This window comes from Boleophthalmus pectinirostris, unplaced genomic scaffold (assembly GCF_026225935.1).
Source record: "Boleophthalmus pectinirostris isolate CB_2022bp ecotype Guang Dong unplaced genomic scaffold, ASM2622593v1 HiC_scaffold_13, whole genome shotgun sequence".
Taxonomy (NCBI): Eukaryota; Metazoa; Chordata; class Actinopteri; order Gobiiformes; family Gobiidae; genus Boleophthalmus; species Boleophthalmus pectinirostris.
Window position 1 is genome coordinate 34,939,624 of NW_026571036.1, and position 288,358 is coordinate 35,227,981.

The 288,358-nt window shown below is 38.5% G+C and overlaps 1 protein-coding gene across 6 annotated transcripts; it reads right to left on the reverse strand.

The window, feature by feature from the left end:
* Positions 1-103,456: 103,456 nt before the first annotated feature.
* On the reverse strand, positions 103,457-229,677 carry flrt2 (fibronectin leucine rich transmembrane protein 2). 6 transcript variants are annotated; one of them, XM_055149480.1, is made up of 4 exons: positions 229,492-229,677; positions 165,620-165,680; positions 163,817-163,840; positions 103,457-112,239 (listed from the first exon to the last, which is right to left on the reverse strand). In XM_055149480.1, the coding sequence occupies exon 4, from the start codon at positions 111,819-111,821 to the stop codon at positions 109,842-109,844; it is 1,980 nt and encodes a 659-aa protein (XP_055005455.1). In that variant the 5' UTR covers positions 111,822-112,239; positions 163,817-163,840; positions 165,620-165,680; positions 229,492-229,677; the 3' UTR covers positions 103,457-109,841. The 6 variants fall into 6 exon arrangements, with proteins under 6 accessions (XP_055005455.1, XP_055005456.1, XP_055005454.1 ...); XM_055149481.1 differs by lacking the exon at positions 163,817-163,840 and having other exon boundaries at positions 165,642-165,680; XM_055149479.1 differs by lacking the exon at positions 163,817-163,840.
* Positions 229,678-288,358: the final 58,681 nt, after the last annotated feature.

Here is a 288,358-nt window from a genome sequence, read left to right on the forward strand (position 1 = left end):
AAAAACCTCCCATCTGGGTCTTTGTGGCTGCCTCGAATGTGAAAAGGAGCCAAAGATAACACAGGTAGAGACTGCTGCTTTAACCCATCAAAGCCCACCTACTCCTCACAGCTGAAATCCCAGTGTAGCAGCTCTGGGCAAGAGGAGTGCTTCAACTGACCAGTGTCTGTTCTTTGGAGATTGTGTCTTTGGAGAGAGGTATGTGTGAGGGTGGGGATTCATCATACTGTGAGGACTGAAATCTGAACAAAATAACTTTATTGAGTACTTGTCTCTTTATGGAAACAAAAATCGGGGAAATCCTTCAATATCAGATGAGTATAAATACTTTCCCTACATTAAGTTAAAAGAAAAAAAATAGTTATTGTAAAAGTATGTGGAATAATTAGACATCTGCATGTTTTCTTATTGTAAAAAAATTTATTGATCACAAATGTGTAAGAAAGAACTGTACACTTTGCTATATGGCTCTTTAGGATAAGAACAGGTTTCGGGTATAAATGAAGTAGTTTCTAAGTCTGAATCATTCTTTAAAATGCAGTATGTAACTTTCTATAGGTGGCACCAGTGTGTTTCCTTCAGGATAGAAAGTTAAAACTATACTTCCGAACTCCTTGGAGATAAATGGAGTTCAGAAGTAGAGATCCATACTGTGGAATAGGGATGTGCAAAAATATCAAAACATAGATATATATCATATCGATGTTTTGATGTGCTGATAATATATCGATATCATGGGCTGCTGTATCAACATATATATATTTTACAAAATTATTTTCTTGCAGTGCTTCAGGCACATTTGACATTTTCACTGCCATGATTTAGTATGGACTGTATTGAGATGATGAGTGTTGTATCGTGGCCCAAGTATCAAGGTATGCATCATATTAATGATATCCAGCCCTACTGTGGAAGATTACTGCAAAGGAACAAAATGGAAACAAGGAGAAGAGATCCTGTCAGGTTTGTGGAGAAGCAAGCTTGCTGAAAAAGGACACAGTGAAATAAAGTGAAAAAACGTGCTTTAATTTTAGTTTAGTGTGGCAAGACCGGCTTTGAGGGTCTAGGCTGCGGGTGCTCTTACCTGGCGTTCCGTGGCGCTGCGCTGGTGGACTATTTAAGCGCTCCCTTCTCAGTCGTTCCCCCTTTTGGCTCACACGCTCTTCCGGGCCTCTCCTTGTGGCCACTCTGTCCTCCAGCTCAGGTAACGTTCACTTTGTAAATTCCATGCCCGTTACATCAAATTTCCTATCACGTTTCCTTTTAGTGTCGCTGCTTGGCCGCTGCTTGGCCGGTGCTCTCACCACATCAGTCCCTCGCTCCTCCGAGTCACGGAGCACCTAGGGCGCGCTTTCGTCTCCCCTGATAAGGTAATGCACGCCCGATACTCCTCCACTCATTCATCCGTGCCCATACTTTTACCGGTGTCTCTCTGTAGCTCTACGGGTGAGCCGAGCGAGTCCCTCCGCCGCCGTGTCTCTTAAACCGCGGCGGCAGGTAACCAAAACCCTATCATCACGTGCTACCTGTGCCAAACCCCTCTAAATTGTATGTTTGTAGCGTGTGCCGGTCCACGTTGTTTGGACCACGTCTGGACGGTGTTATTCTGTGTAGTCGCCTTCGATTCAGCCTGGGGATTACGCACTGTCACCTTCAACCACGGTATGTTTAGCCCAGATCCTTGCACTGCAGGCTCCGATTTTAATTCCAAAATTTAATTTCCTAGGTGTCAGCGGGGGCCTGCAGCGGCGTGAGGACACCACCTCTGCTGTTTTGTTTGCTGTGTTTTGTTTGTTGTGTTCTGTTTTGCTGTGTTCTGTTTTGTTGTACCTCTGCTTCACATTTGCTTTTAGTTTTACATCCGCTTCACATTTGCTTTGTTTTGTTTTATCTTTGTTTTACGTCTGTTTTGCTGTTTTGTTTTGCTTCAGTTTTGCTTTGGGTTTTGGGGTTTCGTTTTGCATTTTCAATATTGTGTACTCGTTCTCCCACGGTAGTGTTTTACTGTTTGCTGATTTTTATGGACGTAGCTACTTTTAAACCACTTAAATCTGTCTTTTAAAATAGAAAGGAATAAAGATTTGTGTAAATGATGGAACCTGGCTCTCTCTCCCTTAATGATATGCTTACCTGTGTGTCTTACGTTTAGATTTCATTTCCCCAAACTAGATTTGGGGTGGCGTTGTTGCAGCAACTCATCATAAAACTTAACATTTCCCAGAGTGTTGAACCCCTTGGTTGCCACATTAGTTTTTGGATGAAAGTTACATACTTATATACATGGTACTAGGCTTGAAAAAGGTGGCTTGCCCTCTCTGAGTGGGTGGAGAGTTCCTGCCTCAAGTGGAGGAGTTCAAGTATCTCGGGGTCTTGTTCACAAGAGAGAGGAGGATGGAGCGTGAGACTGACAGGCAGATCAGTGCAGCGTCTGCAGTGATGCGGTCGCTGTATTGAGGGAGGGAGCTGAGCCAAAAGGAAAAGCTCTCGATTTACCGATCAATCTACGTTCCTTCCCTCACCTATGGTCATGAGCTTTGGGTAATGACCGAAAGGACAGGATCACGGATACAAGCGGCTGCAATGAGTTTCCTTCGCAGGGCGGCATTCCCTTAGAGATAAGGTGAGGAGCTTAGTCACATGGGAGGAGCTCAGAGTAGAGCCGCTGCTCTTCCACGTCGAGAGGAGTCAAGCTGAGGTTGCTCAGGCATCTGTTCCGGATGCCTCCTGGACACCTTCTGCATAGGTGTTCCGGGCACGTCCCACCAGGAGGAGGCCCCGAGGAAGACCCAGAAAGCGCTGACGGGACTATGTCTCTCAGTATGGGAATGCCTCAGAATCTCCTCCTCCTGAAAGAGGAAGTGTGTGTGGAGAGGGAAGTCTGGGCCTCCGTATTAGACTGCTGCCCCCGCGACCCGGCCCCTGATAAGTGGAAGAAAATGGATAGATGAATGGAAGTTACATACTGTGGCTTTAAGAAAGTGAAGTAAGCCTTTTGTCATGTTTTATTAAGGATAATTAAGGCATAGTTATTATATTGTTATCATTACATCTTGCATAACCTTACTGTAACTTTGGTTTAATGATCAATCAGTGTAACGTCCCCAAAAAGCATGAAAACCTAACTTGTGTTTGGGCTGTAGGGGTCTGGCACTCTCTGTCCTGCAGGAGCCCCAGCCCGGCCAAACTTCCTGTGCCTTCTGCCAGCACATTTCATCCTATTGTCTCTGCTTTGTCCCCTGTTGATGATCTCGCCTGCCAGTCCTTGCCCTGTACCAGATGAAGCTTTGGGCCACTCGTTTGGAGAAGATCGAAGACCACAGCTCATGTCCTCCTGCCAAGTCAGTCAGCGCACCGTTAGCCAAAGTTGCCACTGTGTTGTTTTGCTTCTTTTTGTTCGAGTAAAGGAAGAGCTCTGCCTCTTTGGAATAAATGCTTTAGTGCTTTAATAATGCAGCTTTGATGCTACAGTGAGCAATCTGAGAGGTGCTGTAAACTTTATGGAGCTGTAAACTGGGGAAAATTTAGATCCCATGATACAGTGCAATAGAAATGCTTTATAGATAATGATTGTAAATACTCAGGGTGAACATGGAATACAGAAGCAGTACATTTATTGTTGTTTTTTTTTTTGTTTGTTTGTTTTTTGCTTACCCATTCCTATAGTTGTTTTAAATGACTGCAGCATTGTGGCTTAGTAGGTACTTCGATTAGCAAGTCTTCAGTTTCTACAGATCTAACTTGTAATTTGGCCTTATTGTGTCCATGGAGATAGTGTGGTTTTATTTCAGATATTGATATCCAGGTTTTAGCTCCTCCATCAGAAAAGTTATAGTGTGGCTTTAAAAACTACAAGATGATAAATTAGGTATATCAATAGAAATAAATTTTAAAGGTTTTATATTATGCAAAATTGACTCTTGTGAACTTTAAGCCATGTTAGAATGTTGTTACCTCCTTAAAAACATACACTGAGTTGTGTTTTGATTCATTCACACATGTTTAAGTAATCCTTTATAGTCCTATATCCTATCCTGTATAGTACTACTGTATATAGTCTACAACAGTGTTTCCCAAACTCTTTTTCTGGGGAGCCATATTTTAAAAGTCACAAATCTTTGTGACCCAAGTCAATAGACATTATTTGTAAATCACAAAATGAAGATGGATGTGACCATTATTGAACATTAATGAGGATGTTTTATTGTTGTCTGAGTGATCGTGTCTCTGAACAATTAGTATTACTCAAGTTTTAAACAATAAAAAACAGAAATTGAACCAGCAATAAAAGGATCCATAAGTCACCTATTTGGACATTAAATGTACCACATTTCTTTTCAGCATTCAATTGAACCAGCAACACTGGAAGAAAATAGTCAATAAAATAATGACAAAAAGATTAGAACTGATACAAAACATGTCTTAACATTTCAACATTTCTAATGAGGGTCCAGGCTGCAGGAGGAGAGCGCAACACACACCTCAGCTGCAGAATTCGGTCTGTTTCTGTACTTCATTTTTGTGAACCCAGAAAATTTTATGTGTCAGAACTGTATATTGCAGACCTACATCCAGATTGTGACAAGGCGACCCAAAAAAACTAAAAAAAAATCGCTTGTGACCAACATTAAAGTAGTGACCCAGTTTTGGGGAAACAATGGTCTACAAAGCTCAAAATGCTCTGTTTCACCTTATGATTTCATGAGGTGGTAGTTTTAAAGTTAACAGCTACATGTACCTTCTGTTCAGTAGAAACTGGCTACTGCAGTGCTGAAATAATCCAAGTGATGGTGTATGGAGTTTAAAAACACAGTGGTACGGTGTTACTGTATTACCAGAGGTACCAGAGAACTGAAAATGGAATGGGGATAAAGGGTATGTTTGTGATGAGGAAACAACATTATAGATCATAAAATAGTGTAATATGAGCCCTTTAAAGTCATGAATGGTCACCTGTTCCTCCATTCGCTTTCAATTTGTGTGGAAATGCCAGTGTGTAGAGTGCACCAGAGCTGTCATCTCCACAGGCTTATGAGAATAAAGCTGAGAATACAATTAGTTTCACATCACTAACGCATAAATAATGAGTCCCTTCAGGGTAACGTGCTGTCATAGGAACCCACTCATTCAGTCCTATTGAGCCCCTATTGGCTGATCGCCGCTCTGAGCTACACCTTCAGTCGTGTTATTGGGAGTACTATGACATGCCCCAGGTATTAACTTCAATCCTGACTTATCTATTCTGGTCATGTGGGTCTTGAGCTGTGAAGAAACCTTGCCAACACTTCAGATATTGTTCATGTGAGTGGCATGTAGAAGAGCCTTGCAAACATGTAGTACGTCAACATGGGGATTAAAGGTGCACTGTGTAACTTTCTTAATGGACTCCTTGTACATCTTAGTGCTTTAGAATGTTCAACAGTATAACAATAAATGTATCTATGTTGTATTTATATATGTGTTTTTATTGCTCACAGATGGCTTTAAAAACATGCATTCTTACTGTGAGCGGGGTCGCCTCTCCGCAGATTGAACATGTAACTTGCAGATTCCACCAGAAAAGTTACACAGTGCCTCTTTAAGCAAACATCCAGTTATCTGTGTATTTAGAACAGAACATTTTTACTATTTCTTCCACTGATTTTCTACTCTGGAGCTAATACAGTTGACTGTTTCATGACCCCTTTTAGGTTTATTTTTGTTTTTCCAAATGTGTATATCCATTCAAATTGTTCTCTGCCCTGACTCCGTAAACATCTTTTTGTTTTGCTTATACCACTTTACTGAAAGACATGAGACTTGGTTGGGCTGTTAAAAGCTCATAACGGACTCATTATGGTCCATTATTGAAAATATATGAACAATTTTAAACGTCACCAAAATGGTTTTCAAATGAGGGAGAGTCGCTAAAGGCATTTGATTATTCCATACACTGCATAAGTTGTGATCAATAAAACAAGGATAAAAGGTGCACTATGTAACTTTTCGGTTGGAGGGTGACATTAAACTAAGGCTACATTCAGACTGCAGCCTGAAGTGACCCAAATCCGATTTTATCGTCCCTATGCAGCCTGTATCTAATCTTTTAATGACAGTCTGAACAACACAGATCTGATTTTTTTTTTTTTTTTTAAGGCGACCCAGGCCACTTGGATATGTGATCCTAAAACCGATACATATCCAATCTTTTGACATGCGACTTCAGTCTGAGCGGCCAGGTCGCATTCATCCGACCTACATGTCAGTCCCGGAGTTTGGTCAATGGAGGGAAATCAAGGTTACCGAGTTTATTTTTTGGGAGGATTGCTGTATTCAGGCCAGATTGGAAGGGTCTTATCAGAACTGAGCAGTTTTTGAAATGATTGCCAAAGAAATGACTCAAAGAAATGAAGCAGCCGTGGACGTGTATCCTGTCCATTTTATGAAGAACTGGATCATATTTTGGGAAACAGGCTCAGAGTTTAGGCTACTTCTGTAAACACTGAGCACACTCATTGCGTGTGAACTCGTCGTGTCCTCCAGTACGCATGCGGGACACTTTTGGGGAGTTTAAAGTTCACACTGGAAATCACATACAAGTAGCATTTAATTGGAAATGTGAACAACCTCACAAAAAAGTTGGATTTCACAAAAAATCTGAATTGAGCATTAAGCCCTGCAGTCTGAACATAGCCTAAGGTCTGCATAGAGACAAGAAGGTGAAACCAACAGAGCAAATTACAAGACAGATCTGTGACAATGAGACCAACCTCAAAATCACAATACATGTTTTTTTTTACAAGGCTATTAAAACATCTAATATCAAATTGACGAATAATGACATCATCATCTCCATGGAGACGAGCATGACGTACCCTCCTCCAGCAAAGTTACATCGTTTCCCAAACTTTTTCCGCATCCTCTCCCCTCTTCACAGAATCTGTTTTGAGTAGGAAAAGGCTCAAAATGTTGTGTTGGACTTTGTTGTTGTGAGAATCCTGTGAATAATAATAAGATGGTTTAATCAGAGCAGTGCTGCCGGAGCCTCGTGTGAGAGACAGCTCACGCACAGACACTGGTCGTCTCAAATACCTTCATCAGCTTGACACTCTTCATTATCTTTACTGTTTCCTAGCAACAGCCTAAAGGTACTCAGCCATTTTGCACAACAATTGCATGGTAAATATTTGATACCAATTCATTATAATGATATTCAGGTGGGTGCACAGCAGGTTTGGAGCTAGAAATATATTGGTATGTTACAGAAATTGTATGTATGTCTCTTTTGTTTTTCTTCTTTAGACGAGCAAAAATGGATATAAATGTATACTTATTTGTTCAAGTTATTCGATCTTAATTTTCAATATGTTCTTGTATTTGCCTTGTCAGATTAATCACACACATACTTGCATACAGGCCCCATCAATCACTGACACTAAACTAGAACTGAACCTGGAATTATACGTGGACTATACTAGAACCAAATCAAGTCTACTTAAAGGTACACTGTGTCACTTTTCAGATGGAGGGTCCACCACCTGCTTGTCTCCATGGAGGTATTACTCTTTTTGTCTGTTTTGCCAGTTTCACTAAATGGAAACTGACCTTGCAGCATTAGGAATTATTTGCTTGACGGTAGGCGAGTACTTTTTTTATTTAACCAATTGCTGCTATTTGGTCGTGACGTATGTAATGCGCCGATAACAGGGCTAACTAGTATATTAAGCTTTTCCCAACTCCCGTACGAAGAAGGGCAATAACGTCTTTCTCCTTGATAAAATTCACCAAACATTCTCTTTGTTCCAACTTTAAATCCTTGATCTTGGGAATCATTGCCAACACAGAATGTATGGGTTCGTCTACATCCATCTCAACTGCTTTGTTTACTGTTGTGCCGCAGAAAGGGACCCAGACAGGCGCTTGACTTTGATGTCATGGCTTCACAGCTCTTCGCCGACTGGCCGGTGCGCAGTCTACAACTTCCAGGTTCTTGCAAACCGTCTAGTGTATTCTGATTCCGGACCTAGCCGCTGGAGAGAAATTAAATTGAAATAAATTGAAATAAACTTTAAAAATACAATGGAGATGGGTTAATGGTTATGGAGAAGCAAGCCTGCGTATCGTAAGAATTCATGCTTTTTAAGGTATTTTTGAACTTATAAAATTTGAATTGAATTTATAAAACACATGCAATTGAACAAATGCATGGGAGATACTGTATTTTAATGGTCTGCTGTGGAAAAATCCAAGCAAAAAATCAATAACATCTCCATGGAGACAAGTAAGTAGCGCACCATACACCTTAGAAGTTACACAGTGCACCTTGTAGATATAACGTGTGCCCAAACCAGGAAACTGGAAAGACTAAAAGAAAGACTAAAGAAAATATGGAGAGAGTATGCACTTGGATGAGGTTTAAACTTGAAACCAGCTACCCTTCAGTAAGTGGGCGAAAACTGTGCCACTATTACCGCTAGTCCAGCATCAGTGAATGGTGGGCTGCGGTCTTGCCCTTTACCTGACTCTGTGCGGTTAGATGGGCAGAAAGCAGAAAACTCACTGATATGACTTTTCTTTCTTTGAGGATTAGAGCCATGAGCAGCGGAGTAAATTGCCGGCCCCATGTTCCACTGCATGTGTCACTGACCCCAGTCACAAATGTTGGGCTGTCTGGAGAAAAGAGCACAGAACTTCACAAATAGAACAGTCAAAAGCTGCAGTGACCTATAGTGCACATTTCACAAATACTTATTTTTGTGTCTCAGATCCTCTGCTTCTCCAAAATATCTTATATAAAGACACAACAAGTCAGAAAGGTATGTGGGAATTCAGAAATGAAACTATTTTACAGCAGTTGAATCAGGAAAATTAGGCTTGATTAGTCTAACAAGTTTCTCATGGAAATTAACTAATCAAATGCAAATTATGTTTATAGATTGATAGTTAATAGCAGAAATAATATGTTTGTAGTGGCGCACTCCACTCTCAAGCTGGTGGAACTGCATGGGCATTAAAGGTACAGTATGTAACTTTATGGGCGTGGCTCATCTCATGCATATTTCCATGGAAGTAGAAAGTTAAAACCATACTTTTGTAACATTCTCCATGGAGACAGATACATTTTATGCCATATTGTGGAATATTATTAACCAGGCTGGCCCCACCTAGTGTCTCCGCTCAATTTCATTTCTCTCCAGCAACTAGGTCAGGAATTGGAATACACTAGACAGTTCGCAAAAACCCCAGAAGTGCGAGTTCGGGCACCAGCCAATCAGCGCAGAGCCATACATTTTGTGTTGGCAACGATTCCCGAGATCGAGGATTTAAAGCCGGAACAAAGAGAATGTTTGGTGAATTTAATCAAGGGGAAAGACGTTATTGCCCTTCTTCCTACGGGATTTGGGAAAAGCTTAATATACCAGTTAGCCCCGTAAGCGGTGCATTACATACATCATGAACAATTGGTTAAATAACAAAAAGTACCCGCCTACCATCAAGTAAACAAATTCCAACGCTGCGAGGTCAGATGGTTTCCATGAAGTGAAACCGACTGATGAATCAGGCTAAAATATTATAGTCAAAGACAGCATCTCCATGGAAACTAGCAGGAAGAGGCTTTTCTTCAGGCTAATACTGGTACTGCAATAAAAATGACTGATTAATGATTTTATTTTAGTCTATATTTTGGCTACTACGTTACACACTGTCTTTTCAAGAAAACTTTGCAAGTGTGTCAACTAATTAAAACAGCTCGAAGTAAAAAAGAAAGTACAAATGAGAAACTAACATGTTTCTTAATTATGTTTTAAAGTGTAGAAATGTTCTGTGATGACCACTCAATGACCTGATTAAAAATAACACCACCCCGGACAAACAAACAAACAAACTTCATTATCACTGTGTTCTTTTACATCGCACCAACTTTAGAGACTCACATGTTCTGTTCATGCTGGTATTTGCTCACTATTGAAGGATGCCAGAGCAACACAGTCAGTGTTATTCACTTCACCTGTCAGGGGCCAGAGCACAGAGCCCTGAAGGCACACATTAGAACTGCACTGGTGAATATAGACACGCACAATAGAAAGAACAAATGACACACTGTTTTTGTTCCAAGCACATACACGCCTGGCTTTGATTTGAGCTTTTTATTTTTTTATTTTTTGTACAAGAAACTCCACTTCTTTCACTTATTTTCCAGTACTTATACTTACACTTGAATAAATAGAGATAATAATATATACTTATACTTATTTCCCCTAAGAACACATCACAGCAATACATAAAGTGCTTATGTATACTTTGTTATGCATACTGATTGCTTTTAAATACATTCTCATCAGATAGATTCTTGTTTACTTCATAAAATGTAATTATGTGAAACTACATTAGACAGGAGTGTTACAAAGACAAGGAGGTCTCTCATGGTAAGTATGAATATTCAGAGTAAGTGGTGAAATGAATGAGCAACAACCAGCAACATTTGAAAAGCTAAGAAGAAAAACTGATTTTTATAAAAGATTTTGTATGAGCTACATAAACTAACAATTACAAATAACATACAATTTAAATAAATAAATAAATAAATAACCTTTTCTTTTGGTTTTCCATCACACATCACAATATATTATAATAACAAAGATCAAAAATATAAACAGTAATAATACATTCAAAATAAGCAGCAAAGTAAGTAGTACAATTGTACACAGTCGTCCCTCACTATAACACGGTTCACCTTTCGCAGCCTCACTGTTTTACCGATTTAAAAAAAAACATTTTTTTAGTGACCTTCTGCATGCTTATGCTCACTGTGTTCCTCCCCCTGCGTCTTGATTGGCTAAGGGACTGTAGATCATTGTCAATCAACCTCCTCTGTGCCATGTCTCCTGTACAGTACAGAAAGCTCCTGTGGTCACACCGACCATAAAACAGAGGAAGATGTAACCATCACACAAAAAGTTGGACTTCTGCACATGCTGAAGAAAGAAGTCACACTGCTGTAGGACGATATTACGGAATAAACTAATCTTTGGTTTATTACATAAAGGAGGAAAATAACATAAAGACGACAGCAGCAATACGTTTTAAGAAGGATGCAAAAAGGGTTGTAACTGTCCTGTCTGAGAAAAGTGTATAAAGTGTGTGGTGAGGGGTTTTACAGCCTTAAAACAGATATAATAATTGTAAAAAATAAAGAAGACTCCTTCGCTTATTTCACCTTTTGCGGGTTATTTTTAGATCGTAACCCCCACGATAAATGAGGGACCACTGCAGGTACAAGTAAAATAAAATATAGAAATATAGTAATATAGCTTCAGCTATATACAAAAGGTGGATAAAGAGAAACAGTGCAGAGATGTCTTGTTTTACTTTTTATCCTTGTATATTTTTGTTTCAATAAGATTGTAATGGACCTTTTTTTATTTTCAGTTTTTGTTTATAGAAATTATAGCCAGTCATAACACACTCTGATTTATTTTAGTCCTTGTTGTCTCAAAAATGTCAAAAGATGTAACATTTTGGCCCCATCCACATTAGTACGTTGCTGTTTTCGTTGCAGATGCAGTGTTCGTCCACACTAATCCGATGGAAAAGGCTCCAGAGATGGAATGATCTGGTGCCGCCAGCTCCCATGAATTCATCTGAGTACGGATCTGCTCCAGTTCTGTATGGTGTTTGAAAACATAGATACACTGACGTAGGAGCTCTAGATGCCGTCCCTATTGGACCACATCACTGTGACTTGAGACTTGTGACCTGATTCGCTGGGTTCATGACATGGGTCATGTGACGTTATTGTGGAAACCAGCATAACTAGAACTACTTTACTACTTTCACACTTGCCATCTTCCTCGGCTCAAATTTGGCTGCTGCAACTTCAGACACGGTGCTCCCCTTCCTTCTTTTTACCACCCATGTGACGTTGTGATGTTGTGACGACGTGACGTCGGCCTAGTCATGTGACTAGCGTTTCAGGCAGTTTTGCGTTACTGTGTGGAGGGAATGGTTTGATTGCAGACACAGAAACAACATGTCTGGATTCAAAATTCCGATACGGTGATACAGTGATTTGTTTCAGTCTAAATGTAACCTTTGTTTTGAATTCATAATCACTATGACAACTGTACAAACTGGACCCATGGATAGCCCTTCACGTAGCATTAGTGAATAGCCAACATAGAACTTACTAGTATAATAATTCAAGCTACAGATCATGTGAAGACTGCTGTGAGACGCATTTCATTTTTCTAATACATTCCATCCAATTCTAACATTATTACTATAGGCCTATATATAGAATACATAGGCTGCATTGGAGCCTTCATTTGACACGGGTGTTCATAAATGTCACCCTCTTTCATCTGTAGCCCACATCTCTTGACGTTCTTTTCCACTTTGTGCCCTCTGTGCGGCTCTGATCTAATTATCTCCTCTTTAGAAGCGCACATGCCTGGACCCTGCCTCCCAGCCCCATCACTGCTCCCATTTACTCATGATAAATGTCCCCGATCTACCGTCTGACACTATGATTAATGAGAACGTGAATATGAGTATGCTTTATGCACGGATGCTTTTAGGACTAGTGTTATTTTTTTCATTCTTTCATAAGATTAAGTGACAAATTCCCTTCATGTCATCAGGCTGTTAACAACTCAGAAGACGTCAAGTTCAAGTGCAGTTTCTTTATTGGGAGTTCGGGCTAAGATCCTTGTTCGTTAAGATATTTGCTATTCTTAGAAAAGTGGCTTAGATATAAATAAAAATCCTGTGCTTTATACCAACCAGGCTTAGTTACTACTTAATTAACACTCCAAACTTAACTCCAAGCCCTAAACTCTTAATTAAAGGTCCTATATTACTCAAAACTGACTCTTGTGAGCTGTTACCCATGTTAGAAAGGCATCCCCAGAGTTGTGTTTTGTTACATTCACACATGTTTGAGTAATCTTCCGTTATTAGTCTGTCTTCATCTCCAAAACTCAAAATGCTCTGTTCCACCTTGTGATGTCATGAAGAGGTAGTTTTCAAGTTAACAGCTACCTTTTACCTTTAATTCAGTAGAGACTGGCAACTCCAGGGCTGAAATTATCCTTATGATTCTAGTGAAGGTGTATGGAGTCTAAAAACACGATGGAACACTTATTGTATTGCCAAATAACATCACTAGATGGATTGTTTTCAGTTTGAGAGAAGAACTCTGCCTAAATATGTAGGGTTTGTGTGTTAAACATGTATGTGTGTGATGAGGAAACAGTATAACATAAATCAAAAATAGTGTAATATGGGCCCTTTAAATAGTCACTAAGGCTACGTTCAGACTGCAGGGCTTAATGCTCAATTCTGATTCTTTTGTGAAATCTGATTTTTTGCAAGGTTGTTCACATTTCCAATTAAATGCAACTCTCCAGTGTGAACTTTAAATGCTCCAAAGGTGTCCCGCCTGCACATTGGAGGACATGACGACGTCACACTCAGCGAGCGTGCTCATGGTTTCCAGAAGTCGACTAAACATGGACGTGAACATTGAGCACCTGACCATTTTAAAGTTGCTGTCGTACTGGAGCCCGAACATGTACAGCTTATTTGTTTTAAGGAGGAGACTGAGAAGGAAAAGGACAACATTTTTGGCCATGGATTTTTGTGGGGCAGTGACAGCAACGTCCGTGGAAAGGAACGTTTGGATGCGGACTTGCATCCGAGAGTGGTGGGATAGTTATGTGCTTCTCTGCTTCACTGACATGGATTTCAGACACAATTTTCATATGACGAGAAGAACGATTGTGTACATTTGTGAGAGTGTAGGTGGGATGAATGTGACCTGGCCGTTCAGACTGAAGTCGCATGTCAGAAGATCAGCTATCTATCAGTTTTAGAAGTACATATCCAAGTGGCCTGGGTCACATTTGAAAAAAAACAAATCTGTGTCTTTCAGACTGTCATTAAAAGATCAGATACAGGTCGCAAAGGGGCAAAAAAATTGGATTTGGGTCACTTCAGGTTGCAGTCTGAACGTAGCCTGAGTCACCCACAGTGTTCTGCTCCAGTCAAATGAAGCTCACAGAGGGTTGCAGTTATAGGTGTAAATTTGAAGCCAAGTTCCTTATTAGAAATAGGGAAAAAAAAAAAAAAAAAAGCGAAATAAAAACACCTTGATCATGTAGAGCGGGTTAATATGAAAATTTTAAGACCAAAATGACAAGACTGTTGCAGCTGTTACAGATCGAGGGGTGACAAGTCGATGGAGCCGGAAGTGTCCACATGATCACTTTCTATTTGGAACACTAGCAGGTTAGTTGTGTCCATTTATATTTAGGTTTTAGATTGATTCTGGTTTCCTCATTGTAGACATCTATTTGGTCCTGATCTAGCCCTGGTTTAGAACAGTGTGCCTCATTTATTGGATGAAAATGCTTTATTCGAATGATTTCTCAGCCAAGGCCACACATAATGCAAATGATTAGAGTTGGTACTTGATAAACTGGCAATGTGCTTTACCTGAGGGGGAGGGGGCAATCCAATCTGAAATGAAAAGGTGCAGTCCAATGAATAAATAAACAAAAGAAGTCCAATGTATTACAATATACAATACAACTTCCTGAGACGTGTTTATATTACAGCATGAATAATTCTAAGTGGTGAGGACATCTTTCCATCGTAGGATTCTTGTTACCTGCATTGTGTATTGTCATAATTTGCAAGAAACAAGCAATAAAGTTTAGTGTGGTAAAAATCTACTGAAGGCTACGTACAGAACTGCAGCCTGAAGTGACCCAAATCCGATTTTTTTTCACGACCAAGTCACATTCCCCCTACACGTCAGGCTGTTTTCCCGTTTGTCTATGGTTTGTTTAAACTGTTTTCCGCAATAGTGTCACATGCCCAATGTCACGAACAAAGCGAATCAGGAAGACGCAAGCCACAGTGACATGGTCCAGTAAGGACGGCAACTAGAGCTCCTACGTCAGTGTATCAATGTTTTCAGGTGTCCACACAGTACTGGATCAGAGTCTCTTCATTGGAGGGAAAACGAGATTAGCAAGTTTATTAATATTTGTGGGGATCACTGTATCCAGGTTCTTACCAGAACTGGGCAGTTTTTGAAATGATTGCCAAAGAAATGGCCAAGCGCAGCTACAAGCACTCCTGGCTGCAGCATCTTCAAAAAATAAAGAGTGAGCCAAATATAAGGAGGCTAAAGAGTCAAACATACAAAGCGGCTGTGGGCATGTAACCTGTCCATTTTACAAAGAACTGGACCGTATTTTGGGAGACAAGCTCAGCATTTAGGCGACTTCCGTGAACACTGAGCACGCTCACTGCGTGTAACGTCATTGTGTCCTCCAATGCACATGTGGGAAACTTTTGGGATATTTAAAGTTCACACTGAAGATCACATACAAGTCGCATTGAATTGGAAATATGAATGACCTCGGATTTCACAAAAAAATCTGAACTGAGCATTAAACCCTGCAGTTTGATCTTAACCTTTTGAGCATTAGAGATGTACACAGACTAATAAACCAGGATTACTCAGACGTGTGAATGAAGCAAAACAAAACTCCAGGTATGTTTTTGAGGAGGTAGCATTAAAGCACGACTTAAAGCTCACAAGAGTCACATTTGCGTAATATTATGATTTCTTATTCTGCTGTTGTGATGCGTTAACCAATCAGTATGAAAAATTCATTGGGATGTTTGGTATTTTAAACAGCCTCTTTCATCTAGAGCCATTCAAGACTGATGTGTAGAACTCAACTCAACAGTGCTACATGTGAATCTTACTTAACAGGTTATTTAACAGTTTCATTTCTTTCAAAGCTTTAGAGTTGACCTCACAAAGTAAAGTAAGTGTCTTCCATCGCTGTCTGCTCACCTTCAGTCTGTCAGTCTGACCTTCTACACTGTTATTCTTCACTTGAGGCCTGTAGAGGGCGGGAGAGGGCCCTGAGTGTTCAGCCTTGAGTGCGACACTGTTTCTATTTCACATTTTCTCATGCACACAGACTTATCACACCTTCACTTTATATTCTGCCCCACTCCGAAAATCCCACCAAGGACACTGTGTTGTTTGCAATACAACAATCACTCAGCCAGACAATGAAATTACATGTACTGGATGCTTCACTGTTCAGAACAATTATTCATAGTGATAGTAACCAGACATGATGAAGTCCAGACATGATGAAGTTCAGCAGTGCAGACTTTGAAATGTTTTTTTTTTTTTTTTTTTTTTTTTTTTATGTAATATTCAATTTCCAAGGCTTTTTAATATATTTCATTAAAAAGTTCTCATCAACAGTCAGTGCAAGCCAAATGTGAAAAGTAACAAAAGGTCTAATGAAAGTGCACAAAAACGAAATAAAATACAGTGCTAACCTCAAGTCTCATAGGACCTTGGCTCGCTCTTTTCACTCCTTGGTAAGAACAAAAGTGGAAACTGAAGTCAGGAAGTCTCTCATGGGATTGAATTGTTACTGATTTTTTTATAATTTAATAGTTTTTTAGTTAGTTTTTATTTTCTCTACTTTCACATTTTTCTTTAATATGTAAATGAGTGACTTGGTATAGTAAATGCACGCAGATCGAGGCTGCACTGAGATGTGAAGTGGTCACATTCAGGCCCTTTGACAGAAATGTGGGTGTCTGGGGCAAGAAGCCTCAAATGGGCCCCCCTCTAATATAAATGAGTAAGAAGAGGGTTTAATTCTTGCCCCTAAAACCATGGGGCCTGCGACAACAGACCCCTTTGACCCCCCTGCCCTGGATGCACTTTATAATAACTGCAATTTAAAGAATTTAATTCATGAACCAACTAACATTTGTAAGTTTGTACAGTTTGTTCAGTCTCACCTGTGCTCTCTGGTCTTCTTCTGTAAGACCAAACCTGGCACAGTATCAGACTGCATTAACGGAGATAGCCTCTAGTGGTAATATATGAGAATACAACAGGGCTGGGTCAGCAAATTAACTTTAAATAGTAGCTTCAATGGTTTATTAAGACTGATTCAGACTGACACACTGCAGAAACTAAAATCTAGCCACTTGGGTTCTTTTTAAAGACAATACAGTAAAGTGTATTTACCTTGACATGTTCAGAACTATTACCGGTGTTGGTGGTGACGTGTCGTATATCAGCTGTTGTTACTTCCTGTAGGCGTGGTTGACCTGATGGACCTGGCAGGTTGCTCAGACTGACTATTCCTCCTGTTACCCAGTGTTCTCTGGAGGAGGGTGTCCCAGGTGTGTGAAAGGAGGAACGCTCCGTCATCATGGTTAATGCTGTCCATGCCTCATTTCCTGATTTCAATGGCCTTCCTGATCCAGCGTTTGAACTTGTTGTTTTCCGATCCGACCCGTGCCCCGTCCTAATCTAGTTGCAGGTAGCAGCCGAAACATGTCAACAAGGTAAATACATTTTACTATATTGTCTTTAAAAAGAACCCAAGAAGTTAAAGTACATAAAAAGACAAAATGAACATCTTTGGCTTAAAATCTAGCCTAGTTACAATCACTTGAATTAAGAAAATTTCATCATGATTTAATACATTTCACTTGACAATAAAATTATCTAAAATGGAATATGCTTTTGTACTTAAAATATGATCTATGCACCTTGTAACACTTAAAATAAAAAAAATAAAAAATTTCACACTTACAATAAAATAAAAATGATTGTTGCTCAAATGAAGAAAAACACACATATTCCATTGGTAGATTTTACTTGTCAACCTGAATCTAGTCAAATAAAGTAAAATGTATTTAATGTAATTAATTTTAACTTACCTAGATATCGCTTTTTGCAGTGCACTATTAGCCTGAATCAACTTTTTGTCTTTCTTCATGCTTTATTATGGTTAATTTAGGTGTAATTGAATTAGTATAAACATGCTACTTTCTCAACTTCTGATACAGTTCACATTTCCATATTTACCCATTCACAAACACCGCTTAGACAACGTAAACAGCCTAAACCACATCCCATTATCTCCCAGACAGACAGTGCATCTCTTTTCACACCACGGAGACGCTGGACACGGACTTAAATGGAATCTCAAATGTGCTGAGAGGGTCATCCGTGTCTGGCTGGCCGCGATAACATCAGAGCCTCCGCCATGATACCAGCGTTGGCGAGGAGGGGGGGCCCGCGCAGACTGGAGTAATCTGCCCACGGGACGGACACTATCGGGACACTCATCGGCAACGAGAATGAGATCCCACCAATGACCTTCAGCAGATCTGTATCACCGTGGACACACAGCGATGAGAGTGTGAGGTGTGGAGAAGAGTGTGTGGGTGTGTGTATGGGTGTGGGTGTATGTGTGTGCATGTGTGTAGGTGGGTGCTAATATCCAACAGGGGGTAGTTAGGACAGGTTGGTGAATGATTACGATAATTATAAGGCTTAGCGCTTTTCTAGTCGCTCAAAATCGCCTCAGAGTTCTATGCATTATTCATTCACTTCACATATCCAGAGGTGATTAGATAATTAGACAAAAAGACATGCACTTTTTTACCTTGACAGGCGAGTGATGCCTTCATGACAAGCTCGGTTGCCAATCTGTCCCAAAAGCCTACGTCAATCATTCACTCTCACGTCATATTAATTCATCAGGCAAGGTGGGTGAAGTGTCTTGCCCAAGGACACAATGACAAAACACAGTGTTCAGAACTGGAATCAAATTGCTTTCAGATATGTTAGTGATCAGACTTCCAATGAGACCACACAAAAATAAATATATAGTGCACTTCAACTACATGAGTAAAATAAGTATAATTTATCCATCGCTATTAAAGAGACAGTCCGGAATTTTGAACAGAAGACCTCATTCCCTAGTGAGCCAGAGTGTTGGAGATGTGTGGAGACACTTTTTAAATATTAGATCCAGTCCTTGTATTTGCAGAGGTTGCTGGGGCTAGGCTAGTGCATGTCAATGGCCATAGTTAGCCTGCCACTAAAAATCACCTGAAGCAAATCTGTTATTATGCCAGACTGTCGATGTAAATGTCTGTGTCAATAGAATAATTTTAGAAATTAAACCAACCTTGCATTTAAAGGATTTATGTCTGAGCAGCAGTTGTACTTCCTCATAGAAAGCTTGGCAGCGGCGGACTGATATCACCTAGCACCTATCTTCCCGCCAAAGTAAATTTCTGTTGCTGCTGAAAAAATAGTCCCTCATCATGCGACGATTCATGCAATGCAAGGTTAGTTTTATTTCAAACATTATTCTATCAACACAGACATTCATATTGATAGTCTGGTGTAATAATAGATTTGCTTCAGGTGTTTTGTGGATTGGGTAAGACTGTTTTCAGTGGCAGGCTAACTATGGCCATTGACATGCACTACCTGAGCACCACCGACCTTTGCAAATACAAGGACTGAATGGAATATTTAATAAAGTGTCTCCACACGTCTCCAGCACTCTGGCTAACTAGGAAATGAGATTCTATATCCAAAATTTCAGACTGTCCCTTAAAATAAATTGTAGTTTTCACAGACTTATGTTATTTCAGTGTAAAAATTGCCACAGTTGATTTAATATATTTTACTACCCCCAGATTATATTTTTTTTTTCAGTGTGGTTTAAAGGTGGGCTATGATTATATCTTGTGTATGGTTTTACACATGCTTGTCTCCATGGTGATGTTATTGCTTTTTACCAGGACATTACACAGACAATGAAGGTCATCACACAGGCATTGAACCTATCCATCTCCATGGTTACAAGCACGAGACACCACCTGGCGAATCTGTGGCGAGACAGCCCTGACTCACAGGAAGAGTAAGGTTTTTCAAGTTTTTTGGTAATAAAACAGTATTTCATTACCATTCAATTGTCATTCCAAAACAGAAACATATAATCACTGTCCTGCTGCTTTATTTTGGTAAGTAATATTTCACTTCAAATAGAAATGTTTTACAGCTAAAAAATACAGTCAAAACATGCATTCTTGCAGTGAGCTTCTGTGTAAATAAATAAATAGTAAATAAATAATGATTCTGTAGTCTAATAATTATATTGCTTCTACTTCAGTAAGTTATCATTTCATAAAAAATAACAGCATCTGCAAAAGACAAGTACCCAGAATGCCATACTACCCCCTTTAAAAAGTTAAGTCTTTGTCTATTTGGTATGTAACAGAAAGTCTGATTATCACTTTATTGAACATGTCACAAATCTTTAGAACTTTCTCATAGGTAACCAATAGGGCTGAATGATTTTAAGAAAATTTTGAATTACAATTTTTCTGGCAGATATTGTGATTTTGATTTTATCTACGATTTTTTTCAAATCAACTTTCAGTGCACATAAACATTTGCAAATATCACAGAAACTTACATCATACCAGAGTCCTGCACCGGGTTGGGTACCTGCAGGTGCCCGGCGTGACTACAGTCAAAAATCCGTCATCACTTCACAGGCATTATTTATGGAAGACTGAACCAGGACTAAACCAGGACTACACCAGGACTACACCAGCTCTAAACCAGGACACTCCCAAAATCATGTTATCTGAGGTCGCAACTTTCAGTCCAAAACAACAGATCGTTCCAGCCAGGTTGGCATCACCTAGTGCCTCCACTCAATTTAATTTCTCTCCAGCAACTAGGTCAGGAATCGAAATACACTAGACGGTTCACAAAAAACCCCGGAACTGCGAGTTTGGGCACCAGCCAATCAGTGAAGAGCCATGCATTCTGTGTTGGCAATGATTTCTGAGATCACGGATTTAAAGTTGGAACAAAGAGAATGTTTGGTGAATTTTATGAAGAGGATAAACATTATTGCTCTTCCTATGGGATTTGGGAAAAGCTTAATATACCAGTTAGCCCCATTAGCGGCACATTACAGACCATCGAGCGAATGAATTCTAATGCTGCGAGGTCAGATGGCTTCTACGAAGTGAAACAGGCTGAAGAATCAGGCTAAGATCGTTCAGTACTAGTAACCAACATTTATTTATTCTTTCAAGTCAGTTTCGGAGATTTTTTTTCATAAAGAAGCAAAGGAGGTGACTACCACTGCACGCCTAGTTACTACATCCAATAGCTCCAAGTCTTTAGTTTAATTTACTGTAAACACTGGAGGAGTTAGCCTGGCTCAGAGCAAAAGGTAAAACAGCACGTCGAAAAGGGCACGAGGACCAGGACTATAATCTCTTCCTCTGCCCTTTCTAAGTTAAGCAAAACCGAACAGCCTCTGGCTCTCTCTTTGAATGTGCTCGAAATGTCACTGTGTTTTCTATAGTTTGAGCTCAAGCAACCGCTGGGATACACTCAAAAGTTCAACCATATCCTGCTTAATAGGATTCATCATTTGGTTGCTAATGCTGAGATTAAATACATCAAGAACAGGGTATAGAAATGTTAAAGGTATATGTAAACAGCCCATTTCAAGTTTGCTTACTAGAAAATGGGTCATCTCTCCACAGATCTGACCTGTAACTTGACTTGGCGGTATTCCAGTGCTCTAGAATAACTTATTATAACTTATAACTTACCTTTTAAATCTTACTGTAAAATTGCACATTGCGAAATCTATTTTACATTTATTACAAAACACAGTACTTGTTAAATTAATTCTGTTTATCAAATCATAATACAATTTCCTGGATAGAGATTCAGCACAGTATGACAACAGTTATCACAAAACACTTTTTAATTACATTTTCAGCAAACAGTATTAATCACTTATGAATTATTGCCTTTCCATTATCATGATTTCATCTCCTACATTTCTCCGCATGCCTGCAAAAACAAACTGGATTTTTGTTTCTTGCATTAATCACAGCCCACAGTTCTAAACAGTGGAGAGTGTTGGAGCCAGTGGTGCTGGAGTAATGAATGGATTTAGCAGCGAGAGGCCAGGGGGATGCTGCAATATATGTGCAAAGATTTTTTAATATCAAATAAATATAAAAATATGAATACATGAAAAAAATACTAATGATAATACTTACAATAAGATTAATATTCAAAAATAAAATATAATAAACAATATAAACCAACACTTAAAAAATAAATTAATTAATGAATTAAAAAAATAAATAAATGTAACCCCTTTTATTACTCTGTCTACATCAGGGGTCTCCAGTCTTTTTCCTCTGGGGAGCTACCTTCATAAAACAAAAATGCCAGAGAGCTACTCATTTTAACAGCCGCAAAAAATATTTGCTGATTGTAAGAAAGAGGTTAAGCCTTTGGGTACAGTTAGATGCCAATAAAACAAAAAACATGGTCCATATATTAGTGTACAAAGTTGGGCTTCAAAATGATACATTTACAATAGCAATAAGCATGTAATTAACCAGAATTTTGCTATTCAAATAAATAGATAAAGTATTTCCCTCTTTTCCTTGTGTTTATTTATTTATTTAATTTACTTATTACTTTATTTTTATAAATTTATATGTTTTTCCCCCCTCTGGAGACAGTGGGAGAGGGTAATGGGAGGGAGGTTTGGGGGAATATAAAATGATCGCATTATATTACCTCTAATAATTGTTTTTCCAAAATCCCTTGGCGAGCTACTTGGAAGGGGGTGGAGAGCCACTGGTAACACCCTCATCTGCATCTTCAAAGCTCAAAATGCTCTGTTCCACCTTGTGATGTCATGAAAATAGTCCAGATTGGCAATTCTTCCTCTGAAATGATCCAAATGATTCTCATGAAAGCATATGGAGTTTAAAAATACAGTGGAGCACTTCTTGTATTACCACATGACATCACAAGGTGGAACAGCGTTTTCTGTTTGAGAACAGAATTCAGCCTAAATATGCAGGGTTTTTATTTTAAACATGTGTGAATGAAGCAAAACACAACTCAGGGTATGTTTGTGATGAGGAAACAACACTTTAACATAAATCAAAAAATAGTGTAATATGGGCCCTTTAAAAATAACATCATCTACAAAGAAAAGTCATTACTGTGAAACTGATTTGTTTTTGGCAGTCTTTTTAACCTTGGTCAGGACTCGAAAGTACCTAGCTGGAGAATTAGCTTTTTGTGCCTGTTTTGAGGTGATGATCCCAGATTGTAGACAGAAATTCATAGCATTACTGAAGATTAATGTTGTAGAAGTTTTCAGCTTGGTGAGACTTAATTTACTTAAACTCGTTTACAATTAGCATAAAAATATTCATTCTATGCTATAGGAGCAAATATAAACTTAAAGACGCTGTGTAACGTTTTGGTTCAGGGTTTGTCAAATGCTTTTATCCATCCATATTGCTTTGTCTGGAATGTTTCACAGTATGGCTTTAAACCTTTCTATCTTCATGGAGACCAAACCAGACCAAGTTACAGGTCAGATCTAAGGAGAGGCGACCCCGCTCATAGTCAGAATTCCTGTTTTCCTATAGGTATTTTTGAGTTATAAAACCACCTATAATTGAATAAATGTAAGGTAGAGCTCTTTAATGTCATACTGTGGAACATTCCAAACAAAGCAATAAGATCTCCATGGAGAAAAACATTTGATGGACACCAAAACAAAAAGTTCCACAGTGCACCTTTAAACAATCTCACAGTCCGGGCACATCATCATAAACTCCGCAGCTTTGTTTGAGGACACAATGAAAAATCCAATTTGTGGTTTCACTATTGTCTCCCAAACCACAGCCCTCTCATTTCTATGCACCTGCAGCGTCTGATTAAACTCCAGAAAACAAGCGGAGCAAACCCCCCAAAACAGCTCTATTTACAGCTCTGACACAAAATTTAATAAGAATTTGTTTACGGTTACAATATAATTTCACAAAGTGTTTTCCTTAAAGGCACTGTAGCTCAGTTTTATTGCCTTGAAAACGTGGACAACATAACTAGCATTTTAAACAGTAAAAGTTATGCATAGTGTAACTTTTTGCCACAGAGATGTTATTGCTTTGTCTGGAATGTTTCACCACGTGGTATTAAATGTTTTTATCTTCATGGAGACCAAACCAGACCGAGTTACAGGTCAGATCTCTGGAGAGGCAACCCCGCTCACAGTCAGAATACCTGCCTTTTTTGTATTTTTGAACTATAAAACCACATGTAATTGAATACATGTAAGGTAGAGCTGTTTAATGCCATACTGTGGAACATTCTAGGCAGATCAGTGGCATCTCCATAGAAATAAGCAGGTGAAGGACCCTCCACCAGAAAAGTTACACAATGCACCTTTAAACATTCCGAGCATCCTAATTATTCACTGTGTTAACAGCTTTTCACAAATTTTAGAGATCAATGCGGGGTTTTGTCATCAAGTAAAGTTAGTAACTAGCATGCTAACACACACTTCCTGATTACCATACAATAAAATGCTTTCTCATTAGATGCAGACAGTGCACAAAAGACTTATTTTGACGACAAGAGCTGCTCATACAATATATCTATACTGGGGCAATGCAGATTTTGCTCAAATACACGGGAATAAATTGTGTGCAGACCCTTTAATACCTGTTTAGCATAAAATTGTTTGGTTGTTGATGTGTACATTTGTAAGATTAACTGTTCTTTTGTTTTCTCACCAAAAAGACAACGTTAGCATTTCTGGGGTTGGATTTGAGCGAAAGAATCAGATCTTGTTGGTGAGGAATGGGGGATCAGAATTCATTTTGAGAAAGCGACAATGAGCTGTTCTGTTGGCGTGCGGATTAAAGGCGCTGTATCCGATCAGAGGAGTGAGTGAGTCATCCATGTTGTAGAGGGCTGTAGTGTGGAGTACATGACACATCCATGACGAGATCGAAACAAACAAGTATGAGCTGCTTAGTATGGGCGTCTGGATAATGGGTGAGGTCACTGTAGGTTTACTGTAGGATTTATTGTACACCGTAGTTGAGAATGGAGATGTTGTGGAACAAATGAAAATCTGCATTCTTACTGTGAATGGTGTTGCCTCTCCACAGATCGGGGTCTCTTACTCAAACTGTTCAAAAGAAGAAAAAAACAAAACACACATTTCCACAGACTTGCTCACTTCTGGTCTCTCAGCACAGATCTGTCCAAACGCCTCAGAGTTTTAGGACTGTAATTAGTTTTTTTTATAACTCTGTAACTTGGCCTGGTGGTGTCAGCTGCTTTATGCCATTTTATAATATATTATTGTTTGTCTTGAATATTCTGCAGTACGTTATAAAACATACTGTCTATAAACCAGGTTTAAAATAACTGAGGTCAATATTACAAATTCCAATCATTATGTGTCCGTGGATGCACAACTCGCTTGCGCAGACCTCGCGAGATCGAGTCAGCCAATCGCGTGCCCGCGTACAATCACCTGTGCCCTGTGATGTTCACGGGGCTGAGGCGGGACGGCAGCACAGGTAACATGTCCACTATTGCTTATTTTGCGCTGTACATAATGTCATCTATGTTCTAAAACTTAGCTGCATGATTTAACTTCTTAGGTTCTTTTTAAAGACAATGCAGTAAAGTGTGTTTACCTTGTTGACATGTTTCGGCTGCTAGCTGCAAGTCATCTTCATAACTGTCACCGGTGTTGGTGGTGACGTGTCGTATATCAGCTGTTGTTACTTCCTGTAGGTGTGGTCAGCCTGATTGGCAGGTCTCTCAGACTGACCACGCCTCCCGAGGCAACGAGGCACGGACAGCAGTGATGATGGCGCGTTCCTCCTTTCACACACCTGGGACACCCTCCTCCAGAGAACACCGGTGACAGTTCTGAAGATGACTTGCAGCTAGCAGCCGAAACATGTCAACAAGGTAAATACACTTTACTGCATTGTCTTTAAAAAGAACCTAAGAAGTTAAAGTATATAAGATGACAAAATGAACATCTTTGGCTTAGCTGCATGATGTTGACAATAGGAGCTTTTACCGCTACCTCCGGCCATGAGTAGACCGTGCGCTCGGATCACTCATGGGAGTAGAGTTTTTGTTGTTGTGTACATTAGCATATCAATGCGCTGTTGCACCGTTACCTGTCTATACATCGCGGTGCATTGTTATGCTAATGTGGCGATTTATTTCATTATTACTGGCCATAATAACTCCAGTCTTTTGCTTGGCTAAAGCCACTAAAGCCATTAGCTACTGACTACTGCACACTGGAACTTTCCAGTGGTCTCTATACTGTGTTTATGTAATGCACTTTAAAGCAAAAGCATATTGAGCCATTTAAACCAGTTATTTATGGCTGTATTTTATATAACTCGTTGATACTTGATGTGTACACTGCTAAAAACAGAATCATGCTAGCTAGCTACCTGCCCAATAGCTAAATGGCCTAAAAGCCACTACAACTATTTGTGTTGTTTGATTTATGCTAAAGTTGGTTCTGTCTTTCCAATACAAGCTAGGTGTGCCCAGTTACAACCATACCTGATGGTTTCAATCCTGCGCTCGACATAAACAGAACTGGTTGCGCGGTCAGACCCACAGGTTGGAGGTGTAATTCCAGTTTACACAGATGAATATGGTCATTGTGTCCTTGAGTTCCGTGAGTCGGTGAAGACTGGTGTATGCCTTGATGCAAAGCACTTTTGAGCTGCTCTACTGTGCATGTCTCCTGCAGAAAGAGACACCGTCATATCTTGTACTACGTCACGTGTTTTGTAAGATTTCAGGCTCTCCTGGGGGGGCGGGGCTAGGTGTATCCATCAGGTATGAATGGATGCCCAACCACTGAAGTTTGAGCAATTTCTTCTCGTCATTTACCCTCACCTGCGTTTAACGTGTACGAGTCATTTAAGATGTGTCCCATTCACTAATGTTCAGTTGGCAACATAACTTCTTTTATCCCACAGAGATAAACTGTTGTAGTCTGCTGACAACCTCAATAGCTAGTGTTGTAAATTCGAGATTACGGTGTAGATAGCGGCACTTTCTGTACTCAGGTTGCGTGCCCATCTGCTATTTACCTACTTCCATGGAGACAAGTACCAAGTTACAGCAGATCTGTGTGTATGGATTTATTTCAGTATTAACACCAGTAATTGAATTAACAAATCACATGCATATAATATACTGTGAAGCAAAGATGAAACAATACTTCTCTGAAATAATACAGTGCACCACCATCTTTTAATATACAGCTCAAACACTGACAAGTATTCTATCTCCTCCAGCATCAACTTTGACACACCCGCTTTTTTCTATTAAGTGTGAGGCGTGAAGGAAACTTGGCTCGACTTGATAAAGTATAAAAAATAGTTTGGTAGATCAAATTCAAAGTGCTGGAATCTGGAGCAGCCTCTTTGCTATCTGTGAAAATCTTCTGCAGCAGATAAAGGCTTAGGCTGTTAGTCACGCCAACTGGTCTCCAACTGTACATCGGCGAGAAGCAACCAGACGACGCCAGGATCCCGGATCAGAATACACTGCGCCTTTTGTGTACTTTCAGCTCCATGCAATTCTTCTCAACATTTGTGCTTATTGGTATTTATTTTCTGGCTTTAACCCTGATGGTGCTTTATTTGGTTATATAACATGTAACAATACAGTGGTTGTGAAAGTTTCAAGTGAATTTTCTTGGGGAAAGTAAAACAGTTGTTAACTTGGCTGAGTGTGTATTGTTCAGTAGATATAAATATTTGTCAGTTTTATGCTTCAGTGTGGCAAAGCTAATTGTTCTGAATGGATCGAACACTTTATCAAGGCTAAAAGTCAAATAGCGGCACAACTAAATAATGAAAGTGTGTGGATGTTTGTTTGGCAATTAAACCAGTGCGTTAAGCTTGAATAAAATATTCTGTTTCACTCTGCTATAGTGTTACAAAAATAAATATGAAAGTAAATTTCTTTACTAATAAAAAGCCTTGACTATTTCAATACCAGAAAAACTCAATATATTAAAAACAAACAAACGGTAATATATTGTAATTTTCAACATGAATTAGCTAAAACTATTTATAAAAGTTTCTTACATTTTGTCATATAGTTATTGTGTGTAAGAAAAAACATGATTTCTACCATCATTCTCAATCATAGGTTTTTTTTTTTTTTTCCAATCTGATCATCACAGCACCCATGTCTTGGGTGGTAGATTGGCGGTTTAACACCCAGTACCCAGCAGTGCATTCCTTTTTTTTGACTTGGGCAGGGAGCTTTTCTCGCCTTTTGAATGTGGCTAATGACGCAGATACAGTAGTAGCACATTGGTATATACCGTAAAAGGTGGAACAGTATTTACATTTTATATAGGATCTATAGTTATTCTCAGGATATACCGTATTTTCTACACCATAGGGTGTGCTCATAAGCCTCCAACTTCATCAAAAAACGACTGCGTGCCCCGCAATTCAGAGCGCCTTATACACGAATCCCCTTGGGTGTCCCAGCACGACTTCAGTAAACTACAAAGCTGCACCACCCGCAGCGCACACAAACATGCATGGAGCAGACAGCAACCACGCAGCGAAAAACACCCACAGACACACTCATCACTCCACATGGATGAGGAACGGAACGGAGAAATGAACCGAAAAAGCTAGTGCAATATGCCACTTCTAGCCACAACTGAACACTGAGTCACTGCGAACACGCTGACAATCCAGTGGTCCCAGACATCACCCTCCCTACACACCACAACTGAACAAAGCCCAAAGTCACCGTGAATGTGCCAAACAAAGTCTGACTGACCCATCTAACTGTTGTGATTCTTTTAATGTGCCTTAATAGTCCGGTGCAGTTTATATGTGAAAAACGTTTGAAAATAGACCATTCAAGTGCAGAAAATACGGTACTTACTTTTTGGGATTATTTAATATGAATCTATGGCATATGTAGATCATTATTATTCTGTTTGTTGTAAATATTGATTTAAAATGACATGAAAGAAACAGGTCCATTGACTTGTTGTTTTTTGTATTCAATTATTATTATTTTTTAAATGAAAAATATACTTTTAATCCTATACATATGACCCAGAGTCTGAAAATAATAATTGTAAGTAAGTAAATACAGTACAAAGCAGCTGGTGGTATTCAGGGTTACGTCACAAATCAGGAAGATGTTTGGAAACATGTGATAACAACTTGCGGCGTAGTTACCGACACTGGTCTCGCCTATCGACTGTGATAAAACCCACTGAAATATATGTGGTCAGCGGTAAAATGAAGACTGTATACGTACAGTATGTGCTGTTTGGAATCATCTTGAATTTGGCGCCCTCATCTTTTCTAATCACAGTGAGCTCGGAGTTGTGTGTCAGTGCGGAAATGATAAAAACTGAGGTATGGTTGTAATTGTCGATTTGCCGAACATAACTGAACACCACAATGACATGATGATGAAGAAAACTGGGGCTTTTTCAAAAAGTTCCTACATTTTTATCAGACTTACTACCGCGAACAGAGCCTGCCGGAAGTTGTCATCGCATGTTTCCAAACGTCTTCCAGGTTTGTATCGTAAGTGTGAATAGAGCCTATACAGTATTACTCAGAGATACATGAATCGAAATACTACTTTGATTAGGATAATGGTGAGAACAATGTTAAAAATGAACTATGTAACTTCTAAGGTGGAGGGTCCGCTACTTGTTTACTCAGAATGCTCCACAGTAGGGCATTAAACATATCTTCCTTGTATTTGTTCAATTACTTGTGTTTTATAGCTCAAAAATACATTTATAAAACATAAAATTCTGACCATGTGCAGGTTCGCTTCTCCATAGATCTAACCTGTCTCCATTGTAATTACCAAGTTTACCATTCTGTGGGATAATCGAGGCAAACCGTAATATTTCCATGGGGACATGCAGGTAGCGGACCCTCCACCATAAAAGTTACCCAGTGCACCTTTTAATACTGGTTTAAAAAGCTCATCGAAGTCAAATTTACACAATACATCCCCTTTAACTGCATAGCCACCCTCACCCTGTTTTAGTTTCACATGTCGGCATTTTTATAAGGAGATACATGTGTAATACCATTCTCCCTTTACAAAAACAGCACATTTAGACACATACACAAGGCTTCATTTAAACCGCACACACTCCTATCTGCCCTGGAGCGAGTGGCGAGTGCGGTTATCGCATTCACGAGGAAAAACAATGAGACAGCACAGACTAATCTTAAAGTGGGGCTCACGGCGTCTCCTCCAAAGCACAAGGGTAAACAGCGTAATTAGCCACGCAACCTAACACAAATGTCACTTATCTCACTAAACATAGTTCGGCCTGTCGAAAACCTCACGCACATGTATTCTGCTATTCATTTGATGTGTCTAGATCTATAAAATGGGAGGTTACCACGGACAGAAAAGGCTACGTAAATAATAAGTTTCTTCCCGAAGGACTGGATATTGTTCTTGTGTCCTTGAGCATGGCACTTCACGCCTCTCACCCGTATGCGGTCGAAGATATTGGAGATAAGCAGCCACCTTTCCGTCAGTCTGCCTCAGGGCCACCTCAGGCCTGCATAAGGATAACCGAGATAATGTTCCACAGTGTTGCAACAAGGAGGTGCCATCACTCGACCAAGATCTATAGAGATAATGCCCTGATCACTGAAAGAATGCATGTGTTTTTGAGCAATAAAAATACCTTTTGGAATATGGAATAAATGCAAGATAGATGGAGCACTGTGGAAATAACATCTCCATGGAGGAAAACACAAAAACTGCAATTTTAAGTCATGTTTCTGGCAAGTCATTTTCTTCTAACACAATCCGTATTTTATGCAAGCTCATATTTTTACCCATTAATCATTGTATTGTAATATTTATGTTTTGCGATTTGGGTAGAGGAAATATGTTTTGGACATATTGAGTCAGGTTGTTACTAAATTGCAGAAGTACCAGTGCGCTATTGAAAGTCCACACACATGCTTCCTCAGAGGTCATGGTGCCAGATGTGATCCAGTGAAGCAGAGAGGAGAAAGAGGGGGAGAGGGGAGAGAGGGGGCAGAGAGAGGCAGAGAGCAGAAAGAGGAGAGAGAAGGAAGAGAGGTGGGAGGTAGGAGAGAGCGGGAGAGGGGGACATGGTGCAGCCGGTCAGAAAGACTAAGCCTGCGGGCACACATGGGTCTGGCATTTGGCTCACAAGGAGAAATGGAGACTGGAGTAAGATGTTATATTTGACAGTAGTAACCTCTCTGTGTGATGGGCTCATGTATCGAAAAGAAATGGAAGAACACAATGGAAGCAATGGCACACTCAAACTGTCTTAAGCATTTTGGATTGATAGTTTGAAGCTTGTCGGGTGACATTGCCCACTTGTGCAATACAACTATAAAGTCCAGTCAGAGTTACATTACTGTAATAAGGGCATCTAACGGCAAAATCTGCCAAATCATACTTTGCTGTTGTGAATATAAAAAAAGAAAAAAAAGAACAGCCGGAGCAGGCTGTGCACTCTGAGAGAGGGGCAGAGAGAGCAACCTCTGTGCTCTGCCAAAATCTTGTGTAACATATAGTTATGTAGTTTTAAGATATACATTTTTATTACCGTATTTTTCAGACTTTAAGTTGCACTGGACTATAAATCACACTTTTTGGGGGAAATTTATTTTACAAAATCAGAGACCAGGAACTGACATTTCATCTTGAAAGGCAAGCTACAGTAATAACAATACAATAGAGGCTGAATAGGCGTCTAGTATGTTAATGTAACATGAACAGTTATGCAGATAACTAGAGCATAAACAACATAACAGAACAAGTTTACCAAACTCTCCATCTCACTCCAAATCACTAAATCAATTGAATTCTTCATCCTCTGTGTCACTTTTGAGCAACTCCGTGACCTCCAGAGGTAAACCATAGATCCATGAAGTAAAGGGAGCCCCGCTTCCTCTTCTTGGTAGCTGTCGTCAGACTCAGCATCAATTCTAGTTAGAATAATTCTGACCTTTCTGACAGGCTTTCTGTTGTCACTGAAGTCCAGGCTTTGTTGATCCATCCAATGACTTCCAAGACGGTTGTACAGTGCACCCGCCTGGTTGCTGTGAAGCTGTGTTCTCCATCCCTGCTTTCCGCCAGTCCCATCACAAGTTTCTTGCTCACTTCAAACATTTTTTCTGCTGCTACATTACTGTTTTCAGCTGATTATATCACTGCTTGCGGCAGGACAGTGGCTTTTTCTGCAGAAGACATGTGCAGTAAGCCTAGAGCGCCTTCTCGCAGCTGTCAGTGTGAAAATTTTAATATGTAAGTTGCACCAGAGTTTAAGTTGCAGGACCACCCAAACCATGAAAAAAGTGCAACTTATAGTCCGAAAAATATGGTATATGCTTTTGTAAATAAACTTGGCGTATTCTAAAATGTTGGTATCTGCTCTATAAAGACAATTTGATTTACATGAATAATTCATTACATCACCTTTTTACCTCTACATCTCTGCTGTTAAATGAACATTCATATTAAATGCATCAGTGGTTTGAAACAATTGTAGTGTTCAGAATCACAGACCCACAGGTTGTCGGTACAATTCCAATTCCTACAGCTGAATACTGCTGTGTCCTTGGGCAAGACCTTAGCCTCCCTTGCCGCCAGTGTCTGTGTACACTGAATATGTGTGTGAATAGGTGGGTGCTGCTTTATGCACTTGGGTGCCCTGAAGGTACAAAATGCTATATAAATTTGACCATTTGCCATTCAATTTTTTTATCAATATTAAAAAGTGTAATAATATTATTAAACAGATTGAGCATTTGCATGGTTGTACTGGTAACAGTGTAACCCTTCCTACAATAAAATAAGTGACTTTGAGCATCTGGAAGAGCCCTAAGAGCCCACCACTGCAGAATACATGAGGGTGTTTTTGGCTTGCGGCTTTATTTCATTATTACAGCCCAAGCAGCTTTTGCACCTGCCCTCCTCTGCTCCCTGCATCACTAAACTGCTGTGACCTTCTTGCAAACTTTAAAAGCTATACTTTTCAGCTGTCGCAAAACTTTGGGGCTGATAAAAGTGAGTTGTGGAAAGGGAATAAATAAACAATATCCGAGCCTTTGGGATGCTGCAGGGGGAATAGGTGAATTTTCTATTGAATATTGCTACTGACAAATATTTGAATTGCAAATAAAAAATCAACAAAGATGGGTGGTTTTAAATAAGAAGCTGTGCAATTCGGATTATGTGTTTTTTTGGGGTTTTTTTTGTTAAATTGCTTTTCTATTGGTGCATAATAAGAAGTTTGTGCTTTCTCTTTTAGCCTTTATGTTCTCAAGATTTTGTAGTTTAGTTTTATTTAATACAGATTCTAGCAAATGAATATTGTTAAAATACAGATTGCTAATATACCAAGTTTATTCATTTACTCTCATCTTACCTCTCAGATGCTACAGACGTTTACATCAAATGTGCCCGCAAATTTGACTGAAGACCTTCCAGAAGAAACAGCAGCTAACACAAACTAGCTGAAACTATTTCAGCGGCCTCTTTTTTTCGCCATGTCCATGACCAAAGTCGGTCTATGGAACTACTTGTGCTAATGCTCAACAGCTTCCTGCCAACAACAGTTAGGCTGGAAAATCAGAGACTCATTATCTCTATACTACTGTTGCACTGAACTGAGTGTTTGACACAGTTTCAGTCTGAGAGCATGATGTCATTACATTTTAGAATTGGAAAACCATCAATAGATATAATGTTTTGTTTTTAAACATTTTATTTCTGTGGAAATAGTGCTAATTCATCACTCTATAGCTCAATCTGAAACATCGTAGTTTAGTCGTTCGGCTTCATTCAGTTCCTGATTGGGCTAGTTCTGATGTGGCGTAAGTGAAGTGTGAGTTTAGTGAACTTATAACTTATTACTGTCAATTTTTTTATTTGATTCATTTATGATAATACAGTCTATGCATTAGCCTATAGTTTTCAGTTAATTTCCCAACCCTGAACTTACATCTACTGAACAATCATGATACTTTATGCAGTTTAAATACACACATAATTATGAATGTCTAAAAAAATGCTGTAATCTTTTGGCCCCAATTCAAAAAGTTATGAATGAGGATAATGAAAGTCTTAAAAGCTTCTAATTAGCTTCAATACAACTTTAAGAGCAACATGTTCCAAGTTTTGTGACCTCTTTGACGACGTAATAGACCACTTTGCCTTTATAATGAAACCTCACAATCATGAATCTTACTGCATTACGTAATGACTCCAGAGTGGGTGAAAATGAGCACCGTAGCCTCCAAAACTGAGCACATTTTCAAATTGGTGAGAGCAGAACATGGCGTAACAGCGAAATTCTCAGGTTAATATTGCAGTTTTGGTGTGGGTGACATTTTCTCTCTTTGTCACCTTGTTGCAAAACTCTCTGGCTGGCTCCAAAACTGCTGGCTTCATCTACAGGAGCAGTCTGTACCAAAAACAACTGTTGCAATTCAGACAGGTGGGGAATGTTGGTTACTTATGAATGAAGAATTGGCTGGTATTATAATGATTTATACACCGGATTTATCTTTGGCAGACAGCACTGTGTTGCAATCATGCCTTATTTAATTTTATTAGGGCACTATACAATTGTCAGTTGTGTTTGTTTAGTACTGCATGATGAGATAAAGATGCATTTCCCTACAGACTATACATTTTATGATTGACTGATTTTGAGTTTTTTTCTTGAGTTTTTGAAAAATTTAAATACTTTTTTTGACAGTGTTTGCTTATGTGTGCAATGTGTCACCATGGTAACTCCTACACAATCCACCATTAGAGATACGCGACGAACACCTCCAGCATGATGTAACTGAAGAGTATCACTACTTGTCTACTCTTGCCTTCACAATTCAAAGTCAATTCTAGAGTATAATCTCAAACTAATAAAGTGTAAACTGACTTTTGGAAAATAACAAATTGTACCTAAAAATACAGTTTCACAGTAAGTGGCCTCAAAACAAAAAAAGCAAAGTCAATCTTTGCAAAAGTAAATGTATTTAGTGCAATATTCTTCAGATAAAAAGTGGTTTCAAAATAATGACTGAAATGAAAGCTATGATATTTTTCTAACACTGGATGCGAGAAGATTTTGAAAAGATCTAAATCAGTGCTTGCAAACAGTTGAAGGAGATACACATATGTTGTTTTTGCTAAATGTCTCTACACATTCTCTCCTCATCTCAAGCATGCATATATTAAAACATATAGAATACTCATATAAAAGCTGCAATGCTATTTCCTGATCTGTTATAATGTTGTTTCCTCATCAAACATTCCTGGCGTTACTGTTTCATTCACATGTTTAACGCACAAACCCTGCATATTTCCTGTCCAAATAGACCAGAAAAGGACCTGAAAAATCTCGTAAAATGTAATTAAATCGTATCAAGTGAAGAAGCAAAACAAAACTGCATTTCTTCATCTCTTTAACTAAGGTAAAAAAGTGACACTCGTTGTGGATCTAGGCAAAGCTGTCACTGGTGTTTGATGGTCTCTCCACAGCCTTCCTCAGTAGAATGTGAATCACTCTCACATAATCAAAAGCCCCGTGTGCCAAAGTGAGTTTTGTTCTTACTATAACTGTTGGAGCCTAACCGTGCCCCACCAGAGACTGCATGGGCGCTTTCATTTAAAGTTCATTTCTATTGTTGAAGCATATGATAAGAGTGGAGTGGATGTTTTGGTGCAGATGAAAAGACTTAATATAAAAGGATGTTACGTAATGGGTTCGGTGTAATCAAAATTGCGGGTAACTTTTTGTATCTAAAACTTTCACGAAACTTCAGGAGAAAAATAAGTAAGGAAAAAATGAAATAATGGGATGCAAAAGACAAAAAATCCTTGTGTGCCAATTTCAAAATATCTATAGAGCATTTTCGTCTACATGACAGGAGCATTTTTGAGAATTCAGTAATTGGTAATTGATATTTTGGTTCATAAAATGTTGAAGTCAGGCCTTGATAGTTTGTATCCACACATATTTTGGGAAAATGATGTTTGCTTTAAAAATATAATAAAATAATAAATATTATATCATATGTTGATAATGTTTCCTAATCACAAACATACTTGGCCTTTACAAAACTTTAGGGGGCAGAAGTGTGTAGAGATTGTGCAAAATTGTCCTATTGGTGCTCTTCAGTGTAGGAACCAGCAGGGATGAAACAATAACCAAAAATCGTGATATCGTATCGTCAAAAGTTTCAATATAGTATCGCGGACTGTCACAATATATCGAATCACAAGTTCCTTTGATTAAATGCATGGTTTTATAATAGCAGCAGCTTATAAACATAGAGAACTACATATCCCATGATTCATTTCAGTGCAGACAACGTAAAGAAATGTTTTTTACTTTCTTTCTTGGGATTATGACAGTAATAATTCACACCAAAATCTTGTCAAGGTATATTAAAAGCAAATGAGCATCCTATCTACAATACAAAAAAAATAAAAAATGTTTGAAATATCACAATAAATATAATACCGTGAGATGCATATTGTGATAATATCATACTGAAAAGTGTGGATATCGTTACATCCTTTGGGACCAGTCTTAAATACAAAGTTGAAAAAGCCAAGGCTCTCAAAAAGTACAAAATAATGAAAAGCCTTTAATACCACATGGCAGATAAAGTTAAAATCACGCCAACGTTTCAACCAAAGGACTGGACTTTTGATGATTTTATACTTTTTGAACGCCTCAGCTTTTTCAACTTTATACTTGGAATTTATTTTGTTTCATTCACACATGTTAAACACACAAATCTTGCATATTTAGCCAGTGGCCTTCACTCTAATGATTTGGATAATTTTTTACTTAAAAACTACCACTTCATTATGTCACAAAAGCGAGCATTTAGATCTTTGGAGATGTAGACGTTCTAATAATCCAGGATTACTCAATCATCATGTATGACTGAACAAAACACAACTCCAGGCATGTTTTTAAAGACATAACAGCATTATTATTTATTTTTATTTGTGCATTGTCTCTTGCTATTTGCTACGCATTTAGATTTTATTATTACCATTTACATTTTTTATAATATAATGTGATGTGTGAGCTACTGTGCCAAATAATTTCCCTTGTGGATCAATAAAGTTGGTCTAAGTCTATAACATGTCTTAACGCTTGTAAAAATCAATTTTATATTATATAGGACCTTTAAATTATATTATCCATATTATAATAAACCAATGTGCATCACTTATCTGAAATCCCTTAGTTTTTTGGCTTTGTGTCTTCGTACTTCGTGAACCACTTTGTAACAGTTCAGAGAAGTGCTTTGTTGTTACAGTTTTTGATAAATCACATTATTAATTTACTCCCACTTATTTTCTGTCTGCATTCTTAACCAAACGGGGGCTTTGCGATGTCCCTTTTGGTCTCCTCACAGCTTACACAGCATTGACAGCGATGACACAACTAATATGTGTGACAGTGTCTGGGGGCCCGCTGCTTCTCTGTTGTCCTTCACGGGGACTGATCCATATTTCATTTCCTGCAGGCTGATAGGAAGCATCTCCCTGGAGGTTTCCACTTGTCAAACTGTCACATCTCTCCAGACGCGCCACTACAATGAATTTGTTGATGTTTGCCAAAAAAGCCTCACATCCTCCTCCTCGTCTTCTCCGGTTCCCATTTCGATAAGTTGAGTTCACGGGATATCACAAAAGGTTAGGCTCTCTAATATTGAGGTGGAGGGCAGGTCAGAATTCTATGGTCCTATATTATGCAAAATTGACTCTTGTGAGTTTTAGGCCATGCTGTAATGTTGTGTCCTCAAAAACATACCTGGAGTTGTGCTACCTTTTGCCTTTTGTTCAGATATTTGCAATTCCAGGGCTGAAACGATCCACTTCTTTTATTACCACATGACATCATAAGGTGGGACAGAATGTTTTGTGTTTGAGAGAAGAACCTAAATATAGAAGGTTTGTGTATTAAACATGTTTGAATTAAACAAAATACTGCTCCAGGTAAGGCTGTGCGATTAATCGAATTTTGATTGCAATTTAAATTTATGTGTCAAATGATCTCCAAACTCATATAATTGAGTTGAAATATTGAAAAGTTTATTTTGGGATATTTTTATATGAATAAGTATATATAATATATATATATATATATTTTTTTTTTAAAATATCGAGATTGTAGAACAGCTGGATATATAGTTTATTTTAGATACATTTATGTTTTTCTATGCCTTATTTCATGTTCAAAGTATATTTTATTCATTTTGTTTTATACATCGTGAAACTCCTCTAAGGTTCATATTTGTAGCCTATATTTTCAATTTGAAAGTTTTGCATAAATTATCCATAAAAAGTGTTGTTGTTGTTTTGTTGTTGGTTTTTTGAGAGAGAGAAACGCTGAATAAATGCATTGTGCATCTAAAAAATAATCATTTCAATAATCATGATTTCAATATTGACCAAAATTATTGTGATAATATGGGCCCTTTAACTGTCAAATTGCAAATTTGTTGATTTTTATTTTATTTTTTTTTAAAAATATCTCTGTAATTACTGCATGAGTCAATCTGCATGAAACAAAGGCACTAAGATCAAATTCTTTTTCACATTTGCCTCAGAAAGTGGTGTCATTATTCAATTGCTATCAGTTAAAGATTTGTACTACATTTTTTCCCATGTATCTGAGAAAAACTTGACAGATATTTAGCAAAACTGCTCTTGAGATCAAAATATGCCTGCCTCTAAATTATGAAGTGTTTTATTGTTTGATGATCAGGAAGTACACATTAGGATGGTAGTTGTTAGTTTTATCATTACAAAACGCTCTGGTCTCTGAGAGTTGTGAAAAGCACTTTAATACTCATTGCGATGAATAATACTCTGAATCCATAAGGAATAACTATGGACCATTGCAAGCAGTTTAAAGTGAACAAGTTTTTTTTTTTTTTTCACGTTTTTCAAACTGTAAAAATCAGGTACATCAGCCATAAGATTTATATGGCAAGTTTGTGAATCCCTAAGAAATAACGATAAGGTTCACAAAGTGTGAATATCTATTTTGAACATTTCTTTCCCATAGTGTTATATAGGCCCTTGCACGTCATCTGAGATTATGACATCATCAAATCAAGAACGTGATCGTAACCTATTCCCTTTCTCCTCCTTTTGTGCGTCCTCTGTGTGGAGGCTGAAGCCGCAGCAGCTGTGAAAAACAAAAGGAGAATAAGGCGGGCCTGCATCTGACACTCTGCGACAAATTTGCATCATCCAAGTTTCTTTTATGTCCTTTTATGTGAGCTGCTTGAGTCGAGTTTGGAAAAGCATCAAAAACACTGAGATTTGCAAGTCATTTTGTCATGTGTCTTACTTACGTCAATAACGGTTTTCATCATCATTATGTCATCTTAATTTTTTATAAAGCTCTTTGGTTAATGTATTCCGCAATTAATGATTTCAAAACCATAATTAATCTGCCCAATGAACTCAAAATGTACTTTATATTTATAGATAGATTACAACCTGTCTATAAATATATCTAATTCTGATTACACAGTTTAGCACCATGAGTGAAAAATACAGTTACAGGAGCACTGCGGAACATTTCTAGTAGAGGGTTTGCCACCTGATATCTCTATGGAAACATGATTGCTTTGTCTAGAATGTTCCACAGTGTAGATCAAACCTGTCTTTCACCAGGGAGGCAAGCAGGTTACAGCACTACTCTACATTACATTTCAGATCTGTGGAGAGTCTGCCCTATTCACAGCAGGAATTATTGTATTTTTGAGCAATAGAAACATCTGAAATGAATAAATGCTGGTGGATATGTTTAATTTCATACCATGGAACATTCCAGCAAAAGCAGTAACATCTTCATGGAGATGAGCAGGTAGCAGACAATCCACCAGAAAAGTTACACATTGCACTTTTTTTAAGTTTGAACTGTTAGCTTTGCCAGTTTACTTCCTGCACTCATTATAATTCTGCACCTTGACAGAGAACAGTTCACCCAGTTGCTTCCACATGGTTCTCATCCAACACTATAATTGGACCAAACAGGTGCCACATCAGGTGGTTACTCTATGGTTCTCATCCATTATAATGCACAGGGACTTTCATAATGTCACTTTTTTATTACTGGCTGCTTTACATTATATTGCATGGGGCAAAGAGTGTTTTCCTGAAATAGAAAGTTGTTTTTAAAGGTGCACTGTGTAACTTGTCTGCTTGAGGGTCCATAGAATATTCCACAATGTGGCCATAAACCAGGCTGGCGCCACCTAATGCCTCCTCTCAATTACATTTTTCTCCAGCGACTAGGTCAGGAATCGGAATACACTAGACGATTTGCAAGAACACCGTAAGTTGTAGACTGAGCACCGGCCAATCAGCAAAGAGCTCTGAAGCAATGATGTCAAATTCAAGCACCTCTCTGGGTCCCTTTTGTGGTGCAGCACAACAGTAAACAAAGATGGATGTAGATGAAATCAGACATTCTGTGTTGGCAACGATTCCCGAGACTGAGGATTTAAAGCCGGAACAAAGAAAATGTTTGGTGAATTTTATCAAGGGGAAAGATGTTATTGCCCTTCTTCCTATGGGATTTTGCGCATTACATACATAATGACCAAATGAGTGATTGGTTAAATAAAAAAAAATAAATTGTCCATTGTCGAGCGAATGAATCCTAATGCTGCAAGGTCAGACAATTTCCACAAAGTGAAACTGGCTAATAAACTTGAGACTTGCAAGCCAAATTACAGGTTAGATTTGTGGAGAGGCGACCGCCACCCACTTAGAATAAGAATGGATGTTTTTTTAAAGATATTTTTGAGCAATTAATAATACGTGTAGTTGAATAAAATAAATGCCAGCCATGTTAGTTTAATGATACTGTAGACAATTTAAACCAGTGCACTGACATCTCCATGGAGCCAAATAGGTTGTGGGGCCTCCTCCAGTGAAGTTAACCTTTAAACTGTTCAAATTCAAAATATTATAAGTTTGCACGATTTAAATGATTTATATAAACTTTTACACTATTATGTATAAATAGATTCCATGTGTTTATTTTTTTTTATTACATTAACTGCTGAGATTCTCGAGTTCACCCTACTTTGAACTATTCTGGTAGCTCATCTTCTTCTTTAAACGGAAACCATTTTGGAGTCATTATTGAACTGGCTTCTGTACCACCTCCGGATATCACCACTAAATGACCTGTTAATAGAAAGACCATATCCAAACCTCTGAAGATGAAACTAAGACAAGCCTTAAGGAGACATGGAAAAAGGGCATAACAAACCAACTTGCCTGGAACATTTCCCTGTATAGATATTTTAACGACTCAGAGCACTAAGCTTATCCCCGGGTTGTCATTTCTCAGAATATGTAAATTACTGAGAATTATTCATGTGGCTAAGATTACACCATTTCTGTCCATTGAATATTCAAATGTGTCAAGTGCATATGATAGAGCGCAGACAACATGCTACAGTATGGAACATTTTAGATTAGACCAACTCTAGTGCTGCAAGTCTGAAACTGCATTTTCTATCGGACATATTTAGAAACTGTCTTTATGTCCTGTATTGAATTTGCATGCTTTAATAGACTGGACGTTACGGTGAGATACAGAGGAGGAATTGTGGAAAGAGCTACGTTAAAGCTGCACTGTGTAACTTTGTCTTCATGGAGATGTTATGTGCCACAGTATGGTATTAAACTTGCCTATTTCCATAAAAGTAAGAATGGAATGAATGCAAGAATGATATGTTTAATGCCGTACTGTGGGATATTCCAGAAAAAGCAATAACGTCATCACAGAGAAAAGCAGGTGGCAGACCCTCCCTATGAAAGTGTACCTTTTTAAATAATTGGTCTGCATGAATTTGGCAAGTATTCAATCTTTACTATAAAATGTTATATTCATTATTAACCTTGTACTTTCCATTAAGACCCCAAGGAAGGATTGAAATATTTATCAGAACAACAAAGGCCTAAATGTATCACCAGTGAATATAAAATCAGTTAAATCAATTAACTGGTTTGTTTGTTTCATTGTACTGCAAAATGGAGTGTACTACTGACCCACACTGTATTTAAAAGTGCACTGTGTAACTTTTCTGATGAAGGGTCCACCACCTGTTTGTGTTCATGGAGATTCAATAGTATTGCCTGGAATGTTAAACCGTATGGTATCTTCATAGATGCAAACAAATGATACAGGCAGCTCACATTACAGGTCAGATCTGTGGAGAGGAGGAAATAATGTTTTTCAAGATATTTTTGAGCTATGTAAATGGTTACAATTAGAGCCTGACCGATATATCGGCTGGCCGATATTATCGATATTATTGCCAATATGGGCAACTGGAGACATATCGGCTATCGGCCGATATGCTTGCTGATAGGGGCCGATATTTCACGTGGGCATGTTATACCTCGTTATAAAGCTTAGACTCTCATTTAATCCAATTTACAGACAGATAAATGTCCTAATATGTGGCTCCACATCAGTATTTATCTGCGGAGTCATTTGTCTGTGTCCGTACTGTCCCTGAACACACCACCTGAGTGACGTCACTTCACTCACGTGTGTTTGTTTACACCCGCAGCGGTGCGCAACACTGAGATTATTTTCTTTTTCGGACAATCGGTTTGAGTCTGGATTAAAGGACATTTATTAGTGCAGACTTGTGATGTGGGAGGAGCCTGTGTGAGCGGTGAGTGTTGGAAATACATCGACTTTGAAGCTAGTTTAGGTTTTGTTAGCTGTTAGCTGCTGTAGCTCCCGCACATAAACAGGCTGTTTTCTATTGGTCTATTGTAAAGTGACTACATTGGCCGTATATTTGTTACTGGACCAGTATTGATATGTAAATGAGCTGTGAATAGACGTGTGAATGATCCACATTTATGCATATAATTAACTACCGCGGTGCGCAGCATTTACGGCTAAAGGCTAATAGCGATAGTTTACTAGCTAGGAGTTATGGGTCGGTCGCGATCGAAGCGGCTCTTAGATCCGGCTCTTTGAAGCGAAGAACGGGAGCCTGCTTCTTATTGGGAGCCGTGTTTTCTCTTTTTCTCACTTTTTCTCTTCATGCCGCATGTAGACCCGTAGTTTGACAGCAGCAGCGGCTGAAAACGAAACTTTCAGAAATCTGCGTGTGCATAGGATAAAAAAAAGTGCATATTTGGCTGCAGTTCAGCATAAAATGAATAAACCAGGACTAATCTTGGGCTCGAGTGCAGGAGAGAGATAGAAACCGAGTTCCGACACTCAGTCCTGGTTCAGTTTTGGTTTAGTCCTGGTTGCAACAAAACAATCTCAAGAGTCGCTTGGGAGCCGAAAGAGCCAGCTGCTTTAGTGAGCCGAGCCAAAAGAGCCGGTTCTCCAAAAAAAAAAAAAAAAACTGGAATACCCATCACTAGCAGCTAGAATGTGATGCAAAAATGCCATTAGGCCAATCTACTGTATGTAAATATGATGTAAAGAGTCAAAATAACAATAAATGTTGCCTAAATAAATTTTGAATCCACTAGAGCCAAACCTAAGTGTTTTAATCAATTCAAGATTTACAGTGAATTTTTACATCACTAAATATATCGGTGATTATATCGGCTATCGGCAGCTCCAACCCCCCTCCCCACCAGAAAAAGTTACATAGTGAATAGCGATGTAACAATAACCAAAATATTGTGATATCGTATCGTCAAAAGTATCACAGTAATATCGTGGGGCTGTCACTATATATTGAATCACAAGTTCCTTTGCTTAAATGCATGGTTTTATAGTAGCAACAGCTTACAAACATAGGCAACTACATATCCCATGATTAATTTCAGTGCAAACAACATAAAAAAATGTTTTTTACTACAATTCTTGGAATTATGACAGAAATAATTCACACCAAAATCTTGTCATGGTATTTTAAAAGCAAAAAAAGTGTCATATCTACAATTATATTAGCCTCTTCAAAATATCGCTATAAATATCGTACCTTGAGATGCATATCGTGATAATATCATACCGAGAGATTTAGATATTGTTACATCCCTGAGAGTGCACTTTTAGTAACCTATGTTCATATATGACACAAACATTAGGTCAAATTGACTTGCTAAAATAATGATATAGATGAATAATCTAAAGTTTAAAGGTGCACTATGTAACTTTCTGGTTGGGGGTCTATCGTTTCCATGGAAATGTCATGTTTCTTCATGGAGATGTTATTGCTTTGCCTGGAATGTTCTACAGTATGATATTAAACAGCTCTACCTTACATTTATTCAATTACAGGTGGTTTTATAGCTTAAACAGGGGTTGCCTCTCCACAGATCTGACCTATAACTTGGTCTAATTTGGTCTCCATGAATATAGAAAGGTTTAACTGTGAAACATTGCAGACAAAGCAATAACATCTCCATGAAGAAACACATTTGAAGGACCCTCCACCAGAAAAGTTCGACAATGCACTTTTAATTTCCCGCATATGAATTAGAATGGTAATTTCTAGAAACTTTGCATCGCCAAGTATCACCAACCACGAAGCTGCCTATTGCTAACAAGGCCTATCTATTTCCTGTCAATACACTAACTTATCTTCAGAGGAAATTGCAGATATCAGCTTATGGTAAACACATCTAGTCTATAACTGTGATTAATTGTTAGCGACCTATCACCTCAACCCCCGCATACTCAGCAGTGTGTGTCCGTGCATACCTCCTCATATGACTCCACCCTGCTTACATATACATCACCATGGCAACCGGAGAGCCATAGGGAACACAGTAATTATGATGTACCATGAAGCTGTCTTTAGACTCAACCCTCTGGCCTTCACACGCTTACACTGAATCGCATAGCCAATTACGCCACGTGACAGTGAGTGATTTATTACACCAAAGCGGCTTCTACTCTGGTCAAATGGGTGGAAGATGGGGCAGCGTGTAATATATGTTGTGAGGTTATACGCGCTTGACTCAGATGATGTTTGTAATTGTGTTTCTCAGCGGCTAACAGTGTGTATCTGGTTGAATAACACATGCAAAAACGTGACAAAGAACAAGCAGCTATGAGATTGTTTACTAGCTCCGTCTTGAACCCCTGCTCCCTCAATGCGCTGCTAAAATTGACTTGACCCTCCAGCTCACCCACTGTGAGAAATTATGTACCGGCTCAGCAAGTATCCGGTAATAGGAGCCCTCTCAGAAAGTAATTACTAGTATAATTTACCTCATGTAAAATGGAGTAAATAGTTTCTCCTCGGTTATCATCAGATCGATAACATTATTTTGCTGTACTTTCAAAATCTTAATCCTAAGCAATTCTTTGATCATTTTATGTTCATACACCTTGTAGTCTTTGTTTTCCATTACATCTGATGTCCAATCCAGAAGGGCTAAGGTACTGGAAGTAAAAAAAAAATAAAGTTTAAAGATGCATTATATAACTTTTTTTTCTGGTAGAGGGGCAATGTTCTAAAGTATGAATTAAACTTATCAAGCCCCATAAAGACCATAGAGATCTGTGAAGATGTGACCCCACTCACAGTAAGAATGCAACTTTTAAAAGCATTTTGAGCAATAAAAACACCCATAATTGATCAATGAGATTTATTTGGTCTTCCGATAACTTGTTATTAGGTTCTTTTTTCAGACCCAGAGTTTGTTTTCATACCTGACACTTTGGACTGCTCACTCTCAAACATCTGGGATACTGTCCTGAGGAAGTCAGACTGCAAATGGCGCTGTCATCCTGACTCCACTGGTAGGAAGACAGCCCCAAAACCTCAGCTGACCGACACGTCACAGCAACATTGCATGACCACTCTAAGACCACTAGTGAGCAGACCTCTCTATAATTGAATAAATGCATTTTATATAAATTTAATACCAGAACTGGACCCGTAACCGGAAAAGATGTGCAGTGTAATTAAACTGGACTCGTAATATTGCACCACATTATGATAAAAAAGAGAAAATAGACATAAATACTTGGGTGTGCGTAATTATGTGTGGAAATTAGGAATGTTGCTCTAACCTAGCATAAATATGTAACCTCTTTTGCGTAGGTCAGTGGTCAATGCACTGTCCCAGCCAATTTGTATTATTTAATATTATGTATTGAAGACTAGCCTTGATGCGACCCTTTTCACATCCCAATGAAAAAGGTCTGGACCTGTCTCATTTAGTTTGGATTGTTCCACAGTATGGCATTAACAACTTTTCCAGACTGTTTTTAAGGAACACCTTAAGATTTATTCACCATTGAAACCTCCGGTGAATGCTCCAAACATATAAAACTTTACAGGAATCAGTTCATTTACACTTTGGACCTTAAGAAATTGCTTCAGTAAAACTTGCCCCAAACGGCTCTCTCTTGAACAATTCAGCAGAGTCTTTATAAAGGACTCCTTTTTAATTGCACCGTATTACTCTCAAGTATTCTCCTCACTTTACGGGCCATATGTGCCCAAACGGTCACACCATATGGTAATGGAAAGTGCAACGCTAGTGCTGAAAGCTGATTAAAACAAGATGCAAACCAACTGATGTATGGAGTAATCTCTGACACTGCAGTCATGGTAAAAATGCAACCACTGAACTTTTCTCAGCTGCAGAATTAAGAGAATATATATGGGGGTTTGGTGCCACGCTGAAATGAATGGGAGGTGAGTTCAAAGTATTTACAGTCTATTTAAAAATGCTGGTCTTTCACTACGTAGTGTAGGAAAACATGGGAAGGGTTTAAAGCAGAGACTTGACCCATTCACATGCAGGTAAATAACCAGTGTTGGAAAGAATACTGACAATTTGTACGTTTGTGTTTAGCTTCATTCACACATGTTTAACACATAAACCTGCATATTTACGAGTTCTTCTCTCAAACAGAAAACACTTTTTTCTACTTTGAGATATCATGTAGTAATACAGTGCTACACTGTGTTTTTAAACTAAACACACCTTCAGAAAAGTCATTTGGATGATTCCAGTCCTGGAATTGCCAGTCTCTACTGAACTAAAGATAAAAGGTACTTTAGCTGTTAACTTAAACTACCCATTACATGACATCACAAGGTGGTGCATTTTGAACTTTGGAGATGTAGACAGACTAATAATAAAGAGTTACTCAAACATGTGAAGGAAATAAAACAACTCCAGGTATGTTTTTGATGAGATGGCATTATAACACAGCTTATAGCTCAAATTTACATTATGTAAGTCCTTTAAATAAAAGTATGCATGAACAACGCTACTCAAACTAGTAGGTACTATAGTTACTAACATTTTAGATTAACTTTGTTTATAGAACTTTATTAACCCTTGTATTGTGTTAGAAAGCTACACGCGTCTTTAGTGTTACCGGGTCAAATTTGACCCGTGATTTAACTCAGCCTGAAAATACTTAAAAACACTAGATATCATCCAATATTGTTTTTCCCCTCATAACTAACTTAGTATGTGTTCATGTCCATGGAAACATTTTTATTTATTTTTATTTTTTTTTGGCTGCACAGACCTTTTATCTTAAAATATACCACTCGTTTTTGATTACAAAAACTGCTTAAATTCACTAATTATATTTCCTATAGTGATAAAATTTGTAATTATATTATATAATTATACTATAATCATAATAATTTTATATATAATACATATAATATAAATCTAATTTATATAAGTATAATTATATTGGGTGTCAAGAGGCTTGGTGACCATGAACTGTCACTTTTTCTTGACTTGAAGACGTCTCTTTCAGTCTTTGTGACATCTGGGTTCTCCTCACCACATGTGTGCTCTTGTTCAGGGTCATACTAAACCTCATCCTCATCCACAGACGTATATATGAATGGACATAACTAACGCTGTAGCCACCGCGTTCCAGATAGAAAGTTCTCCAGGAGGCTCTTCCGGCTCCTTCTGACTCTGGCTCCAATTGACTTATGTTAGGATCTTGTCGTCCTTCTCTCTGTACCTGCTGCTGTGAACCTCGTCATTTTGGTCTTAAAATATACGTATTAACCTGCGACACATGATCCTGATTTTTTATTATTTTTTTGGCTGTTTTGTCCATCCAAAAAATCCTATTCATAACATATAACCTGGCTCTAGATTCGCTCCTGTAACCGTGAGCTTCATTTGAGCGGCGCCAAACGCTGTGGGTGACGTCACACTCACTTAGTCCACTTCTTTTATTCAGTATATGTCCTCATCCTCAGACACTTTCCTCTCTGTGTTCAGAATCACTGTCATGACCAAAGATCTGATCCAGCGCCTCATAAACAGTGAACCTGCTCATGTTGACTGATGCTGCAACAGAATACAGCTGATAATATCTCACTAAAACCCTGTTTATATATGACAATGTTTATTTTAGATTCAAAATGTGTCAATGTGCTGCAAGAAAGAGAAGAGTTCACGTGGGTGAAGACGACCATTTTGTGTGTGTGTGTGTGTGTGTGCGTGTGTGTGTGTGTGTGCGTGTGTGTGCGTGTGCGTGTGCGTGTGTGTGTGTGTGTGTGCGTGTGCGTGCGTGTGTGTGTTGTGGGACACACTGAGCCATATTTGATCCACAGAGCAGCCTACAGCTTGTAAGTGATGCATAAAACAGCCACTATTCTCTGCCGGGTCATTTTTGACCCGTAACACCACAGATGTCACTTTTTTTTTTTTTCAGACCTTTACAATTTACTAAAATGGTGAAAATTGATTTTGTTGCGTTAAAATAGTTGTGTCTGAGGATTAGATGAAGCCTCATTCCGGTACAAAAAAGCAAATGGCAGTTTTTACATACCTAAACTTGAAAACGGGTCAATTTTGACCCTAACACAATATAAGGGTTAACGTGCTTCTTCAATTGGCAGTGTTTTTGTAGGTATAGAAAGGACCAGTTGTGAGACAGCTGTGGGTTGGGATCCTTGGAACTTGTGCTGTAGACAGTAACTAATATGAATATCATGCTAGAATTCTATCCAATTATATATTCAGGTTTACAGTAACGTGAGTATTTAATTAGTTCCTCTCCAAACCTCCATCCCCATCTCTGGGCCTCTGCTAGTAGAGATGTCCTTAACAGTGTTGTCATTAATGTAAATTGTCAGGTCTTTTACACTCATGTGCCAAGATGAGAAAGAATATATATAGTTTTTATGACCGTGTGTGACTCAGAGTGCTGACTGTGCAGATCAAAGCTGCCCGGCTGGAACTGGGCTGTCCATGACTTCAGAAGAAATTGGGACTGTACCCAATTTTGTTCATGCAACTAATGTGTCTTTCCTTTTTATATATATGCAGTAAAAGTATTTCCTTAGGTTGAAATGATACTGCTGCATGCTGTCTGCAACATTAAGCTTTTTTTTTTTTTTTTTATTGTCCGCACACCAGGAAGTAAGATGATGCACTGTTGGCAGGATAGTTGTAGGTAGTATTACTGTGATGGCAAAACTTTGCTCTCGCCTCTGAATGTTGGAAAAACCCACACCCGTTATGAACAGTTGTTAAAAAAATAAAAATAAAAATCAGATGCACCTTTTGCTCTTGGTATCTTTTTGGTTAGAGATCCATCACCTGCTTGTTTCTAGGGCTATGCCATTGCTCTGCCTGGAATGTTCCACATGGCATTAAACAGCTTTACCTTACATTTATTAAATCACAACTGGTTTTACAGCTCAAAAATACCTAGAAAACCTCTCCACAGATCTGACCTATAACTTGGTCCTGTTGTTGTTGGTCTCCATGAAGATAGAAAGGTTTAATATAAGCACACTGTAAAACATTCCAGACAAAGCAATAAAATCTTTACGGAAAAAAAAGCATTTGATGGAACCTCCACCAGAAAAGTTTCATAATGCACCTTTTAAACCAACTTTTGTCAGTCTAATTGTACAAACCCACTAGTTTGTTGTGACAGTTATAATTAGATGTAATAATTATTCAAAAGACAAAATAAACATCCACTACTTCAGCCTCCCATTACAGGCTATAAGGGTCTATCTAAAACATCTAAACCATAACATTTTCTAAACATAATTTCCCATCAATCATTGCTACAGACATGGCAAGTCTCCCACCTGCTGCTGCCACATCCTTCATGCCATATTACAGATATATTACAGACATATTACAGACTGGAGCTGCTGTCTTCTGTTTGATTTGTGCCTGTCCGTCCCCTGACACAATAAGCTTTAAGGCACAGCTGAGCTTAACATCAATGGATCAAAAACGCTCCACAAAAATCAAGATGACATTTTTTTTCTTTAACGTCATGACAACCATCCTTAGCCCTGAGCCCACAACACACAATCCCACCTTCCCATTACCGTGACAGAGGTGAAACGAAATCTGATTGGACGGATTACACTAAACATATTTAATCCTCAATCTCTTGTAGGAATATACGGCATTGAGGCATTTCATGTGATTGGCCATTGTCATTCCCAGGCATTCCCAAAGGATTCTCATGTTTTTTTTTCCTTCTTGGTGCCCTCCTTATTGAAGCCAGGCGATGAGGTCAACTCTGGAGAGAGGTATGTGGCGTATTTAAGCTCTAAGTGAGTCTCTCCCTTCAGGGTTACAAGATATACTCAAGACATAAAGGGGTCCCAGGGCTGTCAAAACTGCAGCTTTAAACCAAAATGAGAAAATCCTGTCACTGAAGACTCTGTGACCTACACCTTCTGGCTAGTATCTATATTTCTTTTCTGACAACACTGTGAGAAGAAATATAGACACTAGTGAAAGAAAATGGATGTGGAAAAATATGGTGAGTACATTGTCTAACAGTACTTAACTGTATGGGAAAAGTTACAGTGTTTTCATAAGATGTCGTAACAACAATAAATTTGATATATTTTAAAACTGAGATGCAGAGAAGGTATGAATTATATTGTAGTATTTGCTGTTTCTTGACTACCAGCTCTTTAGTTACTGGACCAATCCACTGGTCTGATTTTACATACAGTTAATTCTTGTGAACTATAAATCGTGTTGTTGTCTCCTCAAAATCATACCTGGAGTTGTTTTGTTTCATTCAGGGCCTGTTTACATGAGAACGCTTGTGGATAAAAATATTTTATTGGAAGGGCCGATAAGGGCCGTTTAGATGGTGTTTTACAAAAATCTGAAACCACCCTCCAGAGTGGAAAAGTAAGCCCGCAGACTTCCTCCCGAAAACGCTCATCTAAACGCAGAATAAAAAGCAAAGACGCGACACCACCTTTGCGGCTTCTGTTCATCATATAAACGCAGCCTCACACATGTTTGAGTAATCCTGGTCCACATCTCCAAAGCTTGTGATGTCATGAAGCTGTAGTTTCTTTATATTAACTGCTACCTTTTACCGTTCAGTAGAGATGGGAAAGTTCATGGGTAAAATCATACAAATGATTCTATTGAAAGGAGTATGGGGTTTAAAATCACAATGAAACATTTCCTGTATTAACACATGACATCACAAGGTGGAACAGTGTTTTTTGTTTGAGAGAAGAACTCAGCCTAAATATGCAGGGTTTGTGTGATAAACATGTGTGAATGAAACAAACCACAACTCCAGGTATGTTTGTAATGAGGAAACACCATTATAAACAGATCAGATAACAATGTAATAATTAGGGGTGTGCAAAAATATAAAAAAAATCTATATATTGTATAATTTAATGTGATCATACAGTATTGATATCGGGGACTGCTGGATCGATATATATCACCAAGAGTATTTTTTGGTATATTTTACTAAATAGTTTTTGTTACAGTGCTACAACTTTGTTGCTTGTTTAGAGGAAGAAACTTTGTTTATGCAACACATTTGACATTTTCAATGTTTTGAGAATTTAATAATTCATTTTTTTATTGAACAGTATCGAATTGATTTGACATATATTGTATCGAACCGAAAGTGCATTGTATCGTATCGTGGCCTATGTATCGAGGTATGTATCGTATCTGCAACTTCTTAATGATAACCAGCCCTAATAATAATATAGGCTTTTTAATGTGGAATATGTTTTCGCATATAAGAGTAAACAGTAGGGGTGTGCAAAAATATCAAAATATCGATATATCGTATTGTTTAATGTGCTGATACGATATCGATATCATCATGGGCTGCTGAATCGATTTTATTTGAATTGAATATTTTTCTGAAATTAATTTGTGTAAGACCTGCAGTTGTGTTGATTTTTGCACTTTGAGTAAAATGGATGTTTTTTTACATTCACTTTTCACAAACTTAGTGGACTCAGTGGAACTTCTAGTATAAGAGCCATCATTTAGGCTTTTTTACACTGAACCGTATTGAATCAGTGTAAAATATATTGTATCAAATCATATCGAATCAAAAGTTTGGTGAAAAGTATATCGTATCATGGCCTGTGTATCATATCGACAACTTCTTAATGATAACCAGCCCTAGTAAACAGTGGTGGCAATATTTGAACGCAGAGGCGAGATTGTTGTTCTGAAACCACTTAAAGCAACAATAATATGGACAATTTGTGGTTGTACCTAATCCTGGCAAAAAACTACTAGAGCTCTATATAGATTTTCAGTTTAGTTATTTCTTTCAAAAACAGTAAATGGAGCAAGGAGTTATACTGGCCCCTGCCCTCCATGTGAAATGATGCCATCAAACTCTAAAATGTGGTAAGCCTATTGCATTTGCTTGTTTATTCAGTATGTAACTCAAGTCTCTCTTCACTGGTTTAAAACACATTCATGAAGAATAAGGTGCTGAACTAACTAGGGCCCATATTGTACAGTTTTCTGATCTACGTTATAATGTTTCCTCATCAAAAACATAACCCGAGTTGCGTTTCGTTTCATTCACACATGTTGAACACACAAATCCTGCATATTTATGTGTTAGGAGTTCTTGTCTCAGACAGAAAACACTCCATTCCACCTTGTGATGTCATGTGGTAATACAGGAAGTGCTCCACATTGTTTGTGAACTCAGTATACCTTCACAAGAATAATTTGGATGATTTCAGCCCTGGGATTTCTGATCTTTACAAAACAGAAAGTAAAAGGTACATGTTAACTTGAAAACTGCTGCTTTTTTTTTTTTTTTTTGGAGTCATGTTTGAGTAATCCTTTATTAGTCTGTCTATGTGTGAATGAAACAAAACACAGCTTTAGGTATGTTTTTAAGAGGTAACACAGTCGTAACATGGCTTAAATCTCACAAAAAGTAACATTTGCATAATATAGGACCCTTTTAAATAATTTTCCTTGTATACATTTTTATTTGTGCTGGAAGATTTACTGCAGCTTGAATACCCGCAGTAACCCAGTCAAAAAGGCTCTTATAATTAGGTAATATACTGCATATGCCAACAAGAATTACAAGAAAATATCCAGTCTCTACGGGCATATTATAAAACCTGCCAACCTTGTAGTCTAGACCACTACACACATCTTATGAAGTGATGTTGATTTCATTTTAGTGTTTTTTCCTCCAGGCCATTCTCAAATGTTAATGCTCATGAACATGCACTCACACACTCACAATCTTGGTTCTATAATTTTCCAAAATTGTTCAGCCCATTGACTATACAATTGCTATCATGTAATAGTAATAGCACCAATTCGGATAAAGAGCTTTCAAATTGCTTTCTCCTTCATATGATCCCAAATATAAATATCAAAACCATTTGGCAAGGCAGGTTTATTTGAAGAGGACTATTTGTACACAGAGTAATTCAAAGGGCTTTACAGAATAAGAAAGACATTACAATCACAATACAGACAAATACAAACATAAATAAAACAGTTTTGAGCCTGGATTTGAGCACTGTCTGACTTTTCTCAGCCAGAAAACACCACCTTATACAGAGATCTACTTTAAATTGACTCTTTTCAGCTTTAATACATATTTTAATGGTGTTACCTCATCAAACACATACCTGGAGTTGTCTTTCATTTCATTCACACATTTGAGAAACCCTCCTTTATTATAAATCTGTCTGCTTCTCCACACTCAAAACGCTCTGTTCCACCTTGTGATGTCATGTAATAGTAGTTTTCAAGTTTAAAGCTGCTGTTTACTTTTAGTTCAGTGGAGATTGGTAATTCCAGGTTTCAAATCGTCCAACTGATTCTGGTGAAGGTGTATCCTGATTCATCAGCCGGTTTTACTTCGTTTCACTTCTGACCTCGCAGCCACAGATTTTGTTCACTCGATGGCAGGTATTTTTTAACATTTAACCAATCGCTGCTATTTGGTTGTGACATATGTAATGCGCCGCTAACAGAGCTAACTGTTATATTAAGCTTTTGCCAAATCCCGTAGGAGGAAGGGCAATAATGTCTTTCCCCTTGATGAAATTCACCAAACATTCTCTTTATTTCGGCTTTAAATCCTCAATCTCGGGAATTGCTGACAACACTGAGTATATCACTCTTCGCTGATTGGCTGGTGCCCGAACTGGCACTTCTGGGGTTTTTGTTAACCATTCTATTGTATTCTGATTCCTGACCTAGTTGCTGGAGAGAAATGAAATTGAGCAGAGGCACTAGGTGGCACCAGCCTGGCTAGGTGAAGGTGCATGGAATTTAAAAACACAGTGGAGCACTTCCTGTATTACTACATGACATCAAAAGGTAGAATAGTTTCCCATTGACAGCAGAACTCAGCTGCAGGGTTGTGTGAATGAAACTAAACAAAGCTCCAGGTCTGTTTTTGAAGAGTAAACAACATTATAACATAGCTTTAAAAATAGCATACTGTAGTATAGTCCATTTAAACAGCCTGAAGGGAAATATTCACAGGTCTCGCCTTGGTCCAGTTTATATGTTCCTCTGATTGTTGAAGCAGCCTGACCTCTGCAGCCGTATAATTATTTCTGCATGTAAATGTCAAGGGCACCCACATGCCTCTGGAGTCCACTCTGCACTAAACTCAGACAGACAAGAGCTCTTCACCCAAGGATTTGTTGATGTTTACACCATATCTTTGAAAATATAAAATCCACCTTCCACCTCATTTCGACTCGGTGTGCATTGTGGTGTTGTTGTTTAATCCTAAAGGATAAGGTTAGTTTATACCACTTTTTTTTTAGTCATAATGGGTGAATAGTCAGATCCACTTACCCACAAGTTAGCAGTTTGCTCCCAGCTGTCATAGATGAATGCTGTTGTGTCCTTGGTAAGACACTTAACCCACCTCGCTCTCGGAGTGTGAATATGTGAGTAGTTGCTAGACGTAAATGCTCACAATTTTATATAGAGCTTTTCCACTTTCAAGACAATCAAAGCGCTTTACATCAAGGGACCACTCGCCCACGCCAATTTAACCACCGGGAGCAAGGTGCGTTAAGTTTCTCTCGCAAGGACACTTCGACGGCATTCATATGTCGTAGCTGGAATTGTACCCGTAACCTGTGTGTAAGTGGATCTGACAACTCTACCGATAATGTTTTGTGTCAAGAGTAAGTTTCCAACCGCCAACCTTCGAAACAGTGGACAAACGCTTTAACAACTGAGCTACTATCACCTAAAGTGCTTTGAGCTACTTGAAAGTACTATTTAAATGTGACAATTTACCATTTATTGTTACTTTTTCAGTATTTACTTTTGATACCAGATTGAGTTCACAAGCAAATAGTGATTGCAACATCTTCTGTCTGATACAGCTTTGACTGCACCATGTGAATCTAATTGCAGACTAAATGCAAAAGTGCCCTAAAAGCATATGGCTCTTACACATCATGGCATCAGATCCTTTGGCGTGACGGAAACCTCCTGATGAGCTTCTTATGGATTGAAGCGTGGCCATCGCTTACTCCGGGTCTCATCTCCGAGTGGAACTGCCTGGATTTATGTGTCTTTCTCCCAGGTTTATCTTTGCCTTAATGCCTCTTTGTTCAGAGCTGTATTGGTGTTTCTGTCACGTTGTAAAATCTATGGTGCAATATCACTTGCTTGGAATGGGCTCATCCGAACGTCAGCTCCGATAGATCTATAGGCCAATACCACATCGAGTGAAAAAAGAGAGACAGAGGTGAAGTCATGCATACCTGTTAAGTGCACTATGGCTGGATGGCTGGATGTTTGTATGGGTAAACAATGGGAAATACGTCAACAAAATATTTACTAAACTAACAAATAAATATGAATATAATTTTTAAGAGGCTTTTAGTCAGTAGAAACATTGTTTTTACATGGTGACATAGTCTTAAAGCAGCAGAAATCTTAACTCGGAACTTGACAAATTGTGGCTTCTAAATGTTCAAATAAGTATATGATAAAGTAGAAGTAAATCAGGTCTAAATTTGGACACAAAACCAACGCAAACTCCACATCCGCGACCTTGCTGTGAGGCTGCTGTAACACTGAACCATGTAGATTACAAAACAAGTGTATAAAAAATGGATTGCGAATGAAATAAGGCTACTTTGTTGTTTTTATTGGTATCATATTATTAGTACCATTTATACTGTTCAGGTTTTAATGGTCACAAAGAAACCTGAAGGTAGTCCTCTGTGTGAAGTGTTTATTTTATTTGAACACAATCTGAATTTAAAGTGGAAACTGGAAGAAGTGAGTTGTGAGCTGTTAAACAAGTCCCTTTCAAATGACACTAAAGTCACATTTTTCAATTACATTTGTCAGACTAAACACCTACACAGAAAAACAGAAAAGATTTTTGTAGATTATAAAATCGTTTTCTTGACTTTGCAGGCCATCTATAAAACTGGCTATGTTTTATGTAATATGTTTGTAATGTATCACCATGGTAACTGACTACTAGTGCAAAACTCTCAGAGAAATATTAGCCAAAATGATCTTAAAAAGTAAACAATAGGGCGGTGGAACAACTCAATAAACTGCTGGGTGTCTGCTGGAAAATACATGTTTCACTCTATAGTATCAGAAAACATTTGAATGAACACTAACTTTAGTATTTATTAGGCCTGTAACGATTTTAACAGTTTTTACTGGATGATTAATTGACCAAGAAATTATTGCGATAAACGATAATATTGACATTTTGAGACCATTTTCATCTAATATAATGACAATGGAATAAAAATGCAAATACACCCTTTCAGAAATCGATAACCCTTACATTTTTAAGAACATTTAACACAGGAACTGCAAGACGATAAAAAAAACAGGTCTAAATAAAACAGACTTGTTAACATAATAAAAGCTTAATGTAGTCTGGCTTACAGCAAGGACTTGTTAAAAAAATGCACTTGAATAACCACTGTTGAACCAAACACAACCAAAACAATAAATAAAATGGATTATTAAGTCTCTGTAACAAAGTTGCCCTTAAAAGTGATTTTAATCATTGACTTGCATTAGAATATTGTATCTCCTCTCTCTGTGGCTTCTGCTGTGAGCCTCGGCATTTTGGTCTTGAAGTGTTCGTATTAACCTGCGACACAGGATTCTGTTTGGCTATGAGGGAGCTGCTGTCCTGTTAGTATCGTGTCGGTGTCTTTCAGCAGATTTCGGGCTCTCCGTTTGCTAGGCTAGTTGTTTCAGTCAGGTATGGGTGTATGAGCTGTTTCTTCTCATCGTTTGCGCGCTCGCTGCATTTGGCACATGAGACCGTTGAGACGTATCCCGCTCACTAGTGCTGATTTGGCAAAGTGACTTGTTTTGTCACATGGCGATGAACTGTTTTGGTTCTGACAGTGGCGCCAGCTTGTGTTGTGGCTTCATGTTACCGCACAGACAGCGGCGCTTTCTGCACTCAGGCTGCGCACGCATCCGCTGTGTCGATAAACAAATAGTCCGTCTATAGTTTACGCTGACACGTTCCTTCACATGTCATTATGTTTGACACCTTTTTGACATTCAGTCTCTTTCTTAGAGAGCGAGAGAGACAAGGAAAACAAACAAGCATGCAAATATAAATTACCACAACCAGAAAAGTTATCAGGCTTGTTAAAAGTTACTGTACGATTAATTGAATTAGTGATTATTGTTACAGTCCTAGTATTTAGCTACTTAAAATTGGTTTAACATTAGGCTCACTGAAAATTCTCTGAGGTCTGACATCCCAATCCTGACTTCTATCACATTTCTCTGTTTGAACATGTCAAAACCTCTCATCTTGCCTGACTCATTTTGCCCAGCTAATACAGTCTCTGAAAATGACGAGCAGATGTGAGTGATAGATGCGTGGATAGCTTATATAGTTTAGTCCGGCATCTTATTAGACGTACATCCCTCTCTGCTTTTGCATTCATAGAAATAGCGTTTGACCTGTTGAGCATTTCGGTCAAACTCACAAGCCAGCTCCTCTTTCTGATTGAAAAGCGTTCTCTGTGATTACAGCAATCATGAAGCCACTCTTACGCTGCTACGCGCTTCTACTTCCTCCAGCTGGCCTGTTTGGTCACCATCCATGCCGCAGTGGAATTTTAATGAGAGTTTGAGTAGACTTTGCCATCGTAACGCCAGTTGGAGTTAGTAAATGTCGTGATAATGCCGTACAACTACAAGGAGCCAGTGTGGTTGAGGTTGGATTTGGTGTCTGAAAGGTGCTATATTACACAGAATTGTTGTGAGCTTTAAACCATTTTATAATGTTGTTACCTCCTCATTCACACCCTTTATTATTAGTCTGTTTACATCTCCAAAGCTCCAAATGCTTTGCTTTCCACCTTGTGATGTCATGTAGTGGTAGCTTTCAAGTTAATAGCTACCTTTTAGTTCAGTAGAGATTGACAGTTCCACCACTAAGATCATCCAAATGATTCTAGAGTAGGTGATGGCATTTAAAAACACAAGATGGAACAGGGTCTTTTCATTTTGCATACATACATGGAGTTGTGTTTTGAGTAAATATGGAGGATATGTGTGTTAAACGTGTGAATAAAACAAAATACAACTCCAAGTATGTTTGTGATGAGGAAACATAACATAGATCAGAAAATAGTGTAATATGGACTCTTTAAAGATGCATTATGTAACTTTACTGGTGGATGGTCTGCTGTCTGCTTGTCTCTATGGAGATGTTATTGCTTTGCCAATAATGTTCCACTGCATTTGTACTGCTCAAAAGTACCTTGAAGAACATTTGCCTCTCCACAGTCCTGACTTGTAACTTGGTCTGTGGTGTTACAGCTTTGTCTCCTTGGAATGATACATTTCTAGACTTTAGTAACATAATGCAACGGTTGAAACCTAATTTTTTTCAAAGAATCAAAACTTTTTCTTTAATTTGTATGCGTTTTTACACTGATTAACACTGAAACAACACAATAATCAGCGCAGAAGCAGAGGAGGCAAGACGAGTGAGCGCTTTGTGCACAAAAAATAATAAAAACAGTTAGTCTTTTTAAATTATTATTATTGTAGTGCAACATTTTATTTAGACTATGCATCATTCCAAAGGGTAAACACACACCCACTCTCAGTTTGAATAATTTCCGAGCTTTGTTCAGTTCTCTCTATGTGATTAGTTTAGATAAAATAAACCAATAAAATAAGATCAAATTAGTTCTCACATTGGCTTATGTCATATAAATAAACAGTAAAAGAGCCAGTCTTTTGAACAGCTCTTTGAAATGAACACATCCAAATGATTTGGATGCAATGAAAGTGCCGAAAGTCCCATCACCTAAGACAATGGCTGAGATATGGCTAGCTCTAAAGGTCGTTTTTCATCAAGCAGTCTGAGCGTTAGTTGAACTCGTGGAAGAACTACTTAAATGAAATCACATTGTCTAACTTAAAGCAAAAGTAACATCAAAACTTTGTTCATAACAGTACAGGGTTAAATATAATTCAAACTGATATAGCTGCAGTACACTGAACACAACAAATCACCATATTATTGTCGTATTATTACTTTTACTCCTTGGTGTAAGCACAGAGATTTCCCCAGGGTCTGTTTATTTTCAGTCTGGAGAGCGCACAGGGCCAGACAATGGGTTCGCTTTGGAAAGGCTATCGGGCACTTGCAGGACGTGCTTTGTGTCTCTGTGGAGGAGCAGAGGGCAAGGGCAAGTCCCAGCACTACTCCACTCTTTCAGCCAATCAGGACGCGTCAAATCCTCCCTCACAACATCCTGATTTCTATTATATGTGGAGATTTGTAATTATAACTTGGACTCATTCACACTGTTATCTCATTTGTTCTGGTTTGGTCCTGATTACTTTTTCTTTCTTTTTTCAATGTTTAGTTTATTTTCACATCTGATTATTTCGACTGATCACTTGCGGTCTTCTTCGGAGTGGTCATGTGATGTTGCTGTGGTATGTCTGGTCAGTGGATTTAAAGTGTGTATGACAGATTTTTATTATTTTAATTCGGTGGGATATATATATATATATATATAATCAATTTGTGAAGAAACGTTGAAAAATATCTTGAAAATAGAGAGTTCAAATATAATGGACATCCCAATTCAGTCCAAAAGTTCAGCAAAAGTTATGTAAAATCTAAGTAAAAATGCATTTTCTGATACTTTAAGCATGATTTCTACAAAATATATATTTTTTCTAATTTATTTTTGTCAGATAATAATTTCTTTGTTAGGTAACAGTTATGGAACACAATGGAATTGAATACAATTAGTATAACTCAAGTTTTAAACATTGAAAAAGTAATGGATGCCTTTTATTATTGTTTCAGTAAGTCGCCTATTTGGACATTAAATGTAGCCCATTTCTTTTTCTTTTCAACATTCATTTAAACCAGAAATATTGGAACAAAATAATAACAGCAATAAAATAATTACAAAAAATTGGAAATTATACAAAACATGTCTTAACATTTCAACCTACATGCAGATCAGGACAAGGCGATCCAAAAAAAACCTATTGCACCCGACCTGAGGGTCGTGACCCTGTCTTTGGGAAACAGTGCCCTAGAACATAAAAGTCAAGCTGCAGATGGCGCTGTTGTGCTGCCCTCACTGATAGAAAGATTGACTGCTTAAACCAGCTGACTGGACACGTCACAGTGACATCGCATGACCTCTCTGAGAAAGACCGCCAGTGCCCACTCGAAACTGTCAGGTGTGAAAACCAACTAAACCTTGGACTGAAAAAATCTATAAATGGTTTGGTTCAGTTAAAGGTGCACTGTCACTTTTTGGTTGGAGGTCTGTCACCATGCTTGTTTCTATGGATGACATTCTATCTGGAAAGTCCCACAGTCTGACATTAAACAGCTCAGACATTAAACGCCTTACATTTATTCAATTACAGGTGGTTTTATAGCTCAGAGACATTTCTGGCCTGGTTTGGTCTTCATGAAAATAGAAAGGTTTAATGCCATACTGTGAAACATTCCAGACAAAGCAGTAACATCTCCATGAAGAAAAGCATTTGACTACACCAGAAGAGTTACACAATGCTCCTTTCAAGTCTTGGTTTAGTGATGGTACACTCCACGTTCAATTTAACAATAAGAAACACCTCAAAACATGCAAAATAGGCAAAATCCTTCAGCCAAGCTCAAGATCTGGAGATGGTTCCCCAAACACCACTGCTCCTTACAAGTTGCCACAGCGACATTGAAGGATGGGCCAAATACAGAGGGCAAATTTCCCTACGGGGACAATAAAGTGGACTTTAAAATTCATGGTGATTTATTGTCAAGATCCTATATTATCCTCAATTGACCATTAATCCTTAAGAAGTCTATTGTTTGGTGCAGCTTGGGGCCAAAATGGATGTGTGAAAGGTGCCAACGTTTATACTAGAAAATTCTTTTGATGAGCGGCTCGACATTCACAGTTAATCCAAAGCGACAGGACCGAGACAGCTTTGTAAAGAAACTGACACGTGTTTAGATTTGAGTGTCACAAGTCTTTCTCTACTGAACTTTCCTTTGAACTGGAAAATTGTCAAAGAGTTAAAGGACAAGAGTTACAGGTCAAAATGTATAGAAAGGCAAACCTGCTCAAGAAGTATTTTTAAGAAATACAAAAAAAACCCAAACTAATATTTGCAAGAAAGATTAGTTTAATGCTATACTGTGGATCATGGAGACAAGCAGGTGGTGGACCCTACTATCCATGAGTTTTGGAACAATACAAAAAAGCTATAGTGATTATCAGTTTATACATACATCACTTGCTTGTTACTATGGATAAGTCATTGCTCTGCCTGGAATGTTCCACTGTACGACATTAAACAGCTCTACCTTATATTTATTCCATTACAGGTTTTATAGCTTAAAAATACTTAGAAAAACAGATATGCTGATTGTGAGTGGGGTTGCCTCTCCACACATTTGACCTATAAATTGGTCTGGCTAGGTCTCCGTGATGATAGAAACCGTGAAACATTCTAGACAAACCTTTGTGGAGATAAGTATTTGAAAGACCTTCCACCAGAAAAGTTACACAAAGCACCTTACACCTACCTAATAAAAAATTGTATATAGAATATCTTTTGAATGTGAAAACTAAAATGTAAATAAATGGCACTACTCAGGGTCCTAACTGTTTGAAGATCCTGTATTATGCAAACTTGACTCTTCTGAACTTTAAGCCATGTTATAATGCTTGTTACCTCCTCCTCCTTAAAAACAAAAAAAAACTGGAGTTGTGTTTTATTCCATTCACACTTCCTTTATTATTTGTCTAGATCTCCAAAGCTCAAAATGGTCTGTTCCACCTTGTGATGTTGCCTTTAATTCAGTAGCGATAGGCAATTCCAGAGCTGATTTAATCCAAATGATTCTAGTGAAGGTGTATGGAGTTTAAAACACAGTGGAGCACGCATTGTATTACCACATTACATCACAAGATCGAACAGAGTGTTTTCAGAGAAGAACTCAGCCTAAATATGCAGGATTTATGTGTTAAACAAAACACATACAGTATGTTTGTGGCGATGAAACAGTGTTATCACATAGATCAAGAAAAAGCGTAATCTGGGCCCTTTAAAGCTACAGCCACTGTATCAGAAAGAGCAGTCCTTCATGTAACCAAATGAGCAGCACCTTTAACCTGGGCCTGCCTCACCTCTGACGGCTGTAATCAGGGACTCAAATGGAGCGAAACGGTCTGTACGACACAGCGTCTGAAGTGGTCGCCGTGGTCACTGTATCGGCCCCTCGTGGATCAATCCCACTCAATGTGATCCATCAGCCTGTGCACATTCAGCAGGGAGCAGGTTATCAGTCACACTTTCACACGCGACCTCTGACCCCCGGAGCTCAGGAAGTAGAGCTGACCACAGGGTTATGTAGTCTGTATATAGTCTGTGTGCTGCTTGAAAATATGTGTTCATGCTCAAAACACAGTGTACAGCAGAGCCTTTACACTTTTTTTTTTTTTTTTCATGTTTTTATTGTATGTGACATTATGATATTGGGTGAAATTGGATGGGTTAGTGGCTTGAGAAGCTTAATTTCATTGTTTTCTGAGACATATGTTGCTTTGACAGGACCTTGTATTTGATTTGTTGTGCGTGTTTCTTACACATTTTTATTTTAATAACTCAAATTTAATTCTGGAATAGAAAATTGTGCATGTTGAAAAATACACGCAAATAAATATGTATTATTCATTTATAATAATGATAATGTTAATGATAATGATAATGATAATGATAATGATGACAATGATAATAATGATAATAATGATGATAATAGACCTTTTTCTAAACATCCGGAAGTGCTGTGATGTAGGGTAAATGTCACTTACATTAATGCTTTTCTATGGCAAAATATCTGTGGAAATGTCTCATGTATTTTCCACCAGTTTTATAAATCTGACCCATCACCAAATCTTCATCCAACAAGGTCGACAAAGGACATATTCTGTCCATGAAGAATTTATCCACAACTATCAAGGTAAGAAAGATGAAAACATAAAGGCTAACAATGACAACGCATTAATGAACTACTCCTGAGCGAAACAACGCCTTGACTACATCCCTTCATACCCTCCTGCTCCTCACTGTTTGGGCAGCACCGCCTGCCCTAACCAGTTTTCTGTGGGAAACACTGTAATGATAATCATAATGATGATAATGATAATACTTCTATTATAAGGCATATATTAGGCATTCCCTGTAGGTGTGAACTCAAAACAGTGCTCTGTCTGAAGCTGTTACTCAAATTAGTCTTTAATCTGAGATTTATTTTAACACAATCTGACCAGAAAGAGCTGATTTGGTTGGAACTACAACAGGCGAGATCATCTGCGCGCTTAAACTTAAAAGATTCTTACCCATAAAATTATTCATAAGCACCTAAATACCTAAACAGTACCATGAAGGGTTGTATTGATCACAAGCCCCTGGAGATGTGTTGTGTATTTTGTTTTTGATATTTAGTGTTTTTTTTGTTTGTTTGTTTGTTTGTTTGTTTGTTTTTTCTTGAGTTTTCACCTTAAAACTGTTTTTTTTTTCCTATCAGTGTTATATGTCTGTCATCATGAAAACTGCTACATGTATCTTTGGTGGACAATGTTATAAGTGTAAAGATAAATAAAGAGATGGTGATGAAAGTATTAAAGTATTATGGTGAGCAGAGATTCATATACAGCTCACCTATAGGGACTAGCTCACACCTCCACAGTACTGTGTCCAAAAAAACCTAACCTAACAATTTTGTAAAAAGTACAAAAATCCACCCAGTTTGTTCTGATGGCATACATATAAGCACTTTATTCAGCACTGCAAATTGAGTTATTTCACTTTGTCTTTTATAATGCTACATACACTATAAGGCTCCCCGACCCTCTTGTTTGACTCTTCAGACTGAAGTGTGTCTATTATGTTATGATGGGATTTGAATGGAGCGCAGATAAAAGCCTTTTAGTCCTTTGCACAAACAATGGTATTCTGTTGCGTTCTCTTTGTGTGGCTGCTTTTAGTACTTCAGCTGCAGTGGCCTTTCACAGCTCCTCACATCTGAATCATAGCAATCACTCAATCACACGCTTGTTCTTTTGACAGATTTCAGCCTACTGACTTCAAGTGGCAGAGTTACCATAAAATGTTTAAATCTGTCTATTTGTTCTTTTTCTTAATGAGTTATGTAACTTCTCTGATGGAGGGTCTGCCACCAGATCCGTGGAGATGTTATTGCTTTGCTCAGAATGTTCCGCAGTATTGTAAATGAGTCCATTTCCCGTAGCGATATTGTAACAGCAGCACTTTATCACAAAATCGAAAATGTAAGTCTGCATCTAATATTAAAGTACTAAATCGATTGTGATCCCAGAAGAAAGAGCTGTGAGCAGTGCCGGGACTGACTGAGGTCCCCCCAGTTTCACTTAACGTTCTGAAAAAAGCTCTGAAAATACAGTCATACAATTTGATGTGGTGATGTGCTCAAGGGTTTGTGTGAGCTATAGGAAGTCGCTAGATGGATTTCAATACTTCCTCCTTTTGTAGTCTGATAATTGGTTAATGCAACTTTAATTAACTTATCTCCATGGAGACAAGCAGGTGGCGGACACTCCACTAAAAAGTCACACAGTGCCTCTTTTACTAATTTATTAATAACCCAGTGTTTTGAGGGACATATTATGTCCTTAAGTTTGTTTGTTCTTGTGCCAAATGTATAAATACAAAGAGAAATCACAGGACAGGACTTCCTAAATGTCCATGAGTGTTTTTATTTTCATAGTTTCTATTTATCATGATACAAATGATAGAAAAAGTTTTACTTTTACCTTGTTTTATTTTTTAATTTTGCTGTCATTAACCATCCTTCACAGCTCATTGGTCACAGGACCATGTCTGGACTATTGGCTTCATACTGCACAAATGACCTGGGGCCGAGAACATTTTTGACATTACACACAATGGTGCGTGAATGAGAGTTTATTTAAGGATCTGCTGCAATGAACCAATTTCAGGGTTTGCACAGATTTGCTTCAAAATTCATACAATGTCTTTTGACAAATTTTTTGTCAACTAAAACACACACCATAACAGTTCTCTATTTATTAGGATTGTTATGGTACATGTATTCATACCGAACCATTTTGATACGGAAGGTTCAATTTAGTGCAGGGCTGTGCACGAGTGAGTTCTCCTCAGTTTGTGTGTGTTTACATTTGGCCACTACATGTGCAGCTACACGGACGAGTCAGCTCTTTAATATTCACGAAAGATCTCGTCCTTGATTGGGAAGGCAGTGATTAGGTCAGCCGCCTTGACTATGTCCCTCTGAACCACATGAAGCCTCGCAAAACTATGGCCATTGCACCCCGGTCCTCACTTTCGCCTTTCGCCGCCACAGAATCTCCGCTACCTCCCCATCGTCGCCGTGACCTCTGTCCCTAGTGAAAGGGTATTTTCCACCACCGGGGACATTGTAACTGCAGCGGATCTGCACTTACTCCAGACAATGTAGACAAGTTGTTTTATCTGGCTAAAAATATGAATATTGAGTCAAACTTTATTTTTTGAGTTTTTCTTCAGTTTTGTTTACTGTTCACAAGGAATTTATTTGTTATAATATTTCAAGCATTTGTTGCTTATTTGAGAATATTTTTATTTAACTTATTCGTATTACCAAGCAGCACTTTGCATTTATTTTATTTTCCTGTTTGTGTAATGTTAAAACAAATTATTGGTTTAATAAAAACACAAATGGTTTTGCATTTTGTTCCTATACTGTACCAAAAAGGATTTTTGTGTACCATTACACCCCTACTATTTATATTCTATATCTCTATTTCTACTGATACTTTCATTTACATGTAAAACTACCCAAAGCTGCAGTTCAAAGTGAGCACGGATGTCTCTCTATTGCAGAAAACTATTGATCCATTTGGTTTAAAGAAGCTGCTGGAGCTATCAGACTCACCTTAATTCACTTGCAGAGGAGCTATTTTCATGGCTTTGACTGAACGATCACTTGTCAGCCCACACTCAACTGGAGCGCTGTGGCCGTCACACTATGTCCATTTCCACTGAAGGAGAAAAATACATTCAATACTAATCAAATGAATCCGTTAAAGTGCGTTTGTGGCCTCGTATTTATCACGCGGCGGTGTCTAAGCTCGTGCTGATAATGCGAGGAGGTCGAGGCTAGCATCGACTCACCGTGGCAACCATTTCACGCCTGCTCGCCTCACAAGGCCTAATGAGCACAGTTAGCGTCACACAAGTGGGCTAGCGTGCTAATCGAACATCATTAATTCATTTTGTAACCAAATCAGTGATCAAAGTCTGTTGGAGATGCCCAGTAATGGCTCTGATGGAAGGAATGGACGCGTCAATGCTCAGATGCTAAAGCTGCATAAACACATTAGGTGAATTCCATGTGTCTCATCCTGATTAAATTGGATGATTACACGGAAGACTCAATATTATCTCCTCTGTGGATGGAGCAATTATCTATTTTATATTGGTTACAGTCACTGCATTGGTGATGAGTCGTATAAATACTGTTATGTGTACACAGCACCTGGCTTGTTTCTTTTTTTTTTTCCTTTTACCTTTTTATTAGAAAAGGTTTGCAGCATTACAATCGGTGACATAGCATACAAATTTTAGTCCTTTTCATGTCTCTAACAAAAAATGAATAAAGCAAGCTGGCTTAAAGGGCCCATATTGTGCTATTTTCTGATCTGTGTTCTATTATTTCCTCATCACAGACATACTTGGATTTGTGTTTTGTTTCATTCACAAATATTTAAAACACAAACCCTGCAGATTTAGGCTGAGTTCTTTTCTCAAACAGAAAACACTCTGTTCCACCTTGTGATGTCATTTACTAATACAAGAAAAGCTTTGTGTTTTTAATCCTTCCAGACCTAAGGGCAATTTTAGTACATTTGTCTTCGCCTGGATTTTTTTCTTAATTTTGCTATTAAAACTCTCCTTTTTACCCCCTAATGAAGTGTTACTGAAGTGTTCTACATCCTTTTTTCAGTACAACTTGTTATTTCACAATCTGCATGCTGTGGTTGTGACATATAAAGTAATTAATGTGTAATTAAAGCTACAGGACCAGAAATACAAATAGGGAAAAAAAACTTTTTGGACATAAAAAATGCTTAATTTAGGGTCTTAGCTACAAAAGTGCAAAATATCAAGTGTAAGTAAACTAAACTAAAGCCACATCACTTCCTGCATTTCCATGGTGTTTATTACAATTGGATTTGTACATTTTGACTGAAATAAAGTTTTCAAATAAAAATAGCAAGAGGTGCACAATTAGACTGACCAACATGCATAATTTCCCATTTATCTGAGAAATAACTGCACTTAGAGCGGCTTTTTCAATTGTTACGAACATACACCGTCAAAGGAGTTGACCATTTTGAGTCACTACACTCTTTGGCAAAGTTTGGGCCAATCAAAATGGATGGAGCACATGCATTTGCAGGAAAACAGAGTTCATAGTGGACACTTGTTTTCCGGTATAAATATACTTGGAAAGCCTCAACTCTCAGCTTTTCTAGGAAAAACAAACAAACAAACAATAGAATAGAATGTATGGTTATATAAAACATAGGGTTAACCTCCACACACCTTCACTAGAATCATTTCGACCATTGCAGTCCTGGAATTGCCAATCTCTACTAAACTAAAGGTAAAAAGTAGTTGTTAACTTGAAAACTATCGCTTCATGACATCACAAGGTGGAAGAGATGCAGACAGATTGATAAAAAAGGGTTACTCAAACATGTGTGAATGAAACAAAACATAACTCCAGGTATATTATTGAGGAAGTAACAATATTATAACATAACTTAAAGCTCACAATAGTAATTTCTGCATTATATAGGACCTTGAAGCACAAACACCAACATTTCACCCAGTCGAATAAATAAATACAGCAAAGTTAGTGGAACCATACAATGTTACTCCATACATTTTCATGAGTCAAACAAAATCGGCACAAAAAGGGAATACAAACTGTATCAATTTATCCCAAATCTTGTAGAATTTTCCCCTGTGAGTTTTAGAATATATGCAATTTTTCCCAAATTATACTGAACTAGTCCTCAAGTGTTGGAGGGGCCATAGCACCTGGCTTTTTTCATGCCAGTTTGTGTTGCAAAATGTCCATGACTCTTTTAGTGTGATTAGATTAGATAAGATACACTTCATTAATCCTTTGCAGGAAATTATTCTGTTGCAGTAGCCCATTTACAATAATAGCAAAAACAACATTCATTCACACATATTAAAAGTCCAAAGGAAAAAAAAAAAAAAAAAACATTAACTCTGGGCATTAAAGAGTCTTATCACGGTAGGATCTAATGTCCTGATATGTTTTCATTTCATGTGAAAAACAAAACAAAAAAACACATCCTGATTAAACTTGATATTATATAGAGTCATTAACTGTTTTCTGTGAATCTTGCTTGGTAGCCTGGAGGAAATGATTAAACTAAAGGAACTCAGTGCTAGCCAGGCCAAGGTCAAGAGCTACTATTAACAATGATCATGGCACCAAAGTTTCCTTCCCCTAACCTCAGATATATGTGCTTATTTGCCTGGTAAGTACAGAATGAGGTCTCTCTGTATTTTCTGTACACAAGTCTGGTCACCCTTCGCTTCATGACGCCTGCAGACCAAACACAGCTGCGCATATTTTTTGTTGGTGGTTTTGTTTGTGAAATTTGTGAAATGAAGGAGTTTAGTGCTCAGTGTTTGTCTTCTGATGCAAAGGTTGGCTATTCGAATCCCTCTGTCAACGTAAACATCATTGGTTGAGCGGTCGGAACCACTGATCCACAGTTTGGTGGTGCAGTTGCAGATCCCACACATGAATGCTGTCATTGTGTCCTTGGGTAAGACACTTAACCCACCTCACCCTGAAGGTCTGTGTACACTTGTGTATGAATGAGAATGTGAATGAGGGAGTGGTTCCTTGACGTAAAGCGCTTGAAGGTGGAAAAGCAGCAAATAAAAATGTGACAATTTACCATTTACTATGTCTCTGATTGGCTAATCCAGCTGCCAATCAAGCCCCTCTGAACTCGGGAAGATTAAATGGTGACAAAATTCACATCTGTAAGCTACTAGAGAAGTATATTCAGGATCCCAGGACAGTGGCTGAGATTTGGTGAGTGACTGAGTACGCACCAGTGAAAATTGAATTGTCAATATGAATTTGTCTCCCTGCATATCAGTTTGAAAATAAACTTTGAGCAGTGACACTGTACAAGGCCTCCAGTAGTTACTGAGAGTAGCATCAACTGGTGTTTTTGACTACAAATTAAAAAACTCTTGATTACTATTTGAGCTCTTTAAAGGTCATGGTATTCTGACTGAGCATGGGAACGCTGGTGGCAAAGTGTTACCTGGGATCCAGAATACACACTTCTTCAATACATTATGAAGATGTGAGTCTGGTCACTGGTGAATCTTCCCTTTTCCAAATAGATATCTAACTAAACTCTTAATCTGATGTGATAGAAATTCAATTTTGTTCGTAAATGATACAGAAAAAAATAACGATTTCACGATTATGTTTGGTCAGTGTAGAGGTGCGGCGAAGGGGCTGAGGACCAGACTGAACTCCATCTGTATAAAAATAGAGATATCATTCTGGATTTGTCAGTCAAGCAAAATGCACCTTTCTTTGATATTGAGTTTTCTTTCAAACTTGATTATGCGCTTGTTTCCAAGGACAGAATGTTTTTACATGTTTTGCAAAACTCATATCAAATTCCTCTTTTTGTGTAGACTCATTACCTAAAGAACATTACTTATAGCTAAAAAACTAATTCCAGTAATTTTACATTTGTTTGAAAATCCAGGTAAAGTATTAGAAGCCAGAATAGCTTTTGTTGAGGCTGACAGCAGTGACATGCCACAGTCCTGTAATTCAATCAAAGTGTCCATCTCACAAGGTTAGAAGAAAATACCAGCTCCACCTTTTATGGATCTGCTCCAAACTTTAATGGAATCGTCCTTGGTCTGTCTCTAAAGTTTTCAAATCATTATATCTTTCTTCAGCATGGACAGCATTGCATTCAAAAACTATGATACAGTCCAATAATAAATCAACATTACAACAACTGTAACTGATGAAATTATGAGAATTCAGCCTATTAGCCTTGTTTCCATTTAAATAACTAAGTATGCGCAGTCTTTCAACCAAGCTAATTTTCAAACGCTCAACATGAAAGAAGATTCGGCAAAAATCCATAAAAGCATTTCTGGGAAAGGTCAGTGATAAATAGCGGCACGAAAAAGCGCGGCGTTGTAAAGATGTCAGGAGAAGGCCATCCCCATCAACTAAATTGAGCCATAGTGACGAAGGCTAAGCTCCGTCTGCAGCCTCGCTCTCTGTGCTGAGCTAAGAGCAGCTGTGCAGGTGCCTCATCAGCGCTATAGCAACGCACGACTAACACACTGCGAACATGGGCCACAATGAAGAAGGTTATATTGTTTTAGCTAGTGCTGGTTTGGAGTGAAATGAAAATATTGATATTTTCCAACATGTATTCCAACGTTCTGCTACGTGTTTATGACAGCACAACATTCTGCATCTATATTTATTTTTTTATTTATGGATCTAGTGTAAATTCAGCTTGGAAGACCTAACTTCACTGTCGTCTACCTCACCACCTCTCCAGAGTTTACCTGCTCCTCAGTCTTCATCATCTCACACCCATTACTCCTCTTGTCCCTCACACTCCCCTCATCCTCTCATCATCCCTCATTGTCCCCTTCTCTCTTCTCATCCTCTCATTGTCCCCTTCACTTTCCTTATCATATCAGTCTTTTTCACTCTCCTCGTCCTCTCACCGTCACCTTCTCTCTCCTCATCCTCTCATTGTTCTCCACACTCTCCTCATCCTCTCATCATCCTCGTCACTTTTCTTATCATATCATCATCCCTTTTACTCTTCTCATCCTCTCATCGTCCCCTTCGGTCTCCTTATCTTCTCATCTTCTCTTTCACTCTGATCCTCTCATCGTCCCTTTGACTCTCCTCCTCCTCTCATTGTCCCCTTCTCTCTCCTCATCCTCTCATGGTCCCCTTCTCTCTCCTCTTCCTCTCATGGTCCCCTTCTGTCTTCTCATCCTTTCATCGTCCCCTTCTGTCTTCTCATCCTCTCATTGTCCCTTTCACTTTTCTCATCATATCGTCCTTTTCACTGTCCTTATCCTTTCATCATCCCCTTCACTCTCTACAGCCTCACCTCTACCACCTCCAGTGTCCAAGCCCCGAGAGAAGAAATCTCCTAAAATCGGCCACGTCCTTCATCGCAATGTCTTCTGCAGAGGTCTGAGCTCCAAAGATAAGTCCTTCAATAAAACTACAAATACTTTCTCTGCGTTTGAGTCTCTCCAGGTGGAAATACATTTGTATATTTATGCCTTATCTGACACCAGTCTCTTGCTATTTTTGCTACTTGAATTAATTATTACCTTTTAAGTTGTTGTACTTTGTTATTATATTGTGATGAGTGAGCTGCTGTGAAGTGAAGTTTGTTGTATGGGAAATTTGTTCTGTCGGTTGTAAATAAACAGAAGAGCTATGGAACTACCCTAACTACTAAACATCACAACATATTTTTTGTTTTGTAGCACAGTAGAAAAGGTTTCAGAGGTAGTCATTTGGACACCGTTTTTGACAAGACTCCCATCTAGAAGCCACTTTCAATTCGATTTGGTTCTGTTTTTTTTTTTTTTTAATGAAGCAAGACAGAGGACACCAAAGATTAACTTTCCTATCACAACTTGGACTGGACTGGGTGACATTCAGCTGTTGAGACCAAGAAGAGAGACAATTGGCATTCTATGGTGGCCTACCTCACTTGAGATGGAATTGGAAGAGAGAGGAACCTTGGACCACCCCTGAAAAATGATGGATTACACAGTCTCGTATTGATAGTGTATTCAAAATGTCTTTGGTTTATACAAAGTTGATTTTTTTGGGTTTGATCACACAACGGTTTACAATGTTTAGATGGGAGCAGAACATATCAACTTTGTTATTGTGTGATATAATGAGATCACGGAGCAGATCTAATGTAAATGATCTGTTTCATAAGTTCTGAATTTCCCTTTTTGATATGAAAATACAGCAATGAAAACATGTCTCCTTCTCCCCATTAACACAGTTTAGAATTTGAAAACAGCCAATTCAAATTGTATGCACATAGATTACTATCAGACACATATGGACCTCAGGGGGTTGCTTAAAAACAGACAGAACCAAGGATATGAAATATTCAACACTGAGAATTCATCCAACACATTTATATTTCATCAGCTGAAGTGCAGATGGAGTAGGGGCAACAATTACAAATAATCACCCCAAAATTACAGACTTCATGGAGGTAGAACCACTGCCTCTAATCATATGATCTGTCTAAATACATTCCTACCATGTTTAAATCCTCCCAACCCAATCCACATTTCATTTTATAGGATTGCATTCCGATTGGCTGGAAGAGTTTCAAACTGCGTCTCACCAGACCAAAACTCAGCCAAACAATGTACTAAAAAAACACACTTTGAAAGCCAATACTTTGTCTCTGCTGTGTCTTCTAATACCCCAACTGTTGTCAAGCTATAAATACTTTTGCATATAATCTCTTATGCATTTTGTTCAATGGAATTAGACTGTAGTTTCTATCACTATCTAACTGTATCTCTATGCATTGAAATTATCTGAATACTTAGAAAAAAGCATGTGCTACCACTCTGCCAAGTTACAGATCAGATCTGTGGAGAAGTCGCCCCAGTCACAGAAGAATTGATTAATGCAGGATATATCAATTTAAAATATTACACTATTTTCTGATTTATTTTATAATGTTTCCTCATCACAAACATCTGGAGTTGTGTTTTGTTTCATTCATACATTATAACACCACAAACCCTGCATATTTAGGCTGAGTTTAGGCTGGAAAACACACTGTTCCACTTTGTGATGTCATGTTGTAATACAGGGAGTGTGTTTTTAAACTATGCATCTTCACTAAAATCATTTGGATTATTTCAGACCTGGAATCACCAGTCTCCCGAACTAAAGTTAAAAGGAGCTGTTAACTTGAAAACTACTGCTTCATGACATCACAAGGTGGAACAGAGCATTTTGAGCTTTGGACAAGTAGACAAACTAATAATAAAGGATTACTGAAACATGTGTGAATGAAACAAAACACAACTCTGGGTGTGTTTTTGAGGAGGTAACAATTAGGGATGGGCATGATTAGTTGTCTAATTCATAATTGATCATTAAGAATTTCATCAATCACGTTCATTTTTAATCGACAAACCGAATGTAGGTTGCTGTGCGTAGCATAAGGAGACGAGGCTGTGGCTGACAGCACAAACACTGGAGTTGTGGCCTCACGGTCCCACGTTTTGGCTCTGGCACCTCATTGGAGATCACTGTACCACTCAGTGAGTGTGTTTACATGCACGTCAGTGTTCCAGGTATGATCGGGTTTTTTGAGTGTCCTGATTTCGTCATGGTGCATGTATACACCGTACCCCAGCATAAAGTTGAGTGCGCATGTGTTCAAAAGACAAACAAGTCTTTTTATCACAACAGTAGCCAAAATAAATAAGCTCACCAACATAAATAAAGTGAGTGAAATGACAGTTAACTAAAGGGCTGCGCTAAACCTGCACACACCTGATCTCTGAAAACATGAACCATCACCAATGTCACATATGCACAGAACAGACTCACCATCGGCATCATCAACACCCCTCTGTCACATGAAGAATACACATATTCCACTGAGTCATGTCCTTTATTCCAAGTTAGCCGCATCAGGGCACAAGGAAAGACCTGTTTTTTTCAGCGTTTTTAGTTTATGCAAATGAGCCATGTGGTTTTAAGTTTTGATTTGAAAGTAAACAAATGTTGCAAAGCTGCATTAAACACATTATAATCTCAAACGGGCTGATGTGGCTCTAGAGTGGTTATGGTTTTTATATTGTAAAGTTGAGTTTATTTATGCACATTAGTAATGTAATAATAATGATGATAATGTTAATATAAAAAAACATTACTGATTAATCAAAAAGCGATTGTTAATTCTCCCATCAATCAATTAAGAAAATTGTATCAAATGCCCATCCCTAGTGACAACGTTATATTGTAACATGGCTTAAAGCTCACAAGAATACATTTTGTGTAACATAGCACTTTTAATGCCATATCCTTTAACATTTGAGTCAAAGCAATAAGATCTCCATGGAGATGGATTACATTGACTTTTTCTGTGTGTATGTTCTCCAATGAATACACAATTCTCCACAGAACAGGGTTATAGAGTAGACGATAAGCTGAACATCTGCATTCATATGGACTGAATACCATTAAGACAAAGCAAAGCATATATACATATCCTTTTTTGACCCTTTACTTGTGATGATTTCTAGCACAGTCCATGTAAATTCTAAGGCCAAAACTATTGTATCTGTATAATATAAAAATAATGACTTTGCCTGGCCAGTCCATCTCCATTGGTCATGCTTTTGATTTGATTTTGCATCAAACTGTCAGACTGTTACACTTGGTCCCTGCCATGACTTCATTTATGCATAGAAATAGCCAAAATATTCCATGACAAAATCCTTAGAGAAACAACTTAAGCTTCAGCAAGTGTCCAAGAGCAGCCAATCGAACACTTTATGGCAAAACATGAAAGAGTAAAGAAATGTCCGGGCACGCTTGGTCCAGACAGTAACTCCACTATGCTAATCCTGGCTACACTAAATATTGACTTTCTCTGCTGATTTATTCCATCAATTGTGTTTTGTTTTATCCTTGGTCTTAATTTAAATTGATCGAGATTTTGTTTCGTCAGTTGCCAGAGAGGGTTTAATTAAAATCCACCGTCAATGCCATAAAATCCGAGATGGTGAACACAGGCTATAAAAAGAAAGGCATTTTTATATTACTTGAATTCTTTCCACGTCAGTAAAAACAGGCATAATATGATTTTAATGAGTCATTCCTCAGCTGTGCGTTATTCTCGTAAAGTCGGCGAAGAGCAGAGAAAAGTTTATTTGTGCAATGATAAACAATGCAATCAGTAAAGAGACTAAACAGTGAAACGGTGGTAATGTGAAAATAAGCAGAAGAAGACGCGCGTTTAAATGGACATAAATATCTTGGCTTGGAACAGTTTTATGATTCTGAACCTGAAAGCTCGAATACATAGATTATACACTACGGAAACGTCTGAAGATCATTTGCTTTGTTTTCTTTAGTCCTCCTATGTCCTATTGAATTACTTGAAGAGGTAACTTTTCTGGGATCACCATCTGCCTCCATGGTGATGTTAACATTATAGCATTAATGCACCAGGCAAAATTACAGGTCTGTTGTGAGGCGAGTCTGCTCACAGTAAGGTTGCAAGGTTTTGAAGTTATGAAACAAATAAATGCAAGATATATTTAAGTTTATTATCACACTGGAACATTGTAGCTTAGTGGTGCCCAGTACATCTATCGCGATCTACCAGTCGATCGCCAAGGTAGTTTGGGTAGATTGGGTAGAGCAGTGCTGTAGAACTTGTCTCAAACTCCAGGTCTGACACTCGACAAGTGCGATCATATTTCATTACGGCTACTGCTGTCGGCAATAAACTTGCCTGTGCGTTCATTTGGAACCCGCGGATACTGTGCAGCACATCGCGCACACCCTCCCAGCGTGCACCTTCATGTGTCCTCATGACCAACGTGTATCACAGTGCAGGTTAAACTTTTTAAAACATCCTACCTGTTCATCTGCTTCACATCAGTGCACTGCTTCTTGCTTTTTCGCACTCTCACTCCTCCCCGTGTCCAGAGACAACAGGCTCCCTCCTAAATGCACTGATTAGAAAAGCAAGACAAAACGCCAAGCACAAACTAATCTAAATTTATGTTACAGTGCTGACACAGAGGGTGCCTACAACACAGAGCAGGCCTACCACAACATGTGGTTGAAGTTTGCCTAATAAAAGTGCACAAATGCATCTCTGTTTGTTACGATGTGCTTGGTTTGGCAGATGTGCAGAGGCTGGCAAATAGGCTACCACTGTAAAACCAGTAAGAGACTGTAACTCCAGTTAGGAACCTGAAAAAAAAACTGGTTTAAAAATCCTTCCCACTTTCTTCACTTTTTTCACAGTTTTCTTTAAAGTGGAAGTGGGATTAAAGAAGGGATTCTCAAACTGTGGGTGAGGGTCCTAAAAAGAGGAACAGTGTTTAAGTGCAGCGCAGTTTGCTTGGCTTTGTAGTAGGTAGATCATTTTGACTCAGCTCACATGCTGTAAAAGTGTGGGCTCCCTTGTTCTAGGTAAAAATAAATAAATAAATAATAATAATAATAATAATAATAATAATAATCTGGAGACACCAAGAAAGTTGTGCATCTTACAAAATGAATTTGAATATGGATCTATGAAAAATGAATCTTTTGCATAACAATGCCACCTCCTGAAACACTGAGCGAAGGAGTAATAAGACTGAAAACATAGATAATTTGACAATGTCTTTCAAAACATCGAGGAGCACTTCTTTTACCAGTACAAGACTTTGCTACTCAGCTTTTAATGAAGGTGCGACATTATAAAACACCACTTTTGAATTACGTGACCTACAAAAATGCATTACTGATTTTATTGTGCGATCGGTCTAGTTTGTAGCCTCTTAGACTGTTGTAGTAGCTGCAAAGCAAAGCCATCTCCCTGTAAATGGATCCACATGAGTCCGGACATGGCCCCAGTTCATGAGTGATAGCCAATCACAGCTGCCTCTGTGACTCAGGATGTCAGTTATAATACCTCACATTACAGCGTCTGACCGTCCCACAGAGACGCTCACATCCACGGGCCAAACCTGTGCTCTATCAGATGCCCCGTCTGAACAGCAGTGGCGTCTGCAGCATATGCTTAATGGGCAGTTTGGGCCAATGCTCTGCTATCAGCATTCCAAGTCATTAACATCTAACATGCACTATGGACCAGCTCTGCATAAGAAGCCCTCCTATTGGCCATAACGTTTAAAGCTCTGTGTTGCAGCTGTGGGACCGGGGCCTTCTGCTCACTGTCTATGGGAGCACTTCCACTCAGATCACGCTGTGTGAACTGTCACCGCAGCGACGCCATCTTTGACACTCCTCTCTCTCTGGGGATCTGACTCCATTTTAGGCTGTGACTGTGTTGTGTCTGTGTGTAACTATGAAATGGACAATGAAGGAATGTTAACAGCTTTTGAAATGCATCTGCTTAATTTAACAACATAACTTCACCCTTATTTTTTAAGTTTGTCCCTCACACACAAATTGTGGAAGCCAAGTTGTAAAAGCAGCTCAAAATGAAATGTCTGTGTGCTGTCTGCATCTGATCATAAAGCATTTGTGTTGGTGTTAGCAGGCTAATTATTCCAAGTATTTCTGTGAAGGCAGAACTCCACTCCGGCCTCTAAAAGTTGTTATAGCTTCTGGTCTCTAAAAGCTATAAACTCATCACTGTGAATGATAAGGATGCTAAGAATGCATCAATGAGGTGATAAATCTGGACCATTGCAAACAGTTAAAGAACTAGTTTGGAGATTTTTAACACTCTGCAAATTTAAGACCATAGGGTTGAGCTCCTGAACGGTTCTACATTACAAAAAACTGACTCATGAGCTTTTGGCCATGTATTATTCTGTTACCGCCTCAAAAAGATACTCATGTTTGACTCATCTCATCAACATACTCTGCTCCACCTTGTGATGTCATGAGCTGGTAGTTTAATTGTACCTTTTGTTCAATAGAGCTTGAGAATTTCAGCACAGAAATTATCCAGACGATTCTAGTGCAGTTGTATGAAGTTTAAAAACACAGTGGAGCACTTCCTATATTACCACATTACATCACAAGGTGGAACAGAGTGCTTCCATTTGAGAGAAGAACACAGCCTAAATATCATGTTTGTTTTATTTATTTTACTTATTTACTACATTTTATGATTTTTGTGGTTTTGCTTTTATTTGCTTTTACTGGTTTTATTGTTTTAGGACTGGCAAATTTTAGCAATTTACCTTTTAGTTGTCTTTATTTTATGATCTCTGTGCAGCACTTTAAAAACTACTTTGTTTGTGAAATGCACTATATAAATAAATTTGGATTTGGAAATGGGTGTGAATGAAACGAAACACAACTCCAGGTATGTTTTCGAAACAACATTATGAGCCAGGCTGGTGCTATCTAGTGCCTCTGCTCAATTTTATTTCTCTCCAATGTCTAGGTCAAGAACTGGACAGTTTGTAAGAACCTCAGAAGTTCTAGACCACGCACCGACCACTTAGCGAAGGGCTGTGAAGCCATGACGTCAAAATCAAGCACCTGTCTGGGTCTCTTTTGTGGTACAGCACAACAGTAAACAAAGCGGTCGAGATAGAAGTAGCTGAAGCCATACATTCTGTGTTGGAAACGATTCTTGAGATCGAGGATTGGATTTAAAGCAAACAACAAAGCGAACAGCGAACAAAGACAATGTTTGGTGAATTTTTACCAAGAGGAAAGACATTATTGCGGGATATGGCGCATTACATAGGTCACAACCAAATAGTGATTGGTTAAATAAAAAAAGTACCCGCTTACTGTCGAGCGAACAAATCCTAATGCTGTGAGGTCAGAGGGTTTCCACAAAGTGAAACCAGCTGATGAATCAGGCCACAACATTAAAGCACAGATCAGAAAACAGTCGAATTCGGGCCCTTTAGCGAAGTGAGTATTGCATGGCTAGTGTGTCAACATTAGAGGTTATATAGACAAACAGTACTGATCCACAAGGGAAATTACTTGAACACAGCAGCTCACACATTATAATATATTATAATAACAAAGACAAAAAATATAAATGGCAAGAGACTGGTGTCAAATAAGGCACAATTATATTAAATGTACTGTGGTGGGGTTCTTCCAAAAAAAACTCAGGCTTAGGCAGGAAATGCTTTTCGGTGATTTATTGTGCTCTCCAACAGTGCAAAAGGTGCCAAACGTGTCTCTTCTCGGGCCCACTCACATTTGGACGGGTTCAGAGTTAGTCCAGCTTGCGCAATCTTCCCCAGGACCAAGGACAGGTGTTGCAGATGCTCCTCCCACGTGGAACTGAACACCACGACATCATCCAGGTAAGCTGCACTGCACTCTTCACAGCCGACTAGGACCTTGTCCATCAAACGCTGGAATGTTGCCGGAGCCCCATGCAGCCCAAATGGCATGACAGTGAACTGGAAAAGTCCTGCTGGGGTCCGGAAGGCGGTGTAGGGACGGGATGCCTCCTGCAGCGGGACCTGCCAGTATCCCTTGCAGAGATCCAGCGTGGTGATGTACCGTGCTGCTCCAATTCGTTCCAGTAGCTCATCAATTCTGGGCATTGGATATGCATCAAATTCAGAGACACGATACCTTGGGTACCAGATGGGACGGGGAGAAGTTCGACCCCAGGTGGACAAAGTGGAGGCCATCATGAACTGCCCACGTCCTCGCACAAAAAAAGAAGTCCGCTCATTCCTTGGCCTCACTGGGTGGTATCGGCGGTTTGTGCCCCAGTACGCCACAATTGCGGCTCCTCTCACAGCCCTTACCATGAAGAACCAGCGGAACCCTGTGAACTGGACAGAGGAATGTGAGCAGGCCTTCAGCACCCTTAAGACCATCCTGTGTTCTTCCCCAGTCTTGAAGAGCCCAGATTTCGATGAAAGGTTCCGGGTGCAAGTGGATGCGTCCGCAGTTGGCCTGGGAGCAGTGCTGGTCCAAGGAGAACCCGGAGAGGAGCGCCCTATTCTGTATCTCAGCCGGAAACTGCAGCCAAGGGAGACCAGATATTCAGCCATTGAGAAGGAAGGGCTTGCCATCAGATGGGCACTGGATCACCTTCGCTACTATCTCCTTGGCCGAGAGTTTGACTTGGAGACTGACCACAGGGCTCTCACTTGGATCGAGTCCATGAAGGACCATAACAGCCGACTTACCCGGTGGTACCTAGCACTCCAACCGTTCAAGTTTGTCATCCGGCACAGGGCAGGAAAGGCAAATATTGTTGCGGACTACCTTTCAAGGTTGCCCCACAGTGCCAACCTTCCAGAGGGGAGGGATGATGTGACGGAGCAGGCTCGTCCCTAAGAACGCCGTCCTGGGGGAGAGCACGTGAAGATGCGCGCACCCGTTTCCGTAGTTATTGCGCACCGCTCGCCGTACCAGTTCCTACCAAAATCACTGTTTTACAATAAAATTCTCCCAACATCTCCTGCGTGTCTTTCCGCGACTAAGGGTGCACACTTGGAAGCGCTTATTCAATTAATCTAAAGCACGCCAATCCAGACATTCACTTACCCTCGCGCCGCCGCCTTCGCCCTCCTTCCGTGGTGTGTTCTGGCAAACCCGGACACATCCGCGCTGGGAGTTTAAATCCGGTCGTTGCGTGGGTTCCGGGAATCAGGTGTGCAACAACTAATTTGCATGGGCAATTAAATGTATTGTCTGTCTCTCAGACGTTGTATTTAAGACCTGTTCATTCTGGGCGCAAGCTATTACGGGTATATAACCATCGTGCTATAAAACATAGGCCGTTTGATGGTAGAAACGGCGAAATCATGATTATTGGGGGGAATTATGCAATGTGGGAGGGGCAAACCGGGGATATAAAGGTGCGCTCTCCAGCTCTGTGGGGAGTTGCGACCAGGTTGCAGTGGAGGTAACTTGTGTGGAGTGAGCCAGAGCGAACGAGCGACCGAGAGCATGAGTGAGAGAGCGAGAGAGAAACTTTGCCGGACTTAAAGGGGAAGTCCACCAAAAAACTTTTGTCATTTTTGTTTTTCACACCACCACTGTAAATATTTATCCACTCACGTTTGGCACCTTTTGCACTGTTGGAGAGCACAATAAATCACCGAAAAGCATTTCCTGCCTAAGCCTGAGTTTTTTTTTGGAAGAACCCCACCACATGTACATACAAAGTTAAAATAAAATAAAATGTAATAAGGAAAACAAAGATAATATGATGATTGACAGGACATAGGGTTATCTGTTACATAATGGTGAGTTGTTGTACAGTTGTATGGAGTATGGAGAATGTCATCCTGTATCTCTCACTGAATTCTATAAACCATCTATTGCACTTCATTCATGTGTGTATCCTGGTTCATATATTCTCAATGGGCAGACATCTAAAGTGAGTACAACAGTTGTTCAGTGTCCTGTTGCCAGCATGCAATCTGTCACCACCTCTTCGCCATTTTTGTCACTTTTTTCTCCCGGGATCTGGCTTCCATTTTGAGAACGCTGCTGCTGCTGCCCGGTGTCTGGGCTGCTGAGAAGAGGTGGACTGTGTGGATTGTTAACAGCTTGTTAAACATGGCTGCTTAATTCAACACCGAGCACGCCTTCTCCACTCTGCCCGTCTCCAATGCAGCTCTCATCTGCTCCATTGCTAATGCAGTCCACCGCTCTGCTCCAGATGCACACAAATCAATTCATAATGTCTCACTGTTCGCTCGAGCACCACCAGCCACCAATTTGGAGTGTGATGTCCGTTTGAATTAGTCTACATTTCTATATATTATTTTATTTTTATTTTTCCTGCTAATTAGACTTAGACAAGCTTTATTGATCCACAAGGGAAATTACTTGGAAGCAGTAGCTCACACATCACAATATATTAATAAGAGAAAACATATAAATGGTAACAATGAATTTTAAATAAGCCACAAACATAAGGCATAGTACAGTATAAATGCATATAGAAATAAATAATAAACTATCTCAGCATTGTGTAGTAAGTCACATTTTTGCTACTTAGTTAGAATTTATATAACAAATTGTTACAAAAATATTATATATATATATATATATATATATATATATATATATATATATATATATATATATATATATATATATATATATATATATATATATATATACATTTTAAAAAATCACGAGGACACAGTTTTTGATTTGTTGCTTGCCTCAGATAACACACAAGTGCATACTCTTTCTTGTTTTGGTTTTGCTAAAATAATCACATTTCCTCATTAAAACTGAAATTAAAAATGTTTTGCAACAAACTTTAAAGGACACATATTATACTAAATTCTTTTGAGCTTTTAAGCAGGTTATGTGGTTGTCCTTTCATCAAGAACATTATCTGGGGCTGTATTTTACTTCATTCACACTTGTTTCAATTTATTAAAGTGCGAATGACAGATTTTTATAATTCTCAATTTTTACCTTTTAATTAAATAAATTTAATTCTAGCTACAGTAAATATAAATTAGTTTTACACCAATCAAGAAGCAATTTGTTGGAAAAGTTGAAAAAAAAAGTTGAAAATATGTTACAGGAAGGAAAGAGTTTAAAAAAATAATGACATCACACTAGGGACTTTTTTTTTCCATTTACACTTTTTTTCCATTTTTTTTTTTCTCAAATGTTAAACATGCTTTTAACAAAATAAAGATGTTTTCTTATATTTGTATTTGTCAGAGAATAATTTCTGTGTACATTAGTGAAGTTGTGGCCCAGTGTACTATATGGTTGCTAGGTAACAGATCCCTAGTGTCACGATTTCTGACCAAGAAGCAAAAATTTTAAACCTAAAACTGGCCAAATTTGGAAAATTAGTGTGAATGTTTTTTGCAAAAATCTTAAATATAATGATCTTAACTGTAGTTTAGTTGAGTAGTCTAACCTATCATATGCACTTTAATTAAACATCGTCTTCTCTGAGAACTCAAACATGTTCTGTTTTGTATTTTGCCTGGATTGTTGCGTCACAGGTAAACAGTTGTTTAACCATCACTAAGCTCGCTCTGTTGACAAATCATGTTTATTATGAATGCATGGCTTTATTAGCATGTATGTTTTTAAGGAATTTCACTTGTTTTCTTATTGTTTATTCCCGTTGCCAACAGCAGAGGGAGCTACAATACCTAAATACCTTATTGCAAACCTTGGATATAGTTTATGAACTATGTTTTCCAAATGTAGATATTATTTTAACTTGGACACTTTGAAAAATGAATCCCAAGGTGACCAAAAGCATGTGTTAAAGTGCATTAAAGTCAGAAGTGTGTATAATATGTGTTCTTCGATTACTTGCATGGACGTTAATAGATAAATATATTCTTGCTGCGTTGCCAAAGCTAATAAGTTCTTTCTAATACAAAACATGGCACATGACAAGACCAGAGCTGGATCCAGTTGGACGTGATAAAAATGAGTTTGATTTGGCTCAGAGACTTTGAATTGTTTTGTGCAAGGATATCCCACATAATCTTCATTAAGTCTGACATTTATTGGAGCTTAATACAATTTCTCAAGGCCTAACGAATTCCAAAACTATCACAGCCAATGAGTTGTACAACTTTGCAGGTTAAAACCTTCCATGGAAAATGGGAAAAAGCAAGACAACTGGCTAAGAATATAATACGAAAAGCTTGCAAGACTTACTAATGTTTTTTCTTTAACAAAAAATAAATAAAAAATACAAACCAAAACAGATGGCTCACTATGGCATTCAGTGAGGCTTTGTAAATATTATTGAAGGACAATACTGAGAAGACCAATGGGAAAAAAAAAAAATTATATCTTAAAGGTGAACTGTGTCGCTCGACAGTAGGCTGGTACTTTTTAACCATTCCCTGCTATTTGGTGGTGACGTATGTAATGCGCCAAATCCCTTAGGAAGAAGGGCAATAACGTCTTTCCCCTTGATAAAATTCACCAAACATTTTCTTTGTTCTGGCTTTAAATCCTCGATCTCGGGAACCGTTGCCAACACGGAATGTTTGGCTTCGTCTAAATCCATCTCGATCGCTTTGTTTACTGTTGTGCTGTGTCACAAAAAGGGACCAGTCATGGCTTCACAGCTCTTTGCTGATTGGATGGTGTGCGGTCTATAACTTCAGGGGTTTTTGCAAACTGTTTGGTGTATTCCAATTCCTGACCTAGTCGCTGGACAGAAAGTCATGCTTTGCCTGGAATGTTCCACAGCATTCTCCTTGGGGACCAGCAGAATACGTGACAGGTCAGATCTCTGGAGAGGCGATCGTACTCACAGCGAGAAAACAGGTGTTCAAGATATTTCCCAGCTATAAAAACACCTGATAAATGCAAGATATATATGAGTTTAATACTACACTAGGGAACTTAAAGTAATTACATCTCCATGGAGACGAACACAAAGCTGAAAATACTTATAGTGCACTGGTAGTAGATGAAGTATCTGATGTATGATTTACTTCAGATCTGACTGTATTTTTACTAACATGTGGTCAATGAAGTGAAGAACTGACTTTAAAATTTTGATGGATACAACTGGCCAACTATTACCTAAACTCTAATGATTTTTTGCAAAAGGATCAGTGGTGTAAATGGGCCAATTCTTTCAATATGTGGCATTGAACAGAGCTTAAGAGATGGTTTTAATATTGTGCAGGGATAATATATAGGCCAGCCCTTTTAAACTTGGGTGCAATGTACAGAATACCCATCACAGAACTGTCATTTGGCCAAATAAGGCATGCATTAAATATGTGAGGCAGAGAAAACCTTCAATCATGCATATCATATTTATTTTTCTTCTTGAACGGGACCTTGTGACGTACAGCTCAAAGAATGCAGAGTTGGCTGTATGTTTGAAGGAGACTTGATGACTCAGGGCATACTTCTCTTTGTTCTTGGGTTTCACCGAGGAGCACAGTCATATCATTACAAACTCACTGTAAAAGATAGCATCGTAAAAAGAATAGTGCAATGTTAAATCCAGAGCCAAACGCATACCCAAACCTGTCTGTCATTGAGTGAGGATATTGTGTCCCCTGTCAAGGCCTCTCGTCAGTCATGTGAGAGCACCTGTCTGACAGAACCAGTCCCTGTCGCTCCCTGTCGTAAATCCAGGTGCAGGCAGGTCACCGGATGGGAGCGTTTCACCTTACCACAAAAAATGCACTCGAGATGATTCGGATTTCAATGACATTCTCGGATGTGTGACAACAACTCCTTCAGTGTCTTGAGAGTGTTAGTGCAGCTTTAACACATGCACTTTTCTTATCAAAGGTGCATCACCAGTTTGTTTCCATGGAGATGCATTAAGTAGATCATCAGGCCAAGTTAGAGGTCGGATCAGTGGAGAGGCAAGCCCTGTCTTGCTAGGAATGCATGTTTTCAAGGTATTTTTGGGCAATAAACACACTTGCAATGACATGAACAAGAGATAATTATGCCATATTGTGGGGCATTCCAAGCTAAGTAATAACATCTCCATGGAGACAAAGTAGCCCCTTTCCCAAAAAAATATGTAGTACATGTTTAAATTATGACTTACATTGATTGATTGTTTACATTGATAACAGAATGATAGGAGAGATATTATCCATCCATCCATTTTCTTTCGCTTCACTGGGGCCTGGTCCTGGGGGCAGCAGTCTAAGCAGGGACTCTGTGACTTGATTCAACCTAGACACTTGATTCAACCTGGACACCATCAGCTCTAACGTGGGGACTCCAAGGCATTCCCAGGCCAGCCCAGAGACATAGCCCCTCCATCCCCCAGTGTGTCCTGGGTCTTCCCCGGGGGCCTCCTTCCGGTGGGACATACCTGGAACACCTCCCCAGGGAGGCGTCCAGGAGACATCCGAAACAGATGCTGGAGCCACCTCAACTGGCTCCTCTCGACGCGCAGGAGCAGCGGCTCTTCTCCGAGCTCCTCCCATGTGACCGAGCTCCTCACCCTATCTCTAAGGGAGCACCCAGCCACCCTGCAGAGGAAACTCATTTTGGCCGCTTGTATTTGCGATCTCGTCCTTTTGGTCATTGCTCAAAGCTTATGACCATAGGTGAGGGTAGGAACAAAGATTGGTAGACTGAGAAATCAAGAGCTTTGCCTTTTGACTCATCTGAGATATTATGATTTATAAAACTGATGGGACTAAGATTACCCCACAGTGTAATAAAACACTATTTTCTTCACAAACTGTAGACATGTGTGGAGATGTGGGCGTAGGGCTTCCTGTAAGAAGAAAATATTTGGTGTGGTAACTATCTAAGTTTCAACCTTGTTTTCACAGTGGATTTCAGCCCACATGTCCAGCTGTCACCTTTTTTCTGAATTTTTTAACAAGTGATTTCACTGAAACATCCCAGAGATAAAAAAAATAAAAAATAAATAACCAACACACTTAGCTTAGACCTTATTTCTCCTCCCAGCCGAGCGGAGAAGCCATTTTGAATCTCCTTGTGGTCACCTCCAGAAGCTGCAGGTCCTTCGCCTTCACTTTTCATCAGACTCTGCATCCATTACTGGCCGTAACGCTGGCGGAGCTCTGCTGAAGGTCACAGCTGCTGGGTCCCACCTGGCGCCTGCTCCTCTGACCTGAGGCTGCACATATGGAGCTGCAGATACTCTCCATGCGGTCCAGGAAAAAAAAACATGTTCACAAAGCTACCGGGGAATTACTTCACTTTCCTGACAGGTGGCCATTTAATTATTCAAAGTACACAGTTCAGCCATAGTTTAGCCATGAATTACTTATTCATTTCAGTAGCATCTTTGTGTAAGTGAACTGATGACATAAGTTAACACTAGTTTAGATAATAAAGATACAATGACCTGATATCAACAGAACAAAAACTTGGCATTGAACAGTTACAAAGAGGAGAGCCATGCATAAATTATAGTCAATCTGAAGATACCGGACTGAGGAAATGAAAATGTATACTACACTGTACTACGTACTACACACATTACAACAACCTAATTCTGATTGTTAATGTCTTTGTCATTTCTGCGTCTCACATTTGCTGTTTTAATTTCCTATATTATGCAAAGATTGACTCCTAGTAGGTTTTAGCCAGGTTGTAATCTAATGTTCCCTCATCAGAAACATACCTGACATTATGTTTTGTTTCATTCACAGGTTTCTCTGTCACAGCTCTGCCTTTTGTTTACATGTTTTCACCAGTCCAGCTCCATTTCCCAGTCTGTTCCGGTCCTCCTTTAGCTGCCGTCCTCCTTTTCCTAAAGCTGCCTCTCAGTCCCTCATCATCCCAGGGTCGTCTATATATACTCCTCTTGTTCATTCAGTCTTTGCTAGATTATTGACCTGTAAAGACAGACACTCGAGCTCCATATCTGAAAACTCTATATATGAAACCTTGAATATGATCTCTGTTGTTTGTAACTTCTGCAATTCTGTATTTTTTCCCAGTTTGTTGTACCTGTTCCTGAGTTTATTCCCAACCTATTTTCTACTAGAGTATTTCCCAGTTTTGGAAGATATTTTTGTCCACATTTGATAATCATATATTCCTCAGTTGTATTTCCAGTCTGATTTGCCATATTAAACATTACCTGTTATAGGACACTTTCTGTTATTGAGCTAAGACTTTGTTTGCTTGTATACTTGTGTTGCATTTGAGTCCAGTTTTGGATGCTTTTTTCCACGTTGTGATGTCATGAAGTTGTAATTCTCAAGTTAACAGCTACTTTAATCTTTTGTGTACTTGAGAAGGGCAATTCCAGGGCTGAAATTATCCAAATGATTCTAGTGAAAGTGTATGGAGCTTAAAAATACTGCAGAGCACTTCCTGTATTACCACAACGTCAGGACTGATGTTTGTGTGTTTTTTTCTGTTTGAGAGAAGAACTGCTGTGATGATGAAACATTATAAAATAGATCAAAAAATATATGGGGCCTTTAAGTGGACTAAAAAAAAAAGTTGACTATTTCACCTTTTCCCATGATATCTAGTTTTAAATTAGTATTTCAATCTTGAAATCAAAATTATTTATCATCAACAGTTTTAACTACTCAAACTTTATCTAAACAAGAGAAAGGTCAGGCATTCAAAGTAAATCCACATTCTCTTCTTTTTTAAAAATGTATTTAAAATATGTAAAAACAAGTCTATGAGGAACGTTTCACCCCCAGCCCATTGAACCACGTTGAATGTATAAACACTTGTATTACAGAATCTAGTCTCTGCGTTCCAGTACCATTAATATTTCATATCCACAGTATTTTCAAGCCCGCTCTGGTCAAAATTCAGCTTCTTTTAATCACGCTACGCCGACAAGGAATATGTGTTGTTTAGATCTGTACCAATTATTTTCTATAGTGTTTGAAGAAGGCATCCCGTGATACAGGATCCTCTAAGGCGGTATACTACAATGTGTTTGAGAGAAAACAGCAATTAGCATACAAATGTACACTGCTCCCCATATAGAACATCTATTGAGGATTCATGCCCTGACAGTGTACAAGCCAAGCATACACACTGTTTGAATTGTATAGAAAGGTTTTTTTAGTTTATGCAAAAGACTCCGATAGTACGGATTTGCATAACGAGGGAATTACGTTACAATTTAAAGACACTGACGGTTTGTAATTTGATTATTCTTGCAGATCTCCTGTGCTAGATATAATAAGAACAAAATATGAAAATTGTAACTGAACCTGGAATTATATCTATACTCAGTGATAGGAAGAATAATTTGAAAATGTGTTTCGTTACAGAATACTGAATACCTGCAATAAAATGTATTTTGTAACATATTCCGATATACTGTATGGTCTAAACACAGTACAGTATCCTGAATACTCAGAATACTTTTACATCAAGTTGCATTTAAATTATAGTGTAAACACGCAACACAAGATTAAAAACAGCTTTGTATTTGTTTGTTTTTTTCTTTTTTTTTAAAAATACATTTCCTAACTGGAGAAATCATAGACGCTCTCACCACAACAAAGGTGTGTCAGATTTTTCTCATTAGTTTTGTTTCATTTCAAGCCTGATTTATGAGATCAAGTACGAGCATGTTTTTCTTAATTTTAGAATAATAACTGTACTGTAAAATCCGGACAATTGAGCGCACCTGAATATAAGCTGCATCAACTATCAATTTTACACAATTTTTAAATTGTACAAATATAGGCCGCACCTGAAGATAAGCACAGGTGTCCATGTCTTCAAGAACGTTATTAAGTTTGGGCCGTCTCTGAAAGCTTTTGCCGTCTTTTTGCACTGAGTCAGTTCGTTTCACTGCCTTCGCCAAAATCTCACCATTGACTCATTGATGCCGAGCTCACGTGCAGCAGCTCTGTTTCCTTCTTCCACAGCCACTTCAATCACTATTAACTCAAAAGCTGCATCATCTGCATTTCTTCGTGTGTTTTCCATGAGGAGGGTGTGTGTATGAAGTGCAAAATAACTGTTCAAAACACAATCAAACAAGCATCTTCCTCGGTGCATCACCCCCGTCTCTCCCTGCGCTCTACTGCACATGTCTCCTGCAGAAAGAGCCTCTGTCCTGTCTGTATCATGTCAGTGTCTTGGAGGATTTCAGCAGATTTCAGTCTCTCTCGGGAGCGGGACTAGTTCTATCAATCAGGTATGAGTGGATGTCCGGCTACTGAAGTTTGAGACGTTTCTTCTTGTCATTTATGCATACGGTAAGACGTACCCCCTCACTAATGTTCATTTAGCACCATAACTTATTTTATCACACTGCGATAAACTATTTGATTGTGCTGACAAGTGTATCAATGTCATGTTAACCCTAGATCCATGTGTTACCCGCACAGACAGCGGTGTTTTCTGCACTCAGGCTACACGTATCCACTGTGTTGCCAAACCATAGACCATAAATATGAATGGACAATGTGCCAAACAAAGAATCTGTCCATATATTAACCGCATCGTTTTAATAGCCGCAGGGTTCAAAGTGTGAGAAAAAGTAGCGGCTTATAGTCCAAAATTGATGGTAACTTCCAGAATACAGGTTCTCAAAATGAGTATTATGAATACATATTCTCAGTACATGTTTTCACTTACTTCAGCACTATCTGCACTAGTCTCATTTAGAAAATTCTTATGGAATGTGCAACACAAATTTCCACAAACTTTGTCAAACTATCTCATTTCCCATCTCTCTGAGCTCAGATTGCCTTCTGCTTCAGCTCTTAAAGCCAAAAGTTTTTGGACCTAACCATTCATTTGTATGTAAAGTTTTATGATTTCACACAAAATCACAAACTGAATGTGGAAAGTTGATATAATACAGAAAACAGATGGCGCTACTAAGTCACATCTGCGGGGAGGCAACTATACATGCTTTTCAAAGTATTTTTGAGCAATAAATACATGTCTAATTAAAATGTAATGCCATACTGTGGAACATTTCAAGCAAAGCAGTACATCTACATGGAGAAGAGTAGGTGTCAAGCACTTTATCAGAAAGCTACACAGTGCACCTTTAACCTTTAACTATTTTATATTTTTTAGGACTCGTGCCTGTAATATCAGCCTTTATTTTGGGACTGCAGTTTAGACGATGTATAAAGATATAAAAATGCTTTATAATGTTCCCAAGTCAAAGTTTAGTGACACGAGTAGATTCTTTTCTTGGTGAAGCGGTTGTAGAATATAGAGCTGTGTGGATTTAAGGTTCACAGCGTGCTCCGGAGCCCAGTGCACAGACAGTCTCAGCACGACACTTTCCCTCATGTATTAGAGGCCTGCTTCTTCTGTCTGATGCTTCTTACTGTAATACTACAACTACTACGATCTTTTGAAGCATACAAGTTCTTCAGTTCAAGTTGTTTGTCAGCAATTTTTATATAAACTATGCTACATGAATACAGAATAGCATCTACCAGCAAAGTTCTATTGATACTTTGACATCACATTGGGGGTGCGCTACATGTATCTTTATGGCGATGTTCAGCAGTTACCATGGTGACACACTGCAAACACTGTCAAAAAACTTTTAAGACTGTCTGAAAACTCAAGAAGAAACATTTAAATAAGTAATTCCCAGGAGCCTGTGAGGGGTTCATGGTCCCGTTTGGGTGTTTGATTTTCAACAAAAAGCTGAGAGCGACCAAATGAAAAACTGCTGGGTAATAAGAGCTGGCTTGTGGCAGAAATTTTACGTGTGACAGACTTGTTAAAATGCACAAATCAGCTCTTTCTGGATTGTGTTAAAATAAAGCTCAGATTAAAGTCTTACAGTCACACCCCCATGTGTTGATGACATCAGCTGCAAAGTATCAATAGCCTTTCAAGTAGGCGTGCAAGTAAGTGTTTAGAATAGTTTGGAATCATTACCGTAAAGTTGAATTGTAATCAGTAATGGAAAATCTCACCAGAAAATGACGTGGCAAGATATGTTTACAAAAATACAGTCAAACAGAGACATTGCGTGCGTTACTTTTGACTACTGGGTTACAGGATCCCTCTTAAAATCAATGTGTTTTTAAATTCCTGGTTTGTTAGGGCTTGTATGAAGGTATTTTCTGACAGAGGTGGGACCAAGTCGTCATTTTGCAAGTCTCAAGTCTCAAGTCGAGTCACGAGTCACTGGCCCATAAGTCCAAGTCAAGTCCAAGTCGTCTGCTTTGAGCTTCAAGTCATTTCAAGTCTTTAAACTAGAGTACCAAATATAGCTTAGATTTTTGCAATTTATGACTTTTAGGATAAATTGTACTTATAAAGTCATGAGTATGTATAGAGTATATAAGAGTAGTAGAAAAGCTAACTTTTTCTTTTTAAATGTCTTGACAAGATCTTAGAGTGAATCATTATAGTCAGAATAGAAAGAATTCAGATTTGAAAGTATTTTGTAAGTCTTCTCAAGTCACAGGCCTCAAGTCTGAGTCAAGTCCCAAGTCAAAGACAGGAAAGTCCAAGTTGAGTCCCAAGTCGCTGGCCCATAAGTCCAAATCAAGTCCAAGTTGTCTGCTTTGAGCTTCAAGTCATAGATTTTCGCAATTTATATGACTTTTAAGATAAACTGTACTTATAAAGTCATAGTATATTTATGTATGGGTATTTGTAGAGTATATGCATTGTAGAAATGCAACCTTTTTCTTTTTAAATGTCATGACAAGACATTAGATTGAATCATTAGACACAGAATAGAAAGAATTCAGATTTAAAAATGTTTTTCAAGGCCTCAAGTCTGAGTCAAATCCCAAGTCACTGACCTTCAAGTCCAAGTCGTGTCTCAAATCTAAGTTAAGTCTCAAGTCCTTAAAATAGTGACTCAAGTCTGACTCAAGCCAAAGTCACGACTTGCAAGTCCCCACCTCTGTTTCCTGATCTACGTTATAATGCTGTTTCCTCATCAAAAACATTCCTGGAGTTTTGTTTGTGTACATTTGTGTTTTAAAATGTGTAAATCAAACTAATAATCAATAGTTACTTAAACATGTGTCAGTGAAACAAAACACAACAAAAACAACATTCTAACAGGTCTTAAAGCTCAATTTTAAAGAGTCAGTTTTGTGTAATATGGGACCTTTTGAATTTATAATTCAACACAAAAGGGCATTTACTGTAATAAACAAATAAAAAAAGCTTAAAAAAGCAACTAGCCAATGCTCAGTGAATACATTTGTTCTGACCTTTGTTTGGTCTCCCTGGAGTCATAGAGCAAATCATGGGCTTATTTGCAGTGCACTTATTGCCAACTCCTACCATTGTGCTAAAGGCTATAAAATAAAGTCTACAACTCTGTTTCGTACGTTCAGTGTATGCATTGAAATGAATACATCTCTGAGACGTCTTAACTAGGGCTGGGTGTCATTAAGAAGTTGTCGATTCGATACGGTTCAATAAAAAATAATGGCTAAATGATGGCTGTGATACTAAAAGTATTTGTTAAACCACTTCTTGTGCAAAGTTCATATGAAACAAACATTTTAATCCTCAAAATAGTGAAAATGTCAAATGTGTTGCATAAACAAGTTTCCTTTCTCTAAACAGGCAACAAAACTGTAGTGCTGTAACCAAATAATTCAGTAACATTTTATAAAACATACCAAAAAATACTCTTGGCAATATATTGATACAGCAGCCCACAATATCGATACTGTATCATCACATTAAAAGATACGATATATGAATATTTTAATAATTTTGGACACCCCTAGTCTTAACACATTTCTCAGTTATACAACTTAATAAACAAAAGGAGCACCAGAACCTGAATAATAAATTGTAGAGGTCCTTATGCTTCATAGTAAACTAACTAACTAACAAACAAACATAGATCAATATTTTACCCCACCGTGATCATAAATCTTTGAACTCTTTAAGTATGAAACATTTGGATAATTTCAGCCCTGGAATTGACCATGTCTATTGAACTGAAAACCACTACATGACATCACAAGGTGGAGCACAGCATTTTGAGCTTTGTAAATACAAACAGACTAATAATGCAGGATTACTCAAATGTGTGAATGAAGCAAAACACAACTCTAGGTATGTTTTTGAGGCGGTAACAACATAGCATGGCCTAAAGCTCATAATAATGCATAATCTAGTACCTTTAAAAGAATCACGAGAAAGGGGTAGGGATAAGGGGAAGGTGGACATTGGAATTTTCTGAGCTCTAAAGCCTTGAATCCAGATTTACTCAAACATACTGCACATTAATCAGTTTAAATACAACTTTGAGTAAATTAATTATATGGGGAAACTATAAAAACAGGGTAAAAAGTTCATAAAAGTTGATTTGGAGTAATAAAACAAATGTTGACCGAAGTTTTAAGCAGGGCAGTTTTCGCCTCGTTGACATAGCTTTTGCCGGTGGTTGCCGTGGTTGCAGGTCTCTGGGAGTGCATTGCATCACTCTGTTTACAGCGGGACATGGGTTTATTGTGTTGACACCTGTAAATGGCTTCTAGCCCGAGGAGGACAAGAGCCTGGCACAGAGCACTTTTACAGGGAAGACTCATTTTGTCAGCAATTAGGCCCATACAGCCCGGAGAGTCTTTATGAACGCAGTAAACAGGACTCAGCAAGAACTATGTGGGCGCTGTGGAGGGAAGTACTGAGGTGTTCTGAAGTACACAAGTGTCAGAAGGGGTTTTTACTGCAGGAATATTTGGTCCATAGTAAAATTTGGAATACAAAGGCTGACATCAATGCGTCAATTTAGTAATGCGTCATTTTGAAGTATGTAAGGTGCAGGTTGCTTGAGGGTCTTGTTTGTGAGTTCTTATTATGTGGAAAACTGACTCTTGTGAGCTTTTAACCATATTACAATGTTCTCCAGTCTGATATGTATGTAATAATTAAGCACCAGTATTGCCAGTCTTTCTCAAATTTTATTGTTAAACTGTTTCCATGATTGATAGGAAGAGTATCGCCTAGGGGTGGGTGATATTTTTTAAACACGAAATGGCTTCTGACATATCATATTTATCGATATAATGCTTGTATAAGTGCTCGCTGGTCCCCGCACACCCCCACCTCTTTGATTTTGTTTCATTCACTATTCACTATTGCCGTGAATGCCCAAAGTTGGTGCCAACCAAATCTTCTAGCCATGTGAACCTTTTCCATCATTTACAAACTCAGCAACAGCAGCACTTCACTCTGTCACAGAGAGAACACACATATTCCACTGAATCGTGTCCTTTAGTCCAACAGAACTGGACCAAATCAGTGCACAAGGAGAGAGCTGTTTTTTTCTGCACTTATTGTTTATGCAAATAAGTCATGTTTTTTTTAAGCCTGCTGTGGCTCTACAGTGGTTATGGTTTATATGTTGTAAAGTTTAGAAAGTTTATTTATGCAGAAGATTTGAATAATCTGCTGCAGCGTAGAACATATACAATAGTGTTTGGAAACGGTCGGTTTTATCTGTGCAGTGACTTGTGGGATACCTCATAGCTCCTTACCGCTGGTGAGGAACATAGATCTGTTAAAATAAGGAACCTCCCGAGCTTCCTACTCATGGTTAGGGTTATCATTTGGTTAACAGAGTTAATGCAATTATGAGCTTGAGTTGATTTATTTCTGAATGAAAAGAAGGTCATATGTATTATTTCTTCCTTTATTTTACAGTTAAATTATTACTTTTGTATTTTTTAATGTCGCAGAAGTACTTTGCTCCTACATGAACTGCCTACCTCTTTGCACTACAATAAAACAAGACCTTGTGGAATTTGGCATATTTGTTTTTTGCAGTAGTTTTTGGGGGATTATTTTTCCTGTACAGATATCAAAATATATATTGTATATCGAGATATAGCAAAATACATCAAGATATTTTTTTCTCCATATCGCCCAGCCCTAGTATCGCCCCACCACCCATTATGGACCAGCTGTATCTGCCAGGCAAAATGTTAAAATGAACTGTACCTTTTACTGAACAAAAATCTGAAGGTGATTTATTCTTACTTACAAACAACACTGGACATGGTCAAGTTGTTGATGCTGCCATTTGGTGTTTTGGTTCTCATATTGTCTAAACAGAAATCAGAATGAACCTTATATGGGTTCACCTGTACTGTATCATTCATCAATCCTAGTGCAGCCTCCACCGTTAGTGAGTGAATTCTAGAGTTATTTATTATTCTTTCACAGGAGACATAACCTGTCCATGCAGTGTTATTTGTTTCTATGCAGTCTAGTAACCCACATGTGTGTAAGATTCACTCTGTCTTTTTATCATTTATTGAATTTTAGACTGACCCTTAGTTGGGTACAATTCAGTTTTAGTAAGACACCAACTAATACTGGGCTGTTCCATTTTGCAATTTCAAATTTCTGGTCCTTCAATTGCTGTGACAAATTCCTGTGTTGAATGATAAAATTGTAGCTCTTTTTTTCTTCTGTAAATGCTTTCAAATATCTGTTTCATGAAATTTTTCATTTTAGTTGTAATATAATTTCATAACAGACAGGGTGACCCCAAATCACTTGAGCTGGTCCTGACATAATGTTCCGTGTTAGTGGGAATGGGCAGAATCCACTGACCCGTTGTGACTCGCATTATCCCAGTGCACTGTGGACCTGTGCCGTTAGTGAGTGTTAATTAAAGGTTTCAAGGACCAATTTAATATGTGAATAACACGATTAAAATGGAAAGTATTGTCTGGTATTATTTTGTGGTTTTTGGAATTTGAATTTGAATCTCCCTCTAAAAACAAACAAAAACCAAAGTGTAATCTAATACAGGCTGATATAAAAAGTTAGCCCCGATTCATCAGCAAGTTTCACTTCGTGGAAACCTTTGACCTAGCAGCATTAGGATTTATTCACTCAACGGTAGGCAGGTACTTTTTTTTATTTAACCATTCGCTGCTATTTGGTCATGACATATGTAATGCGCCAAATCCTGTAGAAGAAGGGCAATAATATCTTTCCTCTTAATAAAATTCACCAAACATTTTCTTTGTTCCGACTTTAAATTCTCGATCTCGGGAATCACTGCCAACACAAAATGTATGTCTTCGTCTACATCCATCTCGTCTGCTTTGTTTACTGTTGTGCTGTACCACAACAAGGACCTAGACAGACATTTGAGTTTGACGTCATGGCTTCACAGCTCTTCACTGATTGGCCGGTGTGTGGTCTACAACTTCCAGGGTTCTTGCAAACTGTCTAGTGTATTCAGATTCCTGACCTAGTTGCTGGAGAGAAATGAAATTGAGCGGAGGCACTCGGAGGTGCCAGTCTGGCTTGTAAAAGATAAGATACACTGTAAATTTTCACTTTTCAGTATCTTTTCAACTTTCCACCACCTGCTTGCTTCAATGCATGTTATTATTTTGCGTGAAATGTTCCACAGCTTGGCATTAAGCATGCTCAGAAAAGCATAAATTCGTACTTTTTGAGCCGGGTCGTCTCTCCACAGATCTGACCTTTGCTTGTCGTGACCTGCTTGTCAGGTATTGATATTTTGCAGTGACATCATGCTGAGGATGTTCTACATGTATCTCTATTGGCAGAAATTTCAACAGTTACCATGGTGACACAATGCATACATTAGCAATAACTGCAAAGGTGTTTTAAGATAGTCTGAAAACTCAAGAAAAAGTTCTAAATGGATTTAAACAACAGCTTTTCAGCAGCCTGTGATCAATAAAAGTAATTTTGACAAGTAATTTTATATTGTTTTTTAGAGACTTCTTTAAGAGCACAAATCATCTAACTTGTTGTTCCAACCAAGTCGGCTCTTTCTGGTCAGATTGTGTTAAAATAAAACTCAGATTAAAGTCTAACTTGAGTAACAGAGATTCTAACAGAGTAGTGCTTTCAGTTAGCTTCACACCCCCGGGGAATATTGATATTATTATCTGAGAATTATCAATACAACATACCATACTGTGAAACATCTCTATGGAGACAAACAGATCATGGAAGTCATGGTCATCCACCAGAAAAGTAACAGTGCAGCTTTAATGCTTAGATAAATCCAATGAGCAGCTTGTCAGATTTTTTCATTTATATTTTTTGTTTGTCGGAATGAAAGGAGCAAACCAAGGACGAGGAAGTATGATGAGAGTGGTCTTTGTCATCATCACCAGGCTTTGTATTTCACATACAGGATCTGCACTTCTTTGTGTGGTGAGTAGATTAATAATGATGATCACAAGCTGCTCACAAACTACCACAGTGTGACCCAGTTTACAGTTTAGAAATACAAACATGAAAGATAATATGTTCTCCAATCTGATTATTTTTTAATGTTAAAAAAGAATCCCCAGTGCTGCTCATTGTTCTGGTTTAAAGGTCCTTTTAATGAGTTTCCTTCCTCAAAAACAGACCCAGAGTTGTGTTTTTTCACTCACACATGTTTGAGTAACTCTTTATTATTATTCTGTCTACATCTCCAAAGCTCAAAACACTGTATTCCACCTTGTGATGTCATGAAGATATACTGTAGCTTTCAAGTTAACAAAATTTTTTTTAACCTTTTGATCACTAGAGATTTGCAATTCCAGGGCTGAAATCATCCAAATGATTCTCTTGAAGGTGTATGGAGTTTAAAACACAGTGTAGCACTTTCTGTATTACCACATGACATCACAAGGTGGAACAGAGTGTTTTGTGTTTGAGAGGAGAACTCATCCTAACTATGTAGGATTTGTATGTTAAACATGAGTAAGTATGTTTTTGATGAGTAAACATTATAACATAGATCAGAAAAATAAATAAATAAATGTAATATGGGACCTTTAATCTGAAGAGCTGGGTATAAACTTGCCTTTTCTTTCCTTTAACATCAGATAGTTTGTAATAGTTTTCTTAATGAATTCTCCTACACACAGCAGCTGATGAGACGACATTAAACACTGATCACGAAGTATAGCTGTTGAGGCTGGTGTACTGAGCCTAAAACTCAATGTTCTCTTGGCAGTGTGAGATTAGAACAGGGCTGCTCAGAGCCAACACCTGCTGTAGAACAATTCAAAGACAGAATCCACACATTTCATCAGTGAGGAGGCCATATGGGCTCCTGAACGCAGCCTGTTTCAGACTGAATGACTTCACCAAATGCTCCAACAGACACTTGCCAGAAAACACTGATACTGTAAAAGAGTTTATAATGAAATACTGTAAAAACTGTTGTGTTACTACTTTCAAGACGAGTCTGTAATATATTTCCTGTGCATATAATGTCAGAATTGCTCAAACATGCCAAAGCCAAAAAGTATGTTCTTTTCAACGGTTCTATATTACACAAAATTTTCTCTGGAGTGCTTAAAGCCATGTTAAAATGTTGTTAGCTCCTCAAAAACATACCTGGAGTTGTGTTATGTTTCATTCATACATTTTAGTGATCCATTATTATGAATCTGTCTATATATCCAAAGCTCATGTCATGTTTTTTTTTTTTAATTAACAGATTTTTTTAGCTTTAGTTCAGTAAAGCTTGGCAATTCTAAGGCTGACATGATGCAAACCATTCTAGTGAAGGTGTATAGAGTTTAAAAAACGCTGTGAAGCACTTTCTGTATTGTCGCATTGCAACTGACACCACAACCAGTGTTTTCAGTTTGTTTTGTTTTTTTCCAGAGAGAAGAACTCAGTCTAAATATTCAGGTTTTTGTGTTAAACATTTGTGAATGAGACAAAACAGAACTCCAGCTATGTTTCTGACAAGGGAACATTATAGTATAGATCAGAAAATAGCGTAACATGGAAGTTTTAAAGCTACCATGAGTAATTAGAGAGGCTGACCCGCCCCTGTTTTATTCTCACACTTGACCACTAGATGCTATCTACATTACTGCAGTCTGATAATGTGCCAGCTTTGGCCTGACAGAAGAAGACCAGAGAACATCTACTGGACTCGACATTAACGGTTGTCTGCTGGCCCCGGGCAACTAGTTTTGTCCGGGCAAGTCTTCTCGTCTGCCTATTTGCCCGAGCGGGCAAGTGAAAATAAAGCGCCACAAATCTAGTCCCCCAATAATAATAACTATTAATTTGGTTGAAAAACGAAGCGACGGGTTGTCTGCTCATAACACGCTTTTTTTTTTTTTTTGTGTGAACGGAACAGAAAAGTCCAAAATTGTTGACTGCCGCGAAAAACTGCCGCGATGCTCACTTCATGCGCTCTGCTGTGTGCATCACCATGTTTTGTCTTTCCCATTGACTGTAAGGCAACCTAAATAAAACAGATGTAGTATTACTCTGCCTCCTGCTCCGCAATCTTTGCCCAGTCAATCAAAAATGTCCCATAGTGCGGACCACGCCACTCCACCCCTTTTTTCTGTCTGTCACTCTACCATCACAGCTCCAGGAAGCTTCATTACACATCGGAACAAAGAGCGAACTCAGGGCTAAACCCAACTCCAAAACTTGGCGATATATTTATTAGGCCTACTCAGTAATCTCAGTATCTAGTTAAAAATACATAGGTTATTATTATAGCCCGCGCTTTAGAGAATAACATTCACTCGGGCGGTACCGAGACGTCTCCAAGCATCCGTGCGCTCTGAACCAGAACACCGCGCGGCTCCACATTAAACCCGCCTCTCTACTCCGGTCCTCATGAAGCCCTGTACGTGCGCACTCCCTCTGCCACCTCGTACTGAGATCCATTCATACAGAACAGTCCTACCTGTGCACCTCACAGCTCTGCGTCACTCCGTGCCTTTCCCCTCTCTCCAGTGTCTCGCGCGTTAATCCCATGTTTTCTTAACGCATTACGCATCCAAACTAACTTCACTGTAGCCTGCAGAGGACAGAGATATGTAGTAGTTTTCTTCATAAGTGCGCAAAGTGTACAGTTACAGTTTACATTTTTATACCTCAGGTTGCCCTGGGTCTGACAACCTGAGGCACGTTGTGTTTCAACTCTTAGATTTCTGAATAGATACAAGAGAAAACAATTTAATGAGAAGACCAACGATAGTCGTTTTCATCTCGTATACATACAAATTTGGACACACTTTTTCATTTATGCTTCTTTTTTTCCTCCATATTTACACTGTGGAGTGTTGTATGAAATGATTTAAACTTGTTTTATATATTTGAGATTCTGCCCTGCCCTCTGAATCCATTTAGTCATTGTGGTCATGTTGTGTTGGTATTCATATAAAAAAAAAAAAAAAAGTTTTTATAGACCCGTGCTAGTGTTCTAGTCAAGACCGCATTAATCGAGGCCAAAATCTGTCCGAGACCTCAGAGTCCCGAGATCAGGACTAGACCAAAACCTCTGAGGGTCAAGACAGAGACAAGACTGAGACCATGGCCCATCAAGACCAAATCAAGACCATCTTTGTAATTTTTGACATTTATTTGCATTTTACAGTTATTTTAGCACATATATATATCAATATTTTTTTGAAATCCATCTTTTTTTTATCTGGTAAATGTGTATTTAAGCTTAAATTAATCCAAGCAAACTGTACTGTACTGAACACTGCCTTTTTTTGGGCTCTCATCCACAGTTTGAGAACGCGTTCTTTAAGAGAACTTCCACTGGTATTTTACACAAAACTGCTTCCAAGTGAATAAAGCTAGTAGGACTTTTAAACCTGTTTTGTCAAGTTTCTAACTGGAGTTACATTCTCTTACTGGTTTTGCAGTGGGATTTAAGCCTCTGCACATTAATCAAACGCACATCATTACAAATACAGATGCATTTTGAGCACTTTTATTAGGCAAACTTCAACCACATGTAGCAGAAGTCCTGCTTTGTGCCAACAATTTAATATAAATTTGGATTAGTTTTTGCTTCACATTTTGTATTACTCTTCTAATATGTGGGCATTGAGGAGGAAGCCCGTTTGCATTATATGCAGGGAGGAGCGAGAGTGAAAAGGTAAGGAGCAGTGCGCTGACATGAGGCAGCTGGACAGGTAGGATGTTTTAAAAAGAGACGAGACCAAGACCTTAAAAAATGGTCTAGAGTACTACGACACTAGCCTGTGCATATATTTAAAAATATATAATAAACTGAGCACTGTTTTGTTTTTCCGGGCAAGTAGATCTGGGTGTCGGGCAAGTAAAAAATTATAGCCAGTTGCCCAGGCAAGTACTTGTAAATGCTTAATTTCAAGCCCTAATCTACTAGTAAAAATATCCATTCAACTTACAATTGGTAGTATTAAAGCTGTGTGATATTGACTATAAAGAATATCTCAATATTTTTTGCATGGCCCCAATGGCAGTATTTTGATATTATAATATTATGGAAATCCATCATTATGAGCCTCAAGCATCACATGAAATACAAATGGTCTGTCAAGTCAAATCCAGGAGTGTCACAACTTTTTTTTTCGATTAAAGGCCACATGTTGAAGCACAGACAAAGCGTAGGACTGATCGATGGCCATAGACTGGTCATAAATACAGTGAATAATTCAAGTGGGTGTGTTTAGCAGAGATTAGATTAAGCCCCAAGACCTTCATTTAGGCTTGAAACTCAATAGTACACATTAAAAAGCTTGCTAATATTGTTTTTATAAGAGGTAGATTCTTAAACTTACTATAAAATGTGCTCTTGAGGCCAGTTCTTCAGGAATAAGGACGGTTAAGAAAAAAAATTGGTCTGAGGGACTTGGTCTGAAGGGAAGCATAGTTTGGAGTTTTCTGCCTTAAACCATTATTTGGTAGAATACATTGCAAGCTTCTCTTTGTTTTACTGTTAATCATCTCTTTTATAGTCTTTTAAAACATTTTATAGATATAGTCAGTATTCAAACTTTGTACATCTGTTGAAATATGACTGTTTTTCTGATATGTCAACTACCTAATTCAGTATATGAAATAAATATACACCATACTGCAAATACAGTCAGTGTACTATCCTATCTGCTGTTTACTCTGCTATTAAACAGTGATTGTACATGCTTAAGTACGACTCATAAAAGTTAAGTGGTGGAAAATTGTCAACAGTAAAATCAAACATGGACAGAGCCACAGCACTGTTCACATTTTAAACTGGGATTCAGGAATGTTTTGATGATTTATATTTCGGTAAAAAGTACCTCAATCTAATTTGCTGACCACTGCTGCAATTCTTTCATAACCGACGATAATTGTGCGAAAACAAAATAGTCTTCTATGGCAAAACAGGCGCCCATTCCTGTGATGCATTTGTGGCTTTTGTTGATTTTAATTACATTAGTCAATTTAGCTTAGGTTTCACTGAATGTTTTTAAGCAGCTCTGGGATGTGGTCAGTGGAAGGAGAGAGTTGGACTTATTACAATACAAGAATTTGCGAAAATAACTCAATTTTGTTTTCGTTTGCCAAAAAAGTAGAAAGAGTTCAGTACCTTGGATTTTCTCCTAACTCTTCACTAAGCTGTGGTGGCTACACTAAGATGTTTCAAGCATCCTGCCTCAAAATAAGAGGATAGCTTAACTTGGTGTGGTATAGCAAAAATCTGTGACCCAGAATTACCAGCGTCTGACCCAAAATAGCTTTAGCAAGGCCCATATCCGTACACACTCCCCCCTTAGACATGAGAAAGGCTTAGGCTAGCACTTACACAGAGATTTCTTGCAAATAAAAAGGTGATCGCTTAAATCCAATGGCTCTTTTATTGTCAAAAAGCTTCACTTAAGTATTTACAGTTTGTGCAAAAACATTTAAAGGTTTCAAGGACTTTACATTGTAAGTTCAACCTCAAGGCACATACATGGAACAACATCAACAAAGTTCGTCATGAGAACAGAAATTTAACTTTGGTTCCTAGGACAGGTCTTGCTTGTGGATGGCTAACACTGCGACGATGAACACTCGCCGATTTTACATGCGCCGTAAATTGCCATCTTAAATCTGTAAATCATGAATTTGACAAAGAATAATGACTCTACAAACAAAAACATGAAAACCCAGAAGCGATGAAAGACTATGAATCTATTACAGTACATAGAAACGAAATTCCTGTCTATTTGCAGTGCAGGATTTGCCTTGTAGGAAGAAATGCACGGTGTCCAAAGGCATTACGATGACACAAACTCATTTAAAACAACTTTTGTTTTGTCTGAAATGACCTTTCAGTGATTAAACATAATATTGGATTCAATGAGCTTAGCTGGAAATTTTCATCTCGACACCCTGAAACAGTAATCAACGGTTTGTGAGCAGTGCCTCTGTAAAATCGAATGCATTGGTTACAGCTTCACGGCCATATTCTCACATCAAGCAAAATGAAAAAATAATGCACGCTGCAAAACATCCCTAGCTCCCCTCTGCTGCTTGATTCATTATCTATGTGCCGCTAAAGGTTCTGACACTACGGATGAACAGACTTGTTAGCTACTGCGCGTCGCGTTTGTGTTGTCATTTCTTGCTAATACTGCTGTCGTAGAAACGTGCTTCCTGTCATTGCTTCAGCCTGGGATGTTCCACAGTATGGCATTAAACAGATATAGCTTGTATTTGTTCATTTAAGTGTGTTTTTATCTCTCAAAGCAACTGAAAGACACATTTTTACTGCGAACGGACCAACTTCTCCACAGATCTAATGATGTGTCTCCATGGAGATAGTTAAAACAATGCCATACTGTAAAACATTCCATGAAAAAACAATAACGTACATGGAGTCAAGCAGGTGGCGGACACTCTACCTGAAAAGTTACACAGTGCACCTTTAAGCTTTGTCTAGTGTGCTCCTCAAATAGCCCCAGTTGTCAGTTGTCAATCTTTTAAGATGATTCACCGTATTCCCTCGAGCCACATTGAAATCTGTCACTTTTACATTTGCTTTTTGAAGGGGAAAAATATTCCATTTAGTTTGTTGAACTTAAAACCGCCGCAAGGTGCAATTTTGAAAACGTCAAAAATGTACCTGCTCAACTTTATCAACGTGACGAAAGCTTTCGAGATTACATAAGCGCAGCGTTTGTCGTAGCGCTCGATTTGTTTTTAATGCTACGCCGCTCTCTGATCATCCTCCTACATAAAAGGTAAGGCAAGTCTTGAGTACACATTCACAGACAGGGGGCGATGTTGGGCGTGGCGATCACAGCGATTTGATTTCTTCGAACTGGGATGAAACGAAATCCAAAAATCCACACAAAAGCCTGCTAAAATGTTCAAGTGTTTTCTGATATAACATAGGTCAGCTGGTGCACTATAAAATTATGGATAGAACCCCCCCTTGGTGAACTGCTAGATGTGGGCAAAGCTTTATGATTGCCAACGGCGTGATCAAAGAGCTGGCCGATCAAACCCACCGTGTCTCCGTGGACAGTGCATGCGTAAGGTAAGCTGATATGTGGATATTAGTAGAAAAGGTCAAATGAAAAATGGAGATGCTTTGATAACCACAGAAGATTTAAATAAGCCTGAGCCAAAAATGGTAAAAGCAAAAACAACATCTAAAGATTCAGGGAAAGCTTAAAATAGGAAACTAATTATGCGTTGGATTGTTGACGTTAACAGTCGTTTTAGTGGGCTCTCTTTCGAATAAGAATGTATGTAAGATTCATGGAAGTGCAGCTTTTTACTCTTGAAAGTGGCTGGATCCTAAACAAAAAATTACGAGGGAAGGATTGACTTAAATTTAGAAAAAAATGGCCATCTCATTTTCTCATTCTAACCCTGAAAACAACACAGCAGCTTATTTTTTTTTCACTTTCCAGTCGTCAGTGTCAACCAAAAAACATGGATGGTTCTTTACGGTGCACGGAAGAGCTTTTCTGGTGGAGGGTCTGTCACCTAAACCTAACATTTATTCATTATAGGTGTTTTTACAGCTCAAAAATACAATGATCTGATCTGATCTGCAATATAGCCTAGTCGTCTCCATTGAGCTAGATTTAATCTTTACCGTGGAACATTCTAGACAATAGCAGGAATAGTAAGCAAAAGCATCTCTGTGAAGACAAGCAAGTCATGGACCCTTCACTAGAAAAGTTACACAGTGCACTTTTAGGTAGGGTTTTCAAAAAATCGTTATGTGATATACCAAAAATGAAAAACCCATAAAGAGAAGCAAATTGGGCCTTTTTTGAATAGTTACAAATGAGCTGAAAATTACATTCTATTCTCTAAAAAATATGCTGCTTTTTATTATCTTCAGGCTACTGAAATATATGTTACGCATTGATAGAATCAAGTTTTACATTTTTGTTTCATGATTGCACTGTTCTGCTTGCTTGTCTCCATGGAGATTATATTGCTCTGGTTTAGCATTTACTCAATAACATGAGTTTTATTTGACCTAAAAGCTTAGATTTTTACTGTGAGTGGGCTCGCCTCTCCACCGATCTGACATGTAACTTCGCCCTGTGGTGTCACCTGCTATAAATAAGATCAATTCCACACAATATCTCCTTGAAAAGAAGCAGGTGATGCACCCTCCACCAAAAAACGTTACACATTGCACCTTTAAGCTTGCGTAGCGTGCTCCTCAAATAGCACTACTTGTCACTTGTCAATCTTTTTATACGCTTCACTGTTTTCCCCCCAGCTACGATGGGATCTGCCACTTTTACATTTGCTTTTTGAAGGGAAAAATATTCCATTTAGTTTGTAGAAGTTAAAACCGCTACAAGGTGCTTCATGCAATTTTGAAAATGTCAAAAATGTACCTGCTCAACTTTATCAATGTTACAAAAGCTTTCAAGATTACACAAGACTGAGCGAGAGTGAGAAAAAGTCTGGCAGCTAAAAAAGCCCCAAAAAACACTAATGGATGTGAAAGCTTCTCTTCAAGGCTGGGGTTGCAACTGTGGAGGCGTGGACTTCGTTAAAATTTGAACTAGCCCGCCGCGTGATTTTGATCTAATGCAACACTAGAATTACAGTGCTGCTACTTCAGATACTACTACTGGAAAACCTCAAATTCTTCTTTCACACGTTTTTTGCAGTTTTTTGCCCTAGTTCCAAGCTGATAAGGTGTACTCCACAGTGCTAGCAGCTGACTCTCGAAATAGTTAACGCAATTCCTCTCCAACTGTGAGTTTCTTGCAGGCGGGAGAAAATCAGGTCTGCGTATTTCCTGCCTTTTTGGGTTGAGGATTATCAGAGGGGAGGCAGTGTTAGCGGTGGGGAATCTTTTACGCTAGGCCCCTCGATGTAAAATCTTGTCAAATCGAATAAAGTCGTCTTAAGAAGTGCAAAATGAAGAGCTCAAGAGTGCAACCTCACACGCAGAAACCACCATCAGACAAGGAGGAACAGAAAGGCTTAAATAGAGGCCAGGAAGAGTTCAGAGACAGGGATAGGTAGCAAATGAGGCATGAAAAAACTTGGTACGCAGTTAATTATCAATAATTAAAGGTGCACTGTGTCACTTTTCTGGTAGAGGACCCGCCAGTTACATGGAGAGATTATAGCTTTACCTCAGTAATTCCAAAGTATGGCATTAAACTTCTCAATCTTTTCAACTTTTCAAACTTTTCAAACAAGAAAATGACACCAGGCCAATTTATAGGTAAGATCTGTGCAGAGGGGACCCCACTCATTGTAAGAATGCATGTTTTTAAAGGTATTTTTGAGCAATACAAACACCAAAAATTGAATAAATCCTTTTTATATACATTTAATATCATATTGTGGAACTTTACAGGTGAAGCAATGGCATCTCCATGGTGAAAAGTTACACAATGCACCTTTAAACTAGGACTGACATTAGAATTTAATTCAAAAGTATCAATACTGGAGAAAAACCAACAACACCAAATTAGATCTGTAGTGAATAGTTTTAGAATTTTAGAATCATTTTAGACAAACTTTCTCTATGTTTGTAATAGTGTATTTTTATCATAATGTCCGTATTATAATTGGTATAAAGCCTTCCTCAAAATGACGTATTTTTTCTTCAAATTAGATACCGTTTCGGGCTGAATGCGCAAGGGCATGTTTATCAAATGTATAAAAATGCTAATGTTGTTGATATGTTATAAGCAAATGCGTCTCTTTTAGTAAATATCTAAATGTTGTTTCAGTTTCAATGCCGTACTGATTTGAAAGCAAAAGCAAGATAAAAACTGCATTTTAATCATAATTTTTGCCATTGTCGCATCTTTTCATTGCTTTGGTCATACAAAACTGGCCCGATAAGCAGCCTTTATATGTATCTTACTTCAGCCGTGAAAGAATTTTGCAAGAACCATGCAGATACTTGGGCCGACAATTTGGGAGAGGGACATGAGCTGGTTCACTATACAGACAAAAGTAGGCTGAAAGGACGTGGCAGTTTTATAAATGGAGACAAAAGGATAAATGATGAGACATTAGATGAGCTGCTCAGTCAAGATTACGTTCTGTGCTTTGTAAGGACCAGGGGCGGGGTGTAATCTCTTTGTTGTAATTTGCTAATTTATCAAAAAGTCTAATGAACGCTGGGACAAGGTTGAAATAAGTGGGTGTATAATTAGCGGTTAGTGTGAGCCATCAGAAAATGAATCACATTACTTCCTGCCTTCACACAAGCCACTCTCATAATAGTCGGGGAAAATCGATATTATTTGACTGCCATACAGGAAACTCTGGTTAGCTTCAGATTGTTTCTCATCATTAAGGAGAGACACTGCAGGTGAAGAGGAAATAAGCCTTAAATTTAAAGGTATACATTACAGATTTCTACTGTAGTTTTTGATCATGCAGTGTTTTCATACATAAATAAGGCCTTTTATGTGTACAAATTGACTAAATGAAAGATACATATATGTCTGTCTAGATATATATTTAGGCATATAACTCTGAAAAAAATGATAGAGCCTTGCTGAATATTGTTATTTATATCTTTGTAATCCTCATCCATTGTGTATATTCAGATGTTTAGTATTTCAGTTAGCTAGATATGATTGAAAATTGTCATTAAAATTGCCATTTAAATCTATTAATGCATGAGACTAAAACTATTTTTATTTCTAGATGCAAGCTGTTTTTCATATGAAAGCTTATATGAGCACCAAAAAGCAAAAAAGCAAAAAAAAAAAAAAAAAGCAGAAAAGGAAAGTTGTGCCTGTAGTGTCTCTCGCCTTAAAAATGATCTATGAGCCTTTCTTCTCTCTCAGAAAAACTGAGGGAAGCTGCCCCCTTGTGGCCCCACTCGTCATAACAGGGGGGTACGGCAGAAGGAAGCAGAACAAATTAGGGAATTTCTTCAAAAGGATTTGCGAGGCTCAGCACATTCACACAGCTCATTACAGACAAAAAGCCTTTGTTGCTTTTTAGACTCGTGTTAATAACTGAACCTGGTCGTGTTACTGCTCATTAGACAAAAAGGAATGTGCAGAAGCTGACACTCCATAGACTAGCTCATGCCTCGGTCTGAGCCCACCTTTAGCTGTGAATCTGTGTGACAAAGATGCTTTTACTGTTAAAGCACTTCTGGGAAATCTCATCCAGGGTTTTTCACCAGCGCTGATGACACAACCTCCCACATGTGAGTACTACCACTGCCGTTCATTTCCTGCACGGCTTCCATTAATAAGAAAGTGCACTTCAACTCTGCTTTTACAACTTACCACCAACAAAACCAGTGCTATATTTCCACAGTGCTCTAATCAGCCATGTTTTGATTTGCCCTGTGCTGTGTTACTACTGTGGGGCTGTATCTCAGAGCGATTGCAGTTTCTAAAAACACAAATAGGCCATATTTTTGCTTCTGTGGTTAGCAAAGAATCCCAGCCCTCTGCATCCAGCTCTACAACTGTAACAGCATTTGTAAGAAGCTACACCCAGGGTGCCATGATTGTACAAATTCATGTTCATGTACAGTACTGACCATTAAAACAACTCTCAAAACTCTGCTGGTTATAAAAAAAGCAAACACTTTCTCTAGGAATAAAAAAGATAGCAGAGAATCCCACATTTTTATCCACAGTATAAATTACATTGTAGACAGAACTTGGAAATATATATAGTACAGTTTAATTTGACTAAATTTTATGCTTGTAGTCTACACAAATAGTGTGCATGTGTAATTATGCAAGTGTTCCTTATACTGTACTATTCGCAGCATCACGTGTGGCAGAACTCTGTACTGGGCACATTGCTGCTTTTGCAGTAGGCTATGCTGTTGTTACTCAAGTGACAGTCTCTAAATCCAATGCCACCATTGGGAGTATAGATGGGCTGGATTCGGAAATCGCCCTTCAACAGCTGTTCATTGTTCAGTGCCACTATCTGGAAACTGGTCTCAGTCATCTCCAAAATGGAGTTATCCTTCTTGGTCCCAGCCTCGCAGTAGTCATCTTTTCTCCGGCCTCGGTTGTATTTCCATTTGGTGGAAGATGACCGGCTCTTCCTGTGCATGTGCCAGCAGAACAAGCTGAGCAGTGTGATGAGAACGATGAGCACCGCCCCTCCAATGATCCCTGCCAAAAGCAGCGTGGAGTTGAGGCTGTCCTGAGAGGACTGGTCTGAGCCAGTCGGCTTAGGAGAGGTGGACTTAGTCCTGGCCTCAGAGCAGATAGTGTCCTCTCCGGGCCGATAGGAGTTTAGTGAGTCCAGAACATGCACACAGATCCGGTAGACAGAGCGGGGCTCCAGGTTAGAAAGGCTAATGTGCCTCCGGTCGCCGCTAACTGTCCGCTCCTGCATTCCTTCACTCATTTGGGTTTGGCCCCTTTTGACCCATGTGACCTTGTAAGCTGTGACTGTGAAGTAGGAAGCCCAGCTCACCTCGATGTTAGTGGAGTTCACCACATGGAAGGAGATCTGAAGGGGGTCCTCATAGGGGGGCAGGGGCCCAGAGGGGTTGTGATAGATGGGTGGGAGGGGGGGTGACGGGGAGTCAAAGTAGTATGGCAGAGAGGTGGTGATGAGGGTGGAGATCATGGTGGTGACAGGGGCAGTGGTGGGGGGAGGAGGGGGTGTGGAGCGCAGAGTGGGCCAGGCGGGCTGCTCTTTATCAATGGGACACTCAATAATCTCCAGAGTGAGCTCTCTGATGGCCATGCCTCGCACTTTGTCAGGGCTTTGGCAGGTGAAGCCTCGGGCATTGACGTAGGGGGGCAGGGACTTGAGCCACACCACCACCCACTTGACCGAGCAGTCACAGCGCCAGGGGTTGTTTCGCACCATGAGCTGGCGGAGGCGGGACAGACCGTCGAACACGCCCTGCGTCAGAGTCTGCAGCTGGTTACTGGAGATGTCCAGTTTTTCCAGCTGGCTGAGGTCGGCGAAGGCAGCCACAGGGATCTGGTTTATCTGGTTCTCCTGCAAGCTGAGTTTGACCAGTGCCTGGGAGGGGAGGAGGGGAGGGGGGAATGTGAGGGAGTTACGGGCTAGGGCCAGTTCACGGAGGTTGGTCAGCTCATGAAAGGTGCCTGGTGCGATGCCCTCATCTGTCAGCAGGTTCCCATCCAGCAGGAGGCGATGTAACCGTGTCACATTCTGAAAGGCCTCCTCTGCAATGACAGCGATTCGGTTCTCATCCAAGCGCAGTTCCTGTAAGTCCTCTGGAAGGCCAATGGGAACGCTGCTTAAGTGGTTCTTTGTGAGGAAGAGTAGTTTTAAACTAACTGCCTCCCTGAAGGCGCCCTCCTCCACCCCCACAGTGGAGATGGAATTATCGTCTAGATGCAACTCCTCCAACCGAGTGAGCTGGGCCAGGGCTGCTCTGGAGATAGTCTGGATATTGTTCTCCTGAAGGTGCAGTATTTTAGTGTTTTTGGGTAGGTTCACAGGAAACTCATCCAGCTGGTTGCCGTACAAATAAACAGTTTCTACTGAGGCCAGATTGTGAAGCTCCACAGGAAAGCCAGCATTGTTGATCTGGTTGTTGTGAAGGAAGAGGATCTTGTAGCCCTCCTCGATCCCCAGAGGCACTGAGGTCAGGCTGCGATCATTGCAGTACACAAACTGTTTGTCACAGCGGCACTCCACTGGGCACGAGGTACTGGGACCAAACTGCATTTGGAGGCTTATAATAACAGTCAACCAAAAATGCAAGAATGAAGCCCAACCTTTATTCCACGATCCAGCCAGAAACTCCATAGTGGAAAAACACAACAGCAGAAGTAGAACCAATAAAAAATAACTTGGATGGATTCAAACAAATAAACTTCAAAAAGGAAATGGTGTATATATCCACAAAAAATAGAGCCAAAATGTCCAAGAATTTGGTAATGACACCGTTAGCTGGGAAAAGAGCAGGAAACAGTGGGAGTAATCCTGTAAAAGCTAGTCCTCAGCTGAAGAGGGACGCGCTCATTAGTGGTGGCCAGTCTGTGGACTGACTCCATCCATGCTGAGACATCAGACCATAGCAGGACCGTTCACGGCTGCACCACGCAGAGCTCAGTCAGGGCCAATTTGGAGGCTGGCTGTAGAGAGGCGCTCCAGGCTCCTGTCACACACGGCTGGGCCCTGACCAGCCCACGGTCCGAGGGGGGTGACATTTGGGTCCCGAGTCCTGTGGGAAAATAACACAAGAGATTAGGACTCCCAGAGGTGGCATGTTTCTCAGCAGAAAGAGGCCCCTCTTTCTTCTGGGGCTTGTTATTCACATACAAACATCCACACTGTTTTCTTTGCTTCACTTTTCATCTTTGTTTCTAAACCAGGCAGGATGTCACAAAGCCTGGCGTTCAGAGCTGAGCTCAAATCATTCAGTGGTTATTAAAAAATAGAGTCAAAACTGATAAATATTCAGAACCGCTCTGGCACATCCGGTTTCACAGACATAAAGAAGCCTTTTATCCCTTTCGCTCGGCCAGGGGAATAGAGAACTGCAAGGGCACACACATGGATTCAGTAACACCAATGTCAGCCACACTGAATATATTATAAAATGTACCCGGGATTTTATATCATTTTGAAGGAGTTAAGACTAGGATTAACTATATTATTAAACATCTTTTAAATCATATATGTTTTATATTCTTTTTTTCATGTTTGAAAGTGAGTGATTATCAATAAATTCTGACAAAGTACTGATGCCTGGTTAAGAGCAATAATGTCTGAGATCTGGCCTGAGGGTCCAAAGCCTCACACCTCTCTGTTTACCATACTTAAGTACTACCTATAGATGTGAGCAGTGTACAGATGAAAACACCGGGCTGCTGTCCGCTGCAGTGAAGGTTGTGCGCTGAGCTGCACTGTAAACACCCTCGTGCTTACACTAAACACAGGTTATGTTTTTACTGGTGGCCCATGGAGAAGTTACTTATTATACAGAGCCACCCACCATCACAACTGTGAAGTTTTATCGCCGCAAGGGTTGAACAAATGTATAATTGTGATTATAAGGCAATTACTCTGATTAGATTAGCGATTTATGGTTTAAAAGCAAGATTCTATTCAAAGTACACATTTTACAGCCTACATATCCTGGAGCATTAAAGGTGCACTGTGTAACTGTGTAACTTGCTGTAGGGTCCGTCACCTGCTTGTCTCCATGGAGATGCGCCTAGAATGTTTCACAGTATGGCCATAGATTTACCAGATTACAGGTTGGATTTGTTGAGAAATGACCCCACTCACAGTAAGAATGGATAGCTTTTAAGATATTTTTGAGCAATAACTAACACGTGTAGTAAATAAATGCAAGACAGATTAGTTTAGTTTAATACTATACAGTGGACAATTGAAAAGTTACACAGTGCACCTTTAATATATAAAGAGAAGTGCTAGTACAAGAAGAACACGAATTTCTAAACATGTTTGTACAAGTATCTATAGATACTATATATAGGGTTAGAAAATAGGCCTGCCACAATAATTACTGCGTCGAGTTCAATACGTAATGATGGAACTATATTTTTTGTAGGTCGATATTTATGTGTGTACTTTTACTTTACTCTACTGGGGGGAAAAAATGTTATTTTTAGGCCATATGATAAGATTTAAGCCATAAAATGTAAACTCAATAACTTCTATGCCGGCCTATTATCAAGTTTTACACATAATGAGATCTGATCGACACTGGAAATGTTTGCAGAAAACACTGTATAATAAAACGTCAGCAGCCTTTGCATTCTAATTATGGTTGATTTGAATGTTAATTATAGATCAGCTTTATAGTTGGTATTACAGGTAGAAAGTAAACAAGGAAGACAAACTGGGCAGATATGGAGGCAGCTGGAATAAGCAGCTCCTCCTGTCCGTGGAGTGACATATACAAGCTGTCAAATGAAATTGGATTGAAAAATAATTTAGCCCCTTCACCTACCGTAAATGATCGATACAAGCTATTTTTCAGCACGGTGAGCTTCTAACCAAAGCACAAGGCCAAAGGATTAAAGCAGACCTATACTAGAGATCCATTATTTCAAGTTTTATGACCCCTCACGTTTTTTTCTCCCCGCATATGATTGAAAGATACTCCTTGTCATCTGTGCTTTCAACCTAACTCAAACTCCGCCCTGAGTCAATGTTGGATGAGACACATTACTGAGAAGCACTGTGGGTTGAATGTTAAGCGCAGTAACAGCCGTGAGTGGTGTCCTGGTGGATTTGTCAAGACAAGACTTCATAAAATAGAAATTCTGATGCTGTGCCTAATTTCCAGTGCGTTTCTAAACACGGGTGCTAAATATTACATGGCTGAGAGCAAGCAAACTCAAGCAAAAGCATGTATTTGCCTTTAGAGTCCTTCTTAAAATTCCCTGTGTTGTTTGTTGACAAGATGGTGCCTGCACATGAGCTCTTTATAGCAGTGATGGGGAAACAATCCTTTGACACACATCCGCGATCTACTTTGTAAATTGAAAGGGCTAAATTTAATCAAATATGCTCCGGGCGGAATGAGCAGCGCGCTTGATGCGATGAAATCTCCAGCCATGGCAGGGGGACCGACTGTGAAAGCAGGAGCAGGAGCAGCATCAAGACTATTACACCCTATGTAAATAAACGCCACTACGCAAGATGCAAATTCTATAAGAAAATGGCATTCTATGAAGTTGCCAGTCGTTTCAAACCAAGGGAGACGAACAAATGAACACAGACACATCAAACACACTTTTTTTCCCCTTTTTCTTTTCTTTAGATTTCCAGTTGAGGGAGCACAGTTCCTTGGCGAGGAGATGAACGCTGTGATATGTGGCCAGGACAATCGGATTAGAAGTGGATTTAGAGGCAGAAAACGCAATTAAAAGTTTCAAATGGTCGTGGTATTTAAGGGGCAATGAGAGGCGGATCAGGTACGGGCTTCAAAGGCTACCCAGAGTGTTGTGTTCGTGTGAATGCGTTATTTCAAAGACGGGTTGAAAACCGTGCAGTGTTCGAAACGTACGCGCAGAGGTCCGCGTCGCACTGAGTTATTTTTACCAAAGAAAAACCTGTGCGTTTGTTTGTCCATCTTATCCAATTTCTAACCGTTAAAGCACAAGATTTTTTACATAATTATAATAAAATTTATGTTTTTTCTACAAATAGCAAACTTTCTACAACATTTTCCTCAAATTTGGACGCTAAAATTGTTGCATTTACCTTGAGCGAGCCTTTATCCATCCCAAACCCCGCTACCGTTCAACTTTTCTCTCCGCGTCTGTGTCCTTCATGCGGTCTCACTGCGTGAAACAACGTAAAGGTCCGCACGGTAATGCCGCTGCTTCGAGTCGAAAAGAAGCAAAACCCCGGCGAGTCCACAGAAAGGCATTATTCCACAGTTAAATCCGCGCGCTGTGCCATATTACGCACTGGAGTGTCTGTTCTTTTGAGTTGTTTTGTAGCTCCGTAGACGTGTTCCTCCGCTTGAACTTTACTCAAGCTTGTCCGCAGTGGGCGAAGAGCGGCAGCTGGTGGATCAAAGAGCCCGCTTTTCGGCTCCTCTGCCCGGACACGGCGCCAGCAGCAGCAGCGGCAGCAGCAGCGGCGGCCGGGAAAGTGGAACCCGTCGCCCGGTCCATACTAACTGCCGTGCAACGCGGAGGTCAAAACTTGTCTTTGGATTCTTGCGTTACGCTGCGCAGTTGTTTTCTCAGATGAGTCCAGTTGATAGTGCGACGTGTGTGCGCTGCTCACCTCTTCCCTCTTCTCTCTCTCTGCCTCTCTCTCTCTCTCTCTCTCTCTCTCTCTCTCTCACTCCTGCCCCCGTCCCATCTGCCCTCCCTCCTCGCAGTAACTCCCTCGCTTTCCTCCAGCAGTGTGCTCGCTGACGGCTTAAGCCACACATCCTCAGTCCGCACTAAATAGTTCGTCTCTCACAAACACTTTATCCCCGCGTACCATTTGCCTGCCCCTATACTTAATCTGCGTCGCCTCTGTCACCATTTGCATTTTGATCACAAAAATCCAACGATTGGGTTTGAAGTCACATTCTTCAATGAATATCACGACAGGAATTCCTTTTTTTTTATTATGCCACAAGCCGTCCTTCGGTATGTCATTACAGTAACCCACATACTAAGGGAGTGGAGCCTCATTTCTCATTTAACATTGCGTTAATTACAGCGGGATAATTGGAGCCACTCTCCTTCACTCCCCTACTTTCTCCCGGTGTGGTGAAGCGTTCAGACGCACGCTGACAGCCCGACGTCACTTCATCTGGCTCCACACAGCCGCATGCTCCTGATTCAGCAGACGCACGCACGCACGCGCACAGCCTCGCGCACTCTCACTCCTTTGATTGCGCTCACTCTTTGCTGCCTTTACGCATGCGTAAAACTGGAGAATTTATAATGACTTGGTGCTCTGAATAAAGTTCTCGAATTGTTTTAATATTCCAGTCTACACATAAATAGCCCATAGAGTCTGATTATGGGGAGAATTTTCTAAACTCTTTAGTGCATATTTTAATGATCCTTTCACTCAGTTTGATAGAGCGTGTAACGTTTCTTTCTTCACAAATTTAGGCCATTAAAAACTATAAGGTAGGAGGTATATGCTTAAGAAGAAAAAAAAAACTCTTTGGATATAAAAAGAAGACAAATTGAACGTTTTTGGATTTGTTTTCTGTAGTCTTGATTGCATAAATACCTAATACATTTTCTACTATTTCATTTGTGCATTGTGTCATTTTGTAAAATGTTTTTAAAAAAAATGTAATGCCTTAAACAACCAAGACTTTCCCTGGACATATTGATAACACAAATATAGGCCTAATGTGTTTTATTTTAGGCTAAACCTTGTTCTTGTTCCATTATGGTTTTGGGGTAGCACCATCCGGTATTCTTGAAAAAATAAAACAAACAAAACAAACAATGTGCCACACCACACTGATCAATACAAAAGCTTCACAGAAATCGTATGGACTGCTAATGATGTTTATGGCTATATATATCTTAGCTTTTCCTTTGAACAGTTCACTTGAGCCAGACTTTGATGAGCTGGATTTCTGGTGCGTTTACATTCAGAGTGGCCCAGACATTAGTCACGAGATTGTACGGGTCAGCAGGTGCACTCGCAGCTTTGATCTTTGCTTTCCGTTTGCCAAATAGTATTACCGCCGCTCCCTGACACCTGGCGACCCCCATCAACGTCGGCTAAGTCTGCGCCATCCGGTATTTGAGTCGTAAAACATTCTGTTAAAGGTCCTATATTACACAAAACTGACACTTTAAGGTTTGAGCTATGTTATGACATTATTACCTCCTCGAAAACACCTGGGGTTGTGTTTTGTTTCACTTACACATGTTTGAGTAAACTTTTAGTATTAGTCTGTCTAAGTCTCCAAAGCTCAATCTGCTCTGTTCCACATCGTGATGTCATGAAGTGGTAGTTTTCAAGTAAACCGCTATATACCTTTAGCCAGGCTGGGCCACCTAGTGCCTCTGCTCAATTTCATTTCTCTCCAGCGACTAGGTCAGGAATCGGAATACACTAGACGGTTTGCAAGAACCCCGGAAGTTGTAGACTGCACACCGGCCAATCAGTGAAAAGCGAAACCAGCCCAAGCTGCGATAGTGGACTGCATACGCTGTCCTCCTTTGGGCTTCCTTTGTGTAATACAAACTTTGCATTTTTTATTGCACTTTTAATTAAGTTAATCTTCATGAAACGACAATTATCTCATGACAAACACGTTCACTCTCTGCTTTGTTTGCTGTTGTACCGGCAATTATTTGGACACCACTGAGCGTTCCGGGTGCATTACATACATCACGACCAAATAGCAGCGATTGGTTAAATAAAAAAAAATAGCTGCCTACCGTTGAGTGAATGAATCCTAATGCTGCAAGGCCAGATGGTTTCCACAAAGTGAAACCAGCTGATGAATCAGCTTAATATACCTTTTCTTCAGATTGACAATTGTAGGGCTGAAATCATCCAAATGACTCAAGAGAAGCAATGAAACAAAACAACTCCAGGTATGTTTGCAACGAGGAACCACTATAACATACTGTAGATCAGAAAAAAAGTGTAATATGGGCCCCTTTGTTTGCTTTTCAGGTTTAATTTCCAGGTTTGGAGATGGACACAGATCCAAGGAGCGGCTCATATGCAGTAATCGCTTCATATATCAAAAATCTGTACCCGTCATGAATTACTGATTGAGAGAATTTAGCAGGAAACAGTCTTTTTTATTTGCTCCTTGACAGACATGTTTTGGCGCAGCTCTGTTCCTAGCTGTTACTGCTTGGTGGGTTGTCTGACATGCAAATGGAAGTACAGTGACAGATATTTAAATGGGGCTTACCAACGAAAATACCTAAGCCGTCGTGCGGCAGGTTTATTTGGTTTGGATCGATGTTGTCATGTCAAATAACACTGTAAGAAATGTAGTTTACACCACAAAGTTTAGCGATTGCATTGGAGCGTAAATCAGCTGTTCTGAAGGAAACTCAGAAATTACTTAGTGTTTCCAAGCTTTGCCTATAGTCCTATATCCAGTTGTTATATTTGTTGAGATGAAAACTGAAGAACTAGAAAGGGTTTTGATATAAAGGTGTTGAGTGCATTCATCAGATAATCTTTTTGTTTGGTTACTGGTGGAATCTATGCCCAAAATTGTAGTCTTTTGGTGGGCTTTCCTGGACAATGGACAATAGTCACTCATTCTAAACTGTAATTTTCTTTGGACAAAAGGAGGACCACCTAAGACAGCAAAGGCAGAAAGACGTTCCCAGGACCAATTCAATGTGTGGAAATCAGGAAGAATTGAGCCCACAACCTCCTTGCACAACCTTATGTCATTCTGTGCTTTCTTTAAGGGTGCCACTGTGTGATTCTTGTCCCAGCAGCATGGGGCCTCAGGCAGGTCACACCCCCCACAATCACCAGATAATGGCGTTAATTACAGGTGAAGACTCACAGTACGACGAATCATTCACTCGCATGTTTCTAAGCATTTTAAAATCAGCTTTCCAAATAGTTTCCCTTGTGGATCAAAAGTTTGTCTAACTCTAAACATATGGTCGCAAAAAGCACAGCAAAAAATTGTAATAAGTATGCTAATTTACTGCTGTCATAGGCAACAAGAATGACACTTATTGCTTCTAATCAGAACCAGATTTTTTTTAATTGCCGTTGTAAGTGAACAATTCCCAAAGTAGGAATTTGCGTCGCTGCATAAAACAGCCAAATAAAACTACGTCCAAATAAAGCCATGCAAACAATAAGGTCTTAAATTAAAGGGAGAGTCTGGAATTTTGGACATAGGGCTTCATTTCTTAGTTAGCCAGAGTGTTGGAGACGTGTGGAGACAGTTTTTTAAATATTCCAACCAGTCCTTGTATTTGCAGAGGTCACTAGCGCATGTCAGTAGCCATAGTTATGCCACTAAAAACAGTCTTACCCACTCCACAAAGCACAAAACACCCGAAACAAATCTATTATTACGCCAGACTGTCAATGTAAATGTCTGTGTTGATAGTTTTATTTTGAACATTATTCTAACCTTGCATCACATGAATCGTCGCATGTTGAGGGACTATTTTCTCAGTAGCAGTGAAATGTTACTTTGCCAGTAACGTAGGTGCTAGGTAATATCAGTGCCAAGCTTTCTATCAGGAAGTACAACTCGCTGCTGCTGCTCAGACATAAATCCTTCAAATGCAAGGTTGGTTTTACTTCTAAAATTATTCTATCAACACAGACATTTACACCAACAGTCTGGCGTAATAATTGTTTTCCTTCGGGTGTTTTGTGGAATGGATAAGACTGTTTTTAGTGGCAGGCTAACTATGGCCATTGACATGCACTAGCCTAGCACCAGTGACCTTTGCAAATACAAGAACTGGATGGAATATTTTAAAAAGTGTCTCCACACATCTCCAACACTCTGGCTCACTAGGAAATGAGGCCCTATGTCCAAAAAATTGGAGTGTGCCTTAAAATCAGAGTGTGCCTTAAAAAATAAATAAATAAATGAGTAAATTGCATGCACTGACATTTTAGAACCATTCACTCTCATATTTTCACCTTTTGATTTTGCAAATATGTAACAACATTGTGAACATGTTTTTGTTTATATTAAAAAGTGACATGGGATTCATTTTAATATTTGGCTTTTGGACTCTAAATTGCAGCAGACATTCACGCCCCCCCTCCACCTCTCCCACGGTCCATCCACACGGTCCTCACGTCCCATTACCTCCTCATTCATCTTCCTAAACACTGAGCCATTAGTGGACAGAGGACTCGGTCTGAGCCTGAGGGCAGGTCACACCCTGAACAATAGGCTGAGAACTGCAGGGTTAACTGTTAGATACCTGCAATTACTGACCTCTATTTATTTACATTGTTTCACTGAGGCCATTTTGTTTCTACCGTGCATTATTATTAGTTATAATTATTCATTTACGGTTATTCTGCTCATATTGTTTTAGTTCACTTAGTACATGTATTTTTAGTACATGTATCTTTCTAATTACTTTAATCAGACTGCAGTTCTTTCCAATACATAATTACAAACACAGCAAATTACATAATTAAAACATAGAAAATGAAAACTTGACATGATTGACACAATTATTATTACATTTTAATATGTCATTTCATTTTATTTTCATTAATTAATTAGTTTATTTTCTTTTTATGTTACTACAATGGTCTTTTTAGTTCAGGAACATCAAAACATTCTTGTATTAATTACTCAAATCCTTATTAATATGTAGTCAGCCATTTTATCTCTACCATGCATTATTATTTACAGTTATTCACTTATTATGTACAACTAAATAATTGCACATCATAATAATGCATGGTATAAAATCACCATAGTGAAACAATGTAATTTTTGTTTTGCTCAGGGACATCATAAAATATTGTATTAATCACTCAAACCCTTATGTAAAGTATACTCTATTTGAATTGTAAACAACACAGCCAGGAAAAAGCTACATGCTGGTCAGTATAGTTTATTGCTATATACATTGCAGTGCAGGGAGTGCAATTAGCCTGCTGGAATCCCCGTCCTGTAACTGCGAGACCTTCCCACATTTTTGGTGTGGCGTATTTACTTTTGCTCGCTTCTGAATCTTGATAAGACGCTAAAATACACATGACCCCTCACGCTTCAAAGTCTATTGCATCCACCGGCTATTTCTGAAAAACGACTTTAACTGTTGGCTCCTAAAGGGAAGTAGAAAAAAGGTAAAGCATCCGCTACAGATTATGCAGATATACAAGTCTCTTGGTGATACTTTCTCTTATCCGTGGAGACATCATTAGCTTATCTGATTGTTTTATTTCTTCAAAGATGGCTGTAAACTTCCCACACATACTGGACACATACTGGCTGCATCCATCAAGGACTGTGATGTAAAGATGTGTTTTGTAGTCTGCTGTCAGCATATTTGGAAGGATTAGTCTGTATTTATATTACGGAGGTTTAATTATGTTTACAGCTTTATCAGTAATATTTTGTAATAGAGCGTTATATTGACTGTACAGAAGTTTAAAAAATGTATTATCAAAAAAAATTAAAAAAAATAATTCATTATCAACTGTGTAATTTTCCTTTTTTAATATTTTGAAGGAGCATCTATTTGTTAGCCAGACTGGCACCACCTAGTGTCTCTGCTCAGTTTCATTTCTCGCAAGCGACTAGGTCAGAAATCGGAATACACTAGACGGTTTGCAAGAACCCCGGAAGCTGTAGACTGTGCACTGGCCAATCAGCGAAGAGCTGTGAAGCCATGACGTCGATTTCATTCTGTGTTGGCAACAATTCCCGAGATTGAGGATTTAAAGCCGGAACAAAAAGAATGTTTGGTGAATTTTATCAAGGGGAAAGATGTTATTGCCCTTCTTCCTACGGGATTTGGTGCATTACATACATCGCGACGAAATAGCTGCGATTTTTTGCGATGTTGAGCGAACAAATCCTAATGCTGCAAGGTCAGATGGTTTCCACAAAGTGAAACCGGCTGATGAATCAGGCTATGTATTGGTAGGATTAGTAATTAAAACTCCATAAGTGATCTTATGTCATGCATACAGTACAATTGATAGCAATGACCTCACACAGGGTGTGTTCTGCTTGTATCTCTATGGTAGAATGTTCATCCATTACCATGGTGACACAATGTTCACATTATTAACACAACCAAAAATGTTCTAAGATGGTCTGAAAAGTCATGACAAAATATAAAATGAATTTGTGGAACACATTTTCAGGAGCCTGAGACCAACACGAGAGTTCATGGTCCCATTTAGGTGTTTCATTTTCAACAAAAAAGATGAAAGTGACTAAATGAAAAACTGCCGGCTAATCCTAGCTCATCTCACCTATTTTCATTCCAGCCAAACCAGCTCTTTCCGGTCAGACTGTGTTAAAATAAAGATCAGATTAAAGTCCAACAAGCCTCAGATAGAGCAGTGCCTCAGTTAGCATCACAACCCCAGAGAAAGTTGATGATATCAGCCGCAAAGTTTCTATTGCGATACGACTTCTGGCCGTTACTGATATACATGTGTCTATCTACTGCTACTACTTGCACTACTGCTACACCTATTTCATTTCATTGCATTTCAAACTAGGGATGTAACAATATCCAAATCTCTCGGTACAATGTTATCACGATATGCATCTCACGGTACGATATTTATTACGCTATTTTGGAGAGGCTGATATAATTGTAGATAGGACATGTTTTTGCCAAGATTTTGGTGTGAAATGTTTCTGTCATAATCCCAAGAGTAAGAAGTAAAAAACATGTTTCTTCATGTTGTCTGCACTGAAATGAATCATGGGATATGTAGTTCCCGATGTTTACAAGTTGTTACTATTATAAAACCATGCATTTACGCAAAGGAACTGGTAATTCGATATATTGTGACAGCCCACGATATTATTGTGAGGCTATTGACAATACGATATCCCTCATATCAACTACTTGTACTGACTAATACATTTTGAATAATTTGACTACTTGTAACTTGTAAAAGCCATTTTGTAATTTAAGTGCTATCTCTTTTGAGCTCGGGATCAAATGTTCAGAGTGATCGTTATTGACAAAAATCCATGATTAAAAGTGCCATACATCCCTAGAAAAGCATTAGCAAAAACAATCTTAAAATAAAAAAGTAAATCACCATTGGTTTAACATTAGGCAAACTAAAAATTTTATGATGCACGAACACAATTCCGAACTCTATATTATTCATTCATTCTTCAGCACGCTCTGCCAACCCTCTTCAAATACTTTCTCCCATTAGCTATGTATATTTTATAAGTGTACTTGTCTAACCTTAAATGTGTACTGAGCTGAGTAAATTTACTTTATGCAATTGAAAAAACCCACAATTATAGAACCTAAAATTACAGTTTAGATTCCTGCTTGGTTTACACTAGTTTTCCTTTCCAGTGGACCTAACGCTGTACGTTTTACAGGGTAGGCCGAGAGGGAGGGAGCCGTGGGAGCGGGATTGTACCAGCCCTTGAAACTCTCTACTTCGCTTCATTACTTCCTGTGCTACTGTATTTGCTTGGTAAAATATAGCGCAAACATATCATTCTTGACAGACTCTGAAAATACAATGTGTACAGTGGTTCGTATGGATACACAGAGGAGTGGGATTGTAGAAAGTATTTGAGAAAACATGTTTGAGTAGAATTTGAATGAAAGAGGCGACCGCGTGGATTCTGCCCTCTAATTAGATGGTGTACAGTTCAGTCCGCCCCTCCCCCTTCCCCTCCCAGCTTTGAGAATTCACTAAAAATGTTTCTTCAACACCGGCAACACAGAATCTACAGTAATCCGTTCAAAACTCATCTTTACAGCACCAGCTTTTGCTCATATATGCTCTAATATAAACCAAGTACTCGGCTCATAAAATGCTGGACTATTAGTGGTTTCTGAATTCTCTAAAAGCACAGTAGGAGGTAGTGTTCCAAGCTCCTCTGTTTTACTCTGATATCTTAAGGCCAGCCGGTTAGGAGCAGAGGTAAAGCCCACAGTTTTACTTAAACTGCCTGAGGAGCAATGCTTATACTGGGAGAAGTAAACGTCAGCACTTCTACATTACTACATCACTATTAACAAGATTCAATATAAAGTTCATGCATATGGATATGAATTCTTTGAGATGTCTTGTCAGAAAAATGTGGCACAATGTGGTGAGATCATGAATCTATCAGCAAAAACATAATTATGATTTTCCGTTTTGTCCTGTTAAATATCTTATTAAAGGGACAGTACGGAATTTTGGACATAGGACCTCATTTCCTAGAGAGCCAGAGTGTTGGAGACGTGTGAAGACACTTTTTAAAATATTCCATCCAGTCCTTGTATTTGCAGAGGTCGCTGGTGCTAGGCTAGTGCATGTCAAAGGCCATAGTTTAAACAGTCTTACCCACTTACACCCGAAGCAAATCTATTATAATGTCAGACTGTCAATGTAAATGTCTGCGTTGATAGAATAATGTTTGAAATAAAAGTAACCTTGGATTGCATGAATCATCGCATCTTGAGGGACTATTTTCTCAAAAGCATTTTACTTTGCTATAAGATAGGTGCTAGGTGATATCAGTCCGCTGTTGCCAAGTTTTCTATCAGGAAGTACAACTCGCAGCTGCTGCTCACACATAAATCCTTCAAATGCAAGGTTTGTTTTGCTTCTAAATGTATTCTTTTGACACAGACATTCACATCGACAGTCTGGCGTAATAATAGATTTGCTTCAGGTGTTTTGTGGGTAAGACTGTTTTTAGTGGCAGGCTAACTATGGCCATTGACATGCACTAGACTAGCACCAGTGACCTAAGTAGGCGAATTAGGAAATGAGGTCCTATGTCCAAAATTCCAGACAGTCCCTTTAAAGCAGACCTGTTATGTGTTGTGCTAAATTCGCTTTTAACCATATTATAATTTTTTCCCCTCACCATTAGTCACCCAAAGTTGTATCGAGTGATTTGTGGATGTTTGAGCAATCTGATTGCTTATTTTCAAGACGCTATTTTGTCAATCAACTCCTGTTTTCACTGTCATTGATACATGCTCACTAAGGCTGGGTATCATTAAGAAGTTGTCGATATGGTAAACTGTATTGTATAAACTGTAGTGCTATAACAAAATAATGTACTAAAATATACTAAAAAATATTCTTGGCAATATATCAATAGTGCAGCCCACGACATCGATACTGTATCAGCACATTAAATATACGATATATTGATATTTTTGCACACCCCCAATGCCCACTGCTCTGTACTAACTTGGTTCTTCCATTTTATTTTATTTATTTGTGATGCGCATATTCTGCAGCGTTGTCTAGTCATTTTGGCACAAATGAAACTAGAGCTATTCATAGGAGGGGCTGATATTACCATGAAGTATGCAAAGACATTATCTCCACTGGACATTGCAGTTTTTAAACACAAAATTACTCATCTTTTTTCTTTTATTAAGTCGTTTAGATTTAGATATTGTTATTTAAATGTCCAAGTTATTACATAATGATCCACTGGAGTCATAGATTATAATTATATATCAGACACAGTATGTCTTCTTGAAATACATAGTAAGCAGAACAGTGTCTTGCGTCCATATTTACTGTAGTTTGATTTGTTTAAGTTTATATTGTTTAACCTTTAGAGTCAGATAAAACCCTCTTTACTTAGCCAGCCTTAAAAAACTATGTAAAAGCAGCACTCAGGTTCGAAATGCAACGTCACTCTATTTACAGTCAAAGTAATACAACCATTACCACGCTCAAAGTGAATATCTGCACCTCTGCCTTATAACCCACAGTTATATGTGTACCGTCTAAATGTATAAATACACTTTATGTGATTAGTCGTCTTTTATAGGGAAAGTAAAACGCCTTGTCAAAGCTTCAGGATGTCAGCCAGGGCTCCATCAGGGCGGTTTCATCAGTGCCTGTGGAGCATGTGAATTATAGGGCTGCAGAAGTGAATGCTGCCCTGTGCTAATGCCAGCCTGTAAAAACACTGAGTTGACAACAAGAGAGCCCCTGTAGTTCTGCGGAGGGATGGGCTACAAAACCAGAGGGAGGGGCCAGAGAGCCAGACAGGATTATCCAGTGTGCCAGTGTGGTCTTAAACTTTAAAGGTTCACTGCGCAACTTTTCTACCTACTTGTCTCCATGGAGATGCTGTTGCTTTGCCTGGAGTGTTCCTTGGTATGACATTAAACATTTCCATATAACATTTATTCATTATAGGTGTTTCTATTGCTAAAAAATACAATCATTCCTTCTGTGAATAGGTGCAACTCTCCTTCGATTTGAACTGAAATATAATATTGTCTGCCTTGTGATATAGATCGGTTTAATCTATACTATGGAACATTCTAGACAAAGCAATAACATTGCCATGGAGATGAGCAGGTGATGGACCATCCACTAGAAATGTTACGCACAGTAACAATATAAAATCTATATTATTCATTTTGGATCTACATTAAATATTGACTTATAAATAGGTGGCACGATATATTGAAATAGGGTAAATATTTCATATATAATTTCTCATGCACAAAAAAGTCCCTTAGTAAAAGAGTAATTTTAAAGGTCATAACTATCAGTCAGGCTGGCACCACCTTGCTCAATTTCATTTCTCTCCAGTGACTAGGTCAGGAATTGGAATACACTAGATGATTTGCAAGAACCCTGGAAGTGCGAGTTCGGACACCAGCCAATCAGTGAAGAGCCATATATTTTGTATTGTCAACGATTCCCGAGATCGAGGATTTAAAGCTGGAACAAAGAGAATGTTTGGTGAATTTTATCAAGGGGAAAGACGTTATTGCCCTTCTTCCTACGGGATTTGGGAAAAGCTTAATATACCAGTTTGCCCCGTGAGCGACACATTAAATACATCACAACCAAATAGCAGCAATTGGTTAAATAAAAAAAGTACCTGCCTACTGTCAAGCGAATGAATTCTAATGCTGCGAGGTCAGACGGTTTCCACAAAGTGACACCGGCTCATGAATCAGGTTAATGAACTATATTAGAGTTCCAATATTACAGAAAATTGACTCTTGTGCAATACAAAAAACTAAATCTAAGTTAAGATGACTTGAATTAAGAAAGTTTTATCATGATTGGAGTAAATTTCACTTGACAAGTAAAATGATCTGCCAGTGGAACAAGACTTTTTGTACTTGAAATATGAAAATACATCTTGCTACACTTAAGAAAAACAACAAATTTTGCACTTAGATTAGGAAAGACACTATTCCATTGGTAGATCATTTTACTTGTCAAGTTTAAGCTATTCAAGTAAAGTCAAATGTTTTTAATTTAAGTCATTACTTTTTTTTTTCCAGTGTGAGCTTTAAGACATGTTGTTACGCCATCAAAAACATACTGCTATTGTGTTTTTCTGTCTTCTGCAATATTAGTCTGTCTACATCTCCAAAGCTCAAAATGCTCAGTTCCACCTTGTGATGTCACGAAGCAGCTTCCTTTTACCTTTTGTTCAGGAGAGATGGGAGTTTCCCAGGCTGTGTTTTCTGTTCAACAATCTGCAATACATTTTGAAACCGTGGACATTTTTGTGATCTTCTAGACTTTTTTTCTTACAATAGGTCTCCATACGTTGTAGTGTGTGGGTGGGAGGAGCGGGGATGGTAGATTTGTGCTTGCTCTGGACTTGTGGCGGCCATGTCACCCTGTCATCCCAGTCTATAATGCCTCAGCTCACCAACGTGTAATTGTGGAGATATGAAGCAGTGACTTTGTGCTGACGTGCTTGACTCTTAGCGTACAACTAGAATTAACTGTATTACCACAAGAGTATTTTTAATTGAATGTCTTTGAATCAAACTGTGAAAAAAAAAAGGATCATGTCTGTAGCATTATTATTAGAAGAATGTTATGTCAGAAATAGCTGTAACCTTGTATTTTGGCTCTACATGCACAGCACATCAAGTTTTTTCTTCCTACTAATAGTTATTTATTTTAATGTTTCTATTCCATATATATTGTGGGACAAATGAAGGTTCTGTCTTATCTTATCTCAAAGGATCACTGATAGGACCTTTTAAAGTTTATCTTCACACAAGGGGAAATACTTTTCAAACATGACCCATTTCCCAACAGTCAGAAGACACAGTGGGATTTTAAATAAACACAATATAGCCCTGCTTTTAACCAGAAATCTCCCCTTTATCCCCAAATGCTTTTCTTTATGGAGATGTCATTGCTTTGTCTGGAATGTTTCGCAGTATGGTGTTAAACCTTTCTATCTTCATAGAGACCAAACCAGAGGAAGTTACAGGTCTGATCTTAGAATGCAGTCAGAATGCCTGTTTTTCTAAGTATTTTTGAGCTATAAATCTACCTGCAATTTATACATGTAAGCTAGAGCTGTTTAGGCCCAGTTTGCCCATACATGGGTGTTTTTATTTCCCTTCTTTGGACCCATCTTTTATACGCAAATGGCGAATTTGTCTCTGAAAAAGAAATCCTTCTAAAAATTAGAGTGGAGAGTCAAAGAGTAAAACTACACCTTAACGTTTGTGTATAAAGTGAGATAAACAGAGTTTTAGGAGCTGACACACCAAAAGTGCGGCCAACGTTTACAATCATGGAGCATTCAGAGCAGCAGTCTCATTTCTTCTGGTGCAAACACTTTTCATGTGTTTGCATTTGCACACACAGCTGATGTTTCATATCCATGACCAGAGAAGAATGAGGGCTTGGAGGTCAGCAATTTTGCCACTTCTTTAACATATCCGTATAGAGGAGAGTCCGCTCAGTAATGCATGTTTTTTTGAGCAATACTTACAACTGTAATGAAATAAATGCTACAGGTTTGAATCTAATCCAGGTGCCGAACATAGGCTTGGTGTAGTTATGACTGTGTATTTATGCGGGCTGATGTAAATGAAAACTTTTTTGAAAATGATGTTGTGTGCACAATGTTATTTTGGAAAACATACCCGATTATGTGTAAACGTAGCCTTAATGCCATACTGTAGAACATTCCAGACAGAGCGGTGTCATATCCATAGAAACAAGCAAGTGACAGACCCCTAACCAAAAAGTTACATAGTGCACCTTTGAGGCAATTTATACAAAGTAAATAAATAAAACAGCATTAATAATACATACATGTAAAATGATAAGATTATAAGTGATCATTCATCCTGATATCCCTGTATAAGCACACATTAATGTAAAGCAAATGTGCCAAGCATAATACGTGCTTTTTACTCATTTTGCTCAATTCCATGAATGTGAAGGACGTGACCCGAGCACGGGAGCCGGAGATCTCATAGCTCAACGCATTCATGAAAACACAAATACTGACGAAAATAAGCTGAATAAATAAAATAAAAATGTCAGTGTTGTGTGTGTGCTCGGCCCTCTGTCGTGCAGCCCTAGACTCCAATAAGTGTGTGTCATCATATTGTCTCCTCGTGCTCACTCATCCATTACAATTGCATTTGTTCATTACGAGGCAGAAATAAAGTAAGCTCTCCATCTGTGGCGTAAGGCGCTTTTAATTAAAATGTTAGGGCCTTTGCACTTGAAATACGAGATTGTGGCTTGGAGGGAGAGAAGGGAATTTATTTGAATACAATTGTTGAGAAACCAAATAAAGAACTGCTTTTTGCATTCTGCTTATTGTATAAAAAGATAAGAAAAAAAATACCATTGTCTAATCACAATACAATAATTATGTGACATTATGTGCACATTTGTGCTTAATGCTGTTAAAGTGCAATGAGTCACTTTGCTGGTGGAGGATCTGTGAATTCTTTTCTCTATGGAGATGTTATTGCTCTGCCTGGAATGTTTCACAGTATTGCATTAAACCATTCTATCTTCATGGAGACCAAACCAGACTGAGTTACAGGTCAGATCTGTGGAGAGGCGACCCCGCTCACAGTCAGAATGTTTGTTTTTCTAGGTATTTTTAGGTTGAATATTGAGACTACCACTACTACTACTACTACTACTACTACTACTACTACTACTACTATTACTACTACCACTACAGCACGGGTTGAATATTGAGACTACTACTACTACTACGACGACTACTACTACAGCACAGGTTGAATATTGAGACTACTACTGTGACTATAACTACAACTACTATGACTACTACTATGACTACTACTACAGCATGGGTTGAATATTGAGACTACTACTACTGCGACTACAACTATGACTACTACGACTTTTACGACTACTATGACTACTACTACTACTGCTACTACAGCATGGGTTGAATATTGAGTCAAATGTTTCAAAATATACTTCCCAAATGCTGCAAAATATAATATCTGTTCAGATGACAACAGAAGCAGGTGAAACAGCTCACTAATATGAACTCTGACAAATGAAATTACACTGTTTGTAGTTCTAATCCATCATTATTGTGACTTCGACTACAATTATGATTACTACTACTACTACAGCACCAAGTTACACATCAGATCTGGGGAGAGGCTGCACCGCTCACAGTCACAGTTTTTTAGGTCTTTTTAATCTGTAGATTCACATGTAACTGAATAAATGCAAGGTAAAGCTGCCTGTTTAATGCCATACTGTGGAACATTCAACACATCCATTGAAACAAGCAGAAGATGGATCCCCAAACAAAAAGTTACATCTTTAAAGTGCAATGTAAATGTTATAAAAGGGAATTAAAGTGCTTGAAGGAGGGCATCTGGTGTAATCTCTTTGCATTAATGCATTTTCTGTTGAATTTGTTTTACGTGGTTTTCATAAACTTACATTTAACTGGTCCAAGGTCCATTACAAAGGCCAAAATTAAGATTTGTTTCACTCAAGCAATCATAAACTAACCAAAAATGATTTCAAACTACCGGTACCTTTTTCTGTAATGGTCTTAAATGAGAAAAAGCACTTTAACTTGAACGTAATAAATCTGTCAGTATCAAACAAGACTGAGTAGACATTTTACGCAAATCATCTAGAGTTACACTACAGTTAACTGACTCCAGAGAAAGGTGCTGGAGAAGAAAACTACCCACGAGGGACCTTTAAGAGCTGCTCAGACCGAAGAGAGGGCATCAGGGGACTTATAGGCACCTGTCAGGAAACCACAGGTCCCAGGGTCATTCCCAAAAATGATCCGGCTCAATCCTACGGCTCTTCTGCCTGTTTGAAGTCACATCTGGAACTGGTTTCTCCCACTGACTCCTGCACAGAGGAAGTCCAGTGTGCCAGAGCTGCTCCTGCCTCCTGGGTCTGACTGTACCGAAAGAGATCCGCAACTGAGCTCAAGTAAAGAGCACAAGTCAGGAGAGGGCTCTTATCAAGGATTCACCATGACGAAGCACGCACCCACGCACACACAAACACACTATCAGGATAATCAGTGGTTTGGTAACATTTAACAGGCTTTGTGAAAATATAGACCAATTGAAAATGGAATAAAACAACAATTAAAATGAACTTATTAGCCCATATATTTCATAATTGTAATGCACTAGTCTTGGTAAGTCGCTTTACAATTTTACACATTTATGTTCTTAATAATACAGCTTTTACCGGCTCCACAAAGCCTCACAAAGAGGTGCACTGTAGTCAGTATTCATTCACTCATTCACTCCACATTCAGAGGAGGTGAGCGTCTATTGTAGTCACAGCTGGCCTGGGGCACACGGATGAAGTGAGGCTGCCACTCTGCACTTCGACCACTATCACTTAAGCACACACCACTTTACTTTGAATTATTTGTACTATGGAAAAATATGGATTTCTGGAATAATTCTGGAAAATTGTCATGCCATACCATAAATAAATAAACAACAACAACAACAACCCACAATGTCAACCAACAACAACCAACCAACAACATCAATAATAGAAATAATAACAACAACGACAACCAACGACAGCAAACAACAACAAACGACAACAACCAATTACCAGCGACAATCAACAACAACAGTAATGGCAATAAAAACAACAACAACAATAATAATAACAACAACAACAACAACAATAATAACAACAATAACTCAGCCTTTTTCAATTTCAGATTACTTAAAAATCAGATCATGAAATGTAGGGAAAATGTAGCTCACTTTTTACTTAATGAATTAAGTATTGTTAATATTAAAAATATAGATATACAGTATATTATAAACCTAAAATGAGGTACAAAGTTGTTGTTTTTTGTGTTTTTTTTTGTAAACCTACTGATGCATTTTTTTTGTTTTTAAGTTGATATCGTTTTGTAACATGTGCAATATATGTAACAATATGAACCATCACTAGTTGGCTTTAGAGCTAGACACAATGTAAAATCCATAAGGTAGTGGAACACCGTGTCCAGTAGCTCTCGTGGTCATAAAAATGTCATTAAAATCCAATGGAGCGGTCCAGCGTAAGCCTAGTGTGCTGCACGCACAGTAAATAAAGCTGCAGCCAGCGCTCAGCCCTCTTCTCATGTGCCGATGTTCTCGCCGTGACCTCCACCTGGTTCTGATCACGTTTGTGCAGTTGCCGACAGCTGTTAAAATGACGATCTGTGTTTATCTTCAGCTTTCTCCTCGCACTAATGAACTAACCCCCCAAACTCCATTGGCCCCGTTCCGTGATCCTGGGGCCTCTCAACAGCTTCTGCCTTCAGCCCATCCATTATAAAGGATTTGAAATGAGTCCAGTTCAACGCGGATCAAGACCATTTACACTTACATGACCAAAGGAACGTTTAATCAGGATATTTTAATTGGAGAAAATTACAATACGAAAACTCTTGCGTCATTTTAATTGTATCCATACAATCTTGTATTAATCTGATGACCACTTGGGTTGCTTGAATCATGTGATCTCATTGTTCCTGATCCTAGAATTTGGAATTATCTTAACTTTTACAAATGTGCATGGACGCATCTGTAAAACCAGACAATAAATAAATACAGACAAAATTAGCTTAACTTTCCAAAGCTATAACATCTCCATGGAGACAAGTCATTACGTTTTAGTTTAAGCATTAAGATGATCTCAAACCAATGTTATGATCTGATAGTAGTCAGTTTTAGCTTCTGTTGTGTTTCTACACTAGCACATTGAAAAAGCATGTCGATTCCTGATGGTAATTTTGCACAGCTTTGAGTTGTTGGAAAAGCGCAGCCTGAACAGCCAGGCCCATATACACTGTTGCTGTCATGTACTGTTATATAATGTGTCTACTTGTACAACGGTGGAAAGAAATAAAACATACACAAAGCATGAATTGTTAAATTGAGAACGAGCTTCGCTGGCTCTGAACGACTTGGGAGTGTTGCTATGAAAACAAAAACAGTTTATTTACAGTGAAAATATATGTTTGTGACCCTGTGTTTTGGCAGGAATAATAAAGTTTACAGCAACTTTTTAAAGGGCTCATATTACGCTATTTTCTGATCTGTTATATTGTCTCATCACAAACATACTTGGAGTTTTGTTTTGTCTCAATCGCACATGTTTAACACACAACTTTCGTATTTGAATATGAATCTATCTTCTTATCGCTATGAAAGTCTGTGTTTATCTTTTAATAGATATCAGCTTTTAGGAAACCTAGTAACCATTTTAATCAGCTCCACAAGCAACATAGCAACAACAATATGCATAGATCATGTATTTTATGTTGCCATGTTTCCAGGACTATTTTACCTTCAAGACAATAAAGATTCTGCCATACATAGATCTAGTGCTTGGCAACCTTCTTCATAATGCACCCAGGTCCCCCAGCGAACAACGCGCTACTCAGTATGCATAGAATAGGCCAGTGCTGGATGAAGTAGTAAATTTTGTTACTTAAGTACAAATAGCAGAGCAAAAAATACTAAGTAAAGAAAAGTATCACATGAAAAAATCTACTTAGGTAAAAGTATTAAAGTACCTGTTTCAAAATGTACTTAAAGAGTAAAAAGTAAAAGTATTTTGCACAGATTTTGAGATCTAATTAAACTTCAAAAGTAGGCCTAGTAGAAACATTTCAGTCGGTTATGTTTTTTTCTAAGTGAGCTGTTTATATTTGTGTATTTTTAGTTTGCTCAAACTATGAACTAACTACTCATTTTCAGCAGGTCTCAAACTGAAAAATATTTTCAGTTTTGTTCAAAAATGTAGTGGACTATTACTACTGCAACTACTACAACTATTACTACCACTACAAATACCACTAATACCACTACTACTACCACTACTACTTGTACTGCTACCACTACTAGTACAACTATCACTACTGCTACTACAACGATGGATGATGACTACGACTACGACTACGACAGCATGGGTTGAATATTGAGACTACTACTACTACTACTATGACTACTACTACTACTACTACAGCATGGGTTCAATATTGAGACTACTGCGACTTCGACTATAACTACGGGTACTACTGCAACTACTACTACTAATACCACTACTGCTACAGGGCGGGTTGAATATTGAGACTCCTACTGCTACTACTACTACTACTGTAACTACTACTCCTACTACTACAACTACTAATACTACTACTACAGGGCGGGTTGAATATTGAGACTATTTCTTCTACTACTACTACTATTACTACTACTATTGCTGCTACTATTACTACTACTTCTACTACTACTACTACTATTACTACTACTACTACTACTACAAATACTATTACTACTACTACCGCTACTATTACTACTACTACTATAACTACTACTACTACTATTACTACTACTACTATAACTACTACTACTACTATTACTACTACTATTATTACTACTACTATTACTACTACTACTTCTACTACTACTACAGCACGAGTTGAATGTTGTCAAATTTTTCAAAATATACTTCTCAAATGCTACAAAATACAACATCTCTGCAGATGACAACAGAAGCAGGTGATACAGCTCGCTAAAATGAGCGCTGACAAATGAAATTACACTGTTTGTAGTTCTAATCCGTCATTATTGTGATGTTATAACCTGTCTTGTCCTATGAGTGCTACAGCATGATTTTCTTGCCTCTAGCTTCAATTTGTATTTGTTTTCCCCCGTTCCGTTTATCATCATCAGCGTGTTTGTCTTATTTATTCTTATAACAATCAGCAGTGAGGAGGTATTAGCCTTGGCGAGCGCAGAGGTAACCTGATGCTTTCTGGTATTAAGAATCGGCTTGTGTGGGAGCGTGCTAATTTTGGAATATTGCTCATAACTTAAAATTAAAGTCATTGAAATTCCCTTTGTTTTCTATCTTTTCTTGTTCTTTTTATTTAACGTAACCCAAACATATCAATTAATGTTGGGGGTAGATCAAAATGTAAAATAAAAGTTTTAAAATCATGTTTAAAGGTCCTATATTACACAAAATGGATTCTTGTGAGCTTTAAGCCATGTTATAATGTTAATGTTAATGCCCTGTTCCACCTTGTGATGTCATGTAGTGGTAGTTTTCAATTTAACAGCTGCTTTTTACATTTTTTTTTTTCAATAGAGATTGACAGTTCCAGGGCTGAAATGATCCAGTTGATTCGGTGCAGCTTCGGTAGTGATGCGGTCGCTGTATCGGACCGTTGTGGTGAAGAGGGAGCTGAGCTGAAAGGCGAAGCTCTCGATTTACCGGTCAGTCTTCGTTCCTACTCTCACCTATGGTCATGAGCTCTGGGTAGTGACCGAAAGGACGAGATCGCGGATACAAGCGCTCGAAATGAGTTTCCTCCGTAGGGTGGCTGGGCGCTCCCTTAGAGATAGGGTGAGGAGCTCAGTCACACGGGAGGAGCTCGGAGTAGAGCCGCTGCTCCTGCACATCGAGAGGAGCCAGTTGAGGTGGCTCGGGCATCTGTTTCGGATGCCTCCTGGGCGTCTCCCTCGGGAGGTGTTCCGGGCATGTCCCACCGGGAGGAGGCCACGGGGAAGACCCAGAACACGCTGGAGGGACTATGTCTCTCGGCTGGCCTGGGAACGCCTCGGGGTCCCCCCGGAGGAGCTGGAGGACGTGTCTGGGGTGAAGGAAGTCTGGGAGTCCCTGCTTAGGCTGCTGCCCCCGCGACCCGGCCCCGGATAAGCGGACGAAAATGGATGGATGGATGGATGATTCTAGTGAAGGTGTGTGGAGTTTAAAAACACAACGAAGCACTTCCTGTATCACCACATGACATCACAGTGTGGACCAGAGTGTTTTCAGTTTGAGGTAGGAAGTCAAGGAACAGAGTTAAAGATGTGTGAATGAAACAAAACACAATTCCAAGTATATTTTGATGAGAAAACATTAGAACATAAATCAGAAAATAGAGTAATGTAGGCCCTTTAATGCTTGACAGGGTGGGTGAAGTGTTTTGCCTAAAGACACAATGACAAAATCAATCTTTTGACCTTCGCGTTGAGGGACCACCGCTCCAACCACTGAACCACTGTCGCCCATTAACCCAGCAGCAAAGAAAACATGTATATGTACTTGCCCTTTAAGTGACAAATTAAAAAATTAAAATCCCATCATGTACGGTGCTATTTTTAACCACGTATGTCCTTATAAGATATACAGTGAAAAGTACGTATGAATAATGTATGGCTCTGTGGAATGACATGTGCCAAATGGTTCACCCGAGCAGCAGAACCGGAGACTCTGCGCTGTGGTATGTCCTGTGTGGAATGAGCACTATTCACCGTGGGCCACCCTCAGTATGTCCACTTCAATAAAACACCACAACACATCAATGCATAATGCCGTCAAGGACAGGCCCTATACCACCACAGGCTATGTTTAGGATACTACTTCTAAAACCACTAGTGCAAGTACTTCTACTACTACACTACAGGCCACCCTCACCATGTCCACTTTAATAAAACACCGCAACTCATCAATGCATAATGCTGTGTGCTGCCAGAGGATGTCATACTACTACTACTACTACTACTACCAGAGGTGGGATCAAGTCATTGTTTTGCGAGTCTCAAGTCTTTGACCTCAAGTCCAAGTCAAGTCCCAATTCCAAGTCGAGTCTCAAATCATCTGCTTTGAGCTTCAAGTCATTTCAAGTCTTTAAACCAAAGTACCAAATATAGCTTAGATTTGATCAATTTATGTGAATTTCTTAGTGTGAATCATTATGGTCAGAATAGAATGAATTAACATTAAAAGTGCTATTTTGTTATTTTTGTCATGAAGGATCATGTTCTTTGTAGTTCCCTCTGTTTTACTGTAGTGTTCTGTGTATTACTGTAATAGTTTTGAGGATATCACAGTACTTCAATTACAACTAAAGTACCAAACAGAAGTAGAAGGAGCATGTTCCAGTTTGTTCCTGTAAAATTCAGCTCCACATTTATCAACTGAAAAGTATTTTCTAAAAACTTTTTTTTTTTTTTGAAGCATCAAGTCTTCTCAAGTCACAGGCCTCAAGTCTGAGTCAGGTCCCAAGTCATTGACCTTCGAGTCCCAAGTCTTAGTCCATTTGATCAAGTCAAGTCTCAAGTCCTAAAAATAGTGACTCAAGTCTGACTCGAGTCCAAGTCACAACCTGCAAGTCCCCACCTCTGACTACTACTCCTACTCCTACCTTGACTAAATGTAGATGTGGTTTGTGTGTGGGTAATTGGTCAGAGGGGGTGTCTTGCCCAATGACAAAACAACAGTCTGCAGTCCAATTAAGTTCATTTGGTCTTCCGATAATTTAAGTAATTAGGTTGTTTTTTCAGACCAAGAGTTTATTTTTATACCTGACAGTTTCGACTGCTCACTAGTGTTCACGTGATGTTGTTGTAACGTGTCCGGTCAGCTGATTTATACAGGTTTTGCAGCTGTCTTCCTACCATTGCAGGCAGGATGACAGCGCCATCTGCAGTCCGACTTCCTCAGGACAGTAATACTGGTGTGTGAGAGTAAAAAAGCCCCCTCATGCCTCTTTAATCCAGTGAAGATGTTTCTTTTCCTCTGTCCCAATGATGTTTGCTCCGTCCCAGTCCATAATGTGGTTCTCTCTGTTACAGTTATCAGAAATGGTTGATTTGAGTTATTCCTGTTTTGCTTTGTGTTTCGTTGCTCGTGTGCACGCCTTCGCTATTTCCTTTTCTCATTCTGACCTACAGTATGTTCCTTTTTTCATGTGCGGAACGCCCTCCCTGTTTCCCAGATGTGTGTTTTATTTCAGGACATGCCGAGTATTTTGTATATGACATTGCATTTAAATAAACAGTCTGCAATGTTTACGCCCCTCATCTTCTAATACTCTTATGCTACTGATGTCTGAAATACTAAAAATCTCAAAAAGTACTTCCCTTAAGAACATTAGATATCAGCTTTTTAGGAAACCAGTTGTATCTCCTTTGTTGAAAACATATGTTGTCATGTATCTATTTTCTACTAAACTGGATTTGAAATGTGTTGATGACCTGGTTAATGAGCTTTTCAATCTGGCATTATTTGTACACTCAATTTGCCTGAGTCAGTGAAAAATTTGTTGATTTTTATGGTTGGGTAAAGACTTTAAAGGTGTGTTGTGTAACTTTCCTGGAAGGAGTCTGCAACCTGTTTGTCTCCAAGGCTTTAGTTAGTGCTGTCCACAGTATGGTGTTGCATCTATTCAACTACAGGTGTTATTTATTGCTCAGAAATATCTTAAAAGATCTGTAGAACATTCTTGGCACATCTGAGACAAGCAAGTGATGGAACCTCCTCGCAACACACGCTTCGAACGAGTGTTAAGAGTGCACGCTCTGATTCACCATCATACACTTAGTCCCAAACACAGGATATTTTGTGGAAACCTAAGAAACTGCTTGTCAAGACTTCGAACATGCTTCTCCAGGCAGACGGGCTTGAGCTCCCCACATGTCTTTGATACAAGCGTATAGTGTCACCGCCGAAGTATGTTTCCCATTACAGTGATTGTTTAAAAGCGGCACCCTTTAACGCAAACGAAAAGTGACAAATCCAAGAGGGTCTGAGCAAAAAAAGAGCTAAGCCAGACAGATTCGATTGTCCCCTAGGGCCCACCACATAATAATCATATCAAACTTGAGACATCTACCACTTGAATTTCTTAACCATGCAATCAGAGGTGCTGCCAAGAGGGGGGATATGTTGCGATCGTCTGAAGATAAGGTGGTACCATTGATTCGAAGAGGTATTGCGATCTTGTCAGTGATCAGATATCCCAAGTCTGGTCCGAGTATTTGCCCCGAGCCAATAAACGCGTCCTGTGTTTCAAAGGTCTAAAATCTCATTTGACTGAAATTGAATATCTTTGGGATGACGTCTGCTCTACCCCGGAGCTGAGGTGGGTAGAACTAAAGAGGTTGTGTTACATTTATTTAAACGGACTGAAAAAACTGTTCACGTATGAGGTGATTCCTCTGTGTTTATTTATAGTGCCTTATTAAATGATCAGAAAGCATAAAGCGGAAAATCAATCAGATATCAATATTGATACTAAAAAGGCCAATGCCTCAAGATATGAAAAAGTACTTCAATAGTAAAGGTCCAAAATCCGTGTATCATTTGCTCATTCATTTTTCAATATAAAATCAAAAATAAGAAAACTGGAAAGCCGGAACCAGGACTCAACCAGGTCTGGGACCAGACCGGAACCAGACTGGGACTGAGAACAGGATTTAGACCAGGACCAGACCGAGACTGAGACTGGGACCAGATCAGGACTGAGACTGGGACCAGACTAGGACTGAGACCGGGACCAGACTAGGACTGAGACCGGGACCAGACCAGGACTGAGACCAGGACCAGACCGGGACCAGACCCGACCCTGGTCTTTCCTGATGATGGTGCACTTATTTGTTTTTTTATTTGTTTTTTTTTTGCATCTAATTATAAAGCGTTTTCTTATCTGATCATCAGGAAGTGCGTGTTAACATTCTTAGTATTGTTAGCGTTATAATCATGGCAAAACTTCCCACTGGGCTCCAAGAGTTGTGAAAAACGCTTGTAAACTCATAACTATGAATACTTACAATGTTCAGAATGCAGTAGGTAATTCTGGACCACTGCAAACTGTTTTCACTTTTTAAGACAGTAAAAATCAAATCAAATCTGTAATAGTTTTTTTTTTTTTTTTTTTTCTTTTTCCTTCAGCTTGTTGTTGTTGGTACCATTTTCAGGACTTTTGACCATTCAAGTGACATTTTCTTTGGAATTGCTGATTTCTGTGGTGACAGTCCCAATGTATTTGCATAACCAGCAAATCCTTCAACATGTTGTCTGAATCCAGAAGAGTCTGGAACCGGACAATAGAGCAGGGAAAATCCTTTGAGATGATCCAGCCACGGCCGCTAATTTGTATCACTCAAATGTGGAAGACATCTCCTCTCCAAAATGATTGCATCATTCAGAGCAAAGTATATAACTTCTTTTACCTGAGATAAATAACTCTAATTCTGCAAAAATCTGGACTGTTCCCTTGTTTGTTTTTGACACTAACATCATGCTTCTTTTTGATTGGTTAATCCACCTGTCAATCACACCCTCTGAAATTGGGGACGCAGGATCCAGCTCCAGATAGATTCATTTTTGTCAAAGCAAGTTTTGTAAAAGCATGTGGTTCTGGCTGGTCAGGTAACCACTTCTCTTTCTAAAACCCATATATCCTTCAACAGTTAAATATAGGTCTCTCAAACACCTTTTTCAACATTATGGTTAACATTACTCAGGCCATCTGCAGTCTCAGGAAACATATTTAAAACCGTTGTGCTCCTTCACTGCTGTTATTCTGGGCTGGACTCTTATAAATAACTGATAAAGACCAAAGCTATGACAAATTCGTCTTAATGCGCAGTGGCATAGGGGACAGGTGCTGGCTCTGGCCCTACCTTTGCTAAGACAGTGTAATTAATCTGCTGGGTTAAGAGTAAAGAGTGGACCGAGCTCGTACAAGACAAATGGAAAACCAAAGAGGAAAGTCATGAATTTTACAGTGAACTTACACCTCACACCTCAGGACCTTGGGTACTTTTCTCTCAGCGCCTAAGATCATAAATTAAACCAAAAATGTGTTAAGATTAAAAAGAATGAAACACCAGGTTAAAAATGTCCAGGAATTTAAGCTACCCTAATGATTCAGATTGTACCAATTTAGGTAGAAGATTAAAATTTAAATGCCCAAGGTTCAGTACCTGATTCAACTGGGTATTACTAATAGAAATATCACAAAAATATAATACATAGACGCATTTAATTTGTAAATGACAATTCTTTGCATTTTTCATCTTTTCATTTAGTTCCTGTTTTGTAGAACTTTTTTAAAAATTATTTATTTATCTTTTTTTTTTTTTTTTTTTTACTGCACAATTCAAATAACATTTTGAAAATGAATAAAAAATGGTTTTGAAAAATAAAAAAGTAAAATAAAAGCCAGATTTTGGCTGTAATTTGCATCTCCCCAAGTTCAAGGAGGCGTGACCTGACTTTATATTTTCGTACACGATTATGAAGCCACTGCACTCCATATGTGTGGAGTCAGTGTGATTCCAATCTGCTCTTTCATATTTTGTTTACAGTAAAAAACAATAAAACAGAGCGTTTAGGGGAAAAGGAGATATGGACACAAGACGGGCACAAGATACAAACTCAGTATAGCGGAAATAACTATTACTCACCTCTTGTAAAGTTGTAAGTTAAACTGCAATATCTTCATTTATATTGTTCATAGAATGTGTCCTCTGCAAGTAATGACACCCAGTTCACAAAACAACGCTTTTAATCCAGTTTGATGTGGTCTTTAAAGAGTAGTTCCTCACGTGTGTCTTTCTTCATCCACGCAGTGTACAGAGCGGTGTGAAGCTGCAGATTAGCGATTAGTGATTCTACTTCCTTTATCGTCAACCTTCTGTGCATTAAAAATCATGTATCTGAAGTACATGCCCGAAACACCTCTCGGGGAAGACCCAGGACACTCTGGAGGGACTATGTCTCACGGCTGGCCTGGGAACGCCTCGGGGTCCCCCTGAAGGAGCTGGAGGACATGTTTGGGGTGAAAGAAGTCTGGGAGTCCCTGCTTAGACTGCTGCCCCCGCAACCCGGCCCCGGATAAGCAGAAGAAAATGGATGGATGGTATCTGAAGTATTGCCCCACATTTCATAAATAATAATAACAGTTTGGACATCTTAACTAGAAGTGCAGTACTCTGATCTTTTGAACACTTAAGAGTCTCAGAGCGAGTCATTTTACTGTAGACAGGAAACAACTTTACAGCCTGTAGTCTTTGTCATCGGAGATTTAAAATCTCATAAGATTCTCCTCATATCTGTGGTGTGCGGTTTTTGTTGCACATTTAAAAATTGCTGAAGATGAAAAAAATCCAGTAGTGTATGGCGGCCTTAACGTGTATTATTCTTTTTTTCTCGATATGCATTCTTAATGCATTACAAATGTAAAAGCTACAAATATAATTCAATGAATATTTTTTGTTGGATTCAAAAACAAAGTTCAAAACATTTTAGTGTGAACATACAGTATACTCAGACTGACACATGTGAGTACTAAGTTAATCCTCAGGTTCTCAAATTCAACTACGCAATAAAACGCTCTGTGTAAACTGGCAAAGGTAGTGCAAAGCTGATCTGTATTGCCGGTTCTGATTAGCCAACGGGGATACAGATATTCTAGTGTGTATTTTATTTGGAAGGGTCAACGAAATAACAGCGACCTTATGGTAACAGCTGGAAAAATACCTTCAGTTATTATATTTAAGCACTACTATCATTTCCATGCCGAGTAAAGGGTGAATTTCCCTCAAATCAGAAAGTGCTTTGCTTTGCGTGCTTTGTGGAGGAAAAAGGGTTGAGTATTAAGCATATGTTGTTCATTTCGTAGCAGCGTGCCATAGTTAATGTGAGGAGGGTGGCAGTAGCAGGTTGGGCCCATTGCCACCAGAGTGACAGAAGGCTCAGCTGCTGTGAAGGACAAGATGAGAAGAGCACATTATTCACTATGCTTACATGCACACACAACCGCATTGAAAATCATCTTTCAGACCAATCGCGTCCTCGGTCTGCGCCAGTTAAAGGCTGTAGTCCGATTTATGTTATAATATTGTTTCCTCATCAAAAACATACCTGAAGTTGTGTTTCGTTTCATTTAACACACAAACCTGCATACTTAGGCATACTTACACCCTCACAAGAATTATTTGGATGATTTGAGCTCTGAAACTGCCGATCTCCACTAAAGATAAAGGGTAGCTGTTAACTTGGAAAGTGCATGACATCACAAGGTGGAACAGAGCATTTTGAGCTTTGGAGATGTAGACAGACTAATAATGCAGGATTATTCAGACATGTGTCAATGAAACAAAGCTCAACTCCAGGTATGTTTTTGAGGTAACAACAAGAGTCAGTTTTGTATAATATAGGACCTTAAAAGAACCAAATAGGTGTGTTTGGGGGTCTAAAATATTTTCTGTTGTGTCTAGTTGAGCATTAGCACTTAGCAGCTATAATTGCTAATAAAAACTACTGTTACATATATAACCGCACTTTTGGCAGAAACCGCTTCAAGCAATGTCTCATTTACATTGAGGATTTGACATGCTAAGAACTGCATTATAGGTTTTTTGTACCCTTCAACATAAATGAACACAGTGAAGCTCTGTTACTTTTTACTTTCACTTTCACAATAAAACGATGATGGTGGAGGGCCCGTTTTTTCTTATTTATTTATTTGTAAAGGGATAGCACATATTAATGAATGTTTAAAATGTAAATATGTAAAGATTATAGCCAGCGTGGCTAATTTCCATTTACAGTCCCTCGGCAGGTTGATGTGAAATCATCTACAGAACAGAAAAAAATTGAGCAACAATCACACAAAAGTCCAGAACACCAGCACGCTCACTATACATACAACACTCACTGTACTCTCACTATACGTACAATTCATTTCAAACAGTTCATTTGAAGTTCGAAGTCGAGAGTTAGAGTTAAACCAACAACCCCTCAATATAATAAAAATGTTATTTTGTTAAACATGGTGACATATTTGGCCACTGAACAACCATTGTTTTAAAGTTTTAGAAAATTCTGCCAATGTTGAAAGTTCTCGTATCTGAGCTGCACTGTATTTCATGTTTGACCTGCTTGATAAGAAAAAGAGTCTGTCCAAAAGCACTTTTCCTAAACGGCACAGAGCAGTCACCTCTAGAGCTGCTCTTGTTGTGCGATTTGAATTTCTTTTCACAATCTCCTTTCGGGAAGGTGGAGCATGATTATTAAAAACTTTGTATACCAAAATTAAATCTGCATATTTGATTGTGTTGTCCCAGTTAATAAGTTTGTACTTGTCAAGTCTTCTGCAATAGTGATAATTAGTGGGCTTTTGGTCTGATACCTTAAGTGCTTTTTTATAGATAGTTTCAGCTAATTTAAAAGTAGTAGTCCAACTAGTAATGCAATAATTTAGGTGCAGCAAAATCACTGAATTTAAATACATAATTGCCAAGTTTGTTGTTAAATTATTTCTTATATCTTGAAAGTTTCATTAATTGTATTCGATTTTATTCGCTGTTCTTTTGACATGTTGTGTTGAACGATAGTTTTGGGTCCAGTGTAACTCCTGAATACTTCACTTCATGGACCAGTTTCAGTTTTGTTCCAAGTGCGCATGAAGTTTTTCATTGTCGATCTAAAATGAATGAGTCCAAACACGTCAAATATTTTCCTGGAGGTTTCGTACCTCGCGTAGTTGAATACCTCTCCTAGCCTGAACCTACAATGATGGGACTGCGCTGTTACTCGTATAAAAAGGCAACACTGGTAATTGAATTTGTGTGAGTATGTGCAATTCTGTTGGATATGTAAAGTATTTTCTACGCCAAGATAACTATTTTGCTCTTGTACATAAACCGTTGTCATGGATTCTGATGGACAGAATTAACTGGCAGGTAAATAAATCAGATAAACGTATTAACAAACACGACGGCTCACGCATGTATGGAAATGGTGTAATCGCTCATTCATTCAGCAGCGGTCTGTGGAATTAAATGCTTCAAATGAATCCCAGGACAATATTCATTTCTATAGTTTCTCGGTCCAGAAAGTTCAGATTGAAAATGACTTCTGGATGGCAGTCAAAGCATCTCGATTTCAAAAACATTCCCCAGGTGATTAACTCTGAAACTTTTTATACCATGAATAAACTTTTCGGAATTACACAAGATTCAAGATGAACTTTATTGTCCCACTAGTGAGAAATTTGTTTTGAGCCACATCCACCACTCACGCTGACACCAACACAGTGTGCAATATAAAAATGTAGCACGAAGAAAACAACTCACTCTGCCAAATCAACAGATCACTCAATACTGTGAAGCAGAGAATAGAATTATCATGTTTGCCAGAAAGTATGATTGAGAACTGAATGAATAATGCACCAATTTCTAAAACTATACTTTCAAGAGACATAATAGACAAACGCTTATTTAAACAATGTCATTATAGAAGACCACTGTGCTTGTGTCTGCTATAATCTGTCACATCCGAGGATTATTATGTGTTATAATTTGCATATTTTAAATCACAATATTCATCTAAAACAACTCCATAAAAGAAATAAATCCAGTTTACAAAGCAGTGGGTGGAGGTAATGAAAATGGAGGTTGCTCTGCAAAATGGCGTCTTGATGCATGACTACGTTCCTACCAAACTCCATAGAACTGTACAACAACTCACCATTATGTAACAGATAATACTCCCTACAACTGTACAACAACTCATCCTTATGTGACAGATAATACTCCCTACAACTGTACAACAACTCATCCTTATGTGACAGATAATACTCCCTACAACTGTACAACAACTCATCCTTATGTGACAGATAATACTCCCTACAACTGTACAACAACTCATCCTTATGTAACAGATAATACTCCCTACAACTGTACAACAACTCACCCCTATGTAAAAAATAATAATCCCTACAACTGTACAATAATTCACCCTTATGTAACACATAATACTCCTTACAACTGTATAACAACTCAGCCTTATGTAACAGATAATACTCCCTACAACTGTACAACAACTCACCATTATGTAAAAAATAATCCCTACAACTATACAACTCAGCCTTATGTAACAGATAATACTCCCTACAACTGTGCAACAACTGAGCCTTATGTAACTGATAATACTCCCTACAACTATACAACAACTCAGCCTTATGTAACTGATAATACTCCCTACCACTGTGCAACAACTCACCCTAATATAACAAATAATACTGTAGTCCTTACAACTGTACAAGAACTCAGCCGTGTGGCAAAAGAGAAATTCGTTTGTGAACTGGACAAAGTTATTTTTGGTTGAATACGTTTCGCAGCCCATCCAAGCTGCTTTTTCAGTTCTGGGAAGAAATGTTGTCCAATCGACAAATTGAATTTCTCTTTTGCTGTGGATTGTACCTGGACGACTGAGTGATTTTACACAATTCACCCTTATGTAACGGATAATACTCCCTACTCCTGTCCTGTTTTTCCTTACTTCTTGTATGTCTGAGATATATTTTTGTTACTTTACCTCTATATTTTATTTTATTTTATTTTATTTTGACTTATACATATACATTTATATAAGTATCTCTTATTTGATACAAATCACTGCAAATAGTACTTCGGGTGAATAAATGGTGAGTGGAAACAATAAAAAGATCTGAATTTAGCATAATTCAGCTTTAAGCGCATGGGTACAAACACTGTAACATTGATATTCTTCTCGTCATATATTAGGAATGTAACAATATCCAAAACTCTTGATATGATATTTTCATGATAACCATCTCATGGTATGATATTGATTGTGATATTTTTTGAAGGCTATTAATTTTGTGAATATGCTGCTTTTTTACTTTTAAAATGCTTTAACAAGCCTTTGGTTCTGTCATAATTCAAAGATTTAAAAACAGTTATTTCTTCATGTAGTTTACACTGAAACAGCAAAGGGCCATTTTCTATGTAGTTCCTGATGGTTTTTAGCTATTGCTGCAGCATAACAACACATTTAAGTGAAGACACTTATAATCTGATACATTTTGATGGCCCAGTATCTTATCGCGAGACTTTTGATGACATGATAACATGATATTTCAGTTATTTTTTGTCCTTAGTCATCTAAAACAACTCGATAAAATAAACAAGTCCAGTGTACAATTATACCATCACCAGTTCTCTCAGTTTTAGCATCACCCTCACCCTCAAAGCAGAATGGACTTTTTCGTCTTAACTTTACACTATAAAAACTTTAAAATTTATCTCCCGGTGCGCCCTTGTCTCCTTCATGGGGCGTAAACACTGGTCTGGTTTAAGCTCAGGCACAGACCGCTCTGATTGTCCCGACTGTGGGGGCCGTAATTCACACACGGGGGTCCACCTCGGGACACCCTCGGGACGCTGGGAGCCCGCTGTGGAAGTAAGTGAAGAGGGAGCGGGCCGGCACAGGGGCCAGATGGGACTGCAGATTGTTCTATGGAGGGTCTACTGTCTCAGCAAAACCACACAGAGCCCGAATGCTGTTTAGCAGAATTTCATTAGCGTTCTCCCTGACAGGGCAAGCAGCGCCACAGGGTCCACTCAACGTATGATGAATGTTGTTGGAGGTGAGGTTGCGCATATTCTCTCATGTTTGAATAACCCTTTGTTTTTAGTCCGTCTATATCTGAAAGCTCAAAATGCTCTGTTCTGTCATGAAGTGGCTGTTTTCATGTTAATATGAAATAATCCAAATGACTCTAGCGCAGGTGTATGGATTTTAAAAACACAGTGGAGCACTTCCTGTATCCATGACATCACAAGGTGGAACGAAGAGTGTTTTTCATTTGAGAGAAGAACTCTGCCTAAATATGCAGGGTTTGTGTGTTAAACATGTGTGAATGAAACAAAACACAAATACAGGTATGTTTGTGATGAGGAAATGACATCATTACAGATCAGAACATTTGTGCAGTATGGGGACCTTTAATTATTTTTTTGAATTGTGTAACTTGGGGTATGTTCAGACTGCAGCCTGAAGTGACCCAAATCCAATTTTTTCGCCCCTATGCAACCTGTATCAGATCTTTTAAAGACAGTCTGAATGACACAGATCCAGTTTTTCAAATGAGACCCAGGCCACTTGGATATGTGTTCCTAAAACTGATCTTTAGACATGCAACTTCAGTCTGAATGGCCAGGCCACATTCATCACACCTACACGTCAGGTGCGGAGTCTAGTCAATGGAGGGAAAGCGAGATTAGCGAGTTTATTCATATTTGGGGCGATCGCTGTATTCAGGCCAAATTGTTTTTTGAAACGACTGCCAAAGAAATGGTTGAGCGCGGCGACAGGTGGTCCTGGCTCCAATGTCAACAAAAAATAAAGACCCTGCAAGCCAAATACAAGGAGGCTTTAATCTCAAACAAACAAAGCTGGATGTGTAATCTGTCCATTTTATGAAGAACTGGACAGTATTTTGGGAGACAAGCCCAGCGTTTAGGCTACTTCCATAAACACTGAGCATGCTCGCTGCATGTGACGTCGTTGTGTCCTTCAATGCGCAATCAGGACACTTTTGGGGCATTTAAGGTTCACACTGGAGATCACACACAAGTCGCATTTAATTGGAAATGTGAACGACCTTGCAAAAAAAAACAAAAAACAGATTTCACAAAACAATCTGAATTGAGCATCAAGCGCTGCAGTCTGAACGTAGCCTTATTTGCTGAATGGTCTGTCACCTGCTTGTCTCCGTGGAGTGTTCTATATGGAATGTATGGGCATATCACTTGCATTTATTGAAATACATCTTTGTAAGTTTGCCTATTGACTTAGAGACATTTAAAGCCATATTGAGGAACATTCCAGCCAATCACTTCGGATGACCTCCTCCAGAAATGTTACATAGTTTTTACCATGTATTTAAGCAACATTTGTCTTGTCCTCAGTGGCGGAGTTAACTATTTAGGGGTGAACTTGAGTTTGAAGCCCTCACTATAATACACTTTTATTTATTCATTTATTTTTTTTTAATATTTGTTGTCTGTTTTTCCCCATTGTTCTTGAAACGTGCACATCTCTATTTATTTGAATTATGGTGGACTGGAAACTTGTCTCATTAGTTAGATAGCCTACCAGACAACCAGAGAAGAAAGTAGTTTTATTTTTTGTTAATAAAATTACATTTTTGTTTACATCCTTTATATATGATTATGCTATAATTATGTTCAAAACAGGGTCATTCTGACTAGTCCATTCTAATGTGAAAGGAGGAATGCATTGACAGTCAAAATAGATTTGACAGTCAGATACTATTTTGATGGTGTTTTTGTTTTGTTTTTTGTTTAAAAGTCAACTACTCTCATTTAATGTCATATTTAGAGAAAATCTAATTGCTCTGAGGCCTTGACCATTAGTGGTAATGGCAAGGGCAATTGTTTGGGGGCCACTCCAGGTTTGGGCCTGAGGCGGCCGCCTACTTTTGCCCAATGGTGGCGCTGCTTGTCCTAGTACAGATATATGCTATAATCAGCTCTTGAGATCAGAATAAGTCTGCTGTGTACTATATGCATCTTGCAGCATTTACCGCTCTGGCCTCTAAAAAGTTGTGAAAATCGCCTAGACTGTGTTTTCAGTTCGTTTTCCATTTTTCAACAAAAGCTTTAAGGACACACACACAGGACCACAGTGCCAGGATTCTACTTGAACTTGGAAGAATAATGCGCAAGTTTAGATTAGAAAACAGAATAGAAGGACAAACAAACACAGGAATAACATGCAAACTTCACAAAACCCAGCTCATCAAAGCTAACCACAATGCCACAGTGTTGTATTTTCATTTTGTTGTAGTCCCATTGTCCAGCGTCATTTTGAGAAATCCCAAGCCCAAGACTAAATATGATAGAAAAGAAATGTAATGTATTCTTGGACTTTTTGTCGGCAGTTATGGATAGAAAGACAAAGTACAAAACGAAACATAAATAAACAATAATTAGCTCAACTGGTCTGGTGTCTGGCAGGAACTGTTGTGGGTGGCAAGCGTCTGATTAAAGCCCCAATCCATTCGCATTAGCATACTTCAGTTATACTTCTAACAACAATGTAATCCTTTATACATGATTCTTATAAATGCCTCTTCACTATATTTATGTATTCAGCCACAGTTGAGTAATATTGTTTAGCTTAACGCCTGAAAACCTATTTGAATTTGTCTCTAAAACCAGTCTGGTGGCCTGTAATTCCTGAATGTTTAGCTTGCCGTACGCTTTGCCCACATACATTCGTCATGAGGGCCACTTGTTGGAACAGGAACCTGGTATAAATCATACGGCCTTACGCAGATTTACAGTGATGGGTACGGCTGTCGTGGAATACAGGGGCTGGTCGCGGGGGCCAGCGGCGGGTTGGGGCGGGGGTGGGCTTTGCTCTTCACACCTAAACTGCTCCGTCCCTGGCTCTGATTAAACAAACAGAGCGTGTACTTTGGGCCAGTATTAACCTGCCCCGACCAACCGCCCCCATCGCGTACACTGCACCTCTTTGTTCTCACGGCGACCTTCAAATGGAGACTTTTATTTGACATGGAGGTGTGCCCCAAAGCAGAACATTGGAGCTGATGTTGTTTTATTATGAGCCTCGTAAAGCTGTCGTGGTTAGTCCCCCCGCTGCTGTGGATGGGCAAAGAATATCATTTGACAAGTCCAAATAAATAAGAGGTATTAGGATGCGGGAGACAAATTGTGTTGATTTTAAATATTTCAAACTTTTCTATTGGTGGTCTCTAAGAATACACGCTTAATTTGTTGAACTATGTGAAGCATTTTTGGGCATCAAAAAGTGCAATACAAGTGTTATGTATTATTATTATTCAGAGGTGGGGACTTGGACTCGAGTCAGACTTGAGTCACTATTTTTAGAACTTGAGACTTGACTTGATAAAATGGATTTAGACTTGGGACTTGACTTGGACTTGAAGGTCAGTGACTCGGGACTTGACTCAGACTTGAGGCCTGTGACTTAACGAGATTTGATGGTTCTCCTAAAAAATATATATGTTTTATAAAATACTTTTCTCTTTACAGTTGATAAATGCGGAGCTCAATTTTAAAGGAATATACTGGAACATGTCTCTCCCACTTCTGTTTGGTACTTTAGATGTAACTGAACTACTGTGATACTCAATTGTACTACAATATACAGTACAACACAATAAAGCATTTTAGCAAGTTTTGAAATCAGATTTTTTTCTATCCTGATCCGCAATGATTCACACTAAAAATGTAAAAGGGAAAAAATAACATTTCTACAACTAAATACCCATATATAAATATATCATGATTTTTTAAGTACAATTTAGTTTAAAATTCATATAAATTGCAAAAATTAAACCTGTATTCGGTACTTTGGGTTAAAGACTTGAAATGACCTGAAGCTCAAAGCAGATGACTTGGACTTGACTTGGACTTATGGGCCAGAGACTCAAGACTCGACTTGGGACTTGACTCGGACTTGAGGTCAAAGACTTGACTTGCAAAACAACGACTTGGTCCCACCTCTGTTATTATTTTAAAAAATATATAAATATAAATATAAATATATATAAATAAATAAATAAATAAGTCCAATTAACTAACAAAATTATTTTCTAACATTTATCCAGCTTGAGGTCCCGTAAAATTTATTTGAAGAATTTCCACTAGAAAAGTTAGTGCACCTTAAAGTGTGTCAGTATGTTTTTGTTTTTTTTTTATTATTATTTATTTATTTATTTTTTTTTTCCTTTTTGAATTATTCCGTTCCAGTTATTCATTTATTTTACATTTAGATTCATTTCAACCTAAAAGTGCATTGTGTAACTTTTCTGATTCTTGGTCTGTCAAATGCTTTTCTCCATGAAGATGTTATTGCTTTTTCTGGAATGTTTTCTATCATTTCCCTCATCATGGAGACCAAGCCAGAACAAGTTACAGGTCAGATCTGTGGAGAGGCAACCCCGCTCACAGTCAGAATGCCTGTTGGTATTTCTGAGCTATAAAACCACCTGCAATTGAATACATGTAAGGTAGAGTGTCATACTGTGAAACATTCCAGAGCAATGACATATCCGTAGAAACATGCAGGTGACGGGCTCCTAACCAGAATGTTACACAATGCACCTTTAAAATTTGTCATCATGTTTCTGTAAAAATTCTCAAAGCTAAAATTTTGAATTGAACTCTGCTGAATTTCTACATTTATTTTTCACTTTTGAATTATTCCGTTCGAGTTATTCATTTTTTCTGAGATTAATTTTTTAGATTTTGATTAGGATTCATTTGGATTTTTGTTGTGGTTAAGAAAAAACATGAGATAGACAGTTGCACAGCCTCGTCTCCCTCTGTCTTGTGTAAAAACTGAACCAAACAATAGTTGGCACACGTGTAAAAGAACTGCCCAGACAACCAGGGAATGGCAAAAATTCCCCGTCCTGTTATTCAAAACTGTTATGGCAACTCAGAGCTAGCAGGTATTTCTCATGACTATCTGCTTTCCCTGGGTATCGGGTGTCTTTGGGGAGAGTCTTGAAATGCCTCCAAAAGGTACGAGGAATGTTCACAGGCTGCACATGGAAGAATTTTAGCCCCAGCAAAAAAGACGACAAGAGCTGGAGAAGTGAAACCAGCTACGGCTCAGAGTCTTAGGCCTTGAATGGGTGTAGAGAAAGAGAGATAGAGAGCATGGAGAGGTGGGTAGAGTATACGCAAAATAGTACTCAAGAAAGAGTAGCGTTACTTCAGAATAATATTACTTAAAGGTATGAAGTTGTAGTCCAAGTAAGAGAAAGTAAAACCGGATTGGGAAAACTGCTTAAGTAAGAATAACTGCAAAAGTAACAGTCTGAATTCATATCAGATTTGTAATTTGAGGCTGTTTCTTAGGGCAAAATATTAAATAATGCTCCAAATCTGATATTTTCAAAGAACAGATCAAAAAAGTATACAATATATCTATATAAATATCTAAATCTAGTAATAGTAGTAGTAGTTGTAGTCGTAGTAGTAGTAGTTGTACTAGTAGTAGTAGTAGTACTTGTAGTCATAGTAGTAGTTGTACTAGTAGTAGTAGTAGTACTTGTAGTCATAGTAGTAGTTGTAGCAGTAGTTATAATTGTAGTAGTTGTAGTTGTAGTAGTAGTAATTGTAGCCATAGTAGTAGTAGTTGTAGTCGTAGTAGTAGTAGTACTTGTAGTCGTAGTAGTAGTAGTTGTACTAGTAGTAGTTGTAGTCGTAGTAGTAGTAGTTGTACTAGTAGTAGTAGTAGTACTTGTAGTCATAGTAGTAGTTGTAGTAGTAGTTATAGTCGTAGTAGTTGTAGTCATAGTAGTAGTTGTAGTAGTAGTTATAGTCGTAGTAGTTGTAGTCATAGTAGTAGTTGTAGTAGTAGTTATAGTCGTAGTAGTTGTAATCGTAGTAGTAGTAATTGTAGTCATAGTAGTACTAGTTGTAGTCGTAGTAGTAGTAGTACTTGTAGTCGTAGTAGTTGTACTAGTAGTAGTTATAGTCGTAGTAGTTGTAGTCATAGTAGTAGTAGTTGTACTAGTAGTAGTTATAGTCGTAGTAGTTGTAGTCATAGTAGTAGTAGTTGTAGTAGTAGTAGTTATAGTCGTAGTAGTTTTAGTCGTAGTAGTAGTAATTGTAGTCATAGTAGTAGTAGTTGTAGTCGTAGTAGTTATAGTAGTAGTAGTTATAGTTGTAACAAACATTATAACATAGATCAGAAAATAGTCCATTAAAAAGTTACTCAAGTAAATGTAAAATCCCAACCGAGTATCCACCTCTGCTAACACGTGTGGAGCCCTGTGGCTGCCCGGCGCTGGAGTGTGTGTTTGGGGTAACAATAGTCGGAGAGCGGGAGTCGGAGGGGGGAGGAGGGGGTGTACAAAGACGCCCTCGGGACCACACCACTGCTGGCCGTGGTCCAAGTGCGCTGATAGGCCAACAGGAAGAACTTGTTCAGATCAATGGGCTGCTTTATTCTGGCTAATACAGTGGTCCTGAAGGGGCAGTCACAACAGCGAGGCAGAGGAGGCAACAGGAAGTGAGGAGGAGGAGGAGGACATGTGTTTGCATTTGGACTAAATTGTTCAATTATCTTTAAATCATATTTAACAGATGTATCCCTGAGTCAAAGTATTTCTTAATTTATCTTTAACGTTTAGACATTATGAAAGATGAAAAGGACATTAGGGTTCTCTTTATTTATTTATTTATTTACTTATTTATTTATTTTGTTGTTGTTGTTTGTCGCTTGTTGCTAAAATAAATTGTACATTGTTGAATATAATTGATGTAGTAGTAGTACTTGTAGTAGTTGTAACAGTTTTAGTAGTTGTAGTAGTAGTTGTAGTAGTATTAGTAGTAGTTGCTGCAGTAGTAGTTGTAGTTATAGTTGCTTTAGTAGTTGTAGTAGTTGTAGTATTAGTAGTAGCAGTAGTAGTAGTTGTAGTAGTAGCTGTAGTCAAAGTTGTAGCCATAGTTGTTGTTGTAGTAGTAGTTGTAGTAGTTGTAAGTATAGCCATAGTAGTTGTAGTAGTTGTAGTCATAGTAGTAGTAGTTGTAATCGTAATAGTAGTACTTGTAGTCGTAGTAGTCAAAGTAGTTGTAGTCATAGTAGTAGTAGTTGTTGTTGTAGTTGTAATCGTAGTTGTAGTAGTTGTTGTTGTTGTTGTAGTAGTAGTTGTAATCATAGTTGTTGTCGTAGTAGTAGTAGTAGTTGCAGTAGTAGTTGTAGCTGTAGTAGTTGTAGTTGTAGTAGTTGTAGTAGTCATAGTAGTAGTAGTTGTTGTTGTAATCATAGTTCTTGTAGTAGTTGTAATCATAGTTGTTGTAGTAGTAGTAGTAGTTGTAGTAGTAGTCGTAGCTGTAGTAGTTGTAGTTGTAGTAGTTGTTGTAGTAGTACTAGTAGTAGTTGTTGTTGTAATCGTAGTTCTTGTAGTAGTTGTAATCATAGTTGTTGTAGTAGTTGTTGTAGTAGTAGTAATTGTTGTTGTTGTAGTTGTAATAGTAGTAGTTGTTGTAATTGTAGTAGTCAAGATAAAGCTGATCTGATCCCCCACAGATCAAATCCTTCCCAATTAAAGTACTACTAACAACCTGTAATACTGCGTACCCCAAACTCTGGTCCAGTGTAGTAACTAAAAATACTTCCAATACACCTCCATGCAAATAAACACATATTCACCAACACACACTAGGAGAAAGTCATTGGCAAATCTTCTTCCTGACAAAGTGACACTCAATCCAATAACACACACACACACACACACACACACACACTCTGCCGCCGCTGGCCACAAAAGCTCTGCTGACATCAGGAATGTCCCAGCGCTCCCTCGCTCACTGGACTCTGCTGCTCTTATTATTCCTGAGAAGAGGAAACCCAACCAGACGAACTGTGCGGGAAAGTGAAAAGACGGAGCTCGGAGGGACGGAAGAGGAGATGCCGGGGAGTTTTTGTTTGTGCTTTCTTCCAGTGTGAGACTATATGGGAATAATAAGAGCCCTAACATCTCCGAGTCTTTACCCTGAGCAGTTTTAGCGCCAGAACAAAAGGGGAAGTGTTTCTGAAAACTCCAGAAGTAGTTGCGAATGCTTTGGGAATTATATCTGAAAATGTTTTGAAATGTTTGTAAGAGAAAAGTACTTAAAGGTAGGTGTAGGATAATAAACTTGGGGGAAACTTGGGCAAAGTTACAATTTTAGAAGTGTACCGTAAATAATATTCTGGTGAGGAGTCCCTTGCCTGGTTGCCGGATTTTGCTTTACCTGGAATGTTCCACAGTGCAGTATTGAAGGTCCTGTATTACTGAAAATTGACCTGTGAGCTTTAAGCCATGTGAGAATGTTGTTACCTCATTAAAAACATGTTTCATTCACACATGTTCGAGTAATCTTGAATAATTAGTCTATATCTCTAAAGCTGAAAATGCTCTGTTCCACCTTGTGATGTCACTAAGTGGTAGTTTTCAAGCTACCTTTTACCTTTTTTTCAGGAGATATTATCAATTCTAGGGCTGAATTCATCCAAATGATTCTGTATCACCACATGACATCACAAGGTAGGGCTGCTCGATTATGGAAAAAATCATTATCATAATTATTTTAGTCCAGGGGTGTCAAACTCAAATTCACACAGGGCCAAAATTAAAAACTGGGACTAAGTCGTGGACCAGACTGAATGTATTGTATATTGAAAAATGTCAGCATCTGCATGTTTCCTCTTCTTTCGAAATATGTAATGTTAAACCTTTTCTTAATTAATTTAAATGTTTAATTATAGTTTTGCTTAAACATTGAATCCAGAACAAGCAGAATATAAAATAATAACACAATTTTAAATAAATAGTGTCTCTATAGTCTATCTGTAGCCGGAGGGCCAGCTCTAATGCATATTAGATATGATTAGAGCCCGACCCATATATCGGCTGGCCAATATTATTGGCCGATATGGGCACCTGGAGTCATATCGGCTATCGGCTGATATGCTTGCTGATATGGGCCGATATTTCACGTGGGCATGTAATACGTCGTTATAAAGCTTAGACTCTCTACAGACAGATAAAAGTCCTAATATGTGGCTCCACATCAGTATTTATCTATGCAATCGGTTTGAGTCTGGATTAAAAGGACATTTATTAGTGCAGACTTGTGATGTGAGGAGGAGCCTGTGTGAGCGCTGAGTGTTGGAAATATGTTAACTTTGAAGCTAGTTTTGGCTATTTGTGATTAGCTGTTAGCTGCTGTAGCTCCCACACATAAACAGGCTGTTTTCTATTGGTCTATTGTAAAGTGACTATATTGGCCGTATATTTGTTACTGGACCAACATTGATATGTAAATGAGCTGTGAATAGACGTGTGAATGATCCACGTTTATGCATATAATTAATTACCGCGGTGTACACGTTTTTACGGCTAAAGGCTAATACCGGTAGTTTCTTTACTATTTAGGAGTTATGGGTCGGTCGCGATCGAAGCGGCTCTTAGAGCCGGCTCTTTGAAGTGAACAACGGGAGCCTGCTTCTTATTGGGAGCCGTGTTTTCTCTTTTTCTCACTTTTTCTCTTCAAGCCGCATGTAGACCCGTAGTTTGACAGCAGCAGCGGCTGAAAACGAAACTTTCAGAAATATGCGTGTGCATAGGATTTAAAAAAAAGGAACGCGCCGTCATCACGGTTAATGCTGTCTGTGCCTCGTTTCCTGATTTCAATGACCTCCTTGAAAACGCTGGGTCTCCTCCAGAGAACACCGGGCGACTGGAGGCGTGGTCAGTCTGAGCGACCTGCCAGGTCCATCAGGCTGACCACGCCTACAGGAAGTAACAACAGCTGACATACGACACGTCACCACCAACACCGGTGACAGTTCTGAAGATGACTTGCAGCTAGCAGCCGAAACATGTCAACAAGGTAAACACACTTTACTGCATTGTCTTTAAAAAGAACCTAAGAAGTTAAAGATATATTTTTTAGTTGCACAATAAATTTAATCAGCATTGCTCTCTCTAAAAAAAGAGAGTTTATTCTATAATTTATATAAAACTTTCAATTGAAAATAAATACAGACTCCAAATATGTACCTTAGAGCAGTTTTGCAAAGTATAAACATAAAATGAATAAAATATACTTTGAACATGAAATAAGGCATAGAAAAACATAAATGTATCCAAAATAAATTATATATCCAGCTATTCTACAATCTCTATATTAAAAAAAATCAAATAAATATACTTATTTATATTAAAAATGTGCTTAATTGCACAGCCTTATCACAAGGTAGAACAGAGTGTTTCCTGTTTGAGAGACGCCTAAATATGCACAATTTGTTTGTTAAATGTGTGAGAATGAAACAAAACACAACTCCAGGTCTGTTGGCGATTAGGAAACAACTTTAAATCAAAGATCAGAAAATGGAGTAGTATTGGCCCTTTAAACTGATCTGTCTTGCATTTATTCATTTACATGTGTTTTTCTCCCTAAAAAAAAGAAAACCTTGAGTACATTATTTTTTGATGTGGGTTTACCTCAGCAAAAATCTTATCTTCAACTTGGCTGAATGCCACAATATGGAACCTTCCAGTGCCTGCATGGTAATATCTCCATGGAAACAGGCAGGCGACAAACCGTCCATCAGAAAAATCAGCGCCTGTTAAAGTCTGTCATTCATTTTTTGTCAAATTCCCCTAAAAGAGCTAAAATATTGAATTCCTGTGCTGACTGTGCTTGAAAATACAGTATGTTTGCCACAATATTTATTCTATTCTAGTTTTGATTTTGCGATCTGCCAGCTGGATCGTGGTGCTCAGTTCTGGTTGATTTTAGACTTCAAAAAAGCGTTAAGTGGGAAGTGTCGCTGTAGTCAGAAACAGAGCAGAGACTTGGCAGAAACCTTATTGATATTTTCTGTGAGTGACATTGTAACCATATTTCTTTATAATCTATACTTAGCCACATATGCAGCGCAGATTCAAGATGAAAGCGATTCAGGGGTTCTTAGTGTCAGGACATACCATAGACTGTATATACATATGTGGACATAGTTAGCCTCTACGTTCCAAATAGGAAGTGAGCATGGGTGCACTTCCGGCTCCATCAACTCTGGTTCCAATTCGCCCTCTACTGAAAAACTTTCACTCGTCTCTCTGTAACTGCTGCAGTCAGGCTCTTCACTTTGTCATAAAATGTTCGTATTAAAACTTTCTACATGCTCCCATTGTTTTTATTTCGCTATTTTGTACATAAATCAAGCTTTGAACATTAATAACAGACCTTTTTTCCCAACTAGCCTTAGCAACAGTTTGATCCACTTGCTGCTAAACCAGTGCTGTGGACGGGAAGAAGGGTTGCCAACTCCCTGAAAAATAAGTAAGGGGGACTTCATTGGCAGGGCTGATGTGCTTTCGATTTGAGCTACCTGTCAATATGAGCTACGCAGTGCTACTGTGCATGCGCACATCCCCCAAGCACTGTTCCAGTTTAAATGCCGTCAGTCTGAGCTCCCAAGGCAGAAATGGTAGCCAGGATGGTGCCACCAAGTGCCTCCGCTCAATTTCAATTCTCTCCAGCAACTAGGTCAGAAATCAAAATTAGTGTGTTTTGATGGTTCGCAAAAACCCCAGAAGTCCAAGTTCGGGCACCAGCCAATCAGTGAACAACCATACATTCAGTGTTGACAACGATTCCCAAGATCGAGGATTTAAAGCCGGAACAAAGAGAATGTTTGGTGAATTTCCTCAAGGGGAAAGACGTTATTGCCCTTCTTCTTACGGGATTTGGGAAAAGCTTAATACACCAGTTAGCCCCGTTAGCAGCGCATTACATATGTGACTACCAAATAGCAGCGATTGGTTAAATGAAAAAGTACCCGCCTAAGGAAATTCTAACACTACGAGGTCAGACGGTTTCTATGAAGTGAAACCGGCTGATGGATCAGGCTACAGAAATGGAGTACAAGTCGCATTTTAAAAGTGTATTGGTTTTATTATATGTTTTGACCGGTTAAGCACGTAAGCATGGACATTAGTGTTATAACTTTTTTACAGCCTCTATACCCTGTATCATATTTTGATGAACTTCTGCTATGAAAGGAACTAACCTTCAGTTGGTCATATTTTTGAAAAAAGTCCCCCCGGACTCAAAATTAAGTTTTCGTAAAGTCTACCAACAACCAGACTAATACCGTTAGAAGGTTACTATCTGTACAATCATAAAATAACCAAAGGCAATTGTCTCTTTAATAACACGGGAACAAAACACATAATCAGGGTAAAGATAATATAAAATAGGCCACTAAAAATAAATGATGATTGTCAGTGTTGGTTAGCAACGATGAATTGAATGGCTTATAAAGTGAAAACAAGAATAGAAACTGAAACTCCAGTATATTATGATGGCAGTACAACTTATTATTGATCCATTTTCAGTCAAATTGACTTGTAATGGCCCTTGTGATAACTTAGCACGGTTTTGCATTTCATATCATTGGCTGTAATGTGTATTTAATTTGTTTGTTTTTTTCAGGGGGACTTTTTTAAAAGAGTGTTGAAAATGGAGTTTGGTTTCAATTATACCAAAAAGTTCATCCAATCATGATGCAGGACTTTGATTTTGGAAAAAAAAGTTCAAAAAGTTATAACCCTAATGGGCATGTTAGATTTGCGGCATTTGCGTACGTTCATTTCGATGGGACAACCCAATTTTGAACGCCGTAAAGCACTGTCTGGAGAGGCTGAGAATACATTTACTGTAAATTTTCTTCTAAAGCACTGACTGCTCACTATTTTTGAGTCTCACAGTAATATGGGGCAAAGTACGTCCCTTTTCAGCTTAATACAGGACACGTACTTTTGTTTCTGAATACGGGACGAATAAATTTTTCAAGGGACGGTTGGCAACCCTAACAGGAAGGGATATTAACTTCTACAGTCTTGCTTCGGATTGGTTCTTTAGTTGCCGTGATCCTCAAAGAATCGGAATTCCAAATATGGACCTCAGCTCCAAATTCGCCCACAGTTTCATTTGACTGGAGAGGATCGCTATGGGAAATAACCTCACTCCCTCTTAGTCCACTTCTATATATAGTCGATGTGACACAAAACAGGTTCCTGGTCAGTGCAGCTGTCAATCATGTGTTTGCACAATCTGTAAAACTTTCCTGTGAAAAGGCCAGATTTTCAGGTTGAGATTCATTATTTCTTTGACACTTGACCTGAAAAAGCTCAAAGAAAGTCTCATTGCACAACAAGGTCAGTGCAGGTTTGGGGCCAGGGTGTTTGTCCTGACCCTGCAGTGAGTCAGCAGATCCAGTATCAAACGCTTGTACTATAAAGACGTTTAAAGAGCACATGACATATAAAAAGGCTATTATCTTTGTGATTCTCATACAGGTACTCACTGCTTTTTAGATCTTTTTCCAGTTTGAGATCATATAAATGACGCTGTTCTATCGACAACTGCGAGTGTCACATTTGATTTGAATAGTTCTTGATTTGAAATATATGCATATATTCTTTTCAGCGTCATGGGAATCCACTAAACAAATCAAAGGGGTTGATTGCTTATGATGAGGAGAAGTGAATAATGTAAAATGTAGGATCTCATTTGAGTTCAAGTCAAGAACGGGTTGGCGGAAGTGGGTATGGGGTGGGGTCTGGAGTGATGATTGACAGCCAACCGACATTCACAACAATCCAACATGACATTGACCAGTGAGCTCCAGACTTTGAAACAGAGCGGACATTTGTGCTTGGATCACGCCGTTTTCCTTTTCTCCAGAAATGGAAAATTCAAATGTCCTGGCCGTAGTTGATTCTAAAGAGGCCCTTACAGACATGGCTTTAACCCAAAACTCAGATTTTTAACAAAAATGCAGTAAAATGCCAAAATAAGGTCAGGGATTGGTATACATTTCTATTTTAGACACATCTACACAACTAATCAGAAGAGAAAAAAAGTGATTTTGGTGTTTAGTGGCTCTTTAAAGGTGGATTGTATAACTTGTCTAGTTTGGGGTCTATCACGTATTTTTCTCCGTGGAGATGTTATTGCTCTGCCTGAAATGTTTCACAGTATAGTCTTAAACCAAACCAAACCAGATCAAGTTACAGGTCAGATCTGTGGAGAGAGGCAATTGTTTTCCTATCTATGAGCAATAAAACCATCTGTAATTTAATAAATGTAAGGAAGATATGTTTAATGCCATACTGTGAAACATTCCAGACAAAGCAATAACATCTCCATGGATAAAAGCATTTGACGGATCCTCTAGAAAATTACACAATGCACTTGTTTTCTGTAGACCAGTATTTGACTCATTCATTAAAAGTAGTAGTCAGATAGTTTGTCCACGTTCCCAAAGACTAAGGAGACAAGATGTACCTATTTACCCAGAACAGTCCCTATTTTTGAGCCATTTGATACCTGCTGACAGTAAAGAGAGGCATATATTGACATTTGTTGAGGAAATATAGAAAAGCTGCTTAAAAACGACCAAAACGCAAAGAAAATGTGACTATACTGACTCATGTTTGTCGAGAATGGGCCGAGCGCATAACAGTTCTTCTTAATTACGCATTCATTTCGCAATTTTATTATTACCAACTACCCCAAACCAAGAGAGTCACAGTTTTTTATTCTGAAATTTTGGTCAAACTACCAAAGACTACACTTGGTAATAAAGTCCCATCTACAGTAAAAGCATGTGTTTGCCACAGCCAGGAGGCAGAGCTGTCCATTCCTTTGGTCTATCATCCGTAAAATCACAAGATGTTATTCTCAAAGTACCTTTAAAAACAGCTCACGGGAGGAGAAGACACATCAGCACAAAACATAGCACTGTCCATCGCTACCAGCTTATCTCTGCTTATTTATAGAGCAGAGAGAGAGACCTTTCATTTCAGCAAGTGACAATCTATGTAGGCCACTGTAGTTGTGAACAAGAGATGAATTAGATTTTCAACAGGCCTATTTCAGCTTTCATTATGGTGGTGCTGGAGTGGGTGTGATGTGTCTCAAAGCACTATAATTGTAATTCGGTAAAGTCAGAAGATTGACAACATGTGGTGCAGTGAATGGTAGCGACGTGTGAAAAAGCTTTCCAGTATATATTTTTAGTTTAATTGAAGGTGCATTGTGTACTGGGGTGTAACAATATCCAAGTCTCATGATACGATATTTATTGTGATATCGTGGGGAGGCTCATTTATTTATTTATTTTATTTATTTATTTTGGTCACAGGTATATTTTGACATTGATTCATAAACAGACATATTTAACATACACAGACCGAAAAGGTGCAGGCTGAAGCTTAAGCTTATTATGCCTACCCTTTATTCCTTTGTCAGAGCTTCATCTTGACATCAGTTCATCTTCATAAATACAGCAAGAGGAAACAAACTAATCAGTAACAGAACAACAAAGTACTACAGCACAAACTAAGTCTCATATTTCATGTATCTGTCCAGAGTTAAACATTTAAACTTCTTTATGAAGTGAAAGAAAGTGGTGCACAATTTTAGATTTTCTGTACAGTTGTTCCAGAGCTCCAGCCCATTAACAGATATACAAAATTTCATAATGTTTGTTCTGATTTTCTTTTTAATAAACATGGTCATGCCTCTGAGCTCATATCGGCTCTTTCAGATTTTGAACATGTTCTGTAACGATTATGACAGGAGATTGTTGTTTACTTTGAACATGATTTTCAGAGTATAAAGGTCGACTAAATCATAAAATTTCAGCGTTTGAAGGTTTATAAATAATGCATTGGTTGGTTTGTTATAAGTTGATAATGTGATGCTCTTATTGCCTTATTTTGCAGGGTAGAGACTGGCTTTGTAATAGTCTTATATGTATTGCCCCAAATCTCTATACCGTAGGTTATGTAGGGCATTACCAGCGAGTTATATTAATAAAAAGACTGTTTTTATCTAGGGTATATCTATATTTATATATAATTGCGATCACTTTGGATAATTTGTTTCTAATTGTATTTATGTGTGATTTCCAGTTTAAATTATGATCTATGGTTATTCCTAAAAATTTATTTTGAAAGACTCTTTCTAGTGGTGTATTATTGAGCATAATTTGTACATGATTTTGTACTTTTCGCTTTGCAAATATCATAAATTTAGTTTTTTCTATGTTTATCGATAATTTATTAATATCAAACCAGACTTTAATTTTCTGCAGCTCCCTCTCCACCATTTGAAAAAGCTGCCTTTGGTCTTCACCTGAGCAGTAGAGGCTGGTATCATCTGCGAAGAGCACATAATTGAACATTTTTGATGCCGAACATAAATCATTTATATAAATAATAAACAGTTTTGGTCCAAGCGTTGAGCCCTGTGAAATTCCACAATTTACTTTCAACAATACAGATTTTTTATTATTTATTTCAACATACTGGTATTGGTTTTGTAGATAGCTTTGTAACCAGGCATGCACAGGTCCTCGCAGTCCATATCTTTCTAATTTTTGCAATAATATATTATGATCGAGGGTATCAAAAGCCTTCTTAAGGTCAATAAAGATACCCACACTGTATTTCTTTGAATCAATTGCTGTAGATACATTTTCTACCAATTCCATAACAGCCATTGAGGTGGAACGATTTTTCCTGAATCCATTCAATTGATGGTCACTTAAGAGCTCATATTTTTCTATGAATTTATCTAATCGATGAACAAATATTTTCTATTATTTTTGAGAATTGAGCGAGTATTGAAATTGGTCTATAGTTTGAAAATACATTTTTTCCCCCATTTTTGTATACTGGAAACACTCTTGCTATTTTCATTTTATCTGGAAATTTGCCCATTTTAAATGACTGATTACATATATGTGTCAGTGGATCTGCTATGAGCTCTAGGTTCATGTCTAGGCCAGCTGCATCTTTGGATGTTTTTAGTTTGAATTGTTTTACTATTTTAACTATCTCATTTTCATTTGTATGATTCATATAGAAGGAGTTTGGGTTTCTACAGACTGTGTTACATGGAAGAGAGTTCCTGTGCATTTCTATAGATTTTGCCAAGTTATTGCCCACATTAACAAAATAGTGATTGAACCCATCTACAATCTCTTTTATAGTTTCGAGTCTGATATTATTATGTGTAAAGTGGTTTGGGATATCATGTTTTTTGTCTCTTATTTCCATAATACTGTTTATCACTTTCCATGTTCCTTTTATATTTTCCCTTTGCTCTTGAAGTAATTTGTGAAAGTAGTTCTTTTTACAACTTCTCAGGATGCTTATCAATTTATTTTTATACTTTTTGTATTTAATTTCAGATCATGATTAGAGATGTAACAATATCCAAATCTCTGGGTACGATATTTTCTTAATATACATCTCACGGTACAATATTTATTGCGATATTTTGTGGAGGCTAACTAAACTGTGAATATGCAACTTTTTCCTCTTAAAATGCCTTGACAAGACTTAATCCAAAGAACTAAGACTTATAAGTGCTTAGAATTGTTATTTCTTCTTGTAGTCTACACTGAAATGGAGCAAAGGATCATGGGCTATGTAGTTCCCTCTGTCTTTGTTTTAGCTATTGCTGCACCATAACTCTTCATTTAAGCAAAGAGACTTGTAATTCGATATATTGTGATGGTCCACGATATTATTGTGAGAACTTTGACAATACGATATCATGATATTTTGGTTATTGTTACATTCCTAGTGTGAACCTTTTCTAGCAGAGGCTCAGTCAAATGCTTTTCTCCATGGAGATGTTATCACTTTGTCTGGAATGTTTCACAGTATGGCATTAAAACTTTCTATCTCCATAGAGATCAAACCAGACCAAATTACAGGTCAGGTATTTTTGAGCTACAAAACCACCTGTAATTTAGTAAATGTAATGTAGGTAGTCAACGTTAATGTCATACTGTGGAACATTCCAGCCAGAGCAATGACACGTCCAAAGAAACAAGCAGGTGTCGGAGCCCCACCCAAAAAGTTACACAGTGCACCTATAATGTTATTTGTTAGATGTCAGGTTTTGTGCCTTTAAAGATAGATATACCTTTACTGATGGTGTCACTCACAGCAGCTTGTTCCCCAGTTGTTTCCAGGTTGTATTATTCCTACAAGAAGCAAAAAAGATTTCTGTTAGTGTAACATAATGATAATTCATTCCATTGTGCAAAATATGACCTAAGTGTCTTGCCCAAACGAAACAAAAACAGTATGGACACTGCAAAAAAGCTTGGCCAATATTTAAGACAGTTAATTCGATTAGAAAATGACTTAAAAGTACTGAAATTATCTGTCCATGGAACAAGATCATTTTACTTGACAAGTTATCTTAAAATAAACTACCTCTAGACTAGAATTAAAGTGACATTTAAAGGGAATTTTGGACATAAGACCTCATTTCCTAGTGAGCCAGAGTGTTGGAGACGTGTGGAGACACTTTTTAAAATATTCCATCCAATCCTTGTATTTGCAGAGGTCACTGGTGCTAGGCTAGTGCATGTCAATGGTCATAGTTAGACTGCCTCTAAAAACAGTCTAGAAGCAAATCTATTATTACACCAGACTGTTGATGTAAATGTCTGTGTCAAAAGAATAATTTTAGTAGTAAAACCAACCTTGCATTTGAAAGATTTATGTCTAAGCAGCAGCAGTGAGTTGTACTTCCTGATAGAAAGCTTGGCAGTGGTGGACTGATATGTCCAAGCACCTATCTTATCGACAAAGTAAAATTCCGCTGCTGCTGAGAAAATAGTCCCTCAACATGCGACGATTCATGCGATGCAAGGTTCATTTTATTTCAAACATTATTCTATCAACACAAACATTTACATCAACAGTGTTCTCTTTGAGATAAGAAGTCAGATTACATAGTGTGTTAAACATGTGCAAACCGAAATATACCAAAATATCGTGATATCGTATCGTCAAAAGTCTCATAATAATATCGTGGGCTGTCACAATATATCGAATTACAAGTTCCTTTGCTTAAATGCATGCTTTTATAGTAGCAACAGCTTATAAACATCGGAAACTACATATCCCATGATTCATTTCAGTGCAAACAACGTGAAGAGATATGTTTTTTACTTGAATTCTTGGGATTATGATAGAAATAATTCACACCAAAAGCAGAAATGTGTCCTATCTATAATTATATTAGCCTCTCCAAAATATCGCAATAAATATCGTACCATGAGATGTTTATCGTGATTATATGGTACCAAGGGATTTGGATATCGTTACATCCCTATATAACATAGATCAGAAAATAGTGTAATATGGAGCCTTTAACCATGGTAATACATTCTAATCTATTATCAACGTACAAAACTGTAATAAATTCAGACGTTTACATGTGTTATTATAATTAGCATCAAACCGCAACACGGCGCTACCTGAAGCTGTTCAGTTACTTATTTCCACTGCGTAAGATGTACGACGCTGAGAATGCATGCTAACTCAATCATCAACAATCAAGAGAATCAAATGAGAATGGAAAGGCTGTTACCATGGCTCAAAGGGAGCTTTTATTGGCAATGTTCGGCAGTGTATGCGTCCAGCCCGGTCTCATCTGTGCTCCCCACACAGCACATTGTACTTGAAAATAGACTGCGGCGTGCTTCAATTCAACCATAACGTTACAAGAGGACCTATATTCTCTTTTGTTTTTTTGTTTGTTGTCGTGAGCTGCACATTTATTCGACTGGAGAGTCTATAGGAGTACGTCCGGCAATGTTAAAAATAAGAGTAGTCATGCAAATAAAGTCAAAATTGTGTATACACGTGCACGCTGGAGGCTGTATTTCATTACGTTATATATATTTTTTGTTATTGTCTGAGGACCACCGCGGCCATGGCTGTGACTGTGCCCCCCGGCCCTGTGTGACAGCTCTGCTAATGAGTATAAATAACGGTGTTGATGTAGTAATAATTGGTTGTTTATGATTTAATTACATGTCAGAGATGATATGAGTGTAATATGTCACGGGTTCACAGTGCATGCTATGTTTGTACATTATTAAATATACATAATTTATATGGTAACTAAGCATAAAGCCCAAACATCGGATTTTTGTTTTGTTTTTGTAGAATCTGAGAGAGTGTGGAGATAACAGGCGCACTAAAACATCAAGGTAAGGTCTGATAAGTTGCAGTGCAGAAATATAGTTAGGGCTTATATAAAGGTAAAAATGATGTCCGCCCCACAGTCACCAACCTTTGCATCACCTTAGATAGTGATTTTAAATTTGACAAGCAGATCAGTGGTGTTTTGAAATCAAGTTTTTATCATTTGCGGTTTTTATCCAAAGTCAAACCTTTTTTTATCTTTTAAATGTTTTGAACAAGTCGTGCACGCTTCTATTTCATCATGCCTCAACTACTGTAACACATTTTATTCCAGCATCTCACAAAACGCACTTTGCCGACTACAGTGAGTCCAAAACTCTGCAGCGCGACATTTAACAGGAACCAAAAGAAGAGCGCACATAACCCCAATCCTTGCGTCTTTGCACTGGCTTCCTGTTAATTTTAGAGTTGATTTTAAGATTTTATTGTTTGTTTTCCAAGCTTTGAATGGACTGGCCCCACAGTACGTCTCGGACCTCATCCAAATTTACAACGCGGCGTGCTTTTTGAGGTCCGAGGGCCAGCTCCAGCTCGTGTTGCCTAAGACGAGAGTTAAAACCAGGAGGGACAGAGCCTTCTCTGTGGTCCACCCTAAGCTCTGGAACACTCTGCTTCTCCACGTCCAAACAGCCCTCACAGTGGAGTGTTTTAAATCTCGTCTTAACTCGTCTCACTTTTATTCTCTGGCTTTTAACACCGCGTGAGTTGCGTGGTCCTCTGTGTCTTTTATTTATTCTATTTATTTTTAATGTATTTTATTGGTTTTATTTATTTGTTGCTATTCTGTGGCTTATTTTATTTGACTGTTTTTATTAATTTAAGACTAGTATGATTAAATTTGAGTGCTTATTATGCAGCACTTTGGAAACACTTTGAAAAAAGAAACTAATTGGATTGAAAGGTGCACTATGTAACTTTTCTACTTGTCTTTATCTGTTATGTTATGTGATGCCTGGAATGTTCCAGGTATGGTATCAAATGTATTCATCTTACACTGACCTGAATGCCTGTTTACCTTCATTGAGATACAGTGGATATGTTTTATTTATTGTCATACTGTGAGAAGTTCCAGGTAAAGTAATAACATATCCATGGAGAGAGTTGAAGCAACAACTTTTTCAGCCATTTTATTAAGAAAACTTTTCAGAAATATTTATGCACTTAGGATAGAAATCTGTGCATATTTGGCCGTAATTTAGCATAAAATACATATTTGTAAACTCTCGAATGAGTCCAATCGTACATAAAATGTATTGTGTGTATTTTATCCATCTGAATATGAATTGAAACGTTACGACATCAAGAATTACAATCACGTAATGAAAATTTACGATTACACTTTCTTCAGTACAAATATGAACTCACAATATGTCAAAATACGTCATCACTTCACAGGCATTATTTACTGAGCAGAAGAAACATCGATCAAGATGCCAGACTTTCGCGCCACATACGGACTGAACTAGGACTGAACCACCAGTGATCCCAGGACTGAACCAGGGTGCACCTCTTATGCTCAGCTACAACCAGATATGCATGGATTTCACAAATATGCACTGATTTCTATCCTATGCACACAAATATTTCTGAAACCTTTCTTACTCCATAGTTTTTACAGTTCTGATTGTCACAGACGCACAGGAGTGTAGTGGGCGTGGTACGCTGGGATATGCCGTCCACCCACTTCTCTCGATGTGAGATATAAAAAAAATAACAAATATAAAATAGCTACAACTTAAATGTCAAACTTGAGCTTTTGGCAATGGTGAAAACAACCTGAATAGGCTCATGATATCTGCACTACTGTCCTATAGTGACCTGAGACCAGGACTGAACTAGGACTAAACCAGGACTAAACCAGGACTGAACCAGGACTGATCCAGGACTAACCCAGGACTAAACCAGGAATGAGTGTCAGGACTGAGTGTCAGGACTGGCTGGGAGGTGCACCTGCGTAGACCGTCGGGTGACCGCAGGCAAAAGAACCCAATTCAGTGCTAGTTTAGCTCCAGTTTAGTCCTGGTCCAGTTCTGGTGTAGTCCTGGTTTAGTCTTCATTTAGTCCTGGTTCAGTCCTGGTTTAGTCCTGATTTAGTCCTGGTTCAATCCTGGTTCAGTCCTGGTTCAGTCCTGATTTAGTCCTGGTTTAGTCCTGGTTCAGTCCTGGTTCAGTCCTGATTTAGTCCTGGTTAGCCCTGGTTCAGCCCTGGTTCAGTCCTGATTTAGTCCTGGTTTAGTCCTGGTTCAGCCCTGGTTCAGTCCTGGTTCAGTCCTGATTTAGTCCTGGTTTAGTCCTGGTTCAGCCATGGTTCAGACCTGATTTAGTCCTGGTTCAATCCTGGTTCAGCCATGGTTCAGACCTGATTTAGTCCTGGTTCAATCCTGGTTCAGTCCTGGTTCAGTCCTGATTTAGTACTGGTTTAGTCCTGGTTCAGCCCTGGTTCAGTCCTGGTTCAGTCCTGATTTAGTACTGGTTTAGTCCTGGTTCAGCCCTGGTTCAGACCTGATTTAGTCCTGGTTCAGTCCTGGTTCAGCCCTGGTTCAGACCTGATTTAATCCTGGTTCAGTCCTGGTTTACTCCTGATTTAGTCCTGGTTTAGTCCTGGTTTAGCCCTGGTTCAGCCCTGGTTCAGTCCTGGTTCAGTCCTGATTTAGTCCTGGTTCAGTCCTGGTTCAGTCCTGGTTCAGTCCTGGTTTAGTCCTGGTTCAGTCCCGGTTTAGTCCTTCTGGTTCAGTCACAAATCACGTACCTCCACTTAAAAAAATCTCCTCTACACCACTGCAGGCGCACAGTTAACAAACAACATTTACAAAACATTTGACTTTCCAAACTAGACAATATTTAGAATTTGAGCAACTTTTTCAACCATTTTTACAGTTCTGATTGTAAGTGAAACATTTCCTCTGAGCCACTGTTGCCATGACTATGATTAGTGATGTTCTTTTATTATCTTTTTAGTATTATTTGTTAACAGCTATTAACGTATTACACATTTTATTTTTTTTAAAGTTCTGATTGGCACGGACGCACAGTTAAAAAGTCCTTTCCGTCACGTTGTCCATCACACTTAGCTCACCTCGCAGCTCCGGTGTGTGGAGCTTTGGGGAGCACTTCTCTCAGATTGTGGCCTGCTTCAGAACACTTTAACACAGCTTCATTCTGCCACACTCACACTAAAGAGGAACACACAAGTTTCTTTCCTCTCCGCTCCCATGAAAGCCCGGGCACCGCGATCCAATTTCACCCCAGCGGAGGTGATCCTTCCTCGGGCTGCCCGGGGATGAAGGCCACCCGGGTCATTTAGACACAGAGGTGGAGAGAGAGAGGGAAAGAGGGAGAGTGAGGGAGAGAAAAAGAAGAGAGAGAGGAGAGGGAAATAGGGAAAGAGAGAGTGTTAGTGACTGGGGAAGAGAGAAGGAGACAGAGAAAGAGAGAGGGAGAGAAAGTAAGGGAAAGAAGGAGAGTGAGAGAGAGAGAAGGAAAGAGGGAGGGAGGGTGAGAGACAGAGAAGAGAGAGAGGAGAGGGAAATGGGAGTGAGAGCAAGAGTGGGGAACAGAGGAGATAGAGAAAGAGAGAGGGAAAGAAAGAGAGTGAGAGAAGAGAGATGGCGGTTAGAAGAGAAAGAGAGGGAAAGAAGGAGAGAGAGTGAGAGAAAGAGAATAGAGAGAGGAGAGGGAAATAGGGAGCGAGAGTGAGTGGTGAAGAGAGAGAGATGAGAGAGGGAGGGAAAGTGACAGAAAGTGGAGAGGGAAATGTGGAACGACAGTGAATGAGTGTGGAAGAGAGATGGAGATAGAGAAAGAGAGAGGGAAAGAGGGACAGTGAGAGAGAGAGGAGGGAGGGAGGAAGAAAAGAAAGAAAGTGAGAGAAAGAGGAGAGAGAGATGGAAATAGAAAGAGAGAGAGTTAGTGAGTGGGGAAGAGAGAAGGAGATAGACAGAGAGAGAGGGAGAGAGAGTAAGGGAAAGAGGGAGAGTGAAAGAAAGAGAAAAGAGAGGGAGGGAGAAGAGAAAGAGAAGGAAAGAGAGGGAGGGTGACAGTGAGAGACAGAAGAGAAAGAGGAGAGGGAAATAGGGAGTGAGAGTTAATGAGTGGGGAAGAGAGGAGGAGATAGAGAAAGAAAGAGGGAGAGAGGGAAAGAAGGAGAGTGAGAGAAGAGAGCTGGAGGGAGAAGAGAAAGAGAGGGAAAGAGGGAGGGAGGATAACTGAGAGAAAGAAAAGAGAAAAGAGATAGAGAGAGGAAAGGGAAATAGGGAGTGAGAGCAAGTGAATGGGAAAGAGAGAAGGAGAGTGAGAAAGCGAGAGGGAAAGAGGGAGAGTGAGAGAAAGAGGAGGGAGGGAGAAGAGAAAGAGGAGAAAAGAGGGAGCACAGTAAGAGAAAGAGAAGAGAAAATGAGAGAGAGAAGAGGGAGGAAGATAGGGTGCACGAGAAAGAAGTTTGATAGCAGGAGGGAGAGAGAGAGTGGTAGAAAAAGAATGAGGAAGGAGAACAGGAGGAATGTTAGATGAGGAAGAGAGCGGAGAGAAACAGAAGAGAAAAGAGCAGATGAAGAGATCAAGCGAGGGAGAGACCGAAAGAGAGAGGAGAGAGTTAGAAGAGAGAGGGGGGCAAAAAGAAAAAAAAAAAAGAAAGGAAAGAGAGAATGCAGGGAGAAACAGAGACCAAAAGCGAGAGACAGAGTGAGCAGAGACAAAAACAGAGTGAGAGAAAGAGAAAGAGAGAGAGGTGTTTGTAGATGTCTCTGTGCTGCTGTCATGTACACCCAAGGACTTTCCCAGTTCGACACGACCGCTCATCAAGAGGCTGCACATGATTTGGGGCTAAAAGTAAAAGTGTGGGGGGGCCTCTGATCCGGGAGAGCAGACAGACTCAGCGTCGGCGCACACACGAGTCCGTAAGATCTCTTTAGTCCTCGTCCTTCAAATACTCACCACTTCAACACGAGACCTTTTTTTTTTTTCACGACAATAATAAGGGTGAGTTACACTAGCAAGGGCAACGAGCTCGGAAAAAGAACGCAATATATAAAAAACTGAATTGCAAAAGTTCAGTGGTGGTTTTAAGGCTGCACTAATCGAATCGTCATGACAACGTGGGTCTCTCGTGAATGATTTAACGGTGTTGATATTAAATTGTTCATATTACGCTATTTTCTGATCATGTTATACTGTTTCCTCATCTAAAACAGACCTGGAGTTGTGCTTTTGTTTCATTTATGCATTTTTAACACACTAATCCTGCATGTTTAAGTTCTTTGAGTTCTTCTCTCAAACTGAAAATAGTCTGTTCCACCTTGTGATGTCATGTGGTAAAACAAGACGTGCCCCACTTAAGTAGGTATATGTACTTTTTTCTTTACTACATTTTTTATTATAATATGAGCCCTGCTGAAAAGGCTGATTCTGATTTTAAACACATTTATAGTATGAGCAAACGAAAATATCAAATAAAAACAGCTAAGGGAAAAAAAAACAAACATGTCATTGTTTCTGTGGAACAATATTCACCACAAATCTCTATCAAAAACAGTTCATTAGAAACTTCATTAGATCTAAAAATCTGTGGGAAACACTTTTACTTTTTACTCTTTTTTAAATATGTACTTTAATCCTTTTACTTAACTAGATTTTTTCATGTGATTCTTTTACTTTTACTTTAGTATTTCTTTGCTCCAATATCTGTATGTGTTTTGAAACTCCTTATACCTTCTCCATAAAAGATAGAAACTTTTTCTTTCCTGCATTATCCTGCGTCACATGCATGCTGTGTGATGACATTAGGAAAACGAGTGTCCAATAGGAACTTTGCTTTCTGCCAGCGCATGTACTCCATCCATTTTCATTGGCCCAACCTTTACCAGAGTGTAGTGAGTCAAAATGGTCGACTGCTCTGTGTCTGTGTTCGTAACCATTGAAAAATCTGCTCTAAGTGGCAAATTATGCATCTTGGTCTGTGTAATTGAGCATCAATTGCTATTTTTTTTTTTCTTTTTTGAAAGTTTTATTTCACTCAAAATGTACAAGCACAAATGTAATAAACACCACAGAAATGAGGAAGTGATGTGACTCTGTGTCCTGGACTTAACAGTTTCCATGATTGGCACCAGTAAAGTAATGGGGCCATTGCACTTTTTTGGTTGTTTTTGAGGGTGATAAATATATATTTATTATATATATTTATTATTAGTTTACTTACAGACTAGATATTTTGCACTTTTGTAGCCAAGGCCATAAATGGAGCATTTTTTATATCCAAAAAGTGTGTTTTGTATGAAAGAGTGAGTGAAAACCCAAAACATGCTACACAGGTCTCCAGGAAGAACAGTTGATGACTAAGGTCAGTTAAATACATTTAATCAATGAACTGCCCAGGGACGACAGGTAGAAATTAGCACTGGTGCTACAACCTGGTACAATGCATCTCTTCTGTTAAGGTTAATGTAAATTGTGCACTGTTCCTGTCTCATTAAATAAATAAAATACATTTTCTTTTCATTTTTTTTTTATATTTTTTTGTTTTTTGTATTGTATTTGTATTTCTGGTCCTATAGCTTTAATTACAGCCATAGGACACAACTACAATTTGCAGATTGTGATAAAACAGGTTGTACTGAAAAAAGGATATATATAACACTTCATTAGGGGTTAAAAGAGGGAGGTTTAATAGCAAAATTAAGAAAAAAATCCATGCGAGGACAAATGTACTAAAATTGCCCTGGAGTCTGTAAGTGTTAAATCTGATTGAAGTTCCTGTGGAAAGACAAGTTCTCATTGAAGTAAAGCAAATATACAAAATTATTCAAACTCATATTTGAAATGATCAATGACGTGGCACCAGAGCCAAACAGACAATATCTCTTTGATTTGGTGTAAACTATAAACTATACTTCTCATCTGTTTAGTTTTAGGCTGATGATGGAGTAACCAACTTGATTCTTGTGTGGGTTGGCTCCATTTATTTATTTCCCCCCCAGAGAATATTGTTAAAGCAGCACTTTGTGGCAAAACACTGTGTACTCCATCTGCATCTAATTGTAAAAGACGAAGAAGAAGAAGAAGAAAAAAGAAGATACGTTAACATATTTATTTTGAGATAAGAACATGTTGTGCAATGTCTGTCCACTACTTCCTCATCTGAAAAAGCTGCAGTCAGAATTTCATGCAAGCAAATAAAATGTGCCAAAGGAGATAGAGATAAGTTATACACTGTAGACCAAAATACTTTTTTTCTTCTTTCGTGGTTTGAAAATCAAGTACCCCACTTTTAAAGCCTCTCCATGTTCTTTTGCTGATAATTGTAAGTATGACACAGCTGTCTGTCAACTCAAGTGTGAAGGACAAATATTTAAAAAAAAAACTCAGAAGAAGGCAAAAATATGAAAATATGTGCTCTTTTTTTTGTACTTTGTAGCTGTAGTCATGAAATGTAAAATGATAAGAGTTTTAAAGGTAGAACGTGCGCACTACCTGCTTATCTCCATTGTGATTGTGAACCAGGAATGTTCCACAGTATGGCATTAAACATAGTTCTATCTAATCCAATCCACTTTATTTATCTAGCACAACCAAAAATTTTAAACAAAATAAAAATAAAATTCAGAATGCAGAATTCATGGTTTTTCAAGGTATTTGTTTTGTAATGAAAACACTTGAAACTTGGGCTGGGTATTATTAAGAAGTTGCCGATACGATAAATACCTCGGTACATAGGCCACGATGTGATACATACTTGGATACATAGGCCACGATGTGATACATACCACGATACATAGGCCACGATTGGATACATATTTCAATACATAGGCCGATACATATCTTGATGCAGTGTACTTTTGATTTGATACGATATATTTCAAATCGATTCGATATGGTTCAATCAAAAGTAAAGGCTAAATCATGTCTGTGATACTAAAAGTCTTTGTTAAACCACTTCTTGTACAAAATTCATATGAAACACAAACATTTTAATTCTCAAAACACTGAAAATGTCAGATGTGTCGCATAAAGGAGTTTCCTTCCACTAAACAAGCAACAAAACTGTAGAGCTGTAACCAAATAATTTAGTAAAATATACCAAAAATACTCTTGTCTGTATATCGATACAGCAACCCACAATATCGATACTGTATCATCACATTAAACAATACGATATATTGATATTTTGATGTTTTTGGACACCCCTACTTGTAACTGAAAACATGCGAGCTAGATTATGTGTAGTGTGGAGACGTCTCTCACCAGAAAAGTAACATAGTACACCTTTAAATATTCATTACAATCAGTGGAATAAGTTGTAAATTACAGTCTACAGTCTAGGCCATGTTTCCTCGTTAATGCAGAATAATAATGTGTATAATCAGTGCTGTACTTAATGAATAATGAGCACTGATAGCCTTGGTAACCTAAAGCACAGAGTTATAAATAGACATTGAGATGGGGCCTAAAGACATGTTTCGAAAGTTATCTGATTCAAAACAACTTACTTTAGCATTTTAATAAACCTAAAACCTAAAAAAGAAGGCCAAAAGCACAAGATGAGTACAGAAGTTGTCAATTTTTCTCATTTTAAATTGTGAGATAATCAGAACTGACATTGCTCTTGATTCCTGATGAGTTTGACTGTAATATTCCTGATTAGAAGAGCTATTTTTGTTTCCTCTTTGAGCTAATGCTATTTTAACACAGCAATACCCTAGGTCAACTGTCAATCATGTAATCACAGTACATGGGTGTCAACAAATACAATGTACAATAAACACGTTCGACTGGCTACTGCGAAAATAAAATTGTTAAGATCGAAGTTTAATCTTTGAAAAGTATTTGCTTCTTATTATTCCCATTACAAGATCAAATCAAATAAATCTTTTCTTGTCCTTCAATGTGGAAATTATAGTGTTGCAGTACAAATAATTAAAAATTTAACACAACACTGCTTATAGGCCTCATCTGTTACAAATTCAACTTTTTACCCTTTAAATCTTAGGATATGGCCAAAAAATAACCCAAAATGCGCACACGATAAATAACGGCAGAGAGAGAGAGTGGGAAAGAGGGAGAGTGAGAGAAAGAGAAGAGAGAGGAGAGGAAGGAAGAAGTTTGATCGTGGGAGGGAGAGAAACAGTAGTAGAGAAAGAATGAGGAAGGAGAAAAGGAGGAATGTTAGATGAGAAAGAGAGTGGCAGAGGAAGAGAGAGGAGAGGAACAGAAGAGAAAAGAGAGCAGATGAAGAGACTTAGGATATGGCCAAAAAATAACCCAAAATGTACACACAGTAAATAATGACCCCAAAAATATACTTCCAATTTTCATACACTGAATGCAGAGATGGGGACTTGCAGGTCGTGATTTGGATTCGAGTCAGACTTGAGTCACTATGTTTAGGACTTGAGACGTGTTTTCACACGACAGTATTTGGTGCGCACCAAACGGTCCATTCGAACCAAAAGTGGTTAGTTCGGTTCGTTTGCGTTGGTGTGAAAGCGTCAATCGGACTCTGACCCGGACCAAATCAAGCGGACCGAGACCGCAAAAAAGAGGTGGTCTCGGTTCGCTTGAATCCGCACCAAATGACGAACTTTGGTGCGGTTCCTCTGGTGTGAACGCGAACCCGGGTCCAAGCCATAGACAGTATGGACAAACGGACTATTCGAAATGCATCATGGGAGGGACACGCGTCTCCTCTGCCTGAAATGACGCGCTGTACGACTCCAGCGCAGTAACAGATTGTTGTTCAGACGCAGCCGCGATTCATTTTCAAATTATTTGACCAACAATGGCCAATACAGAGAATGTAACACACGAAGATCAGAGCAAGTATCAGTGTGCGAACGTGTGGCTCCAGAGTGAGTCAAAAAGAGAAGCCCCGGTGTTCCCCGTGATCACACAGCAACCAGCATTTGTTATTTTAGGCTTTAATTAACCAAATAATCTCATGGCAATAGGCAATAGCCTATTCAATTGATACAACTTTAAAAAGTCCCTGTTTTTAGCCTAGTGTGAGAAATACAGTCGGACTAGATCCAAACCAGATTCCTGAACCAGCGGGAGCAGCTCCTGTTCAGTCCGGGCTCAGAGGAGCTGGAGCGGGGAGCCTCGACCTGAGGAAGCGCTTTCCCCAGGAAGAACCAAATGCGCGGAGGACGGACGCTCAGAACAACATATAACAAACCAAACTGGACTCACGCTTCTGTCCGGATGCTGTACCACCTCGGAACCAGCCGCGGTTCTTGAGCGCGGAGGACAGGAGCAGCGCGCGCCCGGACCTGTAGTCCACAGCGCATTCTTGCTTTCCCCGCACAGAACCAGCGCGCAGACGACGGAACGTTCCCGCTTAGACCCAGTCCACTGCGCGCTGGTCTTGCTCGCCACCGTTTGGAACCAGCACATGAAGGACAGAGCCTCCGGACCATCTGACCAACGAGCTTGTAGGACGACAGAAGACCAAGGACCAGACCCCAGCCCCGTCCTGAGGAGCTGCGCGCTACTGTGAGCGCTGTTGGCTGCTGCTGTTACCCGAACTCAGGACTGATGTGCGGTGAGTTTGAACAAAGTTCTACATGTTGCTGTTTTATGAGTTCATGATGATAATTTGAGATGAGGACGGCCCGTGGTATTAACAGGAACATCGGTGTTGATAACTGGAGTATCGCTGTTTTCCCGGGAAACAGAGACACGTGAATCGAACCAGTTTTGGTTCGTTTGCCGGTGTGAACGCGGACACACTGGAGTCTATTTGCTACATAATAACAATTTTATTGCTTGGTGCGAACCAAATAATCGAACTAGCGGTGTGAAAACGACCTAAGACTTGGGACTCGACTTGGGTTTGAAGATCAGTGACTTGGGACTTGATTTGGACTTGAGGCCTGTGACTTGAGAAGACATGATTCTTCTCCTAAAAAAAATATGTTTTTAGAAAAGACTTTTTCTCTTTACAGTTGATACATGTGTTTTGTTTTGTTTTTTTACTGGAACATGTCTGTCTCACTTCTGTTTGGTACTTTGGATGTAACTGAAGTACTGTGAGATGGTATCCTCAAATGTACTACAGTAATATACAGAACACTACAGTAAAACAGAGGAAAGTACATAGAACATGAGCAATCCATTTCAGTGCAGACTCCACAACAAAATAACTATCATTAAGCACTATTAATTCTGAATTCTTCCTATTCTAACAGTGCTTCACACCAAAATCTTGACATTTAAAAAGGAAAAAAAAAATTTTCTACAACCATGAATTTTTAAGTACAATATAGTTTAAAATTCATATAAGATGCAAAAATGTAAGGCTTTGGTTTAAAGACTTGAAATGACTTGAAGCTCAAAGCAGATGACTTGAACTTGACTTGGACTTACGGGTCAGTGACTCGAGATTTGACTTGGACATGCTTGTATTTGACTTGAGACTTGACTCAAACTTGAGGCCTGTGACTTGAAAAGACTTGGGAAGCATTTTTAAATCTGAATTCTTTCTATTCTGACTGTAATGATTCACACTAAGATCTTGTCAAGACATTTAAAAAGGAAAAATGAACAAAATTAATTTCTACAACTCTCACATACTTATGCACCAGTGACTCAAGACTCGACTTGGACTTTCCTGACTCGGACTTGAGGTTAAAGACTTGAGACTTGCAAAACAACGACTTGGTCTCACCTTTGTTTGAATGATAAGTCAGCGTAGTAATTATCGTGACAGGCGTTCGTGCCAGCAGAGTAAAAGTACAATAAGAGGTTAAGGGTGCAATCTGATCTGCAGTCATGTACTCCCTTGACGTCGCCATTTTCGGCATCAAAGCACCTGTTAATATGTCAATATAAAACACAGCCAAAACATGAAGCCTTTAGCATTTGACTTCAGAGTAATTATTCAAAAGTGATAAATATGTCTTTTCCCTCTAAATAACCGTGAAAATGCCACAGATTATGACATTAACATTAATTATACGCCTGGAGGCTCAGCGCGCTAATGCTTCAGAGTGTAGCATGTCTAATAGAAGCCCAGACCCGAGCAGCACAGTAATGAGAGATTAAGACAAAGGTCATTGCTCCATTTGTTTCCCTGAACCAGCTTGGCCCACTCCGGCTTCAGGCTTATTACTCTGACCAATGGGCTCAAGTACTGCCGGACATTGGATTTATCAGAGAATCTTCAGGAGAAATACGAATGTTAAGATGAACAAGACTGGCACTTGACCTACACTGGGTATTGTCACGGCAACTACAGCAGAATACAGATCATTTGAATCGTTTATTTCACGACCGATTTATTGTTTGAGACGCAGGTTTTGTTTCATCATTATAACTTTTTGAATTAAATAAGAACCAATATCTTAGCGTATATAATCTTGTACTGATTTGCACAACAGCAACAACAACAACACGCACGAAAAGTTTGAAAAAATGAAACTGGGCATGTATTTTGGTCACAATTTTTGTGGATAGAGGGATTTTCTTTAGAACTCTGTATGTTTTGACTTTTTTTCACTTATTCTTCTCAAAAAGTCCCTTCACATCAGAGGTGGGACCAAGTCATTGTTTTGCAAGTCTCAAGTCTTTGAACTCAAGTCCCAAGTCAAATACAGGCAAGTCCAAGTCAAGTCTCGAGTCACTGGCCCATAAGTCCATGTCAAGTCCAAGTCATCTGTCAAGTCTTTAAACCAAAGTAGATTTTTGCAATTTGTATGAACTTTAAACTAAATTGTACTTAAAAAGTCATGGCATATTTATATATGAATATTTATAGAGTTTGTGAGAGTTGTAGAAATTAATTTAGTTAATTTTACCTTTTAAAAAGTCTTGACAAGATCTTGGTATGAATCATTATGGTCATAACAGAAAGAATTCAGATTTAAAAGTGTTCCCCAAGTCTTCTCAAGTCACAGGCCTCAAGTCCGAGGCAAGTCCCAAGTCAAATACAAGCATGTCCAAGTCGAGTCTTAAGTCACTGACCCTTAAGTCCAAGTCAAGTCCAAGTCATCTGCTTTGTGCTTCGAGTCATTTCAAGTCTTTAAACCATTTTTGTAATTTGTATGAATTTTTAACTAAATTGTTCTTAAAAAGTCATGGTATATTTATAATATGAGTATTTATAGAGTCTGTAAGAGTTGTAGAAATTAATTTAGTTATTTTTTCCTTTTTAAATGTCTTGACAAGATCTTAGTGTGAATGATTACGATCAGAATAGAAAAAAATCAGATTTAAAGCGCTTCCCAAGTCTTCTCAAGTCACTGACCTTCAAGTCCAAGTCGAGTCCTTAGTCAGTTTTATCAAGTCATGTCTCAAGTCGTGGACAAACTTTATAGCACGGCTCAACATGGGTTTAAATACATTTCTGGCTTGCCTCAAGAAGACACAGAGGACACAGATTAGATTTTTTGTTATTAACCTTCTGCCTACTGGGTATACAGCTCCAGATATTAAAGAGTACAATAAATATAGGGATAGATTTGCGGTGATTTCCAGCGCATGTGTTAGTAGATACAGGTCTTGGTGTGAGTATTGTCTTAAGTGAAGAATCCGCCCACAGTGAGTGTCCTGTTATCTGATCAGAGCACATGTGTTGTCTCATTTGTCCTTGTCAGAGTCGTGCTGTGTCTCTCCACACACACAACTGGATCACTGTGTCACACACAAACACTCCCACTACACACCTCCTCTTCTACTCTTCTCTGCTCTCTCCTTCTTCTTTTTAGTCTTGCTCTCTTCCTTCTCCTTCTCTTTCTCCTCCTCCTTTTTCTCCTCCTTCTCCTCAGTTCTCCTTCTCCACCACCACCTCCTCCTCTCCTTCTTTTCTTTCTCCTCACCCTCCTCCTTCTCTGTCTTCTCCTCCTCCTTTTCCTCAGTTCATCTCCTCCACTACCTCCTCCACCACCACTTGCATCTCCTCTTTTTCCTCCTCCTCCTCCCCCACCATTCTCTAATTCTCTTTCTCCTCCTCTCTCTCCTTCTCATCCTCCTCTTCCACTTCCTTCTCCTTTACCTACTCCTCTGCCTCCTTTTTCTCCTCTTCCTCTTTCTCCACCACCACCACCACCACCTCCTCTTCTTTCTTCATTTTCCCTCCTCCTCCTTCTCTTTCTTCATCTCCTTCTCTTTCTCCTTTTTTTTCTCCTCCTTCTCCCCAGTTCTCCTCCTCCACCACCACCTCCTCCTCCTCTACCTCCTCCACTACCACTTCCATCTCCTCCTTTTCCTCCTCCTCCACCACTTTCACCTCCTCTTCCTCCTACTCTGCTTCCTTCTCCTTTAGCCCCTACTCTGCCTCTTTTTCTCCTCTTCCTCCTTCTCCACCATTACCTCCTCCTCTTTCTCCCTATCTGTCTTCTTTTTCTCCACCTCCTCTTCTCCCTCCTCCTCCTTCTCTTTCTCCTCTCCCCCCTCCTTCTCTGTCTTCTCCATCTTTCTACTCTTCCTTTTTCTCCTCCTTCTCCTCAGTGTTCATCCCCACCTCCTCTTCTACCTCCTCCACCATCACTTCCATCTCCTCCTTTTCCTCCTCCCGCTTCTCATCCTCCTAGTTTTCCTCCTTTTTCACCTCTACCTCCTTCTCTTCCTCCTTTTTCTCATCTTCCTCCTTTACCACCATCACATGCTCCTCTTTCTCCCTATTTTTCTTCTTTTTCTCTTCTTCCTCATTTTTCGCCTCTTCTTCCTCCTCTTTCTCCTCCCCCTCCTCTTCCTCGTCATCCTGTGTGCAGCAGGGCCATTGTCAGACGGGTTCATCACCTCCTTCAGGAATGCTGTTGTTCTGTCTTTCCGTGAGTCTGCTCTGACTGATCTGATGACATGTTTTATCACGCTTTGGGGAAAGGAGTGGCACATTTAAAACAACAATGTGGTCACCCTGATTATTTTTATATTGCTGTTTAGTTTCAAGGTTGGTGGCCTGTCAGTCATGTTTATAATAGTGTTTTACATCTGTCTGATGTGCCTCAACTTGCATTTGTTCAATTGCACGTTTCATTTTTCGCAAAAAATATGTATTTTTATTGTGAGCAGATACTTTCTCAACAGATATGACTTGTACTTATCACTATGGAGACAGATAACTTAGTGCCATATAGTGGAATATTCCAGGTAAAAGTATCGACATGGAGACGAGCAGGTGGCAGACCCTCCACCACAAAAGTTACATACTACAGCTTTAACACATAAAGGTCCTATATTACTCAAAATTGACTCCTGTGTACTTTAAATCATGTTAGAATGTTTTTACCTCCTCAAAAACATACTTAGAGTTGGTGTTTTCTTTCATTCAACTCTTTATTATTAGTCTGTGTACATGGTACTGCTCTGGTCCACCTTTTGATGTCATGTAGTGATAGTCAGGGTTCCCACCGTCATGGAAATCTCGGAAAAATCATGGAAATTGAAAATGTAATTTTCTAGGCCTGAAAAAGTCATGGAATTTAGTAAATTCAATGAAGGTTTTGGAAAAATCATGGGATTTTAGTGTCTCTTTAACGCAACTACAGTGTTCTGTTAAGTTCTCATTAGACTACTATGATTATTTCCAAACATATGTGCCTTTTGTTTAAAAGAGACAACAATAAATGCACTGACAATATTTTAAATGTTAAAAAACTGTAATATCAAACCATAAAGTGAGTGGAAATGGTTAACATTTCATATTTAGCCCTAAAAGTCTGAACAATTCTACACATATAGGTGCCCTAAAGTCATGGAAATTTCACTTTAGGTCATGCAAAAGTGGAAAAGTTTTGAAATTTTGTCAGAAAAAAAGAGTGGGAACTCTGGATAGTTTTCATATTAACAGCTACTTTTAATTCAGTAGAAATGGGCAACTGCAGGGTTTAAAGTATCCAAATTATTTTAGTGAAGGAGTTTAAAAAGCAGTGAAGCACTTCCTGTATTTCCACATGACTTCACGAGGTGGAACAGACTTTTTTTATTCTGAGAGAACAACTCAGCCTAAATATTCAGTTTTTGTGTGTTAAACATGTTTGAATGAAACAAAACACAACTCCAGGTCTGTGTTTGATGGATTGTGAAACGGCAAATATGATCTAATAGTGTAAATAAGTAAATTAAGTTTGAGCTGAAATAAATGAGATTAGAACTTGATACCAAAAGTACGAAATTATAGACTACCATGTCGATCACACCCACACGTCTTATGTTTCGTGCATTACCGGTAAACTATTTAGTTACCCAATTAAATGTAACAGCTCATCCTTCCATCCCCACCTTCTCACACCTCTTTCTTGTCTGCTCGTCTCAGATACAGAGCACTGTTATACAGATACATGCCTCCCACAGTTCTCAGACAGTTGACATTTCACCAACGCAAAACAAATTCCTCTCATGAGCACATTTTCAATTCTCAGTACGTTACACAAACACTGTGCAGTTCAAAGTGTGAGAATTCTCCACGTAAAAAGTACTGCAAGTAAATAACTCCACTTTGTAGCATATAACGACGTGGTTTTACACAGTTTGCAGACTCGTTTAAGAGGCGTCTGTGGTGTGGTGTGACCCGGAAAATGTGCAGTCCTTTTATTTGGCAGTAGCTTTTAAGAAATGGTATTGCTAAAATGCTCCTTTAAAGGGCCCATATTATGCTATTGTCTGATCTATGTTATAATTTAATGTGATGATACAGTATTTATATCGTGAGCTGCTGTATTGATATGTTGCCAAGAGTATTTTTTGGTATATTTTACAAAATTATTTTGTTTTAGTGCTACAATTTTGTTGCTTGTTCAGAGGAAGGAAGCTTGTTTATGTGACACATTTGACATTTTCACTGTTTTGATAATTAAAATGGATGTGTTTCATATTGACTTTGCACAAGAAGTGGTTTAACAAAGACTAAGAAAGATCACAACCACAATTTAGCCATTATTTTTTAAAACCAAACCATATCACATCAGTTTGAAATATATCGTATCCAACTAAAAGTGCACTGCATCGAGATATGTATCAGACCCTGGCCTGTGTATCGAGGTATGTTTCATATCATGGCCTATGTATGGTATCGTGGCCTATGTATCGAGGTATGTATCGTATCGTGGCCTATGTATCGAGGTATGTATCGTATCGTGGCCTATGTATCGAGGTATGTATCGTATCGTGGCCTATGTATCAAGGTATGTATCATATCGTGACCTATGTATCGTATCGTGGCCTATGTATCGAGATATGTATCGTTTCGAGGTATGTATTGTATTGTGGCCTATGTATCAAGGTATGTATTGTATCGTGGCCTGTGTATCGAAGTATGTATGGTATTGTGGCCTATGTATCGAGGTATGTATCGTATCGGCAATTTCTTAATGATACCGAGCCCTAGTTATAATGTTTGTTCATTACAAACAGACCTGGATTTGTGTTTTGTTTCATTAACACATATTTAACACACAAACCCTGCATATATATATTTCATATCTTCTCTCAATCTGAAAACACTGTTCCTCTTTGTGATGTTATGTGGTAATACAGGAAGTGCTCCATTGGGTTTTTAAACTATACACACCTTCACTAGAATCATTCGGATCATTTCAGCCCTTGAAGTGTCAATCTCTACTGAACAAAAGGTCAAAGGGCGCCGTCAACTTGAACACTGCCACTTTAGACATGTAGACAGATTAATAATAAAAAATAAAAGGATTACTCAGACATGTGTGAATGAAGCAAAACACAACGCCAGGTATGTTTTTGAGAATGTAACAGTATTCTAACATGGCTTAAACCCACAAGAGTCAATTTTGTGTAATATATCACTTTCAACATGTCATGGGCCCTTTATGAGAAAGGTTCCATGTAGGTTTCTGTGTGTTGGCCGTTCTTAGGACTTGTTTTGTTCCATTCATTAGGGTTTACATACTGCTGCTTAGTCACACTGTGTTCATGCTCGATTGGTGAGCTGTCTGCATTTATCCGGGTTTAAAGCATGAGGTGAATCAGGTCTTAACTGCTTTACAGGCTAATGATGCAATCCTGTGGTATGCATGGGGTTTTTGGAGCTACTTTCCCATACCTCCTTTATTTCACCAGTGCCATACATTTCAAGCAGCACTCTGTAACTTTTTAAAATTTAATTGTATTTTATTTTTTTGATTTGATTGAAATAGAAAGCTAAAACCATACATGGGACATTCACATTCTCCAAGGAGTTTTAGGCCATAATGTGGAATGTTATAGACGTTTCTAGGGCTGTAACTATATCCAAGTCTCATGATACGTTATTGTCACAGTATGAACCTCACGGTACAATATTTATTGCGATATCGTGGGAAAGCTCACAATATGATGGGGAGGCTCATGATTAGGGATGTAACAATATCCAAATCTCTGGGTACAATATTTTCACGATATACATCTCACAGTACCATATTTATTGGTTTTTACTGATATTTCAAGCTGCAGTTTTCAAGTTAACAACTACCTTTAACTTCTGAAAGGTCTGAAAATTATCCAAATTATTATACTTCCACATCAGGGATAAATAATGGATAAATAAAGTGATTGGACTAATTAGACTATATTGCTGACTTTAATATTCCAACGCATTTCAATGACTGAACTGTTTTAGACTTAGACAAACTTTATTGATCCACAAAGGAAATTGTTCGGCCACAGTAGCTCACACATCACAATATATTATAATAAAAAAGACAAAAAATATAAATGGTAATAATGAATGAATGTTGTTAGATGTAACAATAACTGAAATGTCATATTGTTTTGTTAAAGGTCTCACAATAATATCGTGGACCATCACAATATATTGAATTACAAGTCTCTTAGCAGCAGAGGGAATTACATAGAACATGATCTTTTGCTCTGTTTCAGTGCAGCCTACATGAAAAATAAATGTTATAAATAGGGGTTAATTGCGATTAATTAATTGCAGTCATATTTAGCGCGTTATGTTTTTTAATCACGTTAATCTCATTTTTAATCTCTTTAACTTTACTGTTTCTGTGTGTGAGTTGCTTTATTATAAAATCTGTTTTTATGTGTTGTTGGGACAACAACGCATCGCTCCTGCAAAGAATTGTAATTTAGATTCCTGTTCTCGCCGCATCTGCGATAAACCTGCACATGTATGATCTCTGAAAACATTGCGACAAACACAGAACAGACTCACCTTCAGAATCAACATCCCCTGTCACAGAGAGAACACTCATATTCCACTGAGTCTCACAGAAGCTGAACCGCATCAGTGCATAAGAGCATTTTTTATTTTTATTTTTTTTCTCGCTTAGTTTATGCAAATTAGACATGCATTTTTTAAGTTTCATTTCTGTGAGACTTGCACAAATCTGCATTAAACACATTATAATGTCAAACAGGCTGATGTGGTTCTACAGTGTTCATGGTTTACATGTTGTAAAGTTGAGTTTATTTATGCAGATTAGTCATAGTAATAATAATGATGATACTGTTGAATGTAAGTGACTGCATCTGTTAAAGTTAAAACAATAATTAACTTTATAAAGTCACTTTTTTTGTTCTATATCAGTCTTTTGATCTGCCACAATAATGTAATAATGAATTTAAATGAAAATACCTCAAGTTGAAGGCTTTTCTCAGCAATTTATATGTGAGATTAAAAAGAGATTAATTAGATTAATTAATTACAGATCATAATTAATTAATCTCTCAATTTTTTTTATCGCCTGACAGCACTAGTTATAAACACTTTTAAGTCTTAGTTCTTTGGACTAAGTCTTGTCATGGCATTTTAAGAGGAAAAAGTAGCATATTCACAGCTGTGTTAGCTCCATAAAACGTCACAATAAATATCTTACCGAGAGATTTGGATATCATTACATCCCTAGTAATAATAAATTCAAAATGAGTAGCAAATTTTTTTTTCTGCTCTCTCTTTCTGATACAGAGTCCTCTTACCTCTCTTTTACAAAGCCCCATACGCGAGGCACATAGGCCACATGTTGGAAATGGAAAATTGATTATAAATAGACCAAGTGAGGGGGGGGTCTTTTGTAATGCTAGCGGCCTCTTCCACTCTATGTCCACACTCAGGATCAGCTGCTGGCCTATTCTTTAACATTGACACTGGTAAGCCTATATGTCTCCTGGTAGCTCACCCATGGGTCAACTAATGGGACGGCGGCCATCTTCCTCTTTGCTTTGGAAAGGCAGCCCCTGTTTCGCTTCCCTGTAGTAGCTTTGGTTACAATAACAGCAAATGCAGATGGAGGACAGCGCATAGAACTGTGGCCTGTAAGTAACGGCGCCAACACAAACTCACTCGCACCTTGGAATGGTTCAATTTGCCCAGAATAAATTGCAGTAGTGAGGGAGAGATTGGCCGGGCGGGAAGGGGCTGAAATTGAAACCCGTGCGGAGACGGTGGCACACTCTCAAACAGTACACAAACGAGCAGTCATCCTTCTCAAGCTTCATTAAATATGTTTAAATAAAGCCCTTAATTCTGCTAATCAGCGGGAATATCGGGCAACCAAAGGAGCCACATGTATGCTCAGGAGATCTGCCTAATCCCACTTGAGCTGGGAGACAGTAGAAAGAGAAAACCTGGGTAAGTCTTGAGCTGTGTTTGGACTTGCATACACACACACTATATCAAAATTGGGACTAAAGAAGGACTTAAGCAGGACTATAACAGGACCAAATCAAGTCTACATCAGGACTAAGTTGAGGTTGCAATGATTAATCAGGATAAAGGTGACTAGTTGATGATTAAAATAATTGTAACGGTAACTTGATCATTGTTATTGCTGTTTGGACTATATAAACTAAGGGTACATTCACTTGACCACATCTAAATTAGGACTAAAACAGGACTAAAACAGGACTGTAACAGGACCAAACCAAGTCTAGATGAGAACTAAAATCAGATCAAACTGGACCAAACAAAATGTGGAGTAGTTGAGATTGCAATGATTAATCAGGATAAAGGTGACTAGTCGACGATTAAAATAATTGTAACGGTAACTTGATCATTGTTATTGCTGTTTGGACTATATAAACTAAAGGTGCGTTCACTTGACCACATTTAAATTAGGACTAAAAGAGGACTAAACCAAGTCTAGATCAGAACTAAAATCAGATCAAACTGGACCAAACAAAATGTGGAGTAGTTAAGTTTGCAATGATTAATCAAAATAAAGGTGACTAGTCGACTATTGCTGCTTTGCGTTTGATGTCATGAACGTTCAGTGGAGGTGTGAAGCTAACTGAAGCACTACTCTGTTAGAAGCTGTGTTACCCAAGTTATACTTAATCTAAGATTTATTTAACTCAGTCTGTCCAGGAAGAGCTGACATGCAAAGTATGCATTATACGGTATCGCATACAATGGCAGTTTACATAACCGTGCATAACTTTACAACCTTAAAAGATAGAAACTTTTTTTTTTCTCTTGACAGTTTTGGCCTTACAATCATATTTCCAGCATTATACTACCTCACGCTCACGCCGCATGATGATGTTGGGAAAACAAGTGTCCAATAGGAACTTTTCTTTCCGCCATATGCATGTGCTGTATCCATTTTGATTGACCCAAGCTTTGCCAAAGTGTAGTGAGTCAAAATGGTCAACTGCTCTGAGCGTCTATGTTCGTTTCAATTGAAAAATCTGGTCTAAGTGCTAAGTCTGTTATTTCTCAAATAAATGGCAAATTATGCATCATGGTCTGCGTAATTGTGTGTAACTCAAAATGTACAAATCCAAATGTAATACACACCATGGAAATGCATGGAAATAATGTGGCTCTGTGCCCTGCACCTGACACGAGCTGTTTGACTGGCACCAGGAAAGTAATGAGGCTGCACTTTTTTTGCTTTTGAGGGCAATAAGGATATTTTTAGTTTACTTACAGACTTGATATTTTGCACTTTTGTAGCTAAGGCCATAAATTAAGCATTTGTTTATGTCCAAAAAGTTGTCCATCCATGTTTGCTGTGCTTTGCATGAAAGAATATGAATTGTTCAATTTTTTATTTTATTTTATTTTGTCACACTTTCACACAGACTGCTTCTAAACTGGGTTCAAACCAGGACCCAACAAGGACAAGTGTTACTGAATGCCACACCAAAAAACCTTATATAACAAAGACAATGTTATTATTAAAAACTAGAAAAGCACTCAGAGAGCGCAGACCTCCGCCAAGGACTTCCCCCATTTTTTATATAAATTGCGATAAAATCAGTCTTCTGGATCAGATCCGGATCAGCCTTTGGAATATGAAAGAGGATCCCATTGTCCATCCCTGAGTCAAATTTCATGGGGTTTGGTCAATAATTAACCGAGATATTGAGAAACAATTTTTTTTTCCCCATTTACCACAATGTTAACTAAAATTTCAAAGTGATCCTTCCTTTTCACATTTCCAACAAATCCCGAAAATTTCATCAAAATCTGTCCATAACTTTTTGAGTTATGTTGCTAACAGACAAACAAACAAACAAACAAACAGACAAACAGACAAATGCCGGCAAAAACATAACCTCCTTGGCGGAGGTCAAAATAATAATAATAATAAACCTATTTCTCATTTCCATCAATATATCTGGAAGCCTTCACGCACCATATTTCAACCAAATAGTTTGCTTAGCCGACTTCTAAAATAATCATTAGCTGCAGCCCTGATGTGTGCGCGGTCACATATCAGCCATCTTATAGTTGTCTTTTCCAATATATTCACAGCTTAGATTAAACTGAATCATATCCAATGCACTCTTTGGTCAGATGTTATTATAGTATAGAATAGTTTCAGTCCCAGAATCGTGAATGCGTGGAAATGTACAGAAATGAAAGCTTGGAACGTTTATAGGCCGACCTTGACTGAACCGATTCAAAAATTGAGTTGAGTTAATATAAGAGCTAGCTGTACAGTGAGTATGCCATGTGCCAGATACAGTCACAGATACGCAAGAACAAGTGTTTGCTTAAGTAGACACAAAATAAGTAGACTCTGAGTGAGGCTCTATTCACGCTTACGTCACAAAAGCAGCAGACGTTTGGAAACATGTGGATGACGACTTCCTTTGGGCTCTGTTGGTGTTAGTGCCGTATTTTTCAGGTCAGTGCACCGGATTATAAGAAACTGATCCCTTAGTCCAGGCATCCACAATCCATTGGCAGATTGTGGTGTAATTCATCCAGTGTTGCCTCCCTGTCTTGGTGAATGTGTATTATGAATGTGAATGTGGGTGGATAATTTCAGTTTTTTTTTTTTTTTCTATGAGTAGGACTCAAATATATATTGAGTAATAATGTGTTTAAAGCAGCTTCGTGCATATTTGTTTACATTTTACAAAAACTTAAAACCACATGGCTAATTTGCATAAACTATAAACTAAGCTTGCTCCTTGTGCACTGATGCGATCAGCTTCTGTTGGACTTACTCCATGAGGCTCCTGACTACGGTAGCCTTAATGCTCCGATAATCCATCAGTCGGTGTGGCTTCGTAGATTACCAAAGTCGTGCTAAAACATTTTGACAGATTTTTGAGCGCAGTGTACCGACATAAAATCTGTTCGAGGTCAGTAAGCACAACCAGAATGAATACATAAGGCACATCAGATTATGAGGCGCACTGTAAATTTAAAGAAAATTAAAGTATTTTAAGTGTGATTTATAGTCCGAAAAATGTGGTAAATCTGGGAAAACTGAGAATATTGCCCGGTTTTATTCATCTAGATGTCATTGTATTCTTTCTTTTTTCCTTTTATAAATTGTGTATTAATTTGTGTATTATAATTTGTCTAAATTAATTAAGAAAAAAAAAAAAATACATGTCATTGTACCATTCCGTTATACTTGTCAGATCAACAGTTACAACCAGGCACCTATAAGTGATAGTGAAGATGTGATTAGAGTGATGTTTTTTCATGGAAAGCTTTGGCAGGTTTTGAAGACTGCGGCTGAATCAATGGTTTTATCACATGCCCAGTGTTGGTAACTACACCTGAAGACGTCATCCGCATGTTTCCAGCATCTTCTGATAAGCGTGAATAGAGCCTTTTATTTATGGGTGACTGAGCTCATAATCCATCTCAGTATTACTGTGTCATTATTTCTCATAACCTGTTTTTTAATTAAAACATTTAGCCTGTTAACTTCATCTGTAAAATCTCGCCACACATACAATTTAGTGAAAATCCGTGAAGCTCCTCCATGTTTTTAAAAGTCTACACAGTCTGTTTTTTTACATTTGCTGTGGCCAGGGTCGTCAACAAAAATTTGGGGGTCTGGGGCAAGAAAGCTCACATGGGCCCCCTCTAATATAAACTGATAGGCAGATGTTCCAATTCTGGGCCCTGGGACAACAGACCCCTTTGCACCCCCTCAGTCGACTCCCCTGGTTGTAGCTATGGTGAATTTAGTTATTGTTTGCTGTTTATCTACATGCAGTACAAAAGCTGTGGTATACAAAAGTAGTTTTAAAAGCAAGAAGCTGTGCCTGTCAGACTCAATACAGTAACTATGTAGAGTGACAGTCCATGGGCATGCGAACAAAAGACTGCAGGAAGTCAATAAATATTCATAACAAAATGCCATTCCACAATGACTGAATTAGTAATATGTCAAAAACAAAGTGAGTGATTGAGCTATTCTGTCTAATACACCACATTCTCGACATATTAATTTCCACATTGCATTACATTGTCTAAGTGTGAAACGTCGCATTGTTTTCTTATCCGAACCATTCCGGTGTTGGAAAACCACAGCTCCACAGTCATCCCATTGTTTGGCAAAAGAAGTAACAACATTCAGAGCTGTTCACGTCACCCCAAGGCGACTCCTGTGTTCAAACTTGCCTTACGCCTGAGTGTGCCTTTTCACCACAAAAACAGAATTGACAGGAGCAAAAATGGTAGTCATGCTGGTAATTATAGACCGTAGAGTTGAAACCACATAAAACAGCCCGAGGAAGTGCTTAAAATGTTGAAATGTATATGCGCACATGTATGGCCTACAGCTAAGTGACCCGGGTCAGTTGTTGTAGAAATCAAGACTTAAAGTGGCTTTTTTTTCATGTAGTTGAACGTAACATGTCTTGACCCAATTATGACCCAGTATATTGACTTGAAGTCAAAATCTGTAAAATCTGTGGCGTATGTGTAAAGTGTGGGGTTTTTTTTTGGTCTAAGAATCAGGAAGTACGCCATTAATGTGCTAGTTGCTGTTAGAATTACTGTAACGGCTAATGTCAATTCTGGCCTCATGGTGAATAACTAGAAAGCTCCAAATAAGCTAAGTGAGAAATAACTTTGGACGTCTGCAAAGCAATTACCATATTTTTCGGGCTATAAGTCACTCCAGAGTATAAGTGGCATCAGCCAAAAGATATGTAATGAAGAAGAAAAAAACATATATAAGTCGCACCAGACTATAAGTTGGACTTTTTGGGGGAAATTTATTTTATAAAATCAGAGACCAGGAACCAACATTTCATCTTGAACTGCAAGTTACAGTAATAACAACAGAACTGTAGCATAAACAGCAGAACAGAACAAGTTTACCAAACTCTCCATCTCACTCCAAATCACTAAATCCATTGAATTCTTCATTCTTGGTGTCACCTCTGAGCAATTCCGTGACCTCCTGGGGTAAACGGAGCACCATTTCCCCTTCTGTGTAGCTGTCATCAGACTCAGCATCAGTTCCAGTTAGAATTATTCCGGCCTTTCTGAATCCCGACAGGATGGTTTCAGTTGTCACTGAAGTCCAGGCTTTATCGATCCATCCATTAACTTCCAGGAAATTTCCATGGCGCTTTCTCCTGGTTGCCACAAGTTTCTCTCACTCCAAACTTTCTTTCTGCTGCTTGATTACGATTTTTGGCTGCATATTTTGCTACTTGCAGCTTGTAATCTCCAAAATAAGATTTTTTGGGGGGGTATTTGTGTTCACTCAGTTGTCTTAATAAGTTTGTTTAATTTTAAGTTTTCAGTGGTACAGAAGTAATGGTGCGATCGACTGACATGATCCCAGACAGGACAGAGGCTCTTTCTGCAGGAGACATGCGCGTGAAGTGACAGTGGTACAGGAATAAGGAGCAGATACTGGCACACAAAACTCGGTGTGAAAATTTGAATATATAAGTCACACTGGAGTATAAGTCGCAGGAAACACCCAAACCATGAAAAAAAGTGTGACTTACAGTTTGGGTTTATGTTATACAGAGTATGGATAAAATAAATGTACAGTGTCTTTAATGCCTGAATTTGCTAAACTTTCCGAGACACAAAAACTGAAATGATAGGAGCAAATACGGTACAGTCATGTCGGTAATTATGGATTATACTGTAGAGCTGAAGCCACATAAAACTGCCCAAGGAAGTTCTTAAGATATTAAAGTATATATGCGCAAATGTACAGCATATAGCTAAATGACCTGGGTCAGTTGTTGCATAGAAATCACGTCTTTAAATGCCTGTACTCTATATTTTGTCATGTAGTTGAGCATAATGTGTTTTTGCTCAGTACAGAAACGCTGTAAAAGCAGCTCTTGAGATCAATTACAAAGCATTTTTATAGTCCTAGAAGCCTGGCGTTAGCATGCTAGTTGTTGTTACCATTACCCTGACAGCAAAACTCACATCTGGTCTCTGAAAGTTGCGAAATGCCCTCATAAAGTCATTGCAATGAATAATTAGGAAGCTAGGAAGTGAGCAATAACTGCGGACCTCTGAAAACATTTAAAATAAACTAGTTTTGTGTTTCATGTTTTTCAAAGTAAGCGTCTGGTACAGAGCCTTTAATGTCTGAGTGTTTGAGCCTTTTCACAGCACAAAAACAGATCTGACAGGAGAAAAAGTGGTACAGTCATGTCAGTAATTATGGACTATAAAGTTGAAGCCACATAAAACAGCTGAAGGAAGTTCTTAAAATGCTGAAATATATATATATCTATGTACGGCCTACAGCTAAGTGACCCGGGTCAGTTGTCGTAGAAACCCAGTCTTAATACCGGAATGTCCCAGGTTATCCCACCCCCCCATGTTAGTAGCACCCGCTGTGCAGTGTTCAGCTGTGTTTGCCGTATCAGCGGGTGGCATTGGGTGACATGCTCTACATTAGCCTCTCGAAGCATTTAAAGGCTAAACCATAAGAGCCAGTTTTCAACCCCCTGAAGCAGTGGGCCTCAAACGTAACTGGATCAAGGTTTACAGAGGAATCTAAAAGTCAAATGGATTTTCTCTTCGTAATTCGGTCTCGACTTGGGGTTTGAACTTGTGTTTTTTGTTACATTGCCTCATAGTTTGCCTTATGTTCTGTCTCGGGTCCTTTCGCGAGACAAGAAGCAGGCACATGAAGGCAGCTACAAAAGATCATCTTGTTTAGATTGTCAAGTCCATAACTCAATGTAGAGGTCTGCAGATAATGGTAAACGGCAAGAACTTAGTTTGAGAATCCTCGTTAGCAAAACAGATCTTGGAATAGCTACATAACAGATGAAAAAGCAACAACATTTTTTTTTAACCTTTTAACCTTTCTTAATATTAAGTAAATTCAACAAGTTATAAATGTGATAGTTTCAAATGAATATTGGTATTTCTTATTTGGAGTGATTCATGCATGTATGAGCAATCTTTAATTACCGTATTTTTTTGGACGATAAGTCGCACTTTTTTTCATAGTTTGGGTGGTCCTGCGACTTATACTCCGGCGAAACTTATGTATTAAAATTTTCACACTGACAGCTGCGAGAGGCTCTAGGTTTGTGTGTCAGTATCTGCTACTCTTATTACTCCTGTACCACTGTCACTTGGCTTTATTGTGCATGTCTCCTGCAGAAAGAGCCTCGGTCCTGTCTGTTAAAATTTTTCATTTTCATTGGTACAGAAGTAATGGTGCGATCGACTGACATGATACAAACATAAAGGCAACCAAAACCATCCTGTCGGGATTCAGAAAGGCCAGAATAATTCTAACTGGAACTGATGCTGAGTCTGACAACATCATTCCTTTTACATCTGGAGGTCGCGAAGTTGCTCAGAAGTGACACCGAGGTTGAAGAATTTAATGGATTTAGTGATTTGGAGTGAGATGGAGAGTTTGGTAAACCTGTTCTGTTCTGCTGTTAGTTATCTGAAGAACTGTTTATATGTGATGTCAACAGCCTGTTGTTCTCTGTTCTATTTTTATTACTATAACTTGCCTTTCAAGATGAAATGTCGGTTCCTGGTCTCTGATTTATAAAATAAAATTCCCCCAAAAAGTGCAACTTATAGCTTGGTGCGACTTATATATATTTGTTTCCTCTTCATTATGCATTTTTTGGCTGGTGCAACTTATACTCTGAAGCAATTTATAGATTGGAAAATATTGTACTTAGACCACGTTGTTGATCAACCACCATTTTCACCATTGCTCTGTACTTACTTGGTTCTCCAGTTTTCTTAATCAGTGTTACATGTAGGATTCAGCAGTGGCGCGTAGTCATTTTGGTGCAGTTTTCTAACGCGGAAGTCTTTTCTTAAATCATTTTAGATCAATATTACAATTTAGAATGTCCAAAATAAAAGATAATGATCCACGTGTGTCATAGAAGAAGCACAATAGATCTACCTTAACATTACTTTGCCAGGGATGATACTAATATATTGTTAGAAGCTTTTTTTATTCACTAGTATAATCTATTAATCTGTCTTTTTTGTTTGAATGTGCATGATTTATACTTTTAATACATATTTAACTTGTCTACATTTTAGTGGTACCAAAAGGAAAATGAAAATTCTTGTCAGAAATAAAAGCATAAAAAAGAACCCAGTAAATCTGTTTTACTTGAACTCAGAATATTGATTCCTCTCTTGTGTAATTGAGTCAGGCTTGTTTTATTTGGTTACATTCTCTCAGAGGCAGACTTGGGTTCTGCATTGCTTCAGTTGAACACATTTACAAGACAAGAAGCAGGCACACGCTGACCCTGACAAATGATAATCTATTTTACATTTAAAATTCTTGTTACTGTCCAAATCTAGCCTCAAGAGCTCGCCTAAGGTTGGTTCATTAAAACAAACTGCCCAAGTTTAGAAAGCTCACGAAACAAAACTACAACTTTGTGTTTTTGTGAAAAGTAAAGAATACGAAGGAGCAGGAAGGAAAAACAATGTGGATTTTGTTTCTAAATTCAAGTTGCTCTATAAGACTTTTTTTTGCAGGATCCGCCATCCTGCTTGTCACCATGGAGATGCTATTGCTTTGCTTAGAATGTTCCACAGTATAAAAGTATAATAATCATCTTGCAGGGGTGTAGTGGGTGTGGTATGCGGGGTTATATCGTCCACCCACTTCTCCAGATGCGAGATATAAAAAAAAAAACAAATAGAAAACAGCCACAACTTAAATGTCAAACCAGAGCAATTGGCACTGGTGAAGAGGACCAGAACCAAAATGGGACTAAAACGGGAATAAACCAGGACTAAAACAGAACCAAAACAGGACCTAAACCAGGACTAAACCAGGACCAAAATAGGACCAAACCAGGACTAAACCAGGACTAAACCCGGACTAAAACAGGACCAAAACAGGATTAAAACAGGACCAAACAGGACTAAACCAGGACCAAAACAGGACTAAAACAGGACCAAAACAGGACTAAAACAGGACCAAAACAGGACTAAAACAGGACCAAAACAGGTCTAAAACAGGAGCAAAACAGGACTAAAACAGGAGCAAAACAGGACCAAAACAGGACTAAAACAGGAGCAAAACAGGACCAAAACAGGACTAAAACAGGAGCAAAAGAGGACCAAACAGGACTAAACCACAACTAAACCAGGACTGAGTGTCGGGATGGGCCCAGAGGTGCACCCGTGCAGACAATCGGGTAATCGCAGGAGAAAGAACTGGCCCTTGCGGACACCCTGCTCCGTGGGCTCTGGGTTGTCTCTCTCACTCTCAAGTCCAAGATTAGTCCTGGTTTAGACTTGGTTTAGTCCTGTTTTAGTGCTGGTTCAGTCCTGGGCACATGTGTATATGATTTATGTTCTGTAGGTGATTATGAACGGCCTTAATGTTAATAACATGATTTCGTATCATTTTGAAAAAAAACATCAAATATTACTGATTTTTACTCGACTGGCGCCTTTATGTTTATACTGAAAGTGAGGTTTTTTTTTTTCTTTTAATAAAAAATATGCTACCTGTGTGTATTTTGGCAAGTTGAGTGTACAGCTTTTGGGGTGGAGGTGAATGGGATGGGGGTTTCATCACACATTGATGACATCACGAATTGCGTACCCCCACTTAAAAAATCCCCACTGCACCTCTGATCTTGTGGAATTTTCTTGATACGGTCCCATTCAGTCGATATGTCGTGGTCTGAATCTAATAAAAGTGTTTCAATGAAGGACTGAAAAAATGTGTACTAACCTAATGACTAGTGGTTCAATCCCCAATACCCATACACACACTGGTCTTGTGTCGTTGGGCAACACGCCATCCATCCATCCATCCATTTTCGTCCGCTTATCCGGGGCCAGGTCGCGGGGGCAGCAGCCTAAGCAGGGACTCCCAGACTTCCTTCACCCCAGACACGTCCTCCAACTCCTTCGGGGGGACCCCGAGGCGTTCCCAGGCCAGCCGAGAGACATAGTCCCTCCAGCGTGTCCTGGGTCTTCCCCGGGGCCTCCTACCGGTGGGACATGCCCGGAACACTTCCCGAGGGAGGCAATACGCATACTCATTAAATCTGTGAGTCTTACTGCGAGCCAGACTAACAAAACAGAGCATGCGTGCCGTAACCCATATGCATAGATTCTAATAAAGGTGGCATTGTGAGCTCCGAGAGTGGACTATTTTTTCCTGTAATTCGGCCTCTACTGACTTTAAGCTTTTGTTATTTCATTACATTCCCCCTCAGTCTGTTTTGTGTTCAGTCTTGCTTCAATTGAGCATTTTTACAAGAAAGGAACCAGGCATGTGCTGACCCCTACAAGCTATAATCCTCGCCAGCCCAAAGGTTTGACTTTTTAAATGCAGGCAAATCCACATATGTTCTGGTATTGACGTAGTTTAGAAAAACGCATTATGTTCCACCCGGTAGATTCGTTTTACCGTCATTTAAATGCAAATATTATCTTTAGGCAGGAACAGGTGTCAAATTAGGCTATAGGAGACTGGACCACTTTACATGCAAACAAACTGTAACTATAAAACATATTCAGTCCTACATCTGTTACTTATTACAATATAATTGAAAAAAAATTGCAAAACACCTAACTTTTTTTTTTCTTCCTATAATTAAAGTATAACCATTTTCTGTTTAAAAAAGTCACTTTTGTTTCTGGTAATCTGGGAAAACACCTATTACTCCATGCGATGTTTAGTAAAAGCAGATATTTACGGGAAAAAACAAAAAAAAATTGGATGATGGTTGATAATATGAAAGACATTTTGTACGAGAATGTGAAAAAAAAGGTTCAAAAAGGTCCTCTAATCGCTATAGCAACTGTCCAAATGTTTCAGCAGTATGTAAACAACAAAACAAATGTCCAACCACAAATATATTATTGTCTGCAGTTATAATAGTATTTTTTTATTTTTTTTATTTCGAAGCGGTTTGTACAGATGGTGATTGTTGATAGTGATTTTAGCAGCTTTCTGGATCCCATTACAGTATACAACAATATTCTCCCTTGCATCAATACACAAACTCACCAGCAAAAACACTCAAAACCGTGGTCACATTTCCTAATCTAAATATCTTGCTCAGTAAACCGATCTTGTTTTTCCGGTACGTTAAACTTTAAAACGCCAATGTAGTTTATCTGTTTGTAAACCTGCGTCGAGCTGGCAGAGGGCGGGCTGCTAGTGCTTGGCGAGCGTGCCCGTATCAGATAACAGGCTTTTATTGGGTGAGGGACAAACCAAGGGGAGCAGAGCAGCGTGTGAGAAGACAGACAGAGATCTAAAAAGTCTATTCATCCCTGACTCATGTCCTAATCGCCTCCAGATGCCCGTGCGCAAAAACAAACCCCGCGCGGCTCTACGGCTTCTGATGAGGAGAGCAGTTGGCGAGTTTTTACCTTTTTGTTTCTTCTTGTTCAGCTATATGTTGTTGTTTTTTTTTAAGAATGTACTATTGCTGCAGGATTACTCCAGACTTCCTCTTAAGGGAATCCTGAGTCTAATTTGTTTTGAGTGACACTTTTACTCCTGTTTTATCCCTGTGTCTTCGGGGCTTGGATTTATAATAGCAATCATAGGACTACTGCTTAATCCTGGGTTAGGTCAAATGGTTTTAGATCTTAGTGCAGTCCTGTTTTGTCCAACTTATGACAGTTCTTGTGTTCTTTGATCTGGTTCGGAACAGATTGTGACCCTGAATTAGTCCTGGTTTGACCCTGGTTGGATTAGACCTGGTTTAGCCTCACCTGAGATGTATGTTTAGCCTTACCTTAGTCCTGGATTAGATCAGATTTGGTTTAAGGCAGCACTATGTCATTTTACTGGTTGAGGGGAGATGTTACTTTACCTAAAAAGTGTAGTATTAAATTCATCAAGTCCAGGGCATTTGGTTCAGCCGGGATAATACACCTAAGCCTGATTCATCAGCCAGTTTCACTTTGAAGAAACCGTCTGACCTCACAGCATTAGGATTCATTTGCTTGACGGTAGGTAGGTACTTTTTTATTTAACCAATCGCTTTTATTTGGTCTGTAATGCACCAAATTCCGTAGGAAGAAGGGTCATTTTCCTTGATAAAATTTAGCAAACATTCTCTTTGTTCCAGCTTTAAATCCTCGATCTCAGGAATTGTTGCCAACACAGAATGTCTGTCTTCGTCTACATCCATCTCAAACACTTTGTTTACTATTGTGCTGTACCACAAAAAGGACCCAGACAGGCACTTGAGTTTGACGTCATGGCTTCACAGCTCTTTGCTGATTGGCCGGAGTGCAGTCTACAACTTTCGGGGTTCTTGCAAAACATCTAGTGTATTCTGATTCCTGACCTGGTCGCTGGAGAGAAATGAAATTGAGCTGAGGCCTAGCTAAAAAAAAACTTGTTTGCCCACACATTTTCAGGCATAAGACGATTCTCTCTCATTATCACGATCATACCTCAAAGGAAGAAAGACTGATTTCATATCTTAAAACTGATTTACGAAGGGCTTCTCTGCTTATGCTCAGAAGTTTTGCCAAATGTGCAACCCAGGTAAAAACTAAACTAAGTCCACAGGCTGAACATCCCACCAATCAACAAGGAAATAACAGAGACAAGCACTTTTAAATCTTAACTCTTTGGTTTATGACCGAACCAAAGTCTTGTCAAGGCATTTTAAGAGGAAAATAAAAGCATATTCACGTTTTTGTTAGCCTCTACAAAAAATCTCAATAAATAACGTACCGTGAGATGCATATCGTGAAAATATTGTAGCGAGAGATTTGGATATCATTACATCCTGAATCTTTACTAATCTAAAACTACTACTTACTAACTGCTACTTACTGTATTAATGCAAGATGGATAAATTGAACGCCATACTGAGAAACATTTCAGGCAAAGCAATAACATCTCCATGGAAACAAGTAGGCCTTCATCAGGCAAGTTACATATTGCATTGTATTCTTCATTTGTCAAGTCACAAAAGGACCTGGTTAAAACTCCAAGTTCCATCTTAGTGTTTTGCTCTTACTGGATTTCGGATTAGTGTTTGTATATCCAATTAAACTACTTTTTGTCAGATCCGCTCGGTACTTAGATATTATTATTTTTGTTAGATTTAGTGTAGAGTTTTGGGCTTATTTCTCTGTTCTGGATTAAAACCAAACCTCCTTCACATTGCACGGTACATGAAGCATACAGGAAATATATGCATAACCTTGTCCTTACGCGGCTCTGTTTGAAGTGGGATTCTCAAACACAGGCCACATCCCTCATTCGATATTGGCTATATTAAAGTTGTGCTCCGGCGCTGGCCCCTTAATAAAAACTCACAAAAACATCATTTGCAAAAGCCATTTCGATTTCCTGTTTTAGAAGCCAGTTGTGCGGTGCTCCCCTGTTATTTCGGAAAATAAATAAGATCAGAGGACAGGAAGTTTGAGAATAAGCAGAGCAAAGTCAGCAATGTCCAGCTTTAATTATTGAAGTGGAAAGGACTCTTTGTACATTATTTCCTTGTTTCAGTGGACATAGCCTATGCAAAATTAGAGAGGCAGTAAATTTTATGACAATGTATTCAAAACCGTAGACTGTATAAAGAAGTGGAATAAGTGAGTATGATGTCACCCGTAGCTCCAGAAGAATGAAGACAAAATAAAAACGCGAAATAAAAACACCAGGATCATGTAGAGCATTTTAAGACCAAAATGAAAGAGGGGTGACAATTTTTCAATGTAAAGTCAATTGAAGCCACAGTCGACGGAGCTGGAAGTGCACCCATGAACACTTTATATTCGGAATGGAGGTTATCTATGTCAATATACAAATGCAGTCTACAATTCAAACGTTTCAAAATGCTCAAAGAAGATTAGTAAAGACTGAACACTTTTCAATCACACATTAATTGAAGGGGGCAAACAATGGTAAAAAAAAAAAAAAAAAAAGACAATAATAAGTAAACATAAGTGGAAATGGGAAACAGCGCACTGTTTCCCAAAGACTGGGTCGCGAGAGATTTTTTTTGGGTTGCTCTGTCACAATCTGCACGTAGTTTTCCGTACACTCCCCCGTTCCTCACTTCTTCTTCTCCGTGCATGGAATCTCCGCGCACCCCTCCCCGCTCCTCACTTTTTCAGCAGCACTGCCTTGCCTAACCAGTTTTCTGTGGGAAACACTGATTACTGTTTTTCACAGTTTAAAACATGAGCAGTGTTGGGAAGGTTACTTTTAAAATGTATTCCCCTACAGATGACAGATTACACACCCCAAAATGTAGTTTGTAACATAATCCATTGAATTACTTAAGGTGAGTAATGTAATTTGAATACTTTGGATTACTTGATTTGCTGTAGAGCAGAAAAGACTCAGATATCTTCACATAAGATGTTTTGTTTTATCTGCTAAAAGACAATAAAAAGCCCAGTCTTTAGTTAACCAAATTAAAAATAGTATTGATAGAAGAAGAGGACACACAGTCCGCGCAGCATGTTTAGTCCTGTTAAATCCTGTTTTAGACATAGTTTAGACCTGGTTTTAGTCCTGGTTTAGTCTTGGTTTAGTCCTGGTTTAGATCTGGTTTAGACCTGGTTTTAGACCTGGTTTGGACCTGGGTTTAGACCAGGTTTAGACCTGGTTTAGTGTCCGGCAATGAATGGATTTACCAAAAAAACAAAACAAAACAAGTGAAAACAGGAAAATACCTCTGTGTAATCCATTTATTTCAACCAAGTAATCCAATTACCACTCACTTAAACAGTAACTGTAACTGAATACAGTTACTCATAATTTGTACTCTGATTATGTAACTCCGGTACATGTAATCTGTTACTCCCCAACACTGAACATGAGTAACACTAATAGTTCAGAGAGACACGATCACTCCGTCAACAATAAAATATCCTCACTGATGTTCAATAATGGTCACAAATTTATTTTGTGATTTACGAATAATGTCTATTGACTTGGGTCGTGAACATTTGTAACTTTTATAATATGGGTCCCCAGAAAAAAAAGTTTTGGAAACACTGTTCTAGCCTATATAATTTTAATAAGAGAAAGATGTAACATTGGATCAAAAAAGTACTATAAAGGTGCACTGTGTAACCTTTCTACTATCCAACTTGTAGTCATTGAGTTACAAGTGTTTTTATTGCTGAAAAGTAGCCTAATAAATAGGGCTGGGTATTATTAAGAAGTAGCCGATACGATACATACCTCCATACAAAGGCCCCAATACGATACATATCTTGATACATAGGCCACTATACGATACATACATCAATATAGTGCACTTTTGATTTGATATGGTATATTTAAGTTTGATATATAAGTTCGATACTGTTCATTAAAAAAATAAAGGCTAAATCATGACTATGATGCTAAAAGTCTTTGTTAAATGATTTCTTGTCCAAAGTTCATATGAAACACACCCATTTTAATCATCAAAACAGTGAAAATGTCAAACGTGTTGCATAAATGAGTTTCCTTCCTCTAATCAAGCAACAAAGCTGCAGTGCTGTAACAAAATAATTTAGCAAAATACACCAAAACATACTCTTGGTGATATATATCGATACAGCAGCCAACGATATTGATACTGTTTCATTACATTAAATGATACAATATTTCGATATTTCATTATTTTTGTACATCCCTACTAATAAATAATGTATTCTTACGATGAGCTGGCTTGCCTCTCAACAGATCTAACCTATCACTCGATCTGATGACACCACCGGCTTTTCTCCACGGAGATAGATAAATGTAATGCCATACTGTGAAACATTCCAGGCAACGCAGTTATCTACATGGAGACAAACTGTTGGCCAACCCACCACCAGCAAAGTAACATAGTGCCTGTTTAAACAAAATGGAAATAACTAGGGGTGTAACGATATCTAAATCTCACGGTACGATATTTATTGCGATATTTTGTAGAAGATTACAAAATTGTGAATATGCCACTATATGCTTTTTTCTCTTAAAATGCCTTGACAAGACTTAATCCAGAGAACAAAGACTTAAAAGGTCTATGTAGTTCCCTTTGTTTTTTTAGCTATTGCTGCAATGAAACGTGTTTCGATATATTGTGATGTCCCACGATATTACTGAGAGACTTTTGATGATGCGATTTCATGATATTTTGGTTATTGTTACACCCCTACAAATAACCAATCAATTTCCAACAACACGTACATTTCCAAGATCCAACACAGAGCCAATATATTGCATAAAAGAGGCCAACGTTTTCTTTTTTCAAACAGCAGGTTCCCGGTGCTCTTTTTCTCACCTCATGAGTCATTAGCTTAACCTGATATGGAGCTTAACCCGTCACAGGTTTAATTACAGAGTGAGGTCATATTACATTGCATTACTCGTATCTTACCACTTCATTTATCGCCGTAGTTAAAAATATCATCAAACGCTGCCTATATTAGACCTGTCACTCCGTTTGACAGCGCCATCATTTTCACAATAACCACATGGACAATAGAACGCCGTCACCTTAGTATGACCCTTTGTTAGCCTGTGTTTGATGGTTTACTGGCGTGTGTACTCGGGAGTCAGTTGCATTTTGAGAATCATTGTGGTAAGTTCAATTGTCTTGTCAATCAAAGTCACAGCTGTCAGTGTAAAGTTTCAGCTGTTTATTTACAGTTGCTAGGGTCAAAAGTTAAGTCAGGGTGTCTTTGTCAATGTGAAACAATAAACTGTATATAAGCAGGAAATGTATAACTATAACTGTACCATCAATACTGCTTTAATATTATGTCATTAATAGTAAAAGATAAAAGACCATTCAACATATGGGCTTGAAACAGCTGGTTTTACTCTATAATTTTACTAGCTAAAGTTTTCAGATTGACATAATGGGCTGGCACAGTTTTAAAGAGAAAGTTTCAAACATAAAATCCACAAATGAAACAATCTAATTTGGTTCACAAACTCAAAACAACAACACAATAACAACAATGTCGCCACAAAATTAATAAAGAAAAGTGTTAGATGATCTGAGCGGACCAAGAAGATGTAAAACTTTCTGTCATCTTTGTTTCCAGTGAACACTCATTTTTTATTTAAACCCAGGGTTCCCACAGTCTTAAAACATCTTAAACGTATTGAATTTATAAATTTGGAAACATCACCTTAAAAAGAGTTGTGAATTTTATATCTGGTCTTAAAATTTGCACAGTATATAACTTCTCTGTATCACATTTCTCCTCAAAAGTTTAATTTGTGAACCATCATTATTTGGTTAAATAACATTGCCTAAATAAAGAACAGAAAAAAAATAAAGAAAGAAATAGTTTTTCTTTGCTGGGAGGTCTATGAAATAGGCCGTGAAATAAGTATTACATTTGTATATAAATGGTCTTAAAAAGTTCTTAAAAGCATTGAATTTATGAATTTGGAAATATGACCTTAAAAAAGATTGAAAAAGTTTAGAATTTTTATATCTGGGTCTTAACATTTGTGCAGTTTGTAACTTCTATGTATCGTATTTTTTGCTCAAAAGTTAAATTTTTCAACCACCATTATTTGGTTAAATAACGTAGCTTAAATAAAGAGTGTTCAAGAAGTTTGTTTTTCTTTGCTGGTAGATCTATGAAATAGGCCATGAAATAGGTATTAAGTTTTAATATAAATAGGCTTAAAAAGGTCTTAAAAGAATAGAATTTATGAATTTGGAAATATCACCTTAAAAAGATTAAAAAAGTCTTCAATGTTTGTATCTGGGTCTTAAAATGTGTGCAGGTTGTAACTTCTATGTATCACATTTCTCCTAGACTAAATAAAGAGTGTTAAAAGAGTAAGAGAATTTAGTTTTTCTTTGCCGGTACGTCTATGAAATAGGCGGTGAAATAGGTATTAATTTTTTTACATAAATGGTCTTAAAAAGTTCTTAAAAGCATTGAATTTATTCATTTGGAAATATGACCATAAAAAAGATTGAAAAAGTTTAGAATTTTTATATCTGGGTCTTAAACTTTGTGCAGTTTGGACCTTCTATGTATCACATTTTTCCTCAAAAGTTAAATTTTTCAAGCACCATTATTTGGTTAAATAACATAGCTTAAATAAAGAGTGTTCAAGAAGTTTGTTTTTCTTTGCTGGTAGGTCTATGAAATAGGCCGTGAAATAGGTATTAAGTTTTTATATAAATGGGCTTAAAAACATCTTAAAAGACTTGAATTTAACTTGAAGAAACATGTAGAAATCCTGTAAACCAGATCAAAACATTGCAACATATTTGGGGAAATTTACAGTTTTTGTCTAACCCTAAGCCTATATACAATGTCCTGTCATTTCAAATCACAAAACAGAGCACTTTCAACAAGATGAATAGTTGTAGGAATCCAGATACAACTGTATTTTGACCCTGTTTCCAAAGATACCAGGGTCAAACTAACTAGACTTTGCTAATCTTTAAACTTTAACATAAGAAGCATGACCAGAGATAGGAGCAGTGAATGTCTGTTACAAAATATACTCCTCGGACATCTTCGTGATCTGCTACCGACCGTGCGCTGCTAATCTAAGAGACATGACCTCTGCTCAGATAAACTTCAAAGGCTTCAGTGTGTGGGGCTGGGCTGGTCTATCTGTCCTTGTGAAAAGCAAACATGGATGCACATAAACTGCATTTACAGGCCAGCTGCATCCCCAGTGCAGAGGAGGCAGACTAGTAAACAGAAGAGATAGTAGGAAGGGAGATAAGCAGACTCTGAGTTATGTAGGCCAGGACAGAGGAGCAGGGAGGAGGCGCAGGGCTAAAGGGGACCATCCGAGTGAAGGGCCAGTGAAAGTGGAATGTGGTGGAGCTGGATGTTTGAATGTTAACTAAAAATACAAATAGGGTATCCAGAAATTACAAAAAAATTCTAGTTTAAAGGTTCTATATTGCACAAAATGGACTCTTAGAAGCTTTAAGGCGTGTTAGAGTGGTGTTGCCTCCTAAAAACATTCCTGGAGTTATGTTTTGTTTTATTCATATTTGTTTAATGCACACTACCACGGTCGCCTTGTCGCCGTCATTTTTGATTTATGGATCTGCATCAAGGTCTATGCACTGCAATGTAATTCACCACCACAACTCTAGGAGGCTAGGATTTAAAAATGGCATTTGTGTATAAAAAATGAAGCGGGAAAGTGGAAATGTACGTAGAGCGGATGTAGAGAGGTAGCCGCTTTCACTTCGTAGAAACCGTCTGACCTCGCAGTGTTAGGGTTCGTTCGCTCGGTGGTGGGCGGGTACTTTTTTTCATTTAACCAGTCGCTGCTATTTGGTCGTGACGTATGTAATGCGCTGCTAACTGGTATATTAAGGTTTTCCCAAATCCCGTAGGAAGAAGGGCAATAACATCTTTCTCCTTGATAAAATTCAAACATTCTCTTTGTTCCGGCTTTAAATCCTCAATCTCGGGAATCGTTGCCAACACAGACTGTACGGCTCTTCGCTGATTGGTTGGTGCCCAGACTCGCTCTTCCGGGGTTTTTGCAAATTGTCTAGTGTATTCTGATTCCTGACCTAGTCGCTGGAGAGAAATGAAATTGAGCGGAGACATTAGGTGGAGCCAGCCTGGCTAGTAGAGAGGACCAATCACAGCTCTTATTGTCTGCGTCACTTCTCCTACTGTCTGCGTTGTTTCGATGCATAGTTAGAAAATTTCGGAGATGCACATCGGTCGATGCAGACGCTCTGAGGAGGGGGTTCACGGAAATGATTTGATGCACAACCATAAATTGGGCTTTAGGCTGTCCACATCTCCAAAACTCAAAATACTCTGTTCCACTGTGTGATGTCATGTAGTGGTGGTTTTCAAGTTAACAGCAGTGGCGGTTCTAGGATTTTTCTTGTCAGTTGATTGACAGAATAGGGGCACTTCAGGGGCCAATGAGGTTAGAGGTTCTTGTGAATCCCTCCCCTAGAACCACCCCTGGTTAACAGCTACCTTTGACCTTTAGTTCAGTAAAGATGGACAATTCCGGGGCTGAAATCATTCAAATGATTCTAGTGAAGGTGTATGTATGGAGTTTAAAAAGACCATGGCACACTTCCTGTATTACCACATGACATCCCAAGGTGGAACAGCATTTTCAGTTGTGTGTTCAGTTTGTGCGTTAAACATGTGTGAATGAAACAAAAGCAAAACTCAACTCCAGGTATGTTTTTGACAAAGATACACCATAATGACATAGATAATAATAATAATATGGAGTCAATAATGTACTTTATACTGTAGGTGGTTGCTTAATACTAACGCATTCACACCTCACAGTCTGAACTTGTTTACATCTGTTTTAGTCTAATTCAGGTTTAGTTTTGATTTTTGGCACAGTTTCGATGTGCTGTGTGTGCATGTTTGAACAGAACCTGAAGTGGGTAAAACGTCATGAGGAACTGCTGCGCAATTAATCAAAATGAAACTGTAATTACAATTTGCTCCAATATAATTTACAAAATGTGGTGTAATTGAAGAAAAGGAACAAAAAAGAAATATATTGAAATAATTGTTATGAATGATGTGGGCACACTATTGTAATCGGCTGGAATCTAGGCACATTTTGTTCAAACTTCTTGATGGGTAATTTTCATGTTGAAAATTAAAGATGTCTTCTTAATTTCCATTGCTAAAATGTTGTTTGCGAGGCCTCTGTCCTTCAATAAGGTTTTTTTTTGACACAGACACAGTTCTGTTTCCTTGTAAATAAGTACCCTTTAACAGCAACATATTACTCCAAAAGCTAAGAGCTCTCGTCTAAGTGAGAAGCAAAAGGAAAATAAAGATGTGAAATGCTATAAGAGCAGATAGGAACAAGAACACACACACACACAGACACATATACACACACACACACATACATACACTGTCACAACAGGGGCGGACTGGGATAAAAAACCAGCCCAGAACTTTTGGAAATTGAGGACCGGGGGAGCTTTGATGACTGCTGTCAAAGTGGAATATTTATTGTCCACTATCTGTCTTTCTCCACGGAGTTATAGCTTTGCTTGGATTGTTTCATATACCATATTTTTCAGACTATAAGGTGCACCGGATTATAAGGCGCAATATCAAAAATGTTGAATTCTCTCGTCTATTTTCATACATAAGGCACACCTGATTATAAGGCACATTAAGCGAAACAAACGGACAACACTTGAGACTGATCCCTTAGCCCAGACGTCCACGATCTATTGGCAGATCGTGGCATAATTCTCCCGGCGTTGCCTCCCTGTCTTGGTGAATGTGTATTATGAATGTGAATGTGGGTGGATCATTTAAGTTAGTTTTTTTTATTTCCTACGAGGAGGACTCAAATATACATTGAGTAATAATGTGTTTAATGCAATTTAATTAAACTATAAGCACTGAAAAAAAATAGCTTGCTCCTTGTGCGCTGATGCGGTCACCTTCTGTCGGACTAAGAACCATAAATAAACTTTACTGTGTGAGGCTCCTGACGATGGTAGCCGTAATGCTCAAGAGGTGCGGCTTTGTAGTTTACCAAACTTGTAGTAAAACATTTTGACAGATCGAGGTCAGTAACCACAACCAGAATTAATACATAAGCACCGGATTATAAGGCGCACTGTCAATATCTGAGAAAATTAAAGGATTTTAAGTGTGCCTTATAGTCCGAAAAATACGGTAGTATTATTGATTTATTCAGTTAAAGGTGTTTTTATTGGTAAAAAAAAAGAAAAAAAAAAGAATACATTCCTACTAGCAGGCTTACTTTACAAATGTGACCTATAAATGACATGTAATCACCTACATTTCCCCATTGTGATGGATACGTTTAATACCTGTGAAGTATTGAAGGCAAAGCAGTAACAACTCCATGGGGACAAGCAGGCGCGCACCCTCCGGCAGAAAAGTTACACAGGGCATCTTTATAATGTATTTATTTATGATTTTTCAGTAGTCATATTTTATTGATACTGTTTTTGTCATTATTCAGATTTAGTTCTGGCAAAACGCTCTGATATTTTTTCTACATTTCCTATATTGTAAAAGCTTTTCAAATCACTGCTCTTTTTATAGGATGTGTCTATCTCCAAACAATATATCTGCGTTTTCCCTTAAGAAACCTCTTTGTGTTTCTATGCAGCAGATATTGCAGGTCAGAAGGTTTAATAATGCAAAAGTTGATGGTGAGCAATAACAGGAAGTGTGGGGAGCCTCATATTGTGTTTGCGGCGTTGGCTACAGAGGTCGACCAAAATAAGCTAACCCGCGTGACACACTGACTCAAGCCTTTTGGGCAATTCCGCAGTAAGAGTCGGCCGTGATGTCAGACGCTTAGAAAGAAGAAAAAGAAGAAGAAGACGACGTGTGCAGACTATGCTCCAAATCACACTGGTCCGATTCTAAATTCTTAGTGCTTGTAAACTCATCACTGTGAATAATTAGCATGCTCAGAATGCAAAAAGTAAGTGAGGAGAATCCGTGTGTCATTCGTTCATTCGTTTTTTAATATAAAACCAAAAATAAGAAAATGAAAAAACAACTGTTTTCCTCATTATTTTGCCTCCAAAACCAGAATGAAAAAAACGGATAACGATTAGTTTGTTTTTTTTTTTAAGATAAAGAAGAGAGATGGAGGGGAGGGTCTCAGGCACCATGTCGACTGCTGTAAAAACGCTCATTGCGGTGGGACCAGAAATATATCTTTTTTTATATAATTTTTTTTTTTTTTTTATTGGTCACAGCTTATGGTTGGGTTTTTAGTGGGGTTTATAAATCTTGAATAGGCCAGAAAGTGATTTAGTGACTTATTAGTAACCAAGCTGTAAAAATGTCTGACCAGTTTTTTTTTTTTTTCAGTTTTCAATTTTGTGTTTAAATGAATAATAGAAAAAACGGATAACGGTCGTTTCTCATTTCCGTGATTTAAATTGCAGAACTTTTGCGCCGCATACGGACTGAACCAGGGCTGGGACCAGACCAGAACCAGACCGGAACTGAGACCAGGACTTAGACCAGGACCAGACCAGGACTGAGTCTGGGATTAGACCAGGATCAGGACTGAGACCAGGGCTGAGCTTGGGAACAGGACTGAGACCAGGACTGAGGCCGGGACCAGACCATGATCGGGACCAGATCGGGACCAGACCAGGACCAGACCGGGACTGAGACCTGGACTGAGACCTGGACAGAGACCTGGACAGAGACCAGGACCAGACCAGGACTGAAAATGGTTTAGTCTTGGTTTATTCCTGGTTTAGTCCTGTTTTAATCCCGATTCAGTCCTGGTTCAATCCGTCTGCGGCACAATAGTCTGGCATCGCAGTCTAAGTTATGGAAACAGGAAACATCTGTTATCCATTTTTTCCATAATTCATTTACACAAACACAACACAAAATCAAAAACTGAAAAAAACAAATCGTTATCCGTTTTTTTTTTTTCATTTTGGTTTTGGAGACAAATAATGAAGAAAACAATTTTTTTAATATATATATTGAAAAACGAATGAACGAATGATACACAGATTAAGGAGTAGTTTTGTAGTGCTGCAAACTATTGACTATTGGACTATATCTGTAAAAAATCTGGTTCTGCGCCTTTAAACCGAACCTTATATTTTAATTCTCATGTGTTCACACTTAGACTTGACACAGTGCACGATCTTTGTTTGAAAATCTGATTCTAATCATTTTAACACATTGTGCCAGTGGTGCGGGTTTAGCCACACGTATCAGATTGTTAGCGGTTTTAGCAGCGAGGCTAACTCAGAACACATGAGGGTGACATCACATCTGGCCCCGTCAAACACGAGAAATATAGGAGCATAGAGTTAAACATCTCCAACATGGCCGAAGTATAGAGCCCGGTGTCAGGAATACAGGAACAGTGACATCCGATCGTGAGAAAAGACCAGGGAGAGATAGTCGTTTTCACTGTCACTGTTCTCATATTTTCCCTTAATTTTTTTCTATTTACCATAGACTTTGGCTGGCCAAAGTGCTGTACAGAAACACAGAATAGACGAGGACAATCTCAGGACAATACAAACACAATACAACTACTAACATAGAAACATAGAAAACACTAAGATACTCAACAACAAGAATGAAATGAATGAAACAAGAACAAATGTACATGTCACTTGTTAAAAGCCAGTAAAAAAGGTGCGTTTTTAGGAGATTTTGATTTTAAAACTGTCTAAACTCTTCAAGGGGGTATAAGGGTGGATCAAATCAGAGATGTAGAGGGTGCTAGGGCGTGCAAACACTTAAAAGTAAATAAAAGAATTTTAAGGGGACAGTCTGGAATTTTGGACATAGGACCATTTCCTAGTGAGCCAGAGTGTTGCAGACGTGTGGAAACACTTTAAATATTCCATCCAGTTCTTATATTTGCAGAGGTCGCTGGTGCTAGGCTAGTGTATGTCAATAGCCACAGTTATGCCACTAAAAACAGTTTTACCCACTCCACAAAGCACCTAAGACAAATCTATTATTATAATACCAGACTGTTGATGTGAATGTCTGTGTTTGAAATAAAACTTAACCTTGTATCGCATGAATCGTCGCATGTTGTGGGACTATTTTCTCAGCAGCAGCGGGAATTTTACTTTGCCGGCAAGATAGGTGTTAGGGGATATCGGTCCGCCGCTGCCAAGCTTTTTATCAGGAAGTACAACTCGCTGCTGCTGCTCACACATAAATCCTTTAAATGCATTTTAAATTGACCTAATTTCCTAGTTAGCCAATGTTCAAAATTCCGGACTGTCCCTTTAAAATCAACTCTAAAAGACAGTGGGAGAGAGGTTAAAATAGGTGAGATTCTCTTGTGTTTCCGGGTTCCAGTTAAAAGTTGAGCCAATGAGTGTTGGACTCGTTGCAAAGGGCAAAGTGCATTTTAGCTGACACTAACATAAAGTGCGTTACAATAATCCAGTCTGGTGGTCACAATTGCAAGTATGATAGATTCGAAGTGTTCTGCTGACAAAATGGGCTTAATTTTACACAGATAGAATTACTTCTTAGATATTTCAAGATGATTAATTAACTGCACAGCACAACACAAGGCAACACTGTAAAGAAAACGTATAGTCAAAGAGTAAAGTCCCTTCTGTCATTCTGATGTTGAACTGACAGAAACAACTGTCTGATATGGTCACGGTTAGTTGTTTCCACATGGTTCTTAGCAATTCTCAAGTCATGTTTTTTTTTTCTTCCTATAAATAGCATAGGCTTTTACAGTATCCATATGGTGAAATTTTGAACTGTTGCCTTAATAATTGTCAACAAAATATCATATCTTTTTGAACAGTGAAAAGTCCTCAAAATGTCGTCTCACAGGATGCATTCAAATTGTTTTTTTTTGGGGGGGGGGGTTTGTTAGTTTTTTTAACTCCTTGTGGATTAATTAAGTTTAGTTTAAGACCACCACACACTACAGGAGAATTTGCTCAATTTTGGCTGCGATTTGCTTCTCCTTGAGTTCGGGGAGGCATGACCCGACTTTATGTCTTCATGTGCTATTTTGAAGCCGCTGCACTCCTCGTGTGTGTGCTGTCAGTGTGACTCTGAGCTGCTCTTTCATATGGTATATGGCCAATAAAACATAGCCAATAAAACAGAGCATCAGGGGCAAAAGGAGTTACGGACACACAGGTGCAAGATACAAACTCAGTATAGCGAAAATAAATATATAAGTTGTAAAGCTAAACTGCAGTATGTTCATTCATATTATCCCTAGAAATTGCCCTTTGCCAATAATGACACCCAGTCCATAAAACATCGCTATTAATCCAGTTTGAAGTGTTCTTTAAAAGTAAAATGGTGAGAGTAGTTCCTGACGTGTCTCTTTACATCCACGCAGTGCCCGGGTCGGGGTGAAGTTGCAGATTACTTCCTGTGTAGTTTATAACCACCTTCTGTGCATTAAAAATCATGTTTTTGAAGTATTGCACCACATTTCACAAATAATAATAACACAGTTTTGACTTCTAAATTAGAAGTGGCGTGCTCTGATCTTTTGAACACTTAAGAGTCTCAAAGAGAGTGGTTTTACTGTAGGAAACAGCTGACGCAAGGTATGTCACATCTTTATAGCCTGTGGTCTGTAGCCATATCCCACTGCAGTCTTTGTGATCGAAGATTTTAAATCTCATAAGATTCTCCTCGTGTCTGTGGTATGAGGACAAAACAACAACAGAACTCGGTCCAAGCGGGAATCAAACCTCCGAACTTCAGCTTTGGGGACAACTGCCCTAACCACTCAAGCCACTTTCACCCCAAGTGAAGAGAGTTTATATTGATAAAATAATTTGTTGAAATAAATTCACCATGGCGATAAATGGCCCAGTCAATAGGCTTGTGTTTTTAAAATCAGTATTTGTCTCTGTATGTTAAATCATTTTCAGCATTATTGTTTAAGGTGGACCTATAAAGTTGAATAAAGCACTTACTTTTTAAACTCTAACAAAGATTCTCTATCACATTAAAACCCTGAATCTCATTTACTCCGTGTCTTTGCTGAAACCTCCTTAAATGGCCTTTCTCCAGCCGAATTCTCGAAGTCACAACACTCGTAAATGACAATGGGGATTTCTGCCCCGAACAGAACTTGGGCTCAAATTGACTTTTTATGAGGTGTGAACATTAAACAGCGGCGAAAGATAAAGAAGAGAGATGGAGGGGAGGGTCTCAGGCACCATGTCGACTGCTGTAAAAACGCTCATTGCGGTGGGACCAGAAATATAGCTTTTTTTATATAATTTTTTATTTTTTTTTTATTGGTCACAGCTTATGGTTGGGTTTTTAGTGGGGTTTATAAATCTTGAATAGGCCAGAAAGTGATTTAGTGACTTATTAGTAACCAAGCTGTAAAAATGTCTGACCAGTTTCCTACGCAAGTCTTAACTGAGATCTGGGTGCCATTTTTAGTCAATTTATGGTTAATCGCTTGGAAACTACACATTTTTTCATTACTCTGAATGATATGGATAGCTCAATTGCTGTATTGAATTACATATGAAGGGCTTGTGATGTTTTAGCTGCCAATCTCTCTGTGTTTGTATTTGCTTTTTCTGATAAATTAAACTGTTTAATAAAGGATAAAAGGCCTATATTTTTCTGATCTGTGTTCTAATGTTGTTTCCTCATCGCAAACATACCTGGAGCTGTGTTTTGTTTCATTCACACTCCACTGTGTTTTTAAACTGAATGCACCTTCACTTAAATCTTCTGGATAATTTCAGCCCTGGAATTGCCAATCTCTACTAAACAAAAAGTAAAAGGTAGTTGTTAACTTGAAAACTACCGCTTCGTGACATCACAAGGTGGAACACAGCATTTTGAACTTTGTGTGAATGAAACAAAACACAACTCCAGATATGATTTTTGATGAGGAGGTAACAACATTCTAAGGTGACTTAAAGCTCACAGGAGTCTAAATATTAAATCTTGAGAGCTACAGTATATATACAGTATGTTATAGAGGACCTTAAAATACCGTATGTTTCGAACTATAAGGCACACTTAAAATCCATACATTTTCTCAAAAATCAACAGTGCGCCTTATAATCTGGTGCACCTTGTGTATGAATTCTGGTTGTGCTTACTGACCTTGAAACAATTTTCTCTGGTACACGGTGCTCAAAAATCTGTCAAAATGTTTTAGTATGACTTTGGTAAGATACAAAGCCGCACCGCTTGATGGATTGTCAGAGCATTACGGCTATCGTAAAGGCGAAATATAGTTCTGCGTCGGCATTTATGAAATCAATGAAATGCTACAGAGAATATAAGTCTATTCATATATATACGGTCTATGTGTATGACCTGCAGACTTACAATCTATGAAATGTTTCACATGAACCATTTCCAACGCAACAAAAGCACAGAACAGATTCACCATCAGCAGCACATCCTCTGTCACAGAAAGAACACTCATATTCCACCGAGTCGTGTCCTTTAGTGCGACAGAAGCTGACTGCATCGGCACACAAGGAGTGAGCAGTTTTTGAGCAGTGAGCAGTGCTTATAGTTTATGCAAATTAGCCATGTGGTTTTAAGTTTTGTTTCTGTAAAATATAAACAAATGTGCACAAAGCTGCATTAAACACATTATTACTCAATGTATATTTGAGTCCTCCTCATAAGAAATAAAAAAAAAAACTTTAATGATCCACCCACATTCACAATACACATTCACCAAGACAGGGAGGAAACGCCGGGAGAATTACGCCACGATCTGCCAATGGATTGTGGACGCCTGGGCTAAGGGATCAGTCTCAAGTGTCGTCCGTTTGTTTCAGTTAATGCGCCATATAATCCAGTGCGCCTTATAGTCCGGTACGGTAATTGTGATCATAATGAATTACGTGAATACATACGTGATATTGTATATGTAACTTGACTAAGCCAAGTTAATTGTAATATTGACATGACTATACACTGCAGCAGATTCAACCTTGACATTTAAAACTGTCCTTCTCTATTTGACTGTATAGGCCCTTTAGAATCTCATGAATGGAAATCTATTTAATTCTAATTGGTTCTTATTAAATTTAAGGTACATTCAATGGCGGCTTGTCATCGTAAACTCTAACTACATTATAGAGTTTCCTGCTGTAATAATGTGATTTGTTATATACAATGTGTCCTCACAGCGGGTCACTTTTGAATGTCTGTTTTGTGTGTTTAAAAGGGTCTTTTGTTTTTCTGGTTTGGACATCACCACCACAGTAATCAAGCACAGGGGAAAGTTAAATCATCATATTAGAAAATATATTATAATTTGCCAGTAAAAGCCAACTGGCCGGTATGAGCAGTTTTACAGAGACATCATGGTGACCTCATTTGGACAATATTTATGGTCGGTATTTTCCTGGGAAAGCTTGTGACATCCTGAGGGACAAAGAAAGCTACAAAAGAACGTACAGCACCAGCGCACATGTTTGGAGGGCGAATCTGGGCAGCTGCTAAAGTGCCCATATCACGCAATATTCTGATTTATGTTATAATGTTGTTTCCTCATCAGAAACATATGTGGAGTTGTGTTTTGTTTCATTCACACGTTTAACACACAAACTTTGCACATTCAGGCTGAGTTCTTTTTTAAAAACCATACACCTTCATTAATCATTGCTTCCCTGGAATTGCCAATCTCTCCTGAACTAAACAGTAGCTGTTAATTTGAAAACTACCTCCTCATGAGATCACATGGTGGAACAGAGCGTCTTAAATTTTGGAGATGTGGACAGATAAATAAAGGATTACTCAAACATGTGTGAATGAAACAAAACACAACTCTAAATACCATATTTTTCGGACCATAAGGCACACCGGATTATAAGGTGCAATATCAATAATGATGAATTCTCTCATCTATTTTCATACATAAGGTGCAGTGGATTATACGGCGCATTAAGCGAAACAAATGGATGACACTTGAGACTGATCCCTTAGCCCAAGCATTCATGATCCATTGGCAGATCATGGCGTAATTCACCCAGGGTTGCCTCCATGTCTTATTGAATGTGTATTATGAATGTGAATGTGGGTGGATAATTAAAGTTTTGTTTTGTTTTTTCTATGAGGATGACTCAAATATACATTGAGTAATAATGTGTTTAATACAGCTTTGGGCACATTTGTTTACGTTTTACAGAAGCAAAACTTAAAACCACATGGCTAATTTGCATAAACTCTAAGTGCTGAAAAAAACAGCTCATTCCTTGTCAGGTCAGCTTCTTTCGGACTAAAGGACACGATTCAGTGGAATATGAGTGTTCTTTCTGTGACAGAAGATGTGCTGTTGATGGTGAGTCTGTTCTGTGCTTCTATTGTGTTGGAGATGGTTCATGTGAAACTTTTCAGAGATTAAACCCCGCAAGGCTCCTGACTACGGTAGTCGTAATGCTCCGACAATCCATCAAGCGGTGCAGTGTCATAGCTTACCAAAATCGTACTAAAATGTTTTGACAGATTTTCAGCGCCGTGTACCACATAAAATTGGTTTGAGGTCAGTAGGCACAACCAGAATTAATACATAAGGCACACTGGCTTTTAAGACGCACTGTTGATTTTTGAGAAAATTAAATGATTTTAATTGTTTTTGTTTTTGAGGAGGTAGCAACATTCTAACATGACTTAAAGCTCACAAGAGTAAATTTTGCATAAGTATCCAGTATGAAAACCTCAATATGTTTCAAAAGCTTACTTTTGAGTTGGTGTTTTACATGTATTTCATCTTAGATAAATTTATCTTTGATAAATATGATAAGTACTTCCAGGGGCATGGCCTGTGGCAGCTGACTCTACAGAGGATAATGATGATTTGGTTATTTAAAAAAAAATAAAAATAAATTCTACCAAATTTCATTCTTAATTAATTGTTTTTTTGTGTGTGTTTGTTTGTTTAATACTTATTTTAATTAGTCTTTTCTTTATCTATTATTGTTATTGTTTGAAAGAGGAAAAACAATTCTGAAATTAAAATCTGAATTAGGAAAAGTGAGAATAAAATCTTGCATTACTTTTTTTCATTTTGTTTTGATGCTTTTACATAATTGTATTTTCTAACATTACCAAATAATTCAAGCCAAAGTAATAGTAATTTTGAATGCTGTAATTCATAACAGACTGGACCATTTTATATTAAGCACTATGTCAGTTTTTGGTTGGGCGTTCCTTACTGGCTTGTTTCTATGGATACGACATGCCTCTGCCTGGAATGTTCCACAATATGACATTAAAGAGCTCTACATGTATTTTTTATAGCTCAAAAATGAAGATAGAAAGGTTTAATACCATATTGTGAAACTCCAGAAAAAGCAATAACATCTCCAGGAGAAAAACATTTGATGTACCCTCCACTGGAAAAGTTACACAATGCACCTTTAACACCTCGTGCAGTACGGTATTTTCCCCCTTTCCATGCTCTCCGCTCACATGTCTCTGCTCTGGACCCTAATCCTATGATTGGATTCATGCGTGGGTATTAAGTGTAAAAACATACTCTTTTGGTGCATTCTTTCGAGATGAGTAAGATTTCGTATTTGTTTTAAGAGACGCCTAAGAATCCTGGGCATGTGAGCACACTGTACATACGAGAGCCCTCTTTACACATACTTAACTCTCATTAAACCTTATTCTCCTGTTTGGCTTTAATCACATTATTCTCTGGTATTTGGCTGTATTTGTGTTTCATACTGGCTGGATTGTCACGGGAGGTGGACTAAGCTTCTCCATGTATGTAAAATGGTAAATGAGCTCTCTGGCCTTATTCAAGTCCAACCACAATGCAACTTTTTAGATTAGTTTACTCTGTTTAATGTTCTTAAATTGTATCCATGTTGTTTTTACGGTTAATGCCCTGTAAAGTGATAAATAAACTTCAGTATTATCTCACATCCAGCGTTAAGAATAGGTCCATCGTGTAACTTTTTTTTGAGGAGGGTCCATAAAATGATAAAATTCTCCATTGACAAGTTATTGCTTCATCTGGAATGTTTCACAGTATGGCATTAAACTTTGCTACGTTCATGGAGACCAAGCCAGACCAAGTTACAGGTCAGATCTGTGAAGAGGCAACCCTGCTCACAGTCAGAATGCCTGTTTTTGTAGGTATTTTTTGAGCTACAAAACCACCAGTAATTTAATAAGCATGTTGGTGTTTTTATTTTAGAAAAAAAATTGTATAAAGTAATAGTATAGTAATAATAATAAAGAAAAATTTGTTACCCTGATTTGTATTTAATTTTTTTTTTCTTTTAAATGGTGAGTACTGTATTTTTCGGACTATAAGGCACATTTAAAATCCTTTAATTTTGTCAAAAATCAACAGTGCGCCTTATGTATCAATTCTGGTTGTGCTTTCTGACCTCGAACCAATTTCTTGTGGTACACGGTGCATAAAACCACCGGTAATTTAATAAGGATGAGGTAGAGCTAATGTCATACTGTGGAACATTCCAGGGAGAGCAATGACATATCCAAAGAAACAAGCAGACCTTGGGGGTCCGTCACCTTGTATATGAAAATGAATACCGGCTCGAGCGTCCCCCTGGATTGAAAGTCCCAGCTCAAGCGTTCCATTCTCTAAGCAGGAACGTCCCCCTCCTCCCTCCGGGTGCTCCCTTCTCTTGGGTGGCACACAGGTAACCACTATGCCCGGGAGTGGAGGGACATTCTCGCCAGCCTTTAGTATGTGATGTATTGAGTTAGAAAATCAGCATTCTATATCATAATAAAATGAAATGTGAAAGTAGCGAGGCCACATGTCGAACCTTGTTTATGTCATTTTACCAATCTTCCTAACGCGCACACATTTTTTCAGTATGTAATTTCAATATAAACCTCATTTGCTCACAGAAGTTTACTATGAAATCGTATTTAAATTTATTAATTTTTTTGTTCCCCATGTCCTATAGCATCTGTAACATGAACAGTGCAACACAAGAAACTTACAAAGCTAAAGAATTTGTTCAAAACTCATTCAGAATCACTTTTAGGAAGGTCTTAACTATGTCTTTCACTGAAATATGTGAGATAAAATCCTGAAATAGTTGTAGAACACAGGAGTTTCTGAGGCGGTGTGTCTCACTGGTGGACTATTCCTGAGGAGCAATTTGAGACACTGTATTTACTCTATTAGATTCAAACATTCTTTTATGCCACTAGCCGTTAATCTGCTAAACTCAGTGCTGTTAAAAAATAAAAGTAAAAGGCTTAGGGAGCGTGCAATCAAAACTGCACACAGGTCCAGGTGACTTAAAGGTCCTGTTGGTGCATCACTCGTGGTCATACTTGGTCTCGTATCTATTATTATTTTTTTTTCTATGGTGGTTTTTGTGTAGTGCTTTTGTTGTTTTGTTGTCCTGTTTCTTGATAAAGCACGTGATCCCCTGTGCCAAGACAAATTTCTTCCATGGGAGACAATAAAGGATTATCTGATCTTATTTGTGTGTGTCTGAGACCACATTATTTATTTTTATTTTATTTATTTATTTTTAATTTATATGTATATAGATTAACTAGCTTTCATAAAGGGTACAATTCAGGGGGACTTTCCAGCTTGGGGACTCTCCACACGGGGACTTTCCAGCTGATTCCCATGAAAATATATTAAGTTTAAAAGTACTGAATTGTAATCTATTCCTTTGCACCCTCTACTCAGGGTACTTCTGAATATAAGTATAGATAGATCAGATTATCAGGCCAATATTCTAAAAAAAAAAAGCACTTTTTAGGATATTGCCCAACCAGCTGTCTAAAGATGTTTAAAGAATATATGCATAAAGCTTTATTTGAACACTTAAGTCTAAAGAGGGTACTGAAGAAATGTAAGTACTCTGCTCTCTGGTCCAGTTTGCAGTAAAACAAGGTTGTGGTACTAAAGAGTCTTTGTACTAAATCCAAATTAGATCATCTGGAGAAAATAATCAAAATCTTCCCCAAAAAAATGGTCAAAGTTTATCAGCCATCGAATTCTCTGGAGGCAAAAGAACATTTCTCATCATCATAGTATAAAAATGCAACAAAATGATTCAACCAGCTTTATGTCTGTTGTGCTGTTCGACATAAAAATATTTGTCACAGATTAGAAAGGAAAAAACATAAGAGCGGTGCTTTCTGTTTTTCTCTCTGATATGCAGTTTAAAGCCTAAATTACATGATCAAATACCACAGTGTATGCCTTTAATTTTAGGAAAATACCACTAAATGAAATACTAGCTGTACTGGAACATAGTTAAACAAAATTTGTATTCACAATTTGATTATTTTTCGGTATACATACTGCATATTTAGTTGCTTTCCAACACTGCTCATATCTGTCTGTGAGCAGGCTTGCCTCTCCACAGATCTGACCTGTAACAATGGATGCTTTTCATTTTCGGAACGTACCACCAATTAAAATATAAACAAACTGTACTGGAATATAATTACACAAAATCTGTATTCACAATTTGGATATTTTTCAGTACATGTTTTAGTTACTTCCCAACACTGCTCATATTTGACAAACTTTATTGATCTACAAGAGAAATTATTTGGACACAGCAGCTCAAACATCACAAAAATATAATAACAAACAGCAAAAAACTAAATGGTAATAGTAAATTAGCAAGAGACTGGTGTCAGATACAAGTAAAATTTCAATCTATAAGTAAACAAATACACGTACTTCCCCCAGGTCCTGCTCAGTACTTCAGAGTTGTATTCAGACCCAGCTGGCTGTGGTGGGATGACGAGGCAGTTCTGTGGAATTAGGTTTGTCAGGGCATTGATTTTTGATGCTGCCCGAGGCTTGGTTAATGCTATTGTACTGTAAGTGCACCCCATGCTAATGGAATGGAGCAGTTTAATAATGAAGCACTTGGGACTATGCAAAGTGAAGCCATCATTTATAAGTACAAAATGATGTCTGTTTTAAGCCCATGTAATTTTCTAATCTCACTAGAAGTTAGTAGAATACACATATTTCTGTTAAATATGTGGGGCTACTTAGTGGGCTTCATATTAGGACTTTGCGTTGTGCTGATTGTGCATTGAATAACTTCAGGTTTTAAACTGCAGACCTCCACTAAATCATAATGGCATTTCAATTTAATAAGCAGATCATTTTTATTTTGGTGGTTTTTTTATTTTAGAAAAAAAAAATTAAGTAAAAAAAATACAAATCAGGATAACAAATTTTTCTTTTTTGTAGATGATGAGTACTGTATTTTTCGAACTATAAGGCACACTTAAAATCCTTACATTTTCTCAAAAATCGACAGTGTGCTTTATAATCTGGTGCACCTTTTGTATCAATTCTTTTTGTGCTTACTGACCTCGAACAGATTTCATGTGGTACACAGCGTATAAAACCACCGGTAATTTAATAGATGAGGTAGAGCTAATGTCATACTGTGGAACATTCCAGGCAAAGCAACAACATATCCACAGAAACAAGCAGGTGATCGGTCACCTGGGAAGAATACTATATATGAAAATATATTAAGTTAAAAAGTACTGAATACCTGCACTGAAGTGCAGGTATTCAGTACAGTATATTCAGTACAGTATCCTTTGCATGGTCAAATCAGGGTACTTTTGAATATAAGTAGAGATGAGTAGAGAGAGGCCAAAAATCTGCCAAAATGTTTTAGTACGACTTTGGTAAGCTACGAAGCCGCACCGCTTAATGAATTGTCGGAGTATTACAGCTACCGTAGTCAGGAGCCTCACTAAGTACTACAGAAGTTGCCCACATCAGCTCACAAAAGGACCAAGCTTTTTTTTCAGTGCTTATAGTTTATGCAAATTAGCCATGTGTTTTAAGTTTCGCTTCTATAAAATGTAAATGTAGCCGCCTTAGGTGAATAATCGCTCGTACAGATGCGTGCCTTTTCCATATATTTATTTTCCGTGTATATAAGTCACCGTAAGAGCTAAAAACATATACAGTGGTTAAATTCACATCCGTGACAATTATAAGTCAAAACATACAAAATATAAATCCCCCCATTCAAGATAAACCAATAAAATGTAAAAATGTAAAACAGTAAACAAATGTGCACAAAGCTGCATTAAATACATTATTACTCAGCGTGTATTTGTGTCTTCATAGGAAATAAAAATAATAATAATAATAATTAAAAAAACATAAATTATCCACTTCCATTCACATTCATAATACACATTCACTAAAACAGGGAGGCAATGTCGGGAGAATTATGCCACGATCTGCCGATGGATTGTGGATGCCTGGGCTAAGGGATCAGTCTCAAGTGTTGTCCGTTTGTTTCGCTTGATGCATCTTATAATCTGGTGTGTCATTATTGATATTTCGCTTTATAATCTGGTATATTATAGTGTTATAGTCCAAAAATTATGATAAGTACAAAGCAGCGGGCAAAGATAGGGGATAGGTGAAAACAAATTACAATCAAATTACAATTTAGGGTGCACTTATGATAAAGGAAACCCATTCTAACATGGTCTTAAAACACAAGTTGGTTTGTCTGTTTTATGTTACTACTGATCCTGAAAAATGCTAGTACTATGAACTGGCTATTACATTCTGAAATCAATATTCTCAGTAAAATATTTCAAGGAGAAAGAGTCAACCCAACTGTCTATGGTATTGTGCTGTTAATATTAATTACACAGCACAGATACAGAAAAAGTCAAGGTGCAGTATTATAAATTATATATAGATGAAATGCTTGTGTCTCCTTTTAATACACCTGGCTGTCAAGGTTTCATATCTCTCCTGCACAGGTATGGCGGGTGCAGATGTGAGCATTATAAAAGCTATAAACTCCACAATTTCCGAGGTGAATCCATCTTTAAAACATTTAATTATCCTTACTCCTTTGAGGGCTTCCTTCCGTCAAAACATCCCTGCGTTTTCACACGGACGGACTGAAGAACGGGCTCGAAACTGTTCCTTTTTCTTTTCACAAAAACACATTCCAGCTGTCAAATGCGTTCACTCTTGTACGTTTTATGAAAAAATACTTTGTGACTACCAGCTTGTCCCCTAAAGCAATTACACGTATGTGCTAGCTGACTCCGCTCACCTCGAACCTGGCTCTCCACTCAGCACCGTCCACCTGTCACCTCCGCTGACATATTAAAGACACATTTCCGAAACCAGGATTGAGAAATGCGCTCCGTGCGATTTGAAGTCACTTTGAAAAATTGCAAACGGAACTCAAGCATAATGAGACAATCCCTGCGAACGTGGTATGCAACAGTCTAGACTTAAGAGACAAATTTGATGACTGTTGTTTTGAATGGAAGGTTGCCCAGTTCTGCAGATGCTAAAGCTCTTCCTGCCTTGGGGCGAGTTCGGAGCTCCAAAGCTAATATAGCGTGATGGCTGTGGCCTTAGCACCAGCTGGGACAGGCCTGACAATAAAAGGAAGTGTCATACGTTGCATTAAACAAGGTGTTCAAAAGTCTGAGACTGCCAGACCACCTTAAAAATCAGGAAAACCATCTGCAGTCCCAGCACAAAATTCAATGCCAGCTTTAATGCCAGCACCACTACCAAATTTGGTACTCCTAACCATAAACCTGGCTCAAGACTTTGCACTGCTTTGTCTGGAATATTCCACAATATGGCATTATTTATCATTTGTATTAAGGTTGCGCTATTAATTTAATTTTGATTGTGATTTCTATTTGTGTGTCAAACGATCTTCAAACTCATAATCGAGTTGAAACGATTAAAGCGTAACAAAGTTTATTTTGGGATATTGTTTAATATAAATAAGTATGTGTATTTCATTTTAGATATAGAGATTGTAGAACAGCTGGATATATAATTTATTTTTGATACATTTATGTTTTTCTATGCCTTATTTCAGTGTTTCCCAAAGACTGGGTCACAACCCTCAGGTGGGTCGCAAGAGATTTTTTTGGGGTCGCCATGTCACGATCTAGCCTGGCTGGCACCACCTGGTGCCTCCACTCAATTTAATTTCCCTCCTGCGACTAGGTCAGGAATCGAAATACTCTAGACAGTTTGCAAAAACCCCGGAAGTGCGAGTTCGGGCACCAGCCAATCAGCAAAAAGCCATACATTCTGTGTTGGCAACGATTCTTGAAATTGAGGATTTAAAGACGGAACAAAGAGAATGTTTATTGAATTTTATTAAGGGGAAAGAGTTTTTGCCCTTCTTCCTACGGGATTTAGGAAAAGCTTAATATACCTATTAGCCCCGTTAGTGGCACATTACAAATGTCATGACCAAATAGCAGCGAATGGTTAAATGAAAAAAAGTACCCGCCTACCGTTGCACACATCGTAATGCTGCGAGGTCAGACAGTTTCCACTAAGTGAAACCGGCTGATGAGTCAGGCTAGTTTTTCTATGCCTTATTTCAGTGTTTCCTAAAGACTGGGTCACGACACTCAGGTGGGTCACAAGAGATATTTTTTGTCACCTTATGACAATCTGTATGTAGGTTTGCAATAAACAGGGCTACATTTAATGTCCAAATAGGCGACTTATGGATCCTTTTATTACTGTTTCTGTTACTGTTTTTCATTGTTTTAAACTTGAATAATACTAATAGTTCAGAAAGACAAGATCACTCAGTCAACAATAAAATATCCTCATTAATGTTCAATAATGGTCAAATCCACCTATATGATTAACTTATGTCTATTGATTTGGGGCGCGAAAGTTTAACTTTTAAAATATGGGTCCCCAGAAAAAAAAGTTTGGGAAACACTTATTTTATTCATTTTATACATCACAAAACTACTGAAAGGAACATATTTGTAGCCTATATTTATTTTAAATTTGAGAGTTTTGCGTAAATTATCAATCAACAAACAGTTTTTTTCTGAGAGAGAAATGCTGAATAAATGCATTAAATGCAACTAAAAAATAATCATGATTTCAATATTGACCAAAATAATCGTGATAATGACTTTTTTTCCCCATAGTCGAGCAGCCCTAGTTTATATGTATCCATTTAATACCATTTAATTTAATTGTTTTGCTGAAGAAATCTAATTTTGCTGTGAGCACGCCTGCCTCTCCACAGATCTGACTGTAACATAGAGATCTAATCGTTTCATGCCATACTGTGGGACTTTTCCATGGAGAACAGCATGTGACGGAACCTCCAGCAGAAAAGTTAGAATGCACCTTTAACCTTACATTCTATTTACAGTTCAAAATAGACTTTTCCCAATTTCATACTGCAGATTTGATTAAATTATGTGGGCGTGTAAAGCTAACTGAAAGCACTACCTTGTTTGAATCTCTTTTCCTCAAGTAATACTTATTCTGAACTTGAGCTGGCTTGTTCAGAACTACAATAACAAGCATATTACCGCAGGAGCACATGTACTACATTAATGAATCACCTCTCAGCGTTGATCCTTGTTCTATTATAGCCTGTAAATTGTTATGTTGAGATAAATGAGAGTCAATGGAGTGGGAGTTGGTGTGCTGCTTTTGCATCACGGATAAACTCACAATAAACAGCTTAATAAATTGGATATATTCACAGCAACAAAGAAAAAATAAATCAATTAAAGAACATGCATTTTATCGTTGTGTGTCCATAGGCAGATATAAAACTTTAAGACTTTTTGTAAAGAATCGCAGCTGTTTTTAGGGTCCATATTACACAATTTCTGATCTGTGTTTTAATGTTTCCTCATCACAAACATATTTAAGCTGAATTCAAAAGTCTGTTCCACCTTGTGATGTCATTTGGTGGTACAAGAAGTGCTCTGCCTTGGTTTTAAACTCCATACACCTTCACTCGAATTATTAGGAGGATTTCTGCTCTGGAATTTCCAATCTTTACCAAACAAAAGTTAAAAGGTAGATATTAACTTTAAAACTTTTTCTTAATGACATCACAAGGGGGAACAGAGCATTTTGAACTTTGGAGATGTAAATTGATAAGTAATGAAAGGTTAATCATACATGAGTGAATGAAAAAAACACAACTCCAGGTCTGTTTTAATGAAGAAACATTATAACATAGGTCTGTAAAAAGTAAAATTTGTGTAATATATGTTCTTTAAATTGGAGATTCCACTTAAAGATGAAACAGAATTAACTCATCAGTCATTTGTGTGCCTTTTTAGGAGACCACCCATTAAAATCATCAGCTGTACCTCCAGGGATTAGTGGGGCCAGAGGTTGACAGGACAGGCACAAAGGGCCACATAAAAACACAGGGGTGAAAACAGCGAGGTCCAAATGAACCTGTAGTTATGAATAATGCATGCACAAAGCGTTTATCTAATGGAACTCTTAAAGGGTTTGAAAGTGGAGCTGGGTTTTAAAGAGAGCCACGGGAGCTAGGACACTTCAGCTTCACAAATCACAAAGGCAAATTGAACAGAATAAAACTTTATATTGTAATAGCTACTACTATGACTAGTCAAGCGATTATTTCATATATCTGTATATTTCAATTTTCTAAACAAATTCTTAACCAAATAAAGGCTGGAATATGGTGGCTGAAAGCTTCTAATGGAGAATATTCATAAAGTGTGTTAAAGCTTCCTCCACTACTTTGAATGCACTGACTAGTTTGAAATAAGCTGAATGGTTGCAGTGGATAATCATGCTTATATTATAAATTCCAACAGCTCCAGAATATTCATGTCATTTTCAAATGTGATAAAATGTATGTGATAAAATAAAATGTGTTTTGTAAAACAGGACAAGTTTTTCTGCAAAAATTAGGTTTGTAAATCTTAAAAAAATATGCTCTTCCTGCTCTCTGAAACATTATATTTTTATATTACATATTTTTATTAATGTGAGATAGTCTATTTAGAAATTCTAAATAGATCTGTAGTTCAAAATTCGCTATAGACACTTACTATAAATACATAAATGCAATGCAAATACAATTAGGGAATTCTTGGTCCGGGTCAAATTTGGCCAGAATCATACTGTGAAGGCTTAAGAAATGAACAGTTTGTAAAAGTTAAACAAGGTGTTTAAAAGTCCATGACTGCCAGACCATCTTAAAAATTAGTAAAACCATCTGCAATCCCAGCACAAAATTCAATGCAAGCTAAAGATGAAAATCAGAAACAGTCTATTCTTTTTTTTTGGACAATTTTGACTTTTTTTTTTTCATACTAATGGCACTGTCTTTGCTATAAAAAGGCCTTTTCATATGTATTTTAAAGTTTGAAGTCCAGATAACAATTACAATTATCACTTTTTTTTTTTAGTCAACTTGTCAAGATTAGTTGATGACTTATAGCAGTCCTATAATTTTAGAAGTGATCAAAGATTTTCAAATAAGGTGTGATTTTGAAATTGTTCTATAAATGTGTAATAAAGTCATATGTCTATAACCATTAACTAGAGCTGTTTGTTTGAAAGAGAACATACAGTGGATAAAAGATCTAATATAAAAACTCATATATGTGTTCTTTTCTTTACTGAGCTTGCCCCATGTGGTCTTTTTCAGTTTTAAAAGTATATTTAATTAGATATAAGTGGCAGTTATTAATTACATAAATATCCAGCGTTCATTTTATTTTACTGTGTCTCGAGTATTGAATTTAAAAAAAAACAGCGCAATTAAAAATTAAACCCACTCTATTATGCTTTAAGGACCTTTTAGGGGCACTCAAGCATTTTTACAAATTAGTCTTGACAAGTACTCTATGTGCTGTTTCACATTTTAATAAACAGTTTAGCATCCAGATTTAAAATATAAAATGACCTCACTGCAAAAGACACAGAGTATTGCACTTACGGTTTCCCGGACGGTCTCTGGTCAGCGCAGGGTCACACGAAACCAGGGTGACCCCAAACAGCAGTCGCCCCGGGGATGATGACTTAAACGCGCAAATGAAGTCTCCTCTAATCGTACCAGGATGACCCGACAGCCTCGGTCTTTTCGTCCCGCGACAAAACAAAAGACAATGCACGCAAAAATTCACTTCTCTCCTTTCTTCCTCCTTCCTTTTTGTTGTAACGTAACCTCTTGAGAAACAGACGCACGCCGAGCCAGCTCTGCGCTCTCTCCCTTTCTCTCGCTCCACTCGATTTTCTTTTCTTTTTTTTTCATGTGTTTTTTGGTATTATTTAACTCTTGATTCGGCGACCGGGCGATGAGCTCACTTCACTTCTAGCTCGGGTTTCAAGTCTCTTTTTTGCAGGAATGTGAGGGCAGACTGCAGCTTTGACAGAGGTGCTGCGGAGGTCAGAGGGGAGAGGGGACCGATGAGGGGCCACTGTCTGTGATCTGAGGGCATTTCTGGGCTTGAAGGCAGAGTCATGAATGAATGTACTCACTTACTGTTATTTCACTCAGTAAATTGTACTAAGTGTAATCAAAAAACAAAAACTAGTCAAGTAACATTAACTTGGTACATTGTGTAACTTTTCTGGGTCCGCCATTGACTTTTCTTTCACAATATGTCATTAAACCTTTCTATCATCGTGGAGACCAGACCAGGCCAAGTTACTGGTCAAATCTGCTGAGAGGCAACCCCGCTCACAGTCCGAATGCCTGTTTTTTCAAGCAGTAAAACCGCTTATACAGTGGTCCCTCGTTTATCGCGGGGGTTACCTTCTCATAAAATAAAATAATCCGCAATAGGCGAAATCTGCAAAGTAGTCAGCTTTACTTTTATTTGTATAGCACATTTTATAAACAAGATAGTTTCCAAAGTGCTTCACATAGAAGTGTCAAACATTTAAAATCAAAAATCATCAGTTATGTTTCAACCATGAGCAAACAAATACAATCAATAAATAAAATAATAATAATTATAAAATCAATGAACAAAAATAATAAAATCAATACATAAAAGCAGTACCAAAAAAAATACAAACTTATATTTTACAATTATTACATCTATTTTAAGTCTGAAAACCCCTCACCACACACTTTATACAATTTTCTCAGACAGGACAGTTACAACCCTTTTTGCATCCTTCTTAAAACTTGTTGCTGCTGTCTTCCTTATGTTATTTTCTTCCTTCTTTACGAAACGAACTGAAGATTAATTTATTCCATAATGGCGCCCTACAGCCGTGTAACTTCTACCTTCCTTCAGCATGTCCAGAAGTCCAACGTTTTGTGTGATGGTTAGCATCTTCCTCTGCCTTTTGGTGCGACCGCTGGAGCCTTTTTCGTTGCAGAACGTTTCATCGACATTGTGGGTTTTGCCGGGGAGAAAACTCGCAAACATACAGCACTTCAGAATCACACTGCTAGTGATCTTTATCTTTACATTTATGTAAATTTGTCAAACTGAACGCATTCTTTACTGTACAAAGACACAGCACGGAGGAAATAGATTGACAATGGTCTACAGTTCCTCCCCCTGCATCTTGATTAAGATGCAGGGGGAGGAACACTATGCATGTTCATACACTGAAAAAAACATGCAAAATTGCACCAAAAAAAATCTGCGAAACAGCGAGGCCGCAAAAGGTGAACCGCATTATAATGAGGGACGACTGTAATTGAATAAATGAAAGGTCGAGCTGTTTAATGGACCCCCAACCAAAAAGTTACATGGCGCACCTTTAAATATTCAATTTTTATCTTTTCTAGCTACTGTAAAAGACCGTAAAAATCTTGAATTCTTACAGTGAAACTTAAGGTGAACTTCTCCTAGTGCTTAGGTTCCGGCTCCTTTGTTGGATCCGAGTCTTTTAAATCCGTTCATTTCAAAGAGCCACTCAAGAGACCCAGATATGTGTATCATAATAACGTAATTTAATTTGAATTTTCTCGTTGCTTACTTTTATTCTGTGTTAATTCATGTGTTGGTTCATGTGTTGGTTCATGTGTTGGTTCATGGTTAATCAGTATAAAAAAATGCATAAAAACAAGAGAGTTATTTTCAAAAATGAGATCCAATTCCAACCATTCACGCTGAGAAACCATGTACATAAATACGTTTAATGCTTTAGTTTGGTATATTTTAGGCAAATTAACAATATTTTTCAAACGTCGAATCCTCCACATGAAAAGTTAAGTGCACCTTTGACAGTTTGGACACTCTAATTTGTACTATATGAGTTAGTGTTGACTTTAAAATTTAAAATCAGATACTTTAAAGACGTTTGTGGTTTGAAGTTCTACCAACTTAAAATGTATTTGTGATTTATCTTTTGAAAAATTCGCAAATACAGGATTCTGATTACAGCGGTTATTATTTATTCCTGGTTGCACATAACAGATGGAGCATGGTTCAACCTGGATACCGTTCCCATCACAAACAACCAAACAGAGAAGGCTCCAGTACACTATTGGAGTGTCTTGCCAGGTTACATAATGACAGTTAGTGCTTGGGAAAGATTCAAATCGTCCACCATCCTGTTCGTGGATGAAGACTTGACCCGCTCCTGTCGAAAGTTGCTCAGCGCTTCAGCCATGTAAACTCTAAATGCTTTGTTTATTTGAGTAACTATACATTTTAAAACATCTATATCCTCGCACGTGAATCGGATTTACGTCTTATCGTCGAATCTGCTCTCGACGACGAGCTGGGAACAAAACAGAAGTTACTGGGGTCAGGGGTCATGGATGTTGCAGAGGGTTGGGAACATCTGACGCGCTGGGGGCTATGGGGACTTAAGAGAGCATTTACGCGGTCACACACACGCACGCACACACACGGTCACACGGACAAGCTTTCCTAAGTGCTAGATTTATTGCTCACTTAAAGATGGGGTGTTTTCCTCCAGGGGGAATAAGGCTGTTTTTTTTCTACCCATGTTTGGAGACAGTTCTCACATGGTCACGCACTGAGGTCACTGATAAGGATAATTTAAAACACAGCCCATGGCGGCGTGAATATCTAAACAACAGAGTGGGATTTACTGTATAATGCCTTTTCTTTATTAGGGAATTCCATAAGTTGCTCATGTTGTGATGAATTAGTAATGATCTATTGGGGGAATGTCCTGCTTCTTTCTGTGATATTATTATTCAAGGCTGTTTCTAGGTTTTTGGGGGGACTTTTAGCTTGAAAAATACACAACACATCAAAGTTAACAATTTAAACGTGTATTGTGTAACTTTTCTGGTGGTGGGTCCGTCAAATATTAAAAATGTTATTGCTTTGTCTGGAATGTTTCACAATATAGTATTAAACCTTTCTATCTTCATGGTCTTACAGGTCAGATCTGTGGAGAGCCAACCCCGCTCACAGTCGGAATGCCTGTTTTTCTCTGTATTTTTGAGCTGTAAAACCACTTGTACTGAATAAATGTAAAGTAGAGCTGTTTAATGTCATACTTTGGAACATTCCAGGCCAAGCAATGACATATCCGTAGAAACAAGTGGGTGAAAAATCCTCCACCAAAAAAAGTTACACAAAGCAACTTTAAGGTTGTGTTCACATGACAACGTTTTTTGGCCAAAGAAGTGAAGTTTTTATTCATTTTGGCCTGTCGTCCACATGGAGCTGGCGTTTCGGGTGGGCAAAAACTGTGTTTTTCAAAAACGGGTTCCAGAATGGAGAAATCTGAGAACCGCAGCTTTTGGAAAACAATGACACTGCGACCCCGTCATCGCCAAGTGACCAGAAGAGAAGCCCGCAACCGGTGACAACCGGTAACAACCATAGCAGCAACCATAGAGGACAACGAAGTTGAGTTTGTGCTGTGGACGCTTCTAAGGTTATTTGTGCTGTTGCATCAAAACCTCTTAATCTACTATGTAGCACAACACCAGCAGAAAAGCATACACAATAACACACGTCAGATTCTTTTAAACCCACTACCATCTATAACTGTCTGTTTACAGTACCACACACAGGTGTGGCATATGTAGTACATAATTTTCACTCACTGCTCTGTTATTGTCTGGATGTGAATATTTTTGATCCGACACGTGCGTGGATGCAAAATTTTTTTTCAACCTGCAAAAAAATAAAAATCCAGGAGTGTTGTCATGTGGACGGAGCCTAAGACAGGGCATTATTTTGACACGTTGGTTTATTAGTTATGCGTCTTCTAATTCATTTGTAGAATGGCAACAAAAAGTACATTCAAAGTTGTATTGTTGTTTGAAATAGTAGCATACAAAAAATGTTACTCAAAAAAACAAACAAACAAAAAAACTAATCAAAACTTGGAATCTTCTTGCTGTGAAAGGTGAGTGCGAGGGGCATCAGACTAAAGGGGGGTAAAGGATAAAGAAGGGACCCCTCACAAAGTCTGTAATATGCAATTTTCATTAGACAACATGCAGCACAGCCCCAAAAAGATCAGTTGTAGCTTAAAATTTACTATATAGTGTAGCTGAAACCTGCAAATCTACAGACCTTATATCACAGTTGCAGACATTTCACACATCCATTTGCATTTCTCAATTCAGACGGGCACTTATTTCCGGTAATGCACAAATTATGCGCTGTGGGCTCTCCTGCTGCTCTGGGAGAAGTGTCAACGTTAGCGCTAATTTCCTCTGATGGCTAACCTGACAACACAAGCCAGTCATATGCAAACGCAATGCACACCTCTCTACAGTATACCTACAAGGAAGTATTAGCATATAGTCACTTCCTCCGCCCTCCTTCTTAGACTGTCGACTGTTAGGACTGTAGAAAGTTCCTGACTGAAGTAGCCTTGGAGTGTGCAAAAAGCCTGTGTCCTATTTGTTTTTTGTTCTGCCAGCCCGGACTGTCTGCTCTATATTTCCTTGCTTCTCTTTAGCTCGTGGTGCTCCGTCTGGCTTTAGAACATGTTGGTTTCAGTCTCTGGGAGTGCGTGGTCCTTGTTAAGAGGAGGAAGTGTTCGAATGAGCTCGGCAGGCCCAGCGTCTCAGGAATCTTGATCCGTTTCCCCCTCGTGGCACTTTTCACAAGCGGGGTCTGCTAATCGCGTTCTCTGATAGGAGTCCTGGAGGAGGCCCTGGGTCCTGGTGCACGGGAGGGAAGGGGTTATGGGAAGAGGGGTGAGATGTGTACTCTCAGAATGGAGCGGCTCACAGGCTACAGATAAGTTTCCAGGTCAGCATTAAAAAAAGAAATGCATGTGTTTTTGATGTTCTGTTTACTTTACACCAAATATGTTGACTAGATTCAAACATCAGACTCTAATCTGGTTTCTTCTGTTGTGTTCAAGTTTTAGGTGAAGTTTGTTTTAAGGTATTCCTTGTATGTTCTTCAATATTTACTTTGATTTGTCAGTTTAAATGCTCAAATACTGCACCATTGAGCCTTTATGGGGCAAAATACTGATGTACATTTGGAAGTGCTGTAATGTCTGGAATTCAGCATGAAACTCCAGTCTCCTTCTCATGTGGAGCCTGCTAATCGCTGTCACTGATATCTGTCCTGGAAGAGGCCTGTTTTGTGAGGATGCGGTGGGGGAGCAGCCCCCTCCTCTCTGTGTGTAGTATGTGTGTACTATATATGTGTAGTACAGGTGTGTAGTACACTTGTGTAGTGTATATTGCATGTGTGTATTATGTGTGTGTGTGCTGGGGGGTAGGCTCCACACTGTTTGTGCAGATGAGTGTTGGTGCAGGCACACCTCAGAGGGCCGTTCCCATGGGAACTGCACTGATAGAGAACAGCATGTTTTTGTGTTTTTTGGCCATGTTGCCGCTGCTGGAACACTGTCAGGGACTGGGGAGGTCTGATATGAGAATGTTGCCAGGTAAGCCTGATCCCACAAGAATGCTGCCTTTGACTTTCCCTTTCTCACATCCATGCTGGTGGTTCTCAGGCCCAGTGTAGTATTCCCCTGTCACAGATCAGGACCGGTGTCACAGATCAGGATCGGTGTCACTGATCAGAACCAGTGTCACCGATCAGGACCGGCGTCACCGATGAGGACCAGTGTCACAGATCAGGACCAGTGTCAAGGAATGGGATCAGTGTAAGTCTCCCTGAGTGTGCTACAGGGTGAATGCTCTGGAGGAGTTGTCCTCAGGAGGTCATGTGATCAGCTCATTCAGATGACCTTAGGTCACTGTTACAAGTCTCCACGCTCTGTCAGACACTTGGCTCTAGTTTTAACCCCTGTGGCTCCCAGAGGGACTTCTCCTCTGCATAAACAGAAAAACACGTTTTCAGTTCAATCTGGCTTCCTCTAAAGTGTGGAGCGATAACATCTTTGGACTGGTTAGCTTTAACATTAGCATATTTGCACAGGAGCCTTGACTTTCTTCAATAAAAAGATACAAATGTGTGAGCCAAAAACACATGTTTGTTCAATTCACATTTTATAGAATCGATGTTTGCATTCACATATTAAACATTTCGTACTGTAAAAACACTGAACCTCCCACACCATCACTGAATACTAAAGCTTTAGTGGAGATGTGCCAACTCTGTGAGTTTAAAGATGGAGAGTTAAACGCTGGCCCTTAACATTATCAAAGCAACCAAACCTCCATTTTATAAATATTATCAACAGTACATGTGCTACATTTTCTTCATCTTGGCGGAAGTCTTGGATCCAGTCAAAACAAGATGTAGAAAACTTAAAAACAGAAGTGACTTATGAATGAACTCTCACTAAATAATCCAAGCACTTTCCAAACCAAGAGAAACAATGAGAGTTTATACTGCTGTTGACAAGTCACTAGTGTAACCAAAGCCATTTCTACTGTGTACTGTCCTGCCTGAAAGAAAAGCACTCTTCTTATCTGCATTAGGCCTTGCAGCTGGTAAAGCCATGTTTACTCTGGTTAATGAACAAGCTTGTTTGCTGGATTCATTGTACTTTTATTTCCTTGCACAGAAACAAAGCTAAAACGACCAACCAACCTGGAGCAGTGTGAGTATATAAAGGGAAATTGAGGGTGGCAGGAAGCGTCTGGGGAGAGGGAAGTCTGCATCTCTGCTTAAGACCGCTACTTCTGCAAACCGGTGGAGAAAATGACCTAGAAGATGGATGATGTGGTGGAAATTAAGTAAAAACTGTCTTACTATTTTCAATGATATATGATAAACTGCTCGAGGTTATATGAAGAGTCAGTTATTGCATATGTTACATCGAACTTGTGATTTTTTTCAGATAATTTGATCTCTCAACTAAAATATTCCTCCACAACAAGCCTTAATGATAAGAAGCATTAGCATCAGCGTCTTGGCAACAGCGGCGTGCTTTTTTCCAGTCTACCACTTAATATGTTTTTGTGGGAACTTGAATGTGTCAATGTTTGGCATGCACACCAGGCCTTCCCAGTATGTTGGGCTAATCATGCCGACAAGCAAACTCGATCAAAACCATGTGTAGCAAATACATTTAAAATAAAACTAAAGCTCAAATGGCTAAAGTGATAATATGTCACTTTCTGGTGATGGAAAGTCAAAAGAGCATGATTCTACGAAAATAGCTAAAACCATACTTCAAAGCAATCTATGCTACATTGTGGAAAATTACAGCCAGAGGAAGAGCATTTCCATGGAAACAAGTGGAGATGCCAGCCCACTCAGAGTAAGGATACAAGTTTTTCTATGATATCCAGCACAATAATGAAAAAAGTGACTTAACAATGGCCTTAATGAAGAGAATGCGTGCTTACATTACTGAGTTGTGTAAAAGTATTGTCAGAAAAGTTAATGACAAACAAATAGAACTGTGTAATGATCAAATTAAAAGTACAATCATCAAAGTATCATCAGCTCGGGTCATGGCAGCTCTGCAGCCAATCTGTCCAAAAATTATCTTTGAAGCAGAATTCAGACTTTGGAGAAATAACTAATTTCTCTGAGTTCATTGCGCTGATTAAAAGTCTGTCTTGTTTATTCTCATGACATTTAACATGATTTTAATTTGTTTTTGAATAGGAAAAAATTAACAGAAAATTGTGATGGTCAATAAGAGCTTTGAGTAGTTTCAGTACTTCGTAGTAGCTGATTGTAGAAGTAGTTTTAAGGTCTGTCCACGCGACAATGTTTTTTGGTAGAAATTGTGAAGTTTGTTTTCGTTTTGGTGTTTTGTCCACATGGAGCTGGCGTTTTGGGTGGGCGAAAACTGTGTTTTTTGAGAACGGGTTCCAAAGAGGAGAAATCTGAGAACGCCGGCGTTGTGTTGTCGTGTGGACAAGCAAACCGCAGTTTTTGGAAAACGATGACGTTGCACCCTCCGCTGACTGCAAGGCCATTGCTGAAATAAGACAGGTGTGGCCTCCCGTCACCCAGCAACCAAGATATGCTCTTAACGTTAATGCTAACAACACCCACCACGCAGATTACGCACACAGATCAATAACAAAGATTAAGCACGGGTAATTAACTCAAATCGCACAGCACAAGCAGGCTCTAGAGATGACTGCTCTGTGCCGTTTAGGAAAAGTGCTTTTGGACACCTCTCTTTTGCTTATCGAGCAGCTCAAACATGGAATACAGTGCCTGCTCACATAAGAGAACTTTCAACACTGGCAGCATCTTCTAAAGATTTAAAACAGTGGTTATTCAGTGGTCAAATATGTCGCCATGTTAACCAAATAACTTTTTTTTATATTGAGGGGTTGTTGGTTTAACTCTTAAACTGTTGACTTTGAACTTTAAATTAACTGTTTGAAATTAATGTGTATGTATAGTGAGTGTGCTGGTGTTATTCACATTTGTGTGATTGTTGCTGTACTTTTCCTTTGTCCTGTAGATGATTTCACATCAACCTGGCGAGGGGCTGAAGATGGAAATTAGGCACGCTGGCTATAATCTTTATATATTTAAATTTTTAATGTTCATTAATATGTGCTGTCCCTTTACAAATAAATAAATAAGAATAAAAAAGAATTAAACTGTTGGATTTTAAGACCAAGTTATTCTAATAATTCTCAGCCAAATCTTATGGCTAAAAACAAAAACTTATGTTTAAATTTGTAAAACAAAACAGTTATATTTCTGGGATACTTCTAAAATAGTCTAAATGACCTTTAAGTTTAAAAAACAGTGATGAGATATGCATTATTAAATATTATTGTCATTGTTACATCGTTTTCACTCAGTGCTCCTGTGTCGTCTGGATGTGAATATTTATTGATCCGACACGTGTGTGGACGCAATTTTTTTCAACCCGCAAAATAAAAAATAAAAAAAATCCAGGGGTGTTATCGTGTGGATGTAGGCTTAGTAACAGCAGCAGGAACAAATATCTCATATCTCGTACTGACCTTCTAACTCACCTGTTATATTTAGGCCTTCAACTGCTCACATATTACACTAGTCTTACTCACAAAGCAAACATTCCGACTCGCAATAAAAGATGAAACAACAGTGAAACAGTGAATCACCATCTAGGCGAGAACAAAGAACACACTCCACACTTCAAAGAGCAGCCAACAAGATCTGCATTTTTCCTTCCAAATATTAGGCTTGAACGAAGCAGGGGTCCTCAACCAAATAAAAGCTAACGTTTATTGTCCAAACGCGGGTAGACTTTACGGTGTTTGGAGTGTTAAATGAAAACAGGGCAGAGGAGGCTACAGCAGGCGCCACGCTGAGAGGGGACTGGTGCGGGGTCCTGGCGCTGGTCCGCTCGACGTAATTACATCATTTGGAGATGGAATGAGGGTTTAACAAGGCACGCCGAGTGAAATGTTTTACTGCGCACGGAATAGCCAATTAAAAAGCAACACCTGGACCAAACAGGCCTTTTCAGATAGAGTGCCTCCCCGCTCGGCGCATGCTCTCTTCTCTGATTTTACACACTGCGTTGTTTTTATTTGGGGAAATCTGCAGGCAATGAAGGTGTAGTGGATCTAATGTTTGGAGTTCATAAAATCGTTCCGATATTTTATTTTCATATTTTTTTGGCCAGATCGTGTTTTCGGTCTCATTCCTCTTTCCTGCTGTCATTGACTTTGTCCTTGGCCAATCATAACAATTTTTATAGCCCAAAAACTCAAACAGCCTCAGTCATCTTAAGAGTGCACTGTGCATCTTTTCTGCTTGTCTCCATGGAATTGTTATTGCTTTGTCTAGAACAGGGGTTTTTCAAATTGGGTGAATATGAGCCTCCCCTTAGAGTAGGTAAAGACAGCCGAGCCCCCCCTTTCCCGAAAATTCCATTTGCCTGCCCCCCACACGCCTTTGAAGTAAATGCATCTTTTGTGTTCCTGGCTATGATGAATTTCATTAACGACTGATAATAATTTTTATTTTTTTAATATTGTATTTTAATTTATTATTTTAATTTATTATTTTTTTTTTTTAAGTGCATTCACAAACGATTTTTGTAACAGCAAATAATTTCTATCTTAATACAGGCCTAACTGAGGCTACTTTTACATCACTGAACATCACTAGGTCACCAGGATTAAACCAGGTCTAAACCAGGTCTAAACCAGGACTAATCTTGTACTTGAGAGAAAGAGCGGGAGAACACCGAGCCCACGGAGCCGGGTATACATAGCTCTGTGCCAGTCTACACGGGCACACCTTCAGGCCTGACCCGACACTCAGTCCTGGTTCATTTCTGGTTTAGTCCTGTTTTAGACCTAGTTCAGTCCTGGTTTAGTCCTCCTGCTTCAGTCCTGGGATCAGCCCTGGTTTAGTCCTGGAACAGTCCTGGTTTAGTCCTGGTTCAGTACTGAGATCAGTCCTGGTTTAGTTCTGGTTCAGTCCTGGGATCAGTCCTGGTTTAGTTCTGGTTCAGTCCTGGGATCAGTCCTGGTTTAGTTCTGGTTCAGTCCTGGGATCAGTCCTGGTTTAGTTCTGGTTCAGTCCTGGGATCAGTCCTGGTTTAGTTCTGGTTCAGTCCAGGGATCAGTCCTGGTTTAGTTCTGGTTCAGTCCTGGGATCAGTCCTGGTTTAGTTCTGGTTCAGTCCTGGGATCAGTTCTGGTTTAGTGCGCCTGTGTTGCGCCTCCACAATGGCTCTTTAGCACCCCCAGGGGAGGCGGGCCTCACCTATTCAAAACCGCTGTTCTAGAACGTTCCACAGTGTAGATTAAACTTCCCTATCACGACGGAGACAAGCAAGTTACAGCACTACTCTACATTACAGTTCAGATCTGTGGAGAGTTGCCCCTTTTCACAGAAACTGAAACACCCATAATGAATAAATCCTAGATGAATATGTTTAATGTCATCCATGGAACATTTCAAGAGAACGCAAAAACATCTCCATGGAGACAAGCAGGTAGCGGACCCTCCACCAGAAAAGTTGCACAATGCAACTTTAATGACATAGGAAGTTAATTTTTGTGCATTCCTAAAAAACAAAAACAAAATTGACAGAATTATGCCAGAAGGCTAATACCATTTGACTTTATAGACTTAATTAACCACTATGATAAATGTGGAGAAGTGAAGAGATCAAATCAATGCTGCCAAGAATATATAGGCACACTGCAAAGGTAAATTGTCCACTACCAACTTGTCTCTGTGGAGATGTTATTGCTTTGCCTGGAATGTTCCATGGTATGACATTAAAGATATCCATCTAACATTTATTCATTACGGGTGTTTCTATTCCTTCTGTGAATAGGGAAGACTCTCCACAGATCTGAATTGTAATGTAGCGTAGGGCTGTAACCTGCTTGTCTCCCCCATGATAGATACTGTAGGTTTAATGTATACTGTGGAACACTCTAGACAAAGTAATACCATTTCCACTGAGACAGGCGAGTGGCGGAAATGGCAAAAAGAAATGGCAAATTTGACACTTAACTGAGAATAGGCCTCAAGAGAATAGTTTTTCCAATGGCCCAATTTTTTTGTTAAAGTTGCCGACAACAGACCTTCATGTCCCCATTCGCAGCTCATAAGTCACTGCAGCCTGACGCACTCTTAAAGGTATTAATAAAGGCTGTTTCCTGGGTAGAGTGCATGGCAGAGCTACAACGTAAACCAGCTCAGGGCACGGCCAGTGAAAAAGAAAAATACCCATGATTCTCTCCAGCAGCCCGTCGATCTGAGGTGCCCCCGGGAGCCAAGAACCACACAGAGCCACGGTCCCAGATGTGTTCATGCTTTGGTTCGGTCCAGGGAGGGAAAAATACACCAATCTGAGCAAATACAACGGCGAAGAAAAGACACATGTCCCACACGCTGTTTCAGTTCAACAGCCTTACACCAACATCTGTGGAGCTTTTACAAGAGACGTGCTCCGAAGACCTCATGACCCCACCGAGCGTTATGAAGCATTCCTCTTTGTTCTTTTTTGCTCTTAAATGTTGATTGTTTGACACATGGCATGGTAAACGTGTGTTTGACGTTTAAATACATGTTCTAAGATATCTTAAAATATTTTTTCGGTAAATTTCGGTTTAGGGTGATGCCTCTTTGACAATGTTCTAACGTACCATAGCATTTCTGTTAAAGGGACGCTACTTGCTTGTCTCCATAGTCATGTTGTTGAAGGTTGCACAATACATATAAACAAAAAGGTGACACTATCAGAGCAACTTACAAGTCAGATCTGTGAAGACTCAAGCCTGCTCCCAGCAAGAATGTATGTTTTTCCAGACATGTTTTGTTTTGTTGTCTAGAATAGGGCTGGGTATCATTAAGAAGTTGCCGATACGATACATACCTCGATACATAAGCCACGATACGCTACTTTTTTTGATACAGTGCACTTTCTGTTTGATACAATATATTTCAAATCGATTCCATATGGTTCAATAAAAAATAAAGGGTAAATCATGGCTGTGATACTAAAAGTCTTTGTTAAACCATTTCTCGTGCAAAGTTCATATGAAACACAAACATTTTAATCATGAAAACAGTGAAAATGTCAAAATGTGTTGCATGAAAAAGTTTCCTTCTTCCAAAAAAGCAACAAAAATGTAGCACTGTAACAAAATTATTTAGTAAAATATACCAAAAAATTTGCATAAACTATTAGCGCTGCTCTTAGTGCAGCTCTTTATTTAACAGTCATTTCACCCACTTTATTTATGTTGGTCACTTTATTTATTTTGGCTATATACATGCACCATGACGAAACCAAGATCCTCAAAAAACCCGATCATACCCGGGACACTGATGTGCATGTAAACGCTCTCACTGAGTGGTGTAGTGATCTCCAAGGAGGTGCCAGAGCCGAAACGTGGGACTGTGAGGACACAACTTCAGTGTTTGTGCTGTCAGACACAGCCTCATCTCCACACGCTATGCTACGCACAGCAACCTACATTTGGTTTGTCGATTAAAAATGAACGTGATCGACGAAATTCTTAATGATCAGTTATCAATTAGTCGACTAATCATGCCCATCCCTATTGGTGATATATCGATACAGCAGCCCACGATATCGATATTGTATCATCACATTCAACAATACGATACATCGATATTGTGTTATCTTTGCACACACAATAACATCTGCATAGAGAAAAGCAGGTGGCTGACCCTTCCCTAGAAAAGTTCCATATTGCAGCTTTAAAAGAGCTGCCAGTATGTTCAACCACAACTTACAACTAGAACTACCACCAGCCCATTGTGAAGATGAGGCTACTGACAAAGACATGAAACGTCTGTGCCATAGTATAATAATTTATAATAATAATAGAATGGAAAATATTGATTTTAGAAAATATATAGACTATAGACTAAAAATTGTGTCTAGAATTGCCTCCATTTTATTACCTTTGAGCTTGACTGACACAGCCTTATAGAATATACATTTTCAGATCCACGTATTGATATATGGATCATCACTTAAGATAAGGCATCGATCCTACAAAAGAGGAGCCACAAACCTCTCGATAAGATGTATTGTCACGACAAACCTAACTCAGTGTCTTCTAACCAAAGAAGTGGGCTTAAAGATCTTTTGTAGTTGCATTTTTTACAGTGCCTTCAGCGGATTCTGAGCCTGCAGCCAAGGATAATACGCCTCTCATGTCTAAATAATGATTCTTCTGCTCGGCGCATACTTAAAAGATCCAAGCTACACAATTTACCGAGTCCAATGTTATCACTTGTTAAGCTTGCATAGATTTGGGGTTTTTATATAAAAGCACTGTGTCACGTTTCTAGCCTCTTTGTGCTTTCATTAAACACTGCTGGAGGAAGGGGTAAGCTCCTTCATGCATGGTTTGCGTCAAAGTATTTCGTACAGTCAGTGGTTAAAGGCAATTCGGCTCGGCTCCGGATTTATAATTGTGGGGAAGAGAGGTCTCCGCAGAAATGCAAGGAAGCTTATCTTTTGATGAGGAGAGACTATTGCTAAGAATCCTTCGGGGGCACTCGGGCTCAGATGCGAAAAGCTGCTTCAAGACTTGTAGCTAATGTAAGAATGCACAATGTATATACAATAATGATTACACGTTCAACCTGAGAAACAACAGATGGAGTACCTCAGGGCGCCATTATGGGAACCCTATATTTTTGTATACATGCTACGGTTAGGCATAATTATACAGCCATCATACATGTTTGAGCTGATGATGCAAAATTTAACAATTACATCTTGTTTTGAAATTTGACAAACAAGTGAATTCAGCTAAATATTTATGTATAGTAATTAAGCCTTGATAATGGCAGATGAAGTTTCTCGGGTTACATGCAAAGACTATTATTGGTCATTATGTACACGCCGCTATTACGATAGAAAAACAGACTTAGTGCTGATCCGAACTGACATAATGTAAATAAAGAGTTTGGAAACTGTAAGCGGATTCTAGCTGATGGAATTCCTCAGGGCTCCGTTTAGGGGCCGTTATTTTTTAATGTTTACAACCAATTACAACGGAATATCAAATTTATTTTGTAAAAGCACTGAATCCAAATAATACGAACACTAACATAAATAAAAATCCAGGGCAAATCCGCAATTCCTATCCCTTTTGGATCAATAACATCTGTCTAAGTCTAAGTTGATAAATATGGATGTAGAAATTCAGTCAGTTTAATGTGAAACAGAAGAAAGGTTTTAGAGGAAATATTGCAACAGTTGTGGTTTTGATAAATTTTTCAAAAATAGTCTTGAATAAACCTCTTATATTTCTTCTGGTGTGTATTTTATGTTTATTTTATTGCACTTTGACATATGATGAAATAACTCCAGATGTCTCTACAAATAACAATTGTCAACTATGTCTAAAATGAGAAGGAACCAAATGTTAATAAAATTTACAATACTGTTTGTTTTAGTGAGCTTTGATTGAATTAAAAGCAAATATTTTCAATAGGAAAGGTCACAAAACCCATGAATAAGTTATTAATATGAACACTGCATTTGCCATACAATATTTTAAACTATTTCCTATTATTATTATTTATGCTGCTGTGGACCTGGACTTGACAGCAGTGTTTCATTTCTGTGTGTTTTTATACTGAAATGACAAAATAGAAAACGTGGTACGTACTTAAACAGGTGTGTAGAAAGTTGTAACACTAGAGCAGTTTCGTAAATAATTGTCTAAACTTTCAAATATGTGGTTTGGGAAAAATAAATGTTGCTTTTACGTAGGAAAGGAGCTGGTTTGGCTTTACTTTCATTTCCTCTTCTGCAATGTTGAAATCAAGAGAAAAAAAAAAGCTAACTGCAGTTTTCTGTTTTCTTGGGAGACATGGGTCTACATGGTGGTCTACATCAGATTGACAAACAGTGGTGAAGTTGGGATTTTTTAAGTGGGGGTACGCGATTCATGGCGTCATTGATGTGACCACCCCCCTCCTCCATCTAGCCTGATTCATCAGTTGTGGAAACTGTCTGACCTTGTAGCAATAGGATTTGTTTGGTACTTTTTTTATTTAACCATTTGCTGCTATTTGGTCATGACCTATGTAATGCGCCAAATCCGGTAGGAAGAAGAGCAATAAAGTTTTTCCTCTTGATAAAATTCACCAAACATTCTCTTTGTTGCAGCTTTAAATCCTCAATCTCAGTGTGCGGTCTACAACTTCCGGGGTTCTTGCAAACCATCTAGTGTATTCTGATTCCTGACCTAGTCACTGGAGAGAAATGAAATTGAGGGGAGGCACTAGGTGGTGCCAGCCTGACTATCCCCCATCCACCTCCATCCCAAAAGCCATATAAATAAATACAGATAAATCACTAATTGCACCTTGCGGCCTAGTGTCTCATCCTTACCATCAATGTGGGGATAGGCCTCCTTTTTTCTCTTCCACATGTCTTCCATCCATATCGCAAAAGGGTGAGCTGTCGGAGTTCCCCACCACCTCCACACAAGCATTAACTGAAGCTGTGAGAACTTCGGTGTTGTTGGCGCTGGCTGCCTGCTCACACAGTCTCTGGTTTGGGTGTCTGAATGGTGGTGGCGTCTTTCCAAAAATAAAAATCTATATTTTTCTGTTGAGTTGCCATTTTAGGGGTAGACTAAAACCGAAGCAAAATTGAAATGCTATTCTATCTATCTAATCTGTTGGGTTTTTTTGTTTTTGTTTTTTTTTGATGGTTGATGACAATCATGAAGGTGGGTGTTTGTGGGTGTTAGTGTGCACATCCCCTCATTTCACTGGTCACCATAGGACAGTACTGGAGATATCATATGCCTATACAGATTGTTTTCAGCATTGCCAATAGCTCCAGTTTGACGTTTTGAGGGCCTGTTTAGATGAGAATGCTTGCGGGTAAGAACGGCAAAATATTTTTTTGGAAGTGCCTTTCGTTTAGACGGCTGAAACCACTCTCCAGAGTGGAAAAGTTGAATATGCTCTGTCGTAGCATCTACACTGTCCAAGACGCAAAACTCTGGTCAGATCTGCTCACGATGCGTACAGCCGCCTGGCATGCATACCCAATCGAATTCCACACACTTTTGCATCACCATATGCGCTCAAATTTCCTCCCAAAAACGCGCGTCTAAACCTGGAATATAAAGTGAAGATGTGATGCCACTTTTCCGTCTTTTATTCAGACCATCATTATCTAAACGTAGCCCCAGTTGTAGGCTATTTTATATTTGTTATTTTTTTTATATTTCACGTTGGGAGAAGTGGGTGGACAGCATACATTGTGCTACTACACCCCTGTCGACAAAGCAAAAAAAAATGATTAAAGATAAAGAAACAACAACTCATGGACTTCAGATATTTGTTTTACATGTTTTAGGGAACCTGTGGTAGAAAGGAATAACTCAACATATCACTGTAAAAACATAAAGGTTAAGGTTAGGATTGCCAGATATGCATCTGGCAATCCTAACCTTAACCTTTTTTTTTTTTTTTTCTCGCACTGTACAAACAGTCTAAATAGCAATATTGCATGTCCATTTGGCTGTGCTCCTGGTGTCAGAAACTCTAAATGTTCTCAAGGTTTCCAGGACTGAGCAGAGTTTGACCCAGCACTGCCCTCGTGTCCTCTTCCCCCTCCTCTTCTGTCCTCTCCTCTCTTACCCTCTGCCCTCTCCTCTTTTGCCCTCTGCCCTCTCCTTTCCTGTTTTCTGCTTCCTTCTCTCCTTTCCTCTGCCCTCTCCTGTCTCCTACCCTCCTCTCCTCTCCTGTCCCTGGCCCCTCCTCTCCTCTTGTCCTCTGCCCACACTTGGCACCGGCGCTTGTGCATCAGGCCCCAAAATGGCTGCTCAGCTGGTGCAGTGGCACAGACTGGGAGCGGGCTGACGTAGTGAGCAGCTGCAGGACTCAGGCGGGCCAAGGTCGTCGCTGGGGCCCTCACAGCCTCTGCCCGCTGGAACATGACGGCGGTTAGCACGCTGTCGCTGGGCGTGCCAAGTTCAAGTCAACTTAGCGCTCTCCTCTGTCTTCTTCTCTGCCTCTCCCATAAGACTGGAGGGTTTTCAGCAGTTATGAAAGTTTAATGTATTTATTTATTATACAAGCTTTTCACTCACACCCAGTGGACTTAAAGGTGCAATATGTAACTTTTTTCATCTGCTTGTTACTATGTATATGTCATTCTTCTGCTTGGAATGTTCCACAGTATGACATAAAAAATTGCAAAACATTATTATGTTATTATGATGTACATATCTGACTCTCTTGAACGGCTCATGGAAATGAAAGGATTTAAAAGACTGATCCCACAAAAGAACCGAAACTCCAGCACTAGGAAAGGCTCACTATATGGTTTCACTGTAAGCATACAAGTTTTTTACGGTCTTTTACAGCAGCTAGAAAAGATACAAAGTGGATTTTTAAAGATCTGCATTGTAACTTTTTGGTTGGGAATTCTTTAAACTAGCCAGGCTGGTGCTACCTAGTTCCTCCGCTCAATTTCATTTCTCTCCAGCGACTAGGTCAGTAATCGGAATACACTAGACGGTTTGCTGATTGGCTGGTGCGCGGTCTGCAACTTACGGCGTTCTTGCAAAGAGCTGAGAGTGAAGCCATGACGTTAAACTCAAGCGCCTGTCTGGGTCCCTTTTGTGGTACAGCACAACAGTAAACAAAGCGGTCGAGATGGATGTAGACGAAGCCATACATTCTATGTTGGCAATGATTACCGAGATCAAGAATTTAGAGCTGGAACAAGGTAGTGACTTACAGAACCCTGTCAGAACTGAAGAAGCTGCTTGGACAAAAGACGATAAATAATCACTCTTAAAAACTTCAAGAACCAAACTTTCTTTGGAAAAATAATTCATATTTCTGTACCATCCTCTTTCAGGATTAATTTTAATTGGCTTGTAAAGTGTAAAGGGGTGAAAAAGTTCATTGTACTATTTTGTAGACTATAAAGCAATTCAATTTAGCAATATAATTTTTTCCAGTAAACTTAGGTTAATTAGAGAATTACCAACGTCAAAACTGTTCAACCTTGAGCAGTACACCAGGAGCGCCTATAGAAAATGTTTTATGTCTTATTAAATGCAATAAATGGAGTATAAAGTATAATTATATTAAAATTCTGTTTTGACTGAGGTGTCAACTAAGCTGTGATCAATGCAAAATTGTAAATGTAAAATGTATTTCTTTTCTGAAAGCTATACTTCTTGTTTAAAGGTTCTACAGAAAACTGATTCTTGTGAGCTTTTAAGCCATGTTATAATACTCTAACCTCATCAAAAATATACCTGGAGTTGTGTTTTGCTTCATTCTCACATGTCTGAGTAATAAAGCTGTCTGCATTTCCAAAGCTCAAAATACTCCGTTCCACCTTGTGATGTCACGTAGAGGTAGTTTTCAAGGGGGACAGCCTTTTGTTCCCTCGGCCCTATGTTCCCTCATTTCTAAGACTTTTCTCAAAGTGAAACTCTAATTCAAGTCATTTTTATTTATACTTTTTTTTTTTTTATTTATTCATTTACTTGAGACAGGGACAGCGCACAATTTTTGCATTAACCTTAACAGGAGAGATGCATTGTACAGCAGGTTGTAGCATCAGTGCTAATTTCCACCTGTTATTTTTATAACACATTTAAAGGGATGACTCAGAGTCATTTCAACCTAGGTCCACCATGACCTCTACATTACATCTGTAGTCAACTGCTGCCGGATAATAGGTTGTGTACTTGACGAGCAAACTGGGAGAAATGGGGATAAAATCTGATGCAAACTGATGATAAAGGAAATGTGGGAACATAGGGCGTAATTTTGGGGGAAAAAAATAAAATAAAACTAGAAATGAATTATCTTCATCTTGATGGAACATAAGTCATGCTCCCGTTTTCAAGTCAGCAGCTACCTTTAGTGCTGTATAGATCGGAAATTCCAGGGCTGAAACGATCCAAATGATTCGTGTGAAGGGCTATGAGTTTACCACATGACATCACAAGGTGGAACAGGACCGTGTTTTTAGTTTGAGAGAAGAACTCAGTCTAAGGCTGTTTATATGATGATGGTCTGAACAGAAGACGCAAAAGTGACGTCGCGTCTTCACTTTTTATTCCACGTTTCGACGAGCGTTTTCGGGAGGAAATCTGTGTGCATAGAGTGATGCAAAAGTGTGGAATTTGATTGCATGCCAGACGGCTAAGTGATGACGCTAGGTGGTGAAGTATGTGACGTAAACATGTATGCAGCGTGAACAGATCTGACCAGGGTTTTGCGTCTTGGGCAGTGTAGATGGAAACGCTACGGCGGAGTGTATTCACCTTTTCCACTCTGGAGGGTGGTTTAAGATTTTTGCATTTTTAAGCTCCAAAAACGCCATCACCGTCTAAACGAAAGACACTTCCTATAAAATATTTAGTCGTGTAAACAGGCCCTTAGTTTTGTTTGAGAACTCAGTCTAAATACGCCGGATTTGTGCGATAAACAACAGGTACGTTTGTGATGAGGAAACAACATTATAACATACAGGAGATCAGAAAATAGTGTAATATGAACCCTTTAACAGTCAACAGAAGAAGCTTTCAAGATAACCTGTATAGACCACATAGGATAAAGTTCCTGTGTGTAGAACTGTGTTTGTATTCCTCAATATAAATTCTTTTGAAAGGCCATGGTATTTATTACACACAATTCTGACATCAAATCCAATATTTTTATCAATAAGTGCGACTGTGAAACATTTCAATCGATGCTGCCTCTTTATCCTTTCAAACGCGCCAAGCAATCACGACCAACTATCTCCATTTACTACAGTACCTCTTTTCTTCAATAGGATTAGCATAATTACCAATCCAGCTGATAACATTAGCCTACATGTAATTTGTCATTGGGAATCCTGTTAGCGTGTGGTGCTGCTCAGATAAGGACCAGTCTGATTCTAATAAAGCAATCATTGGTGTCAGGTTCAGAACATGTGGCACATCAGATGCTGTTAGGCGTGTTACGATCTCCCCATGGGGACTAAGGCGGATGGATACAATAACCAGGCTAGAGCTGTGCAACTGGTGTTCTCAGGGAATTATCGAGCTCGGTGTAATCAGATGCTTCATTATGATACGTTTTGGCTGGTATGCGCGAGCAACACGTGCACAGGCAATACAGTCAAGTCAATCACATGCACTTTAGCTGCGTCAAAACATTCGCAACCTGCTGGGCCGAGTTCTGGGACCTATATTCAGATCATGAGTTTGGTTTCATCAGGATTGCGCCTTAGCTGGATGATTGAAAGTTTCTATACGCACAGTTGACTCTCGTGAGCTTTAAGTCATGTTAGAATGTTGCTACCTCATCAAAAACATACCTGGAGTTGTGTTTTATTTCATTTGCACATGTTTGAATAACCCTGTTATATTAGTCTGTCTTTATTTCCAAAGCTCAAAATGCTCTGTTCAACTTTGCGACGTCATGCAGTAGTAGCTTTCAACAGCTACCTTTTACTTTTTGTTCAATAGAGATTGGCGATTCTAGAGCTGAAATCATCCAAATGATTCTAGTGAAGGTGTCGGCAGTTTTTGGAATACTATGGGATATTCCAAGCTGTTGAGTTTGGGCACTTTTTGTAGCTTTTTTTTTTTTGTTTTGTTTTCTCAAGTTATTCCTCTTTTTGATTCACTTGCAAGAACCATGCCACAGCAATGGAATACGCTAAGATATTTATTCGGAAACCCCCCTCCTTAAAGATGATGTCTTCGGGCTGAAGGGTGGACGAGAGACATGGTGTGGGAGGGAAGGGGTCGAGAGAGCTGACACAGGCGGCGAAGTCGGGATGGCCGTATAAATAGTCTTCTGGGTAATTTAATGCGTGGTTGAGATAAGCTGTAGTTGGCTGTAGAGAAGACTGAGGTGTGGTCCAACTCCTGAATTTCAGTTCATCATATTAACTGAGACAGACGTAAAGATTATTTTTTGTTTGCTTCTTAGTTTCCATCGAGGAGCCTTGAAATAGCATGAGTCCGGCATGCTCGCTCTCTCTTTCTCCCTCGCTGTCTGTAGCTCACCTCTCCCAAAGCGCACACGTCCTCACGCTGGGAGCTGCCTCTCACTGGCTCCTATGCTGGTTTGTTAACTTTTTGTTAGCCTAACCTTATTTTTTGTTTGCCCTGGCGAGTTCGGACATCCTGTTTATTTTGTTATTTTATGTAGGGACAGTTTGTGGGTTGTGTTTTTCTTTGTAGGCCAGCCCCATACAGAAGCTGCCAACGCCCTGTCCTTATTTTACGTTGGCCGGCTCACTAGGGTCTTTTCCTTTGATACTTCAGGTTTTTTTGGGCACAGTTTAAGAGTTTTTTAGTTCCATATTCCAACGTAGTGAAAAAATATTTAAACCTTTTCCGCGTCCTTTCCTAAATATGTTTTGATCTATTTTGGGTCGTAACCAAGCAAATCTATAACATCTCCATGGAGACAGGGCCTCCCACCAGAAAACCTAAAAAGATGTTACTCAAAGTTTATATGGAAATACAATAAGCTTAACTTGGCGAGTTGCCTGTTCTTATATCGCATGCCCCTCTAGTTCTTCCAATAAGATATGCCTTATGACCGAGAAAATAAACAAATTACATTGGAAAAGTACACTCCAGCTAACAATTCACTCGATGAATAAAATGATATAACAGTGGAATAAGAGCTTTTGTACATAAAATAAGAAAATTCATCTTGTTGCACTATATATACACAGCCTGATTCATCAGCCGGTTTCACTTTGTGGAAACGTCTTTTCCCTTGATAAAATTCACCAAACATTCTTTTTGTTCCAGCTTTAAATCCTCAGGAATTGTTATTGTTATTATGAATACATGGGTCTTCACTGATTGGCTGGTGCTCGGACTCGCACTTCCAGGGTTCTTGCAAAAAGTGTAGTGTATTCAGATTCCTGACCTAGTTGCTGAAGATAAAGTAAATTGAGTGGAAGCACTAGGTGGCACCAGCCTGGCTAATAAATATAGATAAGATTTTTTTTTTAAATTGTTGCAGTTACTCTTGTATTAAGAAAAAAAAAAAACACGTATTCCATTGGTATATTATTTTACTTGTCAAGTTAAATCTGTTCAGATAAAGTACTTTTCGCAGTGTAACTTGTTAGTAGTTTTGCCAGTCACTGTCTATAAACCAAATAACACACAAGGTGATTGACTGACCGGCCTATAAACTTCTTGTTAATGTTTCACCCTTCAGCTTTAATATCTGTAGGCGTTCCCTTGGCAACTATTTTGATTGACTCTGGGCAGTCGTTCCCACTTACCCTGACAACCGCCCACCCCCACCGCCACTGCCGCCCCGCCGACTGGCCCTGCCTCTGCCCCGCTGCCGCTAAAAGGGTGTTTCCTGACAGGACATCTCCCCTTACATGTATGCGCTAAGGTTTTAAGGCCACAGCTTAGGTTCAGAATTTATTGGCCATTGTATAAAGTTTCAGGCAGGAGCGGTGGGCTGAGGAGAGGCTGATGTATTTTGATAGCAGTGAGAGTTGAAGTTGTCAAAGAGGCAGGCCCACGGGGGGAGCTCACCTTGTGCATTTCTGACTGATGGCGTAAACTGCTGTCATACAACAAAGGCCCTTCTGTGAAAACGTAATTAACTTAGAATGTGTCCCGTAAGATTCTTTACCATACGCGGAGTCCAAGGTTACTGAAAATTAAGGCCTTGATAGAGAGTGCGAGGTAATTAATAAGAGTTAGACTGATGAGTTTAAAGGTGCACTGTGTAACTTTCAGGTTGGCGGTTCGCCACCATGGACATGTTGTTGCTTTGTCTGGAATTTTTCGCAATATGATTTTAAACCTACCGTATTTTTTGGACTATAAGACACACCGGATTATAAGACGCAATATCAATCATTTTGAATTCTCTCGTCTATTTTCATACATAAGGCATATCGGATTTTAAAACACATTAAGCAAAACAAAACATTCAGATAAGTCAAACTTTATTCAACTCATTCACAGTAACTCTCAACATTGTTCAGTTGTAACACTTATACTCACTTTTTCAGTTCATTCCCTTTCACAAATCCATCAAATTCTTCATCTTCAGTGTCTGAGTTTAACAGTTGGGCGATTTCGGCATCAAGCCCGGATCCCTCTCGTCATTATCCGAGTCAGTCTCGTTGCTGTTACTTAGCTGTTCAGTGATGATTCTGGCCTTCGTGAAAGCTCGGACCACACTTGAGACTGATCCCTTAGCCCAGGCTTCCACGATCCATTGGCAGATCGTAGCTTAACTCGTTCAGCGTTGCCTCCCTGTCTTGGTGAATGTGTATTACTCCGCGAGGCTCCTGACTACTGTAGCCGTAATGCTCCGACAATCCATCAAGTAGTGCAGCTTTGTAGCTTACCAAAGTTGAACTAAAACATTTTTACAGATTTTTGAGCACAGTGTACCACATAAAATTGGTACAAGGTCAGTAAGCACAACCAGAATTAATACATAAGGTGCACCGGATTATAAGGTGCACTGTCGATTTTTGAGAAAATTGAAGGATTTTAAGTGTGACTTATTGTCAGAAAAATATGTTATCTATTTACAGGTCCAATTTGTGGAGAGGTGGGAACGTACAGCTGAATGCATATTTTTCAAGGTATAGTTTTATTGTACAAATCAAAACAACAAAAGGTAGCTGCTAACTTGAAAACTACCACTTCCTGACATCACAAGGTGGAACAGAGCCTTGGAGATGTTGACAGACTTATAATGAAAGATACTCAAACATGTGTGAATGAAACAAAACACAGCTCCAGGCATGTTTTTGATGAGGTAATAACATTCTAACATAACTTAGAGTCAGTTTGGTGTATCCAGGCAGATTACAATCTCTTTCAGGTTGGCCAAGATGTCAGTATGATTGAAAACAAAAGAAAAAGTCCCTAAGTCCAGACAATGTGGCTCACAGCACAGATCTGACCCTGGAGCAGATTCTCATAGCTCAGCTGTGCATCTGTCCCACAGCTGTCACACTCTCTAGATTGTGACAATATGGATGACACAGTAACGGCTTCTATTGCAACACAGAGCAAAGATCACAGTTCTCCAACACAAGGCAGGAGACAACTTTGAGTACTGAGTCATTTAAAAAAGCCCCAAACACAAATTGGATCATTAGAAAGGTTAAATAGCTACTTGTTGCTAAATTGATTCTAGTGGAACATAAAACAATACATTTTTAGATTATTATGCAACACAAAGTATGACAAATATTAGTGTATTGGGGTTGTCCAATTAAGAAACTGGAGTATGACAATTTGACTTTTTGTTTTCCAAAATCCCAGCAAAATGTTCACTAAACCAGTTCTGAAACAAGGATAGTGATTTTCTTATTTTTCATTTGGGTTAAATCAACTATACAGTATTTATCTCCATGAAGACCACCATCAGACCAGGTTACAGGCCAGATCTGTGGAGAGGTGACCACCGCTTACAATAAGAATGCATGTATTATCAAGGTTTTAAACAATAAAAAACACCAATGATGTAATTGAATATGAGCAAGATAGATGCGTTTAATGACGTACTGTGGTACATTTCAGTCAAACGAATAACATTTCCATGGCAGAGTTCTCACTCTTTTTCACTGATGAAATTTCAAACCTTTTCCATGACTTTTTCATGACCTAAAGTGAATTTTCCATGACTTTACAACACCCTACATGTGTAGAATTGACCTTTCCACTCACCTAATGGTTTGGTATTATAGTTTTTTAATATTCAAAATACTGTCAGTGCATTTATTGTCGTCTCTTTTAAACAAAAGGTTGATACGTTCAGAAATAATAATAATAGTCTAATAAAAAATTAACAGAACGGTGTAGTTGCGTGAAAGAGATACTAGAATCCCTTGACTTTTCCAAAACATTCATTGACTTTACAAAATTCCATGACTTTTCCAGGCTTGGAAAATGACATTTTCAATGTCCATGACTTTTCCAGGATTTCCATGAGCATGTGAACTCTGCCATGGAGACACACTGTTAATGGATCCCACATCAGAAAAGTTACATAGCGCAAATTCCTATCATGGAAGAGACCTGACAAAAACATCTCACGAGCAGAAGTTACATAGTTTTAATTGGAAATATGACAGGTCTAAGCACAAGTTGAAACACAAGTTATGCCTCTTTATGCTATATATACTTGAGAGAGTGAAGGCTTAAATATCATATAGGGTACATTCTATAGGCATCTGCGTCACCTTGGCCTCTTTGACAAGTTCACTGGAGATTAGCACCATGTTTGTATCTGCGCTCCTATCTCCTGCACACAATATTTCCTTTCAGAGCAGCTCCCACCGCTCTCCTTCACCTTCTCGGCTCCAAACATGAGCAATGCCCCAAAGCTTTTCCTGTCCGCACATTTAGACATCCAGACAGTAATCTCAGAGTGACGGAGCCGAAACATGAAGAAACACGCAGCAACGAGGCAGACAAAGGCTCATTTCCGCAAAACTGGCCTCCAGCTAACCCCTAACCTACACTAACCCACGCAAAAGCGGGCTAACCCACGCTAACCCACAGTGACATGTGCTACTGAGTCATGGGACTGGCCAGTGGCGTCAGACATCTGAATTAAACAAAAAGGAGAACATGCAGAAGAGAAACGAGGAGTTTTGTTAAAATAGAAAGAATTGTACGAGTGTATCTTTCAATATTGATATTAAACAGTCTGAAAAATACACAATATCAGTGATTATTACTAGACGACTGTTTAACAATTTCAGAACAAAAATAATGATTCATTTTATCACAGAAGATTTGTTTCATCAGATTTTGAATTTTAAATGCCGTTGAAATTCTTACTTTGAATTTTGTAACTCTGAAAACACGTTTGAATAATTTTTATTTTGAATTCTAGTTGTTGAAATTCAAAGTGTTTAAAATTCAACCTTTTAAATATTCAGCACAAATATTATCAAGCCCTCAAATTTGCAGTGAAAAAAAAATTACAGGAAAGATTCAAAATGCCAAGGCCTAAGCAATCAATCCAAAGTGATCCAATCTAACTTCTGCAGCTTGAAGTGACCCAAATCTGTTTTTTTCACCCCTATGCGACCTGTATCTGATCTGACAGTCTGAATGACACAGATCAATTTTTTTTCAAATGTGACCCAGGCCACTTGGATATGTGCTCCTAAAACTGATACATATCCAACCAACACACTCACAAATGTACAAACGCTCTTCTCGTCGTACGAAAATTGTGTATGAACTGTGTCAGTGAAGCAGTGAAGCACATATCAGTCCCACCACTCTTGGCTGTGACTCCTCACCTACACGTTCCTTTCTATAGACGTTGCTGCCACTGCCCCACAAAACGCCATGACCAGAAACCTTCTCAATCTCCTCCTTAAAACATTAAGTTTGGGATTAAATACGTTTTTTTCCCACTCTTTTTTTGGCATTTTTTTTGTTGTGGTTATTTTCATTTCTGTTATTATTTCACTTATGTTATATGTTCCGTTGTATAAGAATGTAAATTTCTACTTGCCCCAAATAAATGCATAAATACAATATAATACAACAAAATACAAGCTGTACATGTTCTGCTCCGGTACAACAGCAGCTTTACAGTGGCCAGGTGCTCAATGCTAGCGTCCATGTTTAGGTGATTTCCGTAAAACCTGAGCATGCTTGCTGCATGTGACGTCGTCGTGTCCTCCAATGTGTATGCGGGACACTTTTAAGGCATTTAAAGTTCACACTGGAGATCACATACAGGTAGCATTTGATTGGAAATGTGAACAATCTCACAAAAAAATCCGAATTGAGCATTAAGTCCTGCAGTCTGAATGTAGACATAGTAACAAGCAGGAAATGGTGTAGTGAACCAGTCGGATTGGTCAGAATTACCCTCATCAACACCTCAATTCTTTTATTTCCTAAGTGTAAGCCCCGCCCTTCTTACATCTTTGCTGTGAATATTACACTCTGAATTTTCACTGTTGAATTTGAATGCTTGAAAATATTTGTGCTAAATATTTAAAAGGTGATTTATTTATTTATTTTTATTTGAAACATATTGAGAAAGTACGTAAAATTTCAGCAACTAAAATTCGGAATAAAAATAATTCAAACACCATTTTTCAGTAAAAATTCAACAGCATTTAAAATTCAAATTCCAATGCAACAAATCGTCTTCCACACTGTATCCAGCATTCACTTTGCAAAGACGGGTGGGTCTGGTACCAAATCCTGTCTCCCTGATTTGAGCTGGGCGTGATTGACAAGCGGATTAACCAATCAAGAGAGAAGCATGGCCAATTCCTGTCAAAACAAACATGCCGGCTTACACGTGAAAATGGGGAAACTGTTATTTAGCTCAGGTGAAACTGAATATATATTTTGTTCTTCCACATTTGAGAGACATGTGATACAAATTAGCAGTTGTGGTTGGACCATTCCAAGTTTGCAGGGAGGTTTTTTCACGCTCTATGGTTCGATTCCAGACCCTTCAAGTATAGCGTAGAAAATGAAAAGTGCAAGTAAATATAAATAGTAAAAAAAAAAAAAAACAATCATAGAACTAAATATATACCTGATAAAAGCAATCTTTGAAGTAAACATAACCAAGTTCTTTCTCCCCGTCTCTAATCGATGGCCACTACGCTGCAATATCTTTGAAAATAAAACTTCTAAACAAACTCCTATAAAATCTGAATTGTTGCTTCTCCAAAACTGGCCCCTGCTGATCTAGATAAACAGGAAACTAGCTGTGTTGCGGTGAAGAACCCGGGCCAAGCTGATGTGTAATTTTCTTTATGGCAGCGTTAGCATTAGCCTCTCCACAAACCACCCATTTGGCCTGGATCACTCGTCTCCAGTCTCTGTTTTATCTCTGCATTGACTTTTCCTGCTGACGCCCTCACAGTCTTATCACGCTTCATTGGCTCATTGCATTGTCAACAAGCTGTACACTTTTACGCCCTAATAACTACTTTACGGGTGCTCATCGGAGACACTTACACTCTTTGGAGGTAGGTGCAATAGCAAAATGGTCATTACCAAGTTATACAGATACTTTACAGAGATATACTTTTGGGAAATTTGTAGTCAGAAATGCATTTCATCTTTGTGAAAACTCAAAAAAACTTTTTTTGTTGTGTAATGTGGATGTGTGTTAGGATGTGTGGATATGCCCAGTGTCTATGAGGAATGTGTCAAATTCCCCTTGTAACTATGGCTACGTTTACACTGAAACAAATCCCTGTATCACTGTATCGGAAACGATTTACGTCCAGACACGTCATTTCTGTGTCTGCAAGTCTTCCCTACCCACACAGCTTTGCGCATATTTGTTTACGTCTTACAGACATGAAACTTAAAACCACATGGCTTATTTGCATTAATTAAGTGCTCAAAAAAAGAGCTCGCTATTGGCAGCACCAGATCGTTCCTTCTCTGGAGCAGTTTTCCATCAGATTAGTGTGGACGAACACTGCATCCACAACAAAAACGACTCGAATACATACTAGTGTGGATGGGACCCATAATGTAAGCAGGTCGATCCCAGCTCTTGGGCAAGACACTTCACAAAGATGCATTATGTAACTTTTCTTAATGAGGGTCCACTACATGCTTGCGTCCACGGAGATGTTATTGCTCTGCCAGGAATACTCCACAGTATGGCATTAAATATATCTTGCTTGTAAGCTAAGTACCATGACAAGCCTACATTCTGAGGCTGTTTATATGATAACTGTCTGAACAGAAAAAGTGGCATTGCATCTTCACTTTTTATTCCGCGTGTGTGTTTTTGGGAGGAAATCTGCGTTCTTACGGTGACGCAGAAGTGTGAGGAATTCGATCGGGTATGCATACCAGGTTTCTGTGTACTGTATGTATGTGATGTAAACGCGTACGTGACGTGAGCAGATCTGAGTTTTTCGTCTTGAGCAGTGTAGACGGAAATGCTACGGCGGAGCGTTTTCAACTTTTCTACTCTGGGGGGTGGTTTCAGATTTTTGCATTGTTAAGCCCCCAAAACATTGTCACCGTTTAAAAGAAAGGCACTTCTGATTAAATATTTTCTTTTTATTTCAGGTATTTTGAAATGTCTGAAAATGAAGGATGTCAGAATTTTTCGGTTAATAATTTCTGGTGTGCAAAATATTGATATATCGTATCTTTTTACGTGATGATATAGTATTGATATCCGGAGCTGCTGTATCAATATATCGGCAAGAGTATTTTTTTGGTATATTTTGGGAAATTTTTTTGCTACAATTTTGTTGGAAGGAAACTCATTTATGCAATACATTTAACATATTCACTGTTTTGATTATTTAAATTGGCATGTTTCATGTGAACTTTGCACAATAAGTGGTTTAACAAAGACTTTTAGTATCACAGCAATTATTTAGCCTTTATTTTTTACTGAAAGGTATTGAATCAATTTGAAATATATTGTATCGAATCAAGAGTGCACTGTATCAAGATATGTATTGTATCCTGGCCTATGTATCGAGGTATTTATTGTATAGGCAACTTCGTAATGATACCCAGCCCTATTAATAATCATTATATATAACTGTATACTTGGTAATTCAACCTGTACTCCAAATGTAAACCATAATATTAAGGACTTTTTTTAATCTGCAAGTTATGTCAGTTGTATTAGCTTTCATATTTTATTCAGAGAGGTTGATCACAACACTGCTCACAGTTAAGATGACAGAAGAATGCCAATAATTGTAATTAACAGTAAAGTCGTTATGCTTCTTGTCACAGCAATCGTAATACTCCACTTTTATATTGTTACATCCCTACTGAGGAGTATACACAAATGACAGGTTATAAAAATTCTTCATTTCTTATTCTTTGTGTTCTCTGCAGTGATGTTACTGTTGTGAAGCCTGTATCTCCTCCCGGAGTTTAGTGTTAGTTTAGTTGTGTGATTGTAGAGTTGTCCCGCTGAACTAGATGCATGCTGGGTGTTTGTGAGCCTTGTGTTCAGCGGCAGTTTGGCTCCTATAGACTCTGCAGCACATACATAATTGACAAATGCACAGTGTGTTCGAACTAACCCCATACAAACCACATTCGTATTGACAATCCAACAGGGACCGCAGCGAACAGAGGCGGAGACGAGCTGTTCACCTGTAAAGGATGTCATGAGCGAACTGGAAGATACAATAGTTTCTTACAGTTTGAACTTGTTAGTATACATGAAGAGTCAGCCGTTATTTCTATTGGACACTAACATTTTTAAAATACTTTTTTAACCAAGTAACACTTGAAATACTAGCAAGGTTGGCGCCACCTATTGCCTCCGCTCTGTTTAATTTCTCTCCAGCGACTAAGTCAGGAATCAGCACACTAGAAATCCCCAGAAGTGCATGTTCGGGCACCAGTCAATCAGCGAAGAGTCATACATTCTGTGTTGGCAGTGATTCCCAAGAACAAGAATTTAAAGCCTGAATAAAGATAATGTTTGGTGAATTTTATCAAGGGAAAAGACGTTATTGCCCTTCTTCCTACAGGATTTGGGAACAGCTTAATATACCAGTTAGCCCCGTTAGCGGTGCATTACATATGTTACGACCAAATAGCAGCAATTGGTTAAACAAAAAAAGTACCCGCCTACCATCAAGCGAACGATTTCTAACACTGCGAGCACCGACGGTTTCTACGAAGTGAAATCGGCTGATGAATCGAATCAGGCTATTGAAATACAACATACACGTATAGAATATTTACAAATAAAGAATATTGTTGATGAAACTCAACATTTAAATTCTTATGTGACATTTTGGTTTAATAATGTCGCTGTCTTTATTGTAAAGTCTTTTGGTTTGTTTTTAGAGTCTGTGTACTCCAGTCGACAACTGCTTTTATTAAATATGTTGGAACCTAACCTGACAAATAAGTATTCCAGTGCAAACTCACAAACACTTGAGGCTGACAGTTATAGTGTAAACCTAGCTCAGCGCCACCCTGCTGGTCTTGTTATCTACCACTGTACAAACGAACCCCGGCTTCACTGCTAATTGGCCAACGCACTAAAGGAAATGCAATACTGAGCTAAAGCTGACACAAGCTAATGAACTTTGGTTAAACCCTAAACCGGATTAAGCGTAACCATAACACCTGAACAAATATGAAAGTTCAGTTAACACTCAACCTTTCCCCGACAGACTTTTTAGTTTTTTGTTTTTTTTTCATAAAACATCAAAAGGACAAGCTCATCTTCTAAGAGAGCCCCAGCAATTTATATTTTTTTTTTGGATATGATTAACGCTAAGATAATCCTTCTACAAAAACTCCATTGTGCTGTGGGCTTGTCCAGCTCCGCCTCAGCACTAAAGTAAATAAGTGAGCAATATATTTGAATAATTACTGTGGTTTTGTGGTTACAACGCAGCTGTCACTGAGCCGGTTCAGTCTGTCACCAGGAGTTCCAAGTCGACAAATGACATCCTTAAATCTGCACGATCTAATGTCCCACTTCACTGTTGTGTACTAAACAGCAACAGACATTAGGAGGAATAGTTTTTGTTTGGCTGAAGATTAGTCTAATCGCTTTAGTCAATTCTTAGAAAATTCATAGTAGACCAGCAGTGGTAGGACGATTCTTACTGTGATACATGGGTCACAATTCGTTTGTTGTTGGGCCTCAGAAGAAAAAAAAAACGCTTTACTTTATATTTTACTTTTAATTATTTGCTACATAATGCTTAAGATTTCAATTAAAACATGATTATGATACTGCTTCATTAGTAGTCTATGTGTGAAAATGCATCATAGAACAAAAAATACTGTGTTTTTATAAGTAGCATGATTATTATTTTTTTTATTAAAGACAAACACATAACCCCCTCCCCATTTTTAATAAACACTTTTTGTCTCTATACTTAACTAATATTATTTTCACCATCATCATTTCCTTTCATCATCATTTCATCCTTTTACTTTTTATTACAATCTTAAAACATAATTTTCAACATATTATCTTTTTCTTTCCCCTTTCTCTCCTTTCCTTTTGCAGCATGTGGTTTATGTTATGCTACTTAAAGGATATTAGGCATAAACAGCACCATTGGATTTTCTCTCTCTCTCTCTCTCTCTCTCTCTCTCTCTCTCTCTCTCTCTCTCTCTCTCTCTCTCTCTCTCTCTCTCTCTCTCTCTTCAATTTGACAAAAATTCTCAATTCTGCCTTGTTTTTCTATCAGGCCAAACTTGGCACACTACCAGACTGAATTAATGAAGATAGAACCTATAGTGGAGTTATATGAATACAACAAACCCAGAGCAACTTTAATAGTACTTGACACAGTACGTGTACACTGACTTATACTTATACGCATAACCAGTACAAGATATATAGTGGATTATAGCTTAGGGGGTACTCAAGACAAAAATAAGGTTGGGATAGTAGGACATAGCACTATTTTTAAATGTGGAATGCTGCATAGTATTTTTCCAGCTATTAGAACAATTGTAGTGGATTGAAAAGTTCTTAACATGCAAAAAAAACAGACACACAGACATATGCATGTGCCAGCTGTGCCATGTGATCACAGACTGGATTTATAAATGGACACAGTTAACCCTCTCGCCGTGCTCCAAACAGAAAGGGTTTATGGGGGCTCTCCGGCACCATCGACTTTTTCCAATTGACTTTACATTGGAAAATTGTCACCACTCGCTGTAATTGTATGGGGAGCCATAACTGCTGACATCATGAGCATTATTTGACTGGAGCTGTCCGTGTATCATTTGTTCATTTGTTCTTCAAAATAAAACCAAAAATAAGAAAAAAAATATATAAAAAAATATTTTCTTCATAATTTGTCTTCAAAACCAAAAAAAAAAAAAATATATATATATATATATATATATATATATATATATATATATATATATATATATATATATTATATATATATATATATATTTTTTTTTTTTTTTTTTTTTTTTTTTTACTTTGTGTTAAAAGAATAATGGAAAAAACGGATAATGACTGTTTCCCATTTCATCCAATTTTGACCCTTAAGTAAGTTGAGTAAACGTAAAATAGGTGGGCAAGCAAAACAAACCTAATGACCGCAGAACTGGAAACTGCGATCCTGTCATCAATACATAAGGTATATGCAAGCTACATATATACACTTTTCATATAAATGTTTTTTGTTTTTTTTTGGGAAATAGTGTTATTTTGTTAACATGATCACCTAAAATGTTAGACATGTGGGGTCTAAGGCTGCGTTCAGACTGCAGCCTGAAGTGACCCAAATCCGATTTTTTGGCTTCTATGTGACCTGTATCCGATCTTTTAATGACAGTCTAAACGGCACAGATCAGAATTTTTCAAATGCGACCCAGGCCATTTGGATATGTGGTCCTGAATCCGATACATATCCGATCTTTTGACATGCGACTTCAGTCTGAACAGCCAAAGCGCATCCATCCGACCTACACGTCATTAACAAGCGACAAACGTCACTATTCTGTGCTGAAGCAGGCGGAAACTGGAACTGTAAAATCGCCAGGTGCTCAATGCTCGCGACCATATTTGGACAACTTCCGTAAACACAGAGCACGCTCACTGCGGTTGACGCATGGGGTTGACGTCATCGTGTCCTCCAGTACGCATGCGGGACACTTTCGGGCCGTTTACCGTTCACACTGAAGTCACAGACAAGTCGCATTTAATTGGAAATGTGAACGACTTCGCAAAAACATTGGATTTCACAAAAAAATCGGAATTGAGCCTTAAGCCCTGCAGTCTGAACTTAACCTAAGTTTAGGTCCAAAAACTAAAATGATCAGATGTCCAGGTCACTGAAATGGGAAACGGTCGCTATCCGTTTTTTTTTTCCATTATTCATTTAAACACAAAAGCGAAAACTGAAAATTCTTATTTTTGGTTTTATTTTGTAAAACGAATGAACGAATGATACTTGAATTAAACACTATGGGTGACACCGCACTCCCTTACATCCACTTCTTTATACAGTCTATGCCAGGCCCATCGTCAAGGATTTGGGGGCCTGGGGCAAGAAGCATCACATGGGGCCTCCACTAGGGATGGGCATGATTAGTCGACTAATCGATAATAGATCATGAAGAATTTCATCAATTATGTTCATTTCTAATTGACAACCGAATGTAGGTTTCTGTGCATAGATATGAAGCTGCGTCTGACAGCGCAAACACTGGAGCTGCGGCCTCAGATCCATGTTTGGGCTCTGGCACCTCCCGGTATCCCGGTTACTGCAACATAAAAAGCTGCACATGTACAATCTTTGAAAACATCGTGACACAGAACAGGCTCACCTTCAGCATCAACATCCCTCTGTCACAGAAAGAACATATACACCTATATTCCACTGAGATCGTGTCCTTTAGTCTGACAGAAGCTGAACCGCATCCATGCACAACAGCGTTTTTTGGTGTTTTTTTTGTGGCTTATGCAAATTAGCCTTGCGGTTTTAAGTTTCGTTTCTGTGAGACTTGTGCAAAGCTGCATTAAACACAATCTAATCTCAAACGGGCTGATGTGACTCTATAATGGTTATGGTTTATATGTTGAAAAGTTTAGTTTATTTATGCAGATTATTAATAGTAATAATAATGATGATACTTATTATATAAAAATGTTAATGATTAATTGAAAATCTATCGTTAATACTCCCGACGATCGATTAATAAAATTTCATCAAATGCCCATCTCTACAAATATAAATGAATAGGAAGAGGGTCCAAGTCTCAGCCCCTAAAACCCTGGGGCCTGCGACATGAGACCCCTTTGTCCCCCTCTGTCTGTGCCCTGTTCCATGCCAAGTGATACAATGTTCATCTCACCATCATATGTATATAGTGGACTGTTACTGCCTACAACCAAACTAAAACACTGTATATGACCTAAAATCCTTAATCCTGGATGTTTGGCCTTCATGCCCACACTATAACACTGTAACTCTATAACTCTAGCTCTTCTTGCTCTCTTAACACTTAACCCAGAGGCTGTAAATCTCCCACAGTCACAGGAGAAGAGGAGAGCGGGCTGCAGCTGACACACACAGAGCTAGCATCATTACCGGAGCTCTCCGACCGATTAGCCCTGGCTCTGGTCTGCACTCACACCAGAGGACAGAGCGTGGGGACTCACTTACTCTGCGGACATAACTGTAGGGGAAGTATGGAAGGGCAAATGTGTGACTGTGCAGGGCAGTCCCACAGATGCACTCCACACACGCACACACACGTCATGTTCTAGTGCAGGCTTTTGGCAGTTCAGACTAAAGGGCACTTCACCGGTTTCAGATAGTGGCTTATGCTGTAGGTGGCATTGCACTTTTCAGCTTTCGAAAGATAGAATAGGTTGTTTTAAAGGTCCTATATACCGAACAATTGCCGATTGTGAGTTTTAAACCATGTTATAAAGATGTTACTTCCTCAAAGACATACCCAGAGTTGTGTTATGTTTCACTTACACATGTTTGAGTAATCCTAGATTTTTAGTCTGTCTGCATCCCCAAAGCTCAAAATGCTCTTTTCCACCTTGTAATGTCATGAAGCGCCAGTTTTCAAGTTACACACAGTAACACAGTGGAGTGTTTCCTCTATTATACACCTTTAGTCAGAATGTATTATCTGTCCAAGATGGAAATCTGTGGAACAGTTTTCCACTAACACTGAGAGAGTGTCCTATGTACAGCTCTTTTAAAGCTCAGTTGAAAAATCAGTTATGGTCAAGCAAAACATGTACTCATCTATAGCTGCATTGTGATTTTAATTGATCTTCTATGGACACATATTTTGCGTGTACTGAATGTGTGACCAAATTGACAGCAAAATAATGGGAATTGCGAAATGACTGGACTGTGTAACTTTATGGACTGTGCAATGATGGGAACTGGGCAATATTTTATTGTTTTGACCCCCTGTGATCCCAGCCCTCGTGACATCACGAGGTGGAACAGAGTGTTTGAGAAACAAACATGACCTGCAGGGTTTCTGTGTTAAACATGTGTAAATGAAACAAAACATAACTCCAGACATGTTTGTAATGACAGAACAACATTATAACAGATCTGAAAATAGCAGCCTTTTAAATGAATATAGGGCAGTGCACTCATATTTCTAGTCTGGACAATTGTAAATAAATGTAAAACATATGTGAGCTACTTTCTGTCTCGGTTGGGTTTATGAATGTTGTTTACAGGTGTACAATGTAACTTTTCTGGTTCTGGGGTCTGCCACTTGCTTGTTGAGATTATATGCAGGATCGCCAGGTCATGGAAATCCTGGAAAAATCATGGAAATTGAAAATATCATTTTCCAAGCCTGGAAAAGTCATGAAATTTTGTAAATTCAATAAAAGTTTTGGAAAAGTTATGGAATTCAAGTATCTCTTTCACTCAACGACAGTATTCTGTTAAGTTATCTTTAGGCTATTATGATTATTTCTGAGCGTTTGCGCCTTTTGTTTAAAATAGACCACAATAAATACACTGACAGTTGAATGTTTAAAAACTATAATACCAAACCATAAGGTGAGTGGAAAGACTTAACATTTCATATTTAGCCATAGAAGTCTGATCAATTCTACACATGTAGGGAGCTGTAAAGTCATGAAAAATTCACTTTTTCATGAAAAAGTTATGGAAAAGTTTTGAAATTCTATCAGTGAAAGAGTGGGAACCCTGTATATGATTTGAAGTTCCATAGTACACCATTAAACTTATCTCTCTTGCATGTATACATTTACATGTACGTGTTTTATAGAAGGAAAAAAAAAAAACATACTGAAGAAAAAAAAAAAAATTAAATAAACATTTTTATTGAGAGCTGCTTGTCTCCATGGAAATAGATATGTTTAATGGTTTAATAAAAATGTATCTCCCTATTTAACCCACCCATTGTGCCTTAAGCCATCTGAATCCTGCTCCATAATACATTTGGTGCTTGTTGTTGTGGGGTGAAACCAGAGCAAGTGAAGAAAAACAAGCTTGCTTGCTAATTAACAGCCAGGCTACTAATCAGGTATCTTGCTTGCATGAGTGATTAGGCAAATCATGGATTACAGGATTGTGTCACTTGTGTTTTTCCTGGAGTTTAATATATTAGCTCCATTTGGTTCAGGGTTTAGCCAGCTTAAGGTGATATTAGGGGAGTAAGCATCACATTATACAGGATAAAGGTAGATTTAAATGTAATCAAATATGGAAGCTACTAAAAGCAAGTACACATTTCTGATCATTTAACTGTGAAGTGTCAGTGAAAAGTGAAAGGAGAGGCAAAACATAATGTCATTTACCCTACACAACAGAGATTAAAGGTGCACTGTGTAACTTTCCAGGTGGAGGGTCCATTACCATGGAGATGTTTCTTTGACCGGAATTTTTTTACAGCATGATATTAAACGTATCTGTTTCCATGGAGACAAGCACCAAGCCAATTTACAAAGCAAATCTGTGGAGAGGTGGGCCAGTTATAGTATTTTTCAAGGTATTGTTTTATTGTAAAAAAAAAAAAAAAGTTAGTTAAATAATTCGCAAGTTCAATGCCATGCTGTGGTACATTCCAGCAAAAGCAGTCTCCCTAGCATATCTCCATGGACACAATCAGGTGCTGGACTGTAACAAAAAAGTTACATGGTGTATCTTTAAATTTGATTTATTGAAAGAAATGTTCATTCTTTGACAATGGAACATATAACATTTATGAAATCATAGCAGAAATAACAACAACAAAAATAAATACATAAATAAAATAAAATACAAAATTGGCCCAAAAAGAAGTGGGAAGAAGAAAACACATTTAATCCCACCCCCATCTTCTAATCAAACACAATAAGCTTCCTTTTGAATTTTTCAGACATTTTACGTTAAACTATATGAACTATTTACAAGACAGAGTCACGGTTATAGTTCGGTAACATAACTGTAAATGCAATAATACAGAAGGATACCAACAACAGTAAGGAAAATTAAAGATACCAAATTTTAAAAATGTATTGCTTCTATCATTTAATTACATATTTACATATTACAGGATGCATTTGTGGTTCTCTTGGTTCCTGGGAAAAAAATAAATAAAAAATTTCAAATGGCAACCAATAATTTCGTGAAGTATTCAGAATAGTACCAACTCAATGTGTTGTGGCCTATAGTCACACATAGTCACAGGTCTCTCTTATCTCAGTGCTGATTGAACAGCTGCTAAATCTCCCAGCATGCACCACTGCAGACAGCTCAGCCTCACATTCCGCTTGTACCGGCTGGAGCTGCAGTGCCCGTGCTACGCTAATCACTCGCGTCATGGAAAGTAAACAGTAAAGGTCAGTGGAACACACACGTCACCGTTGGTTTGCATATTGAGTGATTGCCATTCTGTATTTTGTTGTATTATGTTTTGGATGACATAAATAGACCATGTTCCAAATAGGAAGTGAACACAGGGGTGCTTCCGGCTCCATCGACTCTGACTACAATTATTTTTACATTAAAAAACTGTCACTAATCTCTGTAACTGCTGCTGTGAGTCTTGTGATTTTGGTCTCCTAATGTTTGTATTAACTCACTCTAAACGATCCTGGTGTTTTCGCTAGTTCGTCTGTAAATAAATTCCTATTCCTAATATGTAACTGCTCCAAATTTACCCTTCATTTGCCTCAAGCTTCTTCCGCTTCTTTCTGTGGTTGCCAAAAAGTCCAGTGGTGGAGTTAGCAATTTGAGGGCCCTAGGTGAACTTGAGTTTGGGGCCCTCATTTTAATACTTTAATACTTTTTTTTTTTATTGCCTGTTTTTCCCCATTCTTCTTGAGGCATGCAGGTCTCTTTTTGAATTACCGTAATTTCCGGACTATAAGCCGCTACTTTTTTCTCACACTTTGAACCTTGCTGCTAATAAAACAAAGCGGCTAATACATGGATGGATTCTTTGTTTGGCACATTGTCCATTCATATAAACGGTTTATGGTCTGACAACACAGTTTGTGCGGTTTACACATGGATCTAGGTTTCACATGAAGTTGCTACACTAGCCTGCGTCAGTGCACTCAAATAGTTTATCGCCGTGTTATAAAATAAGTTATGATGCTAAATGAACATTAGTGAGGGGGATACGTCTTACCCGTATGTGTAAATGAGAAGAAGAAACGTCTCAAACTTCAGTAGCCGGACATCCACTCATACTTGATTGACAGAACTAATCCCGCCCCCGAGAGAGTCTGAAATCTGCTGAAATCCTCCAAGACACTGACATGATACAGACAGGACAGAGGCTCTTTCTGCAGGAGACATGTGCAGTAGAGCACGAAGAGAGACGGGAGTGATGCGCCGAGGAAGATGCTCGTTTGTTTATGTTTTGAACAGTTATTTTGCGCTTCATACACAAACCCTCCTCATGAAAAACACACAAAGAAATGCAGATGTTGCAGCTTTTAAGTTAACGCCCATTGATGTGGATGTCGAAGAGGGAAATAGAGCTGCCGCACGTGAACTCAGCATCAGTGAGTCGATGGTGAGATTTTGGCGACGGCAGCACCATGAACTGACTCAATGCAAAAAGACAACAAAAGCTTTCAGAGGCAATTAAAGCAGACGGCCCAAACTTGAAAACGTTCTTGAAGACGTGGACACCTGCGGCTTTTATTCAAGTGTGTCTGATATATGTACAACTTTAAAATTTAGTTAAAATTTTGTTGATGCGGCTTATATTCAGGTGCGCTCAATAGTCCGGAAAATACGGTATGGTAAATTGGAAACTTATTATTTAGTCAGCCTACTAGATAACCAACCAACCAATAGAATAGAATTAAAATAGATTTGACAGTCAGATACTATTTTGATGGTGTTTTCCTTTTTAAATGTAATCTCTCATTTAATGCCACATTGAGAGAAAATCAAATTGCTCTGAGGCCTTGGCCATTAATGTTACTGAGGGCAATTGTTTGGTTTGGGGGTCCCTCCAGGTTTGGGCGCTCTAGGCGGCCACCTACTGTTGCCTAATGGTAGTACCGCCTCTGTACTATTCACATTTGGAAAAGCACTTTCCAAATTCCAAATGCCACAGTAGGACACAGTTTTAGTCACGTAGGCTTGGGAGAATTTTCATCCTTTTTGTCTTGTACGATATGAACACTTATTCTACTTAAAACAACCCTTTAGCTTAGAAGAATGAAAACCACTTCAAATAATGGAAATTACCTGGTGCAACCTGTTTTAAGTTCTCAAAAACATTCATTCTTAGTATGAGTGTAATTTGACTTGCAATTCTCCATGGTTCATAGGTTTATGGCCATACTGTGGAACATTCTGGGCACATGTCCATGGAGACAAGTAGGTAACAAACCTTCCAGCAGACAAGTTACACAGTGCACCTTTAAAGCTCCCACAGTTTCCATATACTGTGTGTAATGTGTACACAGCCTAAACATGGGCCCAGTCCAAATCCATCTCATCTCATTTCCATAAGTGAGCCCATGGCACCAGACTCCCCCAGCTGCACGTGAGAATCTGGCATGTGTGGGTGTACAGTATGGACTGGCAAACAGGTTTTTGGCAAAGTTACAGACGTACAAAGTCATATCTAATGACTACGATCTTGATGTTTGTAAAGCAGCAACATGTAGAGAAGTGTCTGTGTCCTTTAAATGATCCAATATGGAAATACTCTCCCATTTATCACCCTGAACCTGAATTTAATAACTGCTATTTGAGACCATTCAGACTAGTGACAACATTTGTAAAGACAAAACACTTTCATTTACCAAGGTCACCTGTGAGCACGAGCATTGATAATACCACGCTTTGTTGTTTTCCTCATTGAGTCCAATACCTAACATTGTATTTAGTTGAAGGTTTCACATGACATTAACGGTAATAACCAGATCTTTCAATGGTTCTAGTCATGCAGATGTGTAGAAACAGCATTATTTCAGCTTCAAATTCACATGCTGATTGATTGTATTTGCATTTGTTTTGAATTTGCAATTTGCATTCCTTTTGAATTGTTGTATTATATAGAGGATTTGTAAAGCAAAACACAATTTGAAAGATTTGCAAAGAGTGACTGTGGAGTAATTGTCCATCCAGTCCAAGTGTGTGTGATCCCTTTTCCATAAACACAGCAATAGCACGAACTTGTGGTTAGTGGGCAAATGGTTAAAGATGCACTCCATAACTTTTCTGGTGGATGGTCTTCTGTCTGCTTACTTCCATGGAGATGTTTTTGCTTCTCTTGAAATCTTCCATGGTATGACTTTAAACATATCCATCTAATATTTATTCACTACGTGTATTTCTATGGCTCAAAAATACATTAATTCCTTCTGTGAATAGGGGCGACTGTCCCCCCCATATGCCACGTGGACCGTGCCTCCTCCTGTGCACCATGTGAACCGTGTTTTTTTCGCGTACACCGTACAGAAAGTGCATCCTCCTGTGTTTCCTGCACGTCTAAACCAGAACTAAAACCAGGACTAAAGCAGAACTAAAACCAGGACTAAAGCAGAACTAAAACCAGGACTAAAGCAGAACTAAAACCAGGACTAAACCAGAACTAAATCCAGGTTTAAACCAGAACTAAAACTAGGACTAAACCAGAACTAAAACCAGGACTAAAGCAGAACTAAAACCAGGACTAAACCAGAACTAAAACAAGGACTAAACCAGAACTAAAATCAGCACTAAACCAGAACTAAATCCATGTTTAAACCAGAACTAAAACAAAGACTAAACCACAACTAAAACCAGGATTAAACCAGAACTAAAACCAGGACTAAACCAGAACTAAAACCAGGATTAAAGCAGAACTAAAACCAGGACTAAACCAGAACTAAAACTGGGTTTAAACCAGAACTAAAACAAGAGCTAAACCAGAACTAAAACAAGGACTAAACCACAACTAAAACCAGGATTAAACCAGAACTAAAACCAGGACTAAACCAGAACTAAAACAAGGACTAAAGCAGAACTAAAAGCAGGTCTAAACCAGGACTAAAACAGGATTTAACTAGGACTAAACAATGTTGCGTCTCCCGTACGTCGCGTCTTCTCGCGTATGCCACCGGTCCAGGAAAATATTGTCCTGAAAAGAGCACCCCCCGCCACAGTCTGTGAAATATTGTCGGACATAAAACTGGTCCATGGCACAAAAAAGGTTTAGGATCACTGCTGTAACGTGCTGCCTCCCTTGTGATAAATAGGTTTAATTTATACTGTTTAACATTCTAGACAAAGCAATAACATTTCCATGGAGACAAGCAGGTAGCGGACCCTCCATCAGAAAATGTATGCAGTGCACCTGTAACCAACTGTGCCAACATTTTTTGTAAATCCCAATATGCAATTAACATAAAGAGACCAGAGACCTTGATCCATCCACAATGTATAGCCCTTTAGCCGAACTCGAGTATTAATTCATGCCCACAGTGGACTGCAAACATGTGAGTATTATGCTATCATTTGGAACAACACATAAATGACTGAGTAGAGCAGAGACTTCAACCTGGTCAGCCCCTCAGTGGCCCGTAGTCTGGATTATGGGCGGCAGTAGCTCAGTTGGTAGAGCATTCGCCCACTGATCTAAAGGTTGGCGGTTTGAATCCAGCTCTCGACATAAACATCACAGGTTGAGCGGTCAGATCCAATGACCCACAGGTTGGCTGGTGTGATTCCAGCTCCCACAGATGAATGCTGTCACCTTGAAGGTGAAAAAGAGCTACAGAAAAATGTGACCATTTACCATTTATGTTCAAACAATTGAATGACATGTCAGTTTCACATCTCCATCAAAGATCACTCTGATAAAGCCATAAAACACTGTCAAAAAAGTAATAGAGGAAGATGGATATCCCCTGGCCCAGAGTTTGCACTTGTGGCGTATCTTTGACAACGGGGCTGGATCAAACCTGGTTTGACGGAGCTCCAAGCAGATTCATTCTGTGTGATGGCTGCCTTTGTCTGCTCTGAGAAAGGCTTGTGAGCTGGAGAAGCCACTGATACGAAAGCACAAAGAGACAAGAGGCAAGAAGGGGAGCCGGGGGTTTCAACGTGCACACAAAAGCCCACAGAAAGCACCAAGGATTATTCAGAGACAACGCAACCCAAAGCTAAGATTTGGGATTTTCACATTCTGTTTTCAAGTCTCGGTTTTGTCAACTGCATACTAAACAGTGAGCTAATGGTAAAGATGAAGTTACGCTGTAGGAGGATTCTGGGGAAAGTGATCCAAATCTGACAGAGTTCTTTCCAGTATGCGCTAGTATTGTGTATTATACAGTACAGCTGCTTTTCTGAATTGCTGGGTTTCAGATGACACCGCAATATACTATAAGCCAAAATTTAATACATTTAAAGGTGCACTGTGTAACCTTTCTGGTGGAGATTCTGTCATATGTTTTTCTCCATGTAGATGTTGCTTTGTCTGGAATGTATGGTATTAAACCTTTGTATCTTCATGGAGACCAAACCAGACCAAGCCACTAGTCAGATCTGTGGAGAGACAACACTGCTCACAGTCAGAATGCCTGTTTGTGTAGGCATTTTTGAGCTATAAAACCACCTATAATTTAATAAATGTAAGGTACAGGGTTCCCATGGTCATGGAAATCCTGGAAAAGTCATGGAAATTGAAAATGTCATCTTCCAGGCCTGAGAAAATCATAGAATTTTGTAAATTTAAGGAAAGTTTTTGAGAAGTCATGGAATTTGTGTATATCTTTCATGCAACTACAGCGTTCTGTTAAGTTCTCATTAGACTATTATGATTATTTCTGAACGTATGCGCCTTTTGTTTAAAAGAGACAACAATAAATGCACTAACAGTATTTTGAATGTTAAAAAACTATAATACCAAACCATAAGGTGAGAGGAAAGGGTTAACATTTCATATTTAGCCCTAAAAGTATGATCAATTCTACACATGTAGGGAGCTGTAAAGTTTGTCAGGGAAAAAGAGTGGGAACCCTGAAGGTAAAGCTGTTTGATTTCATACCGTGTAACATTCCAGGGAGAGCAATAAAATCTTCATAGAAACAAGCAGTTGACGAACCCCCAACCACAATGTTATATAGTGCACCGTTAAAATGCAGATTTTTGTTGTAATATGCCATAGTTAGCCTGGTATTTTTATGTACTTCTGTTCTTGCTTGCCTGATGTTCTTATGTGAATGTTTTTAAGATGCTGGCTGCACCAGAATTGCCCCTTGAGAATCAAATAAGGAAACCTAATCTAATCTAAATGTAATCTAGACCCCCCATCTGGCATCAGCTCACTTTAGAATCTGAAAACCACCAGTTGCCTTTTGTTGTTTGTTTTTTTGTTGACCGCAGTTCTTTTCAAGCCTGGGGGTCGGGATCTGCATGTAAAATTGTGCAATATACTTAAACAAGACTTGACACCCTTCAGATGCAATGGTAAATGTTGATTCTTGTTTGTCGGCTTATCAAACATTTATTTTGTGTCTGAAAACTTTGTTTCTTGCGATTGAGTGAATGCCAGTGCTTGTTTTTCGGGGTCATGACTGAAAGTGTTGTACTACTTCACTGTATCATTAAAAACTGATTTAATGAATTTTCATTTTTAACTGTTAGAAGCAGTTCAAACCCCTCACTTTTGTAACTAATTTCTAACATCCCAATTTTAAACCATAATTCGTTTCTAAGTACATTTCATGACTTTCAAGTTTAGTGTCAGCGTCACAGCACAAATAACTAACCTACCATTGCGCCGTACAGATTACAGTTACTTTGTTATGATTACTATAGAGCGAGGATTATGAAGGAGAGTTAACTACCTCCATAAATAGGGATGCACTGCTCCAGCATTTTCAGTTCTGATACCGATACTTTTTAAGTATCTACACAATATTCACCAGTACCAAATGGCATTTTTCCTCCCAAAACACAGTTAAAAGGACAGTCTGGAATTTTGGACATAGGACCTCATTTGTTGGAGACATGTGGAGACACTTTTTTAAATATTCCATCCAGTCCTTGTATTTGCAGAGGTTGCTGGTGCTAGGCTAGTGCATGTCAATGGCCATAGTTAACCTGCCACTAAAAACAGTCTTACCCACTCCACAAAGCACCCGAAGCAAATCTATTATTACACCAGACTGTCGATGTAAATGTCTGTGTTCATAGAAAAATGTTTGAAATGAAACTAACCTTGCATCACATGAATCGTCGCATGTTGAGGGACTATTTTCTCAGCAGTAGCAGAATTTTATTTTACTTTGTCAGTAAGATGGTGCTAGGTGATATCAGTCCACCGCTGCCAAGCTTTCTATCAGAATAAATCCTTCAAATGCAAGGTTGGTTTAAAATTATTCTGTCGACACAGACATTTACATCGACAGTCTGGTGTAATAATAGATTTACTTCGGGTGATTTATGGAGTCGGTAAGACTGTTTTTAGTGGCAGGCTAACTATGGCCATTGACATGCACTAGCCTAGCACCAGTGACCTCTCCAAATACAAGGACCGGATGGAATATTTTTTTAAAGTGTCTCCACACATCTCCAACACTCTGGCTCACTAGGAAATGAGGTCCTATGTCCAAAGTTCTGGACTGTCCCTTTAACTTATAAAATAGATCCAACTGTGTTATGTAACAGCTTTGTATGAATTCCATTTAAGACGTTTTAGGCCTAAATCAGCCAATAAATAGTCTTATTACATCAAATAAAATGCCCAAAGAAGATATCAGCTGAATCAAAAAGCCAAAAAACAAATTTCCTGGATGAGCAATAATATCCAAATGCAGTATCAGTATATAAAAAAAAAAAAAAAAAACTGAAAAATAAATCATTGACGTATCATAAATGCAGCGCTCAAATCAAAACTCAAAGCATGAGGAAATATTTGATAGATCCTTGCACATATATATGAAAGACTTTATTTTCTCACCCAAACCAGGGGGATGAGCTCATATGCAGGCAGAGCACACCACCTCAGTCAATCCAGTCGACACTTTGTAGACAAAAGACAGAGAGCGTTTGAAGGTTCGGCTGGTGTAACAGGTGAGACGCCATGTTGTTTTGGAATCTAGAGGTCTTTTATCTCCAGTGATCCGGCCTGCCCCCATGTTCCCTCCTCTCCACCTGCACTTTGAAGTGTGCAGCTCGACCCTGTGCTCTGATATGGGGCCAATGAGAAACGTAAACAATGATAAGATGGATATTACTTACAATATGCGGGCTGCTTGAGTATGTATATGGCATAGTTTCCGCTGCATTAAGCTTTTTGTGAGGGAAATATTGACATAAAGGGGCCATATTACGCTACTTTCTGATCTATATTATCTTGTTTTCTCATCACAAACATACATGGAGTTGTGTTTTGAATCATTCACACATTTTAACACACAAACTCTGAATATTTAGGCTGAGCTCTTCTCTCAAACTGAAAACACTGTTCCACCTTGTGATGTCATGTGGTAATACAAGAAGTGGTCCATGGTGTTTTTACACTCTGTAAAACTTCAGTAAACTCATTTTGATACTTTTAGACCTGGAATTACCAATCTAGGTGAAATTGGAGATATAGACAGACTAAAGGCCACATACTACAGAATTTTTCGAGTCACACTGACACCACACACGAGATCGCACATGAAAACACAAAGTCGGGTCCTGAACTTAGGAAGAAGCAAATCGCAGCCAAAATCGGCGGAAATTCTCCTGCAGTGAGTGGCAGCCTTAAGAGTGCACGATTACTCAAACATGTATGAATGAATGAAACAAAACACAGCTGCAGTTATGTTTTTGAGGAGGTACCAATGTTCTAACATGGCTAAAAGCTCACATGAATCAATTTTGCATTCTGTATTTTTCAGACTATAAGTCGCTTTAGAGTATAAGTTGTACCAGCCAAAAAAATGCGTAATGAAGAAGAAAAAAACATATATAAATCGCACCAGATTATAAATCATACTTTTTGGGGCAAATTTATTTTATAAAATCAAAGACCAGGAACCAACATTTCATCTTGAAAGGCAAATTATAATAACAGAACAACAGGCTGTTAACGTAACATATGAACAGTTCTTCAGATAACTATAACATAAACAACAGAACAGAACAATTTGACCAAACTCTCCATCCCATTTAGTGAGTTGGTGTGAGATGGAGAGTTTGGTAACCAACTCACTAAATCCACTGAATTCTTCATCCTCGGTGTAACGGAACAACTCCACAACCTCCGGAGGTAAACAGAGTACTGCTTCCTCTTCTACGTAGCTGTCGTCAGACTCAGCACCAGTTCCAGTTAGAATTATTCTGGCCTTTCTGAATCCCGGCAGGATGGTTTCGGTTGTTTTTATGTTTGTTTAAATTTTAAATTTTCAGCAGTACATAAGTAATGGTGCGATCGACTGACATGATACTAGACAGGAGAGCGGCTCTTTCTACAGGAGACATGCGCAGTAGAGTGAAGTGACAGTGGTACAGGAGTAATAGGAGTATCAGATACTGGCACACAAGCCTAGAGTGCCCTCTTGATACTGTCAGTGTGAAAAATATAAGTCGCACTGGTGTATAAGTTGCAAGACCACCCAAACCATGAAAAAGTGCAACTTGTAGTCTGAAAAATACAGTAATATAGGATGTTTTCTGTCTTGCATGACTCTTCACAGATCTGACCTGTAACTCGCTTTTCTTTACGTTTATTTCTCTACGGTGCAACAATCCATGCAAAGAAATAACATCTCCATAGTAACAAAAACAATGTCACCTGTATACCAGAAAAGTGACACAGTGTCCTTTGATTTTGCCACGGCTGACCTTGTAACACAATATTGTTCCTTGAATCAGCTTTGAATCAGCACTCGTCACTCACGTCAGGAGCTTGAACCAGGTCGCCAGACTTTGACAACTTTTTAGTCCAACTTTATGCACAGACACTGACATGGCCTCGGGGTAAGACACTCAAAGTTAAACAATGAAACTTTGACAAATATCTTCTAGCTCATAATTCTGTGGCATTTCCAGCAGCGGCAGCCCACCTAAAGTGCACTCTGTCAGAAAATGCCAGCAAACTCTACTACACGCTGGGCTTAGTCATGCTACAAGTACCCACTGGCTCCCCGTTTCTGATTTCACCCCTTAAAAAAGTTTGTGTTTTGAAGTTTTTGAAGAGCCAAGCGGATAGGGTTACTGTACCGTGCGTGTTCAAACAAAAGACATCCCTCTCCCATCATCGCGAGTTGCAAATCTGTGACGACTTGACATCGCCCAGCGGAGTTACTGTGCTCTTATCCTGCAGTTGAACTTAACTCAACTGGGTGCAACGTTTCCTCTCTATGCTAAGTTTTTGACACGATTTTGGTAAGGTCTCCCAATTCTCAGGACCTTGGCAATTAGCGGTTGTCAGCTTGTCATGTTAGTTTAGAGCTTGCATACCTTTGTGAGTGAAAAACTTGGACAGAACTCGTCTTGTTTTGAAATGTTAAGTGGAAGGTAGAAGCCGGTAGTATAAGCTTTCAGTCAAAACTACATTTTCCAGAGATCAGATTATAACGCTCTTTCATAACGGCCAACTGTAACTTTTCAAATGAGAAATTGGAAAGTTTATCCGTACAGAAGATAAGCTGAAATTACTGGAAATTGCTTTGGTGCCATGCTATCTGAGCGCAGTGTGATGTGAGCAAATTGAGTCACAAGTCTTTATGATTTACAATTTGTCTGTAAGTACTTTATTTTTTACTAGCCCAGTCATTTGTGTCTGTGGTTGCAAATGATTTACCATATTAATTACTGGGTAGATTACTGCTTCATCTTTTTATTGTTTCTATGTTTTACTATGAACTATAAAAACAATGTGTCACCAGCTTCTGATCATTTAATAATTTCTCAGTGTTTCCCATTAATAGTGGTAGAAAAAGTAAAAAGGAAAAGGAAAGTGCTATTCTACTAAATATGCATTTTATGTATTTGTACGTCAGTAGATTTTAAAGTGGATTGTTTTTACTTCACTTCATTTGAGAGTATTTATCTATACTTTATACTTTTGTACTTTCTTTTTCCCTCTACATTTTTGAACAGAACAAAATTCAGCAAATCAGTGGTGGTTCTAGGATTTTTCTGAAACAGGGGCCATTAAGGGTCCACATGTTACATTCAGGAGCCAAGCACACAAATGATTAATTTAGTACCGTGCAAATATAAGCATAGACAGTTAAAAAAAACAACATAAAAAACAGACAAACAAAATAAAATAAAAACACTTGGCTGGTCTGTTTCTTCTCCCATTAAGTTGTATTGACGCAATTGGTCTACTGCCGCCAAGAGTTTGGGGGTGGAATTGCATCAGTGATCATTGAATTCTCCATTGTTCTTCTTGAGAGTTGATTGACAGAACAGGGGCCAATCTGATTAGAGGTGGGGCCAGGACCCCTCTGGCCCCTCTCCTAGAACCGCCCCTGCAGCTAACTATTTTATCAAAACCACTACATGTGAAGCCTTATAAAACCTAACAATCTGCAGGGGTACTTTAACTTTTTTAAACTTCTTTTTAATTGGTACTTTAATATAGTACTTTTACTTACATAGATTTTTTTAAGTGATACATTTACTTTTTTTTTCTGCTCCAGTATACTTTTACTTAAGTAACAAAATTGATTATTGCTTCCACCACTGCCCATTAACAAAGGAGACTATGCAACCCTAAAAAGGCAAAAGACCTTAACCCACCAGAGTGTGAAACTGAGAAAAATGACTTCAAAATTTCTGTTTTGTTCAAACAAAAGTATAATAGGTAGGGCTCCCAAAATTTGACAACTAATTGCTATAATGAAGAAATATTTGTATATGGAAAATATTGAGCTCAAAATTGACTTTTTGACCCTTATTTGGCAGTGATTGTACTCTGTCTTTGTATCATGTTTCAAAAATAAGGTGCCCTGCAAAGGCAGTAAATGACATTATCATTACTTGCTTGATTTTCTCCAGATTTCATCCATTATAAGAACACCTCACCAAGGTCAAGTCATCATGGAGTTTGTTTGAAATGATACAGAAGAGCTTTGGATTTCCAACACTTACACAGTTAAACAGTTTGATAGACATGTTACTTTGCAGTATAGTATGTGCAGTATGAATAAATACACAAAATATTTACGCAGTAAAGATAATTGGATTGGATGGTTGGATTTCAAAATAAAATATATTTCTGAACAAAATCACAAACAAACACACACTGTTACTGCCTTTTGTCTTTGCACAACTCCTTATTTTTGGCATATGATACAAAGGCAGAGGACAGGAACTGACAAATAATGACCAAAGGTCAATTTTTTAGCTCAAAATTTTTCACTATATTTATTCACATGATAAAGGAGGTCTCAAATATCCTCAAAATGACACAAACTCATTTTTGACCATGATGTTACGGTGTTCTGCAGCATGGTGTCCCCCTGTAGTCCCAATTCTCTGCCATAGTGTAACAAATCTGGACTGTACTAGTATACTGGCACAACAAAATTAGACTTTGTTGCTCATTGTATTTTCATAAACTTTAAAATAGACTACACTGGTCAAAAATAACTGGTTAAAGATTAAATACAGGCAGTAAGACAAATATATACTCCACAAATTGAATGAGATTACATTTTTTCAAATCAAAATTATTTGTTCCACCATCGTCTTAACGAGATGTATGGGAAACACTAATTGACTGAATACACATTTTGCTTTGCGTGAGATATACTAACAGTTATACATAATTAATAATTCAATTTGATAAGTTTGCAAGTGAAATAGCTCAGTCCAAAACAACAAAGAACACAAAATAAAGTTACATATAAGCAGAAACTAGACAGCTGGTGTGGGTAAAGAAAAAACTCTGCATGCAAACTTTTTAACATAGTCTAATGTTATTCTGCACAACCAACTGTAATTAACTTTTATGTTGTTTACTGTATCAGGCTAATGAATGCTACAAATTATGGTTATTATTATAATGTTTGAGAAACCACAATGGATAATAGAGCACAGGAACAACAAGCACACATAAACAAATACACAACGTGCCTATACAGTAAATTAGCATCTATTTGGTTCATTCAGATCTGACACTGCACTAATGAAGTTTAGTTCTGGTAGTAAGTAAACATATTTATAAAGTACTGTATGCTAAGACTGCACCTACATCTGTCAGGGCGTTGCAGTTCGCTGGTACGATTTCAGACTCAACCGGTGCTTGCTCATTAGACTTAATTAAGACACTTTTGGCTCAGCAGCAGCAGATGTAATGCCTTCAAACAACACAGATTCTATTACAACTCCAACTGTAATGAGATGTTTAGTGTACTTTCACCCACTTCCAGATGTAACAGAGAAACGTGAGACCCACCAACATCAGGAGTTCTCTATCTGCTGCCACTGTTTCATCAAACTTTAGATTTCCCATGGGGGCCGAGTTTCAGTGAACTGACAGAAGCAAAGCAACTGTTTTCTAATTTGTTTGTATTTATACACACCTTTGGAAAGTATAAAGGGGAAAAAAAGAATATCCATGTGTACTCTCTCAGTTGATGAATTGGGGTCCATAGCAAAAGAAATGTAATTCTGTCAACTGGGTGAAAGTAAAAAGTGAGGGTTCACACCTTAGTTCAGTTGGACTTAACTAATAAGAGATACTCCTTACTATAACAACTAGAGTGTGATAGTTTTAATGTAGACAGTAGGGATGTAACAATAACTGTAATATTGTGATACTGTATCGTCAAAAGTCTCAATAATATCATGGGCTGTCACCATATATATCAAATTACAAGTTCCTTTGCTTAAATGCATGGTTTTCTAGTCGCAACATCTTATAAACATTGGTAACTACATATCCCATGATTCATTTCAGTGCAAACAACATGAAGAGATATGTTGTTTACTTGAATTCTTGGGATTATGACAGTAATAATTCTTGTCAAGGTATTCTAAATGCAAAAAGTGTCTACAATCACTTCACCATCTACAATTATATTAGCCTGTCCAAAGTATCGCAATACATATTGTACCGTGAGATGCATATCGTGATAATATTGTACTGTGAGATTTGGATATTGTTACATCCCTAGTAAATAGCTTCTCCTTTCAGACAGATTATTAAAGGTGCACTGAGTAACTTCTCTGGTCGGAAGGTCCGTGACAGACCTGAGTGTCTCCATGGAGATACTGTTTTGTCTTAATTATTCCACAGTATGGAAATAAAGTTAATCATAATGGAGACAGGTTAATGGTCAGATTTACAGATAAGCAAGCCTTTTTTTTTTTATGTATTTTTGAGCTTTAACCCTTTAACGCTCACTGTCACAAATATGTGACAAACTGTATGGCAAGGCAAGGCAAGTTTATTTGTATAGCACAATTTGTACACAAAGTAATTCAAAATGCTTTACAGAATAAGAAATACATTAATATCATAATAAAAACAAATCAAAACATAAATAATCATAAAGATTAAAATTAAAAAAGAGAGACATAAATTAGAGAGAAGAGAAGAGAAGAGAAGTATGGATCAAGATATAAGCCGAGATAGAGGTTAGTGCATATGCAGTATCTTCCTTGGTTCTAATTGTCGCAAATTTGCAACATACCCAAATTTCTATTATTTATTTTGTTTATTTATTTATCGCTATAGTTAAATTAATAATAATAACCTCTATGCCAGGGGTGTCAAACTCAAATTCACAAAGGGCCAAAATTAAAGACTTGGGCAAAACTAAATATTTATTGAACAATTTCAACAACATCTGCATGTGTTGTCTTCTTTCGTGATATATAATGTTAAACCTTTTCTTATTAAAATAAATGTTTAATAATAGTTTTGCTTAAACATTGAATCCAGAACAAGCAGAATGTAAAATAATAACAACATTTAAAATAAATAATGTGTATATAGCCTCTGTAACCGGCGAACCAGCTCTTATACATGTTTGATATGATCTCATAGGCTAATTATAATTATCTGGCTCCTGTGCCTGAGTTTGACATGTCTGCTCTATGCCGTTGGCCTATACTGCTCTGCCACCCACACATCTGTTAGCCCAGTAGGACTCAGGTGTCAGTGAGTCAGGACATGCACGCTCCCAGGTGAAAGTACTTTCATGTTTTATTGGTGAACACCACGTAAAAAGAATTCATTTGCAAAAACAAATATCTCAGTTTTGAAAAACTGCCAAGTATTTTTATTTTTATTACCATCTTCTACAGATTTTATCAATGAATATCCTATCTAGTGGATTTTATCAAGGAGGGATGTAATAATACTCAAACATTGCCAATGACTTGAAAACAGCACTTAAGCATTATCTGTTTTTTTCAAATGAACTCTTCAAATTCAGTTTTTCATCTTCAGTCCCTTTTACACGGTGTTCACCAATAAAACATAAAAGTATTTTCACATGGGAGAGTGCATGTCTTGACACACTGACACTTGAGTCCTGCTGCTTGTTAAAAGTTAGAATGTCTGCTTTAGGCAAAAGGGAAGTCTTTGCGTGTTTTGGCTTCTGCCTTTGAGCTTGAAGAGTGTGAGGGTTCAATCCTGTGGTCAGACCATTCTTCTGTGTCGTGCCCCCTGGGGGGAGAGGTCCCTGGAACATACAATGACATCAGTGTGTCTAAAGTGTTGTGGGAAAAAAGTCGCACTATTCTCCTATTACTTCACGTGCCAATTTATTTCCGCCATTTAGCTGTAAAATACATACGATCCTGCATATTTCCCACTTTTATGTATTATTATTGTTTCAAATTTATTTGAGCGTCATTTTCCATAATTTATAGCAAATGCATTGTGATTTCAGTACATAGCAGCGGTGCTCAGAAGAAATAGGTAGAAGTTAAACATATATTTTCCTAACCCTTATCTAATTCCATTTTCTTTAATTGACTGCTTCACTGTTTGTTTTCAATTTTATCTTGGTTAAATCAATCAAATTTATGCTTGACAGCTTTAAATTGAATTGATAGAACCTGTAAGTTTGGTATATTAAGATACAATGATATATAGTACTTTTTTTCTGTTTTCAAAATGATAAAAATTACAAAAAAAAAAGTGTCCATGAAATTCCAGGCAGTTGCCGTGCTCAGTGCAGGACAATACAAAACTTTAACCTGTCAAACCAAACCCTGATCTATTTAACCCAGTAATGGCGTTGTAGTTTTGTTTTTAGCTCTGCTCGTGATGTGGGGTCCTGTGCAGCAGATGGCATAAGTCTGAGACAGCAGTGATTAAAGAGCGCCCTCCTCCTCGTCTTCATCAGTGAGTAATCCTGGTGCCCTTTGGCTGTGTCAGACCAAACACACACAGGACCCACTCTGGAACATTTATCAGGAGGAGGAGGGACACAACACAACCCAACAGCCCCACATGTGCTGCAGAGTAAAGGGAGTATCAGCTGTATCATAGGAGTGTATCTGTGCTCTTTTACTTGTTACCTGATACGCCATATGGTTTAATAATAGACTGTATAAAGAAGTGGACTGCCCATAGTGTTCAGCTACAAAAAATAGCAAAATAAAGCACCAGAATCCTGTAGCGCTGGTTAATACAAACATTTTAAGACCAAAATGAAGCTCAGTGCAGCGGTTTGCAGCTGTCCATTTATGTGTATGTATGTATATATATATATATATATATATATATATATATATATATATATATATATATATGTGTGTGTGTGTGTTATTAGGTTTGTTCTTTCTTTCTTTTTTCAGACCAAGAGTTTGTTTTCATACCTTACAGTTACGACTGCTCACTAGTGGTCACGTGATCTTGCTGTGATGTGTCCGGTCAGCTGATTTATACAAGTTTTGGCTCTGTCATCTTACCGGTGGAGGCAGGACAACAGCGCCATCTGCAGTCCGACTTTCTCAGGACAGTATGTCAGGTGTCTGAGAGTAAAAAAGCCCCCACGTCCTGGTTTATCGTATCCTGGTTTCCATATTTCAATTGCCTCTTTAATCCAGGGACGATGTTTGTCATCCTCTGTGGTTCTCTCTTTTATGGTGGTCAGAAAAGGCCAATTTGAGTTGTTCCTGTTGTGCTTTGTGTTTTGTCACTCGTATGCACGCCTTCGCTGTTTCCTTCTCGCATTCTGTTCTATGTTCCTTTTATCATGGACTGAACGCCCTTCCTGTTTCCTCGATGTATGTTTCATTGCAAGACCGGGCACATCACAGCAACATCACGTGACCACTCTGAAGAAGCGCGCTAGTGAGCAGTCGAAACTGTCAGGTATGTAAACAAACTCTTGGTCTGAAAAAAAAACCCTAATAACATAAAATATCGGAAGATCAAATTAACCTCATTGGATTATATATACATATAGTATATAGATGTAATAAATACATTACATACAAAAATCTTTTAAAATTCACAGCCACAGTGAAACAGATTTGTTTATTTTTACTGAAAAGTTCTGTCATAGTGACTTTACTAAGCAACTGTGGCGAAATTGTTTTTTCTTTGTTTGGAGTTGAACCAATAAGTCCCAAATAAATCCACTCCAAATCCACTTTATTTATATAGCACAATTTACAAACAAAGCATTTCCAAAGTGCCGCACAGATCATGAAGATGAAGACAACAAAAAGATAAACTGCTAAAATTTGGTCATACCAGTCCTAAAACAATAAAACAGGTCAAATCTAAATAAAAGCAAAACCCATGAACATCAGAAAATAGCAGCAAATAAGTCAAATAAATTAAATAAATAAATAAAAGACACAGAGGGCCACCCATTCACACAGTGTTAAAAGTCAGTAAGAAGAAAAATAAAAAAAAAATTAAAATAGTAAGAATAAAGTGTATTGCAAAATCGACAAACTAGGAATTTGCTCCATGTTTGTTGTTTGTTTTTTTAGCGTCAACATTTGTCTATATGTAACTGATGAAACATTTAATGAATTTCAGAAAATGTACATTTGAATTATTATTTATTCATTGTTAATCACTCCTCGAATTTTCTTCCATATATTTCTTTAGAGTTAATTGAGGAAATATTTAAACACTAATTGCTACTGACCCATTAATATTAGTTCCCAGTGCATTAATCTGGGCCAGCATCATTCAGACCACACTGTGTTCTTCATGTAAGATCCAGTCTGATAACGACACAACTTAAAACATCTTTATCTTGGCACTGTCTCTTTAATTCATTGGTCGACCCAAGGAACTGTCAGTGTAATGTCAACAGTTTATTCAGAACAGCACTTGGGGGGGATGTGGATGTGAGGTCTCTCATGATTAAATAAACAATTTTACAGTTTGTACAAGAGAGGAATGATTTGTGTTTGCCAAGAAAACGTCTCGGCAAGTTTTACTAAACATGTATATTATACATGTATTATAAAGGCGCGCACTTGCCACAACTGTGAGTATAATGACAGTGTTTGTGCCATCCACAGCCAGTCACTTTGTCATAAATAATGTGAAAAAATACAAATAAAAAAATACTACTAGCACTACTACTATTACTGCTACTATCTTGGATTTCACAGTTGTGTGTGATATATCTCTTACAAAATATATGGAGCCTGTTTACTGTAAAGGCACGTTATGAAATATTTTTTTGGTGTAACGGTGCATGTATTCGTGCCGAACCGTTACGGGGTACTGGGCGTTTGGTTCGGTGTAGAGCTGTACACGGGTGAATTCGTGCAATTTGTGTGTGTTTACATTCCACCATTACATATGCAGCTACACGGAAGGCTCAGCTCTTTAGTATTCACCAGTGAACTCGTCCATGATTGGGGCGATGTTTATAGCGCTTTATAGTTAGGGCAACCACCTTGACAAGAATAGCCCCCCGCTTTAACTACGTCCCTCCGAACCACGTGAATCCTCGCAACACTTCCGTCGTCGCGCCCCAGTCCCCCATCTCCAGTCCCCCTTCATACCCATGACCTCTATCACTAGTGAAAGGCTACTTTTAACCACTGGGGACATTGTAACTCCCAGTAGATTGCGTAATACTTCATGCTGGAACTGTTAGTGCTGTGCTTTATTTTTTGAAAAGTTTTGTTTACTGTTTACAAGAAATACATTTTTTATAATATTTCATACATTTGTTGCTTATTTGGGAATATTTTATTTAACTTATTAGTATTACCAAGCAGCACTTTGCATTTATTTTATTTTACCGTTTGTATAATGTTAAAACAAATTGTTGGTTTCATAAACACACAAATAAACAACAAGCAACTGGTTTTGCATTTTATTCCCATACTGTCCCAAAAATTAACTGAACCATGACCTCAAAACTTATTCTGTAAAGCACTTTGAATTACTTTGTGTACGAATTGTGCTATACAAATAAACTTGCCATGCCTTGCCAAAACTGAGAACCGTGATTTCTGTGTACCATTACACCTCTAAATATAATATAAATGTAAATATATAATGTTTGTGTATGCATGTGTGTTACTCTGAGCGAGCCTGCATCACCACAAACCTTGTACTTGGCCAGGAGGAGGAGGAGTTACATTTAGTTTCCTTGATGGTAGGGTCACCCATCTTTAACATACCGTCTCATCTTTTTCATCTTAAACTCTCCGAATCCTTTTTTGCAGTAGTCAGGCAAACCACCACTTAGCATATTTAAAGCCAAATGCTAATGATGTCAATGCTATACATTCAGCTTCCCCCTGTTACTTAGCGTTCAGACTGCATCGACTTTTAAGAGTAATTTACGAGTGCATTAAATTATGAAAATGCCTACGTAACCCGGTCTCTGCTGACCTTTTCCTCCGTGCACTCCCGCTCCTCCCTGACAGCTCTGGAGAGGAGGAACATAAATCAAACGCCACTAAACTCCCCATTACTCCTATTTGAGAAGATGACAGACAATAGCAATTGGCTGAAGAGGAGGTTTAAATCTTTTCGCGATTGCCACGGCGATACAGTTGCATTGCGTTTGTTGCCGTGACTTTCTGACCCCCTTAAATCTTGTTCTGTGAAGTGGATGGCATTTCTCCGCTCCTCGCACCTGTCTCGTAATGTCCACAACACACTGATACATTTTCAGACCATAACAAAAAGCTCCATTGTGTTTG

What these genes read in the sequence shown, in the direction of transcription:
- flrt2 (XM_055149482.1), bottom strand. Translation starts at nt 111,821, where the DNA reads ATGGAGTTTCTGGCTGGATCGTGGAATAAAGGTTGGGCTTCATTCTTG.